Source organism: Heterocephalus glaber, unplaced genomic scaffold, assembly GCF_053883595.1.
Source record: "Heterocephalus glaber isolate CG9 unplaced genomic scaffold, H.glaber_assembly_v1.0 deba00001072, whole genome shotgun sequence".
NCBI classification, from domain to species: domain Eukaryota; kingdom Metazoa; phylum Chordata; class Mammalia; order Rodentia; family Bathyergidae; genus Heterocephalus; species Heterocephalus glaber.
In genome coordinates this window covers 1604603-1859987 of record NW_028258189.1, presented here as the reverse complement: position 1 = coordinate 1859987, position 255385 = coordinate 1604603, and the positions used below count along the sequence as shown (strand labels likewise).

Genomic DNA, 255385 nt, shown 5'->3' with positions numbered 1-255385 from the left:
GGCTTTCATTGATTTGGAGATGGGGGAAAAAAATACAACAATAGCTGTATATGGAGCTTCAATTCAGAAACTGGTAGGGAGCCTGGTTCCAAGGGTAGAAAGGAAATGGATTCTCGTAGGTAAGATACTGCTACAGACTGAATGCTTGTGGCCTCCCAATTCACCTGTTGAGACCTAACCCCCCACTATGATGGTTTGAGGAGACCATCAGGCCTTTGGAAAGTGATAGGTTGGGATGGCTGAACCTTCACGAATGGGATTAATGGCCATATAAAAGAGACCCCAGAGAGCTTCCACCTGTCCATCATGTGAGGGCACAGCGAGAACGCACTGTCTGTGAAACAAGAGGGAGCACTTCATCAGCCACGCTTTGACCTTGGACTCCATCCTGGAGAACTGTGAGAAATTAAGATAGGCACTTACATCATTTGTTTTTCTGGCACAGGAGATGGGAAAAATGTCACATAATAAGGAAACCCCAAAGTTGACAGACTGTATATTCTATCCCAGGAACTCTCCTCTCCAAGCCTGGTGTTTTGGGCTCAGATGTAGAATGTTCCCCCAAGTCCTCTGTGTTCGTAGAGGTGAAGCTTTTGAAAAGCACTGGGTCATGGGGGTGCTAAACTCGTCAGTGGATTAAGGCATTGATGAGTAGAGCTGCATGTGCTGTTGGGAAGTGGGGCTGGTTGGAGATTGATCGACACTGTGACCTGGAAGGGTGAGTTCTTGTCCTCCAGGCATCCCTTCTGTCTCCACTTCCTGGTGCCATGAGGTGAGCAGCTGCTCTCTGCCAGTCCCTTCCACCATGTGCTTCTGCCTTGGAGGCAGCTGACTTTAATATGAACGCACTGCCAACTGGGAGCCAAATAAACCTCTCTGCTTTCAAGTTGCAAGTGTCAGGTGTTTTGTCCCAGTGATGGGCAAGTGACTAGTACATAGAGTCGGAAGCCCTCTGGGGTGCATGGAGATAAAGCTTTAGTATGTCTCTGACTGCTCTCTAGATTGTATGTACAAGAGGCCCGTTGGCTCCAGGAGCCCCCTTAACCTTGTCCCAGGAAGGACTGTGTTCAAGCTCAGCTCTCCATGATAGGAGGGGCTATAATTACTACAGTCAGGTCTTAGTTACTGTATCAAATGGGCAGAAATAATCAATGTATAGAGAGAATATTTGACTCACACTTTTGGAAGTTCCAGTCCTTGATTGGGTGGACACATTCATTTTGGGCATCCCACGACATCACGATAGGAGCGTGTGTAGCAGAACAGAACTGATCACCTGATGATCAGTGTGCAAGAAAGAGGGAAGAGGGAGCTGTGGTCCTACTGCCCCTTTCAAGGACATGCCCCCTCCCCAGTGACTGGAAGAGCTCCTACTAGGCTCAGAGTTTTAAAATTTTCACTGTCTCCCAGTAGAACCAAGCGGGGGGCCAAACCTCTAATACATAGGCCTTTGGAGACGATTGAAGATTTAAACTACCCAGGGGGCTCCATCAGTCCCCAGATACCCACCAGCTACAAGTGGCTTGTTTACAGTTCCAGCTATGCAAAAGACAAGAATTATATTTATTCCTTCATTGCTTTTGTGCTTGTCTTACAACAGTGGGGAGAAATCAAGAGACATTGGGTGTAGCATAGACCCACACTAGACTGTGTGTACAGCCACACTGGCCTCTCCACACCTGTCTGTAGGATGATGAGTGGAAGGGCAATGACTTCATTTCTCTACTTCCTCTAGTGAAACCCATTCCTTACCCTGTATCTTCTCATCATTGGATTTCTCACAAATGCTGTTGCATCAGACAGTGACCATGAATTTACCCACCATGCCCCAGTTACCTGAGTTAGAACTGGAACGATTGTAAAGACAGAAATTTTGGTGTTTAAGCACAACCCATTGAATCAAAATGGAGCCTGCAGCTTTCATCAAATTCCAGGTGATTTCTACACACACTTGACTTTGAGAACTATTGAGCAGAGTCATTGTTTGTCAGAACTTAACAGTTTATCTGATGAACTGAAATGCTTGTGAAAGCTCAAGGTTGGGTCCAGCTCTCAGAGTTTCTGATTCAATTCACTGTAAGTGGAGCTCGACAATTTGCATTTCTGCCAAGATTCAGGACAATGATTTTGTTGCTTTTCTGGAGATTAGACTTAGAGGACCAACTAGAGTAAGTCGCAGGATCTTAGAGAAAATGACATTAACTGCTATCATTTGAATTTTGAATGTCCCCCAGGCACATATGCTAAAGGTTTGGTTGCCAGTCTGTGGCACTGTTGGTGGAACCTTTAAGAGGTGGGGCTTAGTGGGAGGAAGTGAGGTCATTGGGGGGCCGTGTGCTTGAAGGGACTATAGGGATGCAGCCCCGCCTCTTCCTGTCCATCTGCTTTCTGGCTGCCATGAAATAGAAGTTTCCTCCATCACGTGCTTCTACCATACACAGGCCTGAGGACAGCAGGACCAAAGCAGTGATGGAGTGAAAGCTCTGAATCTGAGCCAAAGGGAGCCATTTCCCTCCTTAAAATGGTGTATCTTGAATATTTGTCATGGCAATGGAAAGCTAGCATACTAACATAGTCATAGTAGCCTTTTAGCCAAGAAGCTAGAAGAAATTCTGATGTGTACATTCCTAAAATAAGAGAAGAAAAAACAAATGCCTAAGAAATGCACTTCGATGCCCTCACCAGCATAACTGGAAAATAGGGGAAAAGGGCAAAGAAAGGGTAGAGTGAAAGAATGACATGCATAGCACATTTTGAGAGTGTGTGACAGTTTGACAGCATAATCACTGTAGCTGCCTAGTGTGATGTGCATGTAGCACCAGCAAAGAGCAAAGCGGTATTCAGTAGATTCCCAGATATTTCTGTATTCTGGGAATGTGTAAATATAGGCACACGTTATTTAACAGGACACAACTAAGTTCTCCCTCTTCAACAGATAAAGATCTTAGGGTAAAAAGAAATATTAGAGTCATCCAACCCATTTGTGTAATTCCCTTCTCATATGTTCATAAATCTTGGGATACATAACTTTGAAATACACCAGTAATGATGTAGGAAAAATTGACAGTCATTTGCCATGTACGTTCTTACTCATGTTGGATTCAGCATCATTCAGGGACAGGATATTGGGCCAATATATGAACAAATGGGTAACAGTGGACATTAGGTAGTGCATAGCAGTAGAAGGCTTTAGAGAGGAAAAGTACACCTCTTTTCTTTCAGTAGCTTGATTGACATATAGTTCATATGCCATACGGTTCAGCAATCTAGAGTGTACTATTCTTTGTTTCTTAGCACTTGCTCACAGATATATGCAACCATTGCTACAGTCAATGGTACAGCACTTTCTTCATTTCAAAAGGAAAAACCTCATGTCCTTCACCTGTGACCCCTGGTGAGCCCAACTTCCTACCAGCCACAGGCAAACCCTAATCTACTTTCCATTTCTATGGAATTCCCTATTGAAGACGTTGCATGTGAATATAATCACAGAATATATGGTTGGATTTTGCTTTAGTGTTTTGTTTGTTTTTGGTGCTGGGGATGAAACTCATGTCCTTGCACACGCTGAACACATGCTAGACTGTTGAGCTCTGACTGCAGCCCAAGGTGTGACCTTTTGGGGCCTTAGTTCTTTTGGTTAGGAAACTGTTCATCATAATATGACAACTTTATGGGATTGGGAAATACCTAGCAGATTAGTAAGCACACTCCTGTGTGCATGTGTGGGTGGGTGGCTCATGGACACATGGTTTGGGGTACTATATATGGTCCTTGCCAGGTCTTCTCTGGCACTGTTTCCCTGCTCTGCTTCCTGGTTGCCATAAGCTAAGCAGCTTTGCTCCATCACATGTTTCCACCATAATGTTTTCTCCTTAGAGTTGGCTGACCATGGACTGAATCCCTTGAACCATGAGCCAAATCAAAACATTCCCCTGTTAAATTGTGAATGGGAAATAGTGATGGAAAAGTTCACTATTCAGGCTCATCCATGTTATAGCATGTATTAGCAGTTCATTCCTTTTTATGATTGAAAAATATCAATTTGCTGGCTGTATGGACATTTGGATCATTTCTAGCTATAGGCTCATATGAAGTACCTCTTGATCATTAGTAAGATACACTTTTTTATTGTTATTTTTACTGGCACATGTTTGAAGTATCTAATGATCATACTCATAATGGAATAGTAAGATATTCTTAAGTGATTTCATGTGTACATGTTTCATATTGAAGTCTCTAGTATGGATAATTTAAATATTGTTTCTTTCTTAGTGCAGTTTCATTGAGATTAACTTGGTACCATTATATATATATATATATATATATATATAATTTGAAATAATTTGTAAAATTATGTATAATTTTAAGAAGAAATACAGACTTAATTTTAAAGCAGTCACAACTTACAGAAGATATACAAGTTTTCTTTGTTGCTGAAACATCTGCAGGTAAGTTGCCAATCTGATGCCTTGTACAACCTGCAAGATTAAGCATGTCTTTCCACAGAAGAAAACTCTTTTACATGGACACAATAAAGATATCAAAGTCAGGAAACAGACACAGGTGTATCACTGCCCCATCCAGTTTCATTAACTGTCCTAATAATGGTCTCTGTGGAAGCAGAAGGAGCCAGTTAGCATTTTCGACTGCTCTGAGGTTTTATGTGTCTCAGTCTATTTAGTCTGAGTAAATTTCCTATAAGTCTTCAATCATTTTGTTTTCTGGAAGTCTCAGCTAACTAAAGAACTTTTGTAAGAACTTCCTAAGTGTTATTTTAGCAAAATAGGGAGCCACATTTTGCAAACCGGTAGAAAGAATTTTATTTTCTGGAACACTCTACTTTGATATAAAAAATGCATGTATCTTCACATTCACGATTCCAGCTGTGTTCAAAATTAGCCAGTTTTTCAGTTATCCCTCCCCTATATCTAGCTTATCGGTATGTGTGTAGAAATTTTCAGAGCATTACTTACTTTAAAGGCTATATTTTATAAGGTATTTTCTGATGTTTGCAGCTTGTTTCTATCAGATTTCACATGCACACAGTGAATCACATTCGCTCCAGCACAGCCTTATGGATAACCGGGTTGGGTAACCCTCTTGGGGGCACTACACAAGACCTGGGCACCACAGGACATTGAGAAGCCTCCCTGGCATCTCTCTGCTCAATACCAGCTGCTTTCCACAATCCTGACAACCAAAAACATCTCCAAACGTGGCCAGATCTCCCCTTGTGGAGAGGAAGAGGCTGGAGTGTGTGCATAAAATTGCCCCCGGGTGAGAACTGCTGAAGCAAATGATAGAACAGTTACATAACTGTAAAGGCTTTCCATATAGTAATGATGGACATAATTATGGATTACAATTGAAATTTTGATGAGAATAGAATTTCCAACATTTGCTTTATTAGTTGTTAGCTACAAATTTTGAGAGGAAAGAAGACCAGATAGGGTTAAATTTTAAATATTTCTAGGAATATATTTTTATACATTGAAAGAGATGACGTGGGACCTTTACTGTTAGATTCAAGTACAGTTTGGGCACAAAGTAATTTTTTTCATGTCAGTTAAGTTACTATGAATAAGCTTTGACAGAATTTCTTGTCGAATGCAAGCAGGCATCTGATGAAGCTGCTGTTATCAAAATGAGGCTATGGTTGTTATGTCTGGTGAACAAAGCACCCATTCCTGGTAAGAATTTTGGCAGTTCAGTCAAACCAAGCACTGTTACAGCTACTCTTCACTGGTGCCAAATTCATATTATTCAGTTCTTTTCTATCAGGTGCCTCTCTGCTTAGAACATTGCAGTCAACTATAGATCATTTGCAATGAGTCTGTATGAGTTTCCAATGTCCTTTTCTCAGACAAATAAACTTTTTTTTTAACTAAATTCTTTGAGGAAGATAGGGAGAGTTTGAACCAAATCATTTCACCCAGTAGCTTCTGAGTTCTGGAATACGTGAAAAAATGCAGCATGAACCAGTGTAGCTGCTTAGAAAAAGCTGCAAAAATCTTATTGGTGTGTTGTGTTTCCATCATGCAAGTATTCATTTTATTGCTGCTTTTGAAATGCCTCAGAAATATTTTATGGCAAAGCCAGTGTTTATTTTGAAAATATTTGGTTGATTTTATAAGGTTGGTATTATCCAGTTGTTTGCTCAATAGAGGGGAAAATGTTTGGGAAATGCTTTCCAGTCAGTCACCTGATAGCTCTTTTATTCCCACCCAGAACAAACCTGTGGGTTTACATGAGTGTTAGAATGGCACATAATAATAATAATAATAATAATAATAATAATAATAATAATAGCTGAAGGAAATAGAATCAGCCACTGTAATTGTGACACAATCATGATGACTGCTGGGAGAAAGTTCAGAAGTAAAAAAGAAAGAAAACAGAAGAAATTCAAAAGTAAACATTGAAGAAAAAGTACAGGTAGATAGAAGTTATCAACCAAAGGAGATTCCAGGCAATGAGATTCCACTTTGTTCTTAGTTTCTTGTTTTCTGTGTCTCCTTCCTCTCCCCTGTTCGATCAGATGTTCCCCTGAAGAATCAGTAAAGAAGAGAACAATGTAGGTATTGGTGAGGTATGAATAGCAGATTCTGTTAAACTGGATTTATAAGTAAAAGGGAATTTCTCCTAAAGGAAAGAGTCAATAAAGAGATTCCATGGGATGACTGGAGAAGCGCAAAAGAGGTGACTTGGCCATTGATATCAATCAGTACTCGTCCAGCTGAGGAAGGAGATGAGGGGTCAGGAGCAGAGTGTGCAGGAGCACTGTGGACATGCAGTCCCTGGAGGACAAGGACACGGGATGCATGGGATGCATGTGAAGAAAAAGAATTTCCTTGGGGAGTGGGGTTTTTATTTCTGCTGCTAAATGATAAATCAAGCCATGTGCAGTGACAGAATTCCCAGGCCATGAGATTAATATTCTACCTGGATATAGAGTGTGAAGATGTGGGAAAAATAAGAGTTTTATTTTATTAATAATCTATTTCTCATGTGCCTCCCAATAAGAGTTTCCAGATCACCTTTTTTCCACAGTGTAAATTTGCAGGGTACCACAAAGTTACACCCAAATTGTGAGTCTTGATCCTTTGTATTAGCTTTATTTGGAAAAGTAACAAATACAGTGATCGCTCTGAGGGAGACTTCCGTCCTATGTCCCTGAGAGTCATCAATAGAATTAGGAAGTTTCTCACTCCAAAGCAAGCCCGTTTACACCGCTTTATCCTCCATCTTCCACAAGCGTCATCTGTGTCTCCCCACTGTCTCCCCCATTTCATGCCTCTCTGATTTTGGGGGCTGCCTCTGAACTCCCAGGTTCATCTGTCTCTTCTTTTCATTGGGCTGGATGACTTGTTTTAGTCTCAGCTTGTGGCCTGCTTATACTTTGGGCCATCTTTTTCATCTGTGTGAATTTTGCTTCTGGCCTGTGCCCAGAATCACTTGATTTTTATTCCCGGTAAATTCCTGTTTTCTGAACCCTTTTCCCTTTCTGAAAGACCACCTCCAATGCTTGGCTGGAGCAGAGCTGCAAAAGAGGACAGCTTGGGGAGTGGTTCCAGTCCGCATGAGTAAAGTCGTATCCACAGGAATGGCTAGGTCAGGGGACACTCAAAGACCCAGCATGCCTCATCAGCGTCTGTTGGCTCATTGGCATCAGCTCAGGGTCTTGTTTCCACTCGATAAGCACTGCCCTACATTTTTGGCCTAATGAAAACATTGCTAGGCTGGGATGGAACTTAGGCAGCCTAGCACTGCAACTCCATTTTGTAAGGTTTGCAGCTCAGGGGAGTAATGGATCATGCTCTCCTTTGGCAATGTAGCAGGGCTTTCCAAGAATACACAAGGCAGGCTCTTCTGCACCTCCTGTGTTCCTTTAATCTTATCATCAAGCTGCAGTTATTTTAGTTTGCAATCTTGTCAGTTCCTTGCTTTTTTCTTTCAAATGCATGGTTATATGCCTGGGGAAAGCTGCCAGTCAACCACACCCGCTGGCCATGAATAGAAAGTGATGCCTTGTGTTCACAACTGACTACTGACTCAGCAGAGGTACTCCCCTCTCTTGTGCCTGAGGAGTCAATATACTTTCAAGGGTAACGTGCATGAATAGTTCATGTTCCTCATGAACAGTGATGGGTATGCCCATGGCATTCCATGTGTGCATTTCCAGAGTCTTGGGCTCTCAGTTGCACAGGTTAGTGCTCAAAGAATAGTAACAACTGAGACTAGACTGCTCTGCATAAAGCTCATAGTGAATCCAAAAGCTGCTATGTGAGGGAATGGGTGGCATCTTGTCGTCATGCAGAGCAGAGTTTCTAAGAAGAGTTAGACTCTTGAGGAATCTCTTCATCTCAAGCCCCCTATTAGAAGTCATCCACAGGTTGGGAGAAGTTGAGAACTCCTGTGAGCAGCACAGGAGGGGGAACAGAGGTGGATTCTTTCTGCCCTGAAACCTTACACCGGGCACAGCAATAATAGATGGCTCCAGCAGTCTAGGAGCATTTGAAACCCGAGATTAGAAAAGACCTTGGCACTGATACCATCAGAATTTGGTTACAGAATTTCCATCCTGGCAATGTTAGCACTTCCAGCAAGTAATGCAATGGCAAGCTGATTCTTGGCCGGCTGGATGAATGAGAACAAGTTCATTCATATGAAACACACAGTGGTCTGTGTCAACAGAGCACAAATAACTGTTGCTCTAAATTAACCTTAACTGTTCCACTATAAGGACTGAGTATAATTCTGATATATGGAATTATTAGATAAAGAACTATGGCATTGGACATCCTTCTAAAATGTCTGTTATTACTCCCATTTCACATTAAATGAGCACATAAACTATCCGGGCTTAACATTTGATATTTCTGTCTTAAATTTTCATCAGTTTCATTTCGTTTAATTCTTACCACCAGAATTCTTGAAACTGACTTCAGATTAAATTGGCTACTACATGTGTCTCTGGTATTTCTCATTCAAGAACATGTAGCTGTGTGTGAAAAGTAGGGTTTAGTGTGCGAAACTGAAAGTGTAAATAAGGACTAAAAGGTATAATAGGTAATGTGAAATAGGAAGAAAAGGGGCAAAGGGTAAAGGAAAGTGAGAGGGGTAGGGGAAAGGATAGAAGGGAGTGGGATTAATATGAGAAAATGGAAAAATGGAAACAAAGTCTTTGTAGATAGGGAGAGGTGGAGAGGTTGAAGGGAGGGGAGGGGAAGGGGGAAAAACAAGAACCAAGAGAGACTGTGTAAAAGTGCAAATTTCCAATGATGCATGTCATTATATTGTATACCTAAAATGTACCGATAAAATTAATTTTTAAAAAGTAAGATTTATTTTCAAAAAATCAGTCCATGCTGATGTAAATGCCGTTATCCATGAAGGATTTACATGAGAAGACACACAGCTGAGAATGTGAACAAGTTGTGTTTCAAAATGGCACAAATAAATAAGAGAGGATGCTCAGAAGAAGTGGCAAGATACTGAAATAGTACCCGAGACTGATACTGAGAGAGGCCTGGGAAAAGGAGTGGGAATCAGTGGTTTTGCAATGGTGCGTGACTGCTTCCTGTGTATTTTTAAAATTTGGGGAGGGAAAGCATCTGGTTGTCACAGTTGTCAGGGATCCTCCAGTCTTGGCAATATATAGGGAAGCGGCCCTCACCTGGCTGCTTTAGAGTTCCCAGGAAATAGTCTCGTATGATGCTTAATGCTAATGACAAACTTCATCTTACACAGTAGCCCAGGGTATTCCTTTCATGATTCCAATGCATGTGGCTGCATATTATAGGAATGCAAGGAGCAGTTATCTTGAAAAAATAGTTTACTCTGGTTCACAGTTTCACTGCGTTGTTCGTGGCTTGAGAAGATCACATCACCCGTGACACTGCCTTTTCCTTGTCTGAGTTGGTGGTTCCTGCTCACGTTTCAGCTGCAGGGGAAATCTGTGTATTCATGGTGTACAACTATGCACAGGTACACTTAGGTCTATTTTTAGAATACCAGTTTTTTTAAAAAGTGTCATAATTTTTCAGTCAGACAGGTCTTCTCTGTATGTGAGGCTGTCCTTTATAAATCGGTGCAGTGTAGTCCCCCTTTATCCGCGTGTTTGCTTCTTGCAGTTTTAGACACCCACCACCACCAGCAGTCTGACAGTGTTAGCAATTTCAGAAAGAAACGATTCGTCAGTTTTAAACCATGGGCTTCTCTGAGTAGCACATCTGAGTCTCATGTCATCCACTTTGTCCTGTGTAGGACATGCATCACCCTTCTCTGCAGTGGCTCCGCACTGTACACACCACCTCCCCAACCTCTCCAGGGCTGGGTGAGCCTGCGTCACCCCAGGTTCATGGTCATCAGAAGGTCAGCGGCATCCTGACACTGCATCACGATGCCTGTGTGCTTCGCCTCCCTGCATCTCCTCACCTGGGTATCGTATCTCTCACACCATCAGGGGAAGGTGAGTGAATGCAGGACAATGAGATGCTTTGGGGATGAGAGAAGAGGGAGACCATATTCACATGGCTTTTGTTACATCCTGTTATTAGCCTCGTTCTCTTATTCATTGATCGGTGCTGATCTTTTACTAATTTGTAAACTTTTTTGGTCTGTTCCATACAGTTTGTTTAGCAATATGATATAAGAAATGACATGGTACTTTACATTCTATACAGTGACTGAATCTTCTTGGATTTTCCTATTAATAGAAATTATAGCGCTTGCATGATTTACACTAGAATTGCTTTTCCTCACTTCAAGTTTCACATAGAAGAAAGAAAAGAATGCTTCTTCTCTATCAACATTAGCATGGTCTAAGAGAGTGGTTATCCCTATTTTTGTCTAAAACCAGTTTTATCAGAGAAACAAAGCCACAATTTCTACATCTGCAAGACAAGAGTTTGGCTTAAGCCAGCACGCATAGATAGATAGATGTGTGTGGGTGTGTACATTAGTACACGCTGGAGTTAATTCCTACCGTCCAGGGGTAATACTTAGAGACACCCACAGAATTCACTATTAAAAAAAGAAACCTTCTCACATTGTCAGACAATTACCGAGATACATTATAAGATGCACTATTTCAGGAACCAGTTTCTGAATACTAATTTCTAAACTTGATCATAGGTGTACATGCATGGGAAGAAAACAGTACCTGTAAGGTTCAGTACTATTTGTGGTTTCCAGGATCAACTTGGGGCAGCCTTAAAATGTCTTCCTATGGATAAGGGATGCTGTAACAGCCTTATTGTGCAGTCTGGTATCATACGGCTAAAGATTTATATATATATAATTTCTTATAAATTTGATTTCCTTCATCTCTACACTGCAGTGGTCCTGTAATGTCTGTAGTAGTATCTAGATTATCTGTTATCTGTGGATTTCATTTCAGGAAAGTTAAAAGGTCTGAGGAAACATTTTGGTGATGAGCAGCCTGACAAAGTAAGGAGCTATTGAAGTAAAGGCCAGCAGAGCTCAGAACTGCGATCTTAGGTCCCGGATGGAACTCTAGGAAAGGCAGCGTGGGTGAGGCTTCTGGAAAACTCCCATATATGTACAGAGAGGAAGTCCTAGTGATTCAGACCTCAGTGAGAGAGAAGCAGCTGTCAGGAAAGCCCAGGGAATGAACGAGTCCCTCTGGCTTTGACTGTTAGCAAGACACTGGACATACATTTGACAGACAAAGATAAAGAGCATTTCCAAACCTAAATACAAATGACTTAGGAGGGGCAATGCTGTGTCCAGCCCAGGCAACAAAGCAGATTAAGATAATTCCAGTCCCCAAAAGATATGCACCCTAGTTTGGGAGAAGATATAGAAACAGGGACATAAGAAAAGATGGTTGGTTGGAAAGTTTAAGAATGGAATTTCAAGGCTATACTTTCAGGGATCATTTCTATAGTTCGTTACTAGAGAAGTTTCTCTGATCATGTAGAGTACCCAAGAAATTGGGATAAATTGGTTGAGATCAAAGAAGAAGAAAAGAATGAGAAGTTGGAGGGTGATGCAGCTTTAAACAAGTTATTTCAGCAGATCTATTCAGATGGCTCTGATGAAGTCAAATGTGCCATGAACAAATCATTTATGGAGTCTGGTGGTACAGTTTTGAGTACCAACTGGTCTGATGTAGGTAAAAGGAAAGTTGATGATATGGAATGGAAAAAATACTAAATAAATTAATTTGCTATCAAAAACAAAGAATGGAATTTCAGTTTGGAAGAAATAGGTGTAATAGTGTTGCTGAAGGTGCTGATTCTTTTGTTGAATAACTTTTTAGGTTTATTTTTTAATTGAAAGTGATATATATATATATTGTGTCATGTTCTTTTTAGAGATATATGTGAGATTGTACACACACAGGATAGAATGGCTAAATTGAACCAAATGATGTATGATCCATGTCACATACTTATCATTTGTGTATGTGTTGAAAGCACTTAAAAAATCTTGCTCTCAGCAGTTTTCAAGAATATTACATTGTTATCAACTGCAGTCACCATGCTACAGATGAGGTCGCTCAACGTAGTCCTTCCATCTAACAACCTTGGGGCTCTGACCAGCATTGCCCCTACCCAGAACTCTACCTAAGCCCTGGCAACTACTGTGATGCTCTCTGCCTCTGTGAACTCAATGTTTTCAGGTTCCAAATGTGAGGGAGATTGTGCAGTGTTTGTCTTTCTGTGCCGGGCTGATCCACTTAGCCTGGTGACCTCCACATTCATCCATGTGTTCACAAATGACAGCAATACCTTCTTTTTATTTTAAAAGTCATGGAGATATGCATCATAAGATCCATGATTATCTTTGCATATTTGTTTATTTTTAATTTTTAGTTTTTAGTAGTCCATGTTTGCAGTATCGTGATTGCATTCCTTGGGGGCAGCTGGCAGGTGTACGTGACACATCTGAATTCCTTTTTCATCCCCTTTCCTCCCCCTCTCTTGATCCCCTTCTCATTTGAGAAAGATCTCTCCCTGCTTCCTATTTGCTGTCTTATTTTTCTCTTAAATGTAATTTGTGTTTGTCCTATAAGAAAAACCATGTGATATTTAACTGTGTGTGTCTGATTTGCTTCAACTGAGCATTATGGTCTAGGAAATAATAAATATGTGCAAATGAAATCCTATTATGATGAACACTATGGACAAATGGATTGAAATGTGTTCTTTAAGTATAAAGGTAAAACTCACTAGAAAAACAGCAAAGACCACATGTCAACAAGAATTCTGTTGAAAGAAGAACAAAAACTTCAGTGTATATAGGGGGATAGTGATGCAAACATACATACATGCTACAAGGCTTTAAAATGATCAAAATAATACATAAAAAAGAGAAGATTGCATGGTCCCATATTTGGGTATCAAATCAGGCTTAATAACTCCTCAGTAAAAATCACAGATAAAAGAGAAGACTTTAAAATAATTCCATAGATATTGATCATTTTCGATCCTGTCTATAGGCAAGTAAGAAAGCAAAACTCATAATAATATGAAATGCTAGTAATAGGCGAAAATGTTTGCCATGAAAATATGATCAAGAATGTGATGAATGTCTTGGAAGAATTAAAATAATAAAAAATTAATTTGGAAAAATAAATGGTTGACTATAATCCTGAAATGTTTAATAAGGTAAATGTACCATAGGATACAAACTACCATATATTAAAGGTATGATAAAGGTGCTATAATTATAATAATCTAGTTATGGCCAATCATGTGAACAGTTTCAATATCCATATTACCCATAGTATCAGTAGATATATTATCTTGTTATGGATGATCCAGTTTTAAGCATTTCATTCAAGACACTAAGAGATATTATAATATCCATTGGTATTTCTTGAAAAATGAGTTTTTTAGCACATGAATGCAGTAAATGCCTCCATTTAACAAATGGGGGATAAATATTTACAAGATGTATTTCACAGTTAGGCCAAATTAGCAGACTGTCCATGGCAGCCCACATACTTTAATTTGGCTTTCGATTACGTGGTCTTTCTTGTTTTCCTCCCTCCCTTCCTTCACTTCTTTCCCTTTCTCTCTCTTTTCCTTCCTTCTTTCCTCCTCCCTCCCTCCCTCCTTCCTTTCTTCCTCCTTTCCTTCCTCTCTTCTTACCCTCCCTCCCTTGCTTATTTGTTTGTTTGGTTTTTGGTACCAGGATCAAACTCAGGACCTTGCACTTGCGAGGCAGGCAGCGGCACCACTGAGCTAAATCCCTGGCCCCGTTCCTTATTTGTTTTTGAGTAGAGGTTCTTCTTGCCTGCTCTGAGAACAGGGATGGTCAAAGAGTTTTCAGAGGTAGGTGAGATTTTCTCAGTTTGACTTCTGAAAGGCACTTCAGTGGGAAGCTCGTGATTTCTGGAATTGCACTGCCGAGCTGTCAGCATTCTTTGGTCACTCTGTGACATTGGGGCTGTCACTTCCCCGGACTTGTTTCCATGTACATGGAGGAGAAGCAGTAACATCTGCACCACGCGGTCGCTAAGCACAGTCCCTAGCACTTGCAAGCATTCAGTGAGCAGTAGATGTTTTCAGTATTTATAAAGGAAGAAAAGGCTGTGTAGGATCCCAAAAGCCACATATTCTTTTCTGTAGGAACTCTTCCTCGGGTACATCCACAAATAACTGTAAAATGATGAAGAGTGGCATAATAAATAGACTCCAGTAATACATGGCCAGATATAGTCTGTGTTGTAGAGAAACCGTCTGCCTCATTCTAGGCACCCCAGTGTTTCCATGTGCCTTGCAACTTCTCGGCCGCCCATAGAGGTGAATTTCAAATGTCTCGTTAAAATTCAGTTATCTTACCGGGTTCTTCCTCTCCACCAGTTTTCCTTAACCTTTCTCAGCCAGGTCTTGAACCTCTGGGCAAACTTCACTGTCTTGAGCCTATCCTGGATCTTTGAGCTTTGCATTTTCACATGTTAATGTCTGTATCGTAACTTTGGTGTTCTGTGAAGGTCCTTGACTCTGATCCTGTGTTCTCCATGTTGTGAAATACAGCAAATCATTCAGCTGGAATGTCTAGGATACACTTGTTTCAAGGGAACCATATTTCCAAGTAAGACTCCATGAGTTTTTATATTTGTGGTATGATATTTAATGCATGAATTATATATTGTGAGGGATACACAATTTTAAAATTTGACCATATATCAAAGCCTTATTATTTCATAATACTTAACATAGAAACAATGTTGCCATATTTTGCACTGCCCCTGCCCCCAATGCTGGGGATCAAACTCAGTGTCTTGCACGTGCTAGGCAGGTACTTTACCCCTAAACCACATCACCAGCCCATTTAAAAAGAAATCAGGGATTGGGGATTTAGCTCAGTGGTTTCGCCACCTGCTGCCCAAGCACAAGGACCCGAGTTCGATCCCTGGTACCAAAAAAAAAAAAAGAAAGGAAAGAAATCAAATGCAGTTTTTGTTACTATGCTTTATAGTATAATTTGAAACCAGGCATGTAGTGCCTCAAAGCTTGCTTTTTTTTATCAGAATTGCTGTGGCTATTCTGTGTCTTTTGTGCCTGGGTGTGAATTTTGGGATTGTTTACTCTAGTTCTGTGAAGACTGACACTGATGTTTTGATGGGAAATTGCATACATGGGCCATCTTTCCATTTTCTCGTGTCTTCTTCAATTTCTTCAGTGTTCGGAAAGTTTCATTGTACAGCTCTTTCACCTTGGTTAGATTTATCCCTTGGTATTTTATTTTATTTGAGTCTATCGTGAATGGAATTGTTTTTCTGATTTCTTTCCCAGCTAGTCCATTATCGGTGTATAGTAAAGCTATTGATTTTTTAATGTTATTTTCTATCCTGCTACATTGCTGAATTCATTTATCTACTCTACAAGTCTTTTGGTAGAGTCTGTAGGGTATTCTAAGTATAAGATCGTATCATCTGTAGACAAGGATAATTTGACCTTTTTTCTTTATTCTGTTTTTTTTTTTTTTTGGTACCAGGAGTCAAACTCAAGACCTTGTGCTTGTGAGGCAGGCGTGGCACCACTGAGCTACATCCCCAGTCCTTGATCTCTTTTCCTATTTGTATGCCTTTTATTTTTTCTCTTGCCTAATTACTCTAGCTAACATCTGAAGGGTTGTATTGAATAAGAGTGATGAGCGGACATCCTTGCTTTGTCCGTGGTTTGAGAGCCCATGCTTTCAATTTTCCCCATTAACAATGATGTTGCCTGTGGATTTGTCATTATACCCTTTAATATAATGATCCTTCAATTCCCAGTTTCTTGAGGGTTTTTATCATGAAGCGATGTTTAAGTTTGTCAAACACTTTTTCTTTGTCAATTGACAGTTTCCTTTTATTTTTATCCTGGATTCCATCTGTGTGCTGTATGACATATTTTTTTTAATGTGTGACATTTATTGATTTGGGTATATTGAACCATCCTTGTATCACTGGAATAAAACCAAACTTGATTATGGTATTAGCAGAAAAATGGACACACAGAGCAATGGAACAGAGTAGAGAACTCAGAAAGAAACCCACACAGTGCAGCCATCTGATTCTGAATGAAGGAACCAAAAATATATATTAGAGAAGAGACGACCTCTTTAACAAATGGTACTGGAAAAGCTGGATATTCACTTGTAGAAGATTGAAACTAGGTTTCAATCTCACTCTGTACAAAAATGAATTCAAAATTTAAAGACCTAGTTAATAAGACCTGAAACTTTGCATTGCTAAAAGAAAACACAAGGGAAATATTTGAAGCCATAGGGACAGACAAGACATCCTGTAGCACAGGTAATTATACCAAGGACCAACAAATGGGGTACATCAAATTAAAAACTTTCTGTACAGCAAGAGAAACAACCAAGAGGATGAAGAGACTGCTTACAGAATGGGAGAAAATCTTTACCAGCTCCTCTCTGACAGAGGATTAGTATCTAGAATATATAACGATCTCAAAACACTTAACCACTCAAAATCAAATACCCAAATCAATAAGTGGGCAAATGAATTGAAGAGATATTTCTCAAAAGAAGTATAAATGGACAATAAGTATATGAAAAAAAATGTTCAACACCTTTAGCCATTAGGAAAATACAAATCAAAGTTATATTGAGATTCTATCTCACCCTAGTCAGAATGGCTATCATCAAGAATACAACAGGCAAGGATGTATGTTGGGGGAGGCACCTCTTTCCACACTGCTAGTGGGAATGTAAATTGGTATAGATGCCATGGTAGTCAGTATGGTTCCTCAAAAAATAAAAATTAGAGGGCTGGGGATTTAGCTCAGTGGTGCTGCTGCCTGAACAGAACTACGTCACAATAATAGCAGCGTCCAAGAAGTTGACACCCAGAAATCTTCTCTGCAGATGGAAGTGTGGCCAAGGCCCTTGTCCTCCCGAGGTGCACTCACAGCTTTATACTGCAGGAGCTCTTTGCAGAAGACCCATCCGTGTTTTGTGCCTAATTTTCTTTTCCTCATATGTCCTCTCCCTGTCTCTAAATGACCCTTGGCCTGTGGCGTGTCTGTGTGCACACCACGAGAAACCTTGAGATCTGCATCACTCGGTTGGTTGGCTGTAGACCGTACACTTTGGTAGAATTTGTGCAGCACCATAGGCAATCTAGAAAGTTAGCTTTGAATAATTACAGAAATTTGATTTTGGAAAGTGTTATAGAAAATAAGATCCTTTCAGTATAAGAAATATCATCCTTCTGCTATACTTCCAGGGTATTCTCATTTCAAGAGGGTGCTCCCTGTTCACCTTAACTCACTTGGAAGCTGCCTCTGATGCAGTCTCTTGGATCTTTGGTCTCGGGGATGGTGGACCCTCCCTGTATTAACCCTTTTCCCAAAGGCAGCAGTCTGTGCAAGAACCTAGCTCTGTGGCTGTCAGCATCAGCTCTGTTGACATTTGGAGCTGAATAATTCTTTTTTTTTTTGGTACTGGGGATCAAATTTGGGTCCTTGTGCTTGTGAGGCAGGTGGTTGAACCACTGAGGTAAATCCCTGGCCCCTAAGAGCTGAATAATTCTTTGGAGAGGGGTTCTGTGTGCTGTAGGATATTTGGCACCATGCCTGGCCTCTCCCACTAGAAGCCAGGGCCACCCTCTCCCCACCTCACCATGATGACAACTAAAATGCCCCCAGACACTGCCTCAGAATTGGACAGAATTGCCTGCCACTGAATTTTTGCCCCTGAACATCAAACATGAAGTAAAGAAATCTCTGTATTATCTACAAAATTTTAAAAATATAATCAACCTGCAAACTGCAGCAGAAGAAAAAAAGTTATAGAACAAAAGAAAAGAAAACCCATAAAATGCCACCAAATTCTTCCAACTTCTGTACAGCTGATCCAAAGGAGGGCCAGGGATTTAGCCCAGTGGTTCTGCCACCTGCCTTGCAAGCTCAAGGTCCTGAGTTCAATCCCTGGTACCAAAAAGTAAAGCTGATCCAAGGAACATTAATGCAGAGGAAATAAAAACCCAAATAACTGAGTTGTAAACAAAATGATAAAAGAGAGCAACAGAACTTTTAAGGGGCTTAGGAACTCAAAGATGCTAGAAAAAATAAACAATAAACAAAATGATGAGTGAACTTCAGAAGACACTAAAGAAAAGCTACCTGAGTTACATGAAATGAAACAAGACATGAATAATCATTTAAACAAGAAATAACAGCTCATGAAAAGGTAAAAACAATTCTATTGAGAGTACAGGAAGCAGAATGTACCAATGTGAGGAAAGGGTATAAGACCTAAAAGAAATGGTTGAGGCAAATAACTATATATTCTAAAATACCTCAAAAACAATCAAAGAATATTAAAAATGGATGCAACATTTGATGCAAGGTACTGAAGAGACTAAGAGTAAGTGAAATTAGTGAAAAATCACAGAAGAGCACAAAGACTTAAAAAACATGTTTATAGAAATAATTTTAAAATGTTCCCAATATAGGAAAAGAATTTAACATACATAAAAGTGGGGCATACAGAACTTCAAATAGCCATAATCAAAAAAGAACTTCTCCAGAACTCATCATAGTTAAAATTCAGAAGTCTAGTACAAGGATGGATATATTAATAGCAGGATCAAGGGTGGGTAACAGACATTTCTACCATAGTTTTCTAGTTAAAATATGTACTCTAGGGGCCAGAGATTTAGCTCAGTCATTCCATCGCCTGCCTTGCAAGCACAAGGTCCCAAGTTCAATCCAGGTTACAAAAAAAAAAATGTACTCCAATGTAATGGACACTGGCTGGCCATCACAGTGGCTCTGCTGGTGTAATACAGGAAACAATCTCTGTGTTCAATCAATTGGTAAAATAAACAGCAAGGTGTATCCACATGTCAAAGTATAAACAGGTGAGTTTTATTCATGTTTTGCACTGTTACATTTTTGTGTATTTATAATTTGTTTTATAAAATGTTTTCTTTTCCATTCCTAGCCACCATAGTAATGCTCCCAGAACAAAGGAGGCTTCAGGGCTGCCCTGCCACTGCTCCCAGCACAGAGAAGGCTTCTGGGCTGCTGTAGCACCGCTCCCAGCACAGAGGAGGCTTCCGGGACTCTGTACCACCACTACCAGCACAAAGGAGATGAGCCACACAGGTGCCAGCAGGACACACACACACACACACACACACACACACACACACACCATCAAAATGAGAAGACAGTAAAAAAGTCTCAAAACCAGACTTCTAGATCACATACAGCAAGCCCAAAAGAAAATGAGATGGAACATTCTGATACTCAACCACCTGGATTCCCTGAATGGGCAAAAGAGGATCTGGAAAAAATGAAATCAGAAATAATTACTCAGATAACAGCAGAGATTGTGCTCACAGTGCAAGACATGAATAATAAATCTAGACAGGAGCTGAGGAACATGACGGAATCACAAAATAGGAAACAAATTGAGTCCATAAAACAGATGCAGACAGATTTCCAGGAGATTAAAAACTCCATTGAGAGTCTACATAGTAGAATGAACCAATGTGAGGACAGAATTGCAGATATAGAAGATAAGATTGCAGCTGGGGATTTAGTTCAGTGGTTTTGTCGCCTGCTGCGCAAGCTCAAGGACCTGAGTTTGATCCCCGGTACCAACAACAAAAAAAAGAAGATAAGATTGCAATTAGTGAACAGGAAAAGAAAAATTGCTCTAAATAGTAAGGGACCATGAGAAATCAATCCAGCAGCTACTAGATGATACAAAGAAGAATAACATAAGACTGATTGGAGTCAACTGAAGAAACAGGACAGAGTACAGACAACATTAAAAACTGTTCACAGAAGTGATGGCAGGAAACATCCCAAGCAGGGCCAAAGAACTTGACATACAGATAAGTGAAGTATATAGGACTCCAAATAGCCTTGATCAAAAAAAATCTACACATAGGTATATAATTGTCAAAATTCCTGAAATTCAACACAAGAGCAAAGTTCTACAAACAGAGAAAAGAAACAAATCACATACAAAGAAAAGCCCAACAGAATCACAGCAGACTTCTCACCACAAACCCTCAAGAAAAGAAGACTTGGAGAGACGTATTCCAAGCCCTAAAGGAAAACAGCTTCCAACCCAGATTGATGTAGCTTGCAAAACTATCTTTTAAAATTTATTGAGAAATAAGATACTTTCATGGCAAAGAGCACCTTAGGAACTTCATGAATACCAAACCAGCACTCCAAAAACTTTTAGACAAAATCCTAGGAAAAGATGAGGATCACAACCCTAGGAAGCCCAGCAGAATGAATTCATTGGGCATGATAATTAATTAAAAGCAAAGGGTGAGAATCCAGCAAAAAGAAAAACTCATGAAATGATAAGTCAATACCATATCAGTTATAACCATCAATGTTAATGGTCTCAACTCACCAATCAAAAGAAATAAGACTGGGAGAATGGATCAAGAAGCAAGATCCATCAATAGGCTGCATACATGAAACACAATTCAAAAAGAAACTCATAGACTAAAAGTTAAAGGGTGGAAAACAATATTAGATGTGACAGGAACCCGGAAAAAGAAGGGGTCACTATCTTCTTTGCAAATCAAACTAGATTTAGAGAGACAAAGAAGGACACTACACCCTTGTGAAAGGAACAATCCAAGAGGAAGAGATGACAATCATAAATATCTATGCACCAAAAACTAGTGTGCCCAAATATATAAAACAAATACTAACAGACATAAAAAAATCATAAAAGCACTAATACAACAGTAGTGGGGGACCTCAATACCCCACTGTGACAAAGAGATCAACTAGACAAAAAACAAGCAATGAAATACTAGAACTGAAATTTTTGAACAAATGAATTTAACAGATATTTACAGAGTGTTCCACCTCACAAAATCAGAATACACATTCTTCTCAGCTGCACACAGGTCAATCTCCAAAATACACCCCATACTCATCATAGAACTTATTTAGGTAAGTGCAAAGAAACTGAAGTTATCCCCTGTATATTATCAGACCATAATGCAGTGAACTTGGAGATCAATAGAAAAGAAACCACAAAAATTTCACAAACACATGGAAATTGAACAACACACTTTTGAATAACCAATGGGTCACAGAGGAAAATAAAGAAGAAATCAGACAGTTCCTTCAATTAATGACAATGACAGCACAACATATCAGAATATATGGGACACAATGAAAGCAGTCTTATGAGGGAAATTCATAGTAGTGAATATGCATATTAGGAAAACAGAACGAGCCCAATTAAACAACCTGATGCTGAACCTTAAGCTTCTAGAAAAAGAAGAGTAGGACAAACCCAAAGCTCATACAAGGGAGGAAATTATAAAGCTCAGAGCAGAAATCAATGCAATGGAGACTAAGAGAACAATACAGAAAAATCAATTAAGCCAAGAGTTGGTTCTTTGAAAGAATAAACGAAAGTGACAAATCCATAGCCAACCTTATCAGAAAAAGGAAAGAAAAGGCCCAAATGCTGTTAGGAATGAAAAGGATGAAATTACAATGGACCTAGCAGAAATCCAGAAGATCATCAATATCTACTTTAAGAACCTATATGCCAATAAGATGGAAAACACAGAAGAAATAGACAGACTCCTAAATACGTATGAATTACCAAAGTTGAATGAAGAAGACCTAAAAATTCTAAGTAACCCAATATCAATCAATGAAATTGAAAATGTAATTAAAAATTTACCAACTAAGAAAAGCCCGGGTTCTCAGAATAGCAAAATCAATTCTAGGAAACAGAGACATGGCAGAGGGCATCACAATCCCCAACTTGAAACTATACTACAAAGCTACTGTGATAAAAACAGCAGGATACTAGCAAAGAAACAGACCCGAGGACCAGTGGAACAGATTAGAAGATGCAGAAACAATGCCAGACACCCTCAGCCATCTCATCTTCAATAAAGGAGCCAAACACCCTCACTGGAGGAAAGATAGCCTCTTTAATAAATGGTGCAGGAAAAATTGGGTTTCAACTTGGCAAAGATTAAAACTAGACCTGTATCTCTCACCATACACTAAAACTAAAATCGAAATGGATTAAATATCTAAATATTAAAATAGAAAAGAAACTCCAAAAACTTCATAAACACATGGAAATTTATGAATACTTTTGAATAACCAATGGGTCACAGAGGAAATTGAAGAAATCAGACAGTTCCTTCAATTAAATGGCAATTACAATACAACATATCGGAATCTATGGGACACAATGAAAGCAGTCTTATGAGGGAAATTCACAGCAGTGAATGTGCATATTAGGAAAACAGAATGAGCCCAATTAAATAACCTGATGCTGAACATCAAGCTTCTAGAAAAAGAAGAGCAGGACAACCCCAAAGCTCATACAAGGGAGGAAATTATAAAGATCAGAGAAGAAATCAAGGCAATGGAGACTAAGAGAACAATACAAAAAATCAATGAAGCCAAGAGTTGGTTCTTTGAAAGAATCAACAAAATTGACAAAACCTTAGCCAACCTTGTCAGAAAAAGGAAAGAAAAGGCCCAAATCCATGCAATTAGAAATGAAAAGGGTGAAACTACAACAGACCCAGCAGAAATCCAGAGGATCATCAGTACCTACTTCCAGAACCTATATGATAATAAGATGGAAAACACAGAAGAAATGGACAGATTCTTAGATATGTATAAATTATCAAAGTTGAACGAAGAAGACCTAAAAATTCTAAACAACCCAATAAAATCAATGGAATTGAAAACATAATTAAAAATTTGCCAACTAAGAAAGCCTAGGTCCTGATGGCTTCACTGCTGAATTCTACAAGACATTTAGAGAGGAACTACTGTCACCACTGTTTAAACTCTTGAATGAAATTGAAAGGGAAGCAGTACTCCCGAATTCATTCCTGGAAGCAAACATCACCTTGATCCTCAAAGCAAAGAAAGAACTATAAACTGAAAAAGAGAACTATAGGCCAATCTCACTAATGAACATAGATGCAAAAATCCTTAATAAGATACTGGAAAATAGAATGCAGAAGATCATCAAGAAGATCATACACCTTGACCAAGTGGGACTCATCCAAGGGATGCAGGGATTGTTCAACATATGCACATCAATCAGTGTAATACACTATATCAGTAGAGCCAGGGACAAAATCTCAATAGATGCAGAAAAAGCATTTGAAAAAATCCAACATTCATTCATGATAAAAACCCTACAAAAAATTGAAATAGATGGTTTCTACCTCAATCTGATAAAAGCCATCAGTGAAAAATCAACAGCCAATATCATACTAAATGGTCAAAAACTGAAATCCTTCACACTAAAATCAGGAACAAGACAAGGATGTGCACTGTCACCACTCCTGTTTAATACAGTTTTTGAAACATTAGCCACAGCAATTAGAAAAGAGAAAGAAAAGGAATAAATTTAGGAAATAAAGAAGTCAAATTGTCATTGTTTGCAGATGACATGATACTCTATATAGAAGACCCCAAGAACTCCACAAAAAGTCTTTTAGACTTAATAACCAAATTCAGTAAAGTAGCTGGATAAAAGATCAACACACAAAATTCAATAGCTTTCCTCTACATGAACAACCGACTCACTGAGAAACAGGGCCAACAATTCCTTTCAAAATAGCATCCAAAAAGATGAAATACCTAGGAATCAGACAAACAAAAGAAATCAAAGATCTCTCCTCTCAAAAACTATAGCACTCTGAAAAGAGAGATTGAAGAGGATATTGGAAAATGGAAAGACATCCCTTGATCCTGGGAAGGAAGAACTAACAGTGAAAATGTCCTTACCTACAAAACTGCTATATAGATTCAATGCTATCCCACTTGAAATTCCAGCAGCATACCTCATGGACCTTGAGAAAACAATCAAAAAATTCATTTGGAACAAGAAGAGACACTGAATACCAAAAGCAATAGTAGACAACAGAGACATGGCAGGGGGTATCGCAATCCCCAATTTGAAATTGTACTACACAGCCACCATGATAAAAACAGCATAGTACTGGCAAACAAACAGACTTGAGGATAAGTGGAACAGATTAGAAGATGCAAAAACAACTCCAGACACCCTCAGCTACCTCATCCTCAACAAAGGAGCCAACCACCCTGACTGGAGGAAAGATAGCCTCTTTAATAAATGGTACTGGAAAAACTGGGTTTCAACTTGCCAAGGATTAAAACTAGACCTATAAAAAGTATAAAGAATCAAAATGTATAATTGATACTGTGAAATAGGAAGAAAATGTCTAAAGGAATAGGGGAAGAGGGAGGGGAAGGGGAAAGGAAAGAAGGGAAAAGAAAAAATATGAGAAAAGGGGATGCCATACCAAGGTTGTGAGTCACACGGAACACACTGAATCAGCTTGTGCCCCAGCAGCAATCCACCCCCTGGCCTCTCCCGCTCCTCTGGCCTCTTCTCTGTACAGCCACCCAGTTCCACGCTACAAAGACGCAGAGGACACCAGACCACCAGACCACTGTACTGGCTAAGTTGGAGTCATCTTCACCTCCCATCAGTACCGGGACTATCTTCAGGGAAAGGGCAGCTGGAACCTGCAATACAGCTCTGCAGAGTTCAACCCTACAGGAGGACAGGGAGCTCAACTTCGGACTTGCAGACAGAAATCTGCCTGAATCTCATGGGTCTGCGACTAGCTGAGATTCATTGACTTATACCAGCACACTGCTACCCACATTGTCTACTGTGACAGCAGAGACATACCCTAAAAGAGGCCCTTCATTTTCATTGTTATTTTTTATTCCCAAAATTAGTATTATCGGGGGTTTTTTCCTCTCTTATTTTCTTTTGCTCCTCTTATCTTTAATATTTTTTCTACTCTTTGCAAATATTTGTTTTTCTCCCCTTTTTTTCTTTTCTTCTTTCTTTTCTCTTTCCTTTCCCCCTCTCTCTTACACTCACTCTCTTGCTCTCCCACATTGTTCATCTTGCCTTTTTGTCTCTGTTTGGGTCATCATTTGCAGTTCTTTATTTTCCTATTATTCTCTTTTTCCTTCTCACATGTGTCCTCTGGCCACACTGCTAACCTTCCCTTATCCTTCTTCCCATCTGTCCCTCCCTCCTCAACCCCTTCTAACTCCCCATACCAAAGGGTAAAGTTGTTATATTGAAGAGTTTATTCACTATAAACATATGTCCTCGATCGTGATTTAATTCACACAGCTAAAGGTGATAGATTAATAACTACCACAAAATGTCATTTTCAAAGATGTACTTGATGCAGTGGTGTTGCTGATTGTATCTCTTGGGCTAAGGTGTTGATATTGATCTAGCCTTCCTAGTATAAGGAAAAAGAGATGGTCTTAGAGTAATTAGAGACTCAAAACTTAAAGACCAGCTATATCTGGAAGACACCTCTAAGAAGCAATCATTCCATAAGGATTCTAATTACAAGCAACAAAGATACCTACAATAAGCAATTTCAAACTATCAACCAGGAGTTAAACCAAGGACAGTACCAAAAACAAAAATGAGGAGACATTTAAGCAAGGCACAAACTCTGACTTCCACCCCACCAAGGGTAAATCCTGGGGGAAATGAGATGGAAAAGTCTCATAACCAACCAGCTGGATACCCTGAACTGATAGCACAAGAAGTAACAAAACAGATGAATGAGGCTCTAGAAAAATTCAAAGCAGAAATAATCTCCCAGATATCTACAGAGATGGTGAGCAGAGTGAAAGACATGATGGGAGGATCTAGAACAGAAACTGGTAAAAAAATAGATGAGCTCAGAAAAATGCTGGAAGCCATGAATATCCAACATAAGAAGGAAATGGAAACCATGATTGCCCCACATAAGAAAGAAATGGAATCCATGAAACAGATTCAAACAGATATTTAGGAGATCAAAAACTCCATTGAAAGTATCCACAGCAGATTAAGGGAATCTGAAGATAAAATATCAGATATAGAAGACAGGATTGCGGTTAGAGACCATGAAAATAGATATTTCTTAAAAATAGTTTGGGACCATGAGAAATCAAACCAACAACTGCTAGATGATGCAAAGAAGAAGAACATAAGACTGATAGGAATCCATGAAAAAACAGGAGAAAGCACAATTGACATAAAAAAAAAGTGTTCAGAGAAGTAATAGTGGAAAACTTCCCAGACAGAGGTAGAGAATTGGACATACAGATAAGTGAGGCATATAGAACTCCAACTAGCCATGATAAAAAAAATCTACATCTAGACATATAATAGTCAAGATCCCAGAAACCCAACAGAAAAACAAAATCCTACAAGCAGAGAAAAGAAACAAATCACCTACAAAAGAAAGCCCATCAGAATCACAGCAGACTTCCGAACACAAACCTTCAAATCAAGGAGAGCCTGGAGTGAAGTATTTCAAGCCCTAAAAGAAAATAACTTCCAGCCTAGACTGTTGTATCCTGCAAAATTATCTTTCAAAATCAATGGGGAAATTAGATACTTCCATGACAAAGAACACCTGAGAAATTTCATGAACACCAAACCAGCACTACAAGCAATTCTAAACAATATCCTAGGAAAAAGAAATGAAGTCCACAACTCCATGAGGCCCAACAGAGGGAAGCCACCAGGCAAGATAAGACACTAAAGGGAAAGGGGGGAAAATAAGAAATAAAAGAGCCAACAAAAGCAAAACATCATGACAAGGATAAAGCAATATCTATCAGTTATAACCCTCAATGTTAATGGCCTCAATTCACCAATCAAAAGAAATAGACTGGCAGAATGGATTAAAAAGGAAAATGCAACAATATGCTGTATACAAGAAACACACCTAATTCAAAAAGCAACTCATAGACTGAAAGTAAAAGGATGGAAAACAGTTCTCCATGCCACAGGAACCCAGAAGAAAGTAGGGGTAGCAATTTTATTTGCAGACAAAGTAGATTTCAAACCAAAACTAATTAAGAGAGACAAAAATGGTCAGTACATCCTTGTGAAGGGAACAATCCAAGAGGAAGAGATGACAATCCTAAATATGTGTACCAAATACAAATACCCCCAACTATACAAAACAAATATTAATAGACATGAAAAACCAAATAAACACTAACACAATTGTAGTGGGGGAACTCAATACCCCATTATCACAAATAGACGGATCATCTAGAAAAAAGTTAACAAGGGTATTCTAGAACTGAACCGTGCTATTGAACAAATGGACTTAATAAATTTTTACAGAGTGTTCCACCCCCACAAAATCAGAATACACATACTTTTTGACTGCACATGGGTCATTCTCCAGAAGAGACCACATGCTAGCTCATAGGACATGTCTAAGCAAATGTAAAAGAATTGAAGTTACCCCCTCTATATTATCAGACCATAGTGCAATAAAGTTGGAGATCAATAACATAAGAAACTGCAAAACCCCAACAAACACATGGAAACTAAATAACACCCTCTTGAACAACCAATGGGTCACAGAATTAATTAAAGAAGAAATTAAACAGTTTCTACAAGTAAGTGAAAATGCCAGTACAACATACAGAAATCTATGGGACACAATGAAAGCAGTTCTACACAGGAAATTCATAGCAGTGAATGCCCATATTAGGAAAACAGACAAAACTCAGATAAATAACCTAATGCAGAACCTCAAGCTCCTAGAAAAAGAAGAGCATAATGAATCCAAAGCTCGTACAAGAGAGGAAATTATAAAGATCGGGCAGAAATCAATGCAATGGAGACTAAGAGAACAATACAGAAAAATCAATGAATCCAAGAGTTGGATTTTTGAAAGAGTAAATAAAATCAATAAACCTTTAGGCAAACTTATCAAAAAAGGAAAGAAAAGGCACAAACACATGCAATTAAGAATGAAAAAGGTGAAGTAACAACAAATCCTACAGAAATTTAGATCATCAATACCTACTTCGAGAATCTGTACTCCAATAAAATGGAAAACACAGAAGAGATGGCCAGATTCCTAGATACATACAAATTGCCAAAGTTAAATGAAGAAGATATAGAAATTCTAAACACCCCAATTACAATGAATGAAATTGAAAATGAAATATTTACCAACAAAGAAAAGCTCAGGTCTGGATGGCTTCACTGCTGAATTTTATGACATTTAAAGAAGAATTAATGCCATTACTCTTTAAACTCATCAAGGAAATTGAAAGGGAAGCAATACTTCCAAATTCATTCCTGGAAGCAAGTGTCTCTTTGATTCCAAAACCAGGGAAAGACCGAACCCAAAAAGAGAACTACAGGCCAATCTCCCTAATGAACATACATGCAAAAATCCTCAACAAGATACTGGCAAACAGAATACAGAGGTTCATCAAGAAGATCACACACCCTGACCAAGTTGGATTTATCCCAGGGATGCAAGGATGGTTCAACATTCGTAAATCAAAAAATGTAATACACCATATTAACAGAGTCAAGGACAAAAACAATATGATCATCTCAATAGATGCAGAAAAAGCATTCGACAAAATCCAGCACCCATTCATAATAAAAATCCTACAGAAAACTGGAATAGAAGGCCTTTATCTTAACCTGATTAAGGCTATCTACGAAAACCCAGCAGCCAACATCATATTAAATGGTCAAAAACTGAAAACTTTCACGCTAAAATCAGAAACAAGACAAGGATGCCCACTATCACAACTCCTGTTCAATATAGTTCTGGAAACATTAGCCACAGCAATTAGAAAAGAGTAAGAAATAAAAGGAATAAAGATAGGAAAAGAAGAAGTTAAACTGTCATTATTTGCTGACGATATGATACTTTACATAGAAGACCCAAAAAACTCTGCCAGAAGACTTCTAGACTTAATTGACAGATTCAGTAGAGTAGCTGGATACAAAGTCAACACTCAAAAAACAATAGCCTTCTTGTACACAAATAACAGTCTCACTGAGAGAGAAATTAGGGAAACAATTCCTTTTACAATAGCATCCAAAAAAATGAAATGTCTAGGAATCAATCTAACAAAGGAAGCAAAAGACCTCTACACTGAAAACTACAGCACTCTGAAAAAAGAGATCAAAGAGGATACAAGAAAATGGAAAGACATCCCTTGCTCCTGGGTAGGAAGAACCAATAAAGTGAAAATGGCCATACTTCCAAAACTACTATATAGATTCAATGCAATGCCAATTGAAATTCCAAGAATATACTTCACAGAACTAGAGAAAACAATCCAAAAATTCATTTGGAGCCATAAGAGACCTAGAATAGCTAAAGCCATTCTAACCAACAGAGACATGGCAGGGAGTATCACAATCCCCAACTTGAAACTATACTACAAAGCTACTGTGATAAAATCAGCATGGTACTGCCAAAGGAACAGACCTGAGGATCAGTAGACTAGATTAGAACATCCAGAAACAACTCCAGACATGCTCAGCCACCTCATCTTTGACAAAGGAGCCAACCACCATCATTGGAGGAAAGATAGCCTATTTAATAAATGGTGCTGGAAAAACTAGATTTCAACCTGTTAGAGATTAAAACTAGACCCATACCTATCACCACACACTAAACTAAGATCAAAGTGCATTAAACATGTAAATATTAAGTCAGAAACACTAAACTTGCTGGAAGATATGTTAGGTGGAACTCTTGAAGTCATTGGCATAGGAAAAGACTTCATGAACAAAATCTCAGCAGCACAGGAAGTAGCAGAAAGAATCAACAACTGAGATCTCATCTTATTAAAAACCTTCTGCACAGCAAAAGAAATCACCAACAGAGCTAACAGACAACCTACAATATGGGAAAAAATTTTAGCAGCTGTACCTCAGACAAAAGACTACTATCTAGAATATATAAAAAATTGAAAAAATCAGACCCCCTAAACTAAAAGACCCAATTCAAAAATGGGCATCTGAAATGAACAGACATTTCTCAGACAAAGAAGTAAAAGCAGCAAACAAATATATGAAAAAATGTTCAACATCCCTTATCATTCGAGAGATGCAGATGAAAACAACACTGAGATTCCATCTCACCCCAGAAAGAATGGCTGCAATCAAGAAATCAACAAATAATAAATGCTGGTGGGGTTGTGGGGATAAAGGAACTCCTCTCCATTGCTGGTGGGAGTGCAGACTGGTGCAACCACTGTGGAAATCAGTATGGAGATACCTCAAAGAACTAGGACTAGAGGTCCCATTTGACCCAGCTATTCCCCTGCTGAGTATCTTCTCAAAAGAAGTAAAAGAGTCATACCACATTGATATATGTGCACATATGTTCAGCAGCACAGTTTGTAATAGCTAAAGCTTGGAAGCAACCCAAGTTCCTATAAACTAGAAACTGGATAAAGAAAATGTGGGTTTTTTTATGAAATCGAGTACTACTCAGCCATAAAGAATGAAAAACTACAGACATTTATAGCTAAACAGATGCATATTGAGGCCATACTCTTAATTGAAATAAATAGGACACACATGTAAATACTGAATAGTTTCTCTAGTGTGAGAAACTGAGAGTGTAAACAAGGGTTAAAATGATTAAAATGAATAATTGATAATTTGAAATAGGAAAAAAGGTCCAAAGATGAAGGAGTGAAGGGAGGGGAAGGGGAAAGGAAGAGAGGGAAAGGAAAACCTATGAGAAAAGAAAAAAATTGAAATGAAATCTATGTAAATAGGGAAGGGTGGAGGGGGTGAAGGGCGCACAGGTAACGGGGAAAAAATAAGAACCAAGATATATCATGTACAGGTACAAATACCCAATGATAAATATAAACAAATTGTATACCTAATATGTACCAATAAAAGAACTAAAAAAGAAAAGCATGAGAAGAAGAAAAGCATGGAAACGAAGTCTTTGTAAATAGAGAAGGGTGGAGGGGGTGAAGGGAGGGCAGAGGAATTTGGAAAAAATAAGAACCAAGATACATTATGTAAAGGTAAAAGATCCCAATGAGGAATATAACTGAATTGTATACCTAAAATGTACCAATAAATTAAATGGGAAAAAAACTAGACCTACATCTCTCACCATGCTATAAACTAAAATTGAAATGGATTAAAGATGTAAATATTAAAACAGAAACACTAAACTTGCTGGAAGAGAGCTTAAGTAGAACTCTTGAAGACATTGGCTTAGGAAAAGATTTTATGAACAAAACCTCAGTTGCCTGTGAACTAGCATAAACAATCAACAAATGGGATCTCTTCTTATCAAAAAGCTTCTGCATAGCAAGAGGAACCACCAACAGTGTGAAGAGACAACACATTTGGGAAAATTTTTTCACTTGCTGTTCCACAGACAAAGGTCCACTATCTAGAATCTATAAAGAACTTAAAACAATCAGACCTCCCCAATTTAAAGACCCAATCCAAAAATGGGCATCTGAAATGAACAGACATTTCTCAGACAAAAAAGTAGAAACAGCAAACAAACATATAAAAAACTGTTCAACATCACTGGTCATTCAAGAGATGCAAATGAAAACAATGCTGATATCCCACCTCATTTCACAAGTAATGGCTGCTATCATGAAATCAACCAATAACAAATGCTGGCAGGGCTGTGGGGAAAGAGGAACCCTGCTCCACTGCTGGTGGGAGTGTAGACTGGTGCAACCACTGTGGAAATTAGTATGGGGATACATCAAAGAACTAGGACTGGAAGTCCCATTAGACCCAGCTATTCCCCTGCTGGGTATCTTCCCCAAAGAATTAAAAGAATCTTACCACACTGATATATGTGCACCCATGTTCATGGCCACACAGCTTGTGATAGCTAAAGCTTGGAAGCAGCCCAAATGGCCATCAACTGGAGACTGGATAAAGAAAATGTGGGTTTTTTTTTTTCTAAAATGGAGCACTACTTAGCCATAAAGAACGAGAAATTAGAGACATTTAGCTAAATGTATGCACATTGAGGCCATACTGTTTGTTTGTTGTTTGGGGCAGGGTTTTTTGAGGTCATACTCCTAAGTGAAATAAATAAGGGGCACATGTATAAATATCAAATAGTTCCTCTTCTGTGACAAACTGAAAGTGTAAAATAAGGACTAAAAGGTGTAATAGATAATGTGAAATAGGAAGAAAAGGGGCAAATGTGAGGGGGAACTGAAAGGGGGAGGGAAAATGAAGAAGGGAATGCAATTAATACAAGAAAATGAAAATATGGGAACAAAGTCTTTGTAAATAGTGAGGGATGGAAGGGTTGAAGGGAGGAAATGGGAATGGGGAAAAAAATAACCAAGATAGATTATGTAAAGGTACAAATTTCCACTGGTAAATGTCATTATAGTGTATACCCAAAATGTATCAATAAAATTAATTTAAAATTTAAAAAAATAAAATCCAAAAAAATGAATCCACCATAAGCAAGCCATTAAACAAATGAGAAAGAAAGGGAACCAACAACATGAAAAAATAATGACAAGGATAAGTCAATACATAGCAGTTTTAATCATTAATGTGTATGGTCTCAACTCACCAATCAAAAGAAAAAGATTGTCAGAATGGATAAAGAAATAAGCATAATAACATGCTTCATGCAAGAAACATTTATCTCAAAAAGAAATTCATGGATTGAAAGTTAAAGGATGGAAAACAATACTCCATGCGACAGGGAGGTGTAAAAAATCAGGGGTAGGTATTCTATTTGCAGAGGAAGTGATTTCAAGACAAGACTGATTAAGAGAGAGAGAGAAAGTCACCATAGGGCCGTGGATTTAGCTCAGTGGTTTCGCTGCCTGCTGTGCACGCACAAGGACCCGAGTTCAATCCCTGGTACCAAAAAAAAAAAAAAAAAGAAAGAAAGTCACCACATACTTGTTAAGGAAACAATCCAAGAGGAAGAGAGAACAATTGTAAATATATATGCACCAAAATCACTGCACCAATGATATTAAACAAATATTAATGGACATGAAAAATGAGATGAGGTGAGCACTAATACAAATGTAAGGGAGACCTGTCACAAATAAGTCAACTAGACAAAAAAAAATCTATAAAGAAATATCAGAGCTGAACTAAACTTTTGGAAAAAATGGACTTAGTAGATATCCACTAAATATTCCACTCTAAACTATAAAATTCATATTCTTTTTAGCAGCACACAGGACTTTCTCCAAAATAGATCACACTTTAGCTCACAGAACAGTAAGTAAATACAAGGGAAGTGAAATGAACCTGTGTCCATTATTAGATTATACTGTAATGAAATTAGAAATCAATGGCACAGGAAACCACAAAAAAGCACATAAATACATGGAAATTGAATAACACTCTTGTGAATAACCAATGGGTCATAGATGAAATTAAAGAAGAAATTAGTTTCTAAAATTAAATGATAATGCCAGCATGATTTTTTGAAACTTATGGTATGCGATGAAAGCTGTTCTACAAAGGAAATTTATAGCAGTGAATTCCAATACTGGAAAAACAGAATGAGCTCAAACACATAACCTCATAATGATCCTCAAGCTTCTAGAAAAAGAAAAGCAAGTTAAACTCAAAACACATGTGAGAGAAAAAATTATAAAAACAAAGCAAAAATTAATGCAACTGAGACTAAGAAATCAATACAAAGAATCAGTGAATCCAGGGTGGGGATTTGGCTAAGTGGTGCCACCACATGCCTTGCAAGTACAAGGTCCCAAGTTTGATTCCTGGTACCAAAAAAAAAATCACTGAAGCCAAGAAATGTTTCTTTGAAAGATTAAATAAAGTAGACAAAGCCTTAGCCAACTTTAGTAAATAAAAGGAGAGAAAAGGCACAAATCCACAGTTAGGAATGAAAAGGGCAAAATCAATAGATCCTGCAGAAAACCATGTCATTAATACCTACTTTGAGAACCTGTGCTCTCATAAAATGGGAAACTAATAACAAATGCAAAGATTCCTAGAAACATGTGAATTACCAAAGGTGAATCCAAAAGATATAAAAATTCTAAATGATGCCAATGTCAGTAAATGAAATTGAAGGCACACTTTTTTTTTTTTTTTTTGGTACCGGGAATTGAACTCTGATCCTTCTGCTTGCAAGGCAGGCGGCGGAACCACTGAGCTAAATCCCTGGCCCCCAAAAGCACACTTTGAAAACTACCAACAGAGAAATGACCAAGTACTGACAGATTTACTGTTCAATTCTACATGAACAATAGAGAAGATCTAATGCCACTATTCCTCAAACTCTTTAATGAAATTGAGAGGGAACCAATACTTCCAAACTAATTTCTGGAAGCAAACATTATTCAGATAAGAAATCAGAGAAGGAGCCAAACAAAAGGCAAACTACAGGGCAATTTTCTCAATAAATTCAGTAGGAAAATCCTCATTAAGATATTAGAAATATAATGCATCAAATCATCAATAAGATTATAAACCATGACCAAACAGAATTCATCCCAATGGTGCAGGGACAGTTCAATATATGCAAATAAATGGTTAACATAATACACCACATTAACAGAACCAAGGATAAAAAACAAATGATTGTCTCAGTATATGAAGAAAAAGCACTTGACAAAGTCTAACACTAGTTCATAATTTTTTTAAAAAATCCCTACAGGTCAGTGGTTCTGGTGCTTGCTTTGCAAATGCAAGGACCTGAGTTCAATCCCCAGTACCAAAAAAAAAAAAAAAAAGAATATTTGGGCCGGGGATTTAGCTCAGTGGTTCTGGCGCCTGCCTCACAAGTGCAAGGTCCCAAGTTCGATCCCCAGTACGAAAAAAGAATCCCCACAGAAAATTGGAATAGACAGTTTTTATCTTGCCAAGTATGGTGGTACACTCCTATAATCCCAGCACTCAGAAGCTGAGGCAGGAGGATCCTCATAAATTCAATTCCAGCCTGAACTACATGGCAAGATCCCATCTCAAAGGAAAAAAGTCTTTATTTTAAGCTGATAAAAGTCACCTATGATGAGATCCCAGGAGAAGCCTGGAGCTATGCAGGTGCGGGCAGGTCCCAGCCAGGGCCCTGTCCAGGCCCCAGCAGCTTGGGCCTCAGGTTCCAACCATAGGCCTGCCTGAAAAAGAGCTATGCAGGTGGGAAAGCAACAGCCAGACACAATTGATAAGTGAGTCCAGACCCCAGCCAGAAACCCACTCAGACACAGGGATTTGGCTGCACAGCACCCAGCCAAAGGCCCTCCCAGACAACAGGAGAGTACAGAAGGTCACCATTCTGAACCCAGGAATTGGTGCAGTGGTGAGCAGCAGAGAAAGTCCTCTTGGTGGCTTGTTGAGAATTGAAGACTACTGGGCAAGCAAAAAGTTGCCTCAACAAAGGCACAGCAGGCTGCATCACTTGAAATGAGAAAACACATAAACAAGTCTCAAAACCAGACTTCAAAGACTCAAAACCAGATCACCTAAGAAAACCACAAATGGAAATGAGATGGAACAATCTGATACTCAACCACCTCCAATACCTGAACTGGCAACAAAAGAGGATCTGGAAAAAATGAAATCAGAAATAATATCTCAGATAACAACAGAGATTGTGTCCATAGTACGACATGATTAATAACTACAGAGCAGACACAAATAAAAAAAATACAGGATCTGAGGAACATGATGGCGTACCAGCATAAGAAACAAATAGAATCCATAAAACAGATGCAAACACTAAAAACTCCATTAATACTTCACACAGCAGAATGAGCCAATATGAGAAAAGATATAGAAGACAGGATTCCAATTAGTGACCAAGGAGAGAAAACTTTCTTAAAATAGTAAGGGACCACAAGAAATCAGTCCAGCAGATAGTAGACAATGCAAAGAAGAATAACATAAGCTTGATCCAAGTCAATGAAGAAATAGGAGAGACTGAAAACAACAGTTTTTAAAAAACTGCTCACAAAAGTAATGGCAGAAAACTTCCCAAGTAGGTGGAAGCAACTTGACATACAGATAACTGTAGCACATAGGACTCCAATTAGCCATGATAAAAAAAAAAATCTGCACCTAGACATATAATAAGATCTCGAAAGCCCAACATAAGAACAAAATATTGCAAGCAGTTACAGAAAAGAATCAAATCATATGCAAAGGAAAGCCCATCAGAATCACAGAAGACTTTTCAACAAAAAGCCTCAAGTCAAGGAGAGCCTGGAGTGAGGCATTTCAAGCCCTAAAAGAAAACAAGCTGAAGCTTAAACTGATACAGCCTGAAAAACTATCTTTCAAAATTGATGGGGAAATAAGGTACTTCTGTGACAAAGAACACTTGAAAAACTTTATAAACACTAAGCCAGCACTCCAAACAATTCCACATAATATCCTAGAAAAAGACAATGATGGTCACAACTCCATCAGGCCTAACAGAGCAAATCCATCAGGCAAGGCAAGAAATTAAAGGGAGAGGGGGACAAATAAAAGCTAAAAGAGCCAACAACAGGAAAATAACATGACAAGGATGTCAGTACAAATCAGTTATAACCATCAATTTTAATGGCTTCACCAATCAAAAGAAATAGAGTGGCAGAATAGATTAAGAAGCAAAATTGAATAATATGCTGTATACACGAAGTGCACCTAGTTAAAAAAAAACCTCATAGATTGAAAGTAAAAGGATGGAAAACATGCAACAGAAACCCAGAAAATAAGGAGAGGTAGCTATCTTATTTGTATACAAAGTAGATTTCAAACCAAAACTAATTAATAGAGACAAAGAAGGTCACTACATCCTTGTAAAGGGAACAATCCAAGAGGAAGAAATGACAATCATAAATCTATACGCACCAAATACTAATGCCAATAAACATATGAAAAAATGTTCAACGTCACTGGTCATTCAAGAGATGCAAATGAAAATAATGCTGATATCCCACCTCATTTCACAAACAATGGTTGTTATCATGAAATCAACCAATAACAAATGCTGGTGGAGCCATAAGGAAAGAGGAACCCTGCTCCACTGCTGGTGGGAGTGTAGACTGGTGCAACCACTGTGGAAATCAGTATGGAGATACCTCAAAGAACTTGGACTGGAAGTCCCATTTGACCCAGCTATTCCACTGCTGGGGATCTTCCCCAAAGTATTAAAAGAATCATACCACAGTGATTTATGTGCACCCATGTTCATAGCAGCACAATTTGTAATAGCTAAAACTTGGAAACAGCCCAAATGCCCATCAGCTGGAGACTGGATAAAGAAAATGTGGGGGTGGTTTATAAAATGGAGGACTACTCAGCCATAGAAAATGAGAAATTAGACATTTACTCTTAAGTGAAATAAATAGGACACACATATGTAAATACTGAATAGTTTCTCTAGTGTGAGGAACTGAAAGTGTAAATAAGGACTAAAAGGTGTAATAGATAATGTGAAAGAGGAAAAGGGGCAAAGGGGAAGTGGAAGAGGTAGGGGAAAAGGAAAGAAGGGAATGGAATTAATGTGAGAAAATGGAAAAATGGAAACAAAGTAGGGAGGGATGGAGGGGTTGAAGGGAAGGAAGGGGAAATAGAAAAAATAAGAACCATGTAAAGGTGCAAATTTCCAATGATGAATGTCATTATATTGTATATCTAAAATGTACCAATAAAATTCATATTAAAAGATTTTTTAAATGAATGGAATAAAATCACATCTAATTCAGGATCCAACCAAAAAATAACCATCTGAAATGAATAGACACTTTCTCAGAAGAAATACAAATGGCAAACATATGAAAAAATATTCAATATCACTAATCATTCCAGGAATGCAAATTAAAACAACACTGAGATTCCATCTCATTCTAGAAAGAATGGCAATCATTGAGAAATCAACAAATAACAAATGCTGGGCCAAGAACATACTTCAGTCGTTCCACCACCTGCTTTGGAAGTGCAAGGTCCCAAGTTTAATCCCTGGTTCCAAAAAAAAAATCAAAACAAATAACAAATTCTGACAAGACTGTGAGGGAAAAAGGCAAAGTTCTTCACTATTTGTGGGAGTGTATATTGGTACAACTGTGATAGCCAACCCGACTCCATCTTGTGCCTCAATGCCATTTTGTACCTGTGCTGAACAAAGTGCCTGTGCTTGGACAAAGCACCCAAAACTCCCACATCTGGCTTGGTGGAAAACTTGCTGCAGTTGCAGGATGTTTTGTAGCTCAACTAGTGTGTGAAACTTCCTTGTGCCCCCCACTAACCTGGCACGGCTCTACTTCTGTAAGATTGCGCTTGCTCTCCTGAGCCCTCCCCAGCTGAAAGCATGATTTCAAAGGAGAAATCAAACTGCTTCCCATTGCTGAGAAATCTTTCTGAGCACTGGCCCCTCCTCATCCTCCAGCTTAATAAACAGGCTCCAATCTGGCATGGAGTGTGGTGCATCTCTGTTGTTCAGATGCACTCATCCATAACACAAGCTTATGGAAATCAGTATAGAAGTTCCTCAAAACAGTAAAACTACAGGTTCCCCTTAACCCAGCTATTGCTCTCCTTGGTATCTTCCTGAACAAATTAATAGCATCATGCTACAACACTATAGGCATACCCAAGTTTGCAGATGCAAAATTTATAAGAGTAAATCTTGGCAATAGTGCAGATGCCCATCAACAGAAGACTGGAAAAAGAAAATGTGGTTTATATATACAATGGAGTGCTACTTTGCAATAAAGAAGGATAAACTTGAGACATTGTTAGGTAAATGGATTCACTTTGAGAACATACCTTTAAGCAAAATAAACCAGATACACATGTTTAAATATTGCATTTTCTTTTGTGTGAGAAACCAAAAGATAATTAAGGACCCAAATCAATGATATTGGGAAATAGAAAATCTTTTAATAGGAGGGGGAATAAGAATTGGGAGGAGGACAGAAAGACAGACTAGAGATAAATTTAAAATAATGGAAGGAAAATAATAGAAACAAAGTTTTGTAAAGGGAGTGGGAAAGAAGGTTTGGAGGGAAGAGAGGGGAATAGGAAAAAATAAAAGATATATGATGTACACGTATAAACTCCCTATGATGAATGTAATCACAATAAATACGTCAAAAGTGTACCAATGAAATTAATTTAAAAGGAAAATAAAACATCTGCTTTTTTTTCAAATTCTATCCATAAAATTTCCTAGCTATATATTTTGTAAAATAATATGAGTAATGATAGTGATATTTCATGATCACTTTCATATTTTTGATTTTTTTTCTTTTGAAGTTATATCTGTAGGTAGTATCTTGAATTCAGCTTTGAAATCAAGTAGGAAGGAAACTAGTCTCAGATATCAGGTAGAAAGGATGGGGAACAAAAAAGTATACACTAATAATAATGTTTTGGTTGGTTTTTTGGTGCAGAGGATTGACCCTATGCCTTCACAGTGACTTGTTTCCAGCCCTCCCACTTTTTTTGAGAAGGGGCCTCATTAGGTCACTAAATTGCCCAGGATGGGCTTAAATTTGTGATCCTTCTGTCTCAGCCTTCCTTTATAGAAATGTGCCATCATGCCTGGCTTAGTGATAATTAATCTTCATTGTCAATTTGGTTGGCTTAGAGACATTCAAGAGATTAGTAAAATACACCACTGGATATGACTGGGTGGGTCATGAGGAGACTAAATCTGTTTCCTGACCCCTTCCTCTCTGGGTCTTCCCTATTCTCTGCTCCTTGAATGCTATAAGTTGAGTAACTTTCAGGTCACTTGTGCCCAGAACATAGTGCAAGGCAGGTCACAAAAAGACTTTTCTGCGAACATGGTGAGGCCTGGTGAAGAAGTGACATCCTCGAGAGAGACTTGGAGCTACTGGTACATAAACCTGAGCATTCCAGGGATGTTGTAGAGAGAACTATTCTAGGAAAACCAAGTTCCCCAGGTTTCCACTTGGCAATTTAGGTCACTAAATTGCCAGTGAGACTCAGACTTGCAATCCTCCTGCCTCAGCCTCCCAAAGGGTCCTGGGGTTACTGATAGCACCACCATAACAGAGGGCACCATGAGGGTTGCAAGACCAACTAGCATGAAGATGGCCCAGGTGCATCCAAGGAGCAAGTGCTGGAGAAGTTCATCCCTGCATGCCAGATCTTGACAGAAGATGCCAAGTGGTAGGTCTGTCCTTGGCCCCTTCATGGGTAGGTCTCGGGCACTGCGTATGCCAGCATATAATTGATGCCACCCAGTGGCTTTTCACCTGGGCTCCCTGTGCCCTCCACTTCTGCCTGCGTCCTCCACCACATGCCTCCCTCACCCATTGGGCTCAAATATGGGTGCCCTTGGATGGTCATGTCTGGACAGGACATCCAGTGCTGGCTGACTTCTTCCTGTAGTTTGGTGGAGGGGTACTTATATGGGCCACATGGGTAGCCAACAACAGGCCACCCTGGATCTCAGCATACTTTCTCATCTCAGGGGACACCTACCTTCCTGTTCTTCAGCCCCTCCTACTCTGGCCAAGGACACCTCCAGCTACTGTCCCAAGGTCGGGCGCCAGGACTGCCAAGGGGCTCCATGCTGGAAGTAGTACAGGACTTCTGGCCAGACCTCCAGCTTGAGCACACAGGTGCTCAGGGAGTCCTCCAGCTCACAATTCTGCCCCCTGCCCCTGTTCTCTACCCCAGACCCTGGCCCTGAGCCCCTCAGCCTCTGGGGGTCTCCATATAGAGCCTAAAGTTGCCTCTTCCAGCCTTGCTCAGTACCCTATGCCCACCCCACCCCAGGCATTCTCACATGGTGCCCCAGCTCATTAGAGTATGCCTGGAGTTTCACCTCTGGACTTGAGTATAAAAACTTGGGTGTGAGTTGTTTGTTGCTGTCCAGATGATGCCCACTCCCCCCACTTCATTTCTCCTTGTGCCCTTCAGCCCCCACAGGCACACTTCTCCTCTACAGCCTCTGCCTTGCCCAGCACTCTAGTGCCCTTAGATACACCTCATCCAATATGGCAAAATGAGTTTTATATACTTAGGTTTTTACGTATAACTAATGGGTTGTACAAACTGTTCTTTTGCTTTCTATTGGTCAATAAATGTTTAAGGTTAAAAAAAAAAAGCCAGGGATTTAGCTCAGTGGCACAGAGCCTGCCTGGCAAGCACAAGGTCCTGAGTTCGATTTCCAATACTGGAAAAAAAAAAGTTGAGTACCTTTCCTTCACCGTGCCCTCCCTCCATGATATCTCTACATTGGAGTAAGCCAGTCATGATTAAAACCTCCAAAACCATGAACCAAAATAAACTTTTCTACTCTAATTGTACATGTCAGATATTTGTTCACAGACTAGTAAAGAAAACTGGTACCAGAGAATTGAGGCTGTTGTTGTGACAATAATTGACTGTTGTGGTTCAGAAGCTTTGGGAACTAGTTTGAGAGAGACGTTTTCAAAGATTTAGAGATGTGGGCCTGAGAAACCCCAGAATAGTGCAAGCAGAACTTGATGGCAGTTCAAAAGATAATAAACAAATACCAGGCTCCTGAGATTTCAGACTATAGTGAGGACTCTACTGGGAATTGGACTACAGGGCATAAGTGTTAAATTCTGGCAAAGAATTTGTCTACAATGTATCCATGCATTACCACTTTGCATGAGGCCAAGTTTAAGTGTGATGGATGAGTTGTTGGGGCAGTAGAAATTTTAAGGCTGTCTGATGTCCATGTTGTGACATGAGTACAGGTGACATGAGGAAAGCAAAAATTGAGAGCAAAAAGCAAACGCAAGATATTTGAACAACTTGCAAGTTGGCCAGAAAAGAAGCCTGTATAAAGTTGAGATCAAACAGAGTATGATTGCTTCAAGACTGGTTACATTAAAAAGAATCCAGCAGGGCCAGGGATTTAGCTCAGTGGTTCTGCTGCTTGCCTCACAAGTGCAAAGACCTGAGTTCAATTCCTGGTACCAAAAAAAAAAAAAAAGAATCCAGGAAAGAAAAACTTATAAGAAAAGGAAAAAATGCAAACAAAGTCTTTGTAAATAGGGAAGTGTGGAGGGGGTGAAGGGAGGTCAGGAAATGGGAAAAAGTAAGAACCAAGATACATCATGTACAGGTACAAGCACCCAATGATGAATGCAACTGTATTGTACACCTAAAATATACCAATAAAAGAATTTATGGGGAAAAAAAGAATCCAGGGCCAGAGATTTAGATCAGTGGTTCTGCCACCCACCTCAAGTGCAAGGTCCCAAGTTCGATCCCCAGTACCAAAACAAACAGACAAACAAAAAAGAATTCAAATACTTTACATTGGAACAAAGAGAAAGATGACAAATAAGGAAGAACCTTCCAATTAGGCTTGAGGGTATAAACTTATAAAGTGCTTTGCTTTGAGTAATGAGCCCCAGGGCACCCTGCTTATGCACAATTCTCTAGGGAAATGCGTCTTTATCTTCAGCCATCCAGGTACTCAGAGTCTACAGCATGTATGGTCCAAGATGACTTGGTTACTGCTTGCACTGGCGGCAGACCTTGACATCATCTATGTGGTGCTGATTTTCAGGCCTGCGGAATGCAAAAGTGTGCAATCCACCCAAATGCAAAGGAGTGTCTGGAAACCCAGGGGATATATGATATAATCAGAGTCCCTGCTAGAAGTCTGTGACGGGGTGAGGCATGATGGATGCTATGGAAATGAGGTCAAAGCTGCACTGGAGACCCCAGGTGGTTAGAGAAGAAAGGAACATAAATAGTCTGCTGAGGAAAGCCACAGACAGTGTGAGCACAGCCAACCTACAAGAGAGGCCATATGATCTCCAACCCCAGCAAGGTACATAGAGGAAGTGCTACCCAAATCCTCTGGACCTCACTTTTTACCACCATGTATCCCAAATGCTGCACGATGAACTATAGGGCTTCATGCTTACCCTGCTGTGTTCTACTCTTGCTTTGGTCCACTTCCTTTCTATCCCCCATTCTTCCCTATTAGAATGGTAATATTTTCCCAGTGCCATTATATTTGAGAGCATACAACTTGCTCTGAATTTTTACAGGGCCTCATGCTCCAGCCTTTGAGTTGCCTTGAGTCTCTGTTGCAGTCAGGGTTTGCAAGGGAATACATTTAATACAGAACATATAATCTGTAGGGTTATTTTATAATATTCACCCAAAAAGTCAAATGCAGAGGAATGGAATAGATCTGTCCACACATCAGAGACCAGAAGGATCCAGCTACAGGGCTGGATCCCATGCAATGTCCCACGCAAGTCCTGCTAAAAGCCTAGAGTCTAAGGCAGTGTCCTCCAGGAAGATCTGCAATGAGAAGACCAGTAGTGGAAGCTAGAAAGCCTATGCAATCAGGGTGAACATTCTATGCCACCAGGCTGAGGAATCTATACTGGAGCCTGGAAGTGATGCTGAAGGTGAAGATCAGGGCTCCCCTGACAACAGCAACCATTCCCAGCAACAGCAAGGCCTCAAGGTTCTCCAACAAGAGCAGCCAAGTTTGCATCAGGAAAACCAGCCCCAGCAAGATTCTCCAAGAAAATCAACAGCATACAGTCTTCCCCTCCAGTTCTCTTTTTATGCCATTGGAAGTAATTCTCAGATGGGTCTTTAACGCCCAGACATCCTCATTCAGTTCATTTGGGCATTCCAAGTTGACCATTAGTTAATCCACCACAGTCTTAGATGAAATTTGGACTAGAACTTTTGAGCAAGGCTAGAACTGTGACTTTTTGGAAGGTATTCGTTTTGTTGGTACAGTGGATAGTTACATTATGTTAGGTGGAAGTATGACTTGTTATTGTCTCTGTGTGGAGATTAAATATGGTTAAGGGACATGTGTTTTGGTGTAAGGTTGACAAAAGGTGAATCTGTGATGGTTAATCTTGAGTCTGAACTTGACTGGCTTGAGAGATACTAAAAAAATTAGTAAAGTATACTTCTGTAGGTATCTGTGTGGATTATGGGGGCATGACCTTGCAGACAGATGTATCTCTAGTCCCCAGTGCCTTTTTCTCTGCCATAAGCAAAAGGGAATTATGTAGTAGATGGACTTTAGGTTTGAACAGCAGTGTCAATTCTTCTCTGAGTCTGCAGCGCACTAGCCCATCTTCCAAATTGTGTACTTCTCAGTCCCCACAATCATGTGCACCTATTCTTTAAGAAAAATCTCTTTATAATGACTGACAGAGATCAATATCCTAATGCTTCTCTGGAGAAATTTTACTAATACAGAACATATTACATCCTGGAATCAGATATGTTACGAGTATACAATGGGGCAGAAAATTTGTGGATCACCTTATATTTCTATCTACCATGAACTATATCCAAAGGCATTAACTAAGCAGATGTAGCAGAAAGAATGACTGCCATTTTAGTTGGCTAGAGGCATACCATAAGAAATATTTACTCAATTTAGAGCCCTAAGAGACTTCGTAGATTAAAAATTTCTGATAACTCTCATATATCAATTTCATTATTTTTTAGCACTCTGTCATGAGTGTATGGTGAATCTGTCCATAAGTTACAAGGTATTATGACATCATTGCTCTGACTGTTAATGAAATGTGGATGTACTTTACATTTTTCTTACCTGTAATTTCAAATAAATAAATGTCAATGGGTATGTATAATCCACATGTTAAAAACAGATATAACCCATTATTAAGATCCTCAACAATACATAAAAGTGCAAAGAAATTCTCATGGTGAAAAGTTTGTGAAGCAATAATTTAATTGAATAAAAGGCAAGCAACTGTTGTTGACTTGACTTTCAATTTAAGAAAGTAATTCTTGGGCCAGGGATTTAGCTCAGTGGTTTTGCCACCTGCTGCACAAAGCACAAAGACCCGAGTTCAATCCCTGGTACCAAAAAAAAAAAAAAAAAGTTTTAGCCTGTTAAATTTATCTTTTCTGCACAAATTTTTTTTTCACGCCTGATTATCGATAGTTTAAAACCTCATGTCTTTCTGTGTGTAATCTGGGAAAATTGAAGAAAAATCTATGTTCTTCTTTTTCTTGAAAGTAGTTCAAGCAATGGAACTCTCTTCTACTGGATGGAACCCTCACCCAGTCTTGAGCCCTCAACACAATTTCTTCTTTCTTTCCTTTTTTTTTTTTCTCTTTTTACCTGCCAGCTCATCATTGATCATCCTCAACACAATTTCTTAAAAACACACAAACCAAGTTACTCTCAGAGTTTCTTACTCCCATAAGCCATTTTATTACTTCAGATACCTTCCCAACCACTGTCACTTAAGGCTCAGTATTACAAAATAAAGCTTTTTATATTCTTGTTTACATGCATAATAGTATCAGTCTCAATATATAAACCAAATTTTGTTTGAATTCTGTCAGTTACAGGGTAGAGTAATTACCACAGAGGGTATTTTTGTTGTTGATTTTTTTTTTAATGATTGTTGCTTCCTACAGTTCCTCAGCTGTCAAATAAAATCATCTGCATACTCCACTACCTGAGATGCACCAAATAATACCCTTAGACTTGAAAGTAAAGGCAAATTGATGCAGCTTATACTATTTGCTGTGAAATAAATAATAAGATATTTCATTTCTGTCTCAGCAGTTTCTTGTCTTCACCAAGCACCCAAGAAATAGCAATAGACTAACTTACTAATTTGCTGGGAAGACATAATCTAGAGCCTTTCATGATCCTTAATAATAAATAGATAAGTCCTTTGTTCCTAAGACATTCACATTTCGGCACCAGGGAGTAGACTATGGTACAAAAAATGAACAATGAAAAGACAAAGATATCATTAGGAGGGAAAAGAGAGGGGGGAGAGGAAAAAAGAACTGAGACATGTTATACACAAGTACCAACTTCCCAAGAGGAATATATCATGTGTACTCCAATCATATCCTAATTTAAAATTTAAAATTTCAAAAAAACTAAATTGGGTAGCAGAAAAGAGTGATTATGGGGTACTTTAGATGATAGCCAAGAAAAGGCATTTGGGGAAGATAATGTTTAAAATGAAACCTGAGGTAGGCATGGTGGCACACACTTGTAATCCCAGCCCTCAGGAGGCTGAGGCAGGAGGATTTCTGTGAGTTTCAAGCCAGCCTGCGCTAAGTAAGTTCAAGGATAGCCTGAATTACAGAACAAGAGCCTGCCTCAAAAAAATAAAATAAAATTTGTTATAATGAAGATTCTTCTTCCAATGGAAATATTAATGAGAAGTATTTCATTAGAAAGATTAGCAAGTTCAAAAATCCTTGAGATAGGATCTTGGAAATTTCAAGGTACATACAAGAAGTAATGTTAGCTAGAACAAAAATCTAGTAGAATAATATTAAATAGAGATCTTTTAAGGTTTTATAGGTTTCTTTTAGACATTTGGATTTTATTATAGTGGCAATAGTCAGTCCTTGGAGGGTATAATCATGTGTATGGCAGGATCTGCCATACATTTTTTAAAAGAAACAGTGCTTGATCTTTACAGGATACAGCTGAAGCACTAAAGTCTAAGGAATGGCAATTTGAACATACTTGGAAGCTGACAGAATTGTGATAAAAGGGAAGATACAGCTCAAACATAAAGTTTAAAATGTGATCTTTCGTGCCATGGGTAGTGGTGTATACCTATCATCCCATCTATTCTGGAGGTTAAGGCAGAAGGATTGCAAGTTCATTCTACTCTGAGCAGTTTAAGACACTCTGTATCACAATAAAAAGTTAAGAAAAGGGCTGGGGGGTGTATAGCAGTGGTAGAATGCTTCCCTAGTATGCTTAATGCCCTGTGTCTAATTCCCAATGCTGGAGAAGAAAAGTCTTTTGTATAGGGTGCAGATGGAAAATTTCTATCAAATATCTCTGAAATGTCTATAATTTTGTTTACATTATTTGACTGAAACAAAAATATAGACTATTAATAGTTTAAATATGAAGTGTCCCCCGAAGGTTCATGTATTGAAGGCTTGAGTCCAATGCAGAAACATCATTGATTGATTCATAACACTAACTTCACCTATTGCTGAACTCATAATTAATGTGCTATTAATGTGCCCAGATGGAGGAAGTCATTACTGGGGCATACCTTTGAAGGATATATGTGGCCCCTTTACCCTCTTTTCAGCTAAGTCTTAAGCCTCCCCCCACCCTATCTCTCTCTCTCTCTCTGATTCTACAGGTCACAAAGGTTTTCTAATTGTACTGCAAACATGTGTTGATAAAAATTAGATAACTTATAGATTAGACGAACTCAAATAATCCATGGTTATCCATCTCAAGGTCCTTACTCTCCAACTCATGGAAAATCCTTTCTTTTTCTCTTTCTTTTTTGGAAGGGGGGATGTAAAGCATATATTCTGGGGTGGTTAGAATTATAATATGAACATCTCTGAGATACATTATTCTCTTTAGCTAAACGTATAATTCTTTTTATATGTTGCTGGATTTCGCATGCTTGTCTTTTGTTTAGGACTTTGTCTATATTCATGAGATATTGGTATAAAATTTGTTGCTTTACCTTTCCTCTATTCCCTTTCCTCTGTACTACTGTTCCTTCCTTTCCCCTTTTCTTCCCATACCTTCACATATTTTTATTGATGCTACTGCAAGTGAAATTGTTTTCTAATTTCGTTTAGATTTCCTTGGTATTATAAGAAATTCAATTGAGTTTCTTTTTCCTTCCTTCTTTCCTCTTTTTTTTACTTCCTGCTTTCTGAACTTTTACATGGTTTTGCTATCAGAAGTGGCTTCCTAGAATGACTTGGAAAGCTCTAAAGTTTTTTGTAAGTTTATCAAGAGTTGTTACTCTTCTTTAACAGACTGTTAGAATTTAATCAGACATGGCATTTGCTTTGTGGAAAGTTTTTAGGATACTAATTTACACTCTTATATGTCTATTCCAATTTCCATTTCTTCTTTACTTAGTTTTGGAAGTTTACATATTTCTAGGCATTTACCCAAGTCATCTATTCTGTTGGCATATAATTTTTTGTAGTATCCTATTAGAAAAGTTATCAAAATTGGCAGGGATATCACCTCTCTCTGATTTTAGAAAATTTAATTCTTCTCAATTCTTTTCTTACCCTAGTAAAGTCTGTTTTACTAGTTTTCCCAAAGAACAAGCACTGACTTAATTTTGTTTTTCTGTTCTTCATTTATTTGATAGTCTCTATTTACTTCATTTCTTATGTTTATTTGTAATTCAAATTTTTATAGTTTGTTTTTTCTGCTTGGTGGGCTTATTTTTTAGTGTTTTTTGTGTCTTAAGTTTAGGGTTAGCTTTCTGAGATTTTTCCCTTGGTAATACATTTCCCTCTGTGGACTGGTTTTAGCATCATCTCATAAGTTTTAATTTATATAAAAGTATTTCTTTTCTATTGTGAGTTTGTATCTTATGATTTAGAAATATGTTAATTTCTCTAATTCCCCTCTATTGATATCTAATTTCATTCCATGGAGGTCAGAGTATATTTCATATGATAACAATACTTTTTTTAAGGCCTATTATTTCATTTTTATGTGCCTTAGAATATATATCCAATAATGTTGAGTATTCTATAAATGTTAGGTCTAGCTGTTTTAGCACTGTTGTGCAAGTCCTCATCGTTCTTTCTAGTTGCTCTGTCCACAATAGGATCTGAAATCTCTGAGCTGGAAAGGAGTATAAACTCAACAGTCCAAGCAGCTTTATTGCTGATAGAGAACTCTCTGTGGGAGCAGAACAGAGGTGTCTCTTACAGGGTAAGAGGTTTTTTCATAGCATTTTTTGCTGTGATTTTGAGCAGGTGAGTTGGAGAAACCATGGGCTTGTGGCTTGCTGATGTGTCTTCTGTAACTTGCTGACATGTCCTTGGGTGAGTGCTCATAACCTGTTGACTTATTCTATGTAACATACTGACATGTACTCTGCAATTTAAGTAAAATGAAACCTACATTTCTAAGATGCCAAGGGGGCTCATTTGAACTGTCAACGTGCCTATCCGAAGTCTGCCAGTTTCCAGCTATTATGGCTGAAGTATATATTTCTTCCATCAATTTTATCAGTTTGGTCTTGTGTATTTTGGACCTTTATTGTTGATGAATGTTTATAATTGTTCTAACTTTCTAATGGATCAGTCCATTTTTAAAATTCTACCTCATCTTTAGTCATTTTTATTTTTACCTTTAAGGCTTTTAGTGTAATACTAGTATAGCTATTCTTTTTATTTGCATAGTATAGGCATTCCTTGTTTAACAAATGAGCTCCATTCCTAAGAGTACTTTGTTAAATGAATCAGTTGCTAAATGAAGAATTGTATGTAGTATGTTCATTACAATATCTAGAACAAAGGAAACTCCAATTTGATGATTTTGCTTTTATTTGCATAATTCTTATATGCAGTACTGTAATGTACAACAGAACATAAACTACAGTGCTGTGCTGTACAATGCAATCTGCAAAAATTACAGTGGTGTATAAACAAGGTATAGTGTATAAAAAGATATTAAGACTATAAACAAGATGTACAGAAATGTACAAAAAGATGAATTATAAGTCTAAGTGCTGGGTTATCAATATGAATATCACCTTGAGCCTAAGTCCAAATAGTCATTAAACAGGTAGGTTATTAAATGAGAAATGTCTGTACTTGTTTGCAACCCTTTTAAGGGAAGCTGGAGAGATTCTATCTGTCTTATCACTCTAACCTGGGTGTACTTGTCTAACATGATACTCTATGGGTGGGCAATGGAGGTGTCCAACTGCTTTTGTGGAGAAACTATAACCTGAGGCTAGGAGCTATATGATGACGAACACTTGTGGCCTAGGCTACATTTACCTGGAGTACAGTTTCTAATTCTCTGAACTCAGAGGATGTAGCTGAAATGCTACAAACTATTCTTACAGATTTAATAGCTTTACTTGAATAACTGTTTCTCTGTTTTCTATATATCCTAAGTCAATTTTGAGAAGCTTACATTTTTTTTCTCCTCAACTTTCACCAGTATTGTTTTGGTGGAGATAAGGTCTATGGTGCTTTTAATGCCACCATTCTAAAACTGCTTCCTTTCGTCATTTTTAGTTGTTGTTGTTACCAGGGATCAAACTTGGGACCTTGCACTTGCAAGGCAGGCAGTGGAACCACTGATCTAAATCCCTGGGCCCCTTTTTCTTCTTTTTTAATGAGAAAGAGTCTTATATGTACTTGAAGTTGGTCTTGAACATTCACTAAGCAACCAATCTCCCTCAAACATGGGGATTCACCTGCCTTAGCTTCCTGAGTGTTGTTACTATATTAAATGTTCATAGTAAGAGGCAAGTAATCATATCTTAATAGCCAAGAGTGGTAGTGCTTGCCTATAATCCCAGTACCTGGGAGGCTGAGGCAGGAAGAGCCACATGAATCTGAAAGCAGCTGGGGGTACATAGTTCAAAGCCAGCCTAAACTACATAGTAAGACCATGTCTCAAAAACACCAAAAAAAGAAAAGAAAAGATCTGTGAGGGGTTTCTCTAAGACCCATGGGCATACCAAAATACAGGTGCTTAAGTAACTTATTATAAAATATTTGTATATAATTTATGCATATCTTAAGTCACATATGCATGTACTTTAAGTCATCTTGATATTACTTATAATAGCTAATGCAATGTAAATGCTATGTAAATAGTTGGGATACTGTATTGTTTAGAGAATAGAGATAACATAAACTCACTACACAAGATACAGTTATTTACAATATTTTTGATCCACACTTGGTAGAATTTGCAGATGCAGAGTCCACATATAATTATCAAGCTTTTCTAGGAAGAAAAATTGTACAGTGAGAAAGTTGGGGTAGAATGTAATTTAATCAGTTTTTACTCTAATAAGCCAGAGCTCATAAGTAAGAAAGTATTACTGATGCTTAGGGCAGTTCATATTTATTGAAGAGAAACAGAAAATGGGAAAAAGGATCAGAACTTACAAGCTTTAATTTAGGCTGTCTTACTATGCCATTTAATCTATTATTTTAACTAAGAACTCTTTCACATTTTCTGAGGCATAATTGAGTGAAAGCTTTCAAAATTGGGAAGATGAATAAGTCAGCCACATGCTGGAATCAAGGTGCTCAGTGTAGTTCCCCATAGGCCAGGAAAGAATAGCTGTTGCCAAATTCAGTCTAATTGAATAAGCCTATCTGAGACTGTCAGTGTAGGTATAACTGATAGAGAAAATGTATTCAATTGTCATTGTTTAGCTGCTAGTGAGATAAAAAATACTGCAAATTTGTGATTCAAATATGCAAAACTACTTGGGAAACTATTTAGCACTAGCTATTTAAAAATAAACATACATCGGTGTCTGCCTCACAAGTGCACAGTCACGAGTTTGATCCCTGGTACCAAAAAGATAAAAAATAAAAAAACAACAACATACATTTAAAAAACAAGAATTCAACACATAGGTTATATAGGTTGTCTACCAAAAGTTAAAGACTAAAACTTCTTGTTCATACTTCATTTATAAAAGTTTCTACCTAGGAATGCTTCAAATATACATCTACATTAACTCTACATATATATTTTTTTTTTCCCTCTTTGTCTTGTTTTATTTTCCTGTATAAAAAACGACCAGTATCAAGGTAAGTGGGGGAAGATACACCCCTTCTTGTGGAGGAATGGGGCACGAGAAGGATAAGCCTCAAAAGGACAGTGCGTGGGTAATGTCATTAAGGGAGCAAAATATTCTCTGTAAAAAGCTGTAGAAGTGCCACAGCCTCAGACAATGGCAGAGGTCCCCTTCTCATTGGGGGTTCTCTCCACTTAAGTGTCCTGAAGGGAAATGGCAGCTTTTCTTCCTTCTGTGGCAGCCACTCCACGGCTCACTCTGGGTCACCTTCTTCCTTATGTAGGTAAGAATGCTGCAGGACTCAGAAGGCAGAGATTCGCTTGTGTGGGTTAAATGTCAGCATTTCCAGCAGAAGCTGTGCTCCAGACTCCTCCATCTCAGGTACCACTGACTGCACTGGGTGAGGCCCTCTGGGGGAAAAGGGTCCTTGGGGTAAAGATACATCTCGAGGCCAGTCATCCTCTGGGGGCAGCCCAATCAGGTCAAAGATTTTGCCCAATTGGTCAGCTTCAGAGTTTCCACAGAAGAGAGGCTTTCTACGAAACATCTCTGCAAAGATACAGCCAACACTCCACATGTCCACAGGTGTTGCGTATGTAGACTGCAGAAGAACTTAAGGAGCCTCGTACCAGAGTGTAACCACCACTGGTGTAAGGGCCATCCGGTAGCTGTAGATTCTCGCTAGGTCAAAGTCAGCCAGCTTGACTGTCCCACCACTTGTCACCAGAATGTTCTCTGGTTTCAGGTCTTGGTGAACAATGCAGTTGGCATGAAGGAAATCTAGGCCTCTTAGAAACTGGCGCAACAGATGCTTGATAGTTTCAACTGGGAAGCCTGGTGGAGGTGCCTTGTCCAGATACGTCCTTAGGTCTTGATCTACGTGCTCAAACACTAGGGTAACCTTGATCTCCCAGTCAGTTCAGGAAGTGGCACAGACATCCATCAGGTGGACAACATTGGGATGCTCGAATGCCTCCAGCCGCCTTAGTAAAGCCACCTCATGTACTGTGCTGATGGGTAGGCCTCCTCCAACTCCTCCTCCATTGGGGACTCTCACACTCTTCAGAGCCACAAAGTGGCCACTATGGGGATCACAGGCCTTGTACACGGTCCCATAGGCACCCACACCAATTTCAGCCACTGGCTTATATCGAGGGGTAGCCCTTCTCAGATCAGGGGCGACCCTCACGGTAGGCCAAGAGCTGTGGGGACACCCTGTTATCAGGGCCCCCAAGCAGGTTCCTGCAATGCCATGCTCCAGAGCTTGGCTGGAGGCAGCTGGATGCTATGGGCAGGACCGTAGACACCTCTCCTTGTATTTTGTATATTATTCTACATAAAAGAAGTTCTCAGGCATGTTTAGAAAAGAAGACACAATTTTATATGCTGTATGACTATTTATATGGGTAAAATCAGTTACAATTAATCTATGATAAAAGTGAGAATAGCTGGTACTTCAGGGGAGGGGTCAGTATTTGATGAGTTTTCCATAAATCTTGCACATCTTATGCTTTCCTAGGGATGCCAATAATGCAATACATTAACAACTCTTTTCCTATGTTGTTAGTTAGTATCCTTGAGAGATAAGGAAATAGCTTTTCTTAATTCCCAACCCACAAATGCTTCTTATAAAATTAGTTATTTCCTAAACTCACTGTTCCTTAGATGTAATCATATAGTACTACATGAGGATTTATATACATGTTCCCTTTTGCATTATTCATGTAGGTTTGAAAGCAGGGGACTCCTGCATATAAAATGCTTATACTTTACTTATTCTGTGAATACTTGATCTTTATCCCAAACTTCCTATCAGTAACTACTAAATAGTAACAATCTAATCTAGTAGTTTTTAAGTAAGGTAAAATAAAATCTTTGGCCCAATAGTGTTCAGCTTGAACGGATCATGATCATGGGTACTTATTTAGTAAAAATTCAGATACAAAGTTTGTAGGAGGTATATTAAACTTCAATAAAATCTTTATCAAAATAAAAAATTGGCTGTTTAAATATCACATATCAAGATTCTTCAGAGGAGAGGGCAGGAATAGAGTTGAGAGGTTTTAGTTATGACTCTTTGGGGAAGGTATGGCTCACAACATGCAATTTAATAGGGATTAGAAAACTAGCATTTTTCACTTATTTCTGTTTCTTGATCTTAGAAAATTAATTTATTCTATATATTGTATACAAATATTTTATTCATGGAAAACAAAAGACAACTATTTGATGGCAACATATATCTTAGTAGGGAGTTAAGTATTAAATAAATATTAAGTATTAAATCCCAATCCTCAGCAAACATTACGTTAAACATTACAAGAAGCCATTTTTGGTTGGACCACCTCAACTAGGTACCAATCCACAATGTTAATACACTAAGCAAATAATAAGTATTCAACCCTCATGTTAAATAATAAGGATTCCCAAATACATCAATTTATCCTGAAAACAGCATATTCCAATATACCTGTTAGAAAACCCCTTACATAACCTAATACTAACTTGTCAGCTTTTGTTCTATTGTTCTGTCATCTCTACTTTACAAAAGCACACTGTTGTTACTGCCCAGTGAATGCTTTCATTCTATATTGTAAATAGAGGATGCTAATTTTCATGAATTGTTCAGAAGTAGACTATATCTAAAAATAAAATTGTGACTTTTATCTTTTGACACCTGCAACTGTATATTGTGCTGCTGGGTAGTTAGACAAATGAACAAATACTAACATACTGGATTCAGCCACACAAAAATATTTTAAGTATGGCCAAGCAGGTTTTATGCCATAAATACGATTGTTTTAACACTAAAATAAATATATCACATTAATAAACAAAGGGTCTGGAAGGAGATACAGGTTTTTCTTCTGTTTGTCAGAACGGGTAGCCTAGCCTTCAATCACACACAACCATCACCTAGGCAAGGACCTGAATAGATAAAAAGGGGTGGCACCAAAGGCGGGAAGCCTGGGACTGAAACTCTAGCATAATGGAGAACTGCAGATTGCAAATCAACCAGTAAACAATCTTAGAATCTCTTCAACCAAACCCACCTTTTTTCTATACTCTCCATCCAAAACCAACCAACCAAAAAAACCCACCTGGAAGCTGCCATGTGTTCCCAATTAAAAAAAAAAAAAAAAGGGAAAATGAGAGGGAGGGAGATTAGGAAAGAGAAACTAAACTCTCCCAAACGAAACAAGATTGGTGCAAATGAAACCATTAAGCGCAACGCAGTTGCGCCCAATACAGCTAATCCCTTCTTTGTCACACAGCGCTATCGGCATTGGGGCTTTCTCATGCAGGTTATACACCTGGGCAGCCCATAGATCACAGAGACTGGCAGCTCAGTAGCTTCCTCCTCCAGTGCAGCCAGCCCTCGAGCCTAATCTTTTGGTAAGCAGTTCCAGAACAAAAGCAGTTAGGACGAGGGGTCCCACCGCAGTTGCTGGACAGGCCGTGGTCTCAAGAGATGTCTTAACTGTATGATCTTCCCAGCCTCTACCTTAGTCCTTCCAAAATTAAGACGTTCAGTGAAGCGTGAAACTGGCTTATGCAAATGGGAGAACGGAGAAAAAACTAACAGGGAACTAAAGACCTACCGAAAAGGTGGAGGGCCGAGGGGCGGGGCTTTAAGGGCCCTCAGATTCCTATAGGCTCATGGTGGCGCGGCCGCTGGGAGTCTGCGCGCTGCAATCGGGGATGCTCCCCACCCCTGGGATAATAGCTCCGCCATATTGAAAAAGACGGACCTATTGTTTTCCGTGAGCCACATTCGGGTTCGGTTGGGCTGGGGCTCACGGAGCCACCAAGTTGACTGAGCTTTCCCTCACTGGAGGCGGCAGTCTCAGCCCACGGGTGCTGTTGTCGGTGCTGGGAGTTGAGATTGACTCCGCCGAAAACACTAGGCATGGAACAAGGAAAAGTGAAGCCATAGGTGCTGGAGGACTCGGAAGTGACGTAGGCAGAAAGCGCCATCTGAGTCGTTAGAGCTCCGTTTTCAGCGCTAGGAGGAGAGAGGTAAGCGGGTGGCAGCCTGCGAAGGAGGAAGGGCCCGCGGTCACTTCTGTGACGAGGAATGCGCCGAAGAAAGTCCTGCAGCCGAGTTTAGTATCTCATTACTCATATGGTGACTGAATCCTGTCTTGGCCTTCTGCCTAGCGCCTGGGGTTTGGGGATATCCCTGTGAAATGTAGTGAATAGCCACCCACACCTCTTTGGCCAAGAACAAAGTTTGAGAGAGGATAGGACTAGGTAGGACGTTTGTTTGTGTCTGCTCGTTTCTTCCCACCGCTAGCCTGGCGGGAGCATCTGGGTTGGGCGGGCATCAGTGACCGTTTGTACTTTGGGCTGTAAGAAAACATGGCGTCTCCCGCCCCTCGCCCCTCGCCCCTCGCCCCTCGCTCATCCCCTATCCCCTTTAGCCGCCCTCGCCCCCCGCGTCGGTCCTGTGATGTCTGAAGGTGTTTTAAGTCTCCCAGTTCTGCCAGGTATCCAGTCTGTGAAGTGGATCCTGTCAGCCCCGAGTGCCGTTAACCTTGGGTTGCCGCTCTTTCCTAGACTAGAGGCAGTTGATCCTAAACGCCGATTCTGAGGTGAATCGATTTGACATAGAAGCCTTAGCTGTGTATAGCTATTTCGCAGTACTCCTTGTCCACCTTCTGAAATGACGCGCAGTTTCTTTGGGGGCGAAGAAACGATAAAAGTGAAAGATGTTTTCGTAAAATCCTTCCCAAACTAACTTGAGTCTGCCACCTTATTTTTAGTAGTGAAACTTTTGTGATGTGTTAAGTTTCGGAAATAACTTTTACATTATTTTAAAGTAATAGAGTTACGGAGCTTATGTTTTATGAGATTCCAGTAAAATAGTTTCTGAAATTGTATTTATCAAGGTGTGATAATTTATATTCAGGAATGACAATTCCGTTGGAGAATAACATTTTTTACTCTCCTACAAGTGTTTGTGTAATTTCTTAAGTTTTTGAACTTAAAGACTTATAAACGACGGTTAAATACTTATTTTGTAATTTTACTTACTGTTGTACCCAGTGAGAGAGATCCAACCAGAGACCGATATTAAATGCACACAGGAGTTTAATACCGGCCGGGACCCTAGCCAAGCATCGTACTCGAGCCTCGACTGGGGGTTGACAAGCATGTTTTTATACGCCTTCGAGGCCAACAGTTTCTAGGCCCCCCTATAGGATAGAACTAGCAGAGCAAGCAAAAAATACTGAAGCGGAACGTCCTGCTGTTAGAACCTTTGTAAAAGCAATAGGTGATTAATTGCTGTTTCTAAGAGACTCTAAGGGGAGGAGGTTTCTAATCTTCCTCCTTTTGAGTTCATCTAAAGAGCAGGGACGTGGGTCAAGCAGCAATGTGGAGTCTGTCTGGCTAACAAGGGTCCTTCACTTAAGTTCATTTATTGTGGTACTGGGAATTTAATGTAAAGCTTTCCCTCTGAGCTGCATCCCCGTCCCTTTTTATTTTTTCATTTTTTTATTTTTACAAAGTGGTTGATTTGCATCAGCTTCCAGTTAGCTAGGATTATAGGCTTCATCCACCTGATTTAACACATACTATAATTTTAATGGGATTCTCTTAGGGGAAAAGCCACTTACTTTCTAATCCATAGGGTGATCAAGAAATTAACAGATCTTTCCTTGGTACTCTTAACACCAAATAATACTTACACTGATTAACCCAACTAGCTTGATAATCAAACACCACGACCTAGAAAACTAAAAAAACTATACCATATTCTTGGACTGCTAATATTTGATCCTCTGCAAATGCACAAAATATTTAAAGTGGTCTGTAAAGGGCATCTACATATGTTTTTTTCAGTTCAAAGCTCATTCTTAGGAGTTTTTTCCTTGTTTGTTTTTTGGTACCGGGAATGGAACTCCGGTCCTCAGCTTGCCAGGCAGCACTGTGCCACTGAGCTATATCCCTGGTCAATTCATTCTTAACAGTTTTTAACTTTTGAATTTTAACTTTTGTTCCAGTGTGTGGGAAGAATGAAAGCCTGAAGTATTTGCAGTTGGTGTTAAAAAGGGTGAGCACCTAGTATTACTTTATTTTTTTCCTGTTATTTTATGTTTACTGACTTAAACATAAGATTGTTAGATTTAACTCAACATTTTCCTACGCAGTACTTGATTTCTTAATATTTTGATTTTAAAAAAAGTTTTGATTTTTTAAAAATTTCTTTTTCTTGCTTGGCTTTAGTAATACCTGATATTTCTTTTAAACTTGGAGAGGATTTCAGCAACTGTTGAATAACAGTAAGAATATTGCACTTGAAAATCTAGGTTTGATAAGTAATTTTAAGAGAGTTTTATCTGATACTATTAGAACTTGTTAATTTTTTGAAAGTTTACCCTAGAACTGGTAAATGATTTATTGTGGGTCTTCTTTTATTGGATCTTGAAATGCTTTTTTTTTTTTGAGACAGGATTTCCCTGTGTATCTAGGTTGGCCTTGAAGTCACTATGGAGCCCAGGCTGGCCTCCAACTTGGAATGATCCTCTTGCTGCGATTATAGGCATGTGCCACTGTACCCGGGGTTGAAATCCATTTTCTAATGTTTTAAGATGAACTACTTTAAAACATATCTCCTAATAATTTTTCTTTTTGTTAATGTATTATTTATAATGCAAAGTGGATGTTTGTCATTAAATTTCAACTCCATTTTGATTAGTTGCATAAATACACACTTTTATAAGATCAATTTTTAAAAACAGTAGAACATTCTTACTTAGTATTTAATGTAGAAACCCATCTTTGCTTTCTACACTGTTATCCCATCTCTAGTACTTTTTCCCCCACGAGTTGCTGAAAATTGAACCTAGAGCCTTCAGCGTCCTGAGCATGTATGTACTTTTACCTCTGAGCTACACCTCCAGCCTCGGCCTTTTTTTATTCTTTTTTTTTTTTTTGTCTTTGGGACCAGGGATGGAACTCAGGACCTTGCATTTGCATGCAGGTGCAGTGCCACTGAACTAAACCCCTGGCCCTCTTTTTCTCTCCTTAATTGTGTGCCTGGAAGATAAAATTGGTCTTTAAATTTTGGGATAATAAATTATAAATTGTATCCTTTCACTATTAGCTAAGTTAATTTAAGGGTATTATTGAGGTAGAATTTACATATTGACAGCTTACTTTAACATATATAATTTAAAGATTTTTAGAAAATTTGCAATTTCCAAAACAGTCACCTCAATCCAGTTTTAGAACATTTTCATCACTTGAGCAGATGTGTCTTGGCTCTTCAGACCTAAACATCTAATCAGTCATCTTTATAAATTTATCATTTTGGGAGATTTCTCATTAATGAAAACTTAAAATATCTAGTCTTGGTGCCTTGCTTTTTTCATTTAGATAATGTTTTTGAAATGCATTCATGGGTCAGTACTGCAACTTTTTATGCCAATGTACTATTGTGTGGCTAGATTAAATTTTGTTTATTCATTTGCCGTGTGGGCATTTGGGTTTTTATTTTGGAACTATTAAAACTAAACTTGCTAGAAACATTCAGTATTCAATTCTTTTTGTGTAAGCAGTTATTTTAATTGTATTGGGTACATACCTAGCAGCTAAGTTGCATAATATATTATGTATTTGCATTTAACTAATTGCCAAATTCAAATCAACAGTTCTATTTGTTTTCCCACTGATACTGTAATTTTTAAGTTTTCCATTTTTCTGCATTCTTTTTTTTAATATATATTAATTGGTACATTTTAGGTATACAATACATTTACATTTATCATTGGGTGTTTGTACCTGAACATGATGTGTCTTGGTTCTTATTTTTTTCCCCATTACCTATGTGCCCTTCACCCCCACCAGTCTTCCCTATTTACACAGACTTTGTTTATTTTTTTTTTTCTTATAATTTTTCCTTTCCTTTCTTCCCTTTCCCCTTCCCCTCTCACCACCCCTACCCTGTAGACCTTTTCCTATTTCAAATTATCCATTATTCATTTTAATCATTTTCATCCTTATTTACACTTTCAGTTTCTCACACTAGAGATACTATTCAGTATTTACACGTGTGTCCTATTTATTTCACTTAAGAGTATGGCCTCGGTATACATCTATTTAGCTATAAATGACTCTGGTTTCTTGTTCTTTATGGCTGAGTAGTACTCCATTTTATTAAAAAACCACATCTTCTTTTATCCACTTTCCAGTTGATGGGCACTTGGGCTGTTTCCAGACCTTAGCTATTACAAATTGTGCCGCTATAAACATAGGTGCACATATATTGCTGTGGTATGATTTTTAATTCTTTGGGGAAGATACCAGTAGGGGAATAGCTGGGTCAAATGGGACCTCTAGTCCTAGTTCTTTGAGGTATCTCCATACGGATTTCCACAGTGGTTGCACCAGTCTACACTCCCACCAACAATGGAGAAGGGTTCCTTTTCTCTCCACACCCCCGCTAGCATTTGTTATTTGTTGATTTCTTGATAGTAGCCATTCTTTCTGGGTTGAGGTGGAATCTCAATGTTGTTTTCACCTGCATCTCTCGAAAGACAAGTGATGTTGAACATTTTTTCATACATTTATTTGCTGTTTTTTACTTCTTTGTCTGAGAAATGTCTGTCATTTCAGATGCCCATTTTTGAATTGGGTCTTTGAATTTGAGGGTTCTGATTTTTTTCAATTCTTTATATATTCTAGATAGTAGACCTTTGAGGTACAGCTGCTAAAAATTTCTTCCCTTTCTGCATTCTCTTAATTGTTCTTTCTATTCAGTGTACATTGGAATCTTGCTTGTGGTCATTTTAGTTTCTGATTCCCTTATGATAATAATATTGAGAGTCCTCTCACTTTCAATCAGAATTTTGTATTTCTAGTACTTGTATGTGGCCTGTAATTTTTTTTTTCTGGTACTGGGGCTCGAACTCAGGACCTTGCACTCGCAAGGTGGGCATGGCACCACTGAGCTAAATCCCCAGTCATATTTTTTACATCTTTTGAAAATTGTATTAGAACACACAAGATGAGACAAACAATCCAAACTTTTAAAATGTTCAATGTAGCAGTATTAAGTATATGCATATCATTGTACAATAATAATAAGGGTAATATTTTCATGGTTAACATTTATTGCTTTTTTTATTTTCTGTTTCCTGAATCTTATTTTATTTTACATGTAATTAAAAAGATTTTTAAGGGATTTGATTCTCTTTGGAGCTGTCACCTCAATTCCATGGTTATTCTTAAAGTGTTTGACATTAATATATGAGAAAAGGTTGACATGGGGCTTTTTCTGACCCTTGTTAGTACATTGGAATCACTTGGGTGAACTTTTAAAATAATTTACATAACTGTTTATACTTTTTCTTAAACTCTCTTAGTTTTCTTTACTTATTTTAAATTTTTTATTATTTATTATGACGATTATTTTATTTTTCAATACTAGGGATCAAACCTAGAAATATTGAACCACAGAACTACATCTCTAGCTCTATAAGTAGGGTCTGCCTGTGTTGGCTTTAAACTTTTCAGTCCTCCTGCCTAAGCATCCTGCATTAGGTGCACAACCCCCTTTTTCTTTTTAATGAGGTGTACACTCCCTTTATGTTTTTGATTGCTTTTATACGTGGCTGGGAAAAAGGGATATTTAAAAGCACTGCTGAATTAGCAGGAATTACTTGGCTGTTGTTTCTAAGCATACCAGTATATTAGTGCCGAATAAAGAAATTCGTGGTTTTTCATAGATTTGGTCTAAATCTTTTTAAACTCATAGTTTTTTGTTTTGGGGGGTTTTTTGGTACTGGGGATCGAACTCAGGTCTTGTGCTTGCATAGCAGGTGGTGAAACCACTGAGCTAAATCCCCAGCCCTAAACTCATGGTTTTTAAAACCAACATTTAGCAGTTGAGTATTAATTATGCTAGCACTGAGTAAGCATTTTCTATTCATTTCATATGCATGTATGTTATTATTACATACTGATGAGAAAGTTGAGTTCTGAGAGGCTTAACACATAATTCCAACTGTTATACCATTTACTAACTAGGTATGATTAAAGTTTAAATCACTAATTTTTAAAAAGAAATACTGAAATTTTATTGCTTCATATAATTGAGTAGCCTGTTTGATCTTTTTTGTAATTTTGTTTTAATGGTTATTAAAATTGTCTTGATTATGTGTTTCATTTTCCGTTACCTTTCAACGTAGGCAAGACATTTTAACTGGTTTATTTTTAAACATGCAGTATATGATTAACAGACTGTCTCTAAAATTTACAAAACTATTTGTTTTGTCTTTTATTTGCATCATGCTATTTGGAGTTTTTTTTGTAAAATTGTGTTACCTCAATTTAAGAATTCTGAATTTTAATATTTAAAATTAGTTTGATTTCCATGAAAGGTTTTTAAAATTAGGTTAGATTTTTGGGTGTGAAGTTTACTCATTGAAATAGAATTAGTGACATTAATGTGATCTTGTTTTTCCTAAGTGAATGTGCTAAAATCAGCTTCAAGACCTTCACTAGTGTAGAATCTGTGAGTTCTTACTGTGGCACATGAACCTTCACAGATAGTTTGGGAAGTAATATAGAAAACTAAAACTATAACATAATGACCAAAGCCTTATATAATTACTTTTAGAAGGAAAATAGGAAATTTGTTGCACTTTATATATATAGGATATGAGTTTGTTTTATTCTAAACTTTATTTTTATTGTCCTTTAATTATAATACACTTAAGAAATAAGGTATAAAAAGTAATGTGTTCTGATAGAAATTTTTTCATCTAAAGATATTCTAGGTATTTTTGTCCTAATCAAAGCTTATTAAGCATGTGTATGTACGCACTATTTGATAGCAAAATTTTAAAAATCTGTCCTTAACTCACTATTTAATTGTGACTTGTTGATTTTACTCCCAGCAGTGTCTCATAGTTACTCTGAAGAGCTGTTTGAAGACTGTGACTACCTAGATCTTACTCAAAAGAGTACATGTTAGAAGATTTTAATAGTGTAGTTCTGGAATGGAACATTTGTTAGTGCTAGTTTTCATTTTTACTAGCTGTTAAGGACAGTAATTGAGTTATGACCTTGAACTATTTTTTTAAGCTGTCTTGTTCATATTACTGTTTATACTTGTAGCTTTAGCAGTAAATCCTGGGATATGAGGTGACTATATGTTAAATTTGTGTATAAAATAGAAAAATCTATAAATTTTATACAACAGTTTGAGCTATACTTAGAGGTGTTCCTTTGATTTATACTTTTTTTGAATAATTGGAAGTTCTGGAAAACTTTAGGAAATAAAATTAAAGGATATATTTGTTCTTAAAATGTTAACTTGTCCTGGGCTGTGATGTGTATGCATTTTATACAGTGTTTTATTTTATGTGATAGTTTTATATGTTACAAGCCTCCTTTATTCTTTTTAGAATTCAAGCATGTCTGTAGTGGCTGATAAGAGAGCTTGCCTTTTATTTCAGGTGATACAGTGTGCCTAAGAGCAGTTTGGTTCTGAGATCAGGAATGTATTTGTAAATGACTATTTTGTGTATGTATTTCAAGTTCATAGATCTTATAGGATGAGAGAAAAACAAAGTTGAAAGTAATGATTCTAATAGTAAGTGAAGATCATAATGTAGCCAAAAGGAACTGTTAAAAGTAGTGAATCATGACTTACTAATCCTGGTTGTATTAGTTAACATACTAAGTGCAGTGGTTAAAATGAAAAAAAAAATCAAATACAGAAAATATGTATAAAGAGTATTTGATTAGGCTGTGCTGAAACATGAACCCTCCTATATTGTTGGTGGGTACAAACTAGTACAAACATCAGGGAAATCAGAATTAAGATATCTCAAAGAACCAAAATTAGAAATTCCATGTGACCCAGTGATCCCTCTGCTAGGCGTCTTTCGCGAAGAGCTTAAGACATTGTACTAAGTGATACACGCACACCAGTGTTTATAGCAGCACAACTCAAATTACCTAAATCCTGGAAACAGCCTATACCCATAAATAAATGATTGGATAAGGAAAATGTGCTGTCTATGTATAATGGAATACTACTGTGCTATAAAGAATGACAGATTTAAGACATTTTTAGAAAAATATATGCACCTGGAAAATAAAATGTTGAGTGAAATAAACAACACAAGCTTAAATACCATATGTTATCTCAGATTTGAATGAGGCAAAGTACAAATGAAGAGAATAATAGAGAATGGATAGATGGGGACAAGGAGATGGATCTCTTACAGTAGGGAAGTAGTCCAAGGAAAATAGTGCAAGGGTTGAGGAAGGGCAGGGGGAATAAGTAGAATAAAGATATGCCATGTACAAGAACCTAATAACCTCAGTTAAACTGTAAACATGTCATAACATATGCTAAGATTAATAATATCAACAAGAATGAAAATTGGCTTAGAGGAATTGGAAGAAGAGAGAGGGAAGGAAGGAAAGGGGGATTTTTAAAAAAAAGAAACAAGTTGTGGTATGTGCATGTAACCACTCCCCAAGATGAGTATAAACTGTATGAACTGCAAACATGTACTAATAAATTTTTTTTTAAATTTTTAAATGGTTGTTTAGGAGGTGCTACATTAGTAATTGCTGTAGAACATGTTATCTCTACTGTATTAGCTCAAAATAACAATTTTTAATCTCACAGTTGACTCAAGAATAACAGACATAGGTTTGTTGCTTTCTCTGATTCTAGGTCTTCAGTGACAGTGGTTTGCCTGTGGTTGGCATCTGAAGGTTGACTAAGATGGCTCTTTAAGCTCATTTGGGTGACTATTAACAGGAGTTAGTTTCCTTTCCTTTTTTTGCAGTATGTGGTACTGGGGATTTAACACAGGGGATTCACAGTAAGCTACATCTCCAGCCTTTTGAAAAAATTTTTATTTTATGGTTTGGCTTTTTTAATTTTAATTTTAATTTTTTTATTTTTTTATTTTGGTACCGGGGATAGAACTTGGGTCCTTGCACTTGGGCAGCAGGTGGCGAAACCACTGAGGTAAATCCCTGGCCCTGTTAATTTTTATTTTGACACAATTTCTTGTTAAGGTGCCCAGCAAGTATTCTAATTTGAATATTCCTGTCCTCACTTTTCAGAGTGCCAGAAATACATCACACCTGGCTAGGATTCAGTGCCTTCAAGTTTGTCTGGCCATAGTTCTCCTGTTGTCAGTTATAGGCCATTCTTGGGTCCTTGCCATGTTGTCTTCATTGTGAAATAAGTCACAAGGTAGCAACTTGGTTTAGAGTGCTTGGATACAATGCTAGATACCCACAACTTAAAGGAGAGGTTATCTTGGCTCCTATTTTTGGTCAGCTGACTCCAAGGTAGAAACAGCATGACAGAGGGGCATGGTGCATGAAAAGCTGCTCACATTATGTTGGTCAGGAAGCAGGAGAGAATAGGTAGGGAGAAGATACACCCTTCCAGGTCATCCCCCCCAGTTATCTGCCTCTCATAGATTGTATGAGATTTTATGATACTTTATTTTGAATCTTCAGTTTGGAGAGTATTCTAAAAATGAACTGTATTATCATTTTATCCTGTGGTAGTTCCATTTTGTTTTCAATGACACATTATGTATTTACTAATAAGGATACTATCTGTATTTAAAGCAGTTGCTCAGACCCTTACGAAAAGTCTCATTTAATTGTGTTTATCAATGTACTTACTGTATACCTTGTAACACAGGAATCAGTAAGCAGAATAACTAGTAATAAATGATCATTTTACCTTTTTTTATAGTATTGTTAGAGTTATAACAGTTTTTGTTGCTTTTGGAGATTGGTCTGTACTCTTTTTTGCTTGGTTCATTCTTTGGTTTTAGTATCAGGGTAATACTTGGTTCTAGGAATGACTTTGCGAGTATTGGTTCCCTTTCAGTTATAGTTTTAAGAATAGTAGCATTAGATTGTCTCTAAATTTCTTGTAGAATTCAGCAGTCAATTTTCAGGACTTGGGCTTTTCTTTTTTAGTAGGTTTTTAATTGCCTCTTCAATGTCATTGACTGATACTGGCTTATTTAGAATTTTTATCTTATTAATTCAGCTTTGGTAATTCATGTGTATCTAGAAGTCTGCGCATTTCTTCTGTTTTTTCCATCTTATTAGAATAATCTCAGATGAGGTGTTGATGATCTAGATTTCTGCCAGATCCATTGTGATTTAACCCTTTTCATTCCTAGCGGCATGGATTTGAGTCTTTTCTTTCCTCCCTTTGTTAAGATTGTCTAGGAGGTTATCAATTGTATTTAATCTTTTAAAGCACCAACTCTGAGAGACATTGATTGTTGGTATTTTCTTAGTCTCCATTGCATTAATTTCTGCTCTAATCTTTAGAATCTCCTCCCTTGTATGAGCTTTGGACTTGTTCTTCTTTTTCTAGAAGTTTGAGGTTCAACATTGGGTTACTTATTTGAGGTTGCTGTGTTTTCCCAGTGTGAGCCTTCCCCATTATAAATTTCCTTTGGAAGACTGCTTTAATTGCATCCCATACGTTCTGGTATGTTGTATTGGCATTATCATTTAATTGTAGAATCTGTCTGATTTTTTTCTTTAATTTCATCTGTGACTCATTGGTTGTTCAGGAGGGTGTTGTTTAATTTCCATGTATTTATGAAGTCTTGTGGTTTCTTTTGCTATTGCTTTTCAGTTTCACTGTGCTATGGTCTGGTAATATGGATGGTATAATTTCAGTTCATTTGCATTTACTGAAGCATTTTCTATGAGCTAATATATGGTCTGTTTTGGAGTGTGTCCCATGTGCAGCTGAGAAGAATGCGTATTCTGATGTTACAGGTTGGAACATTTGTGTACACATCTATGTCCATTTATTCACAGGTTTTGTCCAGTTCTGATATAATTTTAATTTTTTGTGTGTGTAGTTGATCTGTCTGTCATTGGGGTATCATTACAGGCCCCATTACAGTTAGGTTAGTGGTTAATTTGATTTTTTTCATGTCTGCTAGTGTTTATTTTATAGTTGGATGCACAGGTATTTGGTGCATACGTGTTTATGATATATCTTGAAGTTTTCGCTTAATGAGTATTTAGTGACTTTCTTTACCTCTTTTGATCAGTCTTGGCTTGAGGTTCACTTTTGTCTGCAAATAAAATAGCTAACTCTGCTTTTTTCCAGGTTCTTATCACATGAAATATTGTTTTCCATCCTTTGAACTTTCAGTCTTTGAATTTCTTTTTTAGTTGAATGTGTTTCCTATATGCACACATTGGATCTTGTTTCTTGATCCATTCTGCCAATCTGTTTCTTTTGAAAGGTGAATTGAGAACAGTTACACTGATGATTATTACTGTTATGTATTGGCTTATGCTTCTCATACTTAGTTTCCTGTTGTTGGTTCCCTGTCTCTCTCCTCTGCTTAATTGCTTACCGTGTCTGGTGGCTTCTTTCTACTGGTGTTCTGTGGTCTTAATTATCGCTTTCTAAAGTATGTTTTGGAACATTTTGTATAACTGGTTTATTGGTCCTGAATTTCTTCAGTTGTCGGGGAAGTATCTTTATTTCTCCATTGATTCTGTTCTTGTGAATTTCTGGGATCAGAAATTTGATAATTATATGCCTTGGTGTAGATTTATTTGGGTCATGGCTCAGTGGAGCTCCATGTGCTTCATTTGTCTGTATGTCCAATTCTTTTTGCATTCTTGGGAAGTTTTCTGTGATTACATCTCTCTGTACAGGCTTTTTATTTTTTATGTCCTTTGAGCTAACCCCTGACTTTTTATTGACTCGGATCAGTCTTGATGTTCTTCTTTGCATCATCTTGCAGGGGTTGGATTGTTTTTTAATAGCCCTTTCCTATTTTTAAGAGATCTTCCTTTTCATGATTGCTGACCATAATCCTTTCTTCTAGATTGGATATTTTGTCTTCACTTTTCATTCATTCAGCTTTGCAAATGTTCAGTGGAGTTTTTTATTTCCTGGGTATCTGTTTGAATCTGTTTCATTTGTTACATTTCTTTCCTATGTTGGGCATTCATGATTTCCATTATTTTCCTAAACTATTTTTTCTGACTATTCTTCATTTGCTGAGCAGGTCCTTCAGTATGATCGCTGTTTTTTTTTTTTTTAACCTGAGAAATTATTTCTTTTCTTATTTTTCTCTATTCTTGTGCATCTGTTCCTTGATTTCTGCTGCTATCATTTCAGAGAATTCCAGTCGGTGGCTTCTGATTTCCTCTGTCTTGTGCCCTGTATTTTTCCTGGCTGGGCTGGAAGTCTGGGGTTGCCTTTTGCTTCTGCTTCTTGTTATTTTCTATTCTTTTATTTTAATTTTTTTGTGTTGATGTTATAAGTGTCTTATGGTAGATAGCTTTGTCACTAAAGCTTTCCTAGGAAATGTCTGTCCCTCAGAGATGTCTTTCAAGTGTAGCTGGTTTTTGCTCTTTGTATCTGTCCCAATATCCTACCTTCCCAATTTATTAGGGAAATGAAGTTGCTATCTATTTGGCTTGTTCCAGAATCGCAGAAAGAAATGTACGGAGACATAGAAGTTGGGTGAAAAACAAAGCCTTTAATCGCTAGCGAGGGGGACTGCCAGAAAGTCATCTGATCAGTGTCCGCCCCATCCTTTGTTTTAAGATTTCCTTTTATATCTTCTTTTAGCCATTACCTCATTTCTGGTGGTCTTAGTAAAATTTCTGTTTCTCTCTTACAACTAGTTCCTGTTAATAGTTGGAGTCACAGACATATAACAAACAGATGGTGCCTAAAACACATGCATTGTAAACTACCCAAACATTTCTGTTTTGCTTTTCTCCAGGTTAAATGTTATCTACAGTTAGGTTACAGGTCAAAGGTTCATTTAGCTATCACCTTAAACAATAAGAGTTGCAGGAAAGGTAAATCTTAAAGGAACGGATTACTTACTCTACTTCAGCTACCTTAGTAACTAACCTATAGTTTAAATTTTCTCTTATCAGGCTCAGCCCACAGTCCTTTGGTACTGGAGTATGGTGATGATTATGATCCCAGATAATCACAGTATTGTTGTCCAAGAAAGAGCAATTGGTATGATATAACAAGTATGATGTCCTAATGTAATTCAGTTAGAAGTAACAATATCTTCAAGCATAGCCTAGAGACTGACAAACTGCTAATGGCTAATTTGGTACTTTTAACTATAGGAGGAAGATCTGTAGTTATGTAATAACATTCAGCATAAACCAGCAGCTTATAAGCAGTGAGTTTCTCCTTGGTAGTGATTTTACTTGGGGGAAAGGATGGATTTAAGAGGGATATGGGACAAAACAGTGCTAACTGAAGAGAAATACAGTAGAACCAGTGCTGAAGGACAGAAGATAATCACCCAAGCTTTAGGAAACTGTAGAAGAGGACAGGAGAGAAAGGAGAAAGCAGAAGAATATCTAAGCAAACCAGAAAGACATAGCACCAGTGTTCATTCACATGAAAATATCAGAAAATCAGGAAAGACAGTAGAGGAAAAAGAGAAAAAGAATAGGCAAAAAGAAGAAACAAGTCAAAACTCAACCCTGCCCCCCCCCAAAAAAAACCAGAAAAAGGAAAAAGATACAAACTGATAAAGAATGAAAGAAGGGGGGGAAAATTCCTCTTGTGCCCAAAGTTCTGGGATAGCGCGCAAGTCAGAGCCCTAATCTCTGCCTTGTAACCCTGCCAAGTTTGCAGTAAGTGTAGTGCTGGGTGCAGAGGCTGGTCTTGGCCTCCGGATGTGGGGCTGTCACCAGTGTTTCACTAGCATCTTTTTGGATGGACCGCCTACATCTCCATACCTTGTTTGTCTGTCCATTGTTCTTTCAGTTGCTGTGATACTGCAGACAGCCCAGGACTGCTGTCAGTTGCACGTATAGTTTGCCTCTTCTGGACCTTGCACAGCCTCCTCTGTTGCACACGCTAGGTCCTCTTACCTGCTGCCCTCCTTGTTCCACTGCTGCAGTCCAAGGCTGCTTGGCTGCTGGCTACAAGTGAGAGGGAATGCTGACTTCCCAGTCCAAGAGTACTTGTGCTGCTGGTCGAAAGTCGGAGGGAGTGCTACCTTTCTGGGCCAAGGGTACTTGTGCCACAGGTTGCAGGGCAAATCTTGTGTCTGATCTGATGAAATATAGTTGCCTTGGTGGAGATTTTAGAGAAATAACTGATTTCTAGGTCTCATATTTTAGTTTAGGTTAGAGTGTGGTATATGAGTGTTCTTCTAAAACTACTTCAAGAAATTCTCATTTTAGATTAGATTGAAAGCACTTAAGCAAGTGAATATGAAAGATAAAGGATTTGGTGGCTTTCTACCCATAATTTTGTGGTATCAGATAGCAAAAAACACCCACCATAAAACTATATACCCTGTAGTACCATTACAATTCCTGAGATACACCGATGACTCCCCATAAAGAACTACCAGTATTCAGCAATGACTCCACCTAAAGAACCTACCAGAAGAACTTGTTTTCTTAGTATTACTATCTGTGCAACAATGTCAAGTTATTAAGGTGAAAATATAATTTTAACTTATGTGTGTCACTCATATATACTTCTGTTATTAACTGTAAAGGATGATGATGTTTCTGTAAAAGTTAAAATTGGAATAATTGTTTATCCATCTTTTTAATAGCTAATGCATTTGTGCACTCATCCATCTACTTTTAGGTTATGAAATGGTCTCTGTAGGATGACTTGTCCATGAATTGGAGCTTTTTAGGGCTTTTATATCCTGGTACTTCATTTCCTATAAGTGGATGTAATTTTCTTGTTTTAGGAAACCACATAAAGATTAGTAAAGATCTTTGATGAGCATGACAACCACAACTCGTAGCTCTCCACTAGGGGAGAGTGACAGCCAGGACCAGGCTCCTGATGGACAGTCTCAGCCTCCCTTCCAGCCAAACCAGGTACAGTTAAGTTTATGTTGTTTTAGGTATTGAGGAATATAAGACAATGGAGTGTATGTTGTGAATAACTTTTATTCATTCAACCTATTGTTATTTTAAGTTATTCTTAAGAATATGACAGTGGTTATTAGTAATAGAAAACCTCAGTTGCTACATATTTGGGAATAATGATCTTGGTTTTTGTTTTTAATCTAAATACCTATATGAATCCGAGGCCCAGAGTGTTAATCATTATAAGTTTTGTTAAAAGTTTTGGCTCAAATCACCTGTTTGTTAAATATCATCTTTGTACATGTGTAACTGTATGACTGCTAAGTGCGAAATCCAGTCCTGCTTTCCTATTTGTAATATGAGGATAGATGAAATAATATTTTGAAGACTTAACCTAGGTTTTAATATGAGTTTTGCATTGACCTAATTGGCACAAATTATTTTTCTTTTTCCTGCATTAGAAATTTAAGAAAGTTGTATAAAAATTTAGCTTTGATTTCCCCCCCCATTTTTATATTTTACTCTTCCTTTTGTCTTTATTAGTTCATTTTGCTTTCTTTGGATTTGATATCATTTCTAGTTCTCTTCCTCCTTTCTCCAAATGGAAACTTAGGTTATTGATTTCCAATATTTTTCATTTTACAATGTATGCATTTAATGCTACATATACATTATAGTATTTAGTCATATATTTCACATTTTTAACGAAAAATTTACTCTAGAGTTTCCAATATACATTTATAATTAATCTGTCAATCCACTTCAGAAAATGTGAGAGATAGTGCATATACTTTATAAACAAAATAGCATTATAACTAAAATAGATGATCTAATAACAAGGACAGTTACTAGGTGATTAACTAGCAATGAACATGTAAATGATGACTACACCAGAGACTCCTTGTGTCCAGGCAAGAAGTTGGGTGATATTTAAATCATGCTACTGAGGATAATTTTAAATTTTAAGAATTGTGTGTTTCTGACTTTTTGTCTTTATCATTTTTAGACCAAAATTGGCATAGGTAACTGAAACCACCAAAAGTAAAAATTTGGGTAATTTACTGTTGTTAGAGTGGTTTCTTTCGTTTGTAGTAGGTCTACACTTTTCGAATGTTTTGTCGTGGTTTTTTGTTTGTTTGTTTTGTTTTGTTTGCTTGGTACCGGGGATTGAGCACAGGTTCTTGTGCTTGCAAGGAAGGCTGCAGAACCACTGAGCTAAATCCCTGGCCTGTTTTGTTGTGTTTTTAACTCAGCTGTTTTTCCTCTGTATTTCTGGAAGTCCAGTCAACAAGCCTAGTAAGAGCATCCTTCAGTCTTGTTGTCTTATCTCTAGAATTTCATTTTGATCCTTAGAATTTTCATGTCTTTACTTATATTCCCCATCTGTTCTCTTACCAGGAGGAACTGTTAGCCTATTAAATAATAATTTTATCTGATAAATCTAACTTTCCTGGTACTCTGATTTTGTTCCCAACTTTTTCTCTTAAAACTGTTTCTTGGGTTGGGGATTTAGCTCAGTGATGCTGCGCGTGCCTTGCAAACCCAAGGTCCTGATTTCTATCCCTGGTGCCCACAAAAATCCCCCAAAACCAACTTTTTTGCCTGTTGGTATGCTTTGAAATTTGTAGCTGAAAAGTGAACCTAAAAGTGTGCAAAGGGACTTCGGTAAGAAGGCCTGTAATAATGAAAGGATGTCATCTTAGTCCTTGACGTGCTAGCTTAGAATCAAAATATCTCCTCTTAACTTTTTATTTACTTTTCCTCCGAGTCCTTGTTTATAAGTTGTGTTTGTATCTTGTGTAGCTTATAGCCCTGTTTTTGTTTTTATCTTATTCATTTTGATGGAATATTTAATCCTTATTCTTTCATAACAAATGCTGATACATTAAAGTTTTTGTGGACTTACACTTTTTTTTAATCCTTGTACTGTTTTAGATTGAGAAATGTATTAGTTTATTTTCCTTTTATATTTATTAGATACTTTACTCTTTCTGTAGTAATTAAGAGATCTGAATAATTCATTTTTCAAGTATTTAAGTTACCTATTTGGGCCAGAGATTTAGCTGAGTAGCAGTTTGCCTGCCTGGCAAACACAAAGTCCTGAGTTTGATTTCTGATACCAAAAAAAAATATGTATTTATTCACTAAATGGATCACTCATGGGTCTTTTTCGTTTGTTTTCAAGGCTTCTTTCCTCCTGAGCCACCATAATCCTGCTTTTCCATCTAGAACACATATTAACTGTAGAAAATGATGTGTACAGTTCCACATGGCATCTCTTAGGTTCTCTTTCTGAGCAATGGTATTGGAGACTTTAATTCATTTACAAAGATTGTTGAGTCAGAGCTGGATAAAAATCAGTTTTCTATTTTGTTCTTTCTGCTTTTATACTCATTATATTCTCTAGTATAGTCAGTGTTTCTTATCCTTCTGTTGATTCCAAACCTTTAGTTGTGGTAAGAGTGCTGAAAAACTTGGTTCTCCTTTTTAGAGGCTTCCATTTAGATTTTATCATTGCTGACTGCAGCACCTAAATAGTCACACTATTATCTTAACAAAATCAAAATTTTTGCTTCAAGTTTTATATATAATTTGTTAGTTTTTTTCAATACTGCATTACCTGTAACCTTTCACTTGGCTTTGCTGTGGACTTTGATCTAGTTCTAAGTCTGCTGGGCATGTTCTCTGGATCTATTCTACCAAAATAGAGTCACTTAATTGTGTTTCTGGAGTATTCCACTTCTCTTAATCTTACAGTTGATTGCTGTTTTTTTGTTTTGTTTTGTTTTTTTGGTACCAGGGATCAAACTCAGGTCCTTGCACTTGAGCAGCAGGCAGCGAAACCATTAAGCTAAATCCCTGGCCCGATTGCTGTTTTTTGACAAGCACTTTTATCTACTTTTCAGATTTAAGCAGGTTGTGGCAGTCGTTGTCAGTATTTCTTTGTGCTTGGAATGAACTTGGAGACATGCCTGTTTGGGGTTTTGTTTTTTTTTTGTACGGGGAATTGAATCTGGGTCCTTGATGGGGTTTTGTTTTTAAGTTTTTTGTTTGGTTTTTAAATTTCTATTTGGTTGAATGCAGTAAAAGTCACTCTGTATAATATATACTGACTAGTTTTGACAAATAAAGAGACTCGTGACCTCTATTGCAATGAAAATGTAGAACACACAAATTATTTGTATTGTTCCTTTGTATTCAGTTTTTATTAATCTTCAATTCCTGTTAACCACTGATAAGATTTTCACAAATAGGTTTATTTTCTCTTTCTAAAGTGTCATATAGGTAGAACCATATTAGTGTAGTCTTTGAAGAACAGATACAATGTATTTAAAATTTTTTATGATATTATTACAGGTAGTAGTTGTTTTTATTGGTGAGTATTGTTTTATTACGTAAATGTACCCGAGTTTGCTTATCCATTTGCCCATTGAAGAACATTTGGGTGATTGAAGAACTCAAGGTACCAAGAAGTTTATTGAAAAGCAAGTAGATAACTTGAGGGCAGAAACTGATTACAATTTGAAAACCTTTCTGGTTTAAAAAAAGAAAAATGAGGTCCAGGTTACTGTACAGGAGATCCTACAAAATATTTGAGAAAAAATAAAAGTAGAGCTTATTCTGTACAATCCCTTCCAGCTCCACTTACCTGTTTAGAATTTTCGTTTTTAATTTCATACTGTGTTGGGAATCCAAGTTAATTTTCTTTATGGATTTCTCTGAACTACACTGACAAAGAACAAATTATTGGGAGTATGAACATGTAATATGTGATTATGAATTTTTGTGTAAAAACTCCTGGTTCTTAGGAGATTTAGAGCTGAGGGGGTGTGAATTATAAAAGTGAAAAAATTAAAAGTTATTTCTACAGAATAGACTTAACTAGTAGAATTCAGTGATAAATGAACCTGAGTTGGTAAAGATACTGTGAAATTATGAAATAAACTTTCAAGTACATGTAATGGTAGGAGTGTATTAATGCCTATTTACTAGAATGAAATTTGCTAATATATGGCACTTGCTTTAAGTGTGTATTTGTGCACTTATGTATGGCGGAGAGAGTAAAGCCAGAGCTTATATCCTGAACCCCTAAGAGTGGTTTATCCTGTTGTTTTAATGATTTTATTCTTCTGTTCCTGTTCTTAAAATGTTACTTGAAATTTATCTCAAATATTTGTAATATATGTTTTAATTTAATTTTAACTAAGTAATATTTAGCCCACCTCTTCATCTTCATAATGATGTGGGAAAAATTAAATACTTAGATATAGATATTGAACAATTTAAAAATACATATTTTCACATAAAATGTCTTGGTATATGAATTGCTGTTGTACATACATTATAGCAGCTTGTCTGGAATATTTCATTTTTAATTAAGACCTCCTCACCTGATTTTTCTAATGAGAATTTCCCAGCACCTCATCCAGAGCAAGGACAGGGTGATGCTCCAACACAGCATGAAGATGAGGAGGAACCTGCTTTTCCCCATAATGACCTTGCAAGATTGGATGACATGATCAACAGGTATGTTTTTTAAAATTTTTTATGTAATGAACTGAAAGAACAACTCAGGACCAACATTCCAGTTGCTGTTAAGAAAAGAGTAGACACTGTTGTGTCAAAGGTCTTAACTTTCTTCTTAATAGACTTAGTATTTTAATAGTAGCCAAGTACTTTATAACTGATTGTTCTTAGTACAAATATTTCTATGAATTAGAAAAATTGGAAAGTTGTGACAGTATGAAAAAATTCCAAATTGATTATGTATAATCCATTTGTGTATTTTTGCCATAGACCATTCAGGGCTTATGAACATCCTATCTCTTTTGTATGTTCTTTATAGCAAAGGTCCTAAGGACTTTCTAACTTGTGGAATGTCTCTTTCTGAATATCAAGAGAATTGTTACTAAAGGTTTTTTTTCTTTTAAGGAAAATTTACTTGAGAATAGGAATGGAGGATAAGGATAGCTCCTGGGAGTGAAGAGTGTACTGTATGGGTTGCCCCTAAAGATTGTATTTTTACTTTCACTGGTAACTAAAGTTGATTTTTTAGTGGGTTTTTTTGTGTTTTTTTTACAAGGACTAGTAAATGGCTAGTGGCAGGTGGCTAAAACCATATCAGTTTACCTCAGATATTACTTGGTTTTTTTGGAGATAGGTTCTCACTGTGTAGTTCAGCATAGCCTTGAGCTGTCTATCTCAGGCTGGCCTCAGATTCACAGCAGTCCTCCTGCCCTCAGCCTCCTAAATGCTGGGGTTACAGTTGTGCACCAGCACATCTAGTTCCTTCAGACATCGTTTGTAATCAGGTATTTTTCTGTTAAACAAGTACTTGGTGATTTTGCTGTCTTATCATACACTAACAAAGGGACATAAGTAAGAAAGGGTTTTTTAAAATTATTAAATTTAGTACATATTTCCATATATAATGATTACATCTATCATAGGGGATCTGTACCTGTACATAATATATCTTAATTCTTACTTTCCACTGGCTTTCCTATTTACAAAAGCTTTGTATCCATTTTTTCTTGAAAGAAAGGTTTGAAAGGTTTCTGTGGGGAGTAGTAAGTGGATCCCTCCAAATATGTCTAGATGCCTGAACTTTTTATGAAGCAAGAAAGAAACAGCTGTACATGGTGGCTTTTGCATCAGGTTTTAATGTAGAAAATTCTCACAATGGCTTAACATCTTTCAGCATTGCTTTTGGACCTAGGGCTGTACACAGACAATAAGCTTAGAAATCTTTGGTAAATCTTCAGGAAAAGTTGATAAATGTCTTATTACAATGAAGTGGGAGAAATCATGCATTAGTAACTTTGCTTTTGTCTTTATGAAAAAGAATAAAGCAAGTCTGTCACACTGTTTCTTCTTACTAATAAATCTGAACCTTAAAATACCACTTTTCTGTTAATGATAGGGAAAAAGTTTTAGACAGTTTAGTAGATTAAATATTAAAGTAATTGTAAAAACAAAATACGTAACGTATCCCTTTAAGGCTTGCCTTTCCCTGTTGCTCTTGTTGTTTAAAGTGATGGTTATATGACTCTTTGATCTACAGCATTACTATAGATAACATCTTAACTCTAAAAAACAAAGTTACAATGCTTGGGCAAATTTATAACAAAAAACCACCTGTGTTTAAACGGGAACTGGAATTTTACTTGTTCAACAAAGGCCACTAGAGATGAGATAATGACCAAAAAGGGTATAAAAGGGTAAGCAAAACAAAATATCTGTGTGGACACTGACCAGACCAGTTTCTGGTGGTCCTGCCTGCTTGTTAGTCAACTTTTATTATTTTACCCAAATTCTGTTTCTCCGTGTATTTCTTTGTGTGATTTCCAGAACATTAACAACCGATATATAAAGTGACAATTGAATATTTCAGTTTTAGTCTTCTGAAAGCTTCTTAGTGCTTTTCTATCATTATTTTTATTTGATGGTGCCTTAAAAATTCTTTATGGAAGGAACAAAATGTGTAATTGATAACGGAATATAGGAAGAAAAGGTATAAAGGGGTAGGGGAAGGTAGGGGTAGGGGAGAGGAAAGAAGGGAAAGGAAAAAATGGAAACAGAGTCTCTGTAAATAGGGAGGGTGGAGGGGTTGAAAGGAGGGCCCAGGAATGGGAAAAAAATAAAAACCAAAATGCATCATGTAAAGGTATCATGTAAAGGTACAGGATCCCAATGATGAATGTAACTATTGTATACCTAAAATGTACTTAATGGAAAAAGTTCTTTATAGGGCCAGGATTTAGCTCAGTGGTTTCCCTGTGTGCTGTGCAAGCACAAGGACCCGAGTTTGATCCCTGGTACCAAAAAAAAAATTCTTTATGGAAAATAAAATATATATCTCTTAATTCCATAGAAGAAATAATTTGTCAGCTTCTTTTTAAAGGGTGAATATGATACAATTTTTTTTACTGATTCATAGTGAAAGTAATTAAAGTAATGTTAATCGTAATTGATTATTGCTCAATCAATAAGAATCTGTTTTATAATAATTTTTAGCCCTCGGGGGATGGTTCCTGTTTGGCCAAAAGGGGAATTAGAAGTGCTTTTAGAAGCTTCTGTTGATCTTAGTAAAAAAGGTGAGTTTTAGTTGTTAGGTTTTTTATAAGATATACAATTATATATATTTAAATATTAACTTAAGGCTTTGCTTTTCTGTATTACAAAGTTATTCTAAATTTGTAATCTGTTTGTAATTGCTAATCTATCTGATAAGTCTTATTTTATACACATTCATGTATATGCCCTCTTACTGGAAAGGAAGGTGCAGAGAGCCCTGTGAGAATATGTGCACCTTTTAAATTTTTATGCAGAAATTCATAAATTTTTTATGTTTCTATAGAGAAAATATTGTTTCATCAAATTCCAAAGGGATAATTATCCAAAAGTTAGAAAAGCATGGGTGTAAGACTTCATCCATATTTGTTGACTTACATGTAAGGCCTTTGAAAAGTGTTAATTTGCAAATAATTTCTGAAAAAATCATTTAAACTTGCCATTTTGAATTATTTTTAACGAAAATTACTATTTCACTAATATGTATGTGTTTCATTAGAGAAAAATTTTTTTATCTTTTCAGAAGTTAACAAATGGTGTGAAAGATAAGGTTTTTTAAAAAATGATAAGCAAAAGAGGTATAGAAAATGTAGTATTTTTACTGTAACCCACAAATAAAAGAAGTGTATTTGAATGAGTCATGTTTTGACAAATTTGTCTAATCCTGAGTATAATAGAATTACAGTATGTTAGCCAACAGTTGTTTTTGGGTTTTTTTTTTGTACCGGGGATTGAACTTGGGTCCTTGCTCTTGCACAGCAGGCGGCAAAACCACTGAGCAAAATCCCCGTCAAAACAGGTGATTTTTTAAAAAATGAGATTCTTTATATTTTAAGACTCCAAAAACTAAAAAAAAACAAAAAACCTCGTTCTTCACATTTTCTTATCTGTGTTATATAACAAAGACTTGCAGTAGATTAACTGTCAGTGTCACTAAACAGATTTTTTTGTGTGCCTTCTGAAATCTGTTTCTTAGGTTTCATGGCAAGAAAAATGTTATCTTAACAATAATGATATTAATCATTTAAAGATACATTCTTTACTATTGATCTTGATAACAGTGACCTATGAAAATGTTTTATCAAATTAGAATGTTTTACACTATTAAATTTTTGCTGATTTGTGATATATTATTTAAAACTGCAAATATCAAGGATTTATGTGCTAGGAATGTCTCAGACCTAACAGTACAAAATGAATACAAACTATACATGATATTTAATAGCATTAACACACAACTGATGTATATCATTGTAGGGATATTTCCTCCCTTGGTTTTTTTCAGGGATTATAGTTACTGTGAGACAAATTTGGTCTTCCTTCCTCTCTCCCTTCCTTCCTGTGTTACTCAGGGCTTTTATACTGAGTTAGGCCTTCAGCCCCGTTATTATGATTTATTTTGAGACTGGGTCTCACTAACTTGCCTCAGCTGGACTCAGACTCAGAAATCCTCCCTACTCACCCTCCTTACTGCTACGATTATAGGTGTTGTCACCATGCCTGGTTTGGACTTGACATTTTTTTGAAAAAGAAAGTTCAGGATTTAAATAACATCCTGATGTGTTCATGATCAAAGTGAAAGCCAGGCTTGGTGGTGTACCCTTGTAATCCCAGCACTCAGGAAACTGAGGCAGTAGGATTGTCACAAGTCTTAGATCAGGCTGGGGAAACATAGTGACTTCAAGGTCAGCCAGAACTACATAGTAAAACTGTCTCAAAGAACCAAGAAATGAAAACATATAATCAAAACAAAAATATACCTTATTGGGCAGAATGAATACCTTTTGAGACTTTTTTAAAGTAGCAAGTTTTGAGAGAAAGCATTTGGGTGTTTGCTTCTTTGAATTAGATTAAATTAGAAAGAAACATAGAAAGGAGTAATCTTTTAAATTTGGAGACACGGGTAAATTGCCAACATAGTCTGGTTTTGAAAATTGTTAATAGAATTTTGAAATAAAATACTTTAAAAATACTTTGAAATAGGTTTATTTCTGAATAACATGAAGTTAATTATATTCTGAAGTTTTTCCATTTTTTTAACAATGTTTGATTTTGATTTTGTACAATTTACTATCTCTCAAATTGAATACATGTATTTCATGCTTTTTTCTTTTTTTGCTTTTTCTTAATGAATTTTATTTTATTTTATCTCATCACCCCTCCAGCCACTTTGCCTCCCTGTGCACAAAAAGCTGATTTCGATTTTTTCTTTGTTTTCACTTTTTTTCTTCTCCCTTCCTTTCTCTTTTTCTCCTCCTCCCTTGTTCCCTTTCCCATTTGAACATTTTCTTCCCACTTCCCAATACCTACTATACATTTTAGTCCTTACTTCCACTATCAGTTTCTCACACCAGAGAAACAGTGCAGTATTTAAACATGAGTGTCTGATTTCTTTCACTTAAAAGAGTGTGGTCTCAAGGTCTGTCCATTTAGCTATAAATGTCTGAAGCTCATCCTTCTTTATGGCAGAGTAGAATTGATTAAATAAAACAACTACATCTTCCTTATCCGTTTGTCAGTTAATGAGCATTTGGGTTGTTTCCAAGATTTAGCTATTACAAACTGTGCTACTGTAAACATGGATGTCCATATATCTCTGATAGGATGCTTTTAATTGCAGGAAGATACCAAGAAGGGGAATGTCTGGGTCAAATGCCACCTCTTCTAGCCTAAGTTCTTTGAGGAATCCCCATACTGATTTCCACAGTGGTTGCACCAAGAGTGGAGAAGGGTTCCTTTCCGCCACAGCCCGATGAACATCTATTGTTGGTTGATTTCTTGATAGCAGCCGTTCTTTTTGGAGTGAGGTGGAATCTCAGCGTTATTTCAATTTGCATTTCATGATGACCAGTGATGTTGAACATTTTTCATATATTTATCTGCCATTTCTACTTCTTTGTCTGAGAAATGTCTTTTCATTTCAGATGCCCATTTTTGGATTGTGTCTTTAAATTTAGGGGGTCTGATTTTTTTTTTATTATTATTAAGTTCTTTTTATATTCTGGATAATGGTCCTTTATCTGATGAAAAGCTGATAAAACTTTTTTCCCACACTACGGGTTGTCTCTTCACTCTGTTGTTGGCTTCTTTTGCTGTGCCAAAGCTTTTTTTTTGCTGCTGGGGATTGAACACAATCCTTCCGCTTACGCAGCAGGCAGAAAAACCACTGAGCCAAATTCCTGGCCCACCAAACCTTTTCAGTAAGATGAGATCCCACTTGTTGATTCTTTGTAGTATTTCCTGTGCAGTCTGGGTTTTGATCATGAAGTCTTTGCCTACTCCTGTGTCCTGAAGTGTTCTCTCAATTGCTCTTCCGGCAGATTTAGTGTTTCCATTTTAATGTTTAGATCTTTGATCCGTGGTGAAAGTTACGGGTCTAGTTTTAATCTTACAGCTTGTGGAAATCCAGTTTTTCTATCACCATTTATTAAAAAGGCTTCCTTTCTTCCAGTGAAGGTGTTTGACTTCTTTGTCAAAGATTAGGTGGCTGAGTGTGTTTGGTGTTGTTTCTGCATCTTCTGATCTGTTCCATTGATTCTCAGGTCTGTTCTTTGCCAGTACCATACAGTTGTGATCACAGTAGCTTTGTAGTGAAATTTAAAGTCTGGATTGTGCTATCCCTGGCCTTGCCTTTGTTGCCCAGAATTGCCTTTGCTATTCTAGGCCCCTTCTAGTTCCAAATGAATTTTAGGATTGTTTTTTCTGATTCTGTGAGATTTTCTGCTGGAGGTTTGATCAGGATTGCATTAAATCTGTTTTAACAGTTTTGGAAGTATGGCCATTTTCACTGTATTTGTTCTTCCTATGCAAAAACAAGGGATATCTTTCCATTTCCTGGTATCTTCTTCAATATCCTTTTGCAGAGTACTGTAGTTTTCCATGTAGAGATCTTTTACTTCCTTCATTAGATCAATTCCTAAGTATTTCATTTTTTTAGATGCTATTGTGAAAGGGCTTGTTTCTCTCATTTCTCTGCCAGTGAGCCTGTTGTATGTGTACAGGAAGGCTATTGATTTTTGAACGTTGACATTGTGTCCAGCTACACCACTGAATTTGGTTATCCAATCTAGAAGTCTTTTGGTGGAGTTTTTGGAGTTTTCTATGTAGAGTATCGTGTCATCTGCAGATGGTGCTAATTTAACCTCTTCCTTTCCTATCCTTACTCCTTTTATTTATTTCTCTTGTCTAATTAATTGCCTGTATTGAACAAAAGTGGTGACAGTGGACATCCTCATCTTGTTCCTGATTTTACAGGGAAAGCTTTCAGTTTTTGTCCATTTAGTATGATCTTGGCTGTTACTTAGTCATAGATGACTTTGATCAGATTGAGACATAGACCGTCTATACCAGTTTTCTTAAGTTTTTTTATTTTTCGTGAGTGGGTGTTGGGCCTCGTCAAATACTTTCTCTGCATCTATTGAGAGGATCATATAGTTTTTGTGTTTGGCTCTGTTAATATAGTGTATTACATTTATTAATTTGTGTATGTTGAACCATCCTTGCATCTCTGGGATGAATCCAACTAGGTCACGGTGTTTAACTTTCTTGATGGTTTGCTGCTTTCTGTTTGCCAGTATCTGCTTGGAGCCTTTTGCATCTGTGTTCATTAGAGAGACTGGCCTGTAATTGTCCTTTTTGGTTGGCTCCTCTCTGGTTTTGGAATCAGGGTTATGCTTGCTTCTGGGAATGAATTTGAGAGTATTGGTTCTCGTTCAGTTTCTTTGAAGAGTTTGAGAAGTTGCAGCATTAGGTCTTCTCGAGGTTTCCTGAAGAATTCAGCAGTGAATCCATCAGGGCCAGGGCTTTTCTTTGTTGATAGTTTTTTAATTACACACTCAATTTCAATGGCTGATACTGGTTTATTAAGAATTTCTATATCTTCTAGATTGAGTTTTGGTAATTGTGTGTATCTAGGAATCTGTCCATTTCTTGTGTATTTTCCATCTTATTAGAAATACAAGTTCTCAAAGTAGGTATAAATGATCTTCTGCATTTTTGGCCGGGTCTGTTATGATATAATCCCTTTAATTCCTAATGGCATGGATTTGAATCTTTTCTCTCCCTTTTTTTGATAAGATCTGATAAGGGTTTGTCAATTTTATTTCATCTTTCAAAGAACCAGTTCTTCAAGTCATTGATTCTTTGTATTTTTTAAAATCTTCATTGCATTAATTTCTGCTCTAATTCTTTATAATTTCCTCTCTTGTACAAGCTTTTAGCTTGAGTTGCTCTTTTTCCAGAAGCCTGAGGTTCAGCATAAGGTGGTTTATTTATTCATTTGAGCCTCCGTTTTCCTGATATGGGTATTCACCACTATAGATTTCCCTTTTAGACTGCTTTCATTGCATCCCATAAGTTCCGATATGTTTTATTGTCATTATCATTTAATTGAAGAAACTGTCTGATTCCTTCTTTGATTTCCTCTGTGACCCATTGGTTGTAGAGGAGGGTGTTATTTAATTTCCATGTGTTTGTGAAGTTCTTGTGGTTTCTTTTGCCATTGATTTCCAGTTTCATTGCACCATGGCCTGACAATATGCATGAGATAATTTCAGTTCCTTTGCATTTACTGAAGCATGCTCTGTGAGCTGTTTTGGTCTGTCTTGGAGAACATCCCATGTGCAGCTGAGAAGAATGTGTATTCTTTTTTTTTTTTGTTACTGGGGAACGAACTCGGGTCCTTGCACTTGCACAGCAGGCGGCAGAACCACTGAGCTAAATTCCCGGCCCAAGAATGTTTATTCTGATGTGGGCTGGAACATTCTGCAGACATCTACTAAGTCTGTTTGTTCGAAAGTTTGGTTCAGTTCTGATATTTCAGTGTTGATTTTTTTTTTGTCTAGTTGATCTGTCTGTGTGTGGCAGTGAGGTATTGAGGTCCCCCATTGCAACTGTGGTAGTGCGTATATGATTTATCATGTCCATTAATACTTTTATATAGTTGGATGTGCTGCTGTTTGGTGCATGTGTGTGCGTGCGTGTGTGTGCGCACACACATATAAATAAGATTTTTATCTCTGACTCTTGTATTGTTCCCTTTACAAGGATTTAGTAACCTTTGTCTCAATCAGTCTTGGCTTGTAATCCACTTTGTCTGCAAATAGAATAGCTGCCCCTGCTTTTTTTCCGGTTTCCTGTTGCATGGAATATTGTTTTCCATGCCTTGGCTTTCCATCTGTGAAGTTGTTTTTTGTTTATTTGTTTTTTTGTCCTGGGGTTTCAGACTCAGAACCTTGCACTTGCAAGCCAGGTGGTGGAACCACTGAACTAAATCCCCAGCCCTGTGAATTTGTTTTTTAATTAAACGTGGTTTTTGTATGCAGCATATTTTTGGATCTTGCTTTTTTATCCATTCTGCCAGTTTGTTCCTTTTGATTGTTGAATTGATACCATAAACATTCATGGTTATAACTGATACGTGTTGACTTATCTCTGTTGTGTTATTTTCATACTGGCTTTCTGTTTTCCTTTACTGTGTAATTTCTTGCCTTGCATGGTGGGTTCATTATGTTGAGGTTCATTGATTTGTAATCCTTATTGTCACTTTCTTGAATGTCCTTCAAAACTCTTTGGAGTGTTCATTTGGTCATCATGAATTTCTTCAGGTGTTCTTTTATTTGGTACCCGGGATCGAACTCGGGACTTTGTACTTGCAGGGCAGGCACTGGAACCATTGAGCTAAATCCCCGGCCTCTTCAGGTGTTCTGTGTCATGGAAGTATCTTATTTCTCCATCAGTTTTGAAGGATAGTTTTGTTGGGTACATCAGTGTGGTTTGAAGGTTTTATTTCCTTTAGGGAAATACTTCATTCCAAGCTCTCCTTGTGATTTGAGAGTTGGTATTAAGTTTGCTGTGATTTTGATGGGATTTCCTTTATTAGTGATTTTTTTCTTTTCTGTAACCGCTTTTAATATTTTATCCTTGTGTTGAATTTCTGGAATCTTCACTGTTATATCCCTTGGGGAAGATTTCTCTTTTTTTTTTCCATTAAGTTTATTGGTACATTTTAGGTATAAAATACAGTTACATTCACCATTGGGATATTGTACTACATGAGTATCTTGGTTCTTATTTTTTTCCCCATTCCCCTGCCCTCCCTTCACCCCCTCTACCCTTCCCTATTTGCAAAGAGTTTGTTTCCATTTTTTTCCTTTTCTCATATTTTTTCTTTTCTCTTTTTTCCTTTCCTCTACCCCTCCCACTTCCCCTGCTCTTTTAGACCTTTCTTCATATTACACAATATCACTTACACATTTTTAAAATTACAATATCAAGATCTAGGAGACTTTACCACAGATTTTACAGAATTTAAAAGGATATGGAAAGCATATTAACAGAAATCTTTTTTTAAATAAATTTGACAACTTCTAAGAAGTACCTTGGAAGACAAATTAATGAAACTTAACCCTGGAGGAAATAAAAAGTTGAATGCCACCTATTAAAGAAAGTATATTCCTAGCTTGAAAACCTACTTGTATGACAACAGCAGACTCATAAACATTTTAACTGATAAATTATATCAAACAATTAAAACAGAAAAAAGAAGGAACACTTCTCCCCTCATTTTAGGAACTCAACATTGTGCTAATCCTAAAACTGGCTAAAGATAATAGAGGAAAAAGTATGAACATAGATAGAAATTTGTTTAACAAAACAAACTACTGGAAATCAGATCTGGCAGGATGTAGATGGTTTTGTTATAGGAATGGCAGTGTTAGTTCACCATTGGAAGATCCACCCACAAAAGTCATCATTTAAACAGAGGAAAGGAAAAAACCAAATGGTCCTGTCACTAGTTGTAGAAAAAATATTGGACTAAATTCTACAGCTGTTCATGGTGCAAGCTATCAGGAGCCTAGAAGTGGAACAGAATCTTCTCAACAGATTAAACACATGTCCTCCATACTTCCAGTGAGAATGTCTTATATGAATGGAGAAGATACAATGTTTTCTCCTTAAGGTAGGGAATAAGGGCAGATATGCTTACTCTTTCTCTGTCCATTAAACTTTGAAACCTAGGCCCAACCAAAATAGTCTGGCAATAAAATGACACAATTAGGATAGGATTGGCAAGGTAGAAGTAAAATCTTTATATGTAGATGAAATGATCATCTACAGAGAAAATACTAAGAAATCTCTAGGAACCCCTGGAACTTGTATTTGAATTTAGCAGGATTAGAAAACACAGGGTATGTATAAAAATTCAGGTCTGTGTATACATGCTATAAATGAAGAATTGGATATTGAAATTTAAAAGTTATGTAGGAGTAGAAGGACCTAGAAAATTTTAATAAAAAGATAAAAAACAGTGTTGGAAGACATTTAGTACCTAATTTTAGGACTTCTTCTAAAGCTACAGTAATCAAGGCAGTGTTCGTGTTAGGAAAGACGGATAGATCATTTGAATAAAACTGAGAATCTATAAATAGAACCACACATATATGTTCCACTGAATTTTGAAAGATTATTTAACATTGGCATTTTATAGCATATAAATTCAATTCAAGAGTCAAGGAAGAAGACAGTGTTTTCAGCAAACGTCACTAGAACACCTGGTATCCGTATATAAAAAATTAACCTCTACCTTTTATTTCCATACATGAAAATAACTTCAAGGGATCTGTGAACCTAAATATGAAAGCCTAAAAGTATAAAATTTTAAGAAGAAATTATGAGGGAAAATGTTTATGAATTCAGGGTAGGCAAGAATTACCTAGGATACAAAAAACATGATGTATAAAAAAAAGTTGATAAATGAGATTCCATCAAAATTTAGAACTTTAAATGACATCATTAAAATGAAAAGTTGTCCTTATACAGACCATATAATCTATGACCAGAATATATAAAGAACTCTTACAGCTCATTAATAGACAGCCCAATTAAAAAGTAGACATAAGAAGATGATAAATAGCCAGTACTGCACAGGGAAAGGTGTGCAACTCTAGAATCAGAAAAATACTAATCAATACAATAACAAGATTGAATTATACACTCCTTAAGGAGATGAAGTTAAACATTTTTAAAGCCTTGTCATGGCTTTTTCTTTTTGTTGGATTCTCCCCCTTTGCGTTTAATTTGTCAAGCCCAGTGGATTCATTCTGCTGGGTTTCCTGGGTTTGTGATCCTCACTGTCTTTTCCTAGGGTATTGTCTAAAATTTTTTGGAGTGCAGGTTTTGTATTCATGAAGTTCCTGAGGTGCATGCTCTTTATCATGAAAGTATCTTATTTCTCCATCATTTTGAAAGATAGTTTTGCAGGGTATATCAATCTGGGTTGGAGGCTGTTTTCCTTTAGGGCTTGAAATACGTCACTCCAAGCTCTTCTTGCCTTGAGGCTTTGCATTGAGAATCTGTGTGGTTCTCATGGGCTTTCTTCCTTTGTATGTGATTTGTTTCTTTTCTCTCACTGCTTGTAGAATTTTGTTCTTCTGTTGGATTTCTGGAATCCTAACTATTACATGCTTTTATGTAGATTTGTTTTTGATGAAGGCTATTTGGAGTCCTATATGCCTCACTTATCTGTATGTCAAGTTCTTTTCCCCTCGGAAAGTTTTCTCCCATCACTTCTGTGAACAGTTTTTTTCTGTCATCTGCACACTCTCCTGCTTCTTCATTGACTCCAATCAGTCTTGTTATTCTTCTTTGCATCGTCTAGCAGCTGCTGGCTTGATTTCTCATGTTCCCTTTCAATTTTAAAGCAGTTTTTCTTTTCCTAGTCACTAATTGTAGTCTTTTCTTCTATATCTGAAATTCTATCCTCACATTGGTTCATTCTGCTGCGCAGACTTTTGATGGAGTTTTTAATGTCCTGGAAATCTGTTTTATGGATTCCATTTGTTTCCTATGTTGGGATTCCATCATGTTCCTCAGATCCTCTGTTTTTTCATCTGTGTCCTCTCTAGATTTGTTAATTATGTCTTGCACTATGAACACAATCTTTGCTTTTATCTGAGTAATTATTTCTGATTTTATTTTTCTCAAATCCTCTTTTGTTGCCAGATCAGATAGTCCAGGTGGTTGAGTATCAGAGTGTTCCATCTCGTTTCCCTTTGGGGTTGTTGTAGGTGATCCAGAAGTCTGTTTTTGAGGCTTGTTTATGTGTCTTATCATTTCCAGGGCGTGGGGGTGGGGTGCTCACCTTCTCTGCCCTAGGAGCATGGGATGGCAGTGGGGGAGCTTCTTTCCAGGTGCTTGGACTGGCTCAGCTTCTCTCAGAAGATTTCTTTTTAATCGTGCCTAATTGGGGTCCTAGGTGCCTCACTCGTATGTCAAATTTTTCTGCTATTATTTCTGAGAACAGGTTTTTTATGTAATTTGTGCTAGCTCCTGCTTATTCATGGACTCCTATCAATCTTATGTTATTCTTCTTTGCACCATCTAGCACCTGCTGGATTGATTTCTCATGGTCCCTTACTTTTTTTTTTGAGTACAGGAGATCAAACTTGGGTCCTTGCACTTGCACAGCAGTTGGCAAAACCACTGAGCTAAATCCCCTTACTATTTTTGAGAAATCTTTTTTGGATTGCTAGCTACAATTCTGTCTTCTGTATCTGATATCCTGTCTTCCCATTGTCATGTTCTGCTGTATGTACATTCAATAGTTTTCAATCTCCTGGCTGTTTTCATCTGTTTCATGGATTCTGGTTTTTTTCTTATGCTGGGCATTCATTGTTTCCATCATGTTGCTGAGCTCCTCTTTTATTTTTGTTTTTGATTTTTTACTCTGTGTCTCATTCTGGTCACCAGCTCTGTAGTTATCTGGGAAAATACATCTGCTCTGATTTTTTTCTAGAGCCCCGTTTGCTTTGTTACTTTTGCTATTCCTATTTCAGAGAGTCTGGGTGGGTTAATTTCAGACTGTTCCTCTTCATTGCCCATGGGATTGCCTTTAGTGAACTGAAGGTCTGTTGGGGTTGTATCTTGTTTAAGTGTCTTCTCATTTCCCTCCCTCTCTCCCTCCCCCTCTTTTTCTTTCTTCCTTTTTTAAGTTTGTTTTCTGAGTTTATGCCTGTAAATTGCTCATGGCTTATTGCCAGTATTCAGAATCTAGGAAATGACTACTTCTCAGATGCATCCTCCAGGTGTAGCTAGATTTTTAGTTCCTACCTCTTCAGTTTACTGGGCCTGAGAAGTTTCTGCCTTCTTGGCCCAACTACTAGTTCTTTGATACTGGCCTGGAGAGGTTTTTTTTTTAAGACCCTTAGGCACTCTCAGTCTTGATAATACCAGGAGGAACAACAGATTACCTCAATTATGTTACTTTGGCTAAAATAGTAAAGTCAACAACAACAGTAGCATTAAATACACCCTAGGAAGTGACAGATTGTAGGCCTTAATATGGCATTTTTACTCTTAGGGGAGAAGATTTAAAAGGTGTTAAGGGTTTAAAAAACAAAATGTGAAGAGGTAAGATGCAAACTGGAGGACAGACTTCAGGAAACTGGTAAAAAAGACAGGTGGTAAAGAGAAATGGAAAAAATAAGTACAACAGAACAACATAAGATGAAAAGGCCAAGAACGTTCAGTTCGATGTGTATCTGCTGTCACTGTGTGGCAATGTGGCCAAACGAGAGTCCAGTGCCAAATTAATCCCAGCCAGCTGCCCCTTTACTTCCTCTGAAGTTCAGGCTGGTTTCTGGCTATGAGGCTGGAACTGGGTTCTTTTGAGTCTACCACAGTCTTTGTGTCTCGAGTCACCTTGAACTCTGCACCCTGACCCCCTACTACCTTGAATTTGACCCTTGCGCTGAGGCACCAGAAGCCATTAAATGGAGTCTGCCTACAGATGTTCTGAATTCCAAACTTGGTAGGCCTCTTTCCAGTTTTACTACCAGCCAGTCACCCGCTGCTGGATGCGGTCTAAACACAGTTAACTCACCACCTGCTGCAGTCCAGTTCATCCATTGCTCTCCTCCACTGGTGTGTTTCTCTGTGAAGGCCTCTGGGGTCATCAATAGTCACAGTACATCTGCAGTTTGGGCCTGCCATTCCCTCTTAGAGAGTCCAGGCTCTGGGAGGCAGCACAGCTTGTTACTGCTTCCCTCCTCTTCATTGAAGTCTCTCCTCAGATCCTTCGTAGGTCTTGGGGACCCACTTCCCTCCTCCTTCTTTTCACTGCTACATTCAAGTGTGAAGACACCAAATCTCAGAAATACTTTCTCTGCTTCTCACCACTCTCCTGTTTTCTCAGAAGTCCTCTGTAGTACCTTATGCTTTATTTTGAAATCCGTATTTTTCCCACCTGTGCGTGTGTGTGTGTGTGTGTGTGTGTGTGTATGTGTGTGTGTGTATTGTTACTCATAATAGTTTTTAGCAGTTTGTTTAATAATGTAATTGGGTAGCTTATGTTTAATAAACTGTAATTGTTTTTCCTTATTGGGCTTATTTTAATTTTTTTAAATCTTTCCTTAGGTCTTGATGTTAAGAGTGAAGCATGCCAGCGTTTTTTTCGAGATGGTCTAACAGTATCTTTCACTAAAATCCTTTTGGATGAGGCAGTTAGTGGATGGAAGTTTGAAATTCATGTGAGTCTTACAAATGATTTTTAGCCTTCAGATTTAATTGGTGATTCCTATACATTGTCTGCTGATATGCAGAACCAAATTGAAAGTAGCATAGTCTGTTAAAGTGAACATTAGATTTTGAGTTATGAAAGCCTGATTTAACTGTTATGTGGAATTTCAAGTGCCATATAACCTTACACATAGTACAAAACATTTCATCAAATATATGGTATTGTTAATTATAACAGTCAACCTGTGTTTTGTCCATTTGAAAGAAAAATCTTTTAAAGTGGGGACTTTAATAGTAGACTACTAGTCCAACTAGGATACGAAGTATGTAATTTTAGTGGAAGTGTAAGATACCATGCAGAAATGTCAAGGAATCCTGACACTTTGTAGAAGGAAAAAAAATTCTTCCTAGACATTTACGCCATAAACCAATAATCATACATTTGTTGTATAAATTCAACTACAATTTTAATACCAAAGTGACTGGCAAAAGGAAAACAGGTGCTCATGTGTTACCTTTTATGTATGACAAAAATAAAGCAAATCCCATTGAGTTTAAGACACCTCTGTGTTGGAGAGAGATTATAGTAAAATGTATTCTTTTGTGTTACTGTAATTGCATCAGATCTTCCATCTTTATAAAGCTTAATCAAAAAATATGAAGCAGTTTGAAGTGGGGACGCTTTCATATATTCTAGAAAACTAAAGCAAGAGTTGAAGGCCAGCCTCAACAACTGAGAAGGACTCTGTCTCACAAAGTAAAAAAGCTGGAGATGTAGCCCAGTGTAAGGCCCTGTGTTCAGTCCTTTGTACTGCACCAAAAAAGGGGAGGAGAGGGAGGCAAATAAATGTATATTTTTGAAGTATACTTGGACATTTTCCAAGACCATGGCCTATATATATAGATACCAGTGACTTCTGAATTGATGTGACTTTCTGGTATAGAAATAAGAATTTTGAAAATGATGCGTGATTTTGAATTGAGGCTTACATTGCACATTTCTTTGGTTGTGAATAATTGGCATAACTTTAAATGTTTGGCTTTTATAATTACTTCCTCAAGAAAATAAATTCTAGATAGAAGAAGTGGTATTGGATATATCCTGTGAACATGAAGTACTTACAGGCAATGTATGGTCCTTGTTTCATTTGTAATCTTAAATTAACTTTCAGATTAGTTGAAAAATTATGAAGTGAAGTAAATATTAATTTGTCTTCACATGATATTCATTTGCTAATAGTATTGTGAATTATGCAAATCAGATGACCAGAAGGTGAAGAAAAAAGGTTAAGATGAATGGAATATTTTTGTGTTTCATATTGCAGCTTTCTTATTATAAATCTTCTTTCTCTCCTCCCAATTAACAGAGGTGTATTATTAATAACACTCATCGCCTAATCGAGCTTTGTGTGGCCAAGTTGTCCCAGGACTGGTTTCCACTTCTAGAACTACTTGCCATGGCCTTAAATCCTCGTTGCAGATTTCATATCTACAATGATATGCGTCCATGTGAACTGCTTTCCTCAAGTATTCATTTACCAGAAGATGAACTCTTTGCGTGTTCTCCAAATGTTCGATCACCAAAAGTGTGTTGGTTTATTTTTTATATTAAGTATTATAAAGCTTTAAGGCAGGTTAGTTGTTTTGCATTGCTCATAGATCAACAGCGATGCACACTGATCAAAATATAATGATGAACCAGTCAAAACACAGACTTGTTTTATATAGGTTTCTATTTAAAGAGGCATTATTTCATGTTTTCTTTTTTTTGGAACCGGGGATTGAACTCCGGGCCCTTGGTCTTGCGCAGCAGGCAGTGAAACCACAGAGCTAAATCCCCGGCCCTTCATATGTACTATCGACTAATTGACTTTGAACTCATGGCAATAACTGTAAGCTGTATGTGAACAAAGTTTCTTAAATACTGATCAATTGATGAATACTCTTACTGCAACCTGACCCTGTATTTCCCTTAGGAATGATTCAATATTTGCTGACTTTGGAGAAGATAATTTCTACATGTAACACATGTTTCATGTCTGGTTGTGTGTGTGTTGTGAAATACCAGAAAACATACTGAGATCTAAAATTTTGTGTTCTTTTTATAATGTACCATTAGGCATACCTTAAAATGCCCTTGGTTTCTTAGTAGGTTATCTTAGTGTTCACCAATATCTGAATGTTGAATAGGGAAAAGATATTTCATTCTGCTTTTATACTTGCCTTATACTTGACAAAATTATAACTTAACTTTACACAATCATGGAAGAAGTAAAAGAGGATGTAATTGCAACGAATACATCAAAAGAACTAAGAAAAACAGCCAAGACCTCTGTTACCACAGGCAAAGACACATATAAGACATCCAGCTTTCTACATGTATTAATGTCACTTTAATGTCTCAAAGATGGATTGATTATGTTGTTTGACAGTTAAATATTTTTAACTGAAAAAATTTTACCAACAGTACAAAAGGAGTTTTAGCATGTATCCAATTATACACACACATACACATATGTGTAAATGCATACACATATGTGTAAATGCATACACAGATTTCAAAAAGGAAAACAAAATGTTAGAGTACCTTTAAAGAGATAGCAAATTTCTATAAACACAATTTTTTTTCTTCCCAGCATTGATACCTCTCCTTTATTTTTCTGTGGCTAAGACTTGTAGTTATTATGTTGGATAGAAGTGGTGAAAGCAAACATCTTTGCCTATTCCCAGTTACGGAAAAAGCTTTTAGTTTTTCACCATTGAATATATATATATTTTTGTTGTTGTTGTTAAATTCTTTTATTGGTACATTTTAGGTATACAACACAATTACATTTTTCATTGGGAATTGTACCTTTACATAAAGCTTCTTGGTTTTTATTTTTTCCCCATTCCTAGCCCTCCCTTCACCCACTCCACCCTTCCCTGTTTACAAAGACTTTATTTCCATTTCTCATCATTTTTCCTTTCCCTTCTTTCCTTTCCCCTGCCCCTCCCACTACCCCTACCCTTTTGGACCTTTTCTTCCTATTTTGCGTTATTGACTATTCATTCACCATTGAAAATATTAACTGTGTGCTTTTTGAAAATAGTAGTTAGGCGCTGAGGATTTAGCTCAGTGGTTCCACTGCCTGCCTTGCAAACGCAAGGTCCCGAGTTCGATCCCTGGTACCAAAAAAAATAATAAATTTTAAAAATAAACATATAAATAAGAAAATTTTAAAAAATAGTTGAGCTAGTTTCCTTCTGTGAAGAAAGAATTGAATTTTGTCAGTTTCTTTTTTGTATCAATTGAGACTAATATTTCGGCTTTTTCTTCATTCTGTTAATGTGATGTATTGCAATGAATGACATATACTGAAGTTCATTCAGAAAAATATGTTAGTCATGTATGTAATCTTTCAAATAGGCTTTGGATTTTGTTACTAAGATATTAATGGGTTTTCTATCAGTGTATGTAAGGAAGATTAGTCTGTACTTTTCTTCTAATGTCTTTCCTACAGTGCGGGTCACTGGACATTTCATTTTTTGTGTTTGTTTGTTTTTTGGTACCAGAGATTGAATTTAGTTAGGCCCTTGAGCGTGCAAGGCAGGCATGGTGCCACTGAACTAAATCCTCAGCCCTGTTTTTATTTTATAATATTTATTTTATTTTATTCCATTCCCTCTCCCCTCTCTGTGCACAAAAAGCTGATTTCGATTTTTTCCTTGTTTTCACTTTTTTTCTTCTCCCTTCCTTCGTTTCTCCTTTTCTCCTCCTCCCTTGTTCCCTTTCCCATTTGAACATTTTCTTCCCCCTTTCCAATACCTACTATACATTTTAATCCTAACTTCCACTATCAGTTTCTCACACCAGAGAAACAGTGCTGTATTTAAACATGCTATTTGGTGCATGTGTGTGTGTTTGTGTGTACACATATAAATAAGATTTTTATCTCTTCCTATTGTATTTTGTTCCCTTTACAAGGATTTAGTAACCTTCTTTTTCTCTCTTAATCAGTCTTGGACTGTCTGCAAATAGAATAGCTGCCCCTGCTTTTTTCCAGTTTCCTGTTCCATGGAATATTGTTTTCCATGCCTTGGCTTTCCATCTGAATTTGTTTTTGGACATTCAATTATGTGAACGGTCAGTGTTTCAGAAGAGAATTAGAAGGACTGACTGTAGGGTTTTTTTGTTTGTTTGTTTGTTTGTTTGGGGTTTTTTTACTGTATAGTGTATTTCTTCATTGAAGGTCTTCTGCAGGAATTATTGATACAGCCTCTTTCTTGCTAGTACATTTATTCATTTTGTTTGGTCATGACTCAGTATAGGTCGTATATTTCTAGAATTTTGTCCTTTCTTCTTGTTAGGAAGTTTGTTGGGATACAGGGTTTCATAGTACCCTCCAATGATCCTTTTTATTTCCATCAAATATCTAGTCATGTACTTTATTTCAGATACCAATTATTTGTGTCTTCTCCCTTCTCTTTTGGGCACCTAGCTAAAAGTTGCTTAGTTTTTTTCAAAAGCCAAATTTTTTTTTTTGATACTGGTAATAGAACTTGGGTTCTTAACCTTGCAAGGCAGGCAGCGGAACCACTAAGCTAAATCCCCAGCCCTCAAAAGCTAAATTTTGATCTTACTATTGATTTCCTGTTTTCTCTTTCCATGTTTCTGCTTTGGGTTTGTTATTCCTTTTCTCGTAAATGTTCCTCTTCATGAGACATTGGTCCTTTTACTCTACTGCCTGAGTTTTGATGTGTTATCAGTTTATTTACTTCAAGTACCCTAATTTCTGTTTTGATATATTCTCTAATTTACCAGTGTTTAAAATGCATCGTTTCATATCTTTTCTATTTGTGGATTGGCCATTTTTCCTTCTGCCATTGATTTTCAGTTTTATTCCATTAGGTTTGGTAAAGAAACATTCTGTGATTTCAGTCTTCTTAAATTTGTTGACTTACTTCACATATAAATGGATTATCCTGATTGATATTCCATGTGTTAAGAATGTGTGTTCTATTTTTAGAATGTTCTGTGTATACTTTTTAATTCAGTAGTTTTATATAGTATTATCTTTTTTTGTGTGTTGATCTTCTAGTCATTTCACCTGTTATTATAAGTATGGTTTTGAAGACTGGCTAGTATTAGAGAACTATTTCTCTTCTCTTTGTCAGTATTAGCAGCTCTAAAGTTTGCTGCATGTTATAATCCATTTTCTTCTTTTATCACACTCAGCATCTTGGAATGATACATCTTCAGTTTCTCAGTGTTAATTTTGCCTTGTTCAAGTTTCCTGTTGAATTTTTCAATTCATATAGTGTGATTTCATCTACTGAAATTTTTATAACTTCTGTCTACATAAATGTAGTCATTTCATCATTTTACTTGAATACATTTTGTTCTTCCTCCATGTTTTATTATAGCTCTTTGAGAATATCTGACATGTAAAGTCTTCTGTCAAGTAGGTTTGTTTTCCAGAGATCTATTTGCTGGTTTTGGGGGGTTTTTTTAGTAGATCATCCTTTCCTATTTGTTGTCACGTTTTGTTGAAAATTGGGCATTTGAGAAAACTTTTCCCAGTCTTTATGGAATGGGCCAGGGCAGGGGAAATCCCTTCAGTGATCAGCCCAGCAAGAAAGCATAAAATTTTAGGCAGCCTCTTGCTGGCATGGGTCTCCTTCAGGCTTTATGTGTACTTTTTCTTTCCATGATCCCTGTTTGCATGGCTGATTTATAAATTTTGTAATTGCTCTGAGACTTACCACCTCTACTTGTACTTGATGTTTTATCTTTAATGCTTTTCAGTCAATAATTTGTTGTCTACAGATCTGTAGTTCCCTCGTTGTTATGAATTATCTTACCAGTGCTTCCTTTAGCCTGAGTTTCAGGCCAGTTTTGCCCACTTGACCGATATAAACATCACTCTCTCAGGCAGCCCACAGGTTAGAAGATTGTAAAATCAGGCCCTTCTCCTCTGTTAAGGTCAGGTAAGGGAATTTAGGGGTCATGTCCCTGATTTCCCCAAACTGCTTTGTAAAGAGAGTAGACAAAGATAAGGAAAAACACCACAAAATGACCCTCATCCTTTTGAATATGGCTTTTTCTTGATAAAACTAAGTTAATATGTAAGGATATATGATAGTAAATTTTTTCACAAATAAAACAGTTGCTAGAAGTTTTAAACTTTGTGGATTTCCATCACACCAAACATAACAGTATTCTTTAGGAGAATTATGTAACCAAGTGGAATGGCACCTTCCTATAATCACAGCACTTTTGGACACCGAGGCAGAAGATTGCAAGTTTGAGCCCAGTCTGGTCAATTAGCAAGACTGCTCAAAAAAGAAAAATTGGGCCGAGGGTTTAGCTCAGTGGCACCTTGCCTGCCTAGCAAGTGCAAGATCCTCATTTCAATCCCTGGTACCCTCACCCCCAAAAAAATTGAAAAAAAGAAAAATCATTTTAAAAGGCCTGGAGATATAACTCCCTTGCCACTAAAAAGAGACTTCTCTTTTATTTCCAGTTTTTGTGTGTCAAATATGAGGGGTTCTTGGTGTGTGTTTTAAATATAGAGATTAATTCTGTCCAAGATTGGTGGCGAAATAGCCTGTTTCCTCCCCTCTACTATATTTATTGTCCCCCAGAATTTGCCTTTTGGGAAAACAGTATTTGAAAAAGTCTTTGTAATCTTATTTAATTCTTGACTCACTCATCCATTCCTTTTTGAGTTAATCTTTTAATTCAATTTACAGGTATACGTACAAACATGGTTACATCACCTGTACCTAGTTTGTATTTACAGATAAATGAGTTATGAACAAATACTAGTGATGCCTCTGAGCTGCTCTGTAATTATTGTCTGTGTTGCTTCTCACTGAAAGAATACAAAGAACAAATCAGAAGGTTTAAGTTGTGTGTGTGTGTGTGTGTGTGTGCGTGTGCGCGTGCCCATTTTATCCAAATAGTTTGAATGTTTTTTAAAGATAATTGCATTGATTTATTAAATTGTCTGTTTTTGGTCTTTTTACGCAAATACATTTCAGGTAGTACTTTTTTTTCTTTAAGAGATTTAATTCTTAATCATTAACTGTGTTACAGGGTTGGCTAGTGGATCTCATTAATCGATTTGGCACATTAAATGGGTTCCAGATTTTGCATGATCGTTTTATTAATGGATCAGGATTAAACATTCAAATAATTGCAGCTCTTATTAAGTAAGTTGTATTTTAAAACAAATTTTCAGTGCACTGTACAAATTGCTTTCCTGGTTCTTTAAAATTACTGCGTTTCAGTTTTCTCATGAGTTTTCATTTTAGAATAAATGAAATGACATTTGTTTTAAATGGTGAAACTGGTTTGTGAATATACTTATGGTGGAAAAAAAATCTCACAAATTTTTTGTCATCTTTTTTTCAGACCTTTTGGCCAATGCTATGAGTTTCTCAGTCAACATACATTGAAAAAATACTTCATTCCAGTTATAGAAATTGTTCCCCAGTTATTAGAAAAGTTAAGTGATGAAGAATTGAAAAATGAGGCCAAAAGTGATGCCCTTTCAATGATTATTAAATCTCTGAAGAATTTAGCTTCAAAGATTTCAGGACAAGAAGAAACTATAAAAACTTTAGAAATGTTTAGGTTAAAAATGATACGCAGGTAAGATATTTTCTGCTTTAAATTATTATTCATATAAGTTCTTAAAAATTATATTTAATACAAATTTCTCTTACAGATTGTTACAGATTTCTTCCTTTAATGGGAAGATGAATGCATTGAATGAAATTAATAAGGTAATATCTACTACATCATATTATACTCACCATAATCATAATTGTGAAGAGGAAGAGTGGCTGACAGCTGAGCGAATGGCAGTAAGATACTTTTGTGAATTCCTTTATGAATAAGAATCTTACAGGAAATGGAAATAAAGAACAACACGGGAGAGATAAGAAATAGAAGTTCAGATACTTCCCCAAACTACAAATTTTATTTTAAAAATATTTCAATATTGGGCTGGGGATTTAGCTCAGAGGTTTTGCCATCTGCTGCCCAAGCACAAGGACCCAAGTTCAATCCTTGGTACCAGAAAAAAAAAAAATTTCAATATATATACTAATAGGTTTTATTTTTTCTTATTTTACCAGCTTAGTTTAGTTCATTAAGAAGAAAGAGTTGTGTTATCTATTTCTTTTTTTTAAGAATCTTTTTTTTTTTGGTACCGGGATCGAACTTGGGTCCTTGTGCTTGGCGCAGCATGTGGCAAAACCACTGAGCTAAATGTTTGGCCCCTGTAAGAACCTTTTTATGTCTTGTACTCTGAGTAACTGCTTTGAAGGTGATACGTGGTGGAATAACTTACTATTCTCTGATTATGAAATTTTGTTCTGTTTTCATAAAATAAAAGAAGGCAGATAAAAGAATCTTAAAGGAAGCTAGTTGTCAGTTACTATTAAAACCAACAAAAGCAAAAATGATTTTTTAAAAAAAAAATCTTACATAACACTAAAACTTCTTCATAATGTTGACAACAATAATTTACTTGGAAAGTGTTAAGGGTAATATTTTATAAGCTTAATTGCCGGGTGGATGTTTTTATAATGCATTTATAATTTAGTGGTTTATTTAAACTGAGATAGACTTTATTTTTTGTACTGGGGATCGAACTCAGGACCTTGTGCTTGAGAGGCAGGCACCAGAACCACTGAGCTAAGATAGACTATTTTTTAAAAAAGGCTTAGATAGATCTGGAGTTTGAAATGATCTGGTGATAACTTGGCAACTCAGTTTAGAGTTCTAATTTTTGGATTATAAAATCCAAAACTCTCCAAGGATCAACTTTTATTATGCTTTTAAACATAATGTTTTTTTTCTATGTTGAGGCTTTATACCCACTTTAACAAGAACTGTATCTCCAGCATTTATTTTTTGAGAGTCTCATTAAATTGGCCAGGCTGTCGTTATATGTGACCAGCTTTGGCCTTCCAAGTAACTTATTACAGGCATGTGCTATAACACTCAACTGAATAATACTACTTTTAAAATGAATCACATTTGTGTTACATTAATATTGAAAGTACGATATGTTTATTCTCTATTTTTATAATTTTTGTTTGAAGTTAATAAATATGTCATCTAAGAAATATTATGACAAATACATTTATAATAAGAATAATCTATAGTAGTATTCATTATGTTGTGGAAATGATTAAACTATGGAAAAGGATTTTGAAGACATGGGAAGTTCTGAGGAAATAATATCTAACTTAGATATAAGCTTTGACTTAGTTCTGAGGTCATATTTTATGCATGAATTCAGTCTGTCTACTTTGTGTACTGTTCAGTACAAAGGCTTCAGAGCTGCACACAGTGGCACATGCCTGTAATCCTAGGTCTCTGGGAGCCTGAGCCAAGAAAATCTCACATTCAAGCCAGAGTGAGTAATTTAGTGTGACCCTGACTCAATAAATAAAGGACTGTAGCTTAATATGAAGCCCGGGATTCAATACCATTCCTAAGCAAACAAAACACCAGAAAGTTAATAGTGAATTATAGTGTTCATTCGTTCTTGAATTGTTACCACTTCTCAACAGATACAAAAATAAAAGTATTTAGAATATTTTGAAGCAGATTGATATGATTGTGTCATTTTTTAATTGTTTTGCAAAAGAATCTGTCCAAACAGATTGAGAAATACAAAACTAGTTATTTCCAACAGATAGTTTGAGAGGTGTATTGATACAGCATATGTAGTAGAATTTCTCTGTATGAAGAATTCCATAAAATTACTAATTGCACATCAGTGTGTTAAGGTTTGTGAATTTACAAGAGAACATTTTGTATGCAAAATTGCATTCCACAGAATTATTTATTGTATTGTTTAATTTGCATTAAAACACTTCATATATTATTAGTCTGTCATAATGTGAACATGTATATTATTTGAACTTTTGAATTTTCATTTATATTTAGAAAATTGAACTGTGCATTTATCTTACCTTTTTTTAAAAAAAACCAGGTTTTTAGTTTTTTTATTGAAACATATTTTTTACACTTAGGAATGGATTCAGCAAAACAGTATCTTATCCATAGTCTTGAAAGATAGTCTTCATCATCCACAGTATGTAGAAAAGCTAGTGAAGATTCTTCGTTTTTTGATTAAAGAAAGAGCTCTTACATTACAGGATCTTGATCATATCTGGGCAGCACAGGTAATTTGTTTTTATAAGAAATACTCTAAAAATTAGACTAGAGTACTATAATGACATCCAAGTTTATATTGCCTTATTTTTAGTAATTTACTTGCTATCTTATGTACCACATCCTGCTAAGAATTTTATAAAAAAAATTTTTTTCCCTGTCCTTATAGATAACAAAATTTATTGATTGTTTTAGACAAGAACCTACAGTAAAATAACTACTAAAGAATCTATAATTGCTGGAGTTTTACTGTGAAATGTATGAAGAAACAGTTGTCATGGGCCGGGGATTTAGCTCAGTGGTTCTGCTGCCTGCCTCACAAGCTTAGGGTGCCAAGTTTGATCCCTGGTACCAAAACAAAAAAAAGAAAACAGATGTCACAAGAGTCAACAGTACTATATTATTTACAAAATATGCTTATAGCAGCTTGTCACTTCATAGTAAATATCCTTGATTTCAGAAAAACTAATATATCATTTCTTATCTTAATGACAAGACTTCTACTCATGGATCACTTGAAAAATACTATTAAACACTGCATTCCAAATATGTGTGTATGCGTCCGTGTGTGTGTGTTTTATTAGAAATTGACAAAGGAGTGCCGTCACAGTGGGCTGTATCCAAATCTTTTTTTTTTTTTTTAATAATTTCTCAGCCAATCTACTTAAGTTGTCCAGATTTGACTTCAGTTTTGTTTTTTTTTTGGTACTGGGGATCAAACTCCTGTCCTTGCGCTTTTGTAGCAGGCAGCGAAACCACTGGGCTAAATCCCCGGCCCTGACTTCAACTTTTAATCCTCTTGCCTCAGTCTTTCAGAATTTTGGGAATACAGTGTGTGCCAGCATGAGTTGTGCAAAGATTTTTTTAGAAAGTCAAACCAGACAAATAGTGAAGCTTTTCTTTATTGGACACTTAGGTTTTTAGTTTTTGAAACAGTTCACTATTTTAAATTCTTTTTCTTTTATCGTAGTTATTATGATAAATACCCTATAAATTTTCATATGAATTCCTCAAATTCCTTAAACAACAGTGCCAAAAAATTGTATTGCTGAGTTTTAAATAATATTTGAAGTATTGACAATTCTGTTATGTCTCAGATGAAGATAGAAATGTTTATTAATAAAGTGGGTTTTATTTGCTTTTTAAAAATTTTATTTCCACCAACAGGCGGGGAAGCATGAAGCCATTGTGAAAAATGTGCATGATCTACTTGCACAATTGGCTTGGGATTTTTCTCCTGAGCAACTTGATCATCTTTTTGATTGCTTTAAGGTAATTTGTTCAAACAGTGAAGTATTGATGTTTCACTGCAAGTGGAATTAATTAAATAGGTCTGATTTGCCTTTAGCCAGTACACATACTGATACATACTGGAGAATATTTAGTATAGAAACTAGTCATTGTTGTCTTTTCAAATCAAATCTCAACAGTATAGTTTGTGTTATAATAAATTATGACACAAATGAAGATTGTTCAACAGTTATGACTGAAGTTAATTCTTCCATTAAAATAAATAAAAGAAATGCACAGAAGAATTAAATAGTGAGGAAAAAAAGATTTTAAAAATATTATACTTCTCTGGAAGAGCTTCAAATCTTGATGAGGAAGTGAGTTAGCCATTCTTTCTAATTTGTACCTGAGTGATATCGTCTCTCTTCTGTTACATGATGCTTATCTAAAGAGTATTGTACAAATATTTGAGTTCTTAAGCCTGTGTCTTTTTAAAAAGTTATTTGTAATCCTTGCTCAATATTTATTTTTACAGAGCCTTGCTGGTTGACAGTTGAATGAATCTGAAATTAATATTCGTACTCCATAATGATAAAGAATGGTTTTTACATTTTGGGTGCTGTTATTTTTCTTCTGGTGAATGTTTGGTTGTTAACACACACACATATACACACACCCTTCACCTCCCCATGTTGTAGATACAGTTTAGGAGTTTGCATGCGCTAGACACTCTCCAGAGCTATCCTTCCACCTGTGTTCATTACATTAGTCATTTCTCAGTCTTTTGAAAACAATAGTCAATTGTCATTAAGCCTTTTACTTATTCTGCATAGAAAGTTTTAAATTTTGATAAAGTCCAATTTCTTTTTTTTTCTTTTACAAGTGGATGATTTTGGTCTCATGTTTAGGATATCATTTGTCTAGTACAGGCCTTCAAAGATTTTTTTTCTATATAGTATATTTGTCAGAATTGTTTTAGTTGTTTAATATGTAGGTCTGTACCCTATTTGAAGTAATTATTTGTTTATTATATGAAGATAGGGTTCCAGGTACATTGTTTCTCATGTGAATATTGATCAAACATTTGTTGAAAAGATTTCTTTTTCTCATCATGGACTTGTTCTGGTATCTTTGTCTGGAGTCATTTAATCATAAATGAGAAGGTTGAGTTTTCTCTTCTGTTGATCAATGTCTGACACTATACTTCACTAATGTATTTCTGTAGGTTTTCACATTAGGAAGTGTAAGGCCTCACACTTCTTGGAAAATGGTTTTAGCTGTTTTCAATCCATTTAACATCTATGAGAATTTTAGTTACTAGCTTGTCAGTATCTACAAAGTTAGCTCTAATTTTGATAAGAGTTTCTAGGCAACTATAGACAAATTTGTATTTCCATCCTGGAAATGGGGGAGTGGTGGTTAGAGGTCAGACCAGGGTTTGTACATGCTAGACAAAGAGCTTAAGCATGAAGTGTACACCCATCCCTGTATTGTGATCATGTAGTAGAATTCATCCAGTCCATTAACATGGAATGTCTGTCTTTCCACTTATTTAGGTCTTACTTAGATTCCAGTGACTTTTTAAAATAATCATTGTACTTTTGTAAAATTTATAAAGTAAACAGTGGGTTTTTTATTGTCAGTGAAAGTGTTTCTCTCTTTTTTTTTTTAAGTTAAGTCCATTGGTACATTTCAGGTATACAGTATGATGAAATTAATCATTGGGAATTTGTACCTTTACATGATATATCTTGGTTCTTACTTGTTTCCCCCATTCCCCTGCCCTCCTGCCCCTTCATCCCTACCTATTTATAAAGACTTTGTTTCTGTTTTTACCTTTTCTCATATTTATTCCTTTCCTTTTTCTCCTTTGTCTTACCCCCCCACACACACACACACCTGCCTGCCTTGCTTCCCCTTCCCGTTTGGATCTTTTCTTCCTGTTTCACATTATCTGTTATACATTTTGTCCTCATTTACACTTACAATTTCTCACACCAGAGAAACTATTCAGTATTTACACGTGTTCTATTTATTTCACTTAAAAGTACGGCCTCAGTGTGCATCCACTTAGCTATAAATGTGTCTGGTTTATCATTCTTTACAGATGAGAAGTACTCCATTTGATTTTTTTTAGAACCACATTTTCTTTATCCAGTTACCAGTTGATGGGCATTTGAGCTGTTTCCAAGTTTTAGCTATTACAAATTGTGCTGCTTTAAACATGGGTGAGCATATATCACTGTAGTATGATGCTTTTAATTTTGGGGGGCAGATACCCAACAGAGGAATAGCTGGGTCAAATGGGACCTCTAATCCTAGTTCTTTGAGGTATCTCTGTAATGACTTCCACAGTGGTTATAGCAGTCTGCACTCGCACCATCATTGGAGAAGAGTTCCTTTTTCCCCACACCCCCACCAGCATTCGTTATTGGTTGATTTATTGATAGCAGCCATTCTTTCTGGAGTGAAGTGGAATCTCAGCGTTTTAAGTTGCATCTCTCGGGTGATATCAAAAAATGAAGTTAGAGGACTTCCATGAACAAAACTTTGATTTCATTTTTTGGTATTTCACATTTAATGTATAGGAATATGTATCTTATATGTAGAAATTTGACTGTTTGATTTAGATATTGTATTCTGCAGCCTTGTTAAATTTCTTACAGAATCTTTTAATTAATTCTTTACATTTTTTTCCATTTGCAAGATCGTATTTTTTGCAAAGATAAGTTTACTTCTTTTGCATACATTTTTTATCTTCTTAGTTGCCTTAATTGGAACCTTTAGTACAAAGGGAAACCAGGTTTAATGGTGCACACCTATAATCCAGCTTCACAGGAGGCTGAAGCAGGAAGGTCATAAATTCAAGGACAGCTTTAGGGACTTAGTGAGACTGTGTCTTAAAAAATTAAGTTAAAGAGGGCTGGGGATTTAGCTCAGTGGTTCTGCCACCTGCCTTGCAAGTGCAGGGTCCTGAGTTTGATCCCCAGTACCACCACCCCCAATAGGGTAAAGTAAGGGATGGGCTTATAGTTCAGTGGTAGTGACTGCTTAGAATGTATGAAGCTCTGGGTTCCATAACAACACCATAAAAAGCCATCAGAATTGCCATTCTATAGCCAGGTGTGGTGGCACACACTTGTAATCCTAGCACTTGGGAGGCTGAAGCAGGAGGATCACTGCAAGTTGAAGGCCAGCCTAGACTACATAGTGAGTTCAGGGTCGTTCTGAAGTACATAGTGAGACCCTGTCTCAGGGAAGAAAAAAACAAAAACAAACCTGGTATTCTTTTTCCTGAATTCAGCTTGAAAACTTTCAATCTTTTACCGTAAAATATAGATATAAATGGGAGGTTTTTATACATGCCTTTTGATTATTTTATTCATTTGTTCATTTAAGTTTTTTGAGACAGTCAGGCTATATAGTTCAGGCTCCCTTGAACTCCTGGCAGTCCTGTCTCAGGTGCTACAATACAGTTGTGTGCCATCACGCCCAGATTTTTTGTTTGTGTTTTAGTTTTTGCCACAGGGTCTCACTATGCAGTTCAGGCTGGTCTTCAACTCACTATATAACCCAGGAGTGCTGTAAATTCAGGTGTGCACCATCACCACTAGCCCCTGTTAGGTTTAGGGAGTTATCTTTTATTGCTAATTTACTGACTATCTTTATTATGATAATTATTTTAGCTTGTAAATTGAATTGTTTATTGATAACACATGTTTGTAGGGTTCATTGATTGCAACTTGGTTTTATCCAGTATCATTGCTCAGAGTTGTTTGATGTCTATAGACAGGACATACTTGGAGTGTTTCAGTTTCCCTGATCATTGTCAATTGTCTATACTTTTCTATGTTGAGAGACTAGGTGTAGATCAGTGCCAAATGTAGGTTCCTTAGACATGGTTGCTTGTGTGTGGCCTGGCTGCTGGCGAAGAAATGACACAAACCTCCAAAGCTGCTGGAATGTTCATTGAACTTACTGTTGACCTTATGAAGTTCTTTATAAATTCTGCATGATAGTTGTTTGTGAGACAAATGGTTAATCTTTTTGTCAGAAACTTTTATTAGCTGTTTGTATGAATTTATATAGGGCTTGTTTCATTTTATTTTTAGTTTTGTTTTTTGATATGGTCGCCCTATGTGTATTGAACTCACTGTTAGGCCAGGATGGCCCTGAACCTCTCAGTCTTCCACTAGTGGTCCTAGATTTTTAAATTTTGTTGAGGCTCTATTTGCTGACTTTTGTAAGTCATGCTTTTGATGTTATATCTGAGTGCTTTTTGCCTTTTTATAAATCCCAGTGAGTTTTTCTACATTTAGATGTGATTGTGGGGTTGTAGGGGTAGAGCTCCTGGAGATTGAATTCAAGGGCTTTGCCTTGTTCCCCTTTTTGAGGGGATGAGTGGAGTGAGATATCGTGTCTGGCTAAATGAGGCTGGCTCAGCCCTCCATACTGGGATTATGTGCACTACCGTACCTGGTTATAGCTGATCCATTTAATTAGGTTAGGGTTGTTTTGTTTCCTGTAACTGACTCATTTCCATTCCTCACTATGGTGAGAGAATATTATACAACTCATGCTGAATGCATTAGAGCTTTTACACCGTTTAAAGTCAGAAAATTAAAGTCAGGGACAAGCTGTTTATCAGTTGGAGGAGAATTCAGTTTTTGCTATGCTAAATCTCCCATTATATAAATACCGTGTACTTCTTCATTGATTTAAATCTCAATTTTTTTTCAGTGCTGTTTCCAGTATGCAAGTCCTTTAAATATTCTGTCAGATTTATCCTAAGGGATTGTTTATATGTGTTTTTTTGAGTGACTGTGAATGTGTAGGGGTTGTTTTTTCATTGGTACCAGGAATCAAATGTTTTGGTTTTTTAATGCTGATGTCTCTTACTATTACTATTTAGAAACATTTGATAGGTCTAGCTTGTGAAAGTCTTATGGAAGTCTAGATTTGTCCATCCGCTCTGAGATTCATTGGGAGTTTTACACAGAATCAGCATATGGGATGTCTTTTATTTTCCACTCTGCATGTTTCTTTTTCTGGCTTTATCATTCCAGCTAGAAATGACTGTATAATGTCAAATAACAGCTGTTGCCTAAGTATTTGTCTTTGTCATCTGTCTTGCTATGATCTGGGAGGAAAAAAGCATCAGTTTCTCATTAAGAATAATGTTAGCGCCTGCCTTGCAAGCACAAGGTCCCAAGTTTGATCCCCAGTACCAAAGAAAAAAAAAAGAAGAATGTTAGCGCCACTGTTTTTTTAGATAATCCTTTTCAGGTTGAGAATGTTCTCTTCTGTTTTATAAGAGTTGGTATCAATGAATATTTTGTCAGGTGTTAGTTCTACATAGATAAGTGTGATTTTGCTATTTTTCTTTTCCTTTTTACTATGATGAAATAATAGCAATTATTTTTTCATTATTGAATCAGTCTTGCATCCCAGAAATAATCGCATTTGTTCACATATCATTCTTTTTATAACTTTGAATCTTATTTTCTACTGTTAAGGCATTGTGCATCTGTGTTTTGAGAGAAGTAATCTGTAGGGTTGTTTTTTTTTTAAGTTTACCAAGTTTTTGCTAGTGGGATATTATTTGCTTATAAAATAAATGGAAAAACATTTCTTTCTATATTCTGGGAAAAATATATACAATTAGTATTACTGTATCTTCAAGTATTTTAGAGGCATTTTAAATTAAGAATTTCATTTCTATTTTCATTTTCTGTTGTATATGGTTCTCACGATAATTTGTGTTTATAATGTTCATTTTGTGTAAGTTGCCAAATTATGTTTGTTTCTAATTTTCCTTTTGACTGTAAAATGTATAATGACAACTCACTTTAACTCCGGATACTGATGATTTATATTTTTTTCTTTGCCAGTTTTGCTAGAACTTTATCTTATTATTTGCCCTTCATAAAACCAAGTTTTTTAACTAGTAGTTTAATTTTTTGTTTTAAAATTGATTTTCATTCTATTTAACATTTCACATGCTTTCACTAGACTCATTTTGGGTTTTTTGCTAGCTTTTTGAAGAAGCTTCAGCCAGTTGTGGTAACACACACCTGTAATCCCAGCACTTTGGAAGCTGAAGCAAGAGGATCACTGTGAGCTTGAAACCAACTTGGACTATACAGTGTGACCACAAAAGCTTCAACCATTTTTTGCCATTTTTTTTGTTTTGGTACCGGGGATTGAACTCAGGGCCTTGCACTTGCAAAGAAGGTTGCAACACCACTGAGCTAAATCTCCAACCCTAAGGATTTTGATTTTTACATCTTTGAGACAGAGTCTGCCTGTGTAGTTCAAGGTGTCCTACAGCTCACTAATATGTAGGCTGGCCTCAAACTTGTGGCAGTACTTCTGCCTTAGCAGATTTTATTACAGGAGTATACCACCATGCCTAGCAGGAGCTCCAAGAATTCGAACATGTTCTGTTTTCTTATGCATTTAATATGCTGTAGATTTTTGTCTCACCCTTAATTTGGTGTATGTAATATAATTTATAACTTTTGTACATCATTTTTGCTTGTCAGTTATATTTACTATATTTAATTATAGCTAGGTCTTAATAAAAAGTGCGGTAGAAACTTTCAGTATGATTTCTGTGCTTTCAAATTTGATATTTATGGTCCAGTATGAGGTCTTTAAAAAGAAAGTGAATTCTGTTGGGTAGAATGTCCTATGTCAACTTTTGTCTGGTTTTGTTACATTATAGGTGTTAATGTCTCCGATTATGATTTTTATCTATTTTTCCTGTTTTCATTTCATATAATTTGTAGTAGCAAATATTATCAGTTCCACATTTAGTATTTCTGTGTCTTAGGAATAGGTTGACTCTTTTTTATATAATGTCCTTTAATAATTTAACAATGTCTTTTTTAAAATTTTTTTTTATTAAATTCTTTTATTGGTACATTGTAGGTATACAACACAATTACATTTCTCATTGGGAATTGTACCTTTACATAATGCACCTTGGTTCTTATTTTTTCCCCATTCCTAGCCCTCCCTTCACCTCCTCCACCCTTCCCTATTTACAAAGACTTTATTTCCATTTCTCATCATTTTTCCCTTCTTTCCTTTCCCCTGCCCCTCCCACTACCCCTACCCCTTTGGACCTTTTCTTCCTATTTTACATTATCGATTATTCATTTTCATCATTGGAAACTTGCACTTTTACATAGTCTCTCTTGGTTCTTATTTTTCACCCTTGCCCAGCCCTACCTTCAACCCCTCCATTCCTCCCTATTTACAAAGATTTTGTTCCTATTTTTCCATTTTCTCATATTTATCCCATTCCCTTCTATCCTTTCCCCTAGCCCTCCCACTTCCTTCCCCTTTGCCCCTTCCTATTTCACATTACCTATTATACATTTAGTCCTTATTTAACTCTTTCAGTTTCTCACACCAGAGAATCTATTCGGAATTTATTCATGTGTGTCCTATTTATTTCACTTAAGAGTGTCACCTCAATGTGCATCCACTTAGCTATAAATGTCTCTAATTTCTCATTTTTTATGGCTGAGTAGTACTCCATTTTATAAAAAACCCACATTTTCTTTATCCAGTCTCCTACTTTCAGGAATCATTTCTATAGTTCGTTAACAATGTCTTTTAATGATTTTTTTTGCGGGTGGGGGAGGGGGGTCCTGAAATCTTTTAAACTTTGCATGTTAATATTTTATATTCTTTTATCCCTCCATCTTACTTTTTATATTAATACAAGTAATTCCTGTTAATTTCTGCCTTTATTAATTGGTATATTTATACCAGTGCATAGTATAATTACTAATACATACCTGTTTTTACATAGCCACTTTAAAATCTGATCATTCTCATATCTAGGAGTTATATTTTGTTGGCACCTATTTTTAAATTCATTTTGATATGTTCTTGTTTATTGTTGTGTCAAATAACTTTTGTTAGAAACCTGTAAATTTGTGTTATGCTATGAGATTCTCAGAATAGTTAAAATTTCTGCCAAGTCAGCACTTGGGAGGAGGCTAGAGCAGGAAGATTGCCATGAATTCAAAGCCAGCCTGAACTACATAGGGAGACATTCTCTCAAAAAGAAACCAATAAAAAACAGAATAAAATTACTGTTTTAGTGTTTTCTAGCACAACTCAGGCAAAAGGAGGGAGGAATGTTCACTGCCAAGTAGAGTAGAATTCCAAAATCCCAATGTTGTCTTAAAGGACCATTCTTTATTATTGTTATTGAGAGAAATTCCAGTTTGTGTTCCTTTCATTGACCATGGTGGGAGGTGACTGCTTGGATAGTAATAAAAGTCTTGACTTCCTCCTAGACTTTTATATATCTAGGTTAAATGTAGAATCATAGTTCACTATTTCATCCTCTTTTTAGTATTCTCCCGCAGTTGTTGGGCTTACTATAGGATTATGAAATGTAGGCTATCCACTCCACAGTTTGTGATCTGAGTAGAAGATGGGCCATTTTTTTAATTAGTATTTGGAATAGGTTGTGTTTCTAAACTTTCTTATTGTGCTAGGTTATTAACCTCTTTCCTAGCATTTGATTATAAACGTGGCTTAGAGAAAACTTTTCTTACCCACTACTACTAAGAATTAGCTACTAAGATGTCCGTTGCTGATTTCTTGTCATGAATATCTAAGAGAAGAAAATCGAAAAACTTCACTATGTTTTTACCCTTAGGTTCCAGTCTCTGGCTGGTCTACATTCTTTATTTCACTTTTCTGGACCTGCCTTTTTTGCTCCACTTCTCAGTTTTTTAGATTTTTTTAAAAATATGTATGATATTCAGAAGTTTTAGTTTTAGTTATACTTTAGTAAGACAAACAATGAAAAATGTACCAGTATCTATTCCATCTTAAAAGTGGAAGTTGTTTTATTTTAAGTGACTTAATTTCCTAGTAAAGATCATACATGTTTAATTGTTTCTATGTAAATTGGAGTTTATTTTTTTGTCATGGTCAATACTCTTTAAATTTCCAATAAAAAAATTTTTGATGTGTGTTCGTCACTTTCATTATCATTGAGATAAAATACCTGAAATCCAGAATTTAAAGAAGAGGTTTATTTTGCCTGAAGGTTTTAGTTCATAATTTGTTGGCTTCCTGGCAGTAAGGCATGATGGAAGGATCTGGTAGAAGAGAACTTCTCACCTCATGGCAGCCAGAATACAGAGTAGGAAAGGAGCAAGATTATACCCTTCCATATTGTACCCTCACTGACCTGTCTTTTCTGACAAGTCCCCCTGTCTCTGAGCAGCAAATCAGCTATAGTCCCCCCGTAATCCACTCAACCTTCCAAACATCTATAGCTTTGGGGGCCCTTTTAAACCTAAACCATAAATCGCACATTGTATTTCGTTTTGTTCTGAAAATGTTCAATATACATTACATACTTTATGATCTACTCTGTTCGTTTGCAACAAGTATTTTAAATTGGATATTTATCATTTTTAAAATGAAAAGCAGTAGAGACATCCCTCATTTAACAATTTAGTTCCATTCCTAGGACTAGATCATTAAATGAATTGGTCACTAAATGAGGAATTGTATACAGTATATACATTACAATATTTAGAACCAAAAATACGTTCAAAATAAACTCAAACTTCATGACTTTGCTTTATTTGTGTAACTTATATGCAGTTGCTGAATTGTACTGCACAGTACAATCAGCACAAATTAAGTACTGTAAAAATAAGGTGTAATACACAAAAAAGACATCGAGGTTCTATAATCAAGATGTACAGAATGTACAGAACAATAAAAAGACAGGTTCTAAGTCCAAGCAAGCGTCATAAGTCTGAACAGTCGTTAACCAAGTAGGCTATTAAATGAAGAATATATTTAAAGTTTAAAGTTGCTGATGCAGATCTCTTTCAGGAATTTGGTTTAAGAGTGTCTTGTGAGTACTGGTTTTCTCCAACTCAGCATTAAGGACTGAGGATTTAGCTCAGTGGGGCATGGCAGGTTTAGTATTCCCTTATGTTGTTGGTTTTTGTGTGAGAGATGCATTGGATGTAGTTTATGTAAAAGTGTGATTAAAGCAGTAATGATCTGATAAGAAATGTTTAAATTATGAAATTATGAGGAATTTACATCATTTAAATATCCTTTTTTAGGCAAGTTGGACAAATGCAAATAAAAAGCAACGTGAAAAGCTCCTTGAGCTGATATGTCGTCTTGCAGAAGATAATAAAGGTGGTGTGATGGTACATAAAGTATTGAACCTTCTTTGGAATCTGGCCCGTAGTGATGATGTTCCTGTAGACATCATGGATGTAGCTCTCAGTGCCCACATAAAAATACTAGATTATAGACATTCTCAGGTATGCAATTGGTTCTTTCCTCAGTCATTTTGGGGGGGGGGCTCACTATAGGAGCTTAGTTGCAGAATATTTCCATTTTCATCCATCTCTCTTGTTTTTAAAATAATCTTTAAGAATTGGCATTTTTAAGCAAATTTTTATGTATTATCCAATAAGCATTCTACTTCAGAGAAAGATTTATATAGGCAAAACTGTTTATTGAAGTGGTATTGTAGTTAGACATTTGACACTGAGATCTTAAATAAGGCTGGTAGTGATTTTGGAAGTATAAGAGTAGATTAAATTAACTTCAAATAGTGGCTGCCCTAGAGCAAATAAGGAATTTATTTACCTAGGAGCAAATAGGGAGTCACTCAGGTTAGGGCCAGATTCAAGAGTGTCCTTGCCCCAGCCTCTAACAGTGGTGGTATATTTAAAAATGAGAGGGCCGGGGATTTAGATTTAGCTCAGTGGTTCTCCCTCCTGCCTCACAAGCGAAGGAACCTGAGTTCAATCCCCAGTACCAAAAAAAAATGAGAAAGATTTGGGATTTGATGGGGAGGTTGTTTTATTTTTTTATTACAGGGATCAAACTTAAGATCTTAAGACCACGTTTGCCAGGCACATGCAGCACCACTAAGCTACATCCCCAGCCTCACCATTTGTGTTTTTAGCTCCTCTTTTACTTGAACTCAACTTTAATCCAGTCTAGCAAGGTCAACTTAACACTTTTGAGTTGTAAAAAAATCGGATGACAGTGTTACAGTTCTTTCTCATTGCTCATTAAATTTTGTTCATCTTACTTGATTATGAGTGAGGTTTTTATTAATAGAGAAGTGTAAGGAAACAAAGCAGTACATTGGTTTTAAGTGTTAATGTACACCTACTAGTTATTCACATAATTGCTTTATACTTTCTATGTTGCTATATTAGTGGATCCTAGATTTCACTACATTTATAGACTTGCCTTTTTCCGCTTCAGCCTTCTTTGGTGGTTGTGGTTCTATCCAAAGTGCTTTGAAGAACCATAGCAAAATTAATGTTGTTGTAAAGCAAATATTTTATAGTACTTGAAATAATCCTTACAAAATGGCCTTTTCTATTTCAATAAATGTGCCTACACTTGGGAAATATTTATATCTGAAATACAATCTGAAACCATGGAACATTGAGTTTGCAATAGTGTTTCGTATTTCAGAGTATTTCAAAATAAGAATGTGCTTAAAGCATTTTGTTTGAATATTACACCATAAATTTTGTTAGGCTGAGTTTAAACGCTTGACTGCGTTGTAATTCCCAAAAGATTTTGAAGTTAGAGTTGCAGTATATTAAGACTGATCCATTTAAAGCATAAATGTTTGTATGTGTGTATAAGGATCAAGATACACAAAAGATCCAGTGGATAGACCACTTTGTAGAAGAACTTCAATCAAATGACAAGTGGGTAATTCCTGCACTGAAACAAATAAGAGAAATCTGTAGTTTGTTTGGTGAAGCACCTCAAAATTTGAGGTAAGGTACAGATAATTTTATTACATTAAAAATACCTATATAAACTCACTTTGAAGAGAGAAAACTGTTCCTTTTATAATCCAGATTAAGTAACATGTACAGTACATCTAACATCAAATAAGCAGTTAAGTATCTAAATCAAAATGATTGCCTTCTGGTTCTTAACTTTGAGCAGTTATAATCAGACATTAGAATGGTTTCTGCTTTTATATCACATTTCAATTGAGTTGTCCCTTTCTTGTTTTCTGACTTTCGCCCAGTGTTCACCACAGTTCCATATGGTTGCATTTTACACAGTAGTTTATAATCTTATTTTCTGGCGTAGGTTAATCAGCTGTATTGTCAACATTAATTTTAAATGTTAGTTAGTTAGTTTTCTCTTGTTGCTAAGACAAAATGCCCAACACCCAGAGTTAAAGGGGGAAAGGTTTATTTAGCTCACAGTTTGTAGGAGTTTCAGTTTATAATTGGCTCACTCCAAGGCAGGGTGGCACATGGCAGAGTGGCAACAGTTCATGGCAGACTGAAGACTGAGATGCCAAACCAGTCTGTATTGGTTTAGTAATCACATACCCTTAATCTCAGCATCACACACTCTAGATTTGAGAACCTAGATAAAGCCACCTGTGACCACAGAAGGATTTGAGGGACATCTAGACCCAAACCGTAACAAATACCATGCTAAGAAGATTCCAAAGTGAAATAATGTTTAAGTTGAATTTTTATTGTATTTTTCCTAATGCTAGAAAAAGTTGCATGAAATTAGAAAATTTCATGAAGATAAACACAAGAAAGCACAGTAGTGTTTACTTATGAATGACGTATTTTGATGTTTGACCCACCTTTTTTGTTTCATTCAAACCTTTCATCAGTTTGTAGTTGGATCCAGTAGTATATATACTCTTTCAAAGTTGGTTGCTTCACCAGTGAATTAATAAACTAGAAAAATCAGTTGGTTTGATTGAAAAATCTCAAAATAAGGAAATAGCAACAGGTATCTTTTAATAGCCACAGAAAAATAGTGGCAATGGATCAAACCCAGGACATATTAAGCATATTAGGCAAACTATGTACCACTGAATTGTTTTGTAGTACCTAGTTAATGTATTTGATGAGGAATATTGATGGATCATTTTTATGTAAAATAAAAACACTGAGATACTGCTTCGAGTCATATATTACTCTGTTTGTATTGTTTTATTATTAAAGAAAGGATATTGACCACTAGCATTTTATCTCTGTAAACTCAGTGAAGAATAGTAGCTTTTATTTGCTTAATTATACTGTTAAATTCTCATTTTAGTCAAACTCCGCGAAGTCCCCACATACTTTATCGCCGTGATTTAATCAACCACCTTCAGCACAATCATGCCTTAGTTGCTTTGGTAGCAGAAAACCTTGCAATTTATATGGATAGCATGAGATTATATGTTAGAGGTATGTATGATAAGCTAAATTAACTTTGGGACTTAAGATAGACTTTCCCTGTTTTTGTTTGTTTTGATGTTAATTTTAAATAATTCTTTTTTAAAAAAAGCATGTAGTGAGTTGCTTTTATAAATTACAGGATTGTTCTCTTGCTATCTAATGGAGATTGGCTTCAGTATCCCCTGCAGATATCAAAATACTAAGTATTGAAGTTCCTTACAGAAGGATATAATATTAAACATGTTGGGGTAAATCCTTTAGTTGAGTCCTGCCTTCCTGAATGGAACATCTTTACACTAGACAATATTTTTGCAAGAATAGGTACTTTGGGCTTTTTGTAGTGCTTGTGATTGAACCCAGCACCTTTATACTGAGCTACATCCATGACCATTTTTTTTTTCTTTTTACCTTGCAACAAGGCCTTGGAAAATTGCTCATTTGCCAGGCTGGGCTTGAGCTTGGTTCTACCTTATTTAGTTTCTCATCAACAAATTCTGAGTCTTTTTCTCTTTAGTATTTGATGTTAATAAAGTACATCTAAAGCATTTTGTAATTCTGTTTTTAAAAAGATTTTCAGCTTGTCCCAGGCCAATTCCCAACACATATTCATAATTATAATAAGAGGAAAGATGTTTACAAATGCTGTTTTCTTACTAACCATTCATAGCCTAGTGATTGAGATAATTGTATAACTTCATAAAATTCAACAGCATATTCTATCACCTGAATTTTTCTACAGATAAATAATTCTATGTTTAAATGCCGATACATTTTCTCTAAAATTTCATTATAACAATATATTGAAAACAACCGTAAACTGTTCTTATAGATTGCTTCAGTGTAGAAGAATGGAGGGGGAGGTTATACTAAAAGTTATTTTTGATCACTCATTTGGCAAATTGTATTTTTCTTTTGACTGTAAAGTTTTTTAGGGGAAATTAAATATATATCGATCCTACTATAATGTGTTCTCTTATTAATAAAATGATTACTGGCAAGGATTTAGCTCATTGGTTTCACCTCCTGCTGCACAAGTGTAAGGACCCAAGTTCGATCCCGGGCACCCCACAAAAAATAAAATGATTATTGACTTTCTGATTTCTTTGAGCCAAAGGTAGCAGTAATGTAGACAATCGTGTATAATTCATAGTTTTTGTTAATTTGCAGATCATAAAGACTATGACCCACAATCTCTGAGAATTGGAAGTAGATATAGTCATATTCAAGAAGTCCAAGAACGACTTAACTTCCTTAGGTTTGTTTAAACAATTAATGCTGTTTTCTCTAAGACACAAATGAGGAATGCAGTTGGTCAAGTGTTAAATGGACATTTACCCTACTATGGAATGTTTCCCCACACGAGAAGCATTCCCAGAAGTTCATATAGCATTGCCCTATGTAGTCATTATTAAATATTTTTAAATTATTGATTAAGCTTTAGCTTTCTATTTTGGAATTTTGAAATAAATAATGTGTTTATTCATGAGGTGGGGAGGTTGAACCCAGTGGAACTTGACTACTGAGTTACATTCCCAACCCCTTTTATTTTTGAAACAGTCTCATGCAGGACTTGAATTTATGATCCTCCTGCATTAGCTTCCCAAAGTAGGGGGGATTAGAGAAATACATATATATATTTTTATACTTTGAAATTGAAGACACAAATGCCCAACTAAAGAACCATATTTGTGTTAATGCTTTCATTAATACAAACTGAAAAGATAATGTATGTGTAACTTCACATAGATAAGGAAAAAAAAATGTCCTTTAAGTGAACATAAATATAATACGAGCTGAATCTGCTCAGTACTTTTATATTTTAATGTAATGACATGTATTTGTATGTATTATTTAAATAATGAAAGAGTTCTTAGAGATGCAGTTACCATACCTTAAGCAAAACATATTTGAGCTATAAGCATGCTAAGAAAAAATGCCCTATCACTATTGTGTAAAATCTATTGCATTTATTTTCATACGTATTCTGGGGAGTTTTTCTTTTGGGGAGTGGTATGCCAGGGATCGAACTCAGGAACTTGCACTTGTGAGTCAACTGCATTGTCACTGAGCTAAATCACCAGCCCAAGAGTTTTCTTTTTATAAACGAAGGTTTTGATAACATTTCTACTTAAGAAAAATTCTTAAGTTTCCTGACATATATTTATGTATATAAATTTCCTGACATATTTAAAATACATTTTGTTTAACAGCATGGAAAAACAGTAGCCTGCCATGTTAAAAATATCTCTCAAAGTGATCCATTGTTTTGGATGCATGTGTATTATGCCACTTAGGTATGCTTCTTAGAAATATGGATTAGAATTAATCAGTTCTCTTAGTAAAATTTAGAATCCAGGATCTTTGCCTTGAGCTTCATTCCAGTATCCCAGCCATTTCTTTTTCCCCCTTTGGTACTGGGCATCGAACTCAAGACCGCTTGCAAGGCAGGCACAGTACCACTGTGCTAAATCTCCAGCTCTACCAGGCATTTTTCTTTTTTCTTTTAAGACAGAGCCTCGCTAAGTCACTGAATTGTGCATACTGAGGTCAAGCTTATTATCCTTCTGCCTCAGCATCACAGATTGTTGAGATTACAGGTTTGCACCACCACTCCTGGCTATATCACATAATACTGATAAATATAATAATAATTACTGACATAAAAATAATGGATAATTTTGTTATTTCTGAAAGTTTTTTGTGTCCTCTCTGGTTTTCCAAGATCTCTTTCTAAGCAGTTAGCTAAAGCAATTATCTTGTTTCAGAAACTGAATTTTTTCAAAATAGGGCATAAATTTTTTTTTTTTTTTTTTTTTTTTTTTTTTTGGGTACTGGGGATCGAACTTGGGTCCTTGCATTTGCAAGGCAGGCAACAGAACTGGGCTAAATCCCCGGCCCATAAATGTTTATCTTGATCCCATCACCTGGCAAAGTTGCTGGCACATTTGGTTATCTAGTCTAGTACATACTTCTTAGTTAAATGAATTAGTTTAGTTGTCATAATTTCAAGTGGGTGGTTAAGAGATAAAGTTCCATAGAAGGAATATGTTTTATGATGTAATTAATGTGAAAATATTTTACGAATATCAAATGACATACTTTTGAGGATAAAATTATGTTTCCTTTAATTACTGGTTTATGTTTTTCCAAGATTTTTATTGAAGGATGGTGAACTGTGCCTCTGTGCTCCCCAGGCGAAACAAATATGGAAGTGTTTAGCAGAGAATGCAGTTTATCTTAGTGATCGTGAAGCTTGTTTTAAGTGGTACTCCAAGCTAATGGGGGACGGATCAGATTTAGATCCTGATATTATTAAGGACTTTTTTGAAAGTAATGTCCTTCAACTTGATCCTCCCCTGTTGACTGAAAATGGAATAAAGTGTTTTGAAAGATTCTTCAAAGCAGTTAATTGTAAAGAACAGAAGTTAATACCAAAAAGAAGAGCCTATATGATGGATGATTTACAATTGATAGGATTAGACTACCTTTGGAGGGTAAGTAAAAAGTTGGAATTTTTGTTTACATGTATTACATGAGATGTAGTTTGTGAAAAAAAATTACCAAATCATAATTTTCTTCAGTGTGTTTACACAGTTTTGATCTTGTCCTAGAAATCAAAGGGTGTATTAATTGCTTATCTTAACCTTCTTGTTATGTTTCTTGTATTTATTAGTGATATTCTGTCTTCCTCCCTCCTTTTCTTTATTGTCTGGCACTGAAGTTCCTATTATGCTCCCTTCTGATCTGCTATAGAGGTGCAGTGACACTTACTTACATATCTTTTACTAACTGTGTTTCACTTTCTTATGAAAGTTACTTCCTACTATCCACGTATAAGAGAGATCTGGGGTTTATAATATTGTTACTGTCATAATGAATGACATGATTAAAAAACATTTATAAAATAATTTATTGACAGTGTTTAAATTGCAATATATTTACACATTTGAAGAGTAAATGTTTCCTATCTAAAACTAGAGTTTTTTTCATTTGGATAGTTTAAATCTTGCCTTTTTAATTATAACTATTGTAGGGCCAGGGATTTAGCTCAGTGGTTCTGCCTGCCCTGCAAGCACAAGGACCTGAGTTCAATCCTCAGTAACAACAACAACAGCAAAAAATATATATATACATACATACATATATATATATATATGTATGTATACATGTATACATGTATACATGTATACATATATACACACACACATATATGTAACTATTGTAGCTTATATTACTTTTTGGATGCATTTTAGTTTTGTGTTTTGCAGGTAAACTTTACAGAGACTAAGATATTATGGTCATCCATTAAACCTAATAGTTTTAAAAATTATTTAATCATACTTACAAATTAATCATTTTAATCATATTTACAAATTATTTGTAAATAGTAGTTTTTAAAAATAGTAGAAAGCTCTAAAAAAAGAAATCTTGTGTTCTTGTCTTAGTTTCCCATTCCTTTTCTTTTTCTATTGTAAAATTCTTACAAGGTCATCCCTGAAAATTTTTTGAAGTCCAAGGTTTATAAACACAGTTAAATAAAAATGATATTAGGTAATTGATAAAAGACTTGAAGAAATTTCTGCAGGTAGTGAGACAGTGTTTTTTGTTAGAAAGAATTTTTTTTAACATTATTCTTTGTTTGTTTTAGTACTGGCAGTTGAACACAGGGCCTTCGCTCTGAGATACATCCTGACCATTTTATAAATTTGTTATTCTAAGATAAGGTACCTTTAAATTGCCCAGGTGAAACTTGTCACATTGCTTTTTTTTTTTTCCTTTTTCTTTTTTGGTACAGGGGATTGAATTCGGGACCTTGCACTTGCAAGGCAGGCAGTGGCACCATTAAGCTAAATCCCTGGCCCCAATAGTATTGATTTATTCTTAATTTCATTTTTCTGGGTTTTGTTTTTGTTTTTGTTTTGGTAACGGGGATCAAACTCAGGAACTTGTCCTTTGCGAGGTAGGCAGCAGAACCACTGAGCTTAATCCCCAGCCTGGAACTTAAACTTGGAATCCTCCTGCTTCCTTCTCTCTCACTGCTAGGATTATAAACAGGTACCACCAGGCCCAGCTCTTAACTTTTGTAGCTTGTTTGAATTACCCTTTTAAAACATCATAGATTGACTATTGAATTATTTATTTCACTACATTTAGACATCTATCCCCAAATTATTGGAGATTGTTTTAAAAAGTAATTGATATGATTTGAATTTAAGTGCAAAATTAGAATATACTGAGAATATTAATATTATAATCTTTTTTGAAATTAGGTTGTTATTCAGAGTAATGATGATGTAGCCTGCAGAGCTATAGATCTTCTTAAAGAAATATACACAAATCTTGGCCCCAGGTTGCAGACCAGTCAGGTAAGGCTTGAAGTAAACAAACACCTCTGGTTCTAATAGAGTAAGATAGAATTATCTAAAATCAATTTTTAAAAATCTAACCAGGGCTGGGGATGTAGCTCAGCGGTTCTGCCACGTGCCTTGCAAGCTCAAGGGCCCAAGTTTGATCCCTAGTAACCCCCAGCCTCCCAAAAAAACCTAACCAGATATATTTCTTAAGTATTTAATCCACATATGTCCCTTACATAGTCCCAACTAAAAGAATATTGTTATGTGATTGGAATTTTTCTTAGGTGAATTATTCTTTGGTGATTGGAATTGCTTTGAATGTAATTGCTAATTCTTATATGTTGTCATGTTCAAAACTTTGATTTCCTTGGTTGGATACTTAGTCCAGAGATTGATTCATTTTTTTTAATGTATTGGCTTATTTAATTTTATTAATTTTAATTAATACTAATTTTTATTAGGTAGTATTTTACTACTGGTTAAATATGATTTAGTTGAGAGTTGTCTTTAAAATTTTACTGCCTTAATAACCCCAATTAATGTAAACATTATATGCTATAACATGAGCTAAGGCAAAAAATATCAAGTATGAGAAAAAGAAGAACTGGTCAGGGAGGAGAGAAGAGCAAGGAAGGGGATTAACAAGCTATATTGTATATATGTAACCACTCCCAAAATGATTGTAAACTGCACAAATGGCAAACAAGAGTTAAAAAAAACAAATTTACTGCCTTTGATTGAATTGATGTCATTTGATTTTAAAATTTGAACAAGGAAATTTAAGTCATTTTTGTTTTGTTTTGTTTTGTTTTGTTTTGGTACCAGAGATCAAACTCGGGTCTTTGCACTTGCAGGGCAGCCTATGGAACCACTGAGCTAAATCACCGGCCCCTGAATAAGGAAATTTAAATAAGCAATTTGACCTGTCTTTATTTGGCCTATATTTGCAGGTGGTTATTCATAAAGACTTCATTCAGTCTTGCTTTAATCGATTGAGAGCCTCATATGATTCACTATGTATTTTGGATGGTGACGAAGACAGTATTAATTCTACAAGACAAGAAACCATACACATGGTTCGAGTGTTAACTGTCTTACGGGAGTACATAAATCAATGTGATAATGATTTTCACCAGGAAAGAATAATTCTGCCTATGTCAAGGTTTGCAAGAAATTGATCTAATGTTAATTTCCAGTTATGTAATACTTTTGGAGTCAGATAAGAGATATTCAACTTGTACTTGCAGGCTAAAACTTTCTTCCTAGTTTACAAAATCTTAGTAAATTGAATTTCTATTAAAAGAGTCATAATACTGTTTTAAAGATCCTGAAAACAAAGTGAGTTAACTATCATCCTGATGCTTAATTTAAAAAATAATAATTTCCAGCTTTATTTTCTTGGTATTTAGCTGAATAGATTGTGCTTTTTGTTTGTCTCCCAGAGCATTTCGTGGCAAGCATGTGTCTCTTACAGTTCAATTTCCAAGCCAGGGCAGACAAGTTGATGACATGGACATACTGTCTCATACAAATGATACAGTTGGTTCAGTACGACGATGTATTCTCAATCGAATTAAAGCCAATGTAGCTGATACAAAAATTGAACTCTTTGTGGGTGGTGAACTGTTAGATTCTGAAGATGACAGAAAGCTAATTGGACAAGTAAATTTAAAGGATAAATCAGTAAGTACATATAATTTGCAAATATTCCCTCACTAAATATGTAGGTAATTTTGTATTATTTAATAAATATTTATTGAGCATGTTAACTGTTATGTCCCTGTGTCTGATAGTATTTGGATATTAAATAAGATAGGTGTCACATAACTTACTAGTGGAAGAAGTAAACTGCAAGCTGTTCTCTGTAGCTTAAGGTTCCACATGTATGGATTCAACCAAACATGGGTAAAACTATTTATGAAAAAAATTTCATTTGTACTGACCAGAACATGTACAGACTTTTTGGAGCTATTCCTTAAAAATGTCACACTGCTTTTACCTAGTACTGTATTAGAAACTATATGGTATATAATATTTAAAATACAGGAAGATATAAAGTTTAAGAAAATGATGTATGTTGTATGAACCAGTTTAAATAAGAGTCCTGAGTGTCCTTGGTGTCCACAAGGGTCTTGGAACCAATCTAGAGAATAATGATGTATTATACTACATGATTATGTCGGATAGTATTTTCCAGTGTTTTTCTAAAAACAAAGAATGAGAGATTAACTCTTTGATAGTTCTAGTTTCTTTTTTTTTGGTACCGGGGATCGAACTCAGGACCTTGCTTTTGCAAAGCAGGTGGCAGCAGCACCACTGAGCTAAATTCTCAGCCCTCTAGTTTCTTTCATTTGTAAAAGTATTTTATTTTTATCACTAAATGTATTTCCATTTTCAGTTAATTACAGCTAAGCTTACACAGATCAAATCCAACATGCATTCAAGTCCTGATAACTCTTCAACTGGGTCCTCTAGAAACCACCGAAATCGCTATAGTGATGATAATCCTGAAGTGGAAAGTTGTTTGCCTGGGGTGGTGAGTAATGATTGTATGGAAAAGATCATACTATCTTTGAAAATAGGAAGAAATGCATAAAATGTTTTTGATTCTGAGAAACTTAAGTTTTCACTAGTGAGTTGAAAGTTCAGCTAACTATACGCTTAACTATTAACTCCTGAGAGGATTTCTTAATTGTTAGAAATAGTAATAGAAATATTATAATTTATTAAGTATAGTCCATCTCTAGAAACTACTGCTATATTATCGTCTTTTTGTAGAAATATTTTAAAGAAAAGTGTGATCTTTTGAATTTCTCAGATTGCTATATATCTTATCCAAAGAAACAATTTGCCTTTCTTAACCTTTATTTACATCCTCTTGAAAATTGTTCCATCTGTAATTATACAAGCCACTTGGATTAGTATATCTCCTAAGAGAACAAGATGCTTTGTAAATAAATATCTGAATACCATCTCAAACTAGTTTAGAAAACAATACACACTCACAAGGAAATTTCTAAAAGTAGCTTACAAATATGAATAAATGATATTTTTATTTTGCATCATGAGGAATTGGTGTATTTATAAAATGAAGGCACATCAGTTCAAGAAGTACAAATACTATATCCAGATGTAATTTTTCAGTAGAAAACTTATTTTGGACACAGTGAATAGATGAGTTTTTATACCTAAAAACCTTTTCTGGGTACAATTTACAGATAAATATTTTGTGCATTTTATATTCTAGATAATGTCACTGCATTCCAAATACATCTCTTTCCTTTGGGAAGTTGCCGACTTAGGTAGTAGCCTGAATATGCCATCCCTTAGAGATGCAGCAAGAGTACTTATGAAACTTATGCCACCAGGTAAGGAAATAATTGTCCATCCATTCATACCCCAACTCCAGGTTAATAATGCTGACAAATACGTAATGGACCAAAAGTAACATTTAAAAAAAATTGTTTCCAAATCAGATATACTTTGTGAGGTAGACCCCACTACTGATCATGTGTCTTCTACACCATTACTTCTAAAAAATTTAGGAGCTTACAAGTTTTTATAAAATACTTTCAGCAGGAGCTGGGGATTTAGCTTGGTGGTTCCACCACCTGCCTTCCAAGTGCAAGGATCCGAGTTCGATCCCTAGTAGTGTGTGTGTGTCCCCCCCCCCGCCAAAATACTTTTACCGAACTAATACATAATTCAGACAATGTCTTCTTTAGCCATCTTCATCCTTCACTACTATTTCAAAGAAAAGTCACTTTTCAACTTTAATTTTACTCCATACATCACTTTTATCTCCAAGCAATATAATATTATTTTTGTGCCAAGTTCATCTATTATATATTTAGTTCCTTTTCTTTAGATAAAATACTTCAAGAATACCTAGGAAGAATTTACATAACAACAAACTTTTTAATTTGTCAGTGTACACAAATTGATGATGTGAGATATTTAAGGAATTATACTTGAATTTAGTAAATTTTAAAGCTGTTCAGTTTTTTTAGAAAGAAAATATTTGCAATAGATACTTTCTCCTTTACTCCTGATCTTTTGTTATTGATACTTTTTATTTCACATATATTATAGAATATACAAATCTTTTTTAATCTCTTTATACTCTTTTTTGCTTGCTTGCTTTCCTTTTCTGTTCTTCGTTACTGGCTTATTATTCTAGAAAGATCACTTTGCTTACAGTAATGCTTCACCTTGCCTTTTACTGAGGTTGTCATATAGTTTGTTGACTTACTAATAAATAAAGTGTTTTCAGAATTTCTGCTTGGTTCTTTTTTACCACCTCATCTATTTACTAAGGTGATGTTACGTAGCCTGCCTTGTCTTCTTCAGTTTGTTCAGCTGTTTATTTTTATCTGTGTTGAGCTTCTTTGATCATTTTAATAATTGATTGGTTCAGCTGCTTATTTATTTGTGTTTGATCTTTTAACTTTTTTGTTTAATTCTTCCTGGAATTGCATCTGTAGGATCAACCTTTGGAATGTTAAGAATTTTTGGAGGCATCTTATTGCCTTGTTTTCTGATGATTTTTGTATTTTTTTGTGTTGCTGTTCATAGATAGTTAGAATGGGACTCTTTGCCGCTATTGTAGAGATTTGTTCAGTAAGTAGCTTTCATGTGTGATGTGCCTGTGGCCTTGGGTATGACTCATCCTGAAGGTACCACTCAAACTGTTCAACATCCTAAGTTCAATTTCTACCTCTGCATTAGGAGTGAAAAACTACTTAATATCAATAACAGAACCAACTGTAGCATCAGGTGAGGGTCTCAGAAGCTAGAGAAGACCTTTGGTTCTTGCCCTTACTTCAGTGAAGAATGAAAAAGTGGGATGAGGCTGGCTCAAGGCTGAAAGGTTCTGGCAGAAAACAGAAAAGTCAGGTTTGGCTGGGAATGAGGAAGTTAGAAATGAAAGTAATGTGAACAGATGACAGTTGAGTTTATATCTCAACTGCAGGGAAAGTTGTCAGCATCTTTCAAGGCAGGGAAATGTGAAAAGTTTCTCAGCACGGACTCTGCCAGCTCATACTTATAGGTATAAGCTAGTCCCAAAAGTAGCTTTTACTGATCTGTGTAATCTAGACCAATCAGGGGTCTAAATTTCAATCAGGGGCCTTTGTTTCTGAGGTGAAATAAGGGTTATGAGGTCTACAGGCATACATTAAATGGATCCAAAGGTTTTTAAAAGGCATCTTGCTAAAGTACATATTGCAAAGTAAGCATATGGTCATTTCTATAACCATCAGCCACGTAGGTCATGACATGTTCCTGTCTACATTCTCCTCTAACTGTCCCTACATTTCTTCCTCTGACTCCATCATCCTGCTGCTATAGGATGTGGAATAGGCTGTGACTGCTCTGGCTCCTTCGTTCTGGTTAGAGATGATGTGGGACTTCAGGCAGGTGATAGAATACTGGAGGAGGGACAGTCTTGGTGACTATAGTGAAAGGAAGCTGGTAGCTCCGTGGCAGCTCTCATCTGCATTTTGATAGCATTGATAAAATCTGAAATGAAGTAAGGCAGGTTAAGCACTATAAAAACAAAAGTATCAGGGCCGGGGATTTAGCTCAATGGTTTCAGCTGCACAAGCACAAGGACCCAAATTCAATCTCAGGTACCCAAAACAAAACAAAAAGCAAAAGTATTAGTGGAGGAAGGAGCCAGTCTGAAACAAGTGGCAACCATGACTTAATCAGGTTAGTAGGGAGACAAACATGACTTAATCTAAATTAGTAACCCGTTTGGGAAAGTGACCTCCTTGAAGGGAAACTGAAAAGAGGGGTCAGTAGCCAACACAGACACAAGTGCGAAATCACAGGCTTTCAGCTCAGTTTTCTTCTGTAATACAGAGGCCATGTCTCCTCTACTCCTTAAAGAGGCCCAGCTCCCAAATTTGCCTAAAAGTGTGGTTAGAAACTGCTTGCAGGAGTTAGTGATTAGAGCTTCCTTTTTGTCTATTCTGTATTATCATTATTTCTATATCTTTGGTTATATTTTCCTGCTGAGTGTTTAAGACCAAGCTAAAATGAGGTAAGTATTAATATATATTTCCCTGCTGGGTGTTCAAGAACAAAATAAAGCAAGACCTGCATTAATCAGAATTAACCTTTTGCTGAAAATCAAGGTCAGTTAAGGCTCTCAAGGGGTTACTTGTGGGCCCATATATAAATCCTCTCAATTCTTCTGTCAGTGTCAGCCATCAGAATAACAGTCTTGCTTAACCAAGACTTAATTGGCCTTTTGGAAGCAGGGGAGGGAAGTCTTTTTTTGGTGACCCTCCTTTTTTAGCACACTGTACAGCAGTTGATTTTGTTCTTTAGGTTTACCAATCTCCTTGCTCAGGAGTTTGGGTGACTCACCAAAGTTGTTGGATCTTACAGGAAAGGGCCTCTCTTGTTGACCTTGGAGGGCCAGGGCCAAATATCAGTGTTCTTAGTCTAGTTATTCTTTTAGCTCTGGTCTCAAAATCTCAGTTACTGAACACCCTGAAAGATTAGTTATACGAACATTGTAGTGACACCGGTAGGTTTAATTTCATGATCTTATCTAAATATTAAACACTTTGAACCAGACAACATGATTAAGGAACTGTTACCCTGTTATCAGTCGTGGTCATCTTAGAAACTTGAGTCTCTGTAGGGTGTTGACAACAGTTATTAAGAGATACAGAGAAAACTGGAGATTGGGGGCAGTATACCATTTTGGCCTAACAATTAAGCCATTGTATTAGACATGTTTAAATGTTTAACTTAGTATAGAATAATCTTCAAGTCAATCTTAGCCATCTTTATCTAATTATAAGATATTTGCTGGGGATTTAGCTCACTGGCACTATGCCTGCCAGTAATTATAAGATACTAAATGACATAAAGTAACTTTTACCCAATTTTGTCATTCAATAGAATATCATTCAAGAAGAACACATATGCCCTATACCAAAAAAACCCCAAAAAACACATATGTCCATAAATGTACATCATGAGTCACTGATAATCTGGCCTCTAATTATAAGAGTGACTGTCTAGACCACACAGTGCCTGGACATCTTTTTTTAAACAAGAAATCCTCATTGTTTTATACCGAGAGCTTAAACTTTAATGATAGCCAATGCAAATGTATTTAGATGATTTTAGTCAACAGTCAGCACACTATTCCTGACTGACAAAAACTCAAGTTATTACATAAAAGCTCTTTACTTTATCAGAAACAGTGTACCAACGAGTTATTACATGTAGATAATAGGCATTTTATTTGTACCTTAATTTAAAAAACAAAACAAAACTGTGTGAGAGTTGCTTTGATTTGATGTCACTTGACTCCCAAATGCTATAGTTGTCTTTTTCTCAAATAAGGATATCCTCTAGATATAAACATCTAACCTAGGAGAATTGATACATTTCTGCCATGAAGTCAGTGGATTCTATTCAAGTTTCATCTCATTTCAAGAGTTTTTTTTGTTTTTGGTACCTGGGATCTAACTCAGGACCTTGCATTTCACTTGCAAGGCAGGTGGCAGAACCACTGAGCTAAATCCCTGCCCCCTCGTTTCACGTTTGACTGTTTGCTCCAGTAATATTCTCTAGAGGGTAGTATTAGAGAACATTTTTTTTAAGATTTGGTAGTAAATATTTTAGACATGTGGCTCAAGAGGGAAAGTCAAAGATATTATGTAGGCACTTATTACATCTCACCACTTTTGATGAGCAAAATTTAAACAACAAATATTTGGCGTTTTTTTTCGTACTAAAGATCTGCTGATGAGAAGTAGGCTACTTAGGGAGTTTGAAATAGTTAAATGGGGTTTAAAAAGTGTATTTCTTATTAAGTCAGTTGCAGATATTTCTGTGCTAATGTTCTCATATTCTCATTGTTTGATTTGTATCGTGTACAGTAATTATATTTTAGATCAGTAACTTCAGTTTTTAAGATAGGTGAAAAGTCTTCAATTCTATAGTTAAGTGCATTCTGAAATGACTTGTACTTCCACAGAGGATTGCAAATATAGACATTTGTCCATACTATTACAGAAAATAGTACAAATTAATAATCTTCTTAACTTTATCAACAAAATTTCCATGCTTATAAATACTAATAAATCAAACAATTTCTGTCTTGTAAACTATTTTACTGCAGTGTCTGAAGTGAATCAGTACACTTCTGCATTGTAATTTTTAATTGAATTAATTAAGAAATAGTGTGGAAATCCCCCATCCACAGCTAAAGACTACAAGGAACTGAGCAAAAGAGAAAAAAGAAAATGCTGTGAGACAGTGGGTGACAGGGAAGAGAACTGGTGGGGAGAGCAAGCTAAGCAACAGAGAGACATCTAAGAATCAGAACATAGTTGCTCCCACAATGTCTGCACCAGAAATAGAAAAGAGGCAACCTAATAGTCCAAGAAATTAATTTTAGTAGCTGCTTGAATACATACTAAATTTTGCAAAGCCATCTTTGCTTCTGTAAATGAATAGGATTTGAACTAGGTACAGAACCAAGTTGTTTTGCTCTGAATAAAAAGCCAGTAATGCCAGAAATTGCATTATCAGTTTAATTTGCTGTACATCTGGTGAACATTAACATACCTAAAGCAAATCAAAAGTCATGAGAAAATCACTAGGATAATCCCCAACACCTCAAGATCAGAAGTCTTGATCACACTGTGTCAACAGTAGGCTATGCTAATTTTAATTTAGAAATATGACACTTTCTGGAAAATTCTTCTGAAAAAGATCACCATTTAATGAAACAATAGTTTGATTATGACACCTACTAAGTAAACTTTTACTAAATTCTAAGCACTTCGTAAAATCCATGATACTATGAAAAAAAAATCAGTCTGAAAAGCAAGTAAATTTAAAAAACACTCAATTGAGGATAATAGTTATAAAATAGTGGTTTCTTTATGTTTGAAAAAATTCAAAGCTAAGCATAGTGGCGCACACCTGTAATCCCTGCACTTGGGAGTGGGGGCCAGGAGGATCATCCCAAGTTCAGTGCCAGCATAGGCTACATTGAAGCCTGGCCTGAACATCTCAAAAAACAGCAAGAAAAAAAATAATCATTCTTGGCTCTGAGCTTAAAAAAAAAAAAAAATCAATAAAACTGTACATTGCTAAACATCAGATTACCATGAACAGGACAAGCCAAGATATCTGTATTCCATTTCCAACAAATTTACAGAATTCAAGATTGGTTAAGTGAACAAACTCAGTTAATACTGTTGTGTCAGTGATATTTGACTGATGCAAAATTTTGTACAGATTATCGACTAATGAAAATAATGAAGTGACTAAGACCTTAATTATAAACACCCTTTTAAAATTTTTATTTGTTAGTACATGTTTGCACAGTGAATTACATTCATTGTGAGGAGTTGGTACATGTTACTTACATATCTTGATTCTTTTTACCCTCTCCTTTTCCCTCCTTCATCTCTTGTCCCCCTTCTCATTTGCCAAAGATCTATCTCCCTGTTTCCTATTACATCTTTTATTTTGTTTTTAAATTGATTATACTTTAGATTTCTCATAAAAATAAAACCATTTGATACTTAAATTTGTGTGTCTGATTATTGCACTTTACACTTTCAAGGTGCATTCATTTTCCTAAAATGATTCAAGTTTGTCTTGGTCTTTCCTATGCATCTGTTAATGAACACTTCCATGATTTAGCTATTACATTTCTATAAACATGGCTATACCTACAATATGATGTCTGTAATTCTTTGGGAAATATACCTAGAAGGATACTTAATAGTTCTGTTTTTAGTTTTCTGCGGTTTCTAAGTACTGATTTCCATCCTGGTTGTACTAGTACTGTACATTCCAGCTAACAACATCTTTGTAAATAGGGAAGGGTAGAAGGAGTGAAGGAAGGGCAGGGGAATGGGGAAAAAATAACCAAGATAAGTCATGTAAAGGTACAAGATCCTAATGATGAATGTAACTATTGCATACCTAAAATGTACCAATAAACTTAGGTTTATTCTTCTGCATGGAGATAGCCAGTTTTCTTGACAGCATTTGCTAAAGAGGCTGTTTTTGCTCCACTCTTACTTTGTCATTTTGTAAAAGAACAGATAGCTAAATCTGCATAGGGTTATTTCTGCATCCTCTACTTTGTTTCATCCTTCCACAAGTTTCTTTTCGTTGTTTCTGCATCCTCTGTTCTGCTTTGTTCCTCACCATTTTTGTGTACATTGTTGTAGCTTTGGGATAGTACTTGAAATCCACCTGTGCTTTTTTTTTTTTACAACTGAAACTTGAACTAAGAACCTTGTGCTTGCGAGGCAGACAGCAGAATCACTGAGCCAGATCCCTGGCTCTGCTCTTGTTGCCCAGGATTTCTTTGCTGTTCTGATTTCTTCTCAGTCCATATACATTTTAGATTTTTCTCCCATTCTGTGAAGAATCATGTTGCATTTTGACTGGGATTACATTAAATCTATGTATCGTTTTTGGTACTGTAGCTATTTTGACCATATTCACTCATTCAGTTACAGAGGATGTGTTTCCATTTTCTAATGACCTTTTTGGTCTCTGTTGTAAAAAATATTGTAAGTTTTCATTATAGGGTTCTTTTATGACCCATTTAGATTAATTTCTAAGTAATTAATTTTCTTGATGCTGTTATGAATAGTACTGTTTTCCTAATTTCTTTCTCAGAGTTCATTGGTGTATGGGAAAACTGTTGATTTTGTGACTGGCTTCATTGCTGAATTTGTTTATTCTAAGAGTGTTTTTGTGGAATTGTTTGTCTTCTATGTAGAGGATCCTGTCACCTGCAAAGAGTGATAATTTGAGCTTGTTCTTTCCTAAGTGTATCCCTTTTATTTCTTTGTTTTGCTTGGCTAATATTTTGAGTACTATATTCATCAGGAGTGGTAGTAGTGGACATTCTTGTTAATGTCCTCTATACATGTTTTCTTCAGGACTTTTTATCCTGAATGGATGCTGGATTTTGTGAAAAGCTTTTTCTGTGTCTGTTTAGATGATTGTTGATTTTTGTCCATATCTCTGTTTATATGGTATATTATTTTCTTGACTTGCATTATGTTTGACAATTCTTGCATTCCTAGGATGAAGTCTACCCTGTGACAGTGTATGATCTTTTGGATAATTTGTTCCATTATTTGCTATTATCTTGAGGATTTTCTTTCTTTTTTTTTTTTTTTTTTTTTTGGTGCTGGGGATCAAACTCAGGACCTTGTGCTTGCAACACAGGCGGTGGCATCACTGAGCTAAATCCCTAGCCCATCTGGAGGATTTTTACACCTGTGTTCATTACACATTGTCTGGCAGTTCTCTTTCTTCTTTGCATCCTTTCCGGTTTTAGAGTCAAGTTAATGCTAACTTCCAGAAATGAGTTTGGAAGCATTTCTTCCCATGAAAGAGTTTGATTGAGATCATGATTATGATTATCATGTCCTCCTTGAAGGTCTTGTAGAATTTGGCAGTGAATTCATCAAACCTGGGCATTTCTTAGTAGGTTTTTATCACTATATTATTATTACTCCCTCAATTTCATTACCTGTTATTGGGTTGTTCATCCTAGTTATGACTTGATTCATTTTAAGTAATTCATGTTTGTCTAGGAATCTGTCAGTTTCTTTGTGATTCTCTAGTGCAATTTTTTTAATAGTACTTACTAATGATCTGGCTTCAGTAGTATCCTTTGTGATTTTTTTTTTCCCTATTCCATTGATGCATTTTTCTTCTGTGAAGTTTAACTAGAGGTTTTATGTCCTTCGTTTATTCTTTCAGATAACCATCTCTTGAATTCATTCATTCTTTGTATTTTTTTTTTAGTCTCAATTCTGTTAATTTCTGCAGTGATCTTTATGATTTACCTCCCTGTAGTAGGTTTGGCTTTGAACTATTCTTGTTTTTCTAGAGTTTTGAAGTACATCATTGTGGTATTTATTTGAGGTCACTTCATTTTCCTACTGTGACCTTTTACAGCAAAAAATATTCCTCTTGGGGCTCCATCAGTAGGTTTCAGAATACTGTACTAGCATTGTTGCTTGATTTAGAATTGTTTAATTTCTTTCTTAGAGTCTTTCATAATTCATTGAGTCAGGAGAATATTAATATTAAACTGTAAAATTATAAACACTGTTTACAAGTTTAATTTTTCTACTTGAGTTTTTGCATTCCGCGTTTGGTATTACCATTATTGGTTATAATATATTTTAACAAATTCTATTCAGGGTATACTGTATTAGTCTTTTACTCCGCTTGTTTATAAATGTTGTCATCAGAAATTGTTCCACTCAAGACTCTTCATAGAGGCCAATTATTTTGAGTTAGTGTAATTTCTAAGCAGCATCATTAATACCAGCTACAGCTCATCTTGGTTCAAGGAAAATTAGAAGATCATTTGCTTGCATTGGGGTAATTTATAAATACAGTATAAATTACCTGTTTTAGCCATTTGTGAGTGTAAATTTTAGTATCATTAATTACATACACAGTGTTGGCCAACTACGATTACCCAGTTTCCACTTTCAAGTTTGAATGAGCTACTTACTCAAGTCTTAATTTCTTTTTATGTGTCAGGATATGGGCTCCAAGCATTTATTACTTTAGATATGTTTTTTCTCCCACCCTTAGAATAAGAAGTCAGCACACACTTAGGAGAGCACACTCAAACCTGTAATTCTAAAATCCAATTTCACAAGCTTTGTTTTCTTCATTTTTCTCATTGAAATTTCTTTTCTCTAGCAGTGAGGAATCTGGCTTCCTATCATCTTTTTAAAATACTTACTTATCTAATTACTTCTGTAATTGCCAATCCTTCATCTTCTTTATAAACCTTTACCCTGCATAGATACTCTCCTCTTCATTTAGATAAGGCTTATCCTTGCAACGCTAAGCTGTCTTTCCCCATGAAATGTAAGCAGAACATTTATTGCAGATAGCTTAGCCAAATATATCAGCCCTGATGTGTGTTAATTATTCAAGGAAAAAAGTAGAAAAATTACTGACTTATTAGCATTGAGATAAAAGCAGATGAATGAAAGAATTCTAAAGACTAATGACTACTACTTAAATGAATGTAGGTGTGATACCTGTTGTGGGCCAAGAATATTGTTAGGTCTTTCCTTTTAATTTCCTTAAGATAGAGCAGAAAAGGCTTTTTCTAGCTTCCTTTGAATATCATACCTCTGCTATTTTGGATCATTTTGCCTAAGAGAAATCCCATGTAAACATTTACCTTATACAGTAGTCTCAGGTACACTGTTTGCCAAATGAATATGAATTAAATGGTGTAAAAATGTGTTCATACAAGACTGGCTAATTTAATTCTCCAATACAGTTATGGGCTATTTGATAGTTTTCTTCTGTTCTCTGCATTATTTTTTATGTCTGTTAAGCTATTTTTTTCTGTTGTAACACTGACAGCTTTTGACATTGTAATTTTAATTTTAAAATCACAAAGAATAATAAAAAGAATTCCATATACCTCCCCAAATTCACTAATTAACATTGTTTCATTATGCTGTCTTATTCTTTTGTTTGTTTGTTTGTTTGGTACAGGGGATTGAACCTGGGTCCTTGTGCTTTCGCAGCAGGAGGCGAAACCACTGAGCTAAATCTCCGGCCCTGTCTTATTCTTTCTCTATATAATTATTCTAACATTTAGAGAATGTTGTAGGTATCTGTATCTTTTGGCTTATACCTTTTTATCTTAAGTGTCTAACAAGAGCTTCCTAAGAATATAATAAACTTAGAAATTGTTTTTTCCACCTTTAACATTTTTGAAATATAAAGAGTTCATGTTTTGAACGTTATTGAAATTGGGTTCAATTTGGCTTTTGTATTTTGTAGTAGAGCAATCATGTATATTTGTATATTATGAAAAATGTTAAAATTTACTATTTCAGCCATATTTTCATTATATAAGTAGAATTTATTGAAAAAAGCTCCTTAATTTTTTTAAAGTGCGCTATTCCTAATAGGGAGTAACTTGCCTAGACTGCATGAGCCCACAGAGTTGATTCCCACTACGGCAAAATATTTTGAGAAATATACATTTAAGTTTGTTTTGCTTTTACATATGCAGTACATGTATGTAATACAAGTTAATGCATTTTTTATTCCCAGCCTTCCCCTCCCCTGTCTTTCCAAATCTTGATCCCATTCCCATCTGAAAAAGATAGTGTATATTTTATTTTGCTTTTTATTTATAATTTTGGTATCTCAGATAAGAGTAATGTAATATTTAATAGTATGTCTGATTTATTACACTTAACATTATAGCTTCAAGGTGCATCCATTTCCTACAAACAACTGAAGGTTTTTATGGCAGAGTAGTACTCTATTGTGTGTAAATACGACATTTTCTTTATTCATTTGTCTGTTGATAGACCACTCCCAAGATTTAGCTATTTTGACTTGTGCTGCTATGAATGTGGATACGCATGTATCCACGCGATAATATGATCTCTTTACTCTGAGGGGAAGATACCTAGAAGGGGGAATATCTATGTCAAATGGAATTTCAGTTTGAGATTTTTGGAAAGTCTCCATATGGAGTTCCATTATGGTTGTACTAGTTTACATTCCTACCAACAGTGTAGAAGGGTATCTTTTTCCCAGCCGACTGGCCCCTAATTGGCCATGCTTCATGATGGCCATTGTTTCTAGAGTAACCTGGAATCTCAGTGTTTTTAATTTGCATCTCTCTTCTGTCCAGTAATGTTGAGCATTTCTTCATTTATTTGTTGCCCACCTGTTCATCTGCAGAGTATCTGTTTGTTTCACTTGTCCATTTTTCAGTTGGGTCTTTTATGGGGGTGCCTAGTTACATTGACTTCTTTACATATTCTAGAGATTAGTCCTCTGAGGGATAGCTGGCAAAAGGTTGTCTTTCATTCTGTTGGTTATTTCTTCTGCCATGCAGCTTTTTTATTTGATATGATCCCATCTGTTGATTCTCAGTACTATTTGGTGCACAACGGGGCCTCTGTTCAAAAAGTCCTTGCCTATGTCTATGACTTGAGCAGTTTTACCTGTTTTATCTTCAGGCTAAGTATGTGGGATTTAACACTTAGTTGTTTGATCCGTTTTGATTGTAGCCTAGTACATTGTGAGAGATATGGGACTAGATTAGATTCTGTCTTCTGTACATGAATAGCCAGTTTTCCCAAAAAAGAAAAGAGACTCTCGGGCCGGGGATTTAGCTCAGTGGTTCCACTGCCTGCCTCACGAGCGCAGGGTCCCAAGTTCGATCCCCAGTACCAAAAAAACAAAAATGAGAAACAAAGGGCCAGGGGTTTAGCTCAGTGGTTTCACTGCCTGCTGCGCAAGCAAGCTCAAGGACACGAGTTCAATCCCCAGTGCCAAAAAAAGAAAAAAGAAAAGAGGGTATCTTTCCTCCAGTGCATTTTTTTCAGTCCCTTTGTTAAAGATCAGATGGTTGATCGCCGTCTGCTACAGAAGCACAAGGACCCAAGTTCAATCCCCAGCACCAGAAAACAAAAAAAAACAGATCAGCTGTTTGAATGTGCTTGGAGTTATTTCTGCATCATCTGTTCTTTCCATTGGTGTTCATGTCTGTTTTGGTGCCTATACCATGCTGTTTTTATTGCTGTGGTTTTGTAATAACAGCCTCACATCTGGGGTTGTGACATTTCCCACTTTGCTTGTTTCCCAGATTTCTTTTGCTATTCTGGGTCTCTTCTGGTTCATATAAATTTTAGGATTGTCTTCTCCAGTTCTGTAAACAATGTGGTAGATATTTTGATTGGGATTGCATTAAATCTGTGTGGCAGTTTTGGATTTATGGTTCTGCCTTTCAAGGAACAGAGATAGTTTTCCTTTTTCTTTTTCTTTTTTTTTTTTTAGGACCTTGTGTGGGTGAAGCAGGCATGGCACCACTGAACTAAATCCCCGGCCCATCCATTTTCTGATGTCCTACTCAATTTCCGTTTTTGGAGTCCTGTAGTTTTTGTTGTAGAAGTCTCTTGCTTAGATTAATTTCTGAGTGTTTAATTTTTCTTGGTGCTAATTGTGAATGGGATTTTTTTCCTAATTTCTTTTTCACTGGGTTCATTATTAATATATAAGAGCACTGTTGGTTTTTGTGTGTTGATTTTGTATGCTGCTATATTACTGAATTTGGTTACTAATTGTAAGAGTTGGTGGATTTGGGGGGATCTTTTATGGTTTGTTGGTTTGTTTTGTTGTGGTGTTTTGGTTTGTTTTTCCCCATTAAGTTTATTAGTACATTTTGGTTATAAAATACAGGTATATGCATCATTGGGGTCTTTTACCATTACGTGAGTATCTTGGATCTTATTTTTTTCCCCTTCCTCTTCCCTCCCTTCACTCCTTCCATCCTTCCCTATTTGCAAAGTGTTTGTTTCCGTTTTTTTGTTTCTCATATTTTTCTTTTCCCTTCTTCCTTTTCCCTCCCCCTCCCACTTCCCCTGCACCTTTAGACCTCTACTTCCTATTATGCAGTATCAATTATACATTTTAAGTTTACAATATTAAAATCTAGGAGACATTACCACAGATTTTATAGAATTTAAAAGGATACAGAAAGCATATTACAAAAAATCTATTTTGAAATAAATTTGATAACTTTTTAAGCAATACCTTGAAAGACAAATTAGTGAAACTGACTCTGGTGGAAATAACAAATTTGAATAGCACCTATTAAAGTATATTCCTAGATTGAAAACCTACCTATATGACAACAACAGGCTCGTATACATTTTAACTGATAAATTATATTAAAGATTTAAAGCAGAAAAAAAAAGGAACACTTCTCCCCTCATTTTAGGAAATCAACGTTGTGCTAATCCTTAAACTCGATAAAGGTAATAGAAGAAAAAAGTATGAACATAGAGAGAAATTTGTTTAACAAAACAACCTATTAGAAGTCAGATCTGGCAGTATGAAGAAAGTGGTTTTATTATAGGGATGGCAGTGTTGGTTCAGCATTGGAAGATCCACCCCTAAAAGTCATCATTTTAACAGAGGAAAGGAAAAAGCCATATGATCCTGTCACTAGTTGGAGAAAAAGTGTTGGACTAAATTCTACAGCTGTTCATGGTCAAAGCTATCAGGAGCCTAGAAGTAGAACAGAACCTTCTCAACAGATTAAAGACATGTACTCCATACTTCCCGCAAAAAGGCCTTTTATGAATGGTGAAGATACATTGCTTTGTCCCTAAGGTGGGGAACAAAGTAGGAAAGTAGGCAGATATGCCTACTCTTCTTTTGTCCATTAAACTTTAAAACATAGGCGTAAACCAAAATAGTCTGGCAGTAAAATGAAACACTTAGAATAGGATTGGCAAGGTAGAAGCAAAATCTTTATATGCAGATGAAATGATCATCTACAAGGAAAATACTAAGAAATCTCTAGGAGCCCCTGGAACTTGTATTTGAATTTAGCAGGATTAGAAAACACAGGCTATGTGTAAAAACTCAGGTCTACGTGTACTTGCTATAAATGAAGAATTGGATTTTGAAATTTAAAAGTTATGTAGGAGTACAAAGGACCAAGAAAAGTAAAAAGAAAAAAAAGTGTTGGAAGATGTCTGTTATCTAATTTTAAGACTTCCTCTAAAGCTACAGTAATCACAGCAGTGTTGGTGTAAGGAAAGACATATACATCATTGGAATAAAAGAATCTAGAAATAGAACAACATATATATGTTCCACTGAATTTTGAAAGATTGTTTATCATTAATATTTTATAGAATATAAACTCAATTCAAGAGCCAAGGAAAAGATAGTGTTTGCAGCAAATAAACAGTAGAATGCCGGATATCTGTATATAAAAAATTAACCTCAACCATTTATTTCCATACATAAAAATAACTTGAAAGGATCTATAAGCCTAAATATGAAAGACTAAAACTATAAAACTTTAAGAACAAATTATAAGGGAAAATCTTCGTGAATTTAGGGAAGGCAAGAACTTCCTAGGATACAAAAAACATGATGTATAAAAGAAAAAAATTGATAAATGAGATTCCACCAAAATTTAGAACTTTAAATGACATCGTTAAAATGAAAAGTAGTCCTTGAACAGACCATATTTACAATGCATATAACCTATGACAAGGATATATAAAGAATTCTTAGACCTCATTAATAAACAACCCAATTAAAAAGTAGACACAAGAAGATGATAAATAGCCAGTACAGCACAAGGAAAGATGTGCAACACTAGAATCAGAAAAATATTAATCAGTACAATAATAAGATTGAATTATACACTCATTAGGGAGATGAAGTTAAAAGGTTTAAAAGCCTTGTCATGACTTTTTTGTTGTTGGATTTTCCTCCTTTCTGTTTAATTAGTCACACCCAATGGATTCATTCTGCTAGGCTTCCTGGGGTTGTGATCCTCATTGTCTTTTCCTAGGGTATGGTCTAAAATTTTTTGGAGTGCCAGTTTGGTATTGATGAAGTTCTTGAGGTGCTCTTTATCATGAAAATATCTTTATTTCTCCATCAATTTTGAAAGATAGTTTTGCAAGGCACATCAGTCTAGGTTGGAGGCTGTTTTCCTTTAGGCCTTGAAATACATCACTCCAAGCTCTTCTGGCCTTGAGGGTTTGCGTTGAGAAGTCTGCTGTGATTTTGATGGGCTTTCCTTTGTGTGTGATTTGTTTCTTTTCTCTCACTTCTTGGAGAATTTTGTTCTTCTGTTGGGTTTTTGGAATCCTAACTATAATATGCCTGTGTGTAGATTTTTTTGATTAAGGCTAGCTGGAGTCCTATATGCCTCACTTATCTGTATGTCAAGTTCTTTTCCCCTCCTTGGGAAATTTTCTGCCATCACTTTTTTGAAGAGTTTTTTTATGTCGTCTGCACTTTCCTGTTTCTTCGTTGACTCCAGTCAGTCTTACGTTATTCTTTGCATCATCTAGCAGCTGCCGGATTGCTTTCTAATGATCACTTACAATTTTTAAAGCAATTTTTCTTTTCCTGGTTACTAATTGCTCTCTTATCTTCTATATCTGAAATTCTGTCCTCACATTGATTCACTCTGCTGCTTAGACTTTCAGTGGAGTTTTTAATCTCCTGGAATTTGTTTGCATCTGTTTTATGGATTCCACTTGTTTCCTATGTTGGGATTCCATCATGTTCCTCAGCTCCTCTATTTTTTTTTATCTGTGTCCTCTCTAGATTTATTAATCATGTGTTACACTGTGGGCACAATCTCTGCTGTTATCTCAGAAATTATTTTTGATTTCATTTTTTCCAGATCCTCTTTCATTGCCAGTTCAGTGAGTCCAGGAGGTTGAGTATCAGAGTGTTGCATCTCCTTTCCCTTTGGGGTTGCTGTAGGTGATCTGGAAGTCTGGTTTTGAGACTTGTTTATATGTCTTCTCATTTCTACCTGGGGGGTGGTGCTGCTGACGCCCAGGTCGCTCACCTCCTTTGCCATAGGAGCACTGGAATGGCAGCTGGGGAGCCTCCTCCTGGGCGCTGGGATTAGCTCACCTCCTGTGCCCTAGGAGGACTGGAATCCCGGCCTTGTTTTGTTTCAAAAGACGGGGTCTTGCTATAGAGTTTAGGCTGCCCTTGAGCTTACTGCTTAGCCCAGGCTGACCTTGAACTAATGGCAGTCTTCCTGCCTCTGCCTCCCGAGTGCTGGGATTACAGACATTTGCCACCAGGTCTTGCCCTTTGGAGATCTTTTATGTAGAGGATCATGTCAGCTGCAAATAGTGATAATTAATTTCTTTTCTAGACATACCTCTTTTATTTCTTTTTCTTGCCTAATTACTCTTGCTAATATTTCAAGTACTGTGTTAAATTGGAGTAGTTATAGGGTATGTCCTCGTCTTGTTCTTGATTTTTTTTTTTGTTTGAATCTTGTAAAGTTTTTACTTGTACATTTGTCTATTTTTTTAAATATATGTTTGTGATAATGTTTCATTCCTTGTCCTCCCTTTCTATCTACCTCTAGATCCCCTCTTTTGGAGGGGAGGACATGTTTGTAGTACCTGTGTTTACATTCCTTGTGTGTGTTACTGATTTCAAGGGAGCAAGCTTTCAGTTTTTACCCATTTAACATGGTGTTTGTGGTCCGTTTACTAGTGCCTGTTATCACATTGGGATGGATAAAGTCTGTCTGTACCTATTACTGTCAGTGTTTGTGTCCGGAAAAAATGTTGGATTTTATAACTAGGTTATTTCTGTTTTTCTGTTTCTGGTTCTTTGTTTAACATAGTCTTGTATGGCTTTAGTGCTTCCTTTTTTGTGTGTAGTCTTTTATGCCCTTTAGTACTTGTTTTGTGAAATTGACTGTGCTGTTGATTCATGACTATATGTTAATGTGTTATCAGTTTGCATTGGATTGTGTCTTAACTAATATGTAATAACTTTCTTTGCCACTTTTGATCAATTTTGGCTTGAGGTCCATTTCATCTCAGTGTAGAATGACTACAACCTTCTTTTATTTTTTTTTCTTCATATTGTTTTCAATGTTGTTTTTCCTCCTTTGATTTTTAGTCTGAATTTGTTCTTGGGTTAACACTCTTTAGGTGGCTTGTACCACCAAATAGCCCATGGTGCCCAGTATCTCCTGTTGGGACAAGTTGTGGAAACAACATTTTCACATGAGCCTCCCACCAGCAAGATATATTAATTATAGTTCTGTGATGAACATTAAATATGTTTCTTGTATATAGCATACCAATGGATTTTGTTTCTTGATCCATTTTCCTGTCATTGTCTTTTTCAGTTGGAGAATTGAGACCATTCATATTGAGAATTATTACTGACATGGTAGTTTTTTACATTTTCATGTCTTTAATTTTGTATTGCTGTTTGCCTTTCTTTCCTTTCTACTTACCTGCTTAACTGGTGCTGTATTCATTCCGTTAAACCTTTTGTCATTGTTAGCTTCATGATCTCTTTCTAAAGTATCCCTGGGACTTTTTTAGAATGCTGGTTTGTTGGTCATGAATTTCTTTAGGTTCTTTTTATCATGAAAATATCTTATTTCTCCATCAATTTTGAAATACAGTTTTGAAGGATGTATCAGCCTATGTTGGAAATTACTTTCTTTTAGGGTTTAGGACTTCAAACACTTCACTCCAGGGTTTCCTGGTCTTTAAGTTTTATTGTGAGAAGTTTGCTTTAATTCTAATAAGTCTACCTTTGTAAGTAATTTCTTGCTTTTTTATAACTGCTTTTAACATTCTGTTCTTCTGTTGGACTTTTGGGATTTTTATTATCCTGTGTCATAGAGTTTCTTTGTTGATCTTTGCTATTTAGGGTGGCTCACTTGTCTGTATTTTAAATTATTTTCCCTTATGGAGAAACAACAGGGTTTTTACACCATTTTGCTATTTTCTGATTTTTTACTAATTCAAATTAATCCTAGATTAGGTTTTGTTTCATTCATTAACATTTGAGTCTGTTTTTCATCTTCCCTTTTTTTTAAGGTATGTCTGATTAATTGGTCACCCATAATAGCCCTGTCTTCTAGTTCTGACACTGTTCTTTTGTCACTTCTGCTGACCATACTTTTTGTATAATTTTTTATAATCTTCTGAATTTCAGTTTGGAACCTTTTTATGGATTCACATCTTTGCCAAGGTGGTCACTCTTCGTTTTGAACCACTTTGTTTATCTGTGTTAGCTTTGTATTTCTGTGTTCTGTAGACTTGATGATCTTTTATGTATTTGGCCCAGTATCTGTTCCCTCATATGATTTTTGAATAATTAGATTGTTTGGTTTCCTCCCCTGTAATGCCCCATGGATCAGCTTTGAGGGAATGCAGAGTTTTTGGAGATAATCTGGTAACTCTTGGGTCTTTGTCTCCCAAAGATTCACCTCCTTTTACTGGGACAGGAGATGTTAGAGTTACTTGGCCCAGTTCCTAGTTCTCCATAAATGAGCCATACTATTACTGATTACACCAAAGTAATCCAGACATTGGCATCCCGAGGAAACCAATTAATACCAATAGCTATGTCACCTTGGCTATAGTAGTAGAGTTAGCATCAGTAATACTGTTACAGATTGAGTATTGACAAATCCCAAGGACCAATAATGTACCATCCTATCCGTAGAAATTACAATATGTACATAGAGACTAACCAAATATTGACCTACTATTGACCCACAGTAAATACCTACAAAATGGAACAACTTCACTAACAGTAGAACAGTATTTGACAGCAGTATCTTAAAGTTAACTATCATCTGTCTAGAGGTTCATAAAGTTTAATAGATATAGTAGTCAAGGTAGACAGGGTGGGGAACCAGAGAATGAAAAAAGCAAAATTTCAGAAATTAATCAGTGAAATATGAGAAAAGTGAGATATGAGGTTCTATTGAGGAGTAAACAAAAATTTGTAATGTTGGTGAAGGATTTAGCTCAGTGGTGCTGCCACCTGCCTTGGAAGCACAAGGTCCTGAGTTCAATCCCTGTTACAATAAGAAAAATGTAATGTTAGAGAACAGTTGCAGGAAAGAACAAACAAGAAAAAAGATAAACAGCAAAATACAGAAAAGAAAAGGAAGAACGAAAAGTTAGAAAGGGAAAAGGGGGAAAAAACCTGAAAGTGAAAAAAAAAAGAGATGAAAAAACTCAAATCCCCAGAACACCCCATGAAAAGATGAGATAGAAATAATTTATTTTAAAATAGAAAAATCAAAAAAGACCAAGATAGAAAAAGAAATTCCTGTTTTTTGGATGGGTACTTTCTAATATTTGTAGTTTGGATATTTAGTCAGTCAGGATTTTCCCCACCCAGCTCTTAGGGCCTATGCGTTTTTTGAGGTGTCCTCTATAAACCAGAGTCCCCATTCATTCACTGTAGACTATGGTTACCATCCAAGACAAAGTTTGTCCTTTCTCCTTTTGGTAGGTGCCAAAGGCAGTCAGCTCTCTGGTCTCCACAGGGCAGGGATTCAAGTGGACTAGTAAACTTAATGTTGACAATCACAGGGTCTGGTTGCTCTCCTTTCTTCCCAGGTGTTGTCCTTATCTAAGATCAGTTCTGCTTAGTCCTCACCTCTGCTGTCCCATGCTAAGGGGAAGCAAAATATACAACAGTTTTTGAGTTGGTAGGTGGTCTTACCTTGCATGGGATGCACCAGTTAGGGCAAGGTTGCTTGCTCACATGGATTGGTGCCATCTAACAGGCCTGTTTGCTGGGGTGGGGAGGGTTGATTATGCACAGGCCTGTTTGCTCACCAGTATACATTAAGTATTGATTAGATTGCTCATATTATTGTACAACTAACGTATTTAACTTTCCTCTTCCAAATAAGGAACCCTGTATTAACTAATCAAAAACTCATTTCTCCTTCTTCTGTCCCTGGCAACCACCTTTCCACTTTGTTTTTATGTAAGTTTTACTACTTTGTATACTTCTTAAAAGTGTAATCATACAGTGCATTAGTACAGTGTCTTCAGGATCTGTATTGTAGCATATGTCAGAATTTTCTCCTTTTAATGAATAATGATGCTCAATTTTTTGTTTAAATGTATTAATGAAATCTGATTACTTTGTTGTTAATGAAAACTTGAGGTGTTTCCATTTAAAAACAATACTGCTGTGAATGTATTTGTGTAAATTTTGGTGTGAACTTCAGCTGAATACCTGGAAAATGATTTGCTCTTTATGATATAGTACCTGTGTATTTAAATCATTGAAGGAGCTAGTAAACCTTTCCAAAGAGCTGTACCATTTTATATTCCCACCAATAATATGAGAGGTTTTATTTTTCCATTCTTCAACAGCACCTCTTCAATGGTTCTATTATTTTGTTTTGTGATTGCCCCTTGCCTCTGATGTTGAAGTGATAACCCAAGGGGGCTTTAACTTCTGTGACTTTGATCAGTAATGATTTTGAGCAGTTTTTAGTGTGCTCACATTCATGTATCTTCTTCAGAGCAATACATGTTGATATTCTTTTATAATTGAGTAAATTTTCTTATTTACTTCTGACAGGATTTCTCTTTGGGTTTTTCAAAAAGGCAGGTTCCTTTTTCAGTGTTGTGTTTGTTTCTGTCTCCAGTGGATAAAGGAGTACACACTGTTGTGAGATTTCTGGATAGGAAACTATTCCATTCATATTTTGTCAGTGAAGGAACCCTGAATGATTATTGTAATGTTACATACCTATAATTCTAGCACTCTGGGAGCCTGAGGCAGCAGGACCAAAAATTCAAGCCCAACTTGGGCAATTTCACAGCTTAGTGAGACCCTGTCTCAAAACAAAAATAAAGCTGGACAGTGTGGCACACGCCTGTACTCCTGACATTTGGGAGAGTAAGGCAAGAGAGTCACTGCAAATTTTAGGTTTTCCTAGGCTGAGCTCCAGGCCAGGCTGAATCACTAGTGAGACCCTGTCTTAATAAACTAAAAATTAAAATTTTTTTTAAAGGGTTAGAAATTTAGTTCAGTACAAAGGCACTGTGTTCATTTCCTACTGTTACCAAAAGGACCCCTAATTTTCACTAGCCCGGGTCTAGTAATGTAACAGTTGATCTTGAGATAAGCTAATCCTCTTCAATATATCAAATGGGAACATTAAGAGCAAACTAATTATGTTTTACTTTAGTCTGTGTTCTTTTTGTCTGTAGATAGCACAACTGTAGAAAAATTACGAACTGTTTGTTTGAACCATTCAAAACTTGGAGAAAGCAGTCTTCGTCCACCTCTTGACTCACTTTTCATTGGTCCTTCAGCCTCCCAAGTTCTGTACCTAACAGAGGTTTGTTTTTTTCTTTGTAAAAATAATTAAGTTATACAGTAATACTAATCCTTTATAAGAATGTAAAAATGTTTAATCAGTAGTAATGATAAGAGAAATAGATGGTACTGAAAATTGTTTTCAGTAATTTTTAATATAGTTTCTTTTCTTCCCCCCCCAGGTAGTTTATGTTTTGTTAATGCCTGCTCTTGCACCTCTGAATGACATTTTCTCAGACTTTCTCTTTCACTTCTTGCAAAGTGGCGGCCTATCCCTTGTACTGAATATGCTAGTAAGAAAAAATTTCCTACCAAACACAGATGTGGAAACTCAGAGAGGTGCTTACTTCAATGCCCTTAAAATAGCCAAACTGTTGTTAACTGCTGTTGGCTACAGCCATGTCCGGGCTGTAGCAGAAGCTTGTCAGCCTGCTGTAGATGGTGCTGACCCTCTAACACCGGTAATAAATTTTAAAACATTCTTTGGAATTAATTATTAGTGTTTGTTATAAATAATAATTATTTAAAGATACTAGGACTGCAGAGTATTTTAGAGCTTTTTCGTCTGTTGTTACATTTGTAATAAAAGTTTAAATTCTGACTATTAATATGAGGACATATCCATTTTCTTGCATATTTTGTGAGTGTCAGTTACATGAAGTTTCATAAATATGTCACCTAAATCTTTTATTAAGTCAAACCATGTATAAATATTTTCTGGTACTGGTGATGAAACCCAGAGAGCCAGCCCTTTTACTTTTTTATTTTCAGGCAGGATCTTGGTAAGTTATCCAGTGGACTTAGAACTGTAATTCTTGTTTTATTTTGTTGGGTTTTTTGACAGGCTGGGAGTACTGGGGATTGAACTTGGAGCCTTGTACTTGCAAGGCAGGCTTAGAACTATAATTCTTATGCTCCTACTTCTTGAATAACTTGATTACAGGCTTATACCTCTATATTCATCAAAGACTGGTCACATTAAGAATATTTAATTCACATGTCTCTTTCCTTTGCTATCATCCTTAAAAGAGATCACCAGCAGTTCTCAAGATACGTTTAGTGAGCCAGGAATGGTGGGGCACACCTGTCATCCCAACACTTGGGGAAACCAAGGCAGGAGGATCACAGGAGGCCAGCCTGGGCTACATAGTGAGTTCTAGGCCAGCCTGCACTATAAAGCAAGACCATGTCTCAAAAAACAAAGTGCTTAGATTTGTAGCAAAGGTTAAATTTAGTTTTAACCAGGTTGAGTTAATTTATTCATGTTATAAATGATGCCTTTACTAATTGTTGGGTTATAATAAGGAAGTATTATCTTCATAATTGGCTTTAGAAATATCTAGAAATTTGTGAAGTGTCATTCAATATGAATAGTTACTAGATATTTAATATATTTAAATTATTTCTATTGGTGTGGGAAAATTGTATATAATTTTGTTTAAAAGAAAAGAGTCACTGTGTTTCAGCTTTTTAGTTAAAACACGATATCCCAGGATTTCCTCAAACAATCTGGGAAAGGTATATACAGAATTGATAGAGGAATCAGTGAAACAAATGTAGCCTGTTAATAATTCTTTAACCTCGATACTGAATAGTTGAGAGTCTTTTCAATTCTTTACTATCATTACTTTTGAAATGTCTCATGTGATTAAGGAAGAGGAGGCCAGCCATGATCGTGCATACCTGTAATTCCAGCTTCACAGGAGACTAAGGCAGGATTATTGCAACTTCATGGGCACCCCAGGCAGTATAGCAAGAGCTGGAGATATACTTCATAGAGTGTGAGGCCCTGAATTCACACCTCAGAACTGGAAAAAAAGGATGGGAGGACTGGTAATTATAGTAGGATGCTTGGCTAGCATACACACAGTCCAAGATTTGGTCCCTAGCACTGAGTGAGGTGAGAGACTGCAAAAAAAAAAAAAAAGAATGAGAAGGAATAGTTCTTTCACATACGCAGGTTTAGAATAAAAATTTACAAAGGTTTTTCTCCATCCTGAATAATTTTGAATTGTGTTGTGAATTTCATGCATGCCTACATGAAAAACAAATAGGTTTCTGTGGGGTTTTTGTGGAGTTTTTTGGTACTGGGGTTCAACTTAGGTCCTTGCGCTTGCACAGCAGGTGGCAAAACCTCTGGCCTAACAAATAGGTTTTGATCATGATTCTTGTTTTTCTTTTTTTTTTTTTCAGTACAAGGGATTGAATTGAGGACCTTGCACTTGCAAGGCAGGCTCAAAATCACAGAGCTTAAATCCCTGGCCCTAATCAAGCTTCCTATAGGAGCTTAATGGAATACATACAAGACAATTTAATGTATCTTTTTACATTTTTTATCTAGTATGTTAAAAAATGTACCACTACTGGGTTCAGGGGTAAATAACTTCTAATTTTAAGTTGTTCACATTCTAGTGGGAAGCCAAATACAGAGTTTGTATTTTAAATATTATAGAGCTACTTACAATACATGCAAAAGGCTTATAATTTGGGAAATAGTAACTGAATAAAATTCTAGGGGATTTCTTGTGACATTAAGTATTAAAACCTGTCACATAGTTATATACATCTACCATTTCTTAAGACTCTCTTTGTATTTAGATTAGAAAAATTTTTGAATAAGGAGTATTCAGCTCTACCAATACTGTAATAAAAGCAGTGTTTGCTTTGTTTTTTGTCCTTTAGATTCCTAATCGTTCATTTCAGTTTAATGAGTTGAATTGGAAAATAATATATCATTGATGACTTTAACAACAATTTTAATGCAAGAACAAGTGGTGCAAGACTTTCCTTATGTAAAAAGTATTATCTAGTAGAATTAGTAAAAGTTTTAAAATGCTGTGTGTAACTTTATTCAACAGATAATTATGATACATCTATTATAAGCCAGATATTGTGAGAAATATTGTGAATCTCAATTTACATAGAATCTTACATGCATTATTTGTTAAAAAATAATAGTGAAAATATATTAGGTTATTGTATGCTAGTCATGCTTTATCTCATTTAAACATTGGTATGTTTAAACATTGACAGTTTATTGAGCTGTATTTGGTGAGTCACTGCTGTTCTCATTTTATGGATGAAAATCAAGACAAAAAGTCATGAAATAATTTGATCCAAGGTAGTAACAGTGAGCTACCATTTTAGTTCAGCTAAGCATAACTGACTTTGAAACTTTTCTTTGAACTCCTCTGCCACTTAAGCTTTCAATGTGAAATCCTATAAAATAGTACCTGGCACACAGATCTTATATTTTAAAAGATTAATTTAGTTAATATATACATAGCAGGTAAAATTTTAAACTGCTGAGAGAAGCCAGAAGTACTAGATCTATTGGATTTGCTTTTGCCTGCCTGATAACTGCAATTATAACATCTCCCTACTCTTGAATTTCTTAAGATGTTTAGTTCTTAATTTCTTAAAATTACAGTGGAAAGGTGTACCTGGAGAAGATGTACAGTTTACAGTGAGAGGTGTTAGCATGTTGGGATGAACATTAGCACAAAGGTAACAGAGAAACTTAACAAAACAATTAAAAAAGGAAGACGGTTTTTAGACTGGGGAAATGAAATAGATTAGTTAACTGTCTTCCCCAGTTTCTTCTGTTGTCATGGTGAGCAGTCAGAGTTGAAAGAGAGGAAAGAAGGTGAAGGATCTGCCCAGACGCATGTAAAAATCTTTGTTCAGACTTCTGTAGTCTGGAAGAAGAAGTGGATTTAAGTTTACAAGCAATATTAATCTAAAATTGGAATATATGAAGATTCTGACTGAAAATTTAAAATTTACAGTATTGGCAATCTGAAGTACTTTTTATGAAAACCACTATAAATACTACAGAGAATTTATGAAGGTATCACATCCTTGGAAAGTGGTGATGGTTAAGGAGCAAATGATTTAATTACATATATAAAGTTTTTGGAATTTTCTTATGTACAAGTTTTTTTTTTTTTTTTTTAAGAATGCCACATCCTTTATCATACAGATTTGAAATATTTCTTGTCTACATCTTATAAGCGCTCTAAGACTGGAGACCTACATCGGCTAAAGGACAACCAATAAATATAATTAGTTCATTAACACAGTAAAGTTAACAACAGTGATTAAAATATTTGCCCTCATAGGCAAAATACTAATCTTTGTTTACAAATCAGTAGGCAAATGTGTAATTACCAAACAGTGTAAAGCACAAAAACAAGAAAATGTTCTAAGTGTAGGTATTACAAGTTTTTTCCTAATACACGTAATTATCAATTTATTATAAAAACCTACATATACAATATTTGATCAAAAATCTTTAAAAATATATTCAACATGAAATGTATAGAAAGAAACATTTCAGAGTCATATCAGTTACTACTATTATAATATTTAATCACTTTTACAAGAGGTCTGCTGGTCTATTTCAGTTAAATTTGTTCTCAGAACTATTACATTTCTCACTGAATCTCATTCGGAGCACAAGCAAGTTGGTTTTTTCTTGAGGTAAAATTATTAATTTATTTCAGATTAACCAAGTTACTCGTGATCAAGCTGTGGTGCTACAAAATGCTCTTCAGAGCATTCCTCATCCTTCATCTGAGTGCATGCTAAGAAATATATCAATGTATCTTGCTCAGCAAGTATCTGATGAGGTTCGTATCAAAGTCTTAAAAACTCTGGGAACCTAGATTGTCTCTAATTAGTCATAAATAGATTTTGCCACATTTGGTATTAGGGACAGACGTAGTTGTCCCATGCCTCTAATTACAGTACTCAAGATCTGTCTTATCATCTGAAGTTTCATAGAGTTATAATCTCTTAGCCTAACATTAGTGTTTTAGACAGTACTTATACAATCTTTTTTTTGGTACCAGGGACCAAACTCGGGACCTTCACTTGTGAGGCAGGCAGTGGCCCCACTGAGCTAAATCCCCAGCCCACTTACACAATCTTTTAATAAAACTTGTAAAAATATATTTTATATTCCATAAACCAGGATAAATTAAGTTGGATGTTTTAACTTCTCATAGATAATGAACAGAATATTTCTTCGGCCCCCAAAAGTGTTACTGTGCCTCTATACAACTTATACCCTCTTCCCCTAGTTTGTGTAACTACTGATTTTTTTTAATTTTCATTTTCTTAAATATTATATAAAAAGTTATATATTCTCTACTCTTTTTGTGTGTGTTTTATGTCAGCATGATTGTGAAAGCTAGCTGTGTTTTTTTTCCTCTTGTTCCATTTTTATAACAATTTCACATTCTTAGTCCATTCATGTTTGAATGGACATTGGATAATTCCTGGTCTTTTACTGATGGAAGGGAGCCGTTATAAAAATTTTGTGAGTAAGTCACAGTTTTTCTGTGGGAATATGTCTTCATACCTGTTGGGTAAACATCTGAGAGGACAATGACTAGGTAATCTGATTTTTCTGTACTAAAAATTCTTACAAAAAATAGCTTAGTGCCATATCAGATCTTACCTTGAAGGATAACTTTGTGAATGTTGCTATTAAACATATCTTTTATTCATATGGAGTTAAAGTAAATGACCTGATTGTGAGGTACCAGAAATGGGACCAAGGGAGCCTCAGCAGTCTAAAGTCTATTTACGTCTTTTCCATTTCTATGCCTTTTACAAAGCAAAATGTTTTGTCTCTAGATCCTAGAATCTGGGAGCCTGAGACAAGAGTTACACATTCAGGTCAGCCTAAGCTACATGGCAAATACAAGGCCAGCCTGAGCTATTTAGTGAGACATCCTTCCCCCCAATTTTTTTTATTATTATACTTTATGATTCTGTCAACATGTTTAATTATATTCTTACAGCCCTCAAGATACATACCTGATATTTGTGTGATTAAAGCTATACAAAAAATTGTCTGGGCATCAGGATGTGGAGCATTAGAGCTTATATTTAGCCCAAATGAAGAAATCACTAAAATTTATGAGATGGTAAGAGTTACTACAGAAATATATTACTTTCAAGTAAAGTTTCTTAATATAACTAAATTACCGTGTCTGTCATACTTAAAGACCAAGATGTTTGTATCTGTTTCAACTTAACTACTGTCTACAAATAAAATGAGAATATGTGCAGTTTTATTTTGAAAATAAAATACTTTAGAATCCTGCCATGATGCAACTTTCTCCTGAAATTGTGGCAGCATTACTGGAATTCTTTAAGGTTACATTTTCAAAGTAATTAAAGACCAAAACTGTAGTGCATAATGATCTCTTACTTAAATTATAATTTAAGCAGATGGATACCATACATACTTCAAAATGTGAGAAAATGAATTATTAAGTTATATTCCTTTAATCCTGTTGAAATATATTCCAAAGGGCCTCAATAGCTGCATGTGAAAATCTGAGGCCATGTGATCTTTATGTACTAGGTAATTTTAGAAGGTCTGAGAACTTTTTCTTAACTGTATGTGTCAGTAATTTGCTATTATAATTTTACAGATGACCAGTAGAAGCAAGGAACCAGAGGCAGAAGATGAACAGATTTGCTGTGAGGCCCTGGAAGTGATGACACTGTGTTTTGCTTTAATTCCGACAGCCTTGGATGTACTTAGTGAAGAAAAAGCCTGGCAGACATTTGTCATTGACTTATTATTGCACTGTCCCAGCAAGTAGGTGTTTTTTAAATTTAATTAAGAGGAAGGTTAACTTTATTTTAAGCATATGGACTTTCAAGTCATTGTTCTATATTTCAAAGAAAAATTTTTATCTGCATATCTTGATGGATAGGAAAATTTTACTCACATGGTGCACTTAACTTGGTTCGCTCTATCTGCAAAATACCAACACCATGGAGGGTTTTTTCCCTCCTTTTAACTATTTCTTATTGTAAAATGTATAATTATTCGTAACAAAAAAGTCATTTTTAACCTCTTGTAAATGAATCATTCAGTGGGTGTAAATATATTCACACTGTTATCCCATTATCAGAATTCTCTAAAGATAGCCAAAATTCTTCATCATCCAAAGATCCTTTAACCAATATCTCTTGCTATTCCTCGTATTCACTCTCTGATCACCCCAATGTCTCTGAATTTGCTTACTTTAAATATCTCCTCTAAGTAGAATCATAGAAATCAGTCTTTTTGTGTTTATTTAGCTTATAATCTTTTCAAAGTTCATCCATATTGTAGCATTTGTCAGAACTTGATTAACTTTTAAAGCTGAATTATGTATTATATATGCATAGTAGGTGTTTTTGCACATTGATCTGTTTATGTCTTGAGTTGTATCTGTCTTTTAGCTACGGTAAGCAGTATTGCTATGAACAATGCTATAAATACAGATCTCTACAGTTTCTTCAAGCCTTTATATGCCTAGAAATGGATAGCTGCCTCATACAGTAATTTAATTTTTTTTTGAGTATGTACTGAATTCTAACTTCTATTTTACATGCCTACCATCAATTTACATACTTTTTTTCTAGATTTTCACATATTTATTGTTTTTTACTTCCTTGATAATAAGGACTGTGATCAGACGTGGTATCTTATGGTTTTGATTTTTATTTACCTAATTAATGACTTTGCAGTAATAGTGACCATTTTCTTGTGATTTATTGGTCATATGGATGCCTTCTTTTAGAGCTTTGTGTTTGTGTATTCACATCTTTTGTACATTTTTTTAGTTGTGGTTTTTGTTTTGAATTTTGATGTGTAATCTTTTATCAGATATGTGATTTACAGATATTTTCTTTTATCCTATGGACTATCTTTGCATACTGAAAATATCATTTGACAATAAGTTTTTAATTTTGATAATATTTAATACTATAATTTAATTTTTTGTGTTTTTTGTTTTTGTTATCCTATGTGTTTTTATCCTATAATTAGAAACCATTGTCAAATATAAGTAAAAATTATTTGCTCCTATGTTGTTTGCCTAAGAATTTTATACTTTCGCCTTTCATCCAGTTTAAGTAGAGTTTTATGTATGGTGTTAGGTAAAGATTCAGTTCCATTCTTTTATTCTTGTCCCTTTTTTCTTTTCCCTCTCTCCCCTCTCTCCTACCCCTTCTCATTTGAACCTTTCTTTCCCATTTCCCAGGATCTGTTACACATTTTGTTCCTTATTTACACTTTTAGTTTCTCACACCAGAGAAAGTGCAATATTTACACATGCATCCAATTTATTTCACTTTGCATGATCTCAAAATGCATCCATTTAGCTAAAAATATTTCAAGCTTATCTTATCTATGGCGGAGTAATGCTCTAGTGTATTTTTTTAAAACACATCTTTTGTATATATTCATCGGTTGAATGGTGTTTGGGTTGTTTCCAAGATTTAGCTATTACAAACTGTGCCATGGTAAATATGAATGTGCATATATCACTGTAGTGTGATGCTTTTTTTTTTTTTGGTACCGGGGATCATATTCAGGACCTTGTGCTTGTGAGCAGGTGCACTGTCACTGAGCATGATATGATGCTTTTAATTCTTTTGGAAGATACCACAAAGGCCAGTCGCTGGGTCATATGGGACCTCTAATCTTAATTCTTTGAGGAATCCCCACACTGATTTCCGCAGTGGTTACACCAGTCTACATTCGCACCAACAGTGGAGAAGGGTTCCTTATTCCCCACAGCCCTGTCCGTGAGCATTTGTTATTTACAATAACAGCCATTCTTTCTGGAGTGAGACGGAATCTCTGTCTTGCTTTAGTTTATATCTCTCAAATGACCACTGATGTGGAACATTTTTTTGTATATTTATTTGCTGTTTGTACTCCTTCATCTGAGATGTGTATAGTCATCTCAGCTGCCCATTTTTGGGTTGGGTTTTTTAATTTGGGGAGTCTGATTTTTTTTAGTTCTTTGTATATTCTAGACATTGGACCTTTATGTGAGGAAAAGCTGGCAAAAATTTTTCCCATACTGTCAGTTGTCTCTGCACTCTCTTGGTGGTTTCTTTCGCTATGGAAAAGCTTTTTAACAATACCTTTTTTTTTTTTTGGTACCGGGGATCGAACTTGGGCCCTTGTGCTTGCACAGCAGGTGGCGAAACCACTGAGCTAAATCCCCAGCATTGTTTGGGGGTTTTTTTGGTGGGGTTTTTTGGTGCCGGGGATTGAACTCAGTCCTTCTGCTTGCACAGCTGGCGGCGAAACCCCTGAGCTAAATACCTGGCCCACAAAAGCTTTTTAGTAAGATGAGATTCCAGTTGCTGATTCTTGGTAATATTTCCTGTGCAATCGGAGTTTTGTTCCTAAAGTCTGCCTACACCAGTGTCTTCAAGAGTTCTACCACTCTATCTTCCAGCAGATTGTTTCTGTTTTAGTGTTTAGATCTTTTATCCATTTCAATTTTAATTTAGTGCATGATGAAATATATTTCCACTTCGGGAAGTGAAAAGCCAATTTTTCTAGCACCATTTTTTTTGTTGTTTTTTGGGGATCAAACTCGTTAGGCAGCAGAATCACTGAGCTAAATCCCTGGCCCCTCCAGCACCATTTATTAAAGAGGCTATCTTTCTTCCATTGAAAGTTTTTGGTTCCTTTGTCAAAAGTAAAGTGGCTGCATATTCTGAAGTTGTTTCTGCATCTTCAGGTCTGTTGCATTGATCCCCGGGTCTGTTTTTTGCCAATACTCTGCTGTTTTAATCACAGTAGCTTTGTACTATAATTTCAAGCTGGATTGTGATAACCCCCTGCCTTGCCTTTGTTGCCCAGAATTGTTTTTAATATTCTAGGTCTTTTCTGTTTCCAAATTAATTTTAGAACTATTTTTCTCTAATGCTGTGAGATACGCTGTTAGTTTTTTGATCAGGATTGCATTAAATTTGTATAACACTTTTGGGGGTATGGCCATTTTCACTATAGTGGTTCTTCCTTCCCATGCACAAGGCTGTCTTTCCATTTTCTGATACCCTTTTTGATCTCCTTTTTCAGAGTACTGTAGTTTTCTATCCAAAGGTCTTTTACTTCCTTCATTAGTTTGATTCCTAGCTATTTTTCTTTGGGAGGGGTTGCTATTATAAAAGGTGTTGTCCTCCTAATTTCTCTCTGAATTTGTTATTTGTGTACCAATACTGGTCTTTAAGTGTTCGCTTTGTATCCAGCTACGTGACTGAATTTGGTTTTTTTTTAGTTTTTAGTGGGTTTTTTTGGTACTGGGGACCGAACTCAGGACCTTGCGCTTGTGAGGCAGGTGCCAGAATCACTGAGCGAAATCCCTGGCACCTGAATTTGGTTATTAAATCTAAAAGTCTTTTGTTACAGTTTTGTGGCTCTTCTATGTAGAGTGTCATGTCATCTGCAGATAATGATAATTTTACTTCTTTGTTTCCTATCCTTATCCCTTTTATTTAACTTGTCTAAGTGCTCTGGCTAATGTTTCAAGAACTATATTGAATAGGATTGGTAATTGTGGACATGTATTATTGATTTTAGAGGGAAAGCTTTCAGTTTTGTCTGTTTAGTATGTTGGTGGCTGTTAGTTTGTTACAGATAGCTTTTATCAGATTGAGTTAAAGACTGTTCCAATTTTTTGTAGGTTTTTAAATGGGTGTTGAATTTTGTCAAATGCTTTTCTGCATCTATTGAGATGATCATGTAGTTTTTGTCCTTGATTCTGTTAATATGATGTATTGATTTGTGTATGTGCATCCCTGGGATGAATCCTACTTGGTCAGGCTGTATAATCTTGATGATTTTCTGTATTCTGTTTGCCAGTATTTTGTTAACAATTTTTGCGTCTATATTCATCAGGGAAATAGGCCTGTAATTGTCTTTTTTGGTTGGATCCTTCTCTGGTTTTGGTAGCAGGGTAATGCTTGCTTCCAGAAATGAGTTTGAGAGGATTGCTTCCCTTTCTGTTTCATTAAAGAGTTTGAGAAGTAGTGACATTAGATCTGGGATTTTCTTGTTGAATCCAGAAGTGAATCTTTCAGGGCTTTGGCTTTTCTTTTCTGGTAGGTTTTTAATTGTATCTTCAATTTCAGTGATAATGATTTATTTAGAATTTTTATGTCTTCTTGGTTCACTTTGGTGAATATGTATTTAGTGCATATGTATCTAGAAATCTGTCCATTTTTTTCTGTGCTTTCCATCTCATTAGAGTAAAAGTTCTCTATTCCTAACTGCATAGATTTTGAGTCTTTTCTTTCCTTCTTTTGATAAGGTTCAGCAGGGTTTTATCAGTTTTATTTTATCTTTCAAAGAACCAGCTCTTCTGGTTATTGAGTCTTTGTATTGTTTTCTTAGTCTCCATTGTATTAATTTCTGTTCTGATCTTTATAATTACCTCCCTCCTACAAGCTTTGGGCTTGGCTCTTCTAGAAACTTGAGGTTCAATATTAGATTGTTTGTTTGAGCTCCCTCTATTTTTCTGATATGGGAATTCACCATTATAAATTTCCCTTGTAGGACTGCTTTTATTGAGTCCCATAAATTCCAGTATGTTATACTGGCTTTATCAATAAATTGTAGAAATTAATTTCTTCTTTAATTTCATGTCACCTGTTATGGTTTAAGTTATGTTTAGATGTCCCCTTAAAGTCTCATGGAGATGAAGTGGTACTTTGTTTTTCAGAGGTAGTTGAATCTGGAATGTATGATGCTGTGGTTCAGGGCTTGTGATTACTAAAGTACTACATGTGAGTGATTAGTTTGGCATAGCCCTAATCCTGGTAGTCTGGATGGGATAAAAGAGACAGAAAGACTCAGTGAAAGTCTCTTGTTACCTTTGCTGCCTTGTGCATGCCATGTTGTTTCTTCTTTGTGATGCTTGTTTCCCTTCCCAACCTTGGAGCCAGCCAATTATGAACTGAAACTTCTATGAACTATAAGCCAATTAAACCCCTTCCCCTTTAACTTTTGGTGCCAGGTATTTTTGTCTCATCAACAAGAGAAAAGTTTTTAACTAACACAAAACCCATTGGTTGTTGAGGACAGTGTTACTTAATTTCCGTGTGTTTACGAAGTCTTGTAGTTTCTTTTGCCATTGATTTCCAATTTCGTTGCAGTGTGGTCTGGTAATATGCATGGGATAATTTCAGTTCCTTAAGCATGTTTTGTCAGCTAGTGTGTGATCTATTTTGGAGAATGTTCCATATGTATATGAGAAGAACGTGTACTCTGATGTTGTGAAGTGGAGCACTCTGTAGACATCTACTAAGTCCATTTGTCCAAAAGTTTGGTTCTGCTCTGATATTTCATTGTCTTTTGTCTAGTTTATCTGTTTATGACAGTGAGGTATTGAGGTCCCCCGTTATAATTATGTTAGATCATGCTTGATTTTTCGTGTCTGTCATTATTTGTTGGGTGCACTATATAGTTGGGTGCACTAGTATTTGGTACATATATATTTATGATTGTCATCTCTTCCTCTTAGATTATTCCCTTTACACAAGTATGTAATAACCTTCTTTGCCTCTCTTAAAAATTACTCTTGGCTTAAAACCCACTTTGTCTGCAAAATAGTAGCTACTCCTGCTTTTCTCCATGTCCCTGTTGAGGTGGAATATTGTTTTCCACCCTTTAATTTTCAGTCTGATTTCTTTTTTAATTAAATGTTTCTTTTTCTTTTTTGTTTTGGTGATACCAGAGATTGAACTCAGGACCTTGAGCCTGCAAGGCAGGCAGCGGAACCACTGAGCTCAATCCCAAGCCCTGTATTTCTTTTTTTTATTTTCTTTTTTTCTTTTTTTAGTGCTGGGGATTGAACTCAGGACCTTGGTGCTTGCAAGGCAGGTGTAGCACCACTGAGCTAAATCCCCTGCCCTAAATGTGTTTCTTGAATGTGGCATATTGTTGGATCTTGTTTCTTGATCCATTCTGGCAGTCTGTATCTTTTGATTGGTGAATTAAGATCATTAACATTCATGGTTATAACTGAAAATGTATTGATTTATCTTTGTCATATTATTTCCCTGTTGTTTCTCTTTATTTCTCCTCTTTAATTGCTTACCTTGCATGATGGTTTTATTCTATTGAGATTGATGGAATTGCTGTATTCTTTATCTTTTTCTGGTATGTTTTTCAGAATATTGTGTAGAACTAATTTGATGATCATGCATTTCTTCAAGTGTTTTTTATCATGAAAGTATCATATGTCTCCATTTGTTTTGAACGATAATTTTGCAGGGTATATCAGTCTGGATAGAAGGTTGGTTTTTTGTTTGTTTGTTTTCGGGGAGGAGTTGTTTTTTTCTTAAGGCTTCACTCCAAGCTCTTCCTCACATAAGAATTTGATTTGAGGTTTCTTAGGAGGAGCTCCCATTTTCGACTTCACCGTAGACTTCATCTCCTGGCTTCCGGCACAGACTCTTCAACTTCCAGTGCAGATCCTTCAGCTTCCAGCACAAACTCTTCAGCCTCCATCGCAGACCCATCAGCCTCTTGATACGGACTCTCACGGGATACTGCAGTGAGCTCCAGACCTTCGTTTGAGTCCTTCAGCCTCCAGTGTACAGACAGACCCTCTGCTCTCTTCCTCATCTGACTCTTTGGCCGGCCACTGCAAGCCAATCTTGACATGAAGGACACCATGACTTAGAACTAAGCCCAGGACATCGTGAGGATCATTGAAGTGAATGAAAATGAAAATGCTTCCCCAGTGTCTGTGAGCAGGAGGAATCAGGAGGGAGACATAGACATACAACAGGTCACAGAAGGTTCTACTGATGACGTCTGTAAAGTCTCCTACCTGGCTTTTTAAGGAACACGAGCCTCAAACATTAGGCAGTGAGAAATTAATCTCTCAGGAAGATCTGTTTACTACCACACACTGTTCTGCTAGCAATCTGCTCCTGCTTTTGCTTTATCCCTCATTTCTCTGTCTTGAAAATAAGATTTTGAGTAAAAATGTAGCTTTAGATAGTCGTCAACAAAGCTCAGTTCCACTTGTTTGCAGAGTGGTGACAAGGAAAAAAGGAGACATAAGAACGGACCACAGAGTAGGATGTTTTATAAGAGATGGAGCTACATCTGCTCTGAGGAGACAGGGATTAGGAATGTGATAAAAGTGAGTAATTTATAGTCTGAGATTCAGAATTCTTCATAACATCGAGTTATGTGTTTTGGTTCGATAATTACAAGTCACTTTTGTCTTTACTTTTGTTAGCATTATCTTCAGCTGGATTAGGGTTTGAGCAAATCTTGGTAGTTGATGTTTCTCTGCCAGACTGTGGCCCACAGCAGGAGATGGGTGGGATGTCATAGTCCTCCTCTGCTTCTCCCAGGCCTACCACAATAAATGTACTAAATAAATGAATACAGGGATAAATGGAAGACTGGATTTTGGATAGAGATTCCCTTGCTTGCTTTATCAAGAGACTGATTCCTGAAGACTTATTTAATTCAGCTAACACTGTCCATGTATCAAGCACTGTCAGCACAGTTTCTAAGGAGGCACACCTGTGAACACCCTCCTCTACTCCCTCATGGTGACACTTGCAGAAAGCACCCAAAGGGGCAGCACCAGCAGAACGCACTGACAGTGTACACACAACCTACTCAGAACAAAGCCCAAGAGGCTTAAGAGAAATTAATCCATGCAACAGTCAGTGGCTTTAGATGACTCTGAGCCTCCGTCCTGATGTACAGAGACACGGAGCAGCATCTGGGGTAATTGGTTGAGAGTCATGAGCGTGAGGCCATCATTCGTCTGCATCTATAAACCAGGTCCTGAGAACTGGAGCCAGCATCAGTCTGCCTGGATGGAGAAGCCAGGCCCTGGGGAACTGGGCACAGGAAGGCCCTGAACTACGGCCGTCTGACCTCAAGGGAGAACGGGTAGAATAATCCAGCAACTGCTGGTGCCATTTTCCTTGTTTGCATGAAGGCTGTTTGGTATTTAGAAATCCAATATTTTTGAGTGGAAAAGGAAGAATAGCATAAGTAAATTAGTCAAGCAATTTCTAGTGTCCCAGTGTTTAATCTACATCTGCATAATTTTGACTACATAGAGAAAGAAATAGCTTTTTGATGTTGCCACTTCTGACCAGGGGAGACTTGGTGCCATGTCAGTGCCATTCTGTGTGCACAAAAGTGAGTCAATCCTGTTTTCCAGGAATAATGAAAAAAAAAGAGAGGGAGCCAAACACTTAGATGAGCCCAGGGCATGTGAACCTCCACAAATGGCAATGCTACAATTTGATAGCACTTTAAGAAATAGTTTAGGAGTTCAAAAGTGCTGAAATGATCATTTTAATCAAATACTCTAGTGACCTATACTGTTTGAGAAAAATATTTGAAAGTACATTGTAAATTGTCCATCTAGGATTACTTTTATTTATGGTCTGCCTTGGTTTTGAAAGTATTTGAAAACAAATACATGCACCTGCCCCCTCAAATAACGCGTACTAGACATTGAGAGAAAGTAAAAATAAATGAAAGAGGAAATTAAAATAGTAGGAAAGGTAAATGTAGAACAGTTACGTGCCAGTCCTTGCAGTCTGGTGCGCCAAACCAGGAGGATTCCAAGTTCAGCCCCAGCCTTTTAGTGACTTAATGAAATACTGTCTCAAAATAAAAAACAGTGGGGATATAGCTCAGTGGCCAGGCCTGCATTTATTCCCAAGTAGTTGGGGGTTGGGGGAATGTACATATAATAAAAGTCTTTACTTATGAATGACAGATTTGCTTTAGAACCTTAGCAGCTACCTGGTGAAACAAGGACTTGGTAATACAGACTCTGTTCTTGGTGGTTTTGACTCTTATCAACAAAGTGGAACTTCTGCCCTTGAAGAATTTTCTTTTGTGCAAGCTTGGAAGTAAGAGTCATTACTTAAAACAAAAGGGCACCATAGAACATACATCTGCAGGCCCAGTTATTCTGGATCCTAAGGCAGGCAGGGTATTTTCTTGAACTCACCCAGGAGTACAAGGCCAGACTAGGCAACAGAGCAAAACCCTGTCTCAAAAAAAGTAACATACAGGGCCACAGATTTAGCTCAGTGGTGCCGCACCTGCCTTGCAAGTGCAAAGTCCTGAGTTCGATCCCTGGTACCAGGGGGAAGAAAGTAACATACATAAATAAAACATTTCAAAACTTTTATTTTATGGTTTACTGTGGAAAGGTAGAGAGCTATAGGTGAACTACACAGTGCAACATTAAAACATTGGAAAGTAGGCTTTAACAGGTATGTTAGTTTGTCACTGAGATACAATACTCAACACCCACAGTTTAAAGGAAGTAAGGTTTATCTGGCCTCTACAGTTTGTAGAGGTTTCAGTCCATACATAGTTCACTAGCTCCAAGGCAGGGTGGTATGGCAGAAAGGCATACCAGAGGAAAAAGCTCATGCATGACATGGCAGCAGGAAGCAGAAAACGCTCAAAGGAGGAGAGAAGGAGATAATACCCTTCCAGGCCAGGCCTCCAGTGACCTACCTCCTCCAGTGTTCTAAGTCATGAGATGTAAAGTCATCAGTGGACTTACCATTAGTATCACACCATCATGATAGAGTCACCTCCCAAAACCCCCACTTATGAGTGCATGAGGCTTTGAGGGGAAGCTAGACATAAGTCATAACAGGAGTAACTTGTCTGGCATTACATGTAGAACCCAGTTTATTAAGGTAAAATGGTTACTGCTAATGGGGTGTGTTTATTTGAGTGAAGACTTGCTGACACTGTTGTAAAAGGTTCTTCACAGGGGATAATGGCCTTAATTAATTATATTTAAAACTGATTTGATAGCTATGTTTTTATTGGATATTGGATAATGAGTCATTTCCTAAATTTATGAGAATTTGTTTTTATTTTCTAATAAGTGATAACAGATCTATTGCATATAAGAAAGTAAATAGAATTTACTCACTTGGTAACTGTCAAATACCTTATCTCTTGTAGGTTCAGTAGGTTAGCAATAATGTCAGAGTGCTAGTGCAGAGGAATTGCTATTGAGTTTGAGGCCAGCCTGTACTGTATATCAAGAATCTGTCTTGGGGTAGTGTTTATTCTGCAGAAGTCAATAGCAAATTTAAAAATAATAATCAGGTGATGTTCCTAATACTGAGATTAGAGAAAGTTAGCTGGTGCTTCTCAGTGAGATAATAATACGTAATAAAGTTTGTACATGGTTCTCATAGTTTGGTATAGAGTCATTAAAATATATTAAAAATAAAATATAGATTGTTGGGCTTCTTAACCATTGTTTATAGTCAGTACAGAAGTGAGCCCAGGGATTTGTATTTCTTACACATTCTCAGGTGATACTGATAGTAGTGCTGAGGATGTGAAAACCGTATTTTGAGAACCGTTGATGGCATCAGAAACAGCATTAGCTCTATGAGTTGTTTGCTCCAAAATGCAGTTTACCAAAAGCAGTTGTAGAAAGGCTGCAAAACATGTATTAAACTTAATGCATGGTGCCTTCTATAAATAGTAACCAGAAAGGCATTTATTTCTGTGATTGAATGCTATGTTGCTGGGCTAAAAAATACTAAAATATATTACAGAAAACTAGTGAGATATATTTCATTCATTGTTCCTTTTGAGATGGTCCATCCCCACATAATATCACTACCTATTGGAAGCTTTGAGATGATATACATTAAAGAAAATTTAAGACTCTGTAAATAGTAATACTCTTGGTCTTTTAAGTAAATTTGAGGTTTAACTTCCAGACAGATATATCATTCACCTTCTGTTGCTATCTGAACTTCGTGTTGGAGGAGAGAGGGATTACTTTGTATTTTTCTGTTAATTCCTGTCCCCTATTAAAAATAGACTGATAGAGGAATTAGTTTGCCCTCATTGTGAAAATAACAACATTAAATACAAAAATCTTTTTATTTCAGAACTGTCCGTCATTTGGCACAAGAGCAGTTCTTTTTAATGTGTACCAGATGTTGCATGGGACACAGGCCTCTGCTTTTCTTCATTACTCTACTCTTTACCGTTTTAGGGGTGAGAAAACTTTAAATGAACCTATAAGTATGATTCATTCGTAAAATTGAGAAACATTCAAAATGTTACAGTTATAACTTAGTCATTATTAATAAATGAAATATAAGCATTTATAATAATTTTCAGTTTTCTGAGGTTTTAAAAATACTGAATTTTGAGCATAGACTTCAGAGTTCGTGTTCTAATTTTAATATTACAGAGCACAGCAAGAGAGAGAGGTAAATATTCAGGTGACTATTTCACACTTTTACGACATCTTCTCAGTTATGCTTACAACAGCAATATTAATGTACCCAATGCTGACATTCTTCTCAACAATGAAATTGATTGGCTCAAAAGAATTAGGGTAAGTTGAGTAATATTCAGATTGTTACATCCAAGTTAAATGAGTTATCTTATTAAAAGAACGTTTATATAAACAGAAAACCCTAGAATAATAAAAACAAAACATACTTTTCACAGGTTGAATTAATAGCCCATGATTTATAGAAAGAATTGACAGGTAGTTTTGTTTAAATGCTTGCTTAAAACTTGGAATATTAATGCTCAGTTTTCTTCATTTTGATGTTTTTGTCCCCTTTTGCAAATCATTATATTAAAGTTGTTTTAATTACAGTGTTAGATATTAGTGTTTACTTTAGCAAGTAATACTGAAATGCACAGCTTTTATCTTTCTTCAGTTTAGCATTTTTCTGAGCAGTTTATCATGAAGCAGTATTTCTGAATCCTGCTATTACTGATGTTTTGTACCAGATAATTTCTTTTTTTGTGATGTTTCCCATGAATATGAAATGTTAAGCATCTACCCTGACCTTTCTACTAGATTTTTTTCCCCCAGAGTTGTAAAGTCCAAAAATCTGAACTTCTTGAATGAAAAAGTCTAGAGAAATGATATATGCAAATTCATTTCTCTCATCCCTCTGTTCTTGTGGGCCTTATCCTTTCTGATACCCATCTTATAAATGAGTCCTGTAATGTTTTTTCTTTGGCAGGATAATGTTAAAAACATAGGTGAAACATTTGTAGAAGAGCCAATTTTGGAAGGCCACCTTGGAGTTACAAAAGAGTTACTGGCCTTTCAAACTCCTGAGAAAAAATACTGTGTTGGTTGTGAAAAAGGAGGTGCTTATCTTGTTAAAGTAAGTTCTGAATTTTGGTAACAAAGTCTTAGGATCTTTTAATGTTAGCAGATCTATAAGAGCTTTCTGTAATATTGTTCTTTAACAAATTACCATTTTTCCTTTACTACTTTTCTTAGAAAAACATTTATATTTGTAGAAGTTAATGTGTATGTGTGTGTGTGTGTGTGTGTGTGTGTGTGTGTGTTTGTGTGTACTGGGCATTGAACTCAGGACCTTGGGCTTGCGAGGCAGGCACAGTGCCACTGATAAATTAATTTTTAAATGTCTACCTTACTTTAATAGGGTTTTTTTTAAGAGAATTATAAACAAATGTTCAGTCAGTAAGTAGCCTTTGGATTTGCCAAATCTGAATATTTTACTTATTTACAGCTCAAAATAGGAAAATTGTCTCATCTAAGACTGTTAATTTTGTAAGTACTAGGGACTGATTGCAGGGCCTGACACATGCTTGGTAAGTGCTTTACAGCTGAGGTACATTTTCATCCCTTTTTAAAGTTTAGACAGTCTCATTTTTAGTAAGTTGCCCAAGTTGGGCTCAGATTTATAGTGTCTAATCTGGAAAATGAATTACACTCAGCCTTTAATTAAAATTTTATTAGAAAATCTAGAATTTTGAGACTTAAGGAGATGTTTACTTATGTCAAGTAATTTTAAAAGGATTTTCCATCAAGAGATATTTTTAAATAATTCATTTTTACCAATACATATATATTTTTTCACCTCCTTAGGAATTAATTGATGATTTCATCTTTCCTGCATCCAAAGCTTACCTGCAGTATGTGAGAAATGGAGAATTGCCAGTCACACAGGCTGTTCCAGTCTGTAGTTCACCAGCTACCATCAGTGCTGGTTTTGAGCTACTTGTAGCATTAGCCATTGGCTGCGTAAGGAACCTCCAACAAATAGTTGAATGTTTGACTGAATTATATTACATAGGCACAACAATAACTAGTAAGTAAATTGTAAAGCTGGTTTTATTTTATATCTTACCGTTTAAAAATTAAGACCATTGAACACACAGAAAGATACATAATAAACGTGTTACTATAGGTGACTTAGGTAATTTAATATAAATTTTATTTAATTGTATTTGAAATCTAAATTTCAGAATAATAAAGACTCAGTCAGTGCCATAAAAGATCATAGTTAAAATGTATGTACTACATAGATTTTTTTTCAGGCCCTAATTTACTTAATGTTTGATTAATGTATTGCCTAACATTATTTGAATTCTAAGAAAGGTACAGATTTGTTCATCAGTATTCGAGAATATTTGAGTGCATTTTTTAATGCCATCAATACCGACAAAATGGATATCCATCTTCAGATCTTACAAGAACTGAATCTTAGGCAACTATCAGTATACTATCAAAAAGTAAGAACAGAAAATTATTTCTTTGAAAGAGAAGGCCTAGAATTATAAGTATCATTGACTATTAAATTCAGTAAAAACACCTAAAATTGTCTGTATGTTGTCCTTTAGAATAAAAGGAAGTTTTTAATCACATTTTTAGGGCATTCTAGATAAGTTTATTGCTTAATGAAATTACATAGTGATAGGGGCCGGGGATTTAGCTCAGTGGATCCGCTGCCTGACATAAAAGCACAAGGTCCCAAGTTTGATCCCCAGTGCCATAAAAAACAGAAAAATACATACTAAAAAGAATTGACTTTCTCCACATTACTTATTTCTGGTCTAAAGATAGTTTGTATGCAAATTATATATACTATGTTGGTCTCTTTGTTTAGTCCCCCCTACACACACAAAAAAATGGCAAAAGTAATAAACACAATGTTCTTAATTTTGTTTTTGCATTTTTTTCAACACCCATCTGAACATAATTGCTTTCAATATAATCTTTCCTAATTTATTCAGTCCCCAATTTAGTAATGGATGTTTGTTGCTGGTTTTACTCTTAGTAAAAACATTTCTATTTGTCACAGTACTTTCAAATATGCTTACCTTGGTAGATCCTATTCTGAGAGTGTGGCCAACAATTGTTACTTTTTTCGCATTTAATGAAGAAGGAAATGTGTTCATGTAAAGGACACAGTTGTTGAGTCCAAATCATGAGTTGAACCTCATGATCTTACATAGAATTAAAAGCTATAATATTTTGAATCATTTATGTTATGTTCTGACCACAACAAACTGTAGATAGTTATTATAAAAGTACAAAAGCATTTTTAATAAAGCTAAAATTATGCTTACACATAGAAATTTAATATCACACACTTTTACTTCTGTTCCTAAGAAGTTATTCAGAAAAATATGAACTCCAGAGATCCATAGTAAAAACTGGTGTAATGCCTGATGTTATTTAAATAAAAATTTTGGATTATTGTCTCAGAGCACCTCTGAAGGTGAAAGAATGGTTGCTAGCCTAATGGAGGTAAAAGTAACAAAATTACTGTTTTCATGCTGTAAGCATTTCCTGTCTTGTCAGCTTGTGAAGCACTTACTGAGTGGGAATATCTGCCACCTGTTGGACCCCGGCCACCAAAAGGATTTGTGGGACTCAAAAATGCTGGTGCCACTTGTTATATGAATTCTGTCATCCAGCAGCTATATATGATTCCTTCCATCAGGAACAGTATTCTTGCAATTGAAGGGACAGGTAGTGATATAGATGAGGATATGTTCGGAGATGAGAAACAAGATGGTGAGGTAAATTTTAATCAGTTCTTTTTTGTGTGTATTTAAAGATCTGGTACCATACTGTTGGTGTCCTTTAGGATATTGACTTTTATTAATTTTTTAAATTATATTAGATGATACTGCTAGAATCTCTGATCTACTTGCTTTGGTATATTACACTACCCATTGTATTAGTTTTGAAACTCCAGTTGATAATATTTATCTGCTTTCTGTTTGTCTTTTATAGTTTCAAACAAGGGCAGTTAATACAATTGTGTTTTGTGTGGCATGTTAAAATAATTGTGTGTTGAGCTAGGGATTCAGCTCTGGCAGTGCACCTGCCTCAAAAAGCACAAGGTCCTGAGCTTGAATGAGCCCAGGTACTGGAAAAAAAAATTGTTTGTAAAATTATAACTTAATATTGAAATTTTTTTCTCTAGGGATTTTTTGTTTTTATTTTGTTTTTGGTTTTTGGTTTCTGTTTGTTTTTTGGTACCAGGGATCAAACTCGGGTACTTGCGCTTGGACAGCAGGCTTTATTTTGTATTCTTGGGGAAAAGTGTTGTTTTGTTGCTGGACCCTAGCCTTTCTCATTGAGCTATGTCTCCTACATTTTAAGGGGCTAGGGGCTTGTTTTTTTAGACAGGGTCTCCCTAAGTCATCAGGTTACTCAACCTGGGCTCAAACTTGGGATCCTCCTGCCTCAGCCTCTAAGAATGCTGGGATTAGAGGCATGCATCACAGTGGTTGGCTTTTTTCTTTAAAGAATATTCTTTTTCATTTATTCCACCTTTTGTATTTCCTGTCACAGTATCGTAAACCATGCTTATTGTAGATCCTTTTAATATTTTCTCAGATAATCACTTTGTAACAAATTAGATTTATTTCAGTTAATACTACATCATCTGTTAATAATAGTAAATGATTTAGACTTTCGACCAGAAATATTCAATGCACAGTAAAGCAGAAGAAAAGTTTATATGGCAAATCAAAGAACTAATAACTGAGATGGTTGTTAAATATTTAAATTATGGGAGACTTAAATTTTGGTCATGTTTATATATAAACTATGTTTTCTTTATCATTTGCTTTTTCTTTCACATTAATTGATAGGAACTAAATTAAATATGGTTTGGGATATTCTAATTGTAATAAATGGTTTTGCCCCATTCCTATACTCTTCTCTTTATGGTCTCAAGGAAGTAATCTGGCTTTCAAGTCATCTTTCTATACTGAATTTCTGAATTATGCACCTAGCTCCATTCTCTCAAGATCTAATAAATCATACCATTCAGGCATTAGGTTCTGAGTGTGTTTACTTGTTTATAATCTATATCTGATACCCACACCAATACCTGAGTAAGAATCATCCTTTTGAGATATAGCTCTTCCTACTACTCAACTACAGATAGATGGCTAATCACATTGGCACATAAAATATAAAATTTCAGATTACTAATCTCGGTGTTTTGGTTTTTTTTTAAACTTCTGTTATATTATGTATTTACTAGTTTCTATGCTAGCCTGTGAGCTTCTCGAGGAGAAGTAGCTATTATTTCTATATCATAAATTTCAGATACACAGTAAGCATACAGCATAGATCTTCAGGCATCAGTAAAACAATTAAATTCTTGTGTGTATTTAGAATGAAATTTTGACCTAAAGTTTCTGTTGGTATTATAGTAGTATTCCTACCACAGATCATCTTAATAGCTGTGGTTGTGTACAATTTGATCACATTTACATTTACATAAGTTATCAGTATAAATCATGAAGAATGCACTATTCCCATAAGAAATATGAAATCTAGAATGATTAACTTTCCCTGAAATTACCCAAGTTAAGAGTATTCATTTGTCTCTGATTCAGTTTACCTAACCAGTATGAACTATATTACCACCAGTGGCTACTCAGGATTACTATTTTCTTACTCATTTATAACTCACCTGAAATCTTTTATAACAAAATTACATGCTTTAGAAATAAGAAAAATACAAATCATTCAATCACTGTTCGTATCGGTCGTAGTATTTGTTTCAACTATTGTGCTATATTTTTAAAGTTAGATTAGCTCATCAATAATGTTTTTTGGTCTCTAGAGTAAGGTTGACTCCCAAGATGATGTATTTGGATGTCATCAATTTGAAGACAAACCACCGTTAAGTAAGACAGAAGATAGGAAAGAGTACAATATTGGTGTCTTAAGACACCTTCAGGTCATCTTTGGTCATTTAGCTGCTTCCCAACTACAATACTATGTGCCCAGAGGATTTTGGAAACAGTTCAGGTAAATTATGGGTGGCTGATCATTTAAGTTTTATCAAAATCTCAATACAGTAACTTTAAAACTTGTAAAATATGTTGAATTTTAGTTAATGGTAGTATTGTAATGGATTTTTTTAAGTCAAATTTTTATTACTATCTCTGTCAAGTTACAGAATTTGCAAAGAAAGCCCAATACTCTTTAGTCAGTTTTATTTTATAAAACTTATAAATTGTGCAAAGTGAAATGGTAAAATGTAATCATCTCCTCAGTGCAACAGTTCTGAGCTGAAGTAAATGTCAAATATATTTCCAATATAGATTGTCATTTATGTGTCTCTTAACATTTTTTAAATAAGCATAACCATGATGTAAAGCTGCTCAATAACCATCCCATCACTGTTTAAATTTATCCCATTGTTTTATTGTCTTGTATATTACTGTGATGTTTAAAAGCATGTTCAAGATCCATTCATATTTAATTATTTATCTCAGCCTTTTTTTTTTTCTTTTTAGTTTCATTTATTTTTTTATTAGTGAATGGTTTTTCTTGTTCAGAGTTGGTATACAGGCATAGCACATATTAATTCTTTTTTCATGCCCTCCCACTTTTACCCTCCATATTCATCTCTTATAAGAGTATTTGGAGTATATATTAATTTAGTATTTTGCATTTATCTTTAAGAGATTAATATTTTTTTGAAGTTCCATTCTTTTTTTGGTACTGGGAATCTAACTCCTCAGGTCCTTGCACTTGCACAGCAGGCAGCAAAACCACTGAGCTAAATCTCCAGCCCCTCCATATTCATCTCTTGATCTTCTTTCCATCTGAGAAAGATCTGTCTGTCTAATTCCTGATTTCTGTTTTTGATTCAGTACTTTACTGGGTTTATCATGTAAGAGAAACCATGCAGTATTGAAGCTTGTGTGACTTATTTCACTTAACATTACCTCAAGGTGCATTCATTTTCTTACAAATGACATAAGTTTGTCTTTATGGCAGATTAGTAGTACTCCATTATGTAATTTTCATTTGATCTCAGTTTTTTTCAACCATTTTAATGTCTGCAAATAACAGTCTTAGGTCATAGACAATCAGAGAGTAGGGTAGATTTGCTTAGTTTGATTAGAAGCTCATTAATATGTGACCAGGAGTCTTTATCATATTTATGAGTATGATTTTATCCCCCCTTTTATTCTGTCATTTTTAAGACTATTTAATAGGTAATGATTTTACTTTTGTTGAGAGAAACAAAATACTGAGTTATCATTGACCAAGTCTAGTACTTTCGCTAAGCTTACAAAATTATAATACTCTTAATTTTATCGTCCTTAATCAGTTCATTAGAATGAATCTTTAAAGAGAGGTTTGTCCTGGGCCAGGATTTAGCTCAGTGGTGCCACCGCCTGCCTCACAAGCACAAGATGCCAAGTTCGATCCCCGGTACCAAAAACAAAAACAGAGAGGTTTGTCTTCATTAATTAATTAGCCTAATATACTGGTCTTTGAGAAAACCCAGATTAAATGCTATTTTTTTTCCTTCTGTTTTACATATATATATATCTCCCTAATATACTCCAATAATGACCAGTAAAATTAAGGGATTTTTTAGATTTTTAAAAAATTAATTATGGGCTTAGAAATGTTGCGTGGTGATAAATTGCTTGCCTGGCATATACAAAGCCCTGGGTTCCATCTCCATCACCACAGAAAAGTAAAACAAATATATCTTGATCTCATTTCCTGAGTTTGACATATTTTATCAATGTCTGTTATATGTCTTACACACCACTAAAACATTGCAGCTCACCTACACAGGTTTAGTTTTATGGGTAGGAAAATGTTCTAATTCTTTGTAGGAATTTAGAGTTCCTTTAGCAAAGACTCCTACATATTAAAAAGTTGAATAAAATAATCTTCCTGGGCTGCCCTCTTTCTTCCAAAGAGAGCAGCTTACCCTGAAGATTTTAGTGTTATCAATTGGTCTTTTCGGAAATCATAAATACGTGGTGCAGTGTCTTCTCATTGTATGTCTATTAATTTCTATATTTCTGAAGTTGAATTTTCCACATTCTTAAGAATGATTTTCATATATAATGCCATTTTATTCTTTCAGTTCTATAACCTAACATATGCCTTGCTCTCCTTCCTGTTTTCAGCTCTTTTTTTTTTCTTCCTGCTTTTTTGTACTGGGGATCAAATGCAGAATCTTCCACTTGCAAGGCAGGCAGCAGCACCAGCCCTTTTCCTCTTTTTTTAAAGAGAGATTTATTTTGGCTCACATCAGCTGTTTTCTTTCCCTTGCTTACTGCATTTCTGACTTGAGTTTTCACTTCAGTTCTTTTTCACAGTGCCCTATCACATTGAGAGTTTTTCCAAAATCTTCCTCCTAAATACCTATATATGTGTTTCATGTGTGTATAATAACTGTAATTATATTCTTTATAATTGGAGTGTAAAACCTATAAATAGGTATGTATATCTGTATATAGTACAAATGTATCTATATAGATATTTTGCTTTTTCATTTTTATTTAAATGTGTTCAGTTATAAGGCATTTTTACTTAGATAGTAGTATATTTACATTTTTTTGTCCTCTCAGATAATTGTATCTAATACTAGGATGCACAATTTATTATGTATATTATGTACAACACTTTAAACACATAATATATTGTTAATTTATTTTTCTTTTATGATAAAGTTTATTCAACAAAAAAATTTACCATTGTGACCATTTAAAAGGCTACCTCAGTGGCATTTGGTACTCTAAGAATATTTATACAACCATTGTGTAGTTCCAGAACTTTTCCAGGGCTGGGGATTTAGCTCAGTGGTTCCGCCTCCTTCATGCCAAGCGCAGGGTCCCAAGTTTGATTCCCAGTACAACAAAAAAAAACCAGGACCACTGAGCTAAATCCCCAACCCCTCCAGAACATTTTCATTACTCACAACAGAACCTCCATACTAGCGTGATTCCCCAGTCTCCTCTTCTAATCCTGGCACCATAAAGTTATTCTCTCTATATGGATTTGCTTATTTTGCATAACAAATAAATTTAACCTCACTTATTTTGATACATAGCTAGGCATGTAACAGATGAGTCATATGATTTTTTTGTTGTTTTTTGGGGGGGTTCTGGGGAACGAACTCATGACCTTCCACCTGCAAGGCAGGCAGTGGAACCGCTGAGCTAAATCTCCAGCCCCATATGATAATTTTAATTGTGCTTAACCACCAAATTGGTTTGTAATCCTAGTAGAAGAATTTTACTTTTCCATTAGCAATTTTTAAGAAATGCATTTACTCTATATTCACATCAACACTTGACTACTTTTCTCTTTTTCTGCTTTTTTTTTTTCTTCTAATTAGACCCATCTTATTTAGGTGTGAAGTGGATCCTATGGTAGACTTACTTGTATTTTCATAATTCATAGTAGTGTTGTTTCTTTTTTTATTTGCCATTGGTGTACTTTTGCAGAACCCTTAAGGTAGTCTTATTTTGTTTTGTTTTTATGTTGTATGTGTTCTTCCTGTGTTTTCTATGTTTTATTTTGAATTATTACAAATAAATGATTTAGAAGTATAATGTACTGTACTGTGGAATCTTTTCAGTATCTTGGTGTATCTTTTGTTGCACAGGATTTAAATTTTGATAGATTAAATTCTTTTGTCCATGCTTTTTATTTTCCTGAAATCGCTACCTGTTTCACAGTTGCTTTTTATTGTAGTAAAATGTATATAACAAAAATTTAGCATTTCAAGCCAGGTGTGGTGGAACACACCTGTAATCCCAGCCCTTGGGAGGCAGAGGCAGGAAGGAGGATTGCCGAGCATTCAAAATTATTCTGGGTTACATAGTGAATTTAAGGCCACCCTGAACTGCAAAGTGAAATCCTGTCTCAAAAACAAAACAAAAAATTAGCATTTTAAGTTTTCAGGTGTTGTTTGGTGACATCGTAATGCCTTTACATTCTGCCACTTTTTTTTTTTCCTGGTATCATGGATCAAACTGAGGACCTTGTGCTTGCCAGGTAGGCCAGCACCACTGACCCATGTCCCTGATCCTGTCTTTACATTCTGTACAAATGTAGAACTTTGCTTTTGCAACTGTAATTCTATAAACAAGATTTTTATGTTTATATTTTCCTATTTAGTTGGTTTTTATTTCTTATCCTTCTCTAATTGTTCTTGGAAAACTTTAAGTTCTGTGTCAAGTAAAGGTGGTGGAAGTTGCCATCCTTGAGCTTTCCCCTGATCTTAGAAGAAAAACTTCGTCTTTTACCATTAGAACCTTTCCTTAGCCCATGAGTAAATACCGAGTCACAGTGAATCAAGCATGTCACCTAGTCATGTTAGAATACACTATAAAACTTTTAAATGAAATTATATGACATTTGGTTTGGCGGTGATTTCTTGGGTTACACCAAAAGTACAAATCTCAAGATTTAGAACAAAGCAAAAAAAGGCAAAATCAGTATTCTGTATCTAGTGAAAATATCCTTCAGTGCATATGGCTAAACAAATTTATTCTCAAATGAAATGAAACTTGTGGGGAAAAAAATTAAAAAAAATTAAAAAAATTTTTTTTGATACCAGGGATAGAACTTGGGACCTTGTCCTTGTGAGACTGGCAGCAGAACCTCTGAGCTGAATCCCCAGCCCGTGAAAAAAAATTTTTACAAATCTGCAAAACAAACTCTAGTGAAATTTCTGGCACAAAAGTGATTATACTGTAGGAAACTTGAAATTGCAACACAAATGGGAAATACTGGGTATATAAAATAGTATATTTTTCCTTATATTTATATAAATATTGAAAGTAAAATCACAGGAGTCACTCAGTATGTACAAATGTAATACCTTGACAGTTATAACATTAAGTAATGGCATTATCAGAAACAAAGTATGGCATTATGTTTGTGAGATCTGTTGTACTTCAAGTGGCAAACTGTTAATTGTATATATATGTTAAGAATGGGTAAGCTAACTACTTTGGAAGCTTAGAAGGATTACAAATTCAAAGGTAATTTAGCAAGATCTTTTCTTAAGATATTAAAAAAAGCTGAGAATTGTAGCTCAGTGTTAGAGTGCTTCCTAGATTCATTACCCAGTATTGGGGTTTTAAAAAACTAAAAACATTAAGACAAAAAACCACTACATGCATTGAAATAAAACATTTTAATAATCAATTTTAATAATCATTTTTAAAAAGGAGAGAAAAAGAAAACTCTGCTAAGTATAAATAAAGTATCAAAATGGCTCATTTTAAATTTTATTGTATCAATAGTGGTATGAAATACAAATTGGGCTACTTATCAGACAAAGATTATCAGATCACATTAGAAAGTACAAAATTATTTTAACATACTGTCTTCACAGTACCATATTTTAGTTTAACTATAAAGGGTTGGAGATTTAGTTCAGTGGTGCTGCACCTGCCTCGCAAGCACAAGGTCCTGAATTTAATCTCCAGCACCAAAATAAATAAAATAGTTTAACTATAGATAAAAGTTACAGAAATAAAATTTCATATTGACAGACCATCATGTATTTATTAAAACAGGAGAGAAAAGAAAACAAATTATTGAGATGTGGTCACTTTTGGATGACTACACACACACACACACCCAGAAGGGAGGTCAGAAAATTAAATAAATGTTAGTTTAAAAATGAAGAGAAAACAGTTTTTACCAAATGATTCTTCATTAGTATTCCTTGAAACCAAATGCCACTCACATCTTAAGAAAGCTATATACCCAATAAATTTAGATGCACAATTTCTGAACAGAACTTTTGTAACTTGAAATCAACATTTTTTTTTTTGGTACTGGGGATCCAACTCGGGACCTTCTGCTTGCAAAGCAGGCGGTGGAATCACTGAGCCAAATCCTCAGCCTGAAATCAACATTTTTAAAAGATAACGCATCATGAGAAAGAGGGGTTGTTTGAAAAAGGCTTAGTTAAAACATTCAGATCAGTAAACTAAAAGGAAATCCATGTGACGTCGGGACCGAAGACAAGATTTGTTGCAAAACACTATCCATTCTTGATATTCTTAGCAAACTTTCAAGGAAACCTAATAAAAAGTCACCCACAAAATACCTACAACTAATACAGTAAATGCAAATTCACTTTAGGAAGAAAAGAAGAAACAAAAACAATAGATATCATTATTCTGGAGGGTTTTTTGTGTGTTTATGTGTTTGTTGAATACTAAGCTTCCTGTAATCCTTTACTTGAGGCCAGATCTCAGCATGTTGTTGAGTTGCCCAAGCTGAGCTCTTAATTTGTGATTCTGCCTCAGGCTCCCAAAGTGCTAGGATTATAGGCTTGTACTATCCTGTGTGACATCACACCCAACTAATATTTGAGAATAGTACGTATACTGACAGACATAAAAATGAATACTTGATTTGAGAAAAATTGAAGCGAAGATCCAGGGTGGAGGAATTCAAAGCAATTTTTTGAAGGTATTAAATTGTTCATCTTCTTGATAATAATAGTGATGGTTTGGGGGAAGAAGGGTATAAATATCTGCTATTGTATATGAAAGCTGTTTACTAAAAACACCAGCATCTAAAAGTATTTGTAACACTTGATTCCTTTACACATCAAAACACTGAAGGGCAGATTCAAAGAAGATAAAATTAAATGGAGAGGGCCGGGAATTAGCTCTGTTTTTGCTCCCTGCTGCACAGGCACAAGGACCGGACTTTAATCCCTGGTACCAAAAAAAAAAAGTGGAGAGTTATATATCCTATGATTTATTAAAAGGAGAATGTTGTTATTTCATTACTTCTCCCTGGAGTGGTTTATACCTTCATCATGTTCTTATTCTTAATATGAAAGGGAAAAGAAACAAGAATAAAACAGTTTAGAAAAGAAAAAGTTCCAAGCTGAAGGAAACCTGCCTAGTGTCAAGACTCCTTTTCCACCACAATAAGCAAAACATTTCAGGCATGATAATGCACATCTATAATCCCAGTACTTGGCGGGAGGCTGAGGCAGGAAGAGCATAAGTTTGACTGCAACCTGGGCTACATAGTGAGTTCAGAATTACCCTGAACAAGACCGTATGTCAAAAATAACCCAAGATAATAATAATAAGACACTGGGCTGGGGATTTAGCTCAGTGATTTTGCTGCCTGCTGCACAAGTGCAAGGACCTGAGTTTGATCCCTGATACCAAAAAAAAAAAAAAAGACATAATGGCATTTTTGAAAAATTAGGCACAGTGGTCAGTACCACAGTGAGCAATTCAGAATTTATACTGATAAGCCTACCTGATTTCTGACAGATACAAAGATAATTCAGAGGAAAATTCATAAGTGAACTGAGCAGACATCCCTCAAAAACCAATCAAATTTAAACCTTACATAGAAGTTAATGCAAAAATAGATAAAAGACCCATAGGTAAAACCTGGACTTTAAAAATAAATGCCAGAGGGCTGGAGATTTAGTTAAGTGGTGCTGTGCCTGCCTTGCAAACGCAAGATAAATGCAAGACCAAAGTTAAAAATCTCAAGATTATTATTCAGGGCTGAGGATTTAGTTCAGTGGTTCTGCTGCCTGCCTCACAATCACAAAGTCTCAAGTTCAGTTCTGGTACAAAAAAAAAAAGATTATTATTCAGCAATAGGTATCATGAACAGAAGAATATTAACTTTCTTTTATAAAAGTAAAAAACTCCCAAAGACTGTTAAGAAAATGGAAAAAGAGAGTATTTGGCAAAAATATATCTGCATCCATAATATATAAGGAGTTTCTCCAGGTCAATATTAAACTGACAACCTAATTAAATTTTTTCATATAGATGAGAGACTTTACAAGACACTCAGCCAAAAAAGAAAAAAAAAGGCACAGCATGGTGATACACACCTGTAATCCCAGCGTTTGGGAGATTGAGGCAGGAGAATTGACCCAAGTTCAAGGCTAGCTTGAGCTCCATAGTAAATTCAAGGCAAGTCTGGACTACAGAGCAAGACCCTGTCTCAAATAAATAAATAAGGGCCAGGGATTTAGCTGAGTGCCTCTGCACCTACCTCACAAGCCCAATGTCCTGAGTTTGATCCCCAGTGCCAGAAAAAAAAGAAAGAAATTTTAAAAGGCACATAATTAGGGCTAGGGATTTAGCTCAGTGGCACCATGCCTGCCTGGAAAGCACAAGGTCTTGAGTTCAATTCCTGGTAGCAGACTGAAAGATAACATAATTGGCCTGGGGATTTAGCTCAGTGGCTCTCAAGTGCAAGGTCCTGAGTTCAATCCCCGGTACCCCCCCAAAAAGGATACGTAGTTAAAATAATGTATAATTGTTGTACACCTTTAATCATCATATGATATGCCTGTTATCCCAGGATTTTGTGTGGCTGAAGCATAAGAATCAGAAGTACTAAGTATTCCTACAAATTAATTTTTTTCTAGTGTTAATGTAGATTAAGAACATACAGGGCCGGGCATTTAGCACAGTTCCACGGCCTGCCTCAAAAGCACAAGGACCTGAGTTCAACCCCCAGGACCAAAAAAGAAAAGATCATAAGCAGACTTTCAGACAGTGTGATAGTTAATCTTGATCATCAAATTGATTGAATTTATAAACTTATAGGAAATAAATAGCACTTGATTATGTCTGTGAGGTTATTTTCAGAAACAGTTGACATAAAGGACAGCAAACTGAGGAAGCAGATTCCACATCTGCTCAATGTAGTCACCACTGATCAGCCACCTGATACCCAGATGGAACAAAGAGGAAAGAAAGCTGTCATGAGCTGTCCACCTCTCCCTGCTTCTATCTTTCTCCTTTTTCATTCCCTTCCCTGTGAGTTAAAATACATCTTATCTCTTTACATCAAATACTTCGTCATTCACAAAATTAGAAATTTTCTAGCCCTTTAGTTAACTCTTTCTTACATACTTGTACATAGACTTAACATATAATAAACATTCCTTCTAGGTATTTAGTTAAGGTTTCAGGGCCAGAGATTTACTCAGTGGTGCCACGCCTGCCTTACAAGGTCCTGAGTTCAATTTCCAGTACCCCACCCCCCAAAGAAAGGTTTCATTAAATGTAAAAATTCAGTTTTTCATAAAATCCTGTATTTGTCTATAACACTTTTATAAGTACAGTAATTACCAAAACTGAGAACAATCTTTGTCCCTCTGGTTACTAATGTATAAACTGGTACATCCATGTTATGAAATACCTACCACACAATAATAAAAGAAGAAAGTTATTGGTATTTCAACTAAATTAAAATGGAATCCAATAAATAAATCTTGCACACCAAAGTCATAGACACTAAAAAGACTATGAAAGTAATACCCTTTGAAGAGAAGTCTTCCACAAAATACTAGAATGCCATCTTTAGTAGTATCTTAAAGTGAACATATGCTATAATCAAGCAGAATTTATCCCAGAAATGCAGTGATTGTTCATCTTGAAAAAGTTGATTGATAGAGTACACTACGTTAATAGAGTTGAGAAAAAATACATGACAGTCCCAATTAATGCAGAAAAAAATCAACAATTCATTTCCCTTTCATTATTTAAGAAACAAAGGATGAACAGAAACAACACCATATGACCGTAGGTGACACTCATGTGAATACACAAATCTCAGTAACAGGAAATTATGAAGAAAATCTCACACAGCAGCATAAAACATTTAAAATATTGTTAGCAAAGAAAGTAAAAGTTAACATAATGAAAACTGCTGGGAGAAGTGAAAGAAAATAAATGAGAACACATCTTGTATACATATATTAGAATTATTGTTTAGATGGCCTTACTACCAACACAATATGTGGTATGGGTGCAGTTTGTGGCAAAACTAATGTCTTTTTGTAGATATACAAAAACCTACTGTAATTTACATAGATTTCTTTTTATTTTTTTGGTACCAGGGATTGAATTCAAGTCCTTGCGCTTGCACAGCAGGCAGCAAAACCACTGAGCTAAATCCCCTGCCCTAATTTACATGTAATATCAAGGGATCTCATAACCAAAGCCACTTGGCCAAGGGAGATAAGATCTTGATTCTGAAACTTAGTATAGATGTTTGGCAATTAGAACTGTGTAACACTGGCATGAGACAGACACACAGGCCGGTGGGATAGAATAAAAGCCTCAGGGATAAAGTCATAACTTGGGGTATGATAGAGGTACCATGACCATTCAGTGAGGAAGAGTACATTTCAACAAATGATGTTAAAACTGGAAATCCTATAGAAGGGAGGAGTCAGACCTTTAAGTAATAACACACAGAAATAAAAACAAAACCAGACACCTAAATATAAGACCAGAAACTGAAATTAGAGGAAAATTTTCATGACACTGGACTCGGCAGTGATTTCTTGTATATGACATTATAGACACAGACAACAAAAAATATGCAGGTTTAACTTTATGGAAATTTTTTAAAGATTTGTACATCAAAAAAGACCATAAGGGGCCAGAGGTTTAGCTCAGTGGCTCCACGCCTGCCTTGCAAGCGCAAGGTCCTGAGTTTGATCCCCAGTACCAAAAAAAAAAAAATCAGACCATCAAGCAAAAAGGTGAAAGGCACCTCTTTCATTGGTAGAAATTGTCCATTAAAATATCTGGCCCAGGGGCCAGGGATTTAGCTCAGTGGTTTCACCACTTGGTGTGCAAGCGCAAGGACCCAAGTTCGATCCCTGGTACCAAAAAAAAATCTTGCCCAGGATTACTAAGATTTATACAGAACTAATTTAAGAACACACAAACAGCCAAGTTCAAAAATGAGCAAGGGACAGTAATAAAACCGACCAATAGGGTGAAAATACTTCATATCACTGTTTACAAGGAAGATAAAAAATAACTTGATGAAGATATGAAAAAATTGGAACCTTTATTCACTCTTCGTGATAATATAAAATGATAGGCCTTTATGGGGAAACAAAATGATGATATTGCAAAAGATTTTTAAAAGAGAACAGTTTCCAGGGTCTATGAATAGGTATTTTGAGGAAGCTTGTGGTATAGATTTTTAGTTTTGCAAGATGAAAAGTATCCTTTAAGTGGGATGTAGAGAAGGTTGTCCAAAAAAAAAAAAAAAAGGAGTTAATATTGCTGAGCTATTAAAAAATAGGTTATTGTTGTGTTAGCTGTATTAACAACAGTTTGTTTTGCTTTGTTTTGTTTTTTTGGTACCAGAGATCGAACTCGGGTCCTTGCACTTGCGCAGCAGGCAGCGAAACCACTGAGTTAAATCCCAGGCTCTAACAACAGTCTTTTAGAAGTTGAATGGTCACATGAAATTTTGTCAGTATTCCTTTTAAATGTGGCCTTAAAGTTGAATGAGTACTCCAGATGTGACTTGGACACAACATATTTTTATTTATATATAAATGAAGCAAATACATGAATATTTTTCCCTTTTATTGTTTGCATACCATTTTTCTTCCTATTGATCAGTTCTGTCATTGGCCTGTCTTGACCCGTAATTCATTAAAATGTCTTGATTATTTTGCACATAATCCTATTTGTTCTGTGTGCCTCTGCACTTGGCTTTATAATCACGTTTTTCCTAATCATGTTTAGACCTTTGTTTTAAGCTTAAGTATTTAATTAAGTGTATTTTTCCACAGTTTTTTTTTTAGGAAGGCAAGAAAAGCTGAATGCTTCATTTCTGTAAATGACATTTTTAAAAAGGCTACTCTAGACTAATAGAAAGCAAATAGTGTTGCCAGGAATTAATATTAGAAGAAAGTTTACCCCATTTATCCCAGCTGCTCAGGACACTGAAGAAGGAAGATTTTCAAGTTCAGGGTAGGGGATGTATGTAGCTTAGTGGGAAGGTACTAGGTTCAATTCCCAGTTATATCCCCACCCTAGTTTCTTTTTCTCTTTTTCTTTTTTTTTCTTTCAGAAAGTACTAATGGGGATAGTATCTTAAAACAGCTTCCCTGGGCCAGGGATTTAGCTCAGTGGTTTTGCTGCCTGCTGCATGTCCAAGGACCCAAGTTCAATCCCCAGTACCCCCCAAAAAACAGCTTCCCATCTTTGTAAAATACATCTTCTGCCCTAAGTGATTTTTATGCTCTGTCAATATAAAATTTAATTTTTACTGTAGTAACAAAAATGTTTTAATTATGAAAGTTCACCATAAGAAAGAAAATGCACATCCTGGCAAGCTTAAACTATTGTAATGTCTTTTTGCTAAAATGATATGCTGTGCTGTGTTACTCTATAAATGTTAAATCAATTTATACTACTGAGACACATGTACTTTAAGGGTTTAAAGGGTAAGCCTTTCTCTTTTCACTTCGAAAAAAACCGCTTTATGAAGTGATGCAGTCTTTACTTTCTCAGTTAAAATTTAAGCAAAATTAAATGGTGAAAATAATTACAAAATCCATGTTAGAGTGAGTTTGTCATGTAAAAGATATTTGAATTGAAATCCATCTATATTTTATAAAGCAACATTCTGTTCATCTTAGACATACCATCTTAGTCACCAAAGTAATTGGTTGCCTCTGCATTCTCATTTTTCACTAGCTTCACTTTCATTGCCATTCTACATACATAAGATTCATTGGTTTATTTCACCTTCCTGGGTAAACAGATACATTTCAGCTCAGATTTCTGTCATTTTTGAGATAGGAATTGAAAGTTTTGGGATGTAGTATGTTTTATTCTGTTTCTTAAGCTTTGGGATTGTTTCATATTACTTGTTTTATTTTGTTTGTTTCATAGGCTTTGGAATGAACCTGTCAATCTCCTTGAGGAACATGATGCCTTAGAGTTTTTTAATTCTTTGGTCAATAGTTTAGATGAGGCTTTAAAAGCTTTAGGACATCCTCCTATGATAAGTAAAGTGCTAGGAGGTTCCTTTGCAGATCAGAAGATATGCCAAGGCTGCCCACATAGGTAAGCACTAATTATTTTATTTAAGGTATACTTTCAGGTTTTTTTTTTATGAGCGCAAATAAGATTTCCACTTGTATTTATAGAGCAGAGTATATTGATTTTAAATACCTAAGACTGAATTTGCATTCATATGTAACACTATCCTGTTGGGATTCTTTCCCCCTAGTAATATGTGGTTCTTGCCACTTGCTTTGTCATACCCTAAGACATAAAGTGGCATTTTCCTGTCAGGTGTGGTAGTGCACACCTGTAAACCCATCACTCAGAAGATTGAGGAAGATCACTGCTTCATAGTGATTTCAAGGCCACCTTAAACTACATAGCAAGACCCTGTCTCAGAAATAAAATGGCATTTTCCAGAAGTCTGCAGTTACTGCTAAAAGATGTTTTGTTAGTCTAATTAAATTAATAACTACAATAGCATAATGTAAGTTTAAAAGATGACTGGTGGGGGCCAGGAATTTAGCTCAGTGGTTCTGCCACCTGCCTTGCAAGCTCAAGGTCCCAAGTTCGATCCCCAGTACCCACCAAAAAAAAGATGACTGGCAAATCTGACAAAATATTTTCTGTACAAAGTAAATACTTGACTTTTACCACCAGTTGGCTGGCCATGGTGGCCCACAACTGTAATTCCAGGATTCTAGGAGGCTAAGGTAGGAGGATTACAAAAATTCAAGCCCAGAGTGGGCAATTTAGTGCCTTAACAAGACCCTGTCTCAGAATTTAAAAGAGCTGGAGATGCAGCTTAATGATAGAGTGTGTGCCTAGTATGGATAAGGTCCTCAGTTCAGTCCTTAGTACTGAGAGGGGGGTAAAGTTCAAATGAACTACACATACTTGTTAGAAATTGCAGGATGATATCTGAGTCCCAAGTCTGTTTTTGTTTTGTTTTGTTATGGTACTGGGGATCAAACTCAGGACCTTGCTCTTGTGAGGCAGGCAGCACAACCACTGAGCTAAATTCCCAGCCCCTCCCAAGTCTATATCACAGACCATTATGGTTTTAGAATATTGTATTTTTTGGATTGTCTGTCAGGTGTGTGTGTATGTGTGTGTGTATTTCTATCATTTAAATGTATATTTATATTCATATATATGTATATGAGTTTCCTGGAGTATCTGTCAGACATGTATGATGTGTGCATGTGAATTTTTAAGTTGTCTTTTATAAGGCTTGATTTTTATCATATAATGACTTACATAATCCATTTATGAATAATTTCATTTTTGTAACATGTTCCCCCTGGCTAGAAAAAAAATTTTTTAATGGGAGGAGTTATATCTTGAACACAGTGTCTGCTTGCACTTAACACCTATAGGTAAACCTTAGTTTGATTTGATGGTTGACAATGTATTCTCCCCATCTAATTTTCTGAGTATCATGAGAAATTTTGAAGTTTTTGTAACAGTTGCCTGCAATATGGTATGCCTTTTCATTCTCACATTTATGAATTTTTGGTCTGCAGTTACTTTATGAATCTATAGAATAGAACACAATAGGGTTTTACAAGCAAGCTTATGTCTGAAGTATTTGTGTATGTAAAGCCTCTGAGGCAGATATTGAAACACATTTTTAAATGCACTTCATTAATAGCTTCGAATAGTCATTTTCTGAACCTAATGAATCTTCTTTACTTTGGCATGAATTATGGTTTAAACAGATAAGTTAGGAAGACAGTGTGCCATACAACTTTTCAAGCATCAGTCTGCCAAGTGGAACCAAATTGTTCTGTCTGTCTCCCCCTTCCCTGCTTTCTTTCTCTTCAAGATAGAGAGATAGACATGCTTCTCAAAGGCATATAAAGAATCTAATATATGGGCCGGTACAAAATAAATAACTGATAAAGATAACTATTACTAAATAACATTGTATAACTAATGAATTTGATAAGATAATAAGTACTGCTAAAGTATTTTTCATCAAGTTACAGCTAAAGGTAACATTTAGAAATTTAAGGATCCTTTCCATCATTTCTTAATACCTTTAGGTATGAATGTGAAGAATCTTTTACAACTTTAAATATAGACATTAGAAATCACCAAAATCTTGTTGATTCTTTGGAACAGTATATCAAAGGAGATTTACTGGAAGGTGCAAATGCATATCATTGTGAAAAATGTGATAAAAAGGTATGCAGTGTACAGTTTTTGAAATTATGATTGCATTTGTGCTAATCATCAAAATTGACCTCTGCTCTAACTCTGCTTTGTTATGGTAGCAGAAAGGAAATGACAATGATGACCTATTTAAAGATATGTTAATGAAAGAATATTGAGAGAATATTGTGTCTCTGACTAAAGATTTTTAGTGGGTAAATAACATTTAGAAATCAAAATACATTATCAGTTTCTTGTCAGTTTAACAGTTACACAGGTAACTTTCCATCTTTGTTCTGAAATAGATTCCTGTTGAACTGACGCATAAGGTGTTGGTAGCAGAAAACATTTTTTCATACTCAGAGTTACTGTTCAAGTCTTAACAGATTGGCTAATTTTATTTAGTTGCAGCAGATTTTCACAGCACATGCAGTTAACCAAGTCTGACTTGAAGATTCAGCCAGCTAACTTCATCTCTGAGTTGGAATAACATATTTGTCAAAATGCTACACAGTTAAATAATACTTCTTTTTCTTAGCCCTGATGTTTTCTCACCTCCAAGTTGTCCACAATGTCTTTACCTTAAACACTAGATTGTATTCTATATAGCTATATTACCTGCTATCCACACACGTGGAACAATTCTTTCTTACCCTTTACCAATACTAATCCACCTTTTAAAATTAGTGATATAGGTAGTAACTTTTTCAAAGGGAAAGGAAGCTTAAATCCACTAGCAATGGACAATACTTAGTAAATTAACTACCATGTGACTTTGTAAATATTGTCTAATTTTATAATTGCTTATTTCTTTCACTGACAACATATTATTTTCTTTCATATAAAAGTAAACACCAAATGGGTAGTTAGATAAGAGTGACTGTGGAATTGGGAATAAATGAGAGACTACATATCTCAAGGCTTGGTAAATTTTGTTTAAAAGTCAGTTAATAATTATCCTGATAGTATTATCATTTATTCCTCTATTTGTAAATAAATTTAAGTAAATCATGAATTTTCAGTAATATATTTTGATATATATGATTTAGGTTATAATGTTCCTTTATATTGTTTATTGTAGGTTGATGCAGTAAAACGCTTACTAATTAAAAAATTACCTCCTGTCCTTGCCATTCAACTAAAACGATTTGACTATGACTGGGAAAGAGAATGTGCCATCAAATTCAATGATTATTTTGAATTTCCACGAGAACTAGATATGGAGCCTTACACAGTAGCAGGAGTTGCAAAGCTGGAAGGAGATAACATTAACCCAGAGAGTCAGTTGACTGAATCAAATGAAGAGTCTGCAAGTGAGGCACCAGGAAATACAAAATACAGACTTGTAGGTGTTCTTGTACACAGTGGCCAAGCAAATGAGGGACATTATTATTCTTATATCATTCAAAGAAATGGTAAAGATGGTGAGAGAGACTGTTGGTATAAATTTGATGATGGAGATGTGACAGAATGTAAGGTGGATGATGATGAAGAAATGAAAAATCAGTGTTTTGGTGGAGAGTACATGAGAGAAGTATTTGATCCTATGATGAAGTGCATGTCATACAGGTGGCAGGAAAGGTGGTGGAATGCATACATACTTTTTTATGAACGAATGGACACAGTTGATGAAGATGATGAGATAAGATATACATCAGACCTGATGTCACCAGCCATTGGAAGAAGTGTTTGCACACAAAATGTGCAATTCATGCATAACCAAATGCACTACAGTTTAGAATATTTTCAGTTTATGAAAAAGCTGTTCACATGTAATGCTATTTACTTAAGCCCTGTTCCAGGTAAGTTTCTTTAAACTAGCTTCTCATTAATAAATAATAATTCTTTTTTGTATGTGTGTGTGGTACTGTGCATTGAACTCAGGACCTAGCACTTGAGAGGCAGGCACAGTGCCAGTGAGCTAAATCACCAGCCCAATAAATAATAATTCTTAATTCACATGCAGGAATTCTTACCAGGCATTAGCCTGTGTTTAAACTTTCCTGTTCTTTATCTCTTTTTATTTCCTCATATTCTCATTAACCTTAAACTATTTGAACATGTCAATTTTTTTTTTTTTTGGTATGGGGATCAAACTCGGGTCCTTAGCTTGCAAGGCAGGCGGTGGAACCACTGAGCTAAATCCCTATCCCTATATTTTCAGTCTATAATTTAAAGTAAAAATACTCCAGGAGGGCCAGGGATTTAGCTCAGTGGTTCCACCACCTCCCTTGCGAGCTCAAGGTCCCAAGTTTGATCCCCATTACCAAAATAAATACTCCCAGGATATTTGAGCCGTTGAATGATAGCATTTAATGTTTATAAAGTAGAAGAGTTTCTTACACAGTTTTTTTTACTCAAACTTTAGTTTTAAGCATGGTTTAATAAGGTCTTAGGATAATCAGTAAATATTACTCTTAGTTCAGAGATTTTTTTATTATGAATTTAACTGTATATTTACTTTTTTATTTAAAGGACAAGATCACTTGTTGCCTGAAGCAGAAGAAATTGCTATGATCAGCATTCAGCTTGCTGCTAGATTCCTCTTTACCACTGGACTTCACACCAAACAAATAGTCCGTGGCCCTGCCAGTGACTGGTACATGGCTTTGGATTTTGGCCATATTTTACTTAGTGTCGATTTGGCTCTTTATTACACTCGTTTATTTTTCCCTAATCAAGAGAATGTCATTTCAGATATCAAATATAGAATAAAAATCTGACCTAACAGGAAAACCCTTTACTAAAGTTGTGTAGTATATATGATTTTTATTTTTAAATTGGCTTATATTTGTTATGAGATATCATTTTGTCTTTTTCATCAATAAAGTAATAAGCTTTATCCTAACTAGATTAAAGTCCCATTTAAGATTAAAAAGGTAGCTAGGGATTTATCTCAGTGGCACAGGGCCTGCCTTGCAAGCTGAAGATCATGAGTTTGGTCCCTGGTACCAAAAAAAAGATTAAAAAGGTAGATTTTTAAATGGCTGTAGTCTTCAATTATTAGTAATTTTTAAAGCATGGAGATTGTAAAATCTTGATTTAGCAAGCCTTGCAACATCATTCACAGTAAATAATATTAAGGAAGTGTCACTGCATGAAGAACAGATAAGAGATTTGCAGAGACCTGCACACATTCTTTTCACATTCATTTTGTGGCTGTATCAGACTAGATTTAGTCAGAGAGCTTCATCAACTAGTCTTACATTTATACCAGAACCAATCATCACCATTAATATGAACAAAATATTTTATCTTTATTTGGTTCATAAAAACCTTTTGTATCACTATAGCAACTGCAAAAAATGTCAATAAAATGTTAATAAAAATTTATATTCATAGCTATTTCTGTTTTTAGGTGTGAGGCACTATGCATTCTCCTTCGTCACAGCAAGAATGTACGTTTTTGGTTTGCTCAGAATGTCCTTTTTAATGTATCCAGTCGTTTCTCTGAATACCTTCTGGAGTGCCCTAGTGCAGAAGTGAGGGATGCATTTGCAAAACTTATAGTATTTATTGCACACTTTTCCTTGAAAGATGGTTCTTACCCTTCACCTTTTACATCTTCAGCACCTATTAATCAGGTAATTACACAGCTTCTCTGTAGTAAATACTTAAGAATAAATTGTGTTTTTACAAAATCAGATGGGCAGATCTGTGTGTCTGTGTTTGACATATTTATGCAGAGATGCATGTAAACAAAATACATTATGGTTTCTGTATCTAAAAATTACTTGATCATTAGGCATTTTGTTTTTTCTTTGTTGATTTTTTTAGACAAGGTCTACTATGTAAGCCAGGCTAGCCTCAGACTCAGAGCAGTCCTCCTGCCTCTAGCCTCCTGAATGCTGGGATTACAAGTATCCACCATCATACCCAGCTCATAAGCACTTTGATAAAGAATTTTTCTATTTATTCACTTATTTGCAGTTATTTAGTAAATCTTAAGGTTTTGTATAAGATTTAATTTTGTAACAGCTTAATTTACACTTCTTTTAAAAAGCTTTCTGTTGTTTTTTGAGACAGGATCTCACTGTAGTTCAGGCTTGGCCTCAAACTCACAGCAATCCTCCTGCCTCAGCCTCCCAAGTGCTGGGATTACAGGTGTGTGCTACCACACCCAGCCCTGTTAAATAGCTTTTTTAAGTGCAAAAAGTGTAACATGCATATAATAACATTTACAATTTCAACAGTGAAGGAGCTACAAAAAACACTACTATAACTTTTCATCCCTTCAAGAACTACTAGCTTTATTAATTTGATTCCTGAAATTTTTACCACATAAGTGAGCATCATTCTCTTTATGCAAAGAAAAATTTACTCTTTCTGCCTATTACTGATGAAATAACCTTTTTATTTCTCACAGATGGGTGATAACTTGAGTTTGAGTGATCATTTACTAAAAGCAGTATTAAACCTCCTGAGAAGGGAAGTTTCAGAATATGGGCATCATTTACAGCAATATTTCAATTTGTTTTTAATGTATGCCAATTTAGGTAAGAACTTTTTACAACTCTTACTTCAGTGGTTCATATTTACATATTAAATGATGAAAACGTTTTAATCATGGAAGAGAATTTATTCTAGAAAGTGTGATGCATGTTCTTAAAACATACTGTAAGGACTAGGGATTTAGCTCAGTGATGCCATGCCTGCCTTTGTAAGCTCAAGGTCCTAAGTTCAGTCCCTGGTACCAGAAGAATAAAAAAGAAAAGAAGACACTCACAAATTAGCATAGCCATTATAATATTAAAAACAATACAGAGGTTCCTCAAAAAAATTAACACTAGAACTAGTATGATCAGCTAGGCATTGATTCATTCATTGTGAGCTTGCTTGTTTACAGGTGTAATCCAACAATTCCATTGCCACCTTGTCAAAGGAAAACCATCAGTACAGATGTCAAAAAGATACTCATCTTTATAACACTATTCATATTTTCCAAGATATGCAAGCAATGTAAATGTCCCCATCAGCAAGTAGAGTGGAGTGCCTGCCTATACACAAACAGTGTTTGACATTTTCAAAAGAATTAGCCTGGGATTCAGCTCAGTGGTTCCCCCTCCTGCCTTGAAAGCAGAAGGTCCCGAGTTCGATCCCCAGTACCAAAAAAAAAAAGAAAGAAATCATGTCGTTTCAGACAAAATAGATAAACATGGAGACTGTTACTTTACTGTAAAATTACCCTGGCACAAAAAGCCAAGTGTTGCATGATCTGATGAATGTATGGATCTTTAAAAAGTAGTAAAGGGAGGAAGGAAATTAGAGAAGAAATATCAGGGAAAATACTGTTAAAAACAATAAATTAAAGATCTGAGAACTATTTCTAGCTTCAAGCCAAGAAAGTTGAGATAAACTAAATGGCCATTAGAGATGAACAAATGAGAAACTGGAAACTGGCATAGTTTCCCCTAACAAGTAAAAAGAGATTAGCAATATTTTAAAAGAATTTTTTAAAAGTCTAGTTTCTGTCTTACCTTATGAGAATTGCTGTTTTAATAAGACTATTCTAAAACCCTAGAAAATGTACATTTCCCCTTTGCATGTGTGGTTTGGTTTGGTATTTTCATTTGATTTTTGTGGTACCAGGGATTTAATTGAACTATGTCTCTGTTCCTTTGTGGGTAGGTTGGTTTTGAGACAGTCTTGGTATATCACTTACATTGCCTAGGCTGGGGTGAAACAGGATCTTCCTCAGCCTTCTAGAGTGCTGGGATTACAAATTTGTGTGTGCCACCAAATAACTATTTTCATAGTTATAATCAATAGGTTTTCTTTTCTGTCTACATTTTTATCTATATTCTCTTCAGCCTGAACAGAGTCCTGTTATTTAAGCAGCTGTGATAATTACTTGAGTACTGCAGTGTTACCCATTCTAAATTTTTCACATACTATTCTCCTCTTTTTTATAGGTATGTCAGAAAAGACACAGCTTCTGAAAATGCATATACCTGCTATCTTTATGCTTGTGTCTTTAGATGAAGGACCAGGTCCTCCAATCAAAAACCAAAGTGCTGAATTAGGCAATTTATACTCAGTAGTATCTCAGTTGATCCGTTGTTGCAGTGTCTCATCAAGAATACAGTCCTCAATCAATGGTGAAGTAGAATTCTCTGTACTTTAATCATGTATATATATAGTTTTAAAATAATACTATGTTTTCATAGTACTTGATTGAAAGATTTATAAAAGCAGGGAATATGAAAGATCCATGCTTTTGGAATTTTTTTAACTAGCTTTATTACATGTTTTAAAGAAAACTTTTTAAATTCAAATAGTGTAATACATACTTGATTTATGAAATAGTTGGTTTAAAAATTTTTAACTTTATTTTTCTTTAGTTTTAGCATACATTTTGTCATCTTGAAGTTCTGATCATGTTAGTAAAATTTTTATTGTGCTTAAGTTTAATTTTAAACAAGGTATTATTTTTTAAAATCATCAGTGTTACAATTTTATGGGAAAATCTGATCCCTTTTCATTGATGACTAATCTGTTCTAGGTAATCCCCCTCTTCCCAATCCTTTTGGAGATCCTAATTTATCACAGCCTATAATGCCTATTCAGCAGAATGTGGCAGATATCTTATTTGGGAGCAGTAGTTATGTAAAGAAAGTTATTGAAGATTGCAGTGATTCAGAAGAGACCATCAAGTTACTTCAGTTCTGCTGCTGGGAGAATCCACAGTTCTCATCTACTGTCCTCAGTGAACTTCTCTGGCAGGTTAAAGGAAAATGAATTTTCGTATGTCTCTTTTTTTATTTATATCCTTTTAAGTAACTCACTGTGTTTTACCTGTTTTTAGGTTGCATATTCATACACCTATAACCTCTGGCCATACTTGGATCTCCTTTTGCAAATTTTACTGATTGAGGACTCCTGGCAGACTAATAGGTAGATGCGTTATTGATACCAATATAATCACAGTTTTTCAAGTTCTAGAAATAACTGCAAATGTTAGTACCCTAATATATTTTTACTTTTTGGAACATGATTTACTACTTTATCCTAAGTAACATGCACATATCTAAAAATCCCTAGTTGGGCTGGGGATTTAGCTCAGTGGTTCTGCTGCCTGCCTCACAACTGCAAGGTCCCAAGTTCAATCCCCGGTACCAGTCAATCAATCAATCAATCAATAAATAAGATCCCCAGTACCAAAAATAAATAAATAAAATAAATAAAAATCCCTAGCCTATAAGTAGTTTTATGATTTTTTGAGAAATCAAGGTGGTAAGAAAGTTTTTATAATTGAGGTTATCCTACTACCAGGCCATTAAACATGCCTTAAAATTCCTCCATGTGTTATTTGCTATAAAAATCATCTCAGGATGATGGCATAGAATTTGCTGCCCAGCTCTGTCAAATCCCAGCTTTTCTGCTCCAGATGATCTTATAGTCATTTAAGAAACAGAAATAAAGCCAGCCTTGGTGGCACATTCCTGTAATTGCAGCACCCAGGAGGCTAATGCAAGGAGATCTCTTCAAGTTCAAGGCCAGCCTGGGCTGTATAGTAAGAGCTTGTCCTGGGATTTAACAACAACAACAAAAAAATCCCAATACTCTGGGAAGCTGATAGAAGAGCATCACAAGCTTAAGCCTTGTTTGGTCAGATTAACAGCTTAGCAAAACCTTGTCTCAAAAAAGAATTGGAAGATGTCACTCAGTACCTGGGTCTTGAATTTAATCTCAATAAAAACAAAAGTATATACATCCTATCACCCATTAGTTATAGAAAAAGCTGAGAATAAAAACATTGTAAAAATGGCACCAGCCTTCTTTTTTGTTTTGTTTTTGTTTTGAGACAGGGTCTCACTATGTAGTTGAGGCTGCCCTTGAACGCAGTGTATAGGCCAGGCTGGCCTCAAACTCATGGGAGTTCTCCTGCCTCAACCTCCCAGGTGCTGAAATTATAGGAGTGCATCACCACACCTGGTGTCACTGTAATCTCAGGTACTTCGAACACTGAGGCAAGAGGATCACAAATTTAGGACTACCCTAGGCAATTTAAATGAGACCCTATCTCACTTAAAATTTTAACAGGATGGGGATGTGTATTCCACAGTACAGTGCCCAGTACCAATTTTTAAGTTTTTGATCAAAAACTGATTGTTATGAAACTAAAATGTTTAAAACATTGAACTGTGTAATTATTAACTACATAATTACTTAGATTCAGTTGGGTTTTTTTTTAATTGTGTTTTTGTTTTATTGGAATCTAATTTTTACTGTTTTTGTTCCTGTGTCTTCAAATATTTGATTTAATCACATCCTATCCTTAATGTTATACCCAAAGAAACGACAGTAGCCAAATTAAGGGCTGAAGATAATAACTCAGCAGTGGAGCACTTGCCTAGCATGCCAGCACCCTTGGGTTCCATCACCAACCATTTAAAAAATTTTTAAAACATGCTGAATTAATGTGAAGAAGAGTGGACTTTTATGTATAAAATTAGTAAAGTATTGCTTGAGATACTTTATTAAACTGTTTATTAAACTGTTCATCAACAGATGCTTTAAAAAGCATTTGCTGTTTCCAGGAGCTGTTCAGCAGAATATGATGGTGTATCAAGAAGCACATTATTTTTTGTCAGAAGTAATTAAACTCTGAAAAATTCCAGTTTCCAAACAAGGCTTCTACTATAATTATGAAAAATACTTAGTGTTTGACTTAGAATATAATGATACTGTATTAAGTGAGGTATATGATGTAACAGAATTTTTTTTTCTATGTTCTGTCTCCATAATGATACCAAAAAGAAGGCGTAATTTTGCCTATAAATAACAATAATGTTTTAAACCATGATGAAGATGAACATGTGCTATATAAAATATATTGTAATACATCAGCCAGATTGCATTATTGCCAGTGTGGGTGTGGGAGATGTGCTTTACCTAACATGTATATATTCCTTGTTGTTTGTTTGTTTGGGGGAAGGTTGTTTTGTTTTATTTGGTTTTTCCCCTGGTACTAAGAATTGAACTCAGGACTTTGCACTTGCCGGGCGGGCACAGTGCCACTGAGCTAAATCCCTGGCCCCATGTATATATTCTTACTGTTAGAATTCAAGTTAATTTTTCACTGTTAAATTATTTTAATTTCCAGTTACTTAATCACTAATTTTACATTCAAAAAATGAACCAATTGTGACTTAATTATTCCCACCTAAAGTAGTCTTGAAGAAAAGAAATGTGGTCACTTTTAATAATGCACTTAACTTTAATATAGCAAAATCTTTCTTTTTTGATTTTGTGCCTGTATGTTTCTGTGTGTGTGTGTGTGTGTTGCTAAGAATTGAACCCAGAGCCAGGGATTTAGCTCAGTGGTTCTGCTGCCTGCCTTTTAAGCACAAGGTCCTGAGTTCAATCCCCAATACCAAAAAAAGAATTGAACCCAGAGCCTTTCTTTGCACAGACCTATACATCATTGTTCCTTTTTAAATTTTTTTTTTTTTTTTTAAAGAAAGGTTCTCAGTAAGTTTCTTAGACTGGCCTCAGATTTTCAGTCATTTTGCCAGCTTCCCAAGTAACCGGAATTATAGCATGTGCCACCACCCCAGGTAGCAAAATCACTTTGAATTAATAATTTGACAGAAGGCCAGACCTTTGACTTAAAGTATTATCCAGCTCCTTCATTTACTGTTCTTAATATTCTTTGAGATATTTATCCTCTTTCTACTTGTTTTCTCATCTTCTCAGTGAGTATACTAATGCTACTTAAAGAAATTAACTCTAGAAATATACTGGATGACACACTTGAAGCCCGCAAGTGTTGGTTTCTTCTAGATATTACAAATTGTGTGTCTTGTTCTTTTTTAGAATTCATAATGCTCTTAAAGGAATTCCAGATGACCAAGATGGGCTTTTTGATACAATTCAGCACTCTAAGAATTACTGTCCAAAAAGAGCATATCAATGTATGAAATGTGTGGTTGCTCTTTTTGACAATTGTCCTGTTGCTTATCAAATTTTACAGGTGAGAGATCTTACAATTTCATAGTATGCTGAGTCCGAATTTTTAAAAAAAGCAAAATTTTGGGAATTGTCATCTTAAGTTGATGTTGAAAATTACTCATTTTTTGTTGCTGTTTTTTACATATATAGTTCTATTTTCTTTTGAAGTGCAATGGAGATCTTAAAAGAAAATGGACATGGGCATTGGTGGATTGGTTTGGAGATAAACCTAAAAGACACCCATATACTGGCAATCATCGGTACACTTACAACAGCAGGTCTCCTCCAGTACAAAGCAATGAAACATCAACCAGTTATTTCTTAGAAAGACCACATAGTGCTAGACCAACACTTGCAAAAGCTTGTGAACTCTGTCCGAAGGTATAAAAACAATTGGCAATAGGTAGAAATACATTATTTTATAGGCTAGAATTTATGTATTAATGATTGTATTTAAAATGTTACAGTTTTGTTTGCTTTTAAATAGTTAGTATTGATTGATTTGTTCTTGAATTGACTGTGTAGTTTCTTTTTGGACAAGCTTACATGAAATTGTGTAACTAAATTGTGTTGTCTGAGCTGGTCTTGGTGGCCCACACCTCTAATCCCAGCACCCTGAGAGACTGAAACAGGAGCATCTCAAGATTGAGACCAACCTTGTCTGAAAATTAAAATGTCAAAAAAAGATAGGATACAGCACATTCTGTATCCTAGTATCACAAAATCCCCTGGTATTTTTTTTTAATTGTGAGCTAGAACAATTCAGTTTTTTTCCTCTTGCTGTAAATTAATGTATCGGTTTAAAAATGGAAAGATCGTTTATCACCATGCATTTAAAAAAAATTTTTTTTATTTAAAAGAAGCTAGTGTGGTGCTACATACCCATAAATCCCCACACTCAGGAGGATAAGGCAGGGAGATTTAGTTTGAGGCTGGCTTGTGCTATAAGACTGTTTAGTGAGATCCTGTCTCAATAGCAACAAAAAACCTTAAGAGATTAGGAATAAATTTGAACTTATTTTCAGAATCACATTCTCAATCTTTTCAAATTTTAAATAGGAGCCAGTTAAGCAAGATGGTTCAGATGAACATGAGCCCTCTCCACCAGAAGATGTATCACTGTATCATTCAGCATCAACAGGTAAATGTAGTTGTTTTCATTTTTGTCACCCAAACCAATTTTAATGTCTTTTTGTAAAGTTTTTTTTTTCCTTAAATATTTGTGACAGGTATGACTGTAAAGTGCTAAGTTACCTATCGAGATCAGCTTTGACAAGGTGATCAAAAGAGTAGCTAAAGTGGGATCATAATGCACCATGCCTCATCTTCACCCCATGGTATTTTCTTTATCCAGTAGGCACCGTAGTGTGCTAGTAACTACAGTTAATAAATTGTATGATATCTCATGAGAACATAAATCTTGATTACTTAGCACAGAGATTCAGTGGCAGTAAAAAAGTTTTAAATATCAGTAACTTGGTTTTGGTAGGTACTTGGGGGAGGATGCTGAGGAAAAATATAAATAAAGAGCCAAGGGTGGTGGCACACACCTGTAATTCAGCCTCCCAAGTGCTAGGATTAGAAGTGTGAAGCCCAGCTAAACAAGATCCTGGCTCACCCCCTCACTCCATTCTACACACACCCCAAAGAAGATTTTTTATTTCCACCAGGTTTCCAACTAATGATGGTATAAGTGGTGTTAGGGAACTATACCTAAAAAAAACATTCCTCTCCCCTGGTTCCAGGGATCGAATTCAGGACCTTGCCAGGCAGGCACAGTGCCACTAAGCTGCATCTGCAGCTCAAAACTGTTCCTTTTAGCATAGCAAATGGTGATAGAAAATTTTTAAACATTCTATCTGTGAAGATAAAGTTAAAATAATACATATTTACCTTTGATATAGGAATACATTTTTAAGATTTTGTTTTGCTTTGTTTTGTTTAATTGGGGAAGGGAGGTACTGAGGACTGAGCCCAGAGCTTTGCATATCCTAGGCAAATCTTCTACCACTCAGCTGCTTTTTATTTAGCTGACTGTAGTGCTGTATACTTATAATCCTAGTGCTCTGGGAGGCTGAGGCAGGAGGCTCACAAACTCAAACCTAACCTGGGGAAATCATGTGTTTATGAAACCCTGTCAGAGTTTAAAAAGTACTAGGGATATAGCTCATTGTAAAGGGTGTGGGTTCGATCATCAGAACCCCCCCCCCAATAAAACAGCTACTTTTAGACAAACTTTAGTCTATGGTTTAAAATGTTAAGTGTAATATATGAAAAGTTTGACATCCGGATCTTTCATTTCTTTTAGAGTAACTGTGTACATGGGCGCCCATATACAGGGCCAGCAGCACATCACTTGAACCAATGCTCAGAAAAGTGGCCAAGTACAGGAAAATTATGAAGGCAGTGAAGATGTATCTTCACCTCAAATAAAAGATCCGTGACCTGCACATAACTAACTTTTGAATAGCATGAATTCAGTCTCATGGTTCAAACTTTTTCTATGCCTAGTTAATATTTAAAACTAGAAAATCTGTTACAAAGCACCATTGCAGAAATTTGCTGTCAGTAAAAGCCACTTGCAACAAAAAATGGATAGAATTTTGTTATAAATTTCTGATAATAGTATGTAAATGGAATAAATGAAAATATTGATGTTTCATTGTTCTTAAGAAACTTTTTGTGAAAATTCAGAAATCTATAAGAATGTGAGTTAATTTTCATATTAACATTTTCTGTATTTCACAGTGTTGCCTGCTTTAAGGCAGTTAGATTAATTCCATTATTCAAAACAGACAAATAAAAAGGAATTTTAGAGAATCTATCCATGTCAAGCACATCAGTAGTTTCCTGTACATTCTTTGTAATTGGATATGTAAAACTGTCAGGTGACTTTTGAATTATATGGTTGATGTCCAAAATTGACGATGTAACCATTTGTAGATATCTTCATTACCTATTTGATTAATCGTTTCAAAGCTGTATGTAGGTGGAGCATCTAACATGGCTTCACACCTGTTTCCTGTTGCCAGAGAGACTGAATTACTTGAATAACAACAGTGTTCCAAATTGATTATATTGCTCAAAGCTTTTATTCCTTGTACCTGCTTAAGTGTAAGATGGAGAGAAATATGACAAATAAGCTGTTTTTAGTTGCACATTTTAAATTTTCTTCATGATTAATGTTTGATCTATCTTGAAGAGATGAAGAATGTCAAAGTATTAGTAATTGGAGTTTTAAAATACTAAAGCATATGCAAATTTCTCCTATAGCAGAATATGTAGAGCATATGACAAAACTACTTGGTATGCTTTGTTTTGGTTTTTGGTAGAATTAATTAATTGAAGCTTCTAAAACTTTTTCTGAATTCTAGGTAAGTGGTATCATCAGAAACCATAATACTTTGAAATAGCATGTTGAAATACCAAGATGACTGGGTCAGTACAATTTCTCTAATTCTTTTTCTATTATTTCAGAATTTTTATTGTTTAGATACAGAGTTTCAGACATAACTGGCAAAAACAAAAAAGCTGCTGAGTTTAAAGTAATTCTAAAGTACCATTTTAGAGTAAGCATTTGTTTAAAGATTCCAAGGTACTCAAGTTAATACTACATTTAAAGGAGAATTGGTAGTTTTTTAATGTGTGTAATATTTTGGAAGCTGTGTGAAAAACAAAATATTCCTGCAAACAGATACATACACTCCTTCTACTCTGTTAAAATATTTCACTGTTCTATTTTATAGAAATTATTTTGCTGAATTCATAAATAGATTTTCAGAAGTTATTTTGTCCTGTGGTGTGTTTTTGTTCATTATTATGTTGTGTTCTTACAGAACATATATTAAAAATATTTCTTATTAAGATATAAATTCAGCATTTTAGACACATTGAGTTGTTGGGTATATGAAGATTTTGTTGTTGGCCCCTAACTAAAGATTTAGAAAAAAGAAAATAAGACGTTGGCCCTGAAAAAAAAATTCTAATGCTGTCTTGTGCTTTTGGCACATTTTTTTAAAGTCATTCTTGTTAATAGTAGTATATTCTATAGTCACCACAAACATCAAATTACTGAATACTGATCATTTTATACCATAAGAAGTGGGGAATAGGGAAAGGAGACGTTACTAGAACCTCTGCAGTAAGTTCCAGTCTCCTGTGAGCCACAGCAGCTCAAGGCGAATTAACTTATTATACAGGAAAGGTAGAAAAAATGAGACTTAGAGAAGAAGCTGAGCTTTGGGCCTGATCATTGCTGCTCTGGGCAGCAAAGACAAAAGACCCGAGCTTGCTGCACCTTTTATTCAGTACATCGGGAGAAGCAAATGTAACATGACTGGAGAGCAGTAGAATCCCTAGATCAGTGAGGAACTATGCAAATGACAATTTGGTTCCTCCCAGGATACCTTCAGCTGGTGTAATCTTGTCCTGAAGCATCACAGCATCACCGGACCATTGAGGTCTCAGTTGTGACCAGAGGCCAAAATGAAATCATGTCTCGAAATGCCATAGCTGCCCTGTAGGCAGGAGAACTAGGCCTTATCAAATGATTTTTCCCCAAAATTAGGTAGCATTGCTCCTGACAATAAAAACTTCAGGTATTTATTCTCTAACACTATGTAACCTGTAACATATCTATTTGATGTGATTTTTCTTTGCCTGGTACTAGACATTATGGGCCCTAAAGTGTTTTTTTGTGGTTTTTTGGTACCGGGGATCAAACTTGGGTCCTTGCGCTTATGCATCAATGAAGCGAAACCACTGAGCTGAATCCCTCCCCCATAAAGTGTGTTCTTTAGAAATGCAAATCATTAAATTATTGGTCTAATTTGGTACAGTATCTTTTGTTCCAGTCTTACAGTGATTTTTGTTCTGTGTTGTGTTTGAAGGGTTTTGGTTGGTTAACTGGCTTTGCAGTACTGCAGATTGAATGCTGGACCTTTGATCTTTAGCCCTTTTCTTAGATTTTTCTTTTGAGAAAAGGTCTTGCTGAGTCTGTAAGCTGCCTGGGCTGGGCTTGCCATTCTCCTGCCTCACCTTCTAAGAGTGCTGAAATTAAAGATGTTCACCACAACTCTTTTAATAGTTATTTTGAACATTGGCCATCTGCTCCAGATTATGCAAAATCCATTCTCCAAACCATTTAAAACCTGAAGCAGCTGAAATTGGCCCACTGTTATCTTGATTATGTTCAGTTATGTTTCCCATCTACCTGTACTTATATGCAGTCTTCCCCCACCCTACCCGGTCCTACAAATAATCCTGGGTATGTTGTGCTTCAGAGAGAATAAAAGGAGTATATTTAGATTTAGCTCATCTCTGCATTGCTGTAGTACTCTCATGAAATGTATACTTCAAGTCAGATCACCTGAATATATACATGTTCCAGTTCTAGTCATCTCCCAGTCCTGGAGGCCATTCTGATCATTGCCAGCATGTTTTATTTCAGTTTATTGTCACAGATTTATTTCAGTTTATTCTAAATTCTGAGAGTTTCATAGGCTGTGTACTTAGGAGCACCTGTTTAATAGTCTAATTTTTAATTCTACGTGGCCAGGCTATTGACCATCACCTGTGAATTGGGGAAAAAAAAGAAAAAAAACCCCACTAAATATGAACACTTAAAATGATGATCAAAAACTACAGTGAATGTTGATTTTTCAGGACTAAAAATGAAAAAAGCTGTTGACTTGTTGGTATGGGATCCAGATGATGATACAAAATTTGTCTTTTTGTTGAGGTGACTCAAGCTCATCTTCGGCCTCTTGGTGATCTGGCTTTTTGTTTATTTTTTTGAGACAGGATCTTTATGTAGTTCAGACCAGCCTTGAATTGACTGTGCATCACAAGCTAGCCTCAAATTCTCCTGAGCCTCCTGCCTCAGCATATCTGGGATTACAGGCATGCACCACCACACCCAGCTACATAGAGAGACCCTAGCTCAAAAACAAAATGGAGGATAGGCAGAGCCAGAGGAGACATCTTCAGTGAGTTCCAGGGTTGGCTTTTTCTTTGTTTTGTTTTGTTTGTTTGTTTGTTTGTTTTTCAGAATTTGGGTCTCTGACTAATTAGTTTCCACCCTTATGTCCAGGGGTCCAGGGATGGAGTTTTAAGTTATATGACCCCAGAGGAAATCAGCATGGTTGCTAAACCCCACAGAGATGGAGAGTATCAAAATTGCAGTGCTGATGATACTTGTAATGACTGTGGTTATCCATGATTACTGTAAAGCAATTAGAGCTTATGTTACTCTGACTGGTCAGAACATTAAGGAAATAGGAGAGTAAGTTGCTTTATAGTCTGCAAGAGCCAGAAAGCATCATATTTGATGGGAACCCAAGGTGAGGATGTCTCCACTATTTCTTGCACCACTGGATTTGCAGGCATGATCCCTTATGTTAGCCAGGAAAAACCATTTTTTTTAACCTAGATGTAGCCTATTTATTCAAACATCTTTTGAATTGTTATGGAAAGAAACTATCAGTATTTCCAAAATGGAATATGAATCCTCTAAAGTCCAAAACAACTAAATAATGAGCTTGTTTTCTTGAAAGTAACAACAGAAATACATTTTTAGTCACATAAGGGCTGTCACAGTGCCTTGTCAGGTTCTTAAGATTTTTTTTTTTTTTTTTTTTTTTTTTTTGCCCCAGTTTATTAGAGCTTTGCTGGGTTTTTCAGTTATCTTCGCTGCTCATGTGTACCTGCATTTTTTTTTTTTAATACCAAGGATCAAACTCAGGTCTTTGCACTTGCTGGACAGGCAGTGGAACCACTGAGCTAAATCCCCGGCCTGTACCTGCATGTTTGTCAGTCAGTCTTAGGTTATTCTTCAGCTTCAGATATCATATAATCATAAACACTGCATTCAAGACTCAAATAGAGTTTTCTTACAAATAAGGTAATAACTCCACAGTAATATAACTGAGATCTTTCCCACAAGAAGGCAGGGTCTGACTCATTTCCAAGATTTAATCAGAAAAGGTCATATATAAGATCAATCACTGTATATCGGTATCCTTTATTTTTTGTATTTTGGAAAACAGTGATTCATCAACAGACTTTCATTACCCTGGGGAATATAGTCAGGTTTCTCATATTCATCTGCTTTTTAAATTCTTATAAATGGTACAATTAGACTGACTTAGTACTAGGAGACCAGAAAGCTTCCAGTAGCTTTCCTAACCCCCAAAGCACTGCCCTGAAACCTATCCCATTTGCTCATCTAACATCTTTATAATCACTTAAACATTTGTATTCTACTGGGATTGCTATCCCTCTTTTTTTTTTGGTGTTTTTTTTTTTTTTGTGCTACTAGGGATCAAACAGGACCTTGCACTGAGGCAGGCACAGTGCCACTGAGCTAAATCCCTGACACACTACCCCTCTTCTGTGACCTTTGAATATTGTACCCTTTTTTTGAACCCAGGACCATACCACAGACTAAGTGGTTGTTTGGGTTTGTTTAAATGCATTTTTTCGACAGGATCTCAAACCACCACTAATTTACCTACACTTGGCTCAAACTCAAGTCTTCTTGCCACAGCCTCAGAGTTCTGAGATTATAGCCATGCACCATCACACCCAACTGGTTCTTAATTTTTTATCTGCAAAACCCATAATACAGATAACATCCATTGGCTTCTTGAGCTACAGGTTACATGTGATATCCATATAATTAGGACCACCCCTTAGTCACAGGTAATTTACCATGATGATGGGTTAGATGTATAATTCCTCATATCCAGATCATAAATGAACCCAATTTAACATGGCTTACAAACAAGCATATCTCCTGTTTGGGAAATCCACTTGTCATAGATGAAGAAAAGTCTTGTTTCCCAGCTAATCAAACTGACTTCTAATGTTCTTCATTGTTTAAATAGGAAGGCATTAGGGTTCTTGACAAAACGGAAGGGTCTGCTCTTAAACATCATCTGTTATATGTAGGTAAATACCTCAAGAGACAGGCTAACGTTAAAAGGCTCATTCCAAATACTTCCGGATTCTGGAGCCACTTTTCATCATCTACTTTTAATATCTGGCTTCTAGTTGTTTAACAAGGTTATAAAATAAAGTTTAAACATCAATGAAAGAATGGTATTCTTGAAGTAACAGTCACTGATAGCAAACCTGTGATTTGTTAGTAGTAACCTGTGACTCCTTTATCACCCCAATGAGACTCTATAGTAAAGGTTCTATAGGAAACAGACAAGAGTAGTCCACCAAATAATGAAACTCTTTTACTCCATACTCAAGTTTCTTGGTTCTTTGTTTTGTCTATGTAGATTATGGTTCTCAGTGATCTGCAGTCGCAGAGGTACTGTTATAGTATAGTTTTTACCCTTTGATAGAAGTGCTGAGGCTAACAAACCACATGTCACCTGGAAGCCAAGTCCTAATAGTGAGGAACCAGCCCTAAATTCTCACAGTTTACCATTAACTTATAAAAATTTCTCAGAAAGTGGAAATGAAACAAACTGCCTCAACCTAATTAATCTATAAAAAGTGCCTCACCTCAAATGACCACAACACTTAATAATGAGAGTGCTCATTGAATCAGAATTTCTAACAAGTGGAATAAAACAAAAATAAGAAAAAGTCTTTTAGAATGAAGAACTAAAATTTTAGTTGCAGTTCAAGTAGTTTAATTATATTGACACTCCAAGAATCCACAAAATGAAGTTAAAAATTCTGTTGATTTAACAACCTTTGCTTTTTTGGATATAATACCATCATTCAAAAATCAGTGGAAACAGAGCTTTTGCAAATGGGGAGAGTGTCTCTGGCCTGCCATACCACCTTGAAAGCTCCCAATTTCTTCTGTAAATTCTGAGGGAAAAAAGATTGGAATGTGGGAGGGAGAACTCGAAAAAAGTAATTAAGATCTATTATGCACAGGTATAAATTCCCCATGTTGATCATTATGTATGGCAAAGATGTACACATAAAAAAATAAAAATCAGTGTATTTCTATACACTAGAAATGAACTTATGTAAGCAAAATTATAGCTCAGAAAATGGAATTCTTCAACATAAATCCATTTTATACCAAAACCACATTTTCTTTATACAGTTTCCAGATGATGTGCATTTGGGCCATTTGCAAATTTCAGCTATTACAAATTGTGCTGCTATGAACATGGGTGCACATGTATCACTGTGATATAATTCTTTTAATTCTTTGGGGAAGATACCCAGCAGGGGAATAGCTAGGTCAAATGGGACTTCCAGTCCTAGTTCTTTGAAGTATCTCTGTACTGATTTCCACAGTGCTTGGACCAGTCTACATGCCCACCAGCAGTGGAGCAGATTTCCTCTTTCCTCAAAGCCCCGCCAGCATTTGTTATTGGTTGATTTCTTGATAGCAGCCATTCTTTCTGGGGTGAGGTAGAATCTCAGCATTGTTTTCATTTGCATCTCTCAAATGACCAGTGATGTTGAACAGTTTTTTCATATGTTTGTTTGCTATTTCAACTTCTTTGTCTGAGAAATGTCTGTTCATTTCTGTTAACCATTTTTGGATTGGATCTTTAAATTGGGGAGGTCTGATTTTTTTAAGTTCTATATAGATTTTAGATAGTAGACTTTTGTCTGAGGGACAGCTGGTGAAAATTTTTTCCCACATTGTGGGTTGTCTCTTCACACTGTTGGTGGTTTCTCTTCCTGTGCAGAAGATTTTTAGTAAGAAGACATCCCACTTGTTGATTGTTTGTGCTAGTTCACAGGCAACTGAGGTTTTGTTCATAAAATCTTTTCCTTCACCAATATCTTCAAGAGTTCTTCCTAACTAAACTCTCTTCCAGTCTGTTTAATGTTTCTGGTTGAATATTTAGATCTTGAATCCATTTCAATTTTAGTTTAGTGCATAGTTAGAGATACAGGTCTAGTTTTAGTCTTTGGCAAGATGAAACCCAGTTTTTCCAGCACCATTTATTAAAGAGGCCATCTTTCCTCCAGTGAGGATATTTGGCTCATATGTCAAAGATGAGGTGGCTGAGTGTGTCTGAAGTTGGTTCTGCATCTTCTAATGTATTCCACTGGTCCTCAAGTCTGTTTCTTTCCCAGTACCATACTGTTTTAAATGCAGTAGCTTTGTGGTATAGTTGCAAGTTAGGAAATTTAATACCTGCTGCCATGTTTCTGTTACCTAGAATTGCTTTTGCTATTCTGGGTCTCTTCTTGTTCCAAATGAATTTTTGGATTGTTTTCTCAAGGTCCATGAAGTATGCTGCTGGGATTTCAGTTGGGATTGCATTGAATCTATATAGCAGAGAAGGGGTTTTTGATTTCTTTGGTTAGCTTGATACCTAGGTATTTCAGTTTTTTGGATGCTATTGTGAAAGGAATTGTTTGCCCTATTTCTCTCTCAGTGAGTCTTGTTCATAAAGAAGAAAGCTTTTGATTTTTATGTGTTGGCCTTGTATCCAGCTACTCGACTGAATTTGGTTATTAAGTCTAGAAGACTTTTGGTGGAGTTCTTGGGGTCTTCTATATAGAGTGTCATGTCATCTGCAAATAATGACAATTTGACTTCTTCATTTCCTATCTTTATTCCTTTTATTTCTTTCTCTTGTCTAATTGCCATGGCTAATGTTTCCAAAACTATATTGAACAGGAGTGGTGATAGTGAACATCCTTGTCTTGTTCTTGATTTGAGTGTGAAGGATTTCAGTTTTTGACCATCTAGTATGATATTGGCTGTTGGTTTTTCACCGGTGGCTTTTATCAGATTGAGATAGAGACCATCTATTTCAATTTTTGTAGGGTTTTTTTTTTTATCATAAATGCACGTTGGGTTTTGTCAAGTGCTTTTTCTGCATCTATTAACATGATCATATGGTTTTTGCCTTTGGCTGTATTGATTGATACAGTGTATTACACTGATTGATTTGCGTATGTTGAACCATCCCTGCATCCCTGGCATAAATCCCACTTGGTCAGGGTGTATGATCTTCTTGATGATTTTCTGCATTCCATTTGCCAGTACCTTAGTGTAAGGATTTTTGCATCTATGTTCATTAGTGAGATTGGCCTGTAGTTCTCTGTTTTGGTTAGGTCTTTCTGTGCTTTGGGGGGATCAAGGTGATGCTTCCAGGAATGAATTTGGGAGTATTGCTTCCCTTTCAATTTCATTGAAGTGTTTAAAGAATAGTGGCAGTAGTTCCTCTTTAAATGTCTTGTAGAATTCAACAGTAAAGCCATCAGGACCTGAGCTTTTCTTAGTTGGTAAGTTTTTAATTACGTTTTCAATTTCATTGATTTTATTGGGTTCAGAATTTTTAGATCTTTGTTCAACTTCGGTAATTCATATATATCTAGGAATCTGTCCATTTCTTCTGTTTTCCATCTTACTGCTATATAGGTTCTCAAAGTAGGTATTGATGATCCTCTGGATTTCTGCTGAGTCTGTTGTAATTTCATCCTTTTCATTCTTAACTGCATGGATTTGGCCATTTCTTTCCTTCTTTTGATAACGTTGGCTAAGGGTTTGTCAATTTTGTTTATTCTTTCAAAGAACCAATTCTTGGCTTCATTGATTTTTTTGTATTCTCTTAGTCTCCATTGGATTGATTTCTGCTCTCATCTTTATAATTTCTTCCCTTGTATGAGCTTTGGATTTGTCTTGCTCTTCTTTTTCTAGAAGCTTGAGTTCAGAAGCAGGTTGTTTATTTGGGCTCGCTCTGTTTTCCTAATATGAGTATTCACTGCTATGAATTTCCCTCATAAGACTGCTTTCATTCTGTCCCATAGATTCTAATAGGTTGTATTGTTATTGTTACTTATTTGAAGGAACTGTCTGATTTCTTCTTTAATTTCTTCTGTGATCCACTGGTTGTTCAGAAGTGTGCTCTTCAATTTCCATGTGTTTATGAAATTTTTGTGGGTTTTTTTGCTATTGATCTCCTATTTCATCACATTATGTGTTGGGAGCAATGCTACATAATTCTAGGGATAAATCATTTGGTTAGCCTAGTTCTCTTGCCTACAGCCCAGCTACAGAATAACTCAATACAGTTTGGCCTCCGGTCACAACTGAGACTTCAGTGATCCAGTGATGCTGTGATTCTCCAGGACAAGAAACATCCTGGGAGAACAAACATCTGCTCAGTTCCTCATTGTTCTTGGACTGATGAACATCTTGTTTGCCGGAGATGTACTGAACTCTCTGCAAGCCTTCCATTACACCTTGTTTATCCCAATGTGAACTATTGAACTCTCTGCAAGTCATTTGTTACATTTGTTTCTCCCGATGTACTGAATAAAAGGTGTGGTAAGCTGGGGGCTTTGTCTTTGCTGCCCAGAGCAGCACTGATCAGACCCAAAGCTCAGCTTCTTCTCAGTCTCATTTGTCTACCTTTCCTGTAATTCGCCATGTGCTGCCGTGGCTCGCAGGAGACCAGGACTCACTGCAGAGGTTCTGGTAACGTCCCCTTCCCCTGTCCCCTACAATTATGGTCTGATAATATACAAGGGATAACTTCAATTTCTTTGCATTTACCTAAAAATGTTCTATGAGTGAGTATGTGGCCTATTTTGGAGAATGACCCATGTGCAGCTGAGAAGAATGTGTATTCTGATTTTGTGGGGTGGAACACTCTAATATCTGTTAAGTTCATTTGTTCAAGAGTTTGATTGAGTTCTAGTATTTCATTACTTGTTTTTTATCTAGTTGATCTATCTATTTGTGACATTGGGGTATTAAGGTCCCCCACTACTATTGTATTAGTGCTTATATAATTTTTCATGTCCTTTAGTATTTGTTTTATAGAGTTGGGTGCACAAGTGTTGGATGCATAGGCAGTTATGATTGTCATCTCCTCCTCTTGGATTGTTCCCTTTACAAGGATGTGGTGTCCTTCTTTGTCTCTTTTAATCATTGTTGCTTTGAAATCCACTTGATCTACAAAGAGCATAGGTACTCCTGCTTTGGGGGGGCTGGGGGGTGGGGGTCCTGTCACATGGAGTATTGTTTTCTGCCCTTTAACTTTCAGTCTATGAGTTTCTTTTTGAGTTGTGTTTCATGTATGCAGCATATTGTTGGATCTTGCTTCTTGACCCATTCTGCCAGTGTATTTCTTTTGATTGGTGAGTTGAGACCATTAACATTGATGGTTATAACTGATATGTATTAACTTATCATTGCCATGACTTTTTCTTTTTGTTGGATTCTCTCCCTTTGCTTTTAATTTCTTATCATGCCAAATGAATTCATTCTGCTGCGCTTCCTGGGGTTGTGATCCTCATTGTCTTTTCCTAGGATTTTGTCTAAAGTTCTTTGGAGTGCTGGTTTGGTATTCATGAAGTTCCTAAGGTGATCTTTTTCATAAAAGTATCTTATATCACCATCAATTTTGAAAGATAGTTTTGCAGGGTACATCTATCTGGGTTGGAGGTTGTTTTCCTTTAGGGCTTGCAATACATCACTCCAAGCTCTTCTTGCCTTGAGTGTTTGCATTGAGAAGTCTGCTGTGATTCTCATGGGCTTTCCTTTGTATGTGATTTGTTTCTTCTCACTAACTGCTTGTGGTAGAACTGTGTTCTTCTGTTGGGTTTCTGGAATCTTAACAGTTACATGCCTATGTGTAGATTTTTTTTTGATTAAGGCTAGCTGGAGTCCTATATGCCTCACTTATCTGTATGTCAAGTTCTTTTCACCTGCTAGGAAAATTTTCTGCCATCACTGTGAACAGTTTTTTTTTCTGTCATCTGCACTCTCTCCTGTTTTTTCATTGACTCCAGTCAGTCTTATGTTATTTCTTTGCATCGTCTAGCACCTGCTGGATTGATTTCTCATGTTCCCTTACAATTTTAAAGAGATTTTTCTTTTCCTGGTCACTAATTGCAATCTTACCTTCTGTATATGAAATTCTGTCCTCATATTGGCTCATTCTGTCCAGACTTTCAATGGAGTTTTTAATCTGAAATCCGTCTGCATCTGTTTTATGGATTCCATTTGTTTCCTATGTTGGGATTCCATCATGTTCCTCAGCTCCTCTCTTTTTTTCATCTGTGTCCCCTCTAGATTTATTAATCATGTTTTGCACTATGGGCACAATCTCTGCTATTTTGTCAGAAATTATTTCTGATTTCATTTTTTCCAGATCCTCTTGTTGCTAGTTCAGGAAGTCCTGACCTTGAGTATCAGATTGTTCTATCTCGTTTCCGTTTACGTTTGCTGTAGGTGATCTGGAAGTCTGTTTCTGAGGCTTGTTTATGTTTCTTTTCATTTTGATGTGGGTGGCTGTAGGGTGCTGCTGGTGCCCAGGTGACTCACCTTGTCTGTGCTGGGAGTGGTGTTAGTTTGGCCTTGGAAGCTGTGCCATGTTGACCTGGAAGTCTCCTGTGCACTGGTAGCTCTGGCACGTCAACCTGGAAGTCTCCTCTGTGCTGAGAACAATGGTATCTTGGCCCAGAAGCATCCTACTGTGCACCTGGAGCTGTGGCACGTCGACCCCTGTCTCATTATTTTTAAAAAGAAGGTGAGGTATAAGTGAGTTGAGTAAATAGCTCAGAGCAAGGGTCTTGGATTCAATTCCCAGTACTCTGTGCAGGGGACTTTTTATTGATTATTTATTTATTTTGTTTTTAGGAGTCAAAGCTGGAACCTTCAAACTGAGCTCATCTCTAGATATTTTTTTCTTTTTTGGTACTGGGGCTCGAAACTCAGGGTCTTGCACTTTCGAGGCAGGCAATGGAACTACTGAGCTAAATCCCTGGCCATTTATTTTGTATTTTGAGACAGGTCTCACTAAGTTGCTAATTGGCCAAGCCAGGCTTGAACTCAGAATCCTTCTGCCTTACCCTCCTGTTGCTAGGTTATGGGGCACTGTGGACTCCTTGTGAAGAATCTTGCTACATTCTTGTTCTCAACAAAGAATTAGTCAAAATAAGCGCAAAAGATACTGAAGTTTTACATTTGTTAAAGAGCTTACAGTGACTGCAAGGTTAATAGAGGCCATCTTTTGTATTCCCCACTCCTTGGGCTGATGTCGGATCTAGGTCATCCTATCAAAAACATGCTTGATCTCATGCCTGAAAAATTGAAATCAATGGGGGGGGGTATTTAGCTTTAGTGGCACTGCGCCTATCTCAATTGCAGGGTCCTGGGCTTGATTGCCAGTATGGGGTGGGGGTTTGAAGACAACACTGTCTGGTTGGTGTAGGGCTTGACTGTATGTGTCCTAGATGTCCATTTACAGGTCATGTCCACCTGTTGGTCATTTCCCCACAAGAGATATAAACACCCATAATTTTTTCTGGCATGCTGAGGGTATGGAGGTCTTTGTCTTCATAAAGCTACTGATGGCAGAAAGGGGCTGTAGGCTCTACTTACTGTATATTATGTGCTCTACAACTATCTTGGTTTTCATATATGTGCTGCTAAACCAAGCAAACTACAACTATCTTGGGATGTTGTGGCTCACCAGCTGAGTTGGAAAAAAACCTGTTGGAAGTCAATGAGAAACGAGTTAAGTGTTTATAAATGAAAAACTATTGATCTGGGCTGATGTGACGGACCAGCCATCACCAGTCGAAAGGTTCCTGAATGGGGGAAAGGAGGACTGAGAAAATAAGACAAAGAGACAGAGTCGGGAGGGCTCCCAAGACTGAGCGAGCAAGTTTATTTTCACCTCTCTTTTATACACTCAGTGAGTTAGGTCATTAACCATGACCTTTATCCAAAACACCTGCTTCCTTGTTTGGTAGTTTTCTAGACACTCTCAGCCCTCAAGGGCTACTTTGTTTCCTGGGGTTACCGAAGGTTCACCTTGTTGCTAGGGCAAACTCTAAAGGGAAACGTCGGAGTTAGTGGAGACACGGTTCCCCATTACATAGTCTCCTGGCTATTTATAACAAAGGGTAAAATTAAAATGAAGCTTTTTGGCTGACACCGCTCCCCACAGGCTGAGGATTTAGCTCAGTGGTGCCACTACCTGCCTTGAAAGTGCAAGGTTCCAAAGTTTGATTCCCCATACAAAAGAGAGAGGGAGAGAGCTGCTTGTTTAATAGGACAAAGCTGGATGAGTCTTGTCAGGAGAGTCTGGCCATAGTATGGATCACTATCTGAAGGCTTGAATGGTTAAGCTTTATTATTATCTTGAGGATTCAGACCCCAAATATGGTAAGAAACAGGTCAGAATATTTTCTGGTGTATCATAAAATGTGGGCTCTGACAGATCTAGCAATTAGATTTCCATGCTTCTTATGATGGAGAAAGCATGACAAAGAGGGATATTAGACTACCAAGATCCTAACTAGCTGTGGCCCTAGCAAAATTATCCATGTTAGGAAGTCCCATTTGACCCCGCTAGTCCACTGCTGGGGATCTTCCCCAAAGAATTAAAAGAATAATACCACAGTGATATACGTGTACCCATGTTCACAGCAGCACAGTTTGTGATAGCTAAAACTTGGAAGCAGCCCAAATGCCCATCAACTGGAGACTGGATAAAGAAAATGTGTTTTTTTTATAAAATGGAGTACTACTCAGCCATAAAAAATGAGAAATTAGAGACATTTATAGCTAAGTGGATGCACATTGAGGCGATGCTCAAGTGAAATAGGGCACATGTATAAATACTAAATAGTTTCTCTGGTGTGAGAAACAAAGTGTAATTAAGGACTAAAATGTATAATAGGTAATGTGAAATAGGAAGAAAAAGGGCAAAGGGGAAGAAAGTGGGAGGGGGAAGGGAAAGAAGAGTATGGAATTAATAGGAGAAAATGGAAAAATAGGAACAAAGTGTTTGTAAATAGGGAGGTGTTGTGCCCAGATCGCGAAGTCACCATGGAGCCGGTTCCGATGTAAAGACACATGAGGGTCGTTTATTCAAGCTCGAGCAGGGGCACTCAACCGTCACCGACGCAGCCGATCAGGATTGAGAGCCCCGAATTTCAAATCAGCAGGGTTTTTATTGTGGCTACAGCAAGGTTTGGGGATTTTCCATTTAGCAGTTACATGATTGGTTGATACTTAGCAAGTATGGGGTGTACATGGGGGGCGGGGGCGGGTACATGTAGATTTTACGGGAAAAAGGAGCAATCAGCACCTTGACAGAATGTTCTATAGATAATGGGCCTGGGAGCGTCTGTTTTCTGGGCAGAGGATTGAGTTAGGAGCTGTGTCCTTTTTTTAATCTGTTGTCTCACAGCAAGGACATTTTATCATTAGTTTATGGGCACAAAGGAGACTAGGGGAATAGTTGACTTCAGTGAAGTGGAATTTATGTCAAGGCCACTTTACTGTCTTATTCCAAGATGGAGTCAAACTTTAAAATGGAGTTAGTTAGGTCTCACAGAGGGATGGAGGGGTTGAAGGGAGGGCTGGCTGGGCAAGGGTGAAAAATAAGAACCAAGAGAGACTATGTAAAGGTGCAAATTTGCAATGATGAATGTCATTATATTGTATACCTAAAATGTACCAATGATTAGAATGAATAATCGATAATGCAAAATAGGAAGAAAAGGTCCAAAGGGGTAGGGGTAGTGGGAGGGGCAGGGGAAAGGAAAGAAGGGAAAGGAAAAATGATGAGAAATGGAAAAAATGGAAATAAAGTCTTTGTAAATAGGGATGGGTGGAGGGGGTGAAGGGAGGGCTAGGAATGGGGAAAAATAAGAACCAAGATGCATCATGTAAAGGTCCAAGTTGCCAGTGAGAAATGTAATTGAGTTGTATACCTACAATGTACCAATAAAAGAATTTTTTTAAAAAATGAGTGTCATTTGGCCGTACTGTTCCCAGAGGCCCAGCCTGACTCCCAGATTCCAAGCCCACTACTCCTTGCTCAGGCCCTGTGTCCTGGTTACCCTCCTTTGGAGCAGTCCTACCTCAGGAAGCGCTGACCAGTGTGCCTTGGCGCACTCCCTGGTGTAGCTGGGCCTCCTGGGCATGCAGAACCTGAAACCAGACCCCAGAGCTTTTTACAAAACTAGAGAAGATTGGAAAGGGCTGTTTGGCCAGTGTTCAAAGGCATTTGTGGGGAACAGGGAAAAGGGTCGTTACTAGAACCTTTGCAGTAAGTCCCAGTCTCCTGCGAGCCACAGCAGCACAAGGTGAATGACAGGAAAGGTAGAAAAATGAGACTGAGAAGAAGCTGAGCTTTGGATCTGATCAGTGCTGCTCTGGGCGGCAAAGATGAAAGCCCCCACATTACCGCACCGGGAGAAACAAATATAGCAAATGACTTGCAGAGAGTTCAATACATCCTACGTAAACAAGATGTAACAATCCAAGAACAATGAGGATCTGAGTAGATGTTTGTTCCTCCCAGGATGTTTCTTGTCCTGGAGAATCACAGCGTCACCGGATCACTGAGGTCTCAGTTGTGACCAGAGGCCAAAATGGAATTATGTCTCAGAATTCCATAGCTGGGCTGTAGGCAGGAGAACTAGGCTAACCAAATGATTTTTCCCTAAAATTATGTAGCATTGCCCCTGACATATCTCCCTTTGTTTTTGTTTTATGTAAAGGTGTTTTTAGGAAAAGCAAACATACCCAACAATGGTTTGTCCCTGTGTATTGTGAGGATCTATAGTGTGTTTGACTGGCTTAGCTGTCTATAATAAATATAATTTCTCTTAATCGGGGCTGTAAAAGAATTACAAATTAATTTTTTTATACATTTTTGGCTAAAAAAGTTGAAACTTTCATTGATCTCAAATAACTGTTGTCTTCAGTTACACTTTTCTACTGGGTGTTCAAGACCAAGTTACAGTGAGACCTATATTAAATAAAGTCAATCTCTTGCTATTTAACAAGGTCAATTAAGTCTCCGCAGGCACTGTCTTGGAACCATGCATAGAGCCTCTTAGCTCCTCTGTCAGTGTCAGCCATCAGGATATGTCACGGCCTTGCTTGACCATGTTGCTTCCTGCGAAAGCATGGGAGATTTTTTTTTTCTCCAGGTGACATTCCTTTGGCACACTTTTTGTTGGATCTTTACTGTTTTGGTGTTCAGCAACCTCCCTGCTCAGGAGATTGGGTGACTCACCAAAAATGCAGGATCTTGGAGATGGTTCCCTCACGTCCTGGATCTTTTTGCTATTGTTGTTGACCTTGGAGGGCCAGGGCCAAAATATTGGCTGTCTTCTTAGCCCAGATACCTCTTCAGTTTTGACTCTAAACTTTGGTTGTTGAACACTCAGAAGAGAAGATCAAAAACATTAGGAATGTAAGAGGAGTAGTAAACTCAACTATTACAATTTTACCTGGATATTTAGCATTTTGGAATAAAAATATGGTTAAACTTACTATTGCCAATTATGGTTGTTCTTATGGTTGGATACCTAAGTAGCTATCTTCTTATAGGTTGTCATCAAAGGATAATAAATCAACCTAAATTGTGCTTACTACCATAGGTAGCTGGAATGTAAGAGAAAGGCAGATATCTGAATCAAAAGGTTATTACCATAAACAATATGTTGAAACTCCCATACAATTACAGGGCATGAATACATTTTATACACCAGAAAAGGAGCAGTAATAAATATCACAATTACGTAAAACCTTATGTTCTTCAATGTAGTCTGGTACCAAAATCATTTTTCTAATAACACTCATTTGTTTATTCCACAAAAATCAATCTTTTGAAAATGACCAATGTAGACATATCATAATAACATTGTGAGAACTTAACCAATATAAACATTTTATAATAACATTTAGAACTTAAACTTCAATGATAACCAATGTAATCAATGTATAATAACAGATAATATTTATTGTGGTGTGTCTCCTATAAGAGTATGAAAATTACTAGGGGGTCCCTTTGAATTAAGATCAGAATAATCATTTTCTGGGCAGCCACTTCTTTATTCACTAAAGGGAGTATCCACAGTCTTTATGTACTTTGACAAATAAATCTCAATGGTGCTTTGATCAGTTAGCAAGCTGGGGGAAGAAAGGCATGCCTTTAATTTAATAACATTTGTCTGTAAGCCAGTCCAATAATAGGTGAATGTAAAATTGTATATAAGATTGCTCAAAAACTTTTGTAGTCAATTAACAGATCTCAAGATTAGAATAAGAAGGAATGCAAGCACTTTTATACCTATAAATGTAAAAAGAACATTTTCAAATTGTGCCCCACCCCTTAAAAAAAAATCTATATTTTTTCTTCCTCTGGAGACATCATCTCAATCCTGGACCCCGCTGTGGATTTGTTGGTTGTTGCTGGTAAGGTGGGTCACTCAGGTGCGGCTGGCTCATTACTCTTAGCTGGGGTACAATCACCCATTCTCCAAGATGTTGGTGGTTCCATCAGTGTGACCCATGGTTTTACATTCCAGGAGGGCAACTGCAAGGTTTCACCATTTTTGTTAGGACACAGCCAGAACCTCTCCCCCAAGTTATTAAGGCAGCGGGGCCATTCCACTTACCTGTTTGGACATCTTTCCAAAGGACTTGTGGTTTTTGAGTCTTAACCATGCCATCCATTTGCCAGTGGAGCATAGCAGGTGGTTGTGTGGAACCTGCTACAGGATTTAAAAAATTGAATACAAAAACAGCTAGATCTAAACGAGCTTGTGGAGGCAGCTGATTTCCTTGTGATTGTTTAAGCAATTGATGTTTGAGGGTGGCATGGGCCCTTTCTACTATGGCTTGTCCTTGTGGATTATACGGGATACCAGCACTATGTGTAACATGCCAAATAAGAAAGAATTTTTGGATAAATTTATTAACATATGATGGACCACTGTCAGTTTTAATATTTTTGGGCACTCCCATGGCAGCAAAGGCAGACAAGCAGTGTTGTTGAACATGGTGACCTTTCTCACCAGAGTGACACGTGGCATGTATCATGTGTGAAAATGTATCTATAGAGACATGTACAAATCGAGACTTTCCAAAAGAGGGGACATGCATCACATCCATCTGCCAAATCATATTAGTGGCCAGGCCTCGAGGGTTAGTTCCCTCAGGGGGAATGGACTGTGGAATCTGCTGGCAACTAGGACAAGCCATAACTATCTGTCATGCCTGAGCTCGAGATAGCTGAAAATCATGTTGTAGTGCCTTGGAGTTCTGATGGAAATAACTATGTGATTCCTTAGCCTGATCAAAAGCAGCAAGGAATCCTGTAAGCCAGTCTGCTTGTGCATTGCCATAGGAAAGTGGTCCAGGAAGATTGGTAGAATATGTCCAATATAAAAGGGAGCAGTTCTTTGACGTAGGGCCTTTTGTAATCTTAGAAACAAGTTCAATAATTTAGGTTCTAAGATAGAGTGGACCATAGCTCCTCCCAGTCTTTGAATCAAACAAATGGCATAAAAGGAATCACTCAAAATATTAAAAGGTTGGGAGGGAAAGTTTTCAATAAAATGGCTAGCAACTCTGACCTCTGAGCAGAGAGTCCAGGTGTTGGCAACACATAGCTAAAGGAAGAGCTGCAAATTGCTGCTTGGCCTTTAGAGGAGCCATCGGTGAAATAGGTTGAGGCACCTTGCAATGGCTGAAATTGAGTAATCTTAGGGAGAATAAACTCATGTCATGAAAAAAGCTGAAACAGAGGATCACTAGAGTAATGATTATCTATGTGTCCAATAAAATCTGCAAAGGCTACTTGCCAATATAAAGCAGTTTGTAGCAGCATCTGCAGTTGATCCTTATCAATTGGGATAATGATGAAATGAGGGTCAGCACCAAATAATTGTCAGGTACAATTACGTCCCAAGGAAACTATTTTTGCAATTTGCCCTAGATATAACTAGAGATTTCACTGATTAGATAAAAATAACCATTCCATGGGAAAGACCTGTTTCGATTACCATTGCTCTATTAAGCCTGTAGGTGAGTGGGGGGTGTTAAGCACAAATGAACCAGATGATTAGAGTTGATATGAAAAACCTGATGGTTATGTATGCTTTGTTGCATTAATTATAACTCCTTTTGTGCCTCTGGAGTTAATTTTCTAGGGGAATTAAGATCAGAATTTCCCTGTAGTATTTCATACAAATTCTGCAATTGAAAAATTGCTATCCCTATTTTAGTCTTAATCCAATTAATATCACCTAATAATTTTTGAAAATCATTTAACGTTTTTAATTTGTCTGTCCTAAATTGTATCTTTTGTGGTTTAACTGATGGCTCTGCTAACAAGGTACCTGGGTAAATATAAGGCTCAGATAGTTGAACCTTTTCAGGTGCTATGCACAATCCAGAACGCACTAAATCTTTCTTTGCAATAGCAAAGGCCTGTAAAAGTAGCTGTTGTGTATTCACAGAAATTAATATGTGATCCATATAATGTGTTAAATATACAGTAGGGAATAATTTACGAGTAGCTCGAACAACCTGTGCTACAAAAAACTGACACAATGTGGGGCTGTTAGCCATTCCTTAAGGCAACACAGTCCACTGAAAGCGCTTCATTGGTTCTTTTAAATTCGTACTAGGTACCAAAAAGGCAAATCGAGGTCGGTCACTTGGCCGCAAAGGAGTGTTAAAGAAGCAGTTTTTTATATCTGTAATTCTAAGTGGCCACTTCTGGGGAATTGCCGCTGGGTTTGGTAAGCTGAGTTGCAGTGCCCCCATTGGAATGAGGCTTGCACTAACTGCACATAAGTTCTGAAGCAAATGCCATTTGCCTGACCTTTTAGGAAGAACAAAGATAGGTGTGTTCCAAGGGCTCACACATGGTTCTAAATGCCCCTTGTTAACTTGTTCTAATATGAGTTGTTGTAGAATGGTTAGTTTCTCCTGTGGTAGGGTCCATTGATTAACCCAAATGGGATCATTTGATTTCCATTGTAAAGGCAAGGCTGCCTTGGGCAGAGAAACTTCAATAGCCCCAACTAAAAATTTTGATCATATCCAATTCCAAAGTGATTATTTTTTTGTTTCCGTTCTATAGGCTATGTTGTTCCCTGAAGTTGCTTGCCTAATCCTTTTCCCAGTTCATATCCCATTTTAGACATCATTTGTTGGCCCAGTGAAGTTTCAGGGGGCAAAGTAGTCACTGTGACCTCCATTCTTCCAATAAATCTCTGCCCCATAAATTTACAGGTGTGGGAGCTATGTAAGGACAAATATGGCCCAATTAGCCATCAGGCCCTTCATAAGGCAGGGGAGAATAGAGCTTTGCAAAACTTGTTGCGGAGCCGCCAAGGCCTACCAGACATGTTTTAGTTGGTTTTTCCCCCCAAGATGATGGCCAAAAAAAAAAAAGTCAACAAGAGCCTTTGCTAACTGCTGAAGAGGCACCAACCAAGGGATGCTGTGATGGGGGAACGTGACCTCAAACATTGGACCCACACAAAGTCTCTCACATGGGGCAGGAAGGGTCAGATCCTTCAAGTTGTTGTTGTTTATTGTTTTTAAAATTTTAACTATAGTGCACATATTCAAGGAAAGTATCTTTAAAAACAAAACCGTGAAATGTATATTTGCGATTCTGATCAGGCAGCTGAAGATATGAAACCTCAGGTATCGTGCTTTACCTGGCTCTCTCCTGTGGGGGATGGAGATGTGCCCTGGTGGATGGGTGTACAGAGTTGTATATAGTGTCATTTTCACAGAACCCTCTGGCATGCATGTGTGCTTTGCACACACTGGCCAAGTGCTACAGAAGCACTTAATTAATGTCCTTGGAGAAATATTCAATAGGCTATAACTTCAGCCTAGTGCCTTGCCTTTATTACATGAAAATTTTGAATTCTGTGACCAGTGATTTGAATTTTATTTTATATTTGCAGGGTTTGCCATTAGTAACAATTAATGCCTGTTTTACAGAACTCCCCTCTTTTTACCTAGACAAGTGCAAATTCTTCTCCTGTTTGCCCTATACTCTTTTGGTACATGAATAAGTTGATTTCCTTTTTCATTGATGGTACTATTTCTTAATGTTTAAATTGGATCATCTGTTGCCTTATGAAGCTTTAAATTATTATTTTAAGTGTCTCCCAGATGAAGTGCTCTCATCTCACATTTGTTTGGATTCATGCCACTTTCTGCCCCCAATGTCTCATCATCTCTAACATGATTTTCCATTGCACTTTGTAGCAGAATCTGCATATCATCTTGACCACCTAGGAGTATCTGGATGCTTACACGAATAAATTTTATAACACACTTTAAAAAAATAAGTGGCATTAAACAATGAATTATGTATCATTTAGTGACTACTTTTCTGTACCCAGAGCAGTACTGAAGTTTTGAGTTTTGTTGTTGTTTTTTAAAAAAAAATTTTGGATTTTTGTTTGTGTTTGTTTGGTGTGTTTTTTGAGGCAGGCTCTCCCTTTGTAACCCAGGTTAGCCTTGAACTCATGGCAGTCCTTCTGCCTCAGCCTCTCAAGTGTTGGGCTGGAGTTTTGTTTTTGAAAAGAAGCCTCAGGTCTTCCAGGGGATCACAAGAGTAGCTTTCTTCTTTTCACTTAGACCATTCAGGTAGAGCTGGCTTTGTCCTAGAAAGGTGAATCCAGAATGACAGCAACCTACTTGGGAAGAGAGACTGCTCCCAGGAGTTATATTTGCTGCTTGTGCTTTATGGATGACTCACGGCGTGAGGCCATCATCCTACTTTCGGTTTTGCCTCCGATCAAGCAGAGGACTGTTTTGTCTTGCCTTTTGTTTTTCTGTTGTGCTTGGCTGGCTGTCTATCACCGTGTATTATTGTTGTCACTTGACTTGGACTGAGATGATGGGACAGACCGCAACCACCCCCCTGTCCCTCATGACGGACCATTAAAAAAAAAAAAAAAGGGAGTGCGCTCATAATCTAAGTTTAGAAAATTTTTTAAAAAGGGAAAACTAATTACTCTCTGTAGTTCAGAGTGGCCAACTTACAGAGTGGGTTGGCCACCCGAGGGCACATTTGACCTCGGAATGGTTAGGAAGGTCCGAAAGCCAGTCTTACACTCCCAAACGGGACATCCTGACCAGGTGCCTTACATCGTCACTTGAGAAAATCTAATATGTGACCCCCCTCCATGGGTCAAGCCCTTTTTGCCTCCACAGAAACAGCCGGAGGTAATACTGGCAGACTATGAAAAGACTCCCAGAGAGCACGATGGAAAAAGGCAAACCGAAACCGAGCCAACTGCGCCACTTTACCTGGTCCTCCAAGGAGGAACTGATAAAGATCTCCTCTTTCCCCCTCCCTACCACCCACACCCCACTCCTCCACTCCCGCTGCCCCCATGGAGCCCAGGCGGCAGCCGAGGAGGAGGAGGCGCCTGCCCCGCCGCTAGTAGAGATGGCCCCATCCAGAACACTCGCCCGCCCGGTGTGCTGCCTCGCTAGCAGGACTGGCAGACTCTACTGTTCTCCTGCTGGGAGTGACAGGGACCCCTGATGAGCATGGTAACCAGCCTCATCACTGCTGGCCCTTCGCCACCAGTGACCTTTATAACTGGTGTACTCAACACGCCAAATTCTCAGACAACCCTAGGGATTTAATTAACCTATTAGAAACTGTTTTGTTCACTCATCAGCCCACCTGGGATGATTGTCAACAGCTCCTCCAGATCCTGTTTACAACAGAGGAACACGAAAGGATCCAGAACGAGGCCAGAAAATTGGTTCCTGGTGACAATAACCAACCCACTACCAACTTCAATACTATTAACGTTTCCTTCCCATTGTCCCGACCAGAGTGGGACTTCAACATGGCAGAAGGTAAGGAGAGGCTCCGAGTCTATTGCCAGACTCTGTTCAGAGGTCTCAAAACGGCTGCTCGTAAGCCCACCAATTTGTCCAAGGTAGGGGATGTACAACGGGGACCAAACGAAAGCCCTGCAGCCTTCCTAAAAAGAATTCAGGAAGCCTTCCATAGGTATACTCGTATAGATCCAAAAGCAATTAAGACAAAGGCAGCTGTAGTAATGCATTTTGTCAAGCAGGTGGCGCCAGATATTAAGAGAAAGTTACAGAAAGTAGACAGACTGGGAGAAAAGAGTATTCAGGTCTTAGTAATAGTGGCAGAAACAACAGAGAGACTGCAGAGGAAAGACAGGCAAAGGCTGGTGATCAGCAAACTAGGAACCTAGCTCAGATCCTTCTTGCCACCACTACGGGAGAGCCAAAGGAACGTGAACGTCATCTGAGAAAGATTGCGGCAGAAGGACAAGGTAAGGGGAAACGTAGGAATCACCCCCAATTGAGAAAGAACCAGTGTGCTTCTTGCAAGGAGGAAGGCCATTGGGCCAGAGAATGCCCTAAGAAGCCGGGAAGCCGCCCCAAGGCCCCTATCCTGGCTATGGATGAACTGAGTGACTAGAGGGGATGGGGTTCAGTACCCCTCCCCGAGCCCAGGGTAACCCTAAAAGTGGAGGGGAGATCTGTCGAGTTCCTAGTAGACACAGGGGCTCAACATTCGATTCTGCTTAAACCTCATGGCCATGTTTCTGACAAAACTTCCTGGGTCCAAGGAGCCACAGGCATGAAAAAGTATTCATGGACTACCCAAAAAATGGTAGACTTGGGAGTGGGCTGGGTAACCCACTCATTTATGATTATACCTGATTGCCCCTATCCTTTACTTGGAAGAGACTTGCTCACTAAGTTAGGAGCCCAAATCCATTTTCAGCCCGGGGGCACAGAAGTCTTTAACCAAGAGAGAAAGCCCATCCAAGTGTTAACTATGAGCCTTGAGGATGAGTATCTGCTACACCAGGAGCAACCCCCGCCTTAATCCAGACATGGAACAATGGCTTGCCATGTTCCCACAAGCATGGGCAGAAACTGGGGGCATGGGGCTGGCCGCACACAGGACACCTGTGTTTGTAGAGATAAAGCCAGGAGCAGACCCTGCATGAGTTCACCAATATCGCATGTCCCTGGAGGCCTGCAAAGGAATAACTCCACACATCAGGAAGTTACTTGCTCAGGGTATTCTAAGGCCCTGTCAATTGGCCTGGAACACCCCCTTGTTGCCAGTGTGGAAACCCCACTCAAATGACTATCGACTAGTGCAGGACCTCCATGAGGTAAACAGAAGGGTCATGGATATCCACCCTATGCTGCCTAATCTATACACCCTTCTGAGCTTACTTCCCCCGAGCCATCAATGGTACACAGTCTTGGATCTCAAGGATGCCTTCTTTAGCCTTCTGCTGGCACCCAAATGCCAGCACATCTTTGCATTTGAATGGAGTGACCCGGAACAAGGCCTCAGTGGACAGTTAACTTGGACTCGGCTGCCTCAGGGGTTCCAAAAATTCTCCCACCATCTTCAATGAGGCCCTATATAAAGACCTGGGTGAGTTTCGCCTCCAAAACCCCCAATTGACTCTGTTACAATACATAGATGATCTCCTTATAGCGGCTGAGATGCAAGAGGACTGCCTAGATGGAACCAAGGAACTCTTAACGGTTATAGGGGAACTGGGATACCGGGCATCTGCCAAAAAGGCCCAAATCTGCAAACCTGAGGTAAGCTACCTAGGGTACATACTTAAAAGGGGGCAAAGATGGCTATTGGATGCTAGAAAAGAGACAGTTCTTAAGATACCTACACCAGACTCCCCTTGAAAAGTTAGAGAATTCCTAAGATCGGCTGGCTTCTGCTGTTTATGGACACTGGGGTTCGCGGAACTAGCAAAGCCCCTTTATAAGGCAACTAAAGACAATCAGGCCTTTCAATGGATAGAAAAACTACAAAAGTCCTTTGATCAAATTAAGGCTGCCTTATTGTCAGCTCCAGCCTTAGGCTTGCCTGATGTCACTAAGCCCTTCTACCTTTACATTGATGAAAACAAAGGAGTTGCCAAGGGCATCCTAGTCCAATACCTGGGCCCATGGCGCCGACCAGTAGCATACCTGTCCAAGAAACTTGATCCTGTTCCAGCTGGATGGCCCCCATGACTGAGGATGATCGCTGCCATAGCCCTGATGGTCAAAGATGCTGATAAGTTGACCTTGGGCCAAGAACTATATATAATCACCCCCCCATGCCGTTGAAGGGGTTCTGAAACAGCCTCCAGACAGATGGCTGAGCAATGCCCACCTGATCCACTATCAGGGCCTGCTCTTAAACCCAACCCAAGTTGTCTTCCAGACCCCGGCCGCTCTAAACCCGGCTACGCTACTGCCTGATCCGGACTTGGGAGCCCCGCTGCATGACTGTGCTGACATCCTGGCTCAGGTACACAGGACGTGAGAAGATCTGAGAGATAAACCATGGCCAGATGCTGAAGATACCTGGTACACTGATGGGAGCAGTTTCGTTCAGGATGACCAAAGGTATGCCGGGGCGGCTGTGGTCACTGAGACTGAGGTTGTTTGGGCTGAACCCCTACCCATCGGAATGTCAGCACAGCGAGCAGAGCTTATAACCTTAACCAAGGCACTGACTCTGGGAAAGGGCCGAAAGCTAAATATTTACACAGACAGCAGGTATGCTTTTGCCACCGCTCACATACATGGGGCCATCTACAGAGAAAGAGGACTGTTGACAGCTAAAGGAAAGACTATTAAAAACAAAGAAAAAATTCTTGCCCTATTGACGGTCCTATGGCTGCCAAAGAAATTGGCTATTGTCCACTGTTCCAAGCACCAAAAGAGTGATACCCCAATTGCCCAAGGAAACAATTTGGCTGACCAGACAGCTCGAAAAATAGCCCTGGAGACTGATCTGGCACTAACCACTCAGCTGCCAGATCCAGGAAGTGCTGCCTTGCCAGAAAAACCCCAGTATACTGAAAAAGACTTAAGATGGATGAAACAATTACCCATGCCCCAATGCCGCAATGGGTGATGGAAATTCTCTGATTGTAAAGTCATCCTGCCTGGAACACTGGGAGAGCAAGTTCTCTCCAAAATACACTGAGCCACCCACATAGACACCCGAAAGATGCAGGACCTCCTGAGACATGCAGAGATAAAGATTCAAAAAGCTAATTCCAAGATTGAACATATTGTTGCCACCTGCAAAGCCTGCCAACTGACCAATGCTACCTCAAATAAGGCTAACCCTGGCAGCAGATTGAGAGGAGACCGACCTGGCATATACTGGGAACTAGACTTTACTGAGGTAAGACCTGGAAGATATGGTTACAGATACCTGCTAGTCTTTGTAGATACTTTTTCAGGATGGACAGAAGCTTTTCCTACCAGACATGAGACAGCATGGATTGTGGCCAAAAAGATGCTAGAAGACATCTTGCCAAGGTATGGTTTCCCCATAATGTTAGGGTCAGACAATGGACTCGCCTTCATTTCCAAGGTGAGTCAAAGTTTAGCACAGGTACTGGGGGCAAAGTGGAAATTACATTGTACATACAGACCCCAGAGTTGAGGACAGATAGAGAAAATGAACAAGACCTTAAAAGAGACCTTAACTAAATTAGCCTTAGAGACTGGTGGTGACTGGGTGGCTCTCCTTCCCTTTGCCCTCTATAGGGTATGCAATTCACCCTATAAGATGGGACTGACTCCTTTTGAGATCATGTTTGGGATACCTCCTATTGTCCCTAACATCCAATCAAAAGTGCTTGCTGAATTTGATGAGCAAAAACTGTTATTTTCCTTAAAAAGCCTCCAGCATGTTCATGAAGAGGTCTGGCCTAAACTGAAAGCCCTGTACGAGTCTGGACCACCCCCCGAGCCCCATCGCTACTGACCAGGGGGCTGGGTCTTTGTCCAGAGGTATTGACAGAAAAACCTTGAGCCTCGCTGAAAAGGACCCTATGTTACTGTCCTGACCATGCCCACCACTCTCAAAATCGATGGGGTTGCCTCATGGATACATTACACTCACGTCCACCCCGCAGATCCACACGCCATTTTAAAAGACTTCATCCCATCATGGCAGGTGTCCAAAGACCGAGACAACCCACTCAAACTCAAATTGCGTCATCGTCGGTCATAATTATAGTAACTGTACTTTTAACACCGGTGATGGGAGGGCAAAATCCACATGCTCCTCTAAACCTAACCTGGATTATCACTAGTACACCCATGGATGACATTGTTAACAGTTCATCTAAAGTGGCTCCGCCACTAACCTGCTGGCCTACCCTAGACTTTGATTTGTGCCTACTGGCAGCAGAGACTTGGGATATCGGGAATTGGGAAATCGGACATGGGGGAAAGCCTAAATGTAAACCAAACGTCAACCAATGTGATAAGAGCCTGGTTCCCTCCACCCGAACCGTAATCCTACCCCAAATCCCTGGGTGCAGTCACCTCACTCAGAGAGATGTTTTATGAAGTACCCCTTTCTATGCTTGCCCAGGAGAGGGATGTTCGCGAACTCAAACAAAAAAATTGTGGGGGAGCTGATGATTTCTATTGTGCAGCATGGGGATGCAAGTCCACAGGTACTGTCCCATGGAGTCCTCCTGTCAAAGATGGTCTAATCTCGCTAAAAAGAGTCCCTGGGCCCAACGGCCTTCAAATGAGCCATGGTAAAAGTAACTTCATGGTCCTTAGCGGCCCATGCACAGGATTCCTCTGTAACCCAGTTAGACTTTCGTTTACCAACCAAGGCAAAAGATATACCAGATGGGAATCGGGCTGAACATGGAGACTCCACCTATATCAGGATGGTCATGACAATGGGCTATTATTCACTGTTAGACTAAAAATAGAACCATATGTTGCAGGGCCTCCCCAACCAGTTGGGCCAAATTCTGCACTAATCCCACGGACCCCCCCCCCCCCCGCCCACGCACGCTCCTCCTAGGCCTGCCAAGCCCCCTCAGCTCCCAATACAGGCTGTCACCAGGACTGGGAGGGTCAACCAAGATCAAAAGGCAAGAAAAGCTGACCAAGGCCAGGACCCCCTATGGGGGCTAATAGTTCACACCTTCAAGGCCCTAAACCCCTCTAGGCCTGACCTCGCTCAGTCCTGCTGGTTATGTTATGATGTCAAACCCCCTTACTATGAAGGAGTAGCTTACCTAGACAATTTCACTGAGTCAGATAGTCCAACCCAATGTAGATGGCAACAAAAGGGGACAGCCAGGCTAACCCTACAATCAGTGACTGGACAGGGAACTTGTGTTGGCAGTGTTCCGACCACTCAACAACACCTTTGCAACTGAACCTATCAGTCTAGTCTAGAAAAATACCTTGTACTCCCTTCTGGTATATGGTGGGCTTGCTCCACTGGGCTCACCCCTTGTGCACATAAAAAGGTACTCAACCAGACTGGGGACTTTTGTGTACTAGTACAATTGGTTCCTAGGCTATTATACCATTCAGAAGAAGATATTTTTAGTCACTTGATTAGGGCCCCAGCTAGGGTCAAACGAGAACCTGTAACGGCCATCACTTTGACAGTTCTCCTAGGTTTAGGATTAGCTGGGGCAGGAACAGGGGTCTCATCATTAGTGTTACAAAACAAACATTACAGTGATTTGAGAGCGGCCATAGATGTAGACATCGAGAGGCTAGAAAGCTCCATCTCTGACCTACAGGAATCACTAACCTCCCTGACAGTAATAGTTCTCCAGAACTGACAGGGCCTAGATTTAATCTTTCTACAGCAAGGAGGGCTCTATGCTGCCTTAGGTGAAGAATGTTGTTTCTATGTAGACCACTCAGGAGTGGTCAAAGAATCTATGGCAAAGGTTAGAGAAGGTCTCGCTAAATGAAAACGAGAATGAGAACAGAATCAAGGTTGGTTCAAGTCCTGGTTCAATTGTTCTCCCTGGTTGACCACTCTAATCTCTACCCTGTTGGGACTACTACTCATCTTATTACTTCTGTTGACATTTGGACCTTACATACTTAACAGGCTGGTATCCTTCATCAGAGAACGCATTAGCACAGTACAGCTAATGGTACTCAGGTCCCAGTACCAACCAGTTTCTGAAGACCTAATAGAAATAACCCCCAGAGGCCCATGATTGGTCCTCCATAGCTTCATGAGAAGGAGGGAATGTGAGACCTAACTCCATTTTAAAGTTTGACTCCATCTTAAATATAAGACAGGAAAGTGGCCTTGACATAAATTTCACTTCACTGAAGTCAACTATTCCCCTAGTCTCCTTTGTGCCCATAAACTAATGATAAAATGTCCTTGCTGTGAGACAACAGATAAAAAAACGACACAGCTCCTAACTCAATCCTCTGTCTGCTCAGAAAACAGATGCTCCCAGGCCCATTATCTATAGAACATTCTGTCAATGTGCTGATTGTTCCTTTTTTATAAAATCTACATGTAGCCACCCCTCAACCCGCCACCCATACACCCCATACTTGCTAAATATCAACTAATCATGTAACTGCTAAATGGAAAATCCCCAAACCTTGCTGTAGCCACAATAAAAACCCTGCTGATTTAAAATTCGGGGCTCTCAATCCTGATCCGCTGCTCCAGTGACAGTTGTGAGTTCCTGCTCGAGCTTGAATAAACGACCCTCGTGTGTTTGCATCGGAATCAGCTCCTTGGTGGTCTTTGGGGACTTCACAATCTGGGCACAACACCAGCATGCCCCTGTTCCTGCCTGGAGAGTAACCTAATACTCACTCACCTCCTACCTCCTAGTGACATTACTGGCTCCTCCGTTCCCTAGTCACTACCCCACTCAACCCCACCTCAGCCCCTACAAACCCCACCCCGGTCTCTATAAAAGACTCTCCCTGCCCTGGCCATATTACTTTTGTCTCTCCTTTGTTCAGAGACAGCCCGGCAGATCTGTTCTAATAAAGCCTTGTTGTTGCCTGGTCTTGTCTTGGTTTTCAGCCCTTTTTCCTGACAGAAATCCAAAAAGTAAGTTGGAAGACACCTAAAGATATCAAGCTTAGTGTTTCTCAAGGTAGCATTTTGTGTAAGATGTGGCAATGAAGACCTGCAATCATAGCAGTTGGGAGACTGAGCCAGGAGGATTGCCACAAGTTCAAAGCCAGTCTGAACTACATGGTAAAACCCTGTCTCAAAAATTGTGTGCACATGGCCCAGGGATTTACCTCAGTGGTGCCACTGTCTGCCTTGTAAGTGCAAGGTCCCAAGTTCAATCCCCAGTACCAAAAAAAGAAAAGAAAATTGTGTGTGCAGATTTGATTATCATAATTACTGGCAAGGGCTACTGGAATTTTAGGAGGCACAAGCCAGGGTTTCTAGATGTCCTTAATGCTATGGACATTCAGATGTATCGGGAGCAATGCTACATAATTTTAGAGTAAAATCATTCGGTTACCCTAGTTCTCCTGCCTACAGCCCAGCTATGGAATTCAGAGACATAACTCCATTTTGGCCTCCCGTCTCACCTGAGACCTTAATGATCCCATGATGCTGTGATTTTCCCGGACAAGATTATACCAGTTTAGGACATCCTGAGAGGAACAAAATCCTCATCTACTCAGTTCCTCATTGTTCTTGGATTGTTAGGTCTTGTTTACACAGGATGTACTGAACTCTCTGCAAGTCATTTGTTACATTTGTTTCTCCCAATGTATTGAATGAAAGGTGCAGTAAACCGGGGTCTTTGTCTTTACTGCCCAGAGCAGCACTGATCAGACCTAGAGCAGCAGTGATCAGACCCAAAGCTCAGCTTCTTTTCAGTTTCATTTGTCTACCCTTCCTGTAATTTGCCATGTTCTGCCATGGCCCGCAGGAGACTAGGACTTACTGCAGAGGTTCTGGTAACGTCCCCTTTCCCTGTTCCCTACACACATGGATTAAAATCCTGTCAGGATTTAGAACTGTAACTGTTTTATACTTTAAAAAGTACTTTTGGGTGTCCAGGCATTTAACTCAGTGGTTCTGCTGCGTAAGGTTCTGAGTTTGATCCCTGGTACCAAAAGAAAATGTATTCTTGGGGCTGGGGATTTAGCTCAGTGGTTCTGTCACCTGCCTTGCAAGTGCAAGGACTCGAGTTCAATCCCTGGCACCTAAAAAAAAAAGTACTCTTTACTGGTTTCAGTATACTAGGTGTTTTTTTTTTTTTTCGGTAATGTTGTTAGTGTATAAGGAAAGGAAAATTTATGAAGTTTACACAATTTTGGAAAATAATGCAGATTTTTTAAATTGTTACTTGTTTTTGGTTTTTTTGAGACAGGATCTCACAATTTAGTTCAAGCTGATCTTGAACTCACTTGAACTCACTTGTTCCCCAAGTTGGGTTCAAACTCAGGGGAATCCTCATGCTTCAGCCTCCCAAATGCCCCATTTTTTTGTATGGTACCAGCAGTCAAACTCGGGACCTTGAGCTTTTGAGGCAGGCACAGGAACCACTTAGCTAAATCCCTGGCCCTATGTATATTGTTAATAGAAGGGTCAAGTTCCTGGCAGTGTGGTACTGCCAATCATTTAAATATTAAAATGCATATTTTATTATAAATAACTTTACTATTTCTTTGTCTTAGAGCTTTGGTGGAAATTGCATATCAGTAGATTTAATTTGTATTACCTATGGATTTATTTTTAGAATGGTAAAAGTTATGAAATGTTAGTTATTTTAAAAATTACCTAATCTACTAAACACATTTAACAGGTAGTAAAGGAACTTCAGGGAAAAACAAGTTGAATTCCTATTTGCTACCCTGTTTGACTATTTCAAATACAAAAAAAAATTGACAATGTTTCAGAATTGAATTATTTGAATTGTATCAAGTGTGATGGGAAGAAATATAATTCTCAACCTGTTAGATAACAGACGTATTGAATTCGTGTCTCTTGAATATTGAAGAATGAATTTGGAGGACAAAAGATAATTGAGAATAGAGGTTTATTGAGAGAAGGCTCCTGAGAGATAGAAAGGGTCCTGAAAGTGGGTTGTCGAAGTGGCTATTTTTCTAAGAATGGTTTATACAGCAAAATCACAGCATGTATACATGAGTCAAACTACAGACAACCAATAGGATTACAAGTGTAATCACATAGTTAATATTTATCTAATGTAGTGAAGTGAGTTATGTAGCAAGGGCATATGGCTAGCATCAACTTTTTAAATTTTTGTAAAATTTTGTTTTATTGTTTAGGCTGGCCTCAAACTTATAGTGATCCTCCTGCCTCAGCCTCCTACGTGCTGGAATTATAGGCATGTGTCACCATCCCTGGATAACTTTTTCTTTTCTTTTCTTTTTTTGGTACTGGGGATTGAACTTGGGTCCTTGTGCTTGCACAGCAGGCAGCAAAACCACTGAGCTAAATCCCTGGCCCACTTTATTTTTTATTTTAAGCAAGAAGATTATTTACACAAGACATTTGACTTTAAGGGAACATTATCCAAGATTCTTTTTTCAAAAAATAATTTACTCCCCTTAAGACAGATGGGCCCACATATAACAGCTTTGTACAAACAAGTTATAAATTGTCCTTGATTAGGCGAGGTGTGATGGTGCACATCTGTAGTTCCAATACTGATGTGACTGAGGTAGGAGGATCATTGTGAGTTGAAGCCAGCCTGGACTACCTAGTGAGTTCAAGTCCTGGCCAACTACACAGCAAAACCATGTCTCAAGAATCAGTCATCAGTTTAAACATGGATAAAGGAAAAACATTAAAATTCTCCAACCAAACAATGTATCCCAGGATTTTTATGTTGTTTTCTTTTCTGTTAAGACAGAGCAAGGGCTGGGGATGTAGCACAGGAGCATAGTGCCTTCCTGGCAGGCGCATGAGGCCTTGAATTCAATTCTCAGTACAAAAAACAAAAAACACCCCAAAAATCAGTGAAAGCAAAATAACTTACTGGAATGTAAAGATAAGAGCTGAATGAACATGCCACTAGTAGAGAAAAGGGATTATTTCAGAGAACCAGTATATCCCCATCCCATCTCCATTTGATGTCAATCGAAACATACTATTGGCTATTTAGTTTTAAAAATACAATATGCTTGTGCACATACACCAGGTGTTTATGTACAATAAAGGAAGGAGGATGGAGTAAATGAAAGAATAGAGTAGTAGTCAAGATATGGTGGAACCAAATTGCAGCTTTCTGAGAATATATTCTCAGACTGGAGTAAAGTTGTTGTAAGTTCCCTTTTTAGGAGATACCTTCTGCCTGCTGCTAGAACATGTCAATTACATTTTCTTCCTCCACTTGCAATTTGCAGGTGTGTCTGTTTCACACCTATCTGTCAAACAAATTGGAATTTGATCTGTTTCATCCACAAACCCTGTCATTCACAATAGGCTTTCATTAGTTTACTGAGTGGAATATGTCTCTTAATCTTAAACTGCACCACCTAACCTTCAAATTAATATGGTTGTTGTTCTCAGTCTTGACTTCTCCCTTGGGCTTTTCTTCAGTCTTAACACGTGCCCAAGCCTCCTTAGCTGTTGTTTCGCAAGAGATACCAGGTCCCCATGAACAAGCACATAAGCAGCACCAGGACCAGCAGCAGAAACTAACTTTAACTTATCTGTAACTTCTAACATTGAAAGGGGAGGGGAAGCGAAGGGAGGATGGGTGCAGATGTTCTGGTCACCCACTGATGCCTGTCTGGACATTCTGGTGCAAAAGAGTATTATCTCAAATAGCAGTTTATCTCTTTGGGAGGCTCCCAGGCCTGCTATGTACTTCCATCTTTAGGCCTAGTTTCTTTCAGATATACCTCCAGCCACAATCTTGATGTGTTTGCATTTTCTGCACTGACTCGTTGGAAGGCCCAACCCCTGTCTTGACTGCCTATTAATTTCTATCTACCTTAGCTGTATGTAATAGGAGTGGAAGGTCTTTTGGAGAAAGACAAAAAATTGACTTTAATCCCTACTTTGGCTAGAGGCAACTAAAGGGATGCTTTGCACACCCATGTGGGGTGGTGCTGTGTGTGTGGGTTACCAGGGATTGAACTCAGGACCTTGCTCTTGCAAGGAGAGAGATGGCACCACTGAGCTAAATCTCAGGGTCTATGCTGCTGCTTTCTAATACTAGTGATACAGTCAATATATTTTCTCCCACCTAAGGAAATTGTAGCACTGAAACTGATGTGGGCCACCAAAGGAGATTCCTCACTCTACTGTGTGTCAGGTAAAAGAGCTGAAAACCAAGACCAGACCAGGCCACAACAAGCCTTTATTGCAGGGACAACCTGCTGGGCTGTCTCTGAACAAAGGAGAGACAAAAGCAGTATGGTGGGAATGGGGAATGGCTCTTTTTTTTTTTTTCCTACATATTCTCTAATTTTAGGGTTCCTACAGTTTATTTATTGTATGAATTCTCTGGTGTTTAGTAGGAGCTGAGCTTCAACTGAAATTCTTCCCACATTCCTTACAAGAGTAAGGTTTTTCTCCAGTATGAATTCTTTGATGATCATGCAGGTTGGTTCTCTTATGGAATGCATGCCCATATTCATTACATTCATAGGGTTTCTCTCTAGTGTGAGTTCTGTCATGCTGAATAAGGGATGAACTCTGACTGAAAGCTTTTCCACAGTCAATACATTCATAGGGTTTCTCTCTCATGTTGGGTAAGTGATGAGCGTTGACTGAAGGCCTCTCCACATTCATTACATTCATAGAGCTTCTTGTCTGTATGAATTCTGTGATGCTCTATGAACATTGTACCCCTTTTGAAAGCCTTTCCACATACATTACATTGATAGGGTTTCTCTCCAGGATGAGAAATAGATTGTTGATTAAAGGCCTGCTCACAATCATAAGGATTCTCTCCAGTATGAATCCTCTGATTGTCAGTAAAGCCTGTGATGTGACTGAAGTCTTCCCCACAGTCATTACAAAGGTAGGATTTTACTTCAGTGTACTTTCTTCTTGAGAAAGAGAAGAGCTATGCTTAAAATTTATGCTGTAGTTATTGCTTTGGTAAGGTTTTTCTCTCTTATGAATCGTCATGTGTTTATAAATGGATGGGAGCTGGGGTGGGGTTGCATGTTGGGAGGTAAAAGGTTGTCCTTTGGTGGGAGAAGCCATCTTGGGGTAGCTTTAGGTGGGGAACAGGGCATTATAGGAAGAAAAAGGCAACTATTATATATAGCAGCCACCCTAAATCGGAGGGAAATCTATCACTATGGAAGCCCATTGCCTCCATTTCCCACCTACTACTGATGCCTGGGGGGTCACTCCAAAGACTACACTGACAACCCCAGCTCCGTCAGCACACTAATCTCAGCCATAAACAGCACTGATTCTCTTATGTGATTGATCATTCACAATCTCATGGTTTGTGGGTTTTGGAGAGGAAGAGCAGCACTGTTAGCACCAAATACTAGCTCACTGGGAACAGTGAGGTGACTAGTTAGCAGGGATGGGGTGAGGTCACCTAAAATATGCATCACCAGTGTCATTCACACCATAGTTGTTTCATTGTATCCTCACTGCATGAGTTGGAGACCTCACCCACTTCCAGGGGAGGAACATCAGTAACCAGAAGGGCCTTGGGTACTTAGGAAGCCCCGGCAGCCTAAACCACCCTAGTCGGCAGCCAGGGAGCTTGCAAGTGCTGCTTTCCCTTGACCTCGCAGTCTTTCTGCCCACCTTCCTGTTTCGCCTCGCCAGCTGACAATTCAAGAGATGGTGTACCTTTCTATGAAATGGACTCTACGCCCGACACCTTTACTAAGTGGAATTAAAACCCTCTCATCTTCAGGGATTTATTTCACTGGTTCATAATCTGGTGAAGCTGCCCAGGAACCAGAGCGAGTAAGTAGAAATTTTAGAAAACTTCCGATTTCCAGAACCAAAAGGGAAGAAGAGAGTGCCTGGGGGAGAGGGGAAAGAGGAGAAAGAGAGCTGAGGAGGGATGCCTAAAATCTTTTTTATTTTTTGATACTGGGGATCAGACTTGGGACCTTGAGCTTGCAAGGCAGGCAGCAGCACCACTGAGCTAAATCCCTGGGCCTGGATCTTTTGATGGGGTAAAGGCTAAAGACAGTTAACTCTCGCTACTTTGGGAGAATTCAAAGATTATTGGTAGTGGCTCAAACAGCAAAGTTCTCCCAATTCCTCGCTTTTGGGACGGGATTCCCAAAGATCTCGCAAGATTATGATTTAGGCACGAGAATTTTCAAGGCAAAAGTAAGGGGTACTTTAAACTGGTGGTGGCGTGGGCTGAAGAAGTAGACGCTTTTGTTGCGTGTTGACGTAGTTTGGGAGTAGGTGTATTATGGGTGTCCCTACTCTAAACGTGTAGTTCTTTCTGAGAAGTCCGGTATCCAGGCTTTTTAACACCTACAGTGAGACACCAGGAGTTTTCCGTTTTTTTCAGGGATGAGTCATGTGACGGTGGGAAATACGCTGGGCGGTGTAGACAAGCAGGTAAAACGAAATAAGCCTAATTCTCTCTTCAAAGATTCCCTTCCCTGGTTTAATTTGGCTTGTGGCACACTGCTTACTGAGCCTGTTCTCTATTTGCTATCATGGGTTGATGGGTCTTTGTGGGAATAGGGAAAGACACTGGATTAAGCCATAAGGAGATGGTGTTGGTAATAAGGTGCTGTAGCAATAAACTCAAGACTGTCGGGCCTGGCCTGAGGTATGTTGGTCTGTGCATATTGGCGGCCCTATTATAAAGTAGCGCTATCCCGTGGAAACGCTCAGGTGCGGGCGCTGACTGATTTGTCCTTTTTGTCTTAAGGTTTTGGGGGGGGTTTTCCGTTTTGTCTTAAGGGGTTTGGCTTTCGTGATCTTTTCTGATTTAGTTCAATTCTGCGTCTTTGGTGTGTAAGGGGAAGGTGGACAATATGGAAGGAAGTACGAAGTACTGCCTTCATTGTGGGACAGGCAGGGTAAAGGCGGTTGTGTGCTCTGACTATGCTGGAGGGCATGCCCTATGGTAGTGGGGCTTGATCTACGGGACTATTAAGCGAGTGAATGTAAAAGATAAATGGGGTTTCTGTTTGTGTTCCTCCATGGTATCCCTGAGGTCGTATTTCCGGAGTGGAAAGCTTTGTGACGCACAAGAACCAGAAAGGAATGGTGGCGGGGGAAAGGGGAAAAAACAGCCGCCGCGAAGTCTTCTATTCACTGCTGTCTGGAAATCAAGGAGGTTGGGCGCCAGCTGGGAGACACTGCTTTCGTACAGTCATTTGGGAAAATGAATGGCTAGTTAGATTAGGGCAGTTTCATTTCTTTAACGTAATTCAATTAAGGGTCGATGGCACATCCCTGAAATCCCAGCGCTGAGGAGGCAGAGGCAGGAGGATCACCCTGAGTTTGGGCCAGTCTGAACTACATAGTGAATTCAAGGCCACCCACAGCTACATGGAAAGATTCTGTCTCAAAAAAAAAAAAAAAAGAAGAAGAAGAAGAAGTTTAATACAGATAGTTTGGTTCACTTTTTGCCTGTGGAGGAAGGTTAGGACCCCTCTCTTTTTAAGTGGAACATTTTAATATTTGAGGTGTTGGCGGCCAGGGAAACAAGGCTTGTTTTTAGAAGTGGTATTACGAAGTTTTCCATTGCAAGAAGTCTGACGCTCCTGCAGTTTTACTTTAGGAGGAGCTTGTCAGTTATTCAGACCACTTAACTGAGTCATTTATCCGGTTTTCTATGTTCCACCTGACACCGATCCGTTTTAACCTTGTGTATAATTTGAGAGATTTGCTAGTGTGAATGTATGAGCTTTATTTATTTTTTTTTTCTGTTTATGAGACGGCTTGCCTTTTACCAAGACCTAATTTGTTAAATACGGCAGGCATAGAAATAGAAAATAGGGCTGAAGCAGGGGAATCTCTGGGAACACTAATTTATTTTTTTCTGAGTTAGATTTTAACCCCTGATAAACATACTTAGGGTCACTAAAACTTAGGTAATGAGCAAGTATGGTGTGGAAATTTATTGAGCAAACTTGTTAATAATTAAGAAATATGTGCATACAGATGACTTTTGGCTTTTGGGGAGAAAAAAATTTTGTGGTACAGGGGATTGAACTCAGGGCCTTTGGTTGGGAGGCAGGTGCAGTGCCACTGAGCTAAATCCCTGGCCCTGGTTATGTTGGTTTTAAACTCAGTTTTAGCCAAGGATGGCCTCAAACTCCAGGACATCCTCCTGCCTCAGCCTCCCCAGAGCTGAGAATAGAGATGTGAACCACTATGCTCTGCTACTGCCTAGGAATTTATCTGAATTAAATATACTGTGGACCAAAAAGAAATACAGTTTGCTCTGTTTTTAAAATTTAAAATAATATCAAGAGGGAAACTGACATTGAATATTATTCAAATATAGTTGTCAAATTTTGTTACTTTAGGAACATTTTAATGTGGTGATTGTACTTTTATAATGGAAAAGAGTAAATTTACTTTGTAAGATGGACTCTTCACTAAATTCTTACTATTTATGTCCTGCCTTTTGCCATTGCTATGCTTTGTAAATTGAAACCATTCATAAAACTTTGAAGGCAAACAAGGCCCTTAGCAAACATGGTGATGCTATTTGATTTTTACCTTCGTGTTAATGTACCAATGTTGAGTCTTTAATGCCTCTTTTCCAGTTTGCTGGTTTAGACCTGAACTTTTCTGATATTCAGAGTGGGGCAGCAAGTACACCAAGCAGTAAGTTAAGATTTTTTCTAGTACAGAATGCTTTTATCAGTGGTAACTCAATATCATTACATTTAATTTTAATTTTTTACTATGAGGTAGTTTGCTATATGTAGATGATATAAAGCAATTAAATATTAAAGATAATGTAATGCACATTATTTTTAGAGTATCTGTACACAAGCATGGAAGGCAATGAAGATGTGTCCATCCTCTGTTAAACTGTGTTAAATGTATTAAGAGAAACTGTATATGGTGAAGGGGGTGAAAGGAGCACAGGGAATGGGGGAAAAAATAAGAACCAAGATACATCATGCACAGGAACAAGCACTGAGTGATAAATGCAAATGTACTGTATACCTAAAATGTACCAATAAAAGAATTTAAGCAAAAGAAAAAAAAAGAGAGAGAACTTGTAGATTTGTATGCCATAGTTACTGCTAGCCATTTTCCAACAAGAACCTGAAGCTTAATGGTAACACCAAGCTGTTTCTGGTGATTTCTTTGAACAAGTTAGGCCATATGTGGTGGATGACACCTGTAATCCCAGCAGTTGAGAGGCTGAGGCTAGAGAATCACTGCATGTTCAAGGCTAGCCTGGACAGTATAGTGAGTTTATGGCTAACCTAACTACCTACCAAGACTCAAAAAAAAAAATATTAAAGACTGGCCGGGGTTTTAGCTCAGTGGATCTCACACCTGCTTTGCAAGCTCAAGGTCCCCAGTTCCATCCCTGGTACAAAACAAAACAAAACAAAAAAAAAGAAAGAAAGAAAAGAAAAGACTTTGAAAACAGTGGGATTTGGGGGATTTAATATTTGGGAGTGAGAGTAGGTTAGTGATTATATAAATATAATAGTGGATTTAATTAAGTACATTGGATTTTTAAGTATATGAGATTGAAAAGTTTGTGCTTTTGTGTTAGTAGGTTTTTTCCACTTTATTGATTCCTTAATGATAGACAGGCTGTAGACTTAATTTTAAAAGCTCAAAAACAAAACACTGTATTATTTCAAATTTATTTTTTTCAGACTTTTAATATATTTTTATTGTATGGTACTCGTTTTATCATAGAAAAAGCAACTTGACATTTTGATAAACTGAGAGATATAATATATAGACTTTCAATTTTTACATTCTCTTAGAAGGACGTTATAAACCTCCTCATTTAAGAAACAGAGAGGCATCCAAAGGTATGACTGTGACATTTTGCAGATGTAATTTTTATTTTCCTTTCCCTTTTTGGGGGGGGTGGGCGTGTTGGGGTTTTTTTGAGATAGGCTTTCAATATATTTCAGGGGGGCCTTGCACTCATTATGTAGTCCAGGATGGTGTCAGTTCTGCCTCACCCTCCTAAGAACAGGGAGTAATAGTTGTGCACCACCACACTTGGGTACTATGTTGTATATGTACAGGACTTACCAGATATTTATGTAGAAAAGAGACATTAAGAAGCCAATTTAACCTAATTATTTGTAAAACATTGTGGGTGGCAGTGCTTGTAATTTTAGCTACTCAGGAGGCTGAGGCAGGAGAATGGAAAGATGAAACAGTCTGAACAATTTAGCAAAATTTTGAAAAGGGGCTGTGGATGTAGCTCAATCCATGGTCTGTTCAATTCCTGGTACTGGAAGAAAAGAAAAACCCCCTATCTTTAGACTAACTCAAGGGTTGTTTTGTGAGGCAGGCGCTGGAACCACTGAGCCAAATCCCTGGCCCTAGCCTAACTCAAGAATTTGCCAAAGTCTTACTAAAATTGAGCAGGCTCCTGTTTTTATACATCATTCTTCTTAATAAATGAATGGATGGAAACTTATTTGTAGAACAGAGGTGTGGTATTGATTCTGAACTTTTCTTTTTGAGACAGAGTCTCACTATGGTAGTAGCTGGCCTGTGAATTCACTGTGTGATACAAGCTGGCCTCTATTTAACTTCAGCAGTCCTCTTGCCTTAGCCTCCCAAGTGCTAGGAATATAGGGATGCACCACTACACCTGGTTTGAACATTATTCTTTTGGAATTTTTTGGTGTGTTTGTTTGTTTTGTTTTTTCCAGTACCAGGGCTCAAACTTAGGACCTTGTGCTTGCAATGCAGGTGTGGTGCCACTGAGCTAAATCCCTAGCACCTGAACATTATTCTTATATGATAGGATTATCTTGCTTAAATAAAGAGAGTATTGAAGGTTTTTAAGTTGACCTTTGTTCCCACAAGGAACAGATAAAGGCTATGTCATTAAACAGCTTTATATCTGGGAAGGTAAAAATTGTATGAAGTCTTTTCAGTTTCTAATTTTGGCCTTTTGGCTGAAGGGCTCTACCATAAGGAAAGTTCAGGATGGAGTTGCAGTAAAGACAAGGATGTGTATAGCAGTTTTAGGTCTTGTGATTCAAGACAAAAGTCCAGTTACTTCAGTGATCATGGAAGTGGATCAAAGGGAAAGTAGTTGTAATTTGTGTGTGTATATATATTAGTAACTTAGGAATCTTTCTTTGTACAGGATGAAACACAGGGTGGGTGTGCTAGACAAATGCTCTTACCACTGAGTGTTACTGCAGTTTAGGAATTTTAATTTGATACATTTTACACATTTTTGATTTAATTAAAGTGCTGCTTTTCCTTAACAGGTGATACATTAATAAATTTAAGCAAAATATTGGTATAATTGTTTTAACTGTGAGAAGTCCTTCCTGAAATTAGGTAAATTATGTACAATATAATTAAAGCAGACATAATGAGAAAAAATATATGAAAGAATAATGAAATTATTTTTTACTTGAGATGTTCATGACTTAGAGTTTTTAAACTTTATTTTCTTTTTTTGGTTATTTTGGTTGAGTCAGGATCTTATTGTGTGCTTTGGACTGGGCCAGGCTGGTCTCAGAGTTGAGGCAATCCTGGTTCATCCTACCAAGAGCTGGGATTACAGCCCTAAACCACCATGCCTAATGTAAACTTTATTTTTAATTGCATAGTGTGGCAACTTGATTTTTTTAACTGAATAACTATATTTAGTTTTGTATTATTTTTGGTTTTTGTTTTGTTTTTTGCTCTTTTGGTTTGTTTGGTTTTTAAGGATAGGGTCTTTATAGTGCATGGCGGCCACCAATTCATTACCTTCTTCCCTCAGCACTTCCCCTTGAGTGTTAGGATTATAGGTATGCACCACCATACCAAACTGTTCACTTTATCAAACCTGACTAAAAGTAAATCTTAAGTCTTCCAATAAGGAAATTTTCCTTTGTTTCTAAAGGACTTTTATGTTATTCTTGCTTTTCTACTACTAGTTTTTTTAAATGAAGGCTTAAGTTTATACCTAAGCAGTGGTTGAATAGAGAGCATTATTACACAGAAGGCATTTGAATTGTATTGAATTACTGAAGGGACACGTGTTTGCAACTACTAGCAAGTGCTTATGCTGTTCAGATTTGACGATCTTGGATGGAGTGATTATGGTGGTGTTGGCAGTCGTGTCAGAACTGGGTTTGGCACATTTAAACATAGTGGACATTGTTGGTGTGACAGATCAGATGAAGATGATTGGTCAAAACCACTTCCTCCAAGTGAACGCTTAGAACAATAAATTTTTAAAATGTATATTCACTGTTGTGAAACTTACTACTTAGTATAACATGCATATAATATTGATCTAATTTCAGTGAACTTTTCTCAGAAGGAAATACTGGGGTTAACTTTGAGAAATACGATGATATACCAGTAGAGGCAACTGGCAATAACCGTCCTCCACATATTGAAAATGTAAGATTTTTTGGTTTGACTTTTGAAAACATTGTGTTTGTTTTTTCATTTGTTATTTTAAAAAAAATGTCACACATAAAGAACCAAGGTTTGTTTTTAAATGTAGTTAGGGTCAGGAATTCTGTTCTTTAAAAAATACTCTAATACTCCAAATTGTAGACACTTAACTTGGAGCATTTCTGGTTTTACTTCTTCTTGATTGATCTGTTACTTTTTTTTTCTGACAGTTTAGCAGTGTCGAGATGGGAGAAATTATCATGAGAAACATTAAACTTACTTGTTAGTTCTACTCCAGTGCAAAAAAACGCAGTTCCTATTATCAAAGAAAAAAGGGACTTAATGGCTTGTGCTCAAACAGATATGCATACTTGATAAAGAATAAAAGTATATCTACTGGGGTTGCTCTAAAGTATGTTCTGTAAGGAGGCCTGAGTCCTCTATTTATATATAGTTTTTTTGGTTTGGGTTTTTGGGTTTTTTTGGCACCAGAGATCGAACTCAGGTCCCTGTGCTTGTGGAGCAGGCAGGAAAACCACTGAGCTAAAGCCCCAGCCTGTGAGTCCTCTATTTAGCATGAGTTTGAGATATGGCTAGAGATTAGTGGGGGTATGTTTTTTATATTTTTAGAGTCCTTGGGGTGAAACTAGTATGCTTATCAGAACATCTTTGAGTAACCTATAGCAAATTGTCAGCCTGATAGTGCTGCAACAAAGAAAACTGAATACAATGTAGAGGAAGTTAGTAATAAAAATAAGTAACATAGGGAAAAGCCTGTAAGCCAAAACTGGGCAAGAAAAGGTACCTCCTACTTGTATTTTTTAGAGCTTAGGGGTTGGGGCAGGGATAGAATTCTTTTTTTTTCTTTTTCTTTTTTTTGATACTGGGGATGGAACTCAGGACCTTGCACTTGTGAGGCAGGTGCCAGAACCACTGAGCTAAATCCCTGGCCACTAGAATTCTTAATATAAGAATTTGGCACAAAGGAAATAGAAGTGGAGGATTTTTTTGTTGCATGTTTGTGAGTATTTACATTATAGATATATGAAATTTTAAAAATATATTTGTAAGAAATCGAATAGCATTTTTTAATGCCTTCTGAATTAACTATTTTCAGGCTTTAGATCAAACCAGACACCTGTTTATTTAAGAAGTTGTGTTTAAGTACAGCCTTGTATTTGTCCATCTGTGGCTGGAGAAGCAGATGAAGATGGGTGAAGAGTGGCCTGCAAGATCTGATTTTGTTAGGCTTTTGGGATTTGTTTTGTTTATTTTTATTAAATAGGATCTTGCTATATGTCTCAGGCAGGCCTAAAAATTCACCGTCTTTCTGCTTCCCAAGTGTTGAGGTTACAGATATGTACCACTCTCTGTAGGAACTATTAGGCTTTTTAAAGAAAGTATTGATTGTTATTTCATATTCCAACAATATATAGTAACTACAAGTTAAAAGTTGAAATAGATACTGATAACACATTTCAGAGAAAATGATATTTTTGTACAAATAAGCTTCATTGATGCCAGTACTACAGTATTTAGAAATGGGTCACAGGCAGAGGCAAGAGAATTTAGTGCAAACCCAGTCTAGGAAACTTAGTGAGATCTTGTCTCAGAATAAAAATAAAAAGGTGATGGAGCTCAGTGGGAAGGTCTTGCATTCAGTCCATAGAACTACTTCCTTCCCAAAGAAAAGAAAACATCACAGTAGACACTTTTATGTTAATTATGTAAATATACTGTATTGCCCAGAAAAACAGGCAGAGAGTAAGAAACATTCTCCAGAAAAAAGGCATATAGGATATTTTACCACCTCTTAATATTCAGATTTAAGCCAGGTGTTACCATACCTGGTAATACATGGACCCCAGAAGCTGGACCAGGAGGAATGCACCAAGATCAAGGCCAGCCTGAACTGTATAATGAGATCCTGTCTCACCGCGCCCCACCTTCAAATAATAAGCCACCTTTTTTTAACAGGATCTGGAAAAACTGCAGCATTTCTTGTGCCAATCCTGAGTCAAATATATACAGATGGTCCAGGAGAGGCTTTAAAGGCTGCAAAGGTAAAAGATTTCTTTACGCAGAAATAATTTTTTTTTTGAGAAAAAGTTGTACACATAGTTATTGACCTTTCTAAGCCATGATAATCTTTTTGTTATTGTTTGCGTCTGTTTCTCTAATGAAAGCTAGTTTGGCTTGATAAAATTTGTAAGTTGTAAAGGAAATTTTTGCTGTGATTAATTTCCTAAAAAGCTAAAGTTTTAGATCTTCAGAGTTTGAAATTATACTTAATTTTCTTAGGAAAGTGGAAGGTATGGGTGGTGCAGACAGTACCCAATCTCCTTGGTGTTAGCCCCAACCAGAGAGTTGGCAGTGCACATCTACAAGGAAGCCAGAAAAGTAACTATACATTGTAGTGGTTTTGGCTTCTTTATTGATCATAGTACTGTTTCAATCACTAATACATTTCTTGCTTACAGTTTTCATACCGATCTAGAGTTTGTCCTTGTGTAGTTTATGGTGGTGCTGATATTGGCCAGCGGATTCGAAACTTAGAACATGGTTGCCACTTACTAGTTGCCACTCCAGGACGTCTGGAGGATATGATGAAAAGAGGAAAAATTGGATTAGACTTCTGCAAGTATGTTGGTTGAATTTCTATTCTTTTCTCTGTCTCTCTCTCCTTCTGTCCTTCTTTCCCTAAGACAGGATCTTACTGTAGTTCAGGATGACCTTGAACTCCTTTTGTATCCCCAGCTGGCCTGAAATTCGTGATCCTCTGGAGTGCTAGGATTTTAGGCATGCACCACCCACCTGGCTGTTAACATAATTTTAGTCTATTTCTCAGCAGTCACAGTGGTCTACCCACTCACCATCCAGCGTCAACTACTTTATTTTTTTGGTACTGGGGACCGGACTCAGGACCTTGTGTTTGCGAGGCAGGAAGCGGAACCACTGAGCTAAATCCCTGGCCCCTCAACTATTTTTTATTAACAGATACTTAATGTTGGATGAAGCTGGCAGGATGTTGGATATGGGGTTTGAACCTTGTGGGGAGCGGTGGCAGCCAAAAAAGCTCCATTTTAAGTTTACCCTCCGTTGTAAATAGTTAGATTATGTTATGGGGAACCGTGTCCTTGCCAACTCCGATGCTTACCTTCAGAGGTTGCCTTAGAAACAAGATAAATGTTTTGTAACCTCAAAAAACAAAGTAGCCCTTGAGGGCTGGGAGTGTCTAGAAAACTAGCAAACAAGGAAGCAGGTGTTTTGGCTAAAGGTCATGGTTAATGACCTAACTCACTGAGGGTATAAAAGAGAGGTGAAAATAAACTTGCTTGCTCGGTCTTGAGAGCCCTCCCAACTCTGTCTCTTCTCTTGATTTTTCTCGGTCCTCTTTTCCCCCATTCAGGAACTGTTTGGTGAAGGCTCGTCCGTCACAGGTGGCGCCCGAACAGGGACCTGAATACGGGGGATACCAGAGTGAAGGACGCGCTCGGTAAGTGACAGGCGGCGATAATACTCGGGAGGGTATGGGGCAAGGCAGTAGCAGGGCGCTGTTCGCTCAAACGCTTAAAAATGTTACAGGCCCGAGGTGCGCGCGTCGGACATCAACAGCTCTGTGTCTTTTTAGAGTTTGTTGAAAAGGTCTGCCCCTGGTTCCCCAAGGAGGGAACTGTTAGTTTAGAGTTATGGAATAAGGTAGGAAATTGTGAGCTCGGACAAGTAAGTACAGAGCGGCGATATAAAATATGGGGACTAATAGTAGTCAGATGCTCTTTGCTCAGATATTAAAAAGGATGCTTCGGTCTCGTGGAGCTAAGGTTGGGCAACAGCAGTTGTGTCATTTTTTGGAATTTGTAGAGAGAGTTTGTCCATGGTTTGCCGAGGAGGGATCAATTAATTTCGAACTTTGGCTAAAAGTAGGAAAACAATTGCAAGACTATTATGATCAGGAAAGGCCTTCCAAATTTTTCGTTGATGTGTTTAGCCTTTGGGGTCTTATCAAGGAGAGCTTGGACCCGCGTCAGGGGACTTCAGTGGGTAACTCACAAGGAGATGCGGCTGCCTCTAGTCCCCAAGGAGATGCGGCTGCCTCTAGTCCGGAGGACATTTCGTGCATAGATATGAAAGATAAAAAGGATAAATCTGAAAATACACATCCCTCAAATCCTTTAGATACGTTATGGTTTAATTGGAAATGGAAACAAAAGGAACAAGCACTGCAAAAAGGATATTATAATTCAATTTGGCCAAATATATTTGAATGCACTCTAATTTTATAAATTGTCTTATATATTTGTCTGTTGTTTGTCTGTTTGTATAGTTGAGCTCAATTTTTTTTTCTCTTTTCCTTTTCACCTTTTGAAAAAATTTTTTTAAAAGATATTCACCTATTATTAAATTGGCTTACAGATAAATGTTATTAAATTAAAGGCATGCCCTCCTTCCCAGGTTGCTAACTGATCAAAGTGCCGAGATTTATTTTATAAAAGTAATGTGTATTGTCACCTACGTGCAATAATCAAATTGCAATAAGCAGTTGTAAAATAAGATATATATATTCTTATTCTTTGTCAAAATAAATAGAGACTGTGGGTACTCCCTTTGGTGAATAAAGAAGTGGCCACCCAGAAAACAATTATTCTGGTCTTAAGTCACTAAAGGGACCCCCCCCAGTAATTTTTATAATCTTATGGGAGACACAGCACAACAAATATTGCCTCAATATGTTATTATAAATTGATTACATTGGTTATCATTGAAGTTTAAATTCTAAATATGTTATACATTGATTACATTGGTTATGATTGAAGTTTAAGTTCTAAATATGTTATACATTGATTACATTGGTTATGATTGAAGTTTAATTTATAAATATGTTATAAATTGATTACATTGGTTATCATTGAAGTTTAAATTCTAAATATGTTACAAATTGATTACATTGGTTATCATTGATGTTTAAGCGCTAAATATGTGATTGCAAAATGTTTACATTGGTTACGTTCTGAATATGTTATTGTAATATGTCCACATTGTTCGCCTTCAAAAGCTTAATTTCTGTGTCATAAAAAAGAGAGTGTTATTAGAAGGATGGTTTTGGTACCAAACCACAGTGAAGAACATAAGGTTTTATGTAACTGTGATATTTATTACTGCTCTTTTTCTGGTGTACAAAATGTATTCATGCGCTCTAATTGTATGGCTCTTCTAACATTGTTTATGGTAATAACCTTTTGATTCAGGTATTTGCCCTTCTCTTATGCTCCAGCCACCTATGAAAATAGGCACACTTGTATGCTGATATATTTTCCTTAGATGACTTCCTATAAAAAGCTACTCAGGGATTCAACCACAAGAACAACTATATCATTGGCAATAATAACAGTTTAACTATATTTTTACTCCAAAATGCTTATATCCAGGTAAAATTATAATAGTTGAGTTCACTACTCCTCTTACAATGCTAATGTTATTGATCTTCTCTTCTGGGTGTTCAACAACCAGAGTTTAGAGACCAAAACTGAAGAGGTATTTGGGCTAAAAAGGCAGCCAATATTTTGGCCCTGGCCCTCCAAGATCAACAACAATAGCAAAAAGATCCAGGTCATGAGGGAACCATCTCCAAAATCCTGCATTTTTGGTGAGTCACCCAACCTCTTGAGCAGGGAGGTTGCTGAACACCAAAACAATAAAGATCCAACAAAAAGTGTGCCAAAGGAATGTCACCTGGAGAAAGAAAAAAAAATCTCCCATGCTTTCGCAGGAAGCAACATGGTCAAGCAAGGCCTTGACATATCCTGATGGCTGACACTGACAGAGGAGCTAAGAGGCTCTGTACATGGTTCCAAGACAGTGCCTGAGGAGACTCAATTGAAATTGTTAGATAGCAAGAGATTGACTTAATTTAATATAGGTCTCACTGTAACTTGGTCTTGAACACCCAGTAGAAAAGTATAGCTAAAGACAATGGTTATTTGAGTTCAAAAGTTTTAAGTTTTTAAGCCCAATGTTTAAAAACAAATTGTTAGATTTTTTAAATCCTTTTACAGCCCCAATTAAGAAAAATTATGCTTATTATAGACAGCTAAGCCAGTCAAAGTATAGATCCTCACACTACATAGGGACAAGCCATTGTTGGGTGTGCTTGCTTTTCATAAAACCCCTTCACATAAAACAAAAAGAAAGGGAGATATGTTGGGAGCAATGCTACTTAATTCTAGGGAAAAATCATTTGGTTAGCCTAGTTCTCCTGCCTACAGCCCAGCTACAGAATAACTCCAGTTTGGCCTCCGGTCACAACTGAGACTTCAGTGATCCAGTGATGCTGTGATTCTCCAGGACAAAAAACATCCTGGGAAAACAAACATCTGCTCAGTTCCTCGTTGTTCTTGGACTGTTAATTTCTTGTTTGCCGGAGATGTACTGAACTCTCTACCAGCCTTCTGTTACACCTTGTTTATCCCAATGTAAATTACTAAACTCTCTGCAAGTCATTTGTTATCATGGGAACGATAGGTACTACTCTCTGTGAGGCCTGGCAAAGGGGTGTCTCTCCCCTGAATGCTACCCACTTGGGCCTTTAGTCCACTGAGGTCAGAGTTGCTAGCCATTATATTTGTGATTAAAAACTTCCCTCCCCAACCTCAATATTTTAAATGATTCCTCTTACACAGTTTGGTTGACTCAAAGACTAAGGAGCTATGGTCTGCTCTATCTTAGAGCCTTTATGAAAATGGAACTCGTCAATTTAATATAACGTGATAATTGTACATTGTCAAATTGTGTAAAATTCAGGTATCAAAATGTTTTAATAATTCATAGGTGGATTTCTGTTTACGTTTCTTCTTTGCGCGATATTTGGCCAGTGTGTTCGATCCATGTTCTCAACAATGGCTGTTCAATTACATCGTCAAAAATTGAGCACCCTTAAGTAAGAGGCCGGTTAGTCAATGACGAGTTTGAGACCAGGAAAAATCTCTTACCAACCTAAGGCAGGGAAATTTCTCTTCCCTATGACAGGTAAGGTGGGATTTTGTCCTGAGATCTCACCTAAGACAGGTACGGTCATCTAATAAATAAAACGGGGAGATGTGGGGAGCGGTGGCAGCCAAAAAAGCTCCATTTTAAGTTTACTCTCCGTTGTAAATAGTTAGATTATGTTATGGGGAACTGTGTCCTTGCCAACTCTGATGCTTACCTTCAGAGGTTGCCTTAGAAACAAGATAAATGTTTTGTAACCTTAAAAAACAAAGTAGCCCCTGAGGGCAGGGAATGTTCAAAAAACTATTAAACAAGGAAACAGGTGTTTTTTGTATAAAGGTCATGATTAATGACCTAACTCACTGAGGGTATAAAAGAGAGGTGTAAATAAACTTGCTTGCTCGGTCTTGAGAGCCCTCCTGACTCTGTCTCTTCTCTTGATTTTTCTCAGTCCTCCTTTCCCCCATTCAGGAACTGTTCTACTGGTGACGGCTGGTCTGTCACAGAACCTCAGATATGGCATATAGTTGAAAAATGTACTGTGCCACCAAAGGGTGTTCGTCACACTATGATGTTTAGTGCTACTTTTCCTAAGGAAATACAGGATGGTTTTTTGTGAGCATTTGTGGCTGCAGATAATTTGTATATTAAAAATAGATTGTTTAGAAATTTTCTTTTTTTGTTTTTTCCAAATGCTCGTGATTTCTTGGATGAATACATCTTTCTGGCTGTAGGCAGAGTAGGCTTTACTTCTGAGAACATCACACAGAAAGTGTTTGGGTGGAAGAGTTAGAGAAACGGTCATTTCTACTTGATCTCTTAGGTGCACCAGGTAAAATTATGAGTGATACTGTGTGCAATGTATAGGAGAATCTCTTTGTGTTTTTGTGGCCCCATACCTCCTAGCCTATGTCCCCTTTCTAAACAAAATGCAAGAATTAAATCAGTTAATGGTTAGAATAGCTAATGATGCCAAGTCACTATAAATGAGATCTTAATTTTTCAGGAAAGGATTCACTGACTTTAGTGTTTGTGGAGATCAAAACCACTGTGCAGATTCTCTGCAGGATTTCTTACACCACAAAGGCTATGCTTGTATCAGTATTCATGGAGACCAATCACAAAAGATCAAGAGGAAGCACTTCAGCAGTTCTGCTCAGGGAAAACCCCAATTCTAGTGGCCACAGCTGTGTGTATATTTTGTTTTTTACTTAATCATATTTGAATATTGCTTTCTATTAATGAATATTATTCTTCAGGTAGCAGCAAGAGGTCTATAGACTTTTCAAATGTGAAACATGCTATCAACTTTAATTTGCCAAGTGACATTGAAGAATATGTGCGTCACATTGGCTGTACGAGACATGTAGGAAACCTTGGTAAAGTGTTCTGTTTGTGTGTGTGTGTGTGTGTGTGTGTGTGTGTGTGTATGAGAGAGAGAGAGAGACAGAAACGTGTATAGTAAAGGATTTGACAGAATTTTAAGATTTTTTTTTGAGGAATAACAATATCAGATTAATAAACCAATTAGGCCAGGTGTGATGGTGCACAGCTATAATCCCAGCACTTGGGAGGCTGAGCCAGGATGATGACTGCAAGTTCGAGGCCAGCCTGGGTTACATAGTGAGTTCAAGGCCAGTCTGAACGACATAGCAACATCCTGTCTCAAAAAAACCCAAAAAAACGCCCAAAAAACAAAAAAAACATTGTTAGCTTATTCAGAAAAAAAAGTTTTTGTTCTCGACTCTTCAATTACGGTATTTTGCAAATGTAAAGTGTCATTTTAGTGGTCTACTTAACATAGATAGGTGGGAAAGTGAAAATACTGGGCTGGCTACTTTACAGAAATTAGCTTTTAGGTACTTTTTAAAAAATTGTTTAGATCTTGCCACCTCATTCTTTAAGGAAAGAAATCCAAAGATTATTAGGGATTTATTGGATCTCCTTATTGAAGCTAAACAAGAAGTGCCAGCTTTGTTGGAAAATACGGCTTTTGAACACCATTACAAGTGTAGCAGTCGTGGATGTTCTGAGAGGTGTATGGTTACTATTACGTGTTTAGGGCAAGAAATAAAATTCAGAGTTAACAGATTTTTTTCAACTACCTAAACACTTTGGACAAGGGAAAATTCTAGAATACGTTAGCACTTGTTTGCTTATTTAGGCTTTTGGAAAAGCCATTAAGAGTATTTCGACCACAATGGGAATTAAATTGTAAAATAGGTTGAGAATTGGGAAGTTTACTTGGCTGTTAGCATTTGTATTTGAATTTTTATACTCAACATAGTCATATAATATTTTTCTTTAAAATAGATTCATTGGGAGATTTGGTGCCAGAGACTCTCAATAAAGGAGTAGTTCCAGCAGGTCTTGTTTTAGTAGTTATCGTGCAAGCAGTAGCCACAGTGGTGGAGAGGTGGTCACAGCAATAACAGGGGATTTGGTGGAGGTAATAATAATATTTCCTTTGTAAAGTCCCCTCCTTCTTGGTCATCTTTATCAAAGCATAATTTATTAGGGAATTCTAATTTCTGAAGAGCACAAAGTACAACAGTAGATATCTCCTTGTTTATATTGAGTAATTGAGAAAAGGAAAGATACTAACAGTGAGTGGCTTAATTTCTCTTTTTAAATCTTTTGATAGGTGGCTATGGAGGATTCTACAATAGTGATGGATATGGTGGAAATTATAACTCCTAGGGGGTTGACTGGTGGGGCAACTGAATCTCCCTTACTACAGTCATCTTTTCATACAAGCCAAAATGGAAACCACATGTAACTTACCCAGACTATAATATGTAGCTTCAAGAACTTGCAGTACATTACCAGCTGTGATTCTTCTGAAAATTTCAAGAGAGCTCAAAGTCACAAGAAGAAATCAACAAAACAACTACATCCCTATTCAGAAGTTGAAGACTTAGTTGCTGTGATATGGATTAGCTTAGTCCTACCAAAAACTTAATTTGTAATTCTGTGGACTGAGGATTACTTGTTTGTTAATATACTGTGACTTTAACAGCTTATTTTGATGTCCTGTTAGCTCAGTAATACTCAAAATATCAATTGTTTGGACAAAATAAATATACTGAACTTGGGCTACAATTATACCTTGGCACACAGGTGTGATTCTATTTAGCAGGGATAATTAATTCATCAATAAATATAAGGAAAAAATAGTGCAGTAGCCTATGTTAGGAGTTTGGTACTTGTAGACTCTGGTGGGGAGAAGGACATCTTAAAATTATTTTCTAATATAGCAGACTACTAAGGTTCTGATTTGCTCACTCTATCCTGGATAGGCACTTCGAACTTTAAACTATAAGAGCCATTCCAATCATGAAGTGTGATGTTGTGAACTCAGCTGTAATATTTTTTGAAAGAACTCTTTAAAGTTAATGCAGGTAAATACAGCAATTCCCTGTTTAATATTTAGGCTGTTTACTAATTTTAAGTTAGGCATCTGTGGGCATACTATTTATAGGAAAAGTTTAAAGACCTGATAAAGTGTTGGGGAGGGTGTATTTAATTAGATTCTTTAATGCCTGCCATAAATCAATTTGAAATGCTAGAATGGCTATCCATAGGAATGACCAATCCTTTTATAGGCCTTACTAGATTCTGGTCTTCACTGGATGCAGTGTTGATGTTTTTTGGACAAGAGAGTGTGGACTGAAAGGTTTATGCAGCAGGCTTTATTTTACTGCAGATTCACATTGCTTCCTCACAGCTGGATTGAAATGTTAAGATGGCTTACACTTGGGAGATTTTGTAAATGTAAGGGTAAGGAATTGAGCTCTCACAGGTTGGAGGTAGATACTAAACTGCACAAGGTGTCAGTTCTTAACAGTACAGTTTTAATGTTATTTTAGTTGCATAAGTTTCCGTTGTAGTTATAGTCTCTGTGCTAAATTTGTACAAAGATGACTGTCCACTGCTAAAAAGGGAAATGTCTCTCCACTTAGGATGTTGTGGCCAGAATACAATAGATTTTCACGTGTATTTTGCCTTGTTCTTAAATTTGATAGTTTGAGTTCATTTGTTTTTGTTTTTGTTTTTGGTACCGGGGATTGAACTCAGGTCCTTGTGGTTGCAAGGCAGGCGGTGGAACCACTGAGCTAAATCCCTGGCCCCATTTGTTATGGTGCTATTTCAATTAGTGTAGGTTTAGACTTGTACACACATTTTGCCCATAATTTACAAAATACTTTATTGTACATTCAGAGAATGCTATGTATATGTGTGTGTCTGTATATATGTATGTATGTGAATATGTGTGTATGTGTGTGTATATATATATATATCTTGTGTGGGAGCCCTAAAACTTCCAGTTTTATTTTTTGTAAAGAAAATCACAAGGTTTATTTTAAAAACTGAAAATGAAGGGCCAGAGATGTACCTGCCTGGCAAAAGTGTGGCTGTGAGTTGATTCCCAGTCCAATAAAATGAAATGAAATAAAAAGCAAAAATGAAAAGTGAGACAGATGGCCAGGCATGATGGCATATCCTTGTAATCCTAGCAGTTGGGGAGGAGAGCCATTGAGGATCCTTGTGAGTTTGAGGCCAGCCTCAGTTAACATAGGTCAAGGCCAACTTGAACTGCAGAATGAGAAACCCTTTCTCAAAGGAGAAATTGGCTCTGTTGAGGGAGCTTGGGCAGAGTAAAAGGATACAACAAAACTATGCCCTGAAAGGCACAGGGCAGGCTATTGTGAGGGAAGCCATGATAGCCCACTGGAGATTATTGAACACAATTTTTTAAAGAAAAAATTAATTTGAGTACCTTGTATATGTAGTTACTAGTCATCTGTCTCAGTGGTACCTGACAATTTTTTTCACATTCTGTAGTTTGTCTGTATTCTGTTGGTTGACTTCTTTTCTGTGTGGATTTTTTTTTTTTTTTTTTTTTTGGTACCAGGGATGGAACTTGGGGCTGCGAAACCACTGAGCTAAATCTCCAGCCCTAGGTTAATCCTTTTCTGATCAGGGATCTGTTAAAGTCCTTGTCTTCCAGAGTTTCAAGGTTTTAAAGTTTAATTTTAATCCATTTTGATTTTATTAAGGTTCATGTTGAGATATATGTGTCTACAGTCTGTCTGCTGTGGACAGTCACTTTTGCCAGCACATTTATTAAAAAGAAGCTATCCTTCCTCTAGCATGTATTTTGGTCCCTTTGTAACAGACTAGCTGGCCAAATGTGCATGGGATTATTTCTGTATTCTCTGTTTTGTTGCATTGATCCCACGTCTTGTTTTTGGTTGTTCCATACTTTTATCACTGTGTCTGAATACAGAGTAATGATACCTCTTGCTTTTCTTTTATACAAGATTGCTTTTTCTCTTCTGGTTTCGTTTGAATTTTAGAATTCTTTCCTGTAGTTCTGTGAGGCATGCTGTTTGTGGGATTAAGTCTTTTAACAGTTTTGGGAGTCTGACCATTTTGACAATTTTTGTTCTGCCTCTCTAAAAGTACTAGGTGTTTTCCCATTTTCCATTGTGCTCTCTGATCTTTTTTTAGGGTATTGTATTTTTCATTGTGTAGGCATCATTTGCTTTTGTGGTTAGGTTAACGTGTTCCTGCTGGCTTGAGCCACTGGTAGTACATGCACAACTGTCCCGCTGTTGGTGCAGGTGGATTGCCTAACATTTATTGGTCTTTTACTAATTAATAAAGTCTGTAAATGGACCAAATCTAGTTAGTTGCTTGTATTTAAATATTATTGGCCAAATATAAATATTATAACTATCCAGTCTAATTAAAAATTATTACAATAAAAAACTTTTTCACTAAATTAAAAAATTTATATTCATGAATTTCTTTAAAAATTTTATATATTGCCCCGGGATGTAGCTCAGCAGCCCTGCACCTGCCTGGCATGCACAAGGTCCTGAGTTTGATTTCCAGTAATGGTTATTTGTGCAGAGTATGCAAAATATCATAATGTGTTTGACTTTTTTGCAGTTTTGGGGGGAATAATCATGCATCCATCAATGGTGATTTAAACAAGTATAAATAATAATATAAATTATGATTTGTAAATACCCAAGCAGGCACCTTTAGATAAGAGGTAAATGCCCATGTGAACATGAATTTGAGACTTTACCAAATGACCAATTGGAATACAAATAGTGTATGTTCTTGATAACAGATGTGTCTAATGTGAATATTAATTCAGTATGTCATCTGTGGCATTACATGTTCTTGGTGCACTGATGTGAAAGAACTTTTCTGAATTTCAGTGCTTGTAATTCTTTATAACTTTATGTGGACCACATTTTTTTTTCCGATACTGGGGACAGAACATGGGTTCTTGTGCTTGCGCAGCAGGTGTGAAACCACTGAGCTAAATCCCCAGACTCTGCTTTTGTTTTTCTTGTATTTACATCATTTTTTATTCCATTAAGTTTACTGGTACATTTTAGGTATACATTATTATTCTCAATCACATTCATGATTGGGAATTTGTACCTGTACATGATATATCTAGGTTCTTGTTTTTCCCCATTCCCCTTCTTTCCCTTCCACCCCTCCAAACCCTCCCTATTTACAAAAACTTTGTTTCCATTTTTTCTTTTCTCATATTCTTTCCTTCCCTTCTTTTCTTTCCTCCACCCCTCTTCCTGCTTCCCATTCTCTTTTTTTTTTTGGACCTTTCCTTCCAGTTTTACATTATTTATTATTCATTTTGGTTCTTGTTTACTCCTGCAGTTTCTCACACCAGATAAATTACTTGATATTCACACATGTGTGTCCTATTTATTTCACTTAAGAGTATCACCTCAATGTGCATCCATTTAGCTATAAGTGCCTCTAGTTTATCATTATTTATGGCTAAATAGTACTCCATTTTGTATTTTAAAAAAATTTTTCTTTATCCATATATCATTGTGGTATGATGCTTTTAAATCTTTTGAGAAGCTACCCAGCAGGGGAGTAGCTAAGTCAAATGGGACTTCCAATCCTAGTTCTTTAAGGAATATTTCCACACTGATTTCCACAGTGATTGCACCAGTCCACACTCCCACCAACAATGGAGAAGAGTTCCTTTCTCCCCACACCCCTGCCAGCATTTGTTATTTGTTGATTTCTTGATAGCAGCCATTCTTTCTGGGGTGAGGTGGAATCTCAGTGTTGTTTTCATCTGTATCTCTTGAATGAGGAGTGATGTTGAACATTTTTTCATATGTTTATTTGCTATTTCTTCTTTGTCTGAGAAATGTCTGTTCATTTCAGATGCCCATTTTTGTTGTGTCTTCAAATTGGGGAGGTCTGATTTTTTTCAGTTCTTTATATATTCTAGATAGTAGACCTTTGTCTGAGGAACAGCTGGTAAATTTTTTCCCACCGTGTAGGTTATCTCTTCACACTGTTGGTGGTTTCTCTTTCTATGTAGAAGCTTTTTAATAAGATGAGATCCCAGGTAGTGATTTTTTGTGCTAGTTTCTGTGTGACTGAGGTTTTATTCATAAAGTCTTTTCCTTTAAGAGTTCTACTTAACCTATCTTCCAGTAGGTTTAGTGTTTCTGTTTTAATATGTAGATCTTTAATCTATTTTGGTTTTCGTTTAGTGCACGGTGAGAAATAGTAGGTCAAGTTTTACTCTTTTGGTAAGTTGAAACCCAGTTTTTTTCTAGCTCTGTTAATAACTTATCTTTCCTCCAGTGAAGGTGGTTGGCTCCTTTGTCAAAGATGAGGTGGCTGGGTATGTCTAGACTTGTTTCTGTGTCTTCTAATCTGTTCCATTGATCCTTGGGTCTATTCTTTGCCAGTCTATACTGTTTTTATCACAGCTGCTTTGTACTGTAATTTCAAGCTGAGAATCGTGATACCTGCTGCCTTGTCTCTGTTGCCTAGAATTGCTTTTGCTATTCTGGGTCTCTTCTGGTTCTAAATTAATTTATAAATTGTTTTCTGTAGTTCCCAAATGCTATTGGGATTTCAGGTAGCATTGCGTTGAATCTATATAGCACTTTTGAAAGTATGGTCATTTTCACTATATTGGTTCTTCCTACCCAGGAACAAGGGATGTCTCTCCATTTTCTGATATCCTCTTTGCTCTCCTTTTTGAAAGTGCTGCAGTTTTCAAAGTAGAAGTCTTTTACTTCTTTCATTAGATTGATTCCTAGGTATTTCTTTTCTTCTTTTGGGAAGCTATTGTGAAAGGAATTATTTTTCAATTTCTTTTTTTATTTTTTATTTTTATTTTTGGTAATGGGGATCAAACTCAGGTCCTTGCACTTGCAGGGCAGCTGGCAGAACCACTGAGCTAAATCCCTGGCCCCTATTTCCCCAATTTCTCTCTCAGTGAGTCTGTTGTTCATGTAGAAAGCTATTGATTTTTGAGTGTTGACCTTGTATCCAGTTACTCTACTGAATCCGGTTATTAAGTCTAGGAGTCTTTTGGTGGAGTCTTTAGGGTTTCTGTATAGAGTATCATCTCATCTGCAAATAACAGTTTAATTTCTTCTTTTCCTATCTTTATTCCTTTTATTTTTCTTGTCTAATTGCTGTTGCTAATGTTTCCAAGACTATATTGAACAGGAGTGGTGACAGTGGTCATCCTTGTCTTGTTCCTAATATTAGTGTGAAAGATTTCAGTTTTTGATCATTTAGTATGATGTTGGCTGTTGGTTTTCATAGATATCTTTTTTTTTTTTTAATTTCCTTTTGGTACTGGGGATTGAACTCGGGTCCTTGTCATTTGTGCAGCAGGTGGCAAAACCACTGAGCTAAATCCCTGACCCCTCATAGATATCTTTTATCAGGTTGAAGTAAAGACCATCTGTTCCAATTTTCTGTAGGGTTTTTATTTATGAATGGGTGTTGGATTTTGTTAAACACTTTTTCTGCATCTATTCAGATAAACATGATTTTTGTCCTTGGCTCTATTAACATAGTGTATTACATTTATTGATCTGGATATGTTGAACCATCCCTGCATCCCTGGGATGAATTCAGGTTGGTCAGGGTATATGGTCTTGATGATCTTCTGCATTCTGTTTGCCAGTATGTTGAGGATTTTTGCATCTATGTTCATTCAGGAGATAGGCCTATAGTTCTCTTTTTGGGTTGGGTTTTTCTCTGCATTCAGGATCAAGGTAAGGCTTTCTTCCAGGAATGAATTTGGGAGTATTACTTCCCTCTCAGTTTCTTTGAAGCGTTTGAGAAATAGTGACATTAACTGTTCCCTAAATTTCCTGTAGAATTCAGTAGTAAAGCCATCAAGACCTGGGGTTTTCTTTGTTGGCAAGTTTTTAATTTCACTGATTGATACTGGGTTGTTCAGAATTTTTATATCTTTTTGGTTCATTTGGTAATTTATATGTATCTAGGAATCTGTCCATTTCTTCTTTGTTTTCCATCTTATTGGAGTATAGTTTCTCAAAGTAGATACTGATGATTCTCTGGATTTCTGCTGGATCTGTTGTAATTTTACCCTTTGCATTCATAATTGCA

At 36.8% G+C, this 255385-nt stretch overlaps 1 protein-coding gene, 1 long non-coding RNA gene and 2 pseudogenes across 19 annotated transcripts; 3 read left to right on the top strand and 1 right to left on the bottom strand.

Moving 5' to 3' along the window:
• The first annotated feature begins 11883 nt into the window (after positions 1-11883).
• Positions 11884-11965, top strand: LOC147828446 (small nucleolar RNA U3; annotated as a pseudogene).
• A 36268-nt stretch (positions 11966-48233) lies between these two features.
• Positions 48234-55467, bottom strand: LOC147828445 (cyclin-dependent kinase 4 pseudogene; annotated as a pseudogene). The gene has a single exon (XR_015450792.1). The product of XR_015450792.1 is annotated as a cyclin-dependent kinase 4 pseudogene (transcript).
• On the top strand, positions 52121-206202 carry LOC147828444 (ubiquitin carboxyl-terminal hydrolase 9X-like). 16 transcript variants are annotated; one of them, XM_087209922.1, is made up of 47 exons: positions 55587-55859; positions 57848-57897; positions 68784-68871; positions 70589-70721; positions 75121-75239; positions 77730-77809; positions 90201-90313; positions 91670-91888; positions 97384-97499; positions 97702-97941; positions 98018-98156; positions 100341-100493; positions 101650-101754; positions 111837-112043; positions 113398-113534; positions 114838-114971; positions 116130-116217; positions 118114-118456; positions 120233-120328; positions 121267-121478; positions 121759-121999; positions 122715-122852; positions 123564-123684; positions 144913-145043; positions 145204-145482; positions 149527-149652; positions 150832-150957; positions 151471-151640; positions 162773-162881; positions 163081-163227; positions 163874-164020; positions 164752-164974; positions 166471-166691; positions 168761-168948; positions 181641-181814; positions 183803-183944; positions 184993-185713; positions 186387-186510; positions 187270-187495; positions 188278-188407; positions 189824-190009; positions 190414-190634; positions 190717-190805; positions 193731-193887; positions 194034-194246; positions 194925-195006; positions 196174-206202. In XM_087209922.1, the coding sequence occupies exons 4-47, from the start codon at positions 70620-70622 to the stop codon at positions 196176-196178; spliced, it is 7440 nt and encodes a 2479-aa protein (XP_087066048.1). In that variant the 5' UTR covers positions 55587-55859; positions 57848-57897; positions 68784-68871; positions 70589-70619; the 3' UTR covers positions 196179-206202. The 16 variants fall into 16 exon arrangements, with proteins under 16 accessions (XP_087066046.1, XP_087066056.1, XP_087066060.1 ...); XM_087209923.1 differs by having other exon boundaries at positions 55587-55944; XM_087209924.1 differs by lacking the exon at positions 55587-55859 and adding an exon at positions 55976-56093.
• An 18333-nt stretch (positions 206203-224535) lies between these two features.
• LOC147828443 (uncharacterized) lies at positions 224536-249037 on the top strand. Of its 2 annotated transcripts, XR_015450787.1 has the most exons (6): positions 224536-235207; positions 238852-238951; positions 240926-241011; positions 241429-241589; positions 242358-242444; positions 248577-249037. It is a non-coding gene; the product is annotated as an uncharacterized LOC147828443 (long non-coding RNA). The 2 variants fall into 2 exon arrangements; XR_015450786.1 differs by having other exon boundaries at positions 242358-249037.
• The last annotated feature ends 6348 nt before the right edge of the window (positions 249038-255385 follow it).

Bases quoted from the DNA above. Each gene is read 5' to 3' on its own strand.
- LOC147828444 (XM_087209920.1), top strand. From the start codon at position 70,620: ATGAGCATGACAACCACAACTCGTAGCTCTCCACTAGGGGAGAGTGAC. The intron at 97,500-97,701 runs GTAAGTTGTATT...TCTTTTTTTCAG, and splicing joins ATAATTGCAGCTCTTATTAA to ACCTTTTGGCCAATGCTATG. The intron at 186,511-187,269 runs GTACATGGCTTT...TTCTGTTTTTAG, and splicing joins CGTGGCCCTGCCAGTGACTG to GTGTGAGGCACTATGCATTC.